The sequence below is a fragment of the Ictidomys tridecemlineatus genome, chromosome 9 (genome assembly GCF_052094955.1).
Source record: "Ictidomys tridecemlineatus isolate mIctTri1 chromosome 9, mIctTri1.hap1, whole genome shotgun sequence".
Taxonomy (NCBI): domain Eukaryota; kingdom Metazoa; phylum Chordata; class Mammalia; order Rodentia; family Sciuridae; genus Ictidomys; species Ictidomys tridecemlineatus.
In genome coordinates, this window is record NC_135485.1 from 122,717,847 (window position 1) to 123,006,204 (window position 288,358).

A 288,358-nucleotide genomic window follows, 5' to 3' on the forward strand; every position below is an offset into this window, starting at 1 on the left:
TGCTTATTCCTTTGAATTGACCCACCCTGGACCCACTATTTCAGCCTAAGTCTCTGACCTACCCTTTAAGAATTAAAGTTCTTCCAAAAGTTTTCTTGGTCAAGCCCAGTGGCCTCTTCATTTCCTATAGAGACCGGGGCAGGGTGGGGGATGTTTCTTTAAAACTCTTACATGAAACTTGTGTTGTGGAAAATGCAAGTATAGCTGGGCGAGGCGGTGCACACCTGTCATCCCAGTGGCTTGGGAGGCTGAGACCGGAGGATCGAGAGTTCGAAGCCAGCCTCAGCAATGGTGAGGTGCTAGGCAAACTCAGTGAGACCCTGTTTCTAATAAAGCACAAAAGAGGGCTGGGGATGTGGCTCAGTGGTTGAGTGCCCCTGAGTTCAATCCCGAGGTCCAAAAATAAAAAAGAAAGAAAGAAAAAAAAAACAAGGAAGGGAAGGAAGAAAGAAAAAACAATGCTAGTGCTTGTAAATTAGACTCACCTGGGTAGCCATTTTTTTTTTTTTTTAAGTGCTCATCATTGGGGATGAGGTTGTGGCCCTTGGTAGAGCGCGTGCTTCACAGGTGTGAGCACTGGGTTCAGTTCTCAGCCCTGCATATAAACAAACGAATAAAATAAAGTCCATCAACAACTAAAACAAATATTTTTAAAAATTGCTCATCATTGACTACTGTGAGACCTTGGGTTAGAGAATCAGTTAGGACCCTCCAAGGATTGCTTTTTCTTAACCTGGAAATAGAGGAAGTGATCTACCACTTGTTGGATTGTTGTGAGGATTATATAGTATAAAATTTATAAAGTGCAAAGCCATTGCTGGACACTCAGTTAATAAATTAATACATATACTGTTGTCACTTTTGTGTCACCATTCCAACAAGCAGCTACAGGACAACCAGAACAGAATTTGCAACTTTTTAAAACACCAGCGTGTTTTAAAACGGGTGCAGTGGTGCATGCCTGTAATCCCAGTGGCTTGGGAGGCTGAGGCAGGAGAATCACCAGTTCAAAGCCAGCCTCAGCAAAACCGAGGCGCTAAGCAACTCAGTGAGACCTTGTCTCTAAATAAAGGACAAAATAGGGCTGGGGATGTGGCTCAGTGGCCCAGTGCTCCAGAGGTCAATCCCTAGTGCCTCCCTCCAAAAAAAATCCCACCGGTGTTAGTCATAATAAAAATATTTTGGAACATACAGAATTTATAATTCAAGATGAAGTTTTTAAAATCTTTTTAAAAAAGGTGCATGAAGTTAGTTAGTTGCTTAGACAACTGTGTGAAAATTCTGTGTTAAAATCAAAGGACACACTGCAAACCCTGCTTTGATTCCTGAGTGATTATTGAGTCCAGGATCTATGCAAGCATTTTCCTTTTCCTCCTTTCCTCTTCTGCTGTTTAGCCCTCATCTGCTTTATTTAATTTTGGCTTCTCTACTGAGGTTAATGTGAGCGAAGTTTGGAAGAAAGGCTTAAAATATTATAAACATTTTAGATTTAGAGCTAGAACATTCCTTAGGGATTATCAGTCTAATGTTTTCTTTCTTTTCCTTTTTTCCAGTGCTGTGGATTGAACCTAGGACTTTGGCCTGTTAAGCAAGTGCTCTACCCCTGAGCTGCATCTCTAGCCTCTGTCTGATATTTCCTAAGTATTATTCATTAAAACAATAACATCACTGTTTTGTTACATGCTTCTGTCATTCACTTGATTTAAAAAAAAAATCGGATTTGATTAAAAAAAATAAACAAAACGAAAACCCAATATTCTAAGCAGTAATAGTCTGTAGTATTCAGAAACATCACAGGTTTAATAGACTAGGTTAATACATAACTTAATCATCACATACATGTAAAATAAAGATATTGTGTCCACTTAAAACTAAAAAATAGAAATTAAAAAAAACAATAACAAAAGACTTGATGTATTAAAGAGTTTTGTAATTTAAAGCCATCTATGTGGGCTGGGGCTATAGCTCAGTGATACAATGTGTGCTTAGCATGCACAACTACCCATGAACCACCAAAAGTCATTTCATATACTACCAATGGCCTGAGTGACACACTTAGATAAACACTAATTATGTGTACCCTCATTTAAAATTTTTTTTTGTATTGAGGATTGACCTCAGAGGAACTCAACCACTGAGCCATATCCCTAACCACCCCCGCCCCCACGTTTTTTTTTTTTTTTTTGAGAAAGGGTCTCACTGAGTTGCTTAGCACCTCGACATTGCTGAGGCTGGCTTTGAACTCACCATCCTCCTGTCTCAGCCTCCCCAGCTGCTGGGATTATAGGTGTGCTCCATGTCTTCCGATGTACCCTAATTTTGTTTTGGGAGGACACTAAAACCCAGGAAATTGAAGTCATTTGCCCTGAGTCTCTCTATGATTGAAACTCTAGTAAAAGACTTGATGGGGGCTGGGACTGTGCTCGCCTACCATGCATGAGGCACTGGGTTTGATCCTCAGCATCACATAAATGTAAAATAAAGATATTGTGTCTACCTAAAACTAAAAAAAAAAAAAAAAAAAATTAAAAAAAACAATAACAAAAGACTTGATATATTAAAGAGTTTTGTAATTTAAAGCCATCTATGTGGGCTGAGGATATAGTTCAGTGATACAATGTGTGCTTAGCATGCATAGACCCTAGGTCCAACCCTAACAGCAAAAAAAAAAAAAAAAAAAAAGTAATGAGGAGCTGGGGGTGTGGCTCAGTGGTAGAGCACTTGCCTGGCAAGTGTGAGGCACTGGGTTCAATTCTCAGCATCACATATAAATAAATAAAATAAAGATCCATCAACCACTAAAAAACTTTTTAAAAAATAGTAATGAGAGAGGGAGAGTGATGAGATGGGAGGGAAAAGGAGAGAAAAGGGAAATTGCATGGAAATGAAGGGAGACCCTCATTGCTCTACAAAATTACATATAAGAGGTTGTGAGGGGAATGGGAAAATAAACAAGGAGAGTAATGAATTACAGTAGATGGGGTAGAGAGAGAAGAAGGGAGGGGAGGGGAGGGGGGATAGTAGAGGATAGGAAAGGTAGCAGAATACAACAATTACTAATTGGGCATTATGTAAAATTGTGGATGTATAACCGACGTGATTCTGCAATCTGCATTTGGGGTAAAATTGGGAGTTCATAACCCACTTCAATCTAATGTATGAAATATGATATGTCAAGAGCTTTGTAATGTTGTGAACAACCAATAAAAAAAAGGAAAAAAAGGAAAAAAAAAAGAGGGAGAGTGAGAGAAATAAAAAGAAAAAAAAACTAGGTATTTTAAGTATACCAACTTTTCATTTTCAGGTTTCCAAGTTTCCGGTATATGCCCCAAGATTCAAGAGAGTAGGCCAAATAAGAATTGGCCTTAGTGAAAACTACTTGCATGTAGTCCCTTCCAAAAATATATTGAGATGGGTCTAAGGACAAAGAACTAGCTTTGGCAATTTTGTTTATCTCATAAAATAACTTGAATAATCATATGAGCTCATCCAAGAGTTGAAAGGCATTTACCTTGTGGCTTAGGTGTTTTAGAAGCGTGATCCTACTGACCTGGTTAAGGTCAGCAACACTGGCCTCTTCCTGACCCTGAATGCCTTGTGCATTGAAACCTGAGTGTTAGTTCCTGTTTGCACCATTGTACCTTGTTAGAGAAGGTATTTCTATTCTCTGGGGACTGAACAATAAGCTACTGTATGTTTGGTCTCTGGAGTTCATTTCTTCATGTTTTCATTAGTTTTATTCATAAGATTCTATTAGAGTCAATTGTTAAATAGCTGGAAACAACCCCAACAAAGGACAAAAAGTTTCTTCAATAAAACAAGAACGGCCCATCCCCTGCCCAGGCTTGAAGGACCATAAATTAGTGTAATAAATTGCAGAATATAAGCAAGTAACTTTTCTTCTTACTCTCCTAGGGACCTGGGGTTTGTTAATTCCATGTCTGAAACTAGGTCAGTAACATAGTAAAAAAAAAAAAAAAAAAAAACCCTACTAAACATGAGTTGAAGTTCATTGTTTTGAAAAATTATAGCCCATCTAGTTAAATTATCATTATCATTCAATGTGTTCATTTTGATGGATTCAGTTTATCTTGCATAACCTGGAATAATTTTTGTTAAAATTGTTAATAATAAATATCTCCTTTGAGACTTTCCTACTGAAAAAAATTCTCTTTCCACTTGTGGAGTTTATGGTTAAAACATTCTTCAGTTTGTCATTGGACTCGATTTCATTGTGGAACCACATTTCCTTAGTGCTTAGAAAATCCTAGAATCCCTTTCCATGTATTTCAAAGAAAGCATTCAAATATAAATCTGTTTTAATTCATTATTACAAAAAGCTCATTAGCCCAAAAGTGCAAAATTTTAGAATATGTCCGGTCATGTAATTTGTAGCCAAGAACACAAAAGCACATACATCACTTCATATTACCAAGAATTAAGTATTCGGCAGGGGGTAGTCACTAACAAAGACCAGAGCACATACAGTTCTCCAACCACACGAGGAATTTGACCATATATGTTGGAGCAAGCCCCAATCTTTTTAAATTTTACAATTTTTAAATAAGCAACACAAAGGAAAGCATGATTGGTTGAAGGAAAAGGGCATTTTGGGGTAATTAGAATGTACTGAAAACACATGCCAGATACTTTCTTTGGTACTGACAAATGGGATCAAACCATATTCTGAGTTTTGCCTTGTTTTTTAATCCTACTTTCTAACAGTCTGAAAATGCATAGGTAAGGAGGAGGTAGGGAAGGGAATCTTGTTAAAGACATCTGTTTTACAGCACAATGGATGGTTATCTTGTTTTGAATTAAATGCTCCCTGAAAGACAGCTGTTCATTGATTCTGATTCTGGTTTTTGGTTGTTTTTTGTACACACACACACACACACACACACACACACACACACATACGCACACACATACCAGGGATTGAACCCAGGGGTGCTTAACAACTAAGCTATATACCCTATCCATTTTTATTTTGAATTTTTGAGACAGAATCTCACTGAGTTGCTTAGGGCATTGCTAAATTGCTGAGGCTGGCTTTGAACTCATGGTCCTCCTGCCTCAGCCTCCCAGCCACTGGATTCCAAGTGTGTGTCTCTGAGCCCAGCTGCTCATTGATTCTTTTTTAAAATTATTTATTTATTTTTTATTTATATATGACAGTGGAATGCATTATAATTCTTGTTTCACATATAGAGTACAATTTTTCATATCTCTGGTTGTATACACAGTATATTCACACCAATTCGTGACTTCATACCTGTACTTTGGATAATGATGTCCATCACATTCCACCATCATTTATAACCCCATGCCCCCACCCTTCCCCTCCCACCCCTCTGCCCTATCTAGAGCTCATCTATTCCTCCCATGTCCCTGCTCCCTATCCCACTATGAATCAGCCTCCTTATATCAGAGAAAACATTCGGCATTTGTTTTTTTAGGAATGGCTAACTTCACTTAGCATTATCTTCTCTAACTCCATCCATTTACCTGCAAAGGCCATGATTTTATTCTCTTTTATTGCTGAGTAATATTCCATTGTGTAGATATGCCACATTTTTTTTTTCATTGATTCTTATACGTCTGTCCTCTCCCTGCCTTCTAAAATGTTTGTCCACGGTGATTCCCCAAAAACTGCTGGAGTGACTTTTGCTATTCTTTAAATGATTTAAAACATATAGCCAACCCTCCCTCCAAGGCACTGGAAGAACATTCCTCTAACAGTTGCAAGTCCCTCTATTACACATCAAGGACGTTCATTCTGTAAAACGTCAGGACAATTCTCCAACTACTCATTTGCTTTTCGCATTTCCTCTTGCAAACTCAGAAAGCAACTACCATTTCTTCTGCACCCTTAACACTAGATTGGAGTGTATAAAACAATGAAAGGAAAGAACTTCTTTCCTCCTTCATGTCTGGAAGAACAGTTTTAGGAACTGTGCGACCCTCCAGGCAACACTGTCCCTGCCTGCACTGCAGCCCCAGCCATGGCACCTGCAGAATGCAGTTTTGCTCTGGATGAGGACACAACTACCAGGCCATGCCAGCCCTCAGAGCTTGCATTTAAAAACTAGACAGAAGGATGAGACCTCTGACTTACAACCAAGAGTCATGTCCTGACAGTGCCTTTGTGAATTACACAATTTTAAATAAAGCAACATGAAGACACTGCAATGGAGTGAAGGAAAGGGAATTTATTTTTTTGGCAATAGAATGTATTGAAAACACATGCCAAACACTTCCTTCAATGCTTGGAATCAAATACTTCTCTCAATACGGGATCAAACCTCTCTGCTTCTCCTTCTGTCCCTTGGGCTGGGCTGTTTCTCTTTGTTGCTTGGGCCCCTCTTGGACCTCATGCTTACTTTGCCGATCAGGACCTTGAGTTTCAGAAGCTAGTTTGCCTGCTCAGAGGCCATACTCTGTCATTTCTTCTAAGTGGATATTTCCAAGTTTTCTATTGGCTAATACCTTCCTCTCCCTCTTCCTTTCGTGTGGTCTTATTCACGTGCCACTAACCTGTGTCAACTGAGGAAATTTAGTCCTTCCCTCCACCCTTTGCCATCTGGTACTGACTCCTGTCCAGTTCCCAAATGCATGAATTAAGGAATTCAAAGGTAGATTCGAATTCTGGATCTGAATGAGAAAGAACAGTATAATTTTGTGAAAAAAAAAAGTATTTAGGTAATCAATATCCTTGAAAGAAATCTTTTACTTAGAGGAACTGAGAATTCATGCTAATGGGTATTTCTTAGTATTGTATTAGGGAAAGGAAGTATTTAGAACCTCAATCTAAGGAGAAAAATTAGAGAGGGTGGCAGAGGCCAGTAAAAACAGTTAGAAAATGGGATCCATAAGAAAGATGAGGCTGTAGGGTATTTATTTGTGGCAAGAAATTAATTTGCAATTGCATTACCTCCATTAAGAAGTGATAAATACCACGTGATGAGTGCTGGGTTGGCTTGTTCTCTCATTTTTTTTCTGTTCAATAAATACTAGGGAAGGTCCAAAAAATATTAAAGAGAGCATATTCATTCTAGCACTTACTGAGGGTAGAGGAGGCGATGACGTAAAAAAAGCGTATGGTGGAGATAAGGAAGAGTTCCTTGAGAGTTGCCAGACCAGTGTTTCCCAACGCCCTGTGTCCTCCTGTGACCTCAGCAGGTCCTAGCCCACACTGTCAGAGGAATAAATCATGAAACTGGTCCAACTCCGAGACTCATTAACTCTACCTTGAAGAGCCTACTATAAGAACAAATTTTAAAAGGTCACCTCTACACACTGGCTCACAGCAGCATTATCCAGATTGTAATAACAGGTTGCAGGGGTCAGCCCGGCCCAGGAGCCAGCCTCCAGACCCCTCCCCCTCCCACCCACTGGGGCAGGGCCATGGCAGCCACACCTGTGTGGGACAGTCCCACCTCCGGATCTCAACTTGCAACCAGGAATAACTGCATCTGACAAAAGCTGGAGTATGGAGACTGTGAAGCCCCCTTTCCCTACAGGGAGAGGTAATGAGGGTAAGAAAAAGAATGAAGGGGATTCACCAAAAGAAACATAAAAAATGAACGGGCTGACAATTTTCTGGTTCTTTCTAGACTCTCACCTGCTTTTCTGCCCTTTGACTCCATGGAATACCCCTCTATCTTTAGAATTAATCACACTTTTGGGGGCTGGGGTTGTGGCTCAGCAGCAGAGCACTCACCTAGCACATGGGAGGCACTGGGTTGGATCCTCAGCACCACATAAAAATAAAATCAAATAAAAATGAAGGTATTGTGTCCAACTACAACTAAAAAAATAATCAATCACACTTTTCATTGCTTACAACTGAGTCTTAACTAAGAAACAACAATCAAAAATTAGGAGCAATTCAAATACCCCCAATAATAAAATGATTAAATAAATTATTACATGTCAGCATGATTTATTAATATGTTCATTTTTATTTATTCTTTTATTTATTTATTTATTTATTTATTTGGTATCAGGGATTGAACCCAGGAGCACTCAACCACTGAGCTACATCCCCAGCACTCCTCCTTCTTCCTTTTTTTTTTTTAAAGAGGGGGGGGACAGAGAGAGAGAGAATTTTAACATTTATTTATTTTTTCTTAGTTCTCGACGGACACAACATCTTCGTTTGTATGTGGTGCTGAGGATCGAACCGGGGCCGCACGCATGCCAGGCGAGCACGCTACCGCTTGAGCCACATCCCCAGCCCCTCCTTCTTCCTTTTTTAAAAAAATTTTTTAGATGTTGATGGAGCTTTATTTTATTCATTTATTTATATGCCATGCTCAGAATTGAACCCAGTGCCTCACTCATGCTAAGCAAGCGCTCTACTCCTGAGCCGAAACTCCATAAACTGCTTAGAACCTAGCTAAGTTGTTGAGACTGGCTTTCACCTTGTGACTCTCCTGCTTCAGCCTCTGGAGACACTGGGATTATAGGTTTATGCACTGCTCCTGGCAATGATTGAATATTTTAAAGGCAAAGTTTCAAATTGTTTACATGGAAAAAATACAGAACATCAAGCTATTTTAACATATTGCTTGCAACTGTTAAATTGTAGATACAGTCAACAGTGACTGGAGGAATATACAGAATACATAGTTATAAGTTTATGAAGTTTTTGGAAACATTGTTTATACTTTTTGGGGACCTCCTTCATGCAGAACATCTTCTCTACCACTGAACTACATCCCCTGCTCCCCAATAGTATCTTTTAAATGAAATTTAGGCCCCTGGGGTTTTGAAGCAGGGATTTAATATATCACTTTAAATCTTTTCCAGAATGTTCATTATTCTGATAATGATATTCCCTACCAGTCCTCCCACAAAATACAGACGTTGTCCCTGAATCCTTCTTTCAATGTCCTTCCATTCTCCATGTGTAATCCAACAGCAAGTTCTTTGACTGCATTCTGAGAATCTATTTCAAATCAGCTCATCAGATCTTTGTCAATAACGAGGTCCAGATGCCATTTCTCTCACCTGGACTGCCACATGCCTCTGAACCAGTTCCTCCAGTTTCTCTCAGCTTTCTTTTACTCCATTCTCTGTAGAACAACAAGAATGGTTTTAAAATAATGCCCAGAATTGTGACTTCTAAATAAAAGGAATCTGAGCTTCTTGGAGAATAAAGTGATTATGATTAGCCTGGAACATCTTGTCATATCAGATAACAGCGAAGGAGTTCAATTCTACTGAGGTTATCTCAAAAAGACTCAGAAGGCAACTTACAGAGACTTCTCTTGGCCCAAGAAAGGGTCATTGAAGTGTTATTTAAAAATTGCAGAAGATTGAAACAGATCAAAGTGTTTAAATCCATTCATTAATAATGGTATCCTTTAAAATAAAAAGCTTTGAAAGTCATTATTCTTTGAAGGGTATTAATGCCAAAGAATCATATGTTTAAAAAACCTCATTAGTGATGGTAGCAAGGGTTTAGGATACAAGGTTAATGTACAAAGTTTGGTTAGCAATCAACTTGAACTTTAAACGCAGTGCCATCTATATTAGCACCAAGAAATGAAAACACACAGACAAAAACCCTCAGGCATATATTTGACAAGACATATTCAAGATCTATATGAAGAAAACTATAAAACTCTAATGAAAGAAATCAAAGATATAACTTAGGTCTGGTGGAAAGGGTCTGTAGTTCCATCTACTCAGGAGGTTGAGGTCAGAGGATCCCTTAAACTCACAAGTCCGAAACTAGCCTGAACGTCAGAGCAAGATCCCTTCTCAAAAAAGAAGAAGGAGAAGAAGATATCAAAGATATTATTCGTAAGTGGACAGATATTCCATATTCATAGATAGGAAGACTCACTGTCAAGCTGTCAATTTTTCCTAAATTGACCTATAGTTTCATCGTAATTCTAATCAAAATCCCACCTAGTTATTTTGTGGATATCAACAAACTGATCATAAAATTTACATATAAAGGATCCTAAGAAATCCACTTATTCCTTTGAAAATTGGTAAGTAAAGGGAGAGAGTAAAACATAAATAAAAGTAAACCAAACATATCAATTTTCAGATAAAAACTTTTCAATGGTTTCAAATTATACTTTGGGGTGAATACTGTGAATACTGTAGACTGAACCTAGGGACACAGTTCTTCTGAGCTACAGCCCCAGGTTTTAAAAAAATTTAAAATTTGCGTGACGGTCTGGTTAAATGGCCAAGCTGCCCTCAAATTTGCAATCTTCCCACCTCAGCGTCCCATGGCTGGGATTACAGGCATGTGCCAGAAACTCTGACTTAAATTACACCTTAAATAAAAGCCAGACCCCTTACCAGGACCTGTTAGGCCATGTTCCACCTGGCATCTTGCAACCACATTCATCTTATTTCATGCCATTTTAGCCCCCTGCTTAGGATGCCCCAGCCATATAAGTTGTCCTGTTCCAAACTGGCCCTCTTCCTGCTTCAGATCTCTACTTAACTTTTCAGAGGGATCTTCTCTGACCATTCTAACAGGAAATCCTATTTGTTTCCTTCTGAAACTTGCCAAAATTGTATTTATTTTGCTTATGTTTTTGCTTGTTTCTTCCAGTACACTCTGTGGAAAAAGTCATCCATCCAGCAGAGACTAGAAGGTTGAATTGAAAAAGAGATGAAACTCAAACCAGCAAGGATGATTGTGAGACCTCTGAAAGGGCAGATGTACCAAGTTCTGGGTATGTGATGGGGTCAGGAGACAACTCGAAAGGAAAAGAAATGTGATTTCCAGGAAGAAGGTCACTGTGGAATTGAAGATGTGATCACCTTAGGCTTTAGGAAATTCTCATGGAACATCTTGGTCCATCCTTGCTGCTGTAACAAAATACCATAAGCTGGATAATTTATATATAACAGAAAGGTTTTTCTCATAGTTCTGGGGGACAAGGAGTCTAAGATCAAGATGTCAGATTCAGTGTCTCGTGAGGACTCTCTGCTTCCAAGATGGTGCCTGTTACTGCTTCATCAGGAGGCATAAAAACTGTATTTATAAAGCACTGAGTCCATCCAGAAAGATACAGTCCCTCATGGTCAAATCATCTCCTGAAGGACTCACCCTTCAATCTCGTTGCCTTGGTAATTAAATTTCTTTTTTTTTTTTTTTTAAGAGAGAGTGAGAGAGAGAGAGAATTTTTAATATTTATTTTTCAGTTCTCGGCGGACACAACATCTTTGTTGGTATGTGGTGCTGAGGATCGAACCCGGGTCGCACGCATACCAGGCGAGCGCGCTACCGCTTGAGCCACATCCCCAGCCCTTGGTAATTAAATTTCAACATGAATTTTGGAGGGACACAAACATCCAAACCACAGCATAGAAGGTCAAATTTAAAAAAAAAAAATTATAAATACCACTTAATAATGAAATTTGTAGAATTTCTGGACCGTAGACCTTTTTACTACCAGGAGGCAATAATTAAATCAGTTTTCATAATGTGCTCAGCGATAGCATTGAGCCAAATAATCCTAACTTTTATTATTGTATCGGATGTTGGATGTGTCTTGATGTGAGCTTATGTTTATGTATAGAAGCTCACCTTGGTCATGTTTTATGCTTTGGCAGGTTTAACAAATGACCCAATGCACGTTGCCTTCTTCATCCTAGGACACTAGAATGGCCCATGATATTAAGTATTCCATTTTTTCCCTTTTTCTTTCTTTCCTCATTCTCCTTTTCTTCTTAGATTTTCTGAGGGTGGCAGTTGTAGTTTCTGAAAATTAGGCTAACGGAAATTATTCACAAAGATGCCAGAAAGCTTAATGGATTCTGAAGAGCATATGACTTTTTTTTTCCTGTCTGTATCTTAATTAATCAAACAGCATAAACATATCATAGAAAACTTGGAAAACCAAAAAAAGGCATAGGAAATTCAGACATAATGAATCTTCATCTCCCCAGTGTTATAAACCTATGCGTTTTTCTTTTCATCTTTTCTCAGATGCTTTTGGTTTCCTGGTTGTAATCTCAGTGCACATACAAGTTTTTATTTTCAGTTTTTCTCTCATTCTAAAACAGACAGCAGATAAGAAACAGCAGGTAAAATAATTTATGATAGACACAAATAATGGGAAGTCTATAAAACAGGGTAATGTAGAGTGAATATCAGGGAAGGTCTCATAGGGGGCTCATCTGAAATGTGAAGCAGCTGCCCTGGTGATGCTCTGGGCTAGAGCATTTGTCACACATCAGACAACAAGTACAAGGACCCAGGATGGAAATGAGCTTTGTTTGAGAAACAGAGAAGTAGCCAACCAGGGTGGGGTAGGGGAGGGAAAGAGAGTGGGAATTACCTCTTGATCTCAAGGCAACGTGAAGCTATTGTCTGACTTAGATTTTTAAGAGTACCCTGGTCACCAAAAACATAGGACAGAAATTATTTCTGCATGTAATAGACATACATTCTAAGGAGTTAATCGCCACTGAAATCTATTTAAGTATACTTTACCATGTGTTAGAAATGCTCTTGTAAACAAGAAGTGTGTGGGGCTTTTAGTAGGACCATCTCCAAAAATTCTGGGAAAGAACTCTGGGTTAGACATAGAGAATGTATCCTTCCTTTGACCATTTAACACCCACAGGGTGATATTACAGTGACACAAGTCCAACCTGGGCCATCTACTCACCTGTTGGTAGAGATGATTGTGGGCTATCATCACCTAAAGTCCCATCATAAGGGTCACACAAAATTGGGAAAAAATCTTCAAAGGGAAGGGATACTATTACCAAAACAAGATATAAGCATGCTGTGCAGAGGAGGAAAACCACTTAAATAACAGATTGAAGGTAGAACTTAATATTTAGCCTGGGTGTGCTGGTGTACACCTGTAATCCAGCTACTTGGGAGGCCTAGGTAGGAGGATTGCAAGTTCAAGGCCTGCCTAGGCAATTTAGCAAGATGATGTCTCAAAATAAAAAGGTCTTGGGATATAACTCAGTGGTAGATGGCCCCTGGATTCAATCTCCAGTACTACTCACAAAACATAACAAAACAACAACGATGTATGTATATGTGTGTACACATATGTGTGTATACATATGTGTATATTTTATACTACATTCAATTTATGTTCTTTTTTAGGGTTTGATTTGGCTTAGGATTTGGGGGCTATATGATATTCTATAGTATGTATGTTTCCATGATTCAAAGTTTTTATGTTTGTTTGTTTGGGTTTTGTTGTTGTTGGTGTTCCAAATGACCATTTAGTGAGTTCTATGCTTTACTGAACCAATTCCCAGTTGCTACATAATTTGGTTCTTTATACTCATAAATTATTTTCTATGACTTCCCTGGTGCAAATGACTTTTCCCATATCCTTTATTCTCTTCATCTCCAGAAAAGTGACCCCTTGGGTAAAAGGGTATGAGATATCTGTTTTTCTTCTTTATATATTTTGTTAAATTTATTGCTTTCTAAAAGGCTGTTTACATGTGAAATGCCACTAGAAGTGCATAAGTGTATCCATTTCTCTGTGCCCTCTTTGTTATCATCATAAAAAAGGAAGTTTTTAAAAATTATTTCTAATTAGTTATACATGGCAGAATGCATTTCAATTCAGTGTACACAAATTGAGCACAACTTTTCATATCTCATCATAGCTTCTTAATTTTGCCATTTTAATATGTAAAGATTATGTATTTTTGTTTTATTTTTTGCTTTTTAAAACCACAACTGCAGGAAACAATTTTTGGTTAAAACTAATTGTAGTAGCTCTGGTATACATGCCTTGTGGACCTTTGCCAGTTCCTCTCTGAGGTCTTACTATGTTTTTCTATTTATTTGAACTTTGAAGGGTTATTAGTCCCTTCTCTTAAGTGACTGTTTTCTAGTTTACTCTTTGCTTTTTTAATTTTCAAAATTAAATTGTTTCTATGTTGTCAAATTTTTATTTCTTCTCTTGTTCCTAACCTTAGAAATTCATACTTTTCCAGAAGCTCTGAAAATATTTAATGCTGTTTTCATTTAGCTAAAGTAAATCTGGATTTTTGTCTTTTCTTCTTCTTTTTCCACCTCCTCCTTTTCCTCTTCTTCTTCTTCTTCTTCATATTCTAATTTTTAAATTTATACTGTGAAGTGACAATATGAGTTGATCCCCCCTCCACAGTTTCTGGCTATTCATTCCACTCTAATTTATGGAATGACCTTTCCTTCCAAATTGATCTGTGATATGACTTATTTATTTATTTATTTTTAGTGCTGGGGATGGAACCCAGGGCTTTATGCATGTTAAGAATCTATCCGGCTCTACAACCCAGCCCCTGGGCTATGACTTTTCTCATGTATTGTATACATACTAGAATCCACTCATAGGCTATTATGTTCTGTGGAAAAGTCTGACAACTTGATTCACATACTAGGGCCACATGTTTTCATTAGTATTGCTTTAGAATATGTTTTAGCATCTGATCGAGCTAGCTCCCTACCTTATTTTTCTTTGGAACTTCTATGTTTATTTTCATTTGTTCCTTCTTCCAGAGGAAGATTGGGATAACTTCCAGGTTTTGAAAAATCCTTTTAAACTGAGGATTAGAACTGTATATACTTCATGCGAGGAAACTTCTGGAAAATATTCAAGTGCTAGGATCAGAGGTCCTTGCTATCAAGTAGATCGTCCTCTGGTATAATGTTCTCCTATTTCCAGTTCACCGTTTCTCTTTTTATAATTATTTGCATGAGGAAAAAACTTTCTGTTCTCTTAGAGCTAATATTTAGAATTTGTACTTTAGGAGACATTTCTGTGGTGGCTCATCTCAGAAATGAAGGTAGAACTTAATATACTTTTAATACTGTCTTTGTAGCAAAATATGATTGTCATATTACAAAGTAAATTTTTTTTTTTTTTTGGTGGTGGTGGGGTCACTGAAATTCCTATACTTTTTGTTGTTCACTTTTAGCATCAGTGTCTGCATCTATGTTTTATCACTTGGGAAAAAAAAAAAAGATCAAGCCAAAACTTTGGAATGGAATTTCTTTTGTTTATGAGATGTTTATGAAATCTATTTGAAAATATGAGGACTATGAGCCACATAGTTGTTAGTTAACTCTCTGATTCACTTAACCATTTATTCATTATTATAAAAAGTGAAATCTTTACCTCCTAATCCTCAGTTTTTGGCTGTAGGTCCCAAGTTCCAAGAACAGTGACCCCTGGAGTTGTGTGGTATGTAACCAGCATGTCCATATGTTACCACCTGGCAATGACAGGCTGCTGAAATTGAAGACAGACCTACATATTTCCAGTCTTTCAAGGTCACAGTGAAGCTTGGATTATACCCCGAAAATATCTAGGCACTTTCTTGGATACTTCTTGGACAGCCTGTGCTTTTCCTGGGAGGTAAGGAACAACGATGATGATAATGATGATACTTTACATTACTTTTGCTTTCATCTAATATTCACTATACCTGTCGGCTGTGAAGGACAAATATTATCACAATCTTTATATTGTTATTAGAGAAAGTAAATAACACACTGTGTGACTTTACTGGCTGGTAAGTAGTAGAATTGAGCCTTTGGACCCCATAGCATAACCTCCACATTACCTCCTCCCCACCGCCCATTTCAGGGATTGAACCCAGGGCACTTACCCACTGAACCATATCTTCAGCCTTTTTGTTTTTTATTTTGAGGCAGGGTCTCCTGAAGTTGCTGAGGTTGGCTTTGAACTCCACCTGCCTCATCTTCCTGAGCTGTTCCTATTATAGGTGTGCACTACTGCACCCAGCACATTGCCTCTTCAGTTGTAGATCAACTTTTTAAGAAGCTTTACCCAATGCTTGGAACCTTGTAAAGCATGTGTGTATGTGTGTGGGTGTGTGTGTGTGTGTGTGTTTATCAATCTCCAGTAGGAATAGCTCCCAATCCCTTAAGTCAAGTTTTGACAATTCTTGTGTGAGGTGGGATTTAAGGAAAATCATATTACTTTTGTTTTGTCATCTTTCCTTACCACCCGATGCATTGCAATTGATGAAGAGATAAAAACAGCTTAAAATATACACCAGATTAGAAGACTAAAGGAAGTCACAAAAGGTCAGCCAGAGGAGTAGGTGTGGAAGCAGGAAAGGGCAGAACTACCTCTCTGCCTTTTGGGTGATGAAAAAGTTGTCCTGGTTATGTAAACCTGTGTTTGGCTTTGTTTGACTTTAAGCACCAGATGAGACATCTCCTTCTTTCCTACAAGTTTCCTACCATGGCTGCATTTCAACTGTCTTTAACTAGAGGCCCTTAGAAAGAGTACAGTGTGTGCATTTGCGTGTGTGTGTGTGTGTGTGTGTGTGTGTGTGTGTGTGTGTGAGAGAGAGAGAGAGAGAGAGAGAGAGAGAGAGAGAGAGAGAGAGATTTGGAGGGGACCCAGGGTGCTGTCCTCTGTACAACTCCAGGGGCTGTTAGCATGTCTTGTACTACAAAATCAGACGTGCATAGCTTTCTGACTGCTTCAAGAGTTGGTAATTCTCATATCCATTTATATTAAACATGGACTATTTCACCTGCATTTTTATTGAGATGCTTTCCCAGTCTTCACACATTTAGCTAAGACTGGACCTTTGTTTTTGTCCCAATCAATGTTATTTAAATTCCTACTTAATTGTCACACTCTATGAACTCTTTTTTCTTCTTTGGCTGGTATTTTCTTTCCTAAAGACTTTTGTGGTCAAAAGATAAAGTACCTCCTGCTTGAAGTTCTAGAATGAGGAGCAGTTTCTTTTCTTTCTTTACCATACGTTGCCTACTAGGCCTTTAGTTGGCACTTAATAGCTTTTATTTGTTTGTTTATTTGATGGTGTGGTGCTGGGGATTGAACCCCACTTGCCAAGAAGGCACTGTACTGTTGAGCTACATCCTCAATTCAAAAATAAAACTGATGCGAAAAAAATATTTCCTTGGATATCACATTCATTTATTCACCTAGTTTCTAATAGGTTCTTTTATATTATCCTGGAATGGAAGGCAGAGGCATAATAAAGAGCTTTTTTTTAATGAATGGATTTTATTTTTTAGAGCAGTTTAGGTTTATGGAAGGATGACCAGAAAGTATAGAGAGTTTCCATATATATGCCCCTTCCCCTCCCAATTTAGTGTGGTACAAGGTACATGGGTTACACTAATGAATAAATATTGATCCATTATTACTAATGAATCATCATAGTTATGATAGGGTTCAATCTTAGTGTTGTACTTTCCATGGATTTTGACAATATATTATGACATATATCCACTACTACAGTTTCATACAGAATAATTTCACTACCTTAAAAATCCTGCAGGAACCCTCCCTCTCTCCCGCTGAATGCGTGGCAACCATTGATCTTTTCCTGTCTGTAGTTTTGTCTTTCCAGGATGTCATGTAGTTAGGCTTGTATATACTCTTTTTAAATTGGCTTCTTTCACTTAATGACATGATTTTTCTACATGTATTTTTGTGACTATAGACTTAAAAAAATCATCAACAATACATATTAAACACTATGTAGCAGGCATAGTGATAGGTGCTGGGTAGATAATACAAGCAAGATTGCTAATTTTTTAAAGGTGAATCTTTACATTTTTTAAAGTTGTAGACTGACACAATATCTTTATTTATTTTTTTAATATGATGCTGAGGATTGAACCCGCCTCACACAGGCTAGGCAAGTGCTCTATCACTGAGCCACAATCCCAGCCCCAAGATCTAAGCTTCAATATTCAGTATCCAGCAACAGTGGATTTCCCAAGACAATAAACACTGTACCTCTTACAGTCGAAGGTCTTCCTTTTCCCTGAGGAAATCACCTCCTTACAAAATCAACTGTGAGGAGGCCAAGGGTATCCACCACCGAGTTATCACTTTCTAGACTAACCTGTTCTCTCAGTGTGACAGGAATGAGGCCTCCTGGTGTACAATGCACATCCTGTTCTAATTCTTGACTATAAGACTCGAAGAAGAAAGACAAAGGCAACTGGCTATGGATGCATGTTTACCACGCCCAAGGCCCTGGGTTCCATCCCCAGCACACATGCACCTGCGCACGCACGCGCGCGCGCGCGCACACACACACACACACACACACACACACACACACACACACAAATGAGGAAGGCAACTGACTCAAATGTGGTCTCTGTTATACTTTTTAAATTTTTTTTGAGCCAAGAGCATATCTAGATCTTGCTTCCTACTAAATAACTAACACACCAATTCATTTTTGCCTATCATCAACAATAAACACCTAAAATTATAGTTAAATTTTCAGAAGGCAATTTGTGAATCACCAATAATGTTAATGCAAATAAATATAAAAGACATCCTTCAAGATGCTGGATGGCTTCTGCCCCTAAGAGAGGCATGACGTATCTCACATGCACCTGATTTCACAGGATTCACACAGCCAGGCGGGTAGTCCTTTGTAGGCTCTCAAGACTTCTTATTTCATCTAAAAATGTTTCTTGTTTTATGCTTTCTTTTTCTTGTCCATCATTGTTCACTCTTAAGATAGAGCTAAAGAGATGATTCTCCACCACAGTTAATGGCAATTTTAAGATTCCAGTGAACGTGGGGCATAATTCACCCATATAAAGAGCAAGAATTTAAGCTTTCGTACAGGGAGTACTTAAGCCATCTGAACTCTGCTTGTGTTTATCTTCTGATAAGACTTAATAATATTCAAAATAGAATATATTTCATTTAATTTTATACAAACAAAGCAGTGCATAAATATATTTACAGTTAGAAACAATACTACTAAAACATGTAAATATAAGCTATTCCAGGTTTGGTTGTTTTTTTCCCCTTAAATAACTGAACTATACATGTATTTACAGTCATAAGAACAAAACTGGCTTAGAACATAGACTACATATGATGATATCATGATGCCCGAAGAAATAAAATGAATAATTAATTCTCTGATTAATACACGAACACAATGGAAATACTGAGGTCCCTACGCATTGCTGAATACTTTCATAGATTATATTTTAGAGTCTTAGGCCTACAAAAGAGGACTGTCAAAATGGTTATTAAATCACAAAGAATGTGAACGCCCACAAACAGACAATTCTTTTCATCCAAGCTACCAGAAAGAAATCTATAACTGAAAGATAAGAAAATGTGGAAAAGGGACTGTATATATTAAAATTTGTATCAAGAATATGCATCTGTTTATGACAAAAGAATTCTATAGCAAGGATAAAAAGGGGCATGATGATTTCAATTATTCAGGATGATTATTATTGATATAAAAAAGCACAATTTTAGCAGGAGAAATATTTAAAATACTAGTCCCCCACTTTGTGGTCTGTCTTCACATGTAGGATGCAGCTGAAATTCTTTGTCTTGAAGACAATTCTTATTCTCTTTAAATACAAACCTGTTAAATACTTTTTTTTCCTCCAAAGTCTTCTATCCTTAGATGTCTTATTAATCACAGCTGCTGTTTTCCTTGAAGCTTTTAGTGAGAGAAGTAATATGTAGAAGGAGCAGAAAATTGTGGTCAAATGAAATGACTTGCCTAGTCAAGGTGCTGCAGGAACATAGGATGAGTGAGTTCTTGCATTCAGTCAGTTCCTGGAGCCACATTGGAGCCTAGTCTCAGGAAAAAAGAAGGGGGAAAAATTCTGTCTTTATTTAAAATTTTGATATTTTGATCATCAATGTGTTTTCATTAGTTTTGATTTAAAAAAAACATTGATTCAAATAAATGTTATAAAAAATTATAAAATGGAGTTATTCAAAAGGTACATTCTACAAGGCACATTTTTAGAAGGTGAGGCAAAATCTAGATGAAAAGCAGCTAGAGACATAACAACATTCAATGGGTGAGGGTCAGGTACTGCCCCCACTCCCACTTTCTTTTGTGACAGGGTCTCACTATGTTGTCCATGCTACCTGAACTCCTGGATTTAAGCAATCTTTCTGCTTCAACCGCCAGAGTAGCTCAGACTACAGGTACAAGCTTTCTGTCACCACACCAAGATACTCCCTTAAAGTTTGCATCTTCCTCTGGTCCCAGTCCTAGAAAAAACAGGAATAGTATAAATCTCAGGCCAAGTTTCTGTGGGGTAAATGGAGGGGGGACCATGCATCTAACTGGGGGAAAGTAATGAACAAAGCTTCCAGAAGAAGTCTTAAAGAGTAAATGGGATCTCTGCCTGAGATAGTTAAAGGGAGAAGGGAGCCCATGTGCAAAGGAAGCATCTCAACACCTCAAGCAGAGAGCACAGCTCTGGAAGGGCATTGTTGGCAGTACAGGATTGAAGTCTGCAAACAGTGAAGGCTCATCAGCCTAGAAATGGGTTGTGCACAAGGTGGTCCTAGGAGAAACACTGAGAAGAGATTTAGACCCTTTTGTGATCTCCCTTTGTGGTTAATTCAGGAGGCAAGGTGGTGGGGACCACTGAAAATCTTAATTTTTTCCTTTCGTTTTTAAATTAAAGTGCATTTTATAATGCTTTCTTAAGTTCTTTTCAAGTACTTTCTTAGAAAGGAGTATAAAACTTGAAAGGTTCTGGGCACGGTTGAATTCCAGCAACTGGAGAGGCTGAGGCAGGAGGATTGCAAATTTGAGGCCAGTATTGATCACTTAGTGAGACTGTGTCTCAAAATGGAAAATGAAAGGGGCTGGTGATGTGGCTATATATCTCAGCACCACCAGTTCAATCTCTAATATCAAAAAAGAAAAAAAGAAAAAAATTTAAAAGGTATTGTTTTTTAGTGTTTAAGATATAAGCTTCTTCTAAATCTAGTATGCAGATGTGAATGGCGGAGAAATATTCTAACATCATAGTTTGAAGCATTTAGGGGTAAAGTATTATGGTTTCTGTAATTTATTTTCAAATAGTATAGATATAGTTCAAATAAGTAAATAAAGCAATGTGGAAACCCTTTAACAATAGTTGAATCTATATAAGGGAAGGTATATGGATGTTTATAAAAGTTATTTTCAACTCTTTATATGTTTGAGCTTTTATAGTATAAAATGGAAGGAAAATAGGACAGGAAATTAAAATTGGGACTGTCTTGGAAAATATGGGTTATAATCAATCACCAAGTCTTTTTCCTATTTGCTTTTTACCTTCCCATTGAAATTCTCTTTATAGACAATGTTATTACTTTGCATCTGATTTAGAACAAGCATACATCTTAAATGTAAAAATTAATCTGGATCTTCACCTCATATCATAAAAAAATTAATTAAAATTTGATCATAGGCCTATGCATAAAAGCCAAAAGTGTGTGTGTATGTGTGTGTGTATGTGTGTGTGTGTGTGTACACACACATACACACACACACACACAGGGGATCAAACCCAGTGACTTGCATCTGCTAAGCAAGTGCTCTACCATGGAGCAACATCTCCAGCTCTGAAAGTATAAAATTTTTAGAGGAGAATATCTTAGAGACTGGTTTTGGCTAAGGTTTATCAAATACCCCTCCAGAAAACATGTATTATAACAAGAAAGAAAGTCAATACATTCAACTTCATAAAATTCAAGTTCAAATTAAAACTACAGTGAGATATCACTATGCATCTGAAAGAATGGATACTGTTAAAAAGGCATCCATAGCAAGCATTGGCGAGGATGTGGAGCAATTGGAACTCTCTTGTACTGCTAGTGAGAATGTAACATCATACTTTGAAAAACGTTGAACCAGTTTCTTAAAAAAATTATAACTTACCAGATAACCCAGCCATTCAGCTCTTAGGTATTTACCCAAGAGAAATGAAAGTAAATGTCCAAACAAAAACTTATCCACCAATGTTCACAGTAGCTTTATTTTAATAGTCCCAAACTGGAAACAACTCAAATATCTGTCAACAGATGAATAGATACACACATTGTGGTATGTCCACACAATAGAACTCAGCAATGAAAAAAGAACAAATTATTGACATAGGAGGGGGAAAAACCTTCAAAATAATTATGTTATAAGAAAGAAGCCAGGGGCTGGGGATGTGGCTCAAGCGGTAGTGCGCTCCCCTGGCATGCGTGTGGCCCGGGTTCGATCCTCAGCACCACATATCAACAAAGATGTTGTGTCCACCAAGAACTAAAAAATAAATATTAAAAATTCTCTCTCTCTCTCTCTCTCTCTCTCTCTCTCTCTCTCTCTCTCTCTCTCTCTCTCCCCCTCTCTCACTCTCTCTTTAAAAAAAAAAAAAAAAGAAAGAAGCCAGACCAAGTTTTGTCTGATTTTTTTCCTTATGGAAGTGTTTTACTTATATCTCTATGCTTTGGAGGTTAGTTCTAAGAGTTGATTTATTATTGGCAAGAAAATAAATTCTTCATAAGTCATGCTTTGTACTTCATATTGCATCACATAAAGAAGTAAATAGACTGTTCACTGTGTGATGCTAAATTTGATCATTTGGTTTAGATAGCAATTGTCAGATCTCTCCTCTTTGAATATACCTATTTTTTCTTTTACATTTAGCAAGGAATCTGTGGGTTACACATCAGCCACGAGTGAGTATCTCATTCCCATCTTGATCTTCATGGTTTTAGCTGGCTACCATCCATTGATAATTCCTATCTAATTTATTATTTTGTGAGTTTTTTTGAAGCATCTTTTTTTTTTTCGGTGGGGGGTACCAGGGATTGAAACCAGGGGCGCTTAACCACTGAGCCATATCCTCAGTCCTTTTTTTTTGCATTCATTTAGGGACAGGATCTTACTGAATTGCTTAGGGCCTCAATAAGTTGCTGAGCTGGCTTTGGACTTGCAATCCTCTTGCCTCAGCCTCCCATGCCACTGGGATTATAGGCAGATGCTACCATGTCCAGTGAAAGCATCTGTTTTTTCAATTCTATCATTTTTTTTCTCAATGAATTAGCTGTTTTCTTCTTAGGCAACTGAGTCCAAACAGTTTTCTTTTTTTTTTTTTCTGAAAATTTTTCGAATGGGACACATTTGATTCCCTTGACAAATTCATATTCATTCTTGACTCTACTCAATGAACCTCTCTTCTTAAACTCTATTTCCTTCTACTTTGTAATCACAGATTTGTTTTGAATCATATTGCAAACATCCTATTTTTTTTATTCATACATTCATTCAAAAATATTTATTGTCTCCATACCATGTTTTAGGCACTGTTCAAGGCGTGGGGATATGGTGGCAAATAAATTAGATGAAGTCACTGGCCTATATAGTGGTTTTTTGGGGGGTACTATAAGTAAATCAATATAAATATAATAGCGTTTCAAGTAGAAATATACTGTGAAGAAAAAGAAAGCAGCTTAGGAGGAAATGGTGATGAAGGGTATGTGCTATTTTAGAAAGGGAGTCCAGGAACATGTGTAGCTGACAGCCATCAGTACCCTGCACACATCCCCAGGTACTCTGGGATGGTTCTGCACAAGCCAGCCTTACTGGGAGCACTGTTTGTCTGTGGCCTCAGGACTCCTTTCTGTCTATTCACGGAACAGTCCCATGCTGGGGAAGCATCCCTCAGCCAAGGTCAAATGCAAGTTGAAGAACAACTTTCTCAGCTTCCCTGCCTTCCCGGTTGGGACAACTTTCATATGGGTTTCATAAGTCTCCCTGAGGTTCCCTGTGAGAGTGAGCCCCTGATGTTTGCAGTGGTAACCAGGTCATAAAAGAAGTCTGTATTGGATCCTTCCCTTTCTTGTCTTACCTCTCTACTCTTCTGCCCATTCTTCCTGGCATCACTTTTATAATGTGCAAATATACCACCTGTACTCAAAACCTTAATTTTATAGGAATACAGTCTAAGTTAGTAGGTCCAAAGGAGACCCTCAGAATGAGATTCTAGAATTGGATCATCTGCTGATTAGCAAAGATAGGATGTCTACAAAATTCAGTTACTGTTGGTAGGTGGGGCAGTGCGTCTCAGGCTTGCTGAAACATCACTAATTCTAAGAGTGAAGGGAGGGGTGGGGCTGTGGGGATGGGAAGGATGGTAGAATGAGACAGAAATTATTACCCTATATACATATGAGATCACGATACTGGTGTGACTCTGCACCATGTACAGCCAGTGGAATGAGAAGTTGTGCTCCATTTGTGTACAATGTGTCAAAATGCATTCTACTGTCATGTGTAAATAATTAGAATAAATTAAAAAATTTAAAAAACAAGTCTCACCCCTGATGAATCAGAATAGTGTTCAGGTAGAAAAAAAGACACTGGCCAAGAGTAGCTCTTGAACTGAAAGCTATGGGAAACAATGGCCATTATGAGACTTGTGGAGCTGGTTCGTTATTATTAACTGCTAGAGAAGCCATGAAAAAAGAAAATAACAGGCTCAGGGCAGGAAACCACTAACATAGAGGCTGGGTCAATGGCCAGAAATCTCCCATGACATCATTTAAAAGGAGTCTCATCTCCTTTACACAGAGTAGACTCAGCTGCAAAATAAGACTAAATATGATGTAAGTACAACAGAACTAAAAGCAAGCTTGAATTCACAGCTCAGTGGGTTTTTGATGCTGAAGTCAGGAACCTGGTTAGGAAGAGAGTAGCCCTAAGGCCTCTGACAGGAATCTTTGGACAGACGGGCTTGAAAACGTTAAATCCTCATAATACTGAGTTAGAATATTCTGGAATCTTCCCTCTTATTAGGGGAACCAGATTCCTATTGCTTAGAGATTGCAAAGGCCTCACCTAGGGCAGATACCTTGCAAGATGATGCTTGTCTGTGTTTCCCTGTCTATCTCCACTGCTTCTAGACCAATAATTACAAGTCTTATTATGAGCCAAGCAGGGAAACACTGTTACATGAAGAAAGGAATTATTCACTAAAAGAACACTGCAGAACCTGGCAAGTATGTTCCAACAGGGACTGGGAAACGTGCCTGGAGGCAGATCTTAAAGGTGCTGGATCAGGGAGGGCAGAATATAAGGTTCAATAGGGGACAGTATATTTATACAGGTGTATTACTCAGTAACTCAGGACTTAATATCCTGGTAGAATTCTAGAACTGTACTTGATGTATGATAGGAAAGGTTCCTTAAAATCTGAAAATAATGAGATGGAGGTGCTAGATCTTGGAAGAGAGATGAAGAAGGGGTCAAAAAATACAAAGATGCTAGATGTAGGAGGACACTTATTATATAAAAGAACCCACCAGTTAACAATGTTCCCTTGTAGGGCCCAGAGGACACTCCCTTTATTAAAGTCATAGGAATGTGCTAGGACATTCTGAGAAGTTCAGAATCGCTTGTCCTCTAGATCAAGATTAATGATGAAAGATGTCCCAGAATCAATGGGAATAACAGGACTCTGGAGGCCAGGTTGGTGCCACTAGACCACCAAATGGTGCAATTATGGTTACAGGTTTCAGCCTGAATAAATCTTAGGGACCTAATATTGGGGAGGGAAAAGGTGAGTCCCAAGAGAACTCATGAATCATTTAGGTTTGTAAAACATGCAAAATGAAATTATTATTCTCTGGGAACATAAATTACAGTTTTTTGAATGCACTTAATAGTTAACAAATAATTTAAAGAAATAGAACCTACCCATAACTCCTCACTGGTTGTGACTCAGCAGAGTAGCAGAAGGAACAAGGGTATTGGGCTTTGCATCAGGTAGACCCAAATTCAAGCCACTTATTGGTTGTACTAAGTTTAGGGATATCACTGAGTCTCTGAAATTTCTCACCAATAAAATGGTTTTGGTGACATATATCCAGTAGAGTAGTGGTATGGATTAAATGAGATAATTTATCTGAAACTTCTAGTCAGTGCTGGCCACATATCAGGTGTTTATGAAATAAAAGTTGCTTTTCTATAACTTTGTTCATACTTTTCCTTTTTTTCCCTTTTAGAAATTTTCCATTTTCCTTATTAGACTTTCAATTAAATTACTTCCTATGGGCAAAGTATTATGTGGGTGGGCTATGTCTTAATTAAAAAAAATAATTTAAGTGTGTTTTCAAAATGCCATTATCTCATTTGATCCTCAGTGTCAATCCTTCCTGGCACAGGTTGGAATGTGGATGGAGACCAATCAATCTTAGTAAATGAATAATAGGTAAGTGTTATGGGTTGAATTGTGTTCCCCTAAAATTCAATAAGTTGAAGTCCTAACTCCTAATAGATTAGAATCTACCTATATTTGGAGATAAGGTCTTAAAAGAGGTGATCAAGTTGAAAGGAGGCTGTTAGAGTGGAGTCCTAACCCAACAAGACTGATTGACGCCTTTGTAAGAAGAGGAGGTGACACCAGGGATACACATCTGCAAAGAAAAACAGAGAGAAGATGGGCAAGGAAAGAGACCTCAGGAGAAGCTAACTTGCCAGCCCCTAGACCTGTGAGAAAGTAAATTTCTGTATTGAGGCCATGCAGCCTATGGAATTTGTCATGGCAAACCTAGCAAACTAATTCAGCAGGACAAGTGTAATTATTGCCAGCTTTAAAATGTGGAAACTGAGTCTCAGGGGTAAGACTTACGCAGTTACATTAATAGTAAGTAGGCAGAAATGGCCCTCAAATCTAGGTGCCAAATTTCTAGTTCTTTCCACTACTGTCTGCTTCTTTTTAAATTGTGCTATCTTAAGATTTAAGTTGTGCTATCTTAAGATATATCAATCTGTACAAACTTAATTTTTACATTAGATTCTTATTTTCGTCAAAATAATATAAGGGATGGTAAAGAAAATCAAGAGCCACCTGCCCTTACCCCTCATTTGATATGGCTTCCTTAGAGACAACCACTTTCAATCTCCATAGTTTCCCCCCCTTTGTGAGTACATGCCTGTACATAATTTTTCACATGAGGACATCATCTATTAATTTCCCACTATTAAAGATGAGCCTTTAATTATCTTAAGACATATATCCCCTCTCTTTTTGTTTTAATATACTTATATCACACACTTTTATTTTTCCATATTGTCTTAGTTTTTTCTAGGTTAAATGCCTTCTTTTTACTTTCTTATTAGATCTTCCTCAAGTGATTCTGGTGATCCTTGGCTGTACATTTGTATTTAAGAGAGGCCTGTTCTCTGCCTTACCCTGCACCAGCTGGAGTTTTCTGGACTTTTCTGGAGTTCCACAGCAGGAATTGGCTCCTTATTGCTGGGCCTTGAACAGAAGCATAGGTCATGGCTTCCTTTGCTCTAAGTTACTTTTTTCCATCTACTTTCTATCTCCTAGAATTTCCTGATCTCTTTTCTCTGCTCTCTTTGTTTTTTCTGTTCTCTTTGTACCTTTTAAATTCCTCTACAGTCATCTTAGGGGTTTTTAGGAGGAAGTGGAAACAAACACAGGTTTCTAATCAGGTATCTACAATTCTAATTTTGACTTCTCTTGAATTTTTGTTATTAGTCCAAAAATAATGGTTACTATCAGTTCAATGCAAATGAATAAAAAATATCCCCAGGTAACTATATTTTCAATTGCTTCTGACAAAGTCTCTTTTACTCTGAAAACCTCAGCTTGTACTATTAGCATTAGAGTAATATAACAGTACAACCTCAAGTATCACTTATGTAACTCTTTTGTGCTTAGAGAAAGATAAGAATGTTCATGGCATCAGTTTGGTGACATTCCTGTTAAACACAAGTATACCGAAATCAAGGATGTTCCATTGGGGAAGGACAGGTGTGGAGTCAGATCCTGCACAGGATGAGGAGAATTTCTGTATGGACGGTGGCCTGGTGAGTGGTGGCAGAGCCAGAGCAAGGAGAAGGGAGGGTCTGTGCAGAGGAGCAGCCTGACATGACATAGCAGACCCCAACCAAGGTGAAGAGGGCATCCACACTGGGGGGGGGGCGTCCCTTGGAGTGGGCCCTCAGAGCCCAGGTTGGGCAAAAGGGGTATGTGCAGGTGAGGATGGCCTGGTGCAAGGGCAGAAAACATGCAGGCTTGAGGAGAGCAGTGGAAGCAATGCAAGTTTGGTCACATACTAAGGGACTGATCAAATAAATAAATATATTACAGATAATGGGAACCAGGAGTCATAAATATGGAAAGAGAAAAAACTAAAATAAACCCTGCAGTATTGGACTGGAGTTAGAAGTTATCAGTGTGAATTCATAGGTTGCAATGTGTCAGTATCTGTATGACGTCAATATCGATATTGATTAAGTGTGTGTGTGTGTGTGTGTGTGTGTGAGAGAGTGTGTGTGTGTCTGTGTGTGTGTGTCTGTGTGTGTGTACCCTAGCTCTGCTGGAACCTGTGAGCTGTAAAATCAAAATACAATCAGGAGATCTACTCAGATCATGGCTTTTAAATACCATTAGCTACTTAAAGGAACCAGGGCTTCTTGGTCAGGTGTCAGATTTAGCAAAAACCAAACCAAACCAAAACAAAAAACCAGTAAGTAAGAAATTATTGCATAGGATACATCTATACTAAATATTTATTCATTATTCATCTGTAATTCAAATTTGAATGATTATCCTTGTTTTATTTGACAACTATTCCTTGGAGAAAAGACTGATTCCAACACTAGGGCAAGCATAAGATGAGCCTGAAACATTTTGCTGTGCTAGAAAGAAAGTAAATATTCAAATAGTTGGACAAAATGATACAGAAGCCAATTTAAGGGGGCTTGCTCTAGCCAAATAGGGGCCAAATTAAGCATCAAAACAAATAATAACAGTAATAGATTATAACACATTGAACAAAATAAGAAACCATGAGCTCATACAGATAAAAATATGAAAATGAAAGTTTTGTGAGGGGTAAAATATTTTATCTACATCTTAAGTATCTCCTCACTAAATACCTATTAATTCCAAACAGAAAAAAACAGTCACCACATTTTGGAGTTACTTTATTATGGAGAAGCCTGACAGACACCATTTTAATGGAAGGGTTCAAGTGAACACTATCAGTAATAGGAGTCACCTGATGTGACACGGTGTCACTCTGGTATGTTCCTGCTAAAGACAAACACAATGAAATTGAAGGATGCTGCACAAGATAACTAGTTGTAGTCCTCCAAAGTATCAAGGTCATGAAAGCCAGAGACTAGGGATAAGTTTCAGATAGAAGGATGTTCAAGAATTGTGACAATTAAATGTAACCATTCTGAAGTGGATCCTTCATTTTTTGCTATAAGTGATAATAGTGGATCAATTGATGAAATTTGATGGGGTTTCAGGACTAGATGGTATTAATTACTAATGTTAATTTCTTGACTTGATAGTTGTATTGTGATTACATAGGGGAATTTCACACTCACCTAACCCCTTGTGTTCTTGGGGATGATGGGGGTGATATTAGGTTGGCAACCTACTCTCAAACGGTTCATATAAAGCTATTTGTATTGGATTTGTGACTTTGTTGTAAGTTTCAGATTATTTAAAAATGAATAAAAATAATAATTATTTTTACTTTTAAAAGGAAAGGAATTTTCAATTACTCTTATACGCAGGTCTAAAAAAAAGAGCTTCAAATGTTTCCAATGAAATGTGTTTTATGATGATGATGATAAAAAAGATTAAAAGCCAATCATCTGGAGAGCACATATTCATTTATTAAAAATTGCTCCTGAAATTAAATTGCTCAAGTGTTTAAATTATAAGAAACTACAAGAAAAAGAGAGGATTTTACATATTTCTGATATTTATGTGCAAAGTATTGGAAGAAAACTGTTATTTGAAACAAGAACCAACAGTAGCTATTTCTGGGATTTAAACAATCGAGTTTCATTTCTGGGGGAGATGGGCCTTTTGTTTAAAGAAAACATTGTTAAGCATATGTCAGAAACTGGTAATTTTCTATCCCACATCTATTTTTCCGGTTTTCCACATTAGCAAAAACTTTAACCTCACTTTGGGCAACAATGTCCAGCTAAAATAGTTCTTAGTTTCACTTAGGGCTGGGCCTGGCCTCAACACACCACTCTGTCGGTGAGACCTCACCTCAACAGAGGTATTCTGGAAGTGGTGGGAAAGAATCAGTGTGGCTGTGACTCCAGAAGATCAGCAGCCTATTTGTGACATGATACAGATGGCAGTAAGGGTGGCAAAGGAAAAGCAATTGCCTGGGGACCTGATGGCACACCAACTTTGGACTCCCTCCCAGTTCACTGTTTTTTGGAGTTGTAGATGGGCGGCATGCCTTTATTTTATTTGTTTATTTTTATGTGGGGCTGAGGATCAAACCCAGTGTCTCATATGTGTAAGGCAAGTGCTCTGCCACTGAGCTACAGCCCTTGTCCCCAGCTGACTAGTTGGGTTTTCTGTTATTTGCAATTCTATACATTATTAATAAGTTTGATGGACTCATTTTGCAAAATGTGGGAGGCCCAGGAGAGCTGAATTGCTTGTTCAATAAAGTGAAAGGAATCTTATGTTTAAGAAGACTGCTTGAAGCCATGTGAGGAGGATGTGGGGTTTATAGTAGCAAATGCAGAGTGATCAGAAGGTGTAATGACAGACATAATCAGTGAGAAATTCCAAGGTTGTAACTTGTCAAGTTTTAGGAGAAGTCTATAACACAACTTTATAATTTGCTCATATCATTGTCTGACTGAAGTCAGCAACAAAGGAATCTGGATTCCTTTTATCATGTGATTCACTATCTTAACATCTTTTGCTTCTAGCATTGTAGGCAGGGGAGAAATCACAAACTGATTATTTCCTGGGAAGACTAAAGATTAAGCCTGCAAGTGACATACATTACTTCTGCCCACGTTCTATTGGCCACACTTAGAACTAATAGCAAGGGCCCACTCTAACAGCAAGGGATGCTGGGAAATGTAGTCTTCTTTAGTGGCCTCAAAGTAGAAGCAGCAATATGTCTTCTTCTACCTATTTTGAAATTTTTTTTTAAAGATTAAATAAAATAACATTGATAAATGTCATGTCCTTTCCTTCCTTTTAAATGAGCTAAACACAAGAATGGTTTAATGGTGGCATGTGATGGTGGTAGTTATGGTGGCAAATGGCTCCAAGGAAATTTTGTGCAGATTCTTGAATAGCTAAATAGAGGTTCTAGTGGCCCAAAAGGTAGGAAGGGAATAAGAGAACTAAGAAGATATGCAATGTTCTTGAAAGGATGCCTAGAAAGTTAAGAAAAATTAAAAAAGAAAGCGGTAAAAAGGGTTTTGGCTGGAAGAAAGAGCAAGATCTTCCAGCAAGGGCATTTTGGGATGAAGGAGGAAGCAGTGTTTTTAAAAAAATACAGGCCTCAGAAAATAGGGGGCTGCTCAGTATATTAGTGCCTCATCTCAACTACTAGAGTACATTTAAGTTATATTAAAGGTGAGTTAAAAAACTGCTTGGGATGCTGAGGCAGTAGGATTGCAAGTTCAAGGCCAGCCTCAGTAAAAAAAAAAAAAGGGATGGGGATGTGGCTCAGTGATTAAGGGCTTCTCAATTCAATCCCTGGTACCAATAACTACTGAAGTAGATAACCTTTCATTAACAATATAAAATTCTTGGTAGACATAAAATACGTTAAAAAAGAAATGATAATATAAGACAACTACTAAATATTATTAGAGAGTCCAGTTTTAATTTTTCCAAAAATATTTAATTTAAATATAATTGAAGAATGCTAAGTGACCCTTAATTGGATCCAGGTTTGGAGTGGGCACAACTCATTAAAAATATTTTAGTATGGGAATTTAAATACGAACCTAATTTAGATATAGATTATTGTTGCTTTTCTTAGAAATGAATAAAGGTTAGGATTAGATACAGATATATAATTTTTCTTATTACTTCCTGCTGAAGTATCTGGAGACTTGAAGTATTAAGATGTCTGTAACTTAGTTTCAAATAGTCCAGAAAAGTATAAAAAACAAATACAGCAAAATGTTAAGAGTGATTGAATCTATATGGTATGTGTATGAACACACATTGCACAGTCCTTTCAATATTTTTGTATTTTAAAAAAATTGTCATAGTTGGGCTGGGGTCATGGCTCAGTGGTACAGTGCTTGCCTGGCATGTGTGAAGCCCTGGGTTCAAACCTTAGCACCACATATAAACAAATAAAAGATCCATTAACAACTAAAAAAAAATATATATATATATATATATATTTATATATTTTAATTGCTCTAGTAAAAATATGAAAATAAATAGGATTAAGGGTTTCTAGTATAGTATTTGCATATCAAGAGAATAAAAGCAGTAACCCATTTATCTAAAGAACACATTATCAGATAATGTAAATCAAATAATTTCACATAATGATGGCTGGGGTCAACTTCTGGGCCAGGCGCACATTAAAATTAGACTGTGAGCTCAGAGAAGCAAGTGACAGGTCTGGGTGATTTCCTTTCACTACAGTATATCCAGCTAAGTGCTCTATGAAGTAGCTAATATGTGTCATTTTGTTGATTGAAGGGTGACGTAAATGTAAATGTTCTATGCTTATGATGTTCTAACTTTATGTTTTCTATATTATCACTGTCTTTTGGAAGTTATAATAAAAGTATTTACATAATGGTACCTTTGACAACTCCTTACTGTTAATTCAATGATTTAGTTTTGAATTTCAAGCCAGACATTTTAAAGCCTTTGCTCCACAAAGTTACGTTTAAGCCTACTTTAATATTTTTATAAAGTGCTCAGTGTGGTGGTGAACATGCCTGTAAGTCCAACCACTCAGGAGGCTGAGGCAGGAAGACGGCAGGTATAAGAGCAGTCTCAGCAACTTGGCAAGACCCTGTCTCAAAAATATAAAGGGTTAGGGATGTAGCATTGGGGTAGAGGCCTTTTGGCTTCCATTCCCCTGTACCTAAAAACAAAAACAAACACTGCCCCTCCCCAACAAAAATCAAACCAAAAAAGTTATTTTAAGCCTATTTTAGTAAATATTTTATTTTAAAAATAGCTGGATTTTATTATGTATATTATTTCATGATCATTTGTGACAAAAATCATGTGGCTTGTATCCTTTAGGAGATTTCTTTGAAGCTTTAGGGTTAAATTAACAATTACAAGTGAGCCAAAGTTATGATTTTAATTTTCTATCAAAATCAGTAGTCATCTATCATTCATTTTCAGAACCTTTTTTTTTTTTGTGAACCGAGGTGATGAGAAAGGCAACATAGGGCAGTCCCATCAGGCTGTAGTTGTCTATATTGATTTGTTCTTTTATCTCAAAATGTCATTAAGCGCTGACATCTTGGCCATGGTGTTGCACTTCTATAGTTTCAGCTATTTGGGAGACTGAGACAAGAGGATTGCTTAAGCCTTGGAGTTTGAGGCCAGCCTAGGCAACATAGCAAGATTCCATTTCTTAACAAACAAAAAAGAAAAATTCTAATATCCGCTAACATTTTTGATAGCATTATGAAATTATTAGGCACCTGATCACCACATTCAAGGGCTTTTCCTGCAGCATTTGCTATCTTCTTCTGGGAATATAGTGATTCTTTGAAGAGGTAATGAGGCCTAATGACAGAATGGCTAGAAGGGAAAAAGAAGAAGGTAGAAAAACTTTATTTTTTCAAAATTTTCTTCTATCTAATCCCTTTTTAGCACTATTATTTATATTATTCTTAAATGTTTTAGTTTTTTATGCCAATCTCAATCTGATCCTAAAGCTGTTAGGCTTAAAATAAAGTTCAACAGAGAATAAGAGGTGTGGGGCTGGGGTTGTAGCTCAGTGGTAGAGAGCTTGCCTAGCGTGAGTGAGGCACTGGATTTGATCCTCAGCACCACATAAAAGGAAATAAATAAAATAAAGGTATTGTGACCATCTACAACTAAAAAATATTAAAAAGAAAAAAGAGGTGTGTTATGTGAACATGCACAATATTCTACAGACCTTGGGAATTCATTTACCTTACTGCTCCAGAGGACTGAGTCAGTGATAGAATGGCAAATGTGCTGTACTTGAAGACTTAGGGTGGAGTCCAGGCTTCCTTTATACTTGCTTTCCTGACTCTGGGTAAGTCACATAATTTCTCTGGTTCTCAGCTTCTCTAGTTTTAGAATATCATTGACTCTAAACAAAGAACTGGTAAGAAAATGATAACCAAATATAGCCTATGTTTGGAAATGTTGCCAGACAGTGACATAAATGGTATATATGTGATATTAATGAGTGAAATTAAAAAAAAAATCCATGTATTGTAGCAGGAACTTTAGGAGGAAAGAAAAAGCCATTGTGACTTTTATGAAATCAATGTACCCGGGAAATGAAAAAAAAATCTATGGTGGGGAAACAACTTCTTACTTGGTTGACTGTGAGAAAAATACAAAGCAACAAAGACAAAAAAGTTCAGTTACTCAGCTTCAAGAGAATAAAAATTGTTTTTATATATTTGAAGGCAACTAAAATACAACAAAAATGAAAATTATTCTGAGGGATTCCAGTAATAGTTTAATAGTGGGAGATAGCATTATTTTGAAAGGTAAAGAATAAAAAAAATAGTCCTAAAGACCTACTTTTAAGAAGTTTATAATCACACTCATAAAAAATAATTAGGCAAACTATGTTACTCTTATTTTGGAAAGAACTTGTCCCAAACTCATTTGGTGGTATTACTTTACCTGAATTTTATTATTTCATTATGGACTACAAAAGGATAATGGAAACTTGGGTATTTTGAAGACTGGGCACTAAAAAATAATAACAAATTTCACAAAAGAGGAATTCAAATGGCTAGTGATTTATGAAAATGTCCTCAACAGCATCAGTAATTGGGGAAATTCAAGTTAAAACCATAATGAGATACTACTCCACACCCACCAGGCTGACAAAACTGAAAAGGCCTGACAATACCAAGTGTTATGAGATGTGAAGCAATGGGACTCATATATGGCTAGTGTGAGTGTATCACTTTGGAAGACAATGTGCCATTATTCATTCAAGTTATGATACATACTCCCAATTATAGGCCACACAGACACTGATACAGATTTGACAGAATACATATATATCTGAGTAAAGTTTAGTACAACATTTCTAACAACCCTAAATTGAACAACTCAGATGTCCATCAATAATAGAATGGCTAAACAAACTGTCATATATTGCTATAACATAACACTGTGATATGTAGCAATTAAAATGACCAAATTACAGTTGTATGAACAGCATATGGATTAGAACAATGTTGAACAAATATGGTGAGCACAACAGATTACATATTATATTGTTCTATTTACACAGAGTTCAAAAGAAAGGACAAAAATAAACAATATATTGTTTAGAGATGTATGCCTGTGATAAAACAATAAAGAAAAGCAAGGAAATGATTATCACAAAGTTAGAATAATGGCTACCTCTAGGAGGGAGGAAGACTTGTGTTCAAAGGGTCATGGGGTACTGGGGTGCTGGAAATACTCCATTTCTTGACCCAGTTGATTGCTTACCCTGTGACTTCTTTTATAATTACTCATTATATTATACAATTGCCTTATACATTTAAAGTATACTTCAAAATAAAATGCTCAAAGTATTTCATATATTACAAATGGCATTTCTAGAAAGAAAAAGAAATACATGATTTAGCTTATGCAGTCTTTGACAGTAGAAATCAATGATGTGGGATAATAAAACACTGATTAGTTCTTCATAAGAGCTCACTTTCAAGAGTAGGAGGTGTGAACCCTACACAAATATCCTTTTGTTATACTTTAACATAGTATGCAGATCTTTATCATAAATTGATGAACCAGGGAAAGAACTCTGTTACCTGAAACTTTGTATTTTTTTTTTTTTTTTTTTTGAATCAGCTATCTGTTTTCTCCTCTGGCTTAACAGGCAATATAAGGAACTAAAGAGAAGCAGAGCAAGTTGGAAATGGATGAACTTCCTCCTCTCCAGTGGCCAGTTCCAGCTGTTTCCTTCTCTTTTCAGGCTGGTGGTGGGGTGGGTGGTTCTTGTCCAGTAAGATTACTGCAGCTGCTACTTTATAAGCAGAAAGCTTAGGGTTCTCCTCAGTGCCAAATTCTCTACCTCAGTATTAAGGTTAGAAGGTAGAATCCCTGACAGTGCAAATAGACAAGGCCTTTGAAAAACCCACGTGGTGCACATTTTTCTGGAAGTGTCATCTATTGGGTTGCAAAGCTCTAATGTTTACACGCTTTCCATTCAAAGACCACAAAGCTTAAACTATGAGGTATTCAGCTTTACAAAATTCCCTTAAACCTGTGTTTTACTCCTTTAATTTCTACCATTCCACTGCTGCAAGAGAGGAAGAGGGGCAAAACCAAGAAATATTTATTTTGCAACCCTATGAGGCCATCATTTACTTATCTGATTCCCTGAGATTCTTATTTGGAAAAGCATAGCAGGGGGACTGGGTTGTGCAAAGACAGTCAAATGTGGGGTAATTAAGGCGACATATTTAACCTAACTCTTGAGCAGTAGGGTCAGGTGCAACTTTGAGTCTTTCTCTGTGTTTGTGGCAACTTCTTCCTCCCCTCCTTTCCACCTTTTCTGGCAGAATTTTAATAAAAAATTAGCCCTTGGGCCCTGCAAGGTGGTGCACCCCTGTAATCCCTGCTGCTAGGAAGGCTGAGGCAGGAGGATCACAAGTTCAAAGTCAGCCTCAGCAATTTAGTGAGGCTATAAGCAACTTAGCAAGACTCTGTCTCCTGGGGATGTGGTTCAGTGGTTAAGAGGCTCTGGGTTCAATCCCCAGTACCCAAAACAAAACAAAACAAAACAACAACAACAAAAACAAAGATCTTGGATTTACCCATTTAGAAGTTTCCTTGGTCTACTGTTCGTATATGATGATGGCAGTAGTGGCAGAAACTCTGGGCTTCCCAAATTTGTCTATAATACACTTGCTCCTAGCCAGATGGAAAGACTTGTAATATATATCACAGCTGCTTCTAGTGGAGGTGAGGTGTTCAGCCAGAGCTGTGGAATCTTTCCTTTCATCATTGCTGATGCTTTAACTCCTTCTTACTACTCAGCAGGACAAGTTCCAGATAGAGTTCTGAGATTCTGGTACTTTTATCTTAAATTTTCTTTTCCTTGGGAACTACACTTTAAATTTCCCAAGTTTTTAACCAAATTTACTGATCAGCATAATATCTGCAGGATAAGTTGCATTATAGTAGTAATATTTATTTCACAAAGGAAACACCATTTGACTCTGATCTGAAACTCAGGGCAAAATTTTTTAATGACGGTAAGGACACTGATGAACAACCAAGACCAGCTCTCCAAAAGTTCCTAACCCGGAGCAAGAATGATTCTTAAAAGTGAGACACTATTAAATTCTCCCCTTGCAAAAGTACAAAATCCCTCAACAGTCTCCCGGACCTTTCAATCCTCCTCTCCCCAGCCCCGGCAATTTGCTTCCTTTTTCACTGAAGACTCAAGTGGCGACACTATACTCCAGCCGCGTCCCAGTTTCCTTTCCTGGCTGGAGCGGGAAGGGGAGGGGAAGGAAGGGATGGGGAAGAATGTGTTACAGTTCTCATCTCTACAAGGCACTGCAGTTTACAAAGCGCTTGCACTTCCATCATTTCCTCTGAGCTCCGCGAGTGCCACTCGAGAGAGGCATTCATTCATTCATCCCACTTTTGCTCGGCCTGACCACACGTTATCGGGTACTAGGTTTCACTCCATGCTACGGGAAAGGGTGGGGCTCTCGCTCGCTGGAGCAGGTGCTAGGATCCGGCTGCAGGACAACTTCTCACGACCAGTTCGTTTTTTTCAGGGACAGTCTGGAAATGCCTCACCTTCGGATGCTGCGCGCCGGAGTCTGGCCGCGCGGCCTGGGCCTCCTCTTTGCTCCCAAAGGAGCAGTCCCCACCTGCCCTGCAGGAAACCGCTACAGAGCAGGCTCTCCCCGCCGCCCTCGGGTCAGGGGTAAGATCAGGCAGCAGCTTAGGCTCGACTGGGCTCCTCCCCTTCCTCTCCTCACTTCTGACGCGGTCGTAGAGGCGGTGGCGGCCGCGGCGGCGGCAGCAGCGAGTCCCGCGGCCCGAGGCGCACCCACCCGCTCGCGGATCCTTGACTTCCTCTTCCCTCCAAGCGTCATCAGGGAGCGCCAGAGTCGCCCAGGGCGGGGTAGTAAGAGAAGGGGAAAAAAAAGGCCCGCGGTGGAAGCCTCAGAGCGGAAAGAAAAGGGCGGGGGAAGGAGAGCTGTTGCTAGGTGACTTGCGTCATCAGTAGGCGCCGCTCTCCTCCCGCCCCTCTCTCTGGAGTGAGGCGAGAGCCCCGCACAGAGCGAGCGAGACAGCGAGCTGAGCTCCGGGCGCTACCGCCACCGCCGCCGAGAGAGTGAGAGCGAGGGAGCATCCAAGAGACCCAGCCCCCGTACACTGGCCGCCGTCAAGACCTCCGCCCCAACCTGGGCCAGCGGGAGCCGCGGCCACCCTTCTCTCCCCCCCTCACCTTCCCGGCCGGCAGCAGCGGCTGCACACGCCGGAGCGGGAGCCACAGCCGGAGCCGGAGCCGGAGCCGGAGCCGGCGGCTAGGGGGCAGGGAGGCGGCTACCGCGGGCCGGGACTGACTGAGTAGCTGCTCCGCGGTGAGAGGACGCTGAGGAGGGGCTGGAATTTCTGCCTCGTCCCGGGGCGTGGGGAGAAGGACCCCCAAGGTGTAGGGAGGGGGGTCCCATCCGCAGCGACACATGCGGGAGCCGGGAGCGGGGGCGGCGCCGAGCGGAGCCGGCCGGGTCCCCTGCCTCGCCGCCGCCTCGGCCACCCTCCCGGGGCCGTAGCATCTCGCCCGGGTGTGTATGAGCCGGGGCCCCAAGCTCAGCAGCCACCCCCCGCCCGGGGGGGCGGGGACCCCAATGTGAAGCGGCGGCTGGGGTGGCGGGGAGAGCAGGACCGGCGCCGCCGTCCCTTCCTTACCGTCCCCCTCCCCTCAGCCCCCTCGGGGGTCTTCTCCCTTGGCCAGTCGCCGGCCCCCCGGCTCCTCGGCAGGACTCCGGGAGTTCTAAGAGCCCCCTCCCCCGCCCCAGCCCCGAGGGCGGCGGGGCCGGGGGGGACCCGGGGGGCCGGCCGCAGCCTCCGCCCAGAGGAAACTTTACAAAAACAAAATTGTGACTGTCCCGGGACAAGTGGCCCTGGACGGGCTGAAGCCACAGCCTGAAGAGACCCAGGAAGAGGAAAAGAGGAGCTGTGCGGGGCCACCGCCTCCTGCTCTTCCCCGGTAGCGCGGAAGAGACCCGGGTGGCCTCCTGGTTGAGCGACACTAGCACCGCTTCTTCCTCAGTTGCGCGACGGAGCCTTCCGCAGCTGCTGCAGCTGCTGCCTCAGTCCGAAGGAGGAAGGGAACCAACCCACTTTCTCAGCGCCACGGCTCCTCTCTAAAGCGTGAGTGGCCGGGGAGAGGGAAATGAGGGCTAGAAAGTGGGAGCCTGCCGGCGCTTGGTTCTAGAGTTTCGCTGATGTTTTGCAGGAGGGCTGGGAGTGTATAGATGACAAGGTTTATAGCCCTTTATTTCTCAGCAGAGAGAAGGTGTATGTAGTTCTGGGTTTTGTAACCTTTTAACTTGCAGGAGTTGTGCAAGTATACAGGTTGCGCTTAGAGAAGTTCTTATCTCCAGAGTGGATACTTGCACCTTTCTAGCCAGTAATTGGCAAAAGGAAATAGAGGAAGCCCGAGCCTATGTGCACACAAAGGACATCTCTGTAATATACCTTTTCCTGGTACGATGGCTGTGATACAGCAGCTAGGGCAGCACCGCAGTTTTTGTTTCTGGGAAACTCTCATGGATTTCCCAGTGGGAACCACTTACTCAGTGGAATCCTGAAAGGAAAATTTCTTGCCTTTCTTAGAGTCTTCGCGGAAGGAAGACTGATTATCATTTTAGTACCTGTTGGTATAGGAGGTTGTTTCCTTCTCATTTCCTGAGTTCAATTCTTGTGTGCAAAGAGGACACTAACATTCTCTTGCTAAGAAAATTCGGAGTTCTTATGAATCACCTTACTTGGGAGGGACACCTATTGCATTAACTGTTTCATAAAAGTTGTAACATTTTCCCCTTTACTCAAATGCTTAAAAAAAAAAATGGGAGAATGGCTTTATCTTTAGTCTCCATCATTTTAGGAGAAACTATGGACACTTCATTCTATCAAGAATGACTTTTTCCTTGTATTATTTTAAGTTGAAGTTCTAGAACCAGTGACTTGTATTTCAGGTATATTTTCAGAATATCAAAAGGTGCATAAAATAATTAACATTTCATATATTTATGTGGACCTTAAAATTAAACTTGTAGTGGAATTTTATATGGCATAGACAGTACTAAACTAAGAATTCTGGTCCATCTGCTCAACAAACTGTGGGCTCGCTCTCTGAAGAGATGCTTTCTGTGTAGGAATGAATGAATGTAAATAGATAGGGGTTACCTATCTATCCTAATTTCTTCATTCAGGATTGTGATTAAAGATTTAAAACTTTCTCAAACTTAATATTTGATCCTATATTTTTCCTCTTTTGAAGTAATGAGTTCTGGGAGTTTATTAGCTTCTGTATTATGGAATTATTCATATACTTATCTCAAATCAGTCCTCTATAAAATTCCAAGACACATTCAGAGTTTGTGTTTTGAGAAATGCTAGAACAAGTCTATCTTTTCCTAGTATTATAGATTTTAATTATTTTTCTTTACTGTCATTTTGCCCAACTCTTTCTGTTCTAGGCTAATTTCTTCCATTTCTTTGACCACTTTGCCCTCCTCTGGAACTTTACCAGTTTTTCCTTAAGATGCCTTGTTCTTATGCTTTTTACAAGGAACTTTAAATTCTTTTATGTTAAATGGGAACTGACCTGAAAAAATTGAACAGTGAATGTAAGGTTAGATTTAGAATCAAACAAATATTTTTGGGTCTGTTACTTTATTTTGTGACCTTGAGAAAGTTATGTATCCATTTTCCATAATGATGATGAAGAGCCATCTAGTCTTGCATAGGCTGCTTTTTGGGAAGGAGCGGAAGATGAACCCCAAACTGCTTACTAACAGTAGGATCTACTTTTATAAATTGGTTAAAAATTAAGATGAAGTTTTATTGCATATTTGTGTAAAACTGATAAAGTATTACAGTGTTCGTCTTTGAGGTGCTTTTACTTATGAGTGACAGAGGCAATCAAATACAAATGCACAAAACTTAGAAATATGAGAATGGACAATATAATTAAGGCCACTATATGCCAGATACCATGTTTAGTATCTTATATCTGTGAATGTATTTGTACAGTTTTCATGAAGAAAATGTTAGTTTTGAACTACACAAAACTAATTGGAGTGTCTGAGTCAAATCTGGGAAGGTCTTTTTCAGGAAGAAATGTGCATGTGGAGACAAGATAAGGCTTTTGGACTTGGAAGGTATAAGGAGGGACAGATGTAGATATAAAGACCTTAGCTTGCTGGTAATACCTCCAGAGGGAGATTGTTGATTAGGGTTAAGGTGAATTCATGTTTGTGTAGGTGCATGGTTACAATGCAAAGAAGCAGTTGAGGGCAGTGTTCCTGAGAAGGTAGTTTCAGATGGTTGAGGAGAAATTACATTTTAGGACAAAGGCAGCCTAACGTGTGCCTGGATTAGGATTTTGTTTTTCTAGGGAAATGAACATTTTTATGCCATGGTCATGATGGCGCTATGCAGAAGGAGTGAAAAAGATGTATCCAGTGTCGGTATGGTGCTAGTGGTTTTTTATAAGAAAAGAATTTGGAAACAGGGCAGTTGACTTTGTTTTGGATGTTAAATTTTGGGTTAAGAGTTAGATACTGATATAATTTCAAGACAGCGAAATAGTTTAACAGGTCATAATGCTGATAGTGTGGAGATGGGAGTAATTTTCAAAGCATTTAGGTTTCTGAGAGTGCTAATGGAAAGTAAAGAGCTGAAAAATGGGTGTTTTAATTTGTGGGGTGGTGGTGGGGATCTGTGTTCAGAGTAAGCAAAGACGATGAGAACTGAGAATGGATGAGTCTGTCTCTAAAAGAGATGTTTTAAAAGTAGATGAGTTGTAGTTGAAAAGAGGACCAGTCTTTAAATACATGGCTATCAGTTTAGTCCCAAGGTATATGATTCTGTATTTTTGAAGCAGCTACAAGTTTTTAGTAGATTATGTAGGTCCCTTGAGATTGAGTTCAGAAGAATATGTAGGATTTCATAGTTAAGGAACTTAGAAAAAAAAGGACTGATTTGTTTCTTCAAATTTGTGTTTTGAAAGTTTCCCCTGCATTATTATTAATCTTAACTTTGCTCTGACTACCATGAAGTGGGGCTAAAAATAGCTGACAGGGAAGGCTGCTTCCCTTGCTTGGAGTTGGTGTGCGTCTTTGTGTCCCATACAATGGAGGGGATATCCCTGTGTTGGCACAGCAATGCTGAAAATTTTTTATAACCTTTTTATAAAAAAAAAACAAACAACTTGGCACTTACCAAGACTTCTTTGTGGTTAACATTTGGTGTTGACTTTACCAAAGATTAAGGATTGTGAGTAGAAATATATACTCAAAACTTTCTTGTGTTTCTTAGTTTTGAATTTAGCACCTTCCTGGAGCCTCTTTGGCTTCTTTGGAGAGTATCAATTGGCAGGACCCTCTTGAGAAGAAATATTTATGCAGAGACCTATGGCTAAAATGATTCTAGGGTGAGGGTGTAGGGGTTGGAATATATGCTACCTGTTCCTCTCTCCATTCTCTACTTTTCATAGCATTACATATGCAGATGAAGCTGTGCTGAGGTGGATTTTAAAAGGCTGTCTCTTTTCCCCATCCTTTCCTTTCCTACCAATCCTTCCTTTCCTTCCCTCCCTTCCTTTTTGGTGTTCTGGGGAGAGTGTGTGTGTGTGTGTGTGTGTGTGTGTGTGTGTGTGTGTGTGTGTGTTAAACCCAGGACTTTGCCACATGTAAGGCGAATGCTGTGCCACTAATTACCTCCCAGCCCTTTTAAAAAATTTTATTTGGAGACTGGGTCTTTTTTAGTTGCCCAGGCAATCAGTCTTCAAACCTGAGATCCTCCTGCTTTACCCTCCCCATATACTTGGGTTATAGGTGTGGGCCCTGAACGCTGCAAAAGATAGGTTGGGTTGAATCAGACAAAAATATTAGTCAAATTATAAGAACATTAACGTTTAAAACTTCTATCTCTTAGAGTCTTAATCTCTTGGCATGACTAATTCACTGTGTGAAATTATTGGCTCCACAGTTATTTTTGCTTTGTTAATTTCAAGTATTATTATGTCTTAACAAGTCACTTAAATCATTTAAACGTGTACTTTAAACAGCTTTGCTTATATTCTTAAGGATGAAGGTATCTTAAATGTATTGTATAGAAAGGACAATTCACTTTGTTTAATTTTTACATTATAGCTAATGTAAAAACATCTGTTTCATTTATCAACAAATACCCATATTGGGTGATGGTATATTTATTCTGGTTTCATAACTCTTAGGATTCCTCTGTTTATTGCAAGGAAGGAGACTACTATTGCAATAGAGATTTCTTTTTAGTTAGTTTAAAATCTTTTATAGTAGTGTAGTCATCCATTTGTATCTGTGGGGAATTAATTCCAAGACGCCCGTGGATACCAAAATCTGAGGATATTCAAGTTCCCTTATATAAAGAATTAGTATTTGTATATAACTGTAAACATCCTTCTGCTTATTTTATTTTTTGGTACTAAGGATTGAACCCAGGGACACTTACCCACTGAGCCACATCCTCTGTCCTTTTTATTTTTTGAGACAGGGTCTCAAAAAAATTCCTTAGAGCCTCACTAATTTGCTAAGGTTGACTTTGAATTTGCAGTCCTCCTGCCTCAACCTCCCGAGCTGCATTCTTCTGTATACTTGAAATAATTTCTGGATTACTCATAATACTCATTACAGTACAAATGCTATGTAAATAATTGTTTTACTGTATTATATAGGGAATAAGAAGAAAAAGAAGATCTGTATACCTTCAGTACACACGCCGTTTTTTCTTCAAATATTTTTCATCTGCATGTAGTCATATCAGCAGATGTGGAACTCACAGATAGGGAGGGCCAAGGTCTACTTGGTACTTCAATTTCCTTTCTTTCCTTTACAAAGCAAAAGAGTCACTGTAAAGTTGGCTTCCTGTTCTTTTGGTGAAAATTATTATCTTGTTCTTTTAAAAATTTTTAAAGTTTTGTTTTTTTTTTCAAGTGATTTTTATTATTTTCTCAAGCTATGGATGGCTGGCAACTTAAAAGACACAAAATGTTCATCTCTTATCTGCACATATTCCAAATTGAAATACTTTATTTTGGTGATACTTTTAGTAGACCGGGGAAAATGGATGGTGTATTAATTTTTTTTCCTGGCAGCAGAATTGTTATTATATAATAGATGAATAAAGTTGCTTTCAAATAATGAACTCTAGATATTAATCCTATTGTGAGTCCTTTTTTTTCCCATTAAGTAAAAAACTAGTCTGTCTTATGCCTTAATGAACTTTTAGGTTTTTATTACTTTTTGATGATACTCATTGATACTTTGATATCTTTCACATCATTTTTAAATGGAGTGTTATTTCCTAAATATATATGACATTTCCTGAATACTATTGGGTATATATATATTACATTTTTACACACAAATATATTTAAAATTTCATCCTGTTACACCTTCAGAACTGTGAACTATTTGAAGGAACATCTATGGTTTTCACTGGCACTTAACCTGAATCTTGAAATGACAACCTAATGGTATAACAAATTTTTCTAAAATGTTTCCTTAAAAATTTTGAGTAACATATGATTTCTCTAAAACAGTAAGTTAATACAAGAATATATGAAAACCTATGCAGGTAGTTGAAAAACAAAAATGTACAGGAGACTTTATTATTGAGTATCTTATTTTTTGCTCTTTCCCCATCAGACCTGAAGGACAGCTAGTGGAACAGTCAGATATTGTTCAGTTTCTGTTATTATTTTGTGTTGCCTCTGCCCTTTCTTTCTAACTGAAATACAGCTACTGGAAATCTGGGAGGCTCTCTAAAGGTGGTAGCATTTTTTTCCTCTTTATTGTATGTGTGTATGTATGTGTCTGTATCTAGTGTATGTGCTGGATGCTTCTCTCTGTATGACTGCTCTGGAATTTATGAATATTAAAACTGTGCAAAATATTTTTAATGTTACTTAGCCTTTCCTCAGAGAAGAGCACCATAGAATACAAGATGGTTTTTTTTTTCTGGCTCTTTTATTACACAGTGTCTTGAATGAGTCCATTAATATATAATGACAGTTTCATACATGAAGTCTCAAGGCAAATTATGGGCTTATTTTTGGAAGAATGCATGGAGTTTATCAGTCTTTTAAGATGGTATGTTTTTAGGGCAGTGAAAGGGATTATATACCTTTGCATGATGTATTAATCTCAACTTTGTGTTGCTGTGACCAAAATACCTGAGAAGAACAAATTAGAGGAAGAAAAGTTTATTTTGTCTCATTGTTTGGGAGGTTTAGTCTGTGGTCAACTGACTTCATTACTTTGGGCCTGAGGGGAGGCAGGGGTCGAAGGACACTGTGGAGAAAAGCTGCTCACCTCAGGCCACCAGGAAGCAGAAAGAGAGGGAAGTGGCTGCAGGGAAGATGCATCCTTCTAGAGCACACTCCTTGTGACCCACCTCCTTCAGCCACGCCCTACATGTCTACAGTTACCACTCAGCTCATTCAAACTAGGATGGACTTATTAAGTTACAACTCTCATAATCTGGTGATTTTACCTCTGCACATTCCTGTGTTAACACAGGAGCTTTTGGACAACACCTCATATCCAAACTTTAACACATGGCATTCTCTAGGAGAGGCTTCATAAAAATTAATGCTTATAACTACCGAGTGGTTAAAAACATGCATACCTGGAGCCACCAACAGGTTGCTAGTTCATGTCTCATTTACCTTTATAAAATACATTCATATTTTCGAGGCAGAAGACAAGCTACTGACCTTTCTGATACTGGTTTCAGCACTTATTGATGGGGGAAAGCAAGTCCTTCACAAAATTGTTGCTAGGATTAAATCAGATAGTATAAAAACAATATGCAAAGTCCAATTCTTGGCATAAAGTGTAAGAGTCATAAATGTTAATATATTAAAGTCTGATGTGAATTGAAGGATAAAGTCATACTTTATATTGCTCAACATTTAAATTTAACACTTGAATTTGACAATGATATTGAAGTAATTCTGTAGTGTTTTCAAAAGTATCTAGAACAAGTATATAATTAATATTTTTGTTAAAAGTCTTAAAAACTAGAGAAATGACAGAATGGTTGTGTCTTCATAGAAAAGAAACACTGATTTGAGCAAAACGGAACTTTGAGTTCATTTCCAAAGACCTCAGTTGTGCAGGGGCCAGGAAAGAGTAATTTTTAATAATTAGTGATTATTTTTGGTAGTGACTCTGATTTCAGTTGTCCATTTGGAAATATCCCTATATTTGTCTTTCAGCTCTTTTAATTGTCCATCTCTTTAACCTTTGAAAATAAAAAGCTTTAAAAAGTTGTGAAATAGAATAGGATTTTTATCTGTATCATTTGTTTTTCAAATTAGGATTGACAGTTTTATTTAGGTGATCATTGTTTATTTAATTTTAGTTTTCATTTTTCATAAAATGATTAATGATTTATGTTTTTAAACATTCCCTGTCTTTGCTTAGTTTTTTTCCTTAAAACCTGGTACAATCAATATTTTATAGGCCTAGAAATAGGAATAAATGCTTCTTGATGGTTTCTGTATTTGGAAGGTATTTCTGTTTTGAGAACAGTGTGGCTATGCCTTCATAGTCTGTTTTATTTAATAGAACTGTATATGTAAGATAAGTATTTAAAAATAAAGAAACAATTCAAATCTAGTTTTTAGCATTGATTATCTTTCTTCTTCTCCTTTTAAAGCAGGTTGGTGTAAATGTAGAAACTAGGTTGGTTTATCTGGTAGTGAATCTCTGGTTAAGTGCTTAATTTAATGAATATTCTAGTTTTTCAAAAATTTTCATATGTGGGCTGGGGATGTGGCTCAAGCGGTAGCGCACTCGCCTGGCATGTGTGCGACCCGGGTTCGATCCTCAGCACCACATACCAACAAAGATGTTGTGTCCGCAGAGAACTAAAAAAAATAAATATTAAAAATTCTCTCTCTCTCTCCTCTCTCTCCTCTCTCACTCTATCTTTAAAAAAAAATAAATTTCATATGTATTTTTTTCATTTGTCACAATTAAAGTTAGGTGTCTAGGGATCTTTTCATTTCAGAGATTTTTTTAAAAAAGTATTTTATAATCATGAACAGATTATTGACTAGATGAAGAGCATATGCTTGATTTCTTGTTTGTTTATTATGTATGTAATATCAGAAAGTTATATAACTAAATATATGGGTCATCAGTTTTCTTTTGCATGTTTGGTGGTCTCTTAACTGACTACACTTGTGAATTTGGTAATACAAACTTTAGAATGCTGAGATAATAAGTGGGGGGCCTTTTTTTTATCATGTATTACCTGGGTAGAATTTTTTCATTAGAGAAATATAAAATTATACTATATATAGAAATTTTGAGTAGGAAATATAAAATTTCAAATTTTTTATAAAGGCCATCCAATAGAAGAGGAGCGATGGAATGGTGCAAGGGAGGGGAGAGACTCTGAGGAAAGGAGGGAGGGATGAAGAGGCTGATAACCAAGGAGAATGGCTCTGGAAGTTTTGAGGTCACTCTTAGTCAGAGGTCACACCCTGTTATTTCTTTGGGTTGTGGACATGGGGTGTTACTACTTGTTATCTACTACCCTTTGAAATGTTGATTATATGATTGATTCTTGTTCTTAGCTTTTCAACATCTGGATTCTTTGAAACATTGAACTTTTAATCTGTATGGGATAATCGCTGTATTCTAGGGTGGGAAAATTTCCATTGTACTGATCTGAGAAGGGGTGAACAAAGGGTTTTTGATTTACAGTGGAGTTTCTGTTTTGTTTTGTTTTCTTTATTTCTTGTTGGCCATATTTCCCTTCTCTGCCTAAAAGGGATGCTTCCAATTCTATTATGGGACATGGCAAGCTTTGGAGTTGATGGATTCAGGTTCTACCTCCACTGCTTTGTGACCTTGGACAAGTTATTTATTCTATGTGTGTTTCCTATAAAACTGGGAGGATAATAATAGTACCTACCTCCCTCATAGGGTAATTAAGAGGATTGAGTGAGATAATGCAGTAAGTCTTAAATGAAAAGATTAAATGAAAAGCACAATGACTGGCTTAGTGCTTTTTAAATGGTAGCTGCAGTAATAATAAGGAAATATTGTAGTATTAAGTTACTGTTATTTCTGCAAGTTTGTTGGTATTGTTTTCTTTTCTTTTTTCTTTTTTTGTTTTTGGATCTTTGCTCCTGAATGTGTCCCTATTTGAATGCTGCCTTAATTCAGCAGAACATATTTACTGAACACTTACTCTACCAGCATTGATCTGAGTGAACAGAACATAAAAATACCTGCTTGCTTGAAACTTACTCACTGGTTAGAGGAAACAATACACAAAACAAGTCAAAATAGATGATCTGCTTTAGCTTATGAAATTTGGTTGTTGGATTTTGTATGTCAAAGTTGCCTTTAATCAACTCTACTAGTCTATATCTTTAACTCTTTTTCCTTTGTTTCTGTTGCTGTGCTTTAGGGTGGTTGGTGTGGGGAGTACCCTAAATGCATAGTGCATAGATAGGCCTCATTGTCTAAATTGCAGTTCCATCCTAATTTTAAGGCAGCCTTATGGTTCCCACTTCCTTGACTTACTACTTACATTGGCTGTCTCAAAACTTTCCTTTTAGTCCACAAAACTTGTGTTCACTGTGTTCATTGTTCTAGAAAGGTTCCCCAGCTTCTCACCTTTGGCTCATCTTTTTTTAATTTTTTTTTTATTTTTTTAAGTGTATTTGGTTTAAAGAGGGGAGATTCTAAAAACTCCTAAAAGGTGTATTCCCTGACGAATCTAGTTGTATACTTTTCCCATTTTGTGTTTCCTTCCCTCTGAGTATTATTAACAGATATTTACCCTTCTTAATCTCCTTAAAATGCATTTAATTTAAATTGGGAACCTGTTTAGATTGGGGATCATTTTGCTCTTTTGAGGCTGAGTTTTCTCACTTGAAGAAAATAAAAAAAAAGATAATACCTGTCTCCCAGGAATGTTGTGAGATTTCAAAGAGATAATGCATGAAAAAGGTTCTGCAGCCAGATCCTTAACAGATAGTAGTTTTCTTTTCTTTGAACCACTTTAGTGCTGTGTGGTCAGTGCTTTAGAGAATGCTTGATAATTTATCCTGAGTTGAGTTTTTTAATTTCACTTCCACTCTGAATAGTTTTAGTTTTTACTTTCAGATAAGATTTGAATATTACTTTTGGAGTATTACATGAAAAATGCTGAAATGTTAGTGAGAATTGGCAGAACAATGATTAGGACCAGGAACCCAAACCACCATTATGTGGATTAAAATACAGGTTACCACAGTTTACTTGTTGTATGATCTTTGGCAAGCTGTTTTCTCTGCCTCAGTTTATCTATAAGATGGGCAAAATAAATAATATCTACCTCATATATATTATATTAAGATTAAATGAAATAAAAAATGAGAAGCACAGAATGGTGCCTGGCACATAATAATCTATATCTATCTTGGCAATGTTTGGAGATGTTTTTGATTGTTTCCATTAGGGGAAGGGGAGGGAGAAAGGGAAGGATACTACTGGTAGTGAGTAGAGGTCAGTTATGAACAATGTATATAGGACAGTACCCCAAAGAATTATCTCATCCAAAATGTCAGTAGTGCCAAGGTTGGGAAACCCTGTTCTGCAGTTAACTCTGTTTCTCATTTGGATGCCTTCTTATTGTAAAAGGTTTACCAATTAGATTCTGTATGAATGCTGATTACTGGTAAAGATAAGTCACAGACTTAGATGGGCCATATTTAACATTCATTCTTAAAGACAACTATATAGGAAAATAATTATATGTCGTTTTTTTTTGAGAGAATTTTAATATTTATTTTTTAGTTTTCGACGGACACAACATCTTTGTATGTGGTGCTGAGGATCGAACCCGAGCCGCACGCATGCCAGTCGAGCGCGCTACTGCTTGAGCCACATCCCCAGCCCTATATGTCGTTTTTAAAGCATATAATGCAGTTACTTTAAAAGTAATTTAAAAAGGTTAACCTTTTTTTAAAAACTAGGAAAGAGTTCCACATGGATTTTACTAATTTAATTTGTGTGTGTGTGTGTGTGTCTGTGTGGGTGTTGGGGTGGTTCTGGGGATTGAACCCAGGGCTTATGCAAGCACCCTACCATTGAGCTATAGCCCTGTTCTTGATTTAATTTTTTAATGGCAAACTATTCTTATAAAAAGCATATCAAGAATAGAGGACTGTGAAATGTGAGTGTCAGAATGTGTATTTATAAAATTAAAGGTATACGGAAGGGAAAAGCAGATAGGAAGGTTAATGGGATGTTGATGTATCAGGGGAACTTTGGATGATGTCTGATCTCTTTCTCTTCCCATGTGTTTTATTACTCACCCATTGAAGACAGTTTTACTTAGGAACTTTTTTTTTTTTTAATCTGCTATTTCCTTTTTTTCTCACTGTTAAATTGAACCTTGTTATTCCCTGTCCATTTCAGAAGACTCTCAATTGATTTCCTTGTTTCTCTCCTTTCTCTGTATTTCCAAAAGTAATGACTCTTTGCTGGTATCCTTTCTAGTCCTTAGGCAATCTACTAGTCAAACCTCCTTCCACTAGTCCTTTGTTTCTGGGAGAAAGTTGAGCCCTAATGCCCTAAGGCTATAATTGGACCTACTAAAGTTTCTCCTATTCTGGTATTATGTGGAGAATTGGGGAAATAGTCATTCATAGGATTTTCTGATTTTGGTGATTCACATGACTTACTTCATTTGTATCTAAACACTGTGTTTTCCATTTATATTAACACATGTATACTTTATTTTATGTTAATTTGTCTATATATATCTATATATATTGTCATCTTTCAGTATCTGTGGGAGATTGGTTTCATTGGATACCAAAGTCTGTAGATGTTTAAGTCTTTCATGTAAGATGTAGCAATATTAGCAAATAATCCATATATACCTTTCTGAATACTTTCAGATATCTCTGGATTACTTATAGCTAATACAATGTAAAAGTTAGGTAAATAATGGTTATACCATATTCAGAAGTAGGGATAAGAAGAAAAACTTTGTACATGTTCAGTAGAGAAGCAGCAGTTCTTTTATTTTGAACTTCTTGTTTTTTTGTTGGTAGTGGGAATTGAACCTAGGGGTGTGCTCTACCACTGGCCACCACCAGCCATTTTTGTTTTATTTTGAGAGGGTCCTGCTAAGTTACCCAGGATGACTTTGCATTTGTGATCCTTCTGACTGAAACTTGTGTTGCTGGGATTGCAAGCACTTGCCAAAATGCCTGGCCTTATTTAGAATATTTTGGATCGTAGTTGGTTTACAACTGAGGGTTAGAACCTGTAGATGTGGAATCCACTGATTTGGAGGGCCAAGTGTATTGTTCATGTATGTTTCTCTGTGTGCCTTATTGTTTCTTCTGCTTAGAATTTTCCTGTCCTCTGGGAAGCATTTAACTCTTAATACCCTACTTAAATATCATCTCCTCAAGGAAGTGTGTTCTGATGATTAAGTAGGGTGTTATTTTTCCCCTAGTTACTCAGTAGTGTCTCTGATGTTTATAATGCCTAACATTGTTATTTGTATTTTCCTCTTTTACTGGTCTAGTTCTTTGAGGGAAAGGTCATGTCTTATTTATCCTTTCAGCAAATACCTCTTCCCCAAGATGGCTAACATTCCCATCCATAGAAGGCACATGTTCCGTGAACAAATAAATGGAAGAGAACAAAGCAGAAGCTTTTATAATAAACTCTACAGAGGGGACATTATCTTGTCATCTTGGCTTCCAGGTGCTTACAGTAGTGTCCATAGGTGTTCCCAAATATTTATTGAATGAATTAGAAGCAGATTTCAATAGTTGATCATTCTCATATGAATTCTTTCCCTCCTGCATTTCTAGAAAACATTCTAGGAGTATGACAGATATTTTGGTACATCTGCTGCTTTAAGTTGACCTTCTTTTTCTTGTTTTGGTAGTGAGATTTGTGATCCAATAAATATGTCCTGAAAGATGATTTTGGCTGATTTCTTTTGCATGGGCACATGCTGGTATTTTCTTGGAAAGAAGAATGTGTAGTATCAGTCTTACATCATTAGGAGCTGTGTTAGTCAGCTTTTCATTGCTGTGACCAAAATACCTTACAAGAACAACTTAGAAGAAAAGTTTATTTTAGTTTCACTGTTTCAGAGATTTAGTCCAAAATTGACTGGCTCCATTGCTGTGGGCCAGAGATGGGGAAGCACGTTATGGCAGTAGTGTGTGGTGGAGTAAAGCTGCTTAGTTCATGGGAAACCATATAATCCCCAAGGCATGCCCTCAGTGATCAGTGTATCCATCAGGTCCCACAACCCAGTAATCTTAAAATTGTATTCCAACAAGTGGATTAATTCACTAATTAGGTTACCATTCTCGTGATAAAATCATTTCACCTTTTGCATTAACACAGGAGCTTTTGGGGAACAGCTTATATCCAAACCATAACTGGAGCTATCATTAAGTAAAAGTGTTTGCTGACTTGGTGTTTGTTATGTTAAAAAAAAAAGAAACAAAAAAGTTCTTTTTCTTCTTTCCCATGTTTTGTATAGAACTAGTCTTGGTTTATTTGTAGATATCTTACATTTAGTCAATGATTTGGACATCTGTGCACTATTATTTTTGAGGAGATTGATTGATTGGAACTAGGGAGTGAATCTAGGGATGCTCTACCACTAAGCAACGTCCACGCCCTTGCCCCTAATTTTTTGAGAGAGTTTCTCACTAAGTTGTAGAAGTTGGCCTTGAATTTGTAATCCTCCTTCCTTAGCCTCCTGAGTAGCTGGGATTACAGATGTGTGTCACGACCCCTGGCTTATTAAGAGATTTAAAATAATTTTCATCACTTTGTTACCTTAAAAAGATCTAAGCCTGGATATTAGCTTTGAAAAAATGTATCGTAAAAGTTTTTTCTTTTTTCTTGATTGTATTTTAAATACTGTATTTGTAAACAATTGTATACTTTTGATCTTTGCCTGTAGGTTCTTTAGTGTCCTGTGACATTATCTACTACCAGTTACTTTTCTTACAAGTCATTGTTAATGATGCACCATTTTAGAAATAAATTGTATCAACATTTGAAAACTTAATATGTGGAAGACACTGTTCTGGGTCCTTTGTATATATTAATTTATTCCCTCCTTACAATAGTTCTGTGAGGTAAGTGTTAAATATCATATTTTGTAGTTGAAGGTTTGGCAAAGGGAAGTTAAACATGCTCAAGGTTCCACCTTTAGTTTATAGTGGAACTGGGATTGTATCCTGGCAGTCTGGCTCTAGAGCCTGGACCTTAATCACTATTCCATACTATCTTTGTCAGTTTATTTTTTATATGTTATTTATAGAACAGTGCAGGCACACAATAAGAGCTATAGAAGTGCTGGGTATTTTCAGCAACATTTAATCATATATAAGGTTGGCAGAGCATGTAATAGTATTTTTGATTTATTAATTTATTCTTATTATTAATTAAGCTCCACATTTTATTTGTATTTCTACTTTAAAAAATAGCTGAGTTCATTGGCATTTTAGATTGTCCAATATTATATAGCCCTGCTAGCTTTCAAAATTAGCTTTTCTCACTATTTGTCCAACTTTATTTCCATTCCCTTAGAAATGTGGTTAAGAACTGAGGCAGGTAGTCTGTCTTTCTTTCCCTTCTTTGTCTCTCATTGGTTTAGAAAGGCAGAAAAAACTTACCAAGTTTATAATATTGTTTGTGTATCTGGTGTGTGGAAGAAATACATTCTTATAAAATTATAAAGTCTTTTTATAAAGTGTAAAAATTTTTTTGGTACTAGGGATTGAACCTAGGGGCACTCGGCCCTGAGCCACATCCCCAGTCCTATTTTGTATTTTATTTAGAGACTGGGTCTCATTGAGTTGCTTAGCACCTACTGTTGATGAGGCTCTGTTTGAATTTGTGATCCTCCTGTCTCAGCCTCCTGAGCCGCTGGGATTACAGATGTGCACCACTGTGCCTCGCATAAACTGTAATGTTTTGAGAGTAGTATTACTTTATTATACTGACTTGGGAAATTGAATTGATCATTTACAATAATGAGAAATATTGGAAATTGTTTTAATGATAAATATTAGTAGGGTAGGGAGAACTTATAAGGGTAGGAATGGAATGAAATGGACATTATTACCCTAGGTACATGCATGATTGTACAAATGATGCTTCTTTACACCATGTACAACCAGAGAATTGGAATGTTGTGCTCTGTTTGTGTATGATGAATTGAAATGCAGTCTGCTGTTATGAACAACTAAGTAGAACAAATTAAAAAAATAATAAAAAATGAAGAAAATGAACTTGGTTAAAAAAAAAAAGAAGTTCTATGCAAAGGTAGCATATCCCAAGAGAACTGCTGTCAGCATTATTAAAGATCATTTTACTCTTAAAAAAAATGACAGCAAATTTAGCTAAAGCTTATCTCGTAGTTAGGATTCTGGGCATGGTTTAGCTGAGTCCTTCCTCAGGGTCTTACCAGATTGAACTCAAGGTGTCAGCTGGGCTGTTGTCTCTTCTGACGCTCTGGGTTCTCTTCCAGGCTCACTGGTCTTTGGCAGAATCCAATTCCTTCTGGTCGTAATGTTTGTGTCCCTGTTTTCTTGGTAGGTGTCAGACAGTGACCACTCTGAGCTTCTTATATTCTTGCCTTGTGGCCCTCAACGGTACAGAAATCAGTAAAAGTTAATGTGATATAAACTATCATGGCCAAATTTGTATGTGCACAGGGAATTGCATCTGGTTTGTGATTGCCATAGGGCAGACGGCAGTTGACAAGTACCATTGCCTTTTTTGTTTGTTTGTTTATTTATTCCCTGCTTATTTTCAGTCAACTTTTTTGAGATATAATTTATATACAATAAAATTCATCTGTTTAAAGTGTATGATTTGATGAGTTTTGGCAGTTGTTTGTGCCTGTGAAACCACTACCACATTTGAGACATTTTCATCATCCCCAAAAGACTCCCTTATGCCTCTTCCCAGTTCGTTCCTCCTTTTAGGATTGAACTGTTGGCAATCACTGATCTTCTTCTTCTTTTTTTTATAATAATAAATTAGTTTTTATTTTTCTAGTATTTAAACTGTTAGGAAAAAAAAGAAGATGGAGATAGGCTAGTCTTTATTTTTGTGTGTTCCTCTGATTTCTTTCGTTCCTGGAGAAGGTTTATTAGGGCTTTCTTTCAGTGTTTGGGTAAATGCTTCTCCTTGAGGTTTTCTAAACACAATTCTTGGGTATTCTTGACTTCAGTTGGCTCTCTTGACCCATGTATTGCTTGTATGCCTACCTCATTCATTTTTATAGTTTATATCAAGGACTGTAAACAGGTAATTTTCAGCTAGAAATTCTAAAATCAGAAAACTTTCAAAGTGTTAACTATTTGAGACTTTTCACTTGTCACTGAAAATCACCACACCCCCTGAAAATCTCAAATGTACTCATCTCAGTTTTGCTTGTTATGAATTTATATAGCAGTATAAATTTTAGGAAACATGAAAGATGTTACTCAGCCACTTCTTATTGTTGTTAGTGCTTGTTTCATGCAGCTTAGTGTGTGTATTGTTTTCCAGGGCATGAAATACTCTGGGAAATTTTCCTGGAGGATGATAAGAAGGGAACAAAGGTCTCAAGTAAAGTTCTCAAAAGCTCTTTTAACTGACATCCCAAATAACATTGTCCAACAGGAATGGAATGCATGCCATATAGCTCAATTTAAATTTCCTAGTAGCTCATTAAAATAAAAGAGAAACAGGTGACATTGCTCTTAATATATTTTATTTAATATGGTATATCCAAATATCATTTCAATGTGAAATCAAATGTAAACTATTAAACTTATTTGAGATATTTAAAAATTTTATTTTAATACCAAATCTTTGAAATTGTATATATTTTATACTTACAGAACATCTCAGTTTGAATATAGTTGTATTTCAAGTACTCAACTACCAATAGCTATTATATTAGTGCAGATATAGATTATGAACTATCTTTTGTTCTGTTAAAGACCAAGGCATGTTAATTCCACAAGAAAATTGACTTTAACAAATGTTTGACTCTGAGGTTAGGGCATGTCTCAGAATGTTTCTATGGTTGTGATACATTTTTTTTTTTTTTTTTGGTACCAGGGATTGAACTCGGGAGCTTAACTACTGAACCACATCCCCAGACCTTTTAATATTTTATTTAGAGACAGGGTCTTGCTAAGTTGCTTAGGGACTCAATAAATTGCTGAGTTTGGCTTTGAACTCACAATCCTCCTGCCTCAGCCTCCAGAGCCGCTGGGATTACAGGCTTTCACTACTGTGCCTGGCAAGGTTTTTAATTTTGTAAAGGTAAATTCATTTTTATATATTTTCATTATACAAGTAATGTCATTGTTGAAGAATTGGAAAAGTCTGCAAAAGAGACTACAAATTGTCTTTGCTTCCTCAATTCCAAGATAACCACTGGTAAACTTCGTTGAATTTTTTTTTTGTAAATGTTTCATCTAAATCAAAGAAAAAACATTACTTTTTAGTCTTAATTCCTTCTTCTTCATTTACATTCAGACATTTATTATTAAGTGTCATTGGCAATTTTGAACTCTTTGCTTATTGAATTTATGCATTCTTTTTTCACAGACTGTATCATCCAATAAGGCTTTTTGCAAGGGAAGCACAGTAATCTGACGGTGTTCCCTAGCAATAGGAAACATGATAATATTTATGTACTCATTATTAAACCAGTATAGTTGATTTCTCTTTTTTCTGTCTATAACTTTTTACATATGCCTCAACTATTTTTGTTACTGAGATCTACTTTGCATAACAGGAAATGTATCTTTCCGAAGTATACAATTTAATGGTTTTAACATATGCACAAAGTTGTACAATTTTACCACTAGTTTTAGAACATTTTATCATCCTAAAAAGAAACCCATTGTCCATCAGTGACTCCCTCCTTCTCCATCCCCACCAGCATCTGGAATCAATAAGTTACTTTATGTCTCTACAGACTTACTTATTCTGGACATTTCATATAAATGGAGTTATATAATATATGGCTTTTTGTGTTTGGTTTCTTTCGTATACCATGTTTTTAAGGTTCTTTAGTATTAGTTTATTTCTTTTACTATAAAGAAATACCTACCTCAAGTTACTTTTTAAGGAAAAGAGGTTTATTTAGTTCATAGTTCTTGAGGCTCAAGAGTATGGCTCTGGCATCAGTATGGCTGTGGTAAAGGCTTTAAGATGGATGGCATGATAGTGGAAGGAGCACATGTGAAGACTCCCAGTCCCTGCCTCTTAAAGGTTCTCCACCACTTCCCAGTCCTGCCATCTTGGTGCTAAGCTTCCTAACCTTTGAATCTTTGGATGACAAACTCAAACCATATCTAAACCATAGCACAGTACCTCACTCTTTTTCAGGGCTGAATAGGATTCCATTGTATGGAGATATACCACATTTTCTTTCTACGTTCATCACTTGATGGATTTTTGTGTTGTTTCCTACACTTTTTGGCTATTCTGAATAATTCCCAGCTTTTGAAATCACCTTTATTCTCAAGAACATTACTTTATCATATCATCCTCTATTTTTGTCAAAACTTTCACTATTTCCCTATTGTCAATATAACATAATAATTAGTTTATATTTGAAGTTTGAAAATAGCCTCCATCTACTTTCATATCCACTCTTATTTTCTACTGCATTTTTCTTTATTATCTATAAACTATGTGCTATATATGAATTATAGATTATGTAGACAATATAGATAAATTTGTCAATTGATTTCATATGATCTAAATTTTTTAAAATAAAGTTTTACATTGACAAACCAAGGAATTTACATAGTCTGGAGAATTTGAGAAAGGAAGGTATGAGAACAGAGTAAAGAAGAAACATAGTAAAACAATTTTTTTGCATTTGTTTATAATGTCAAATAGAGAAATAGTCATTTTCATATAATGTGAAAATTTACAAATAAATAAAAAAATGAAATTATTTGAATCAGTTTTTAATATACAGAAGCATTCATTTAAATAGTTCATTTTCCTAGTAGTTTGTTTTTATTGAAGCTTCAGTTTTTTTCCCCTTTAACCAGATGGAATCAGTCTTTTTTTCCTTTTGACATGTCTGTATAGTAAAAGTGAAATATTTATAAATACTTCCAAAATATTTCCAGAATGCCTCATACACACACACACACACACACACACACACACGCACACATACACACACAAACACAAATACAAATAGAGTATGTAGCACCACATAATGATTAGGACCCCCATCTCTTTTAAGTGACGTGCCATTATAGTGATATTTTCTTACATATTACAGAAAAGAGAGCATAGCATACTTTTTAGTTTCTTATTTCACTCTATGGCTTAGAGATCTTTTAATGTTAGTACATGTAAGACTTTCTCATTTTTTTAATATTATCTATTCCATGGTGATGGACATGCCATTGATTTTGAAACTAGTCTCCTAACTAGTGTTTATTGACACTGAGGATTGAACCCAGGTATCTTAATCACTAAGCCACATCCTCAGCCCTTTTTTTATATTTCATTTAGAGACATGGTCTATCTAAATTGCTTAGGGTCTTGCTAAGTTGCTGAGGCTGGACTAACAATCCTCCTGCCTTGGCCTCCTAAAATGCTGGGATTTTAGATGTGCACCACTGTACCCAGTGGAACTAGTTTTCTATTGATGGACATTTTAGGTTGTTTACAGTCCTGCTCTAATTTAGTACTGCAGCACATATGTTTGCATATACATAATTTTTATGTATGCCAATATTTCTGCAGGATAATTTCCCCAAAGGGAAATTGACATGTCAAAAAGATCTACTGGGTTTATAGGATGCACACCTGTAGTCTTAGCTACACTTTTTGGCTATTCTGAATAATTCCCAGCTTTTGAAATCACCTTTCAACGCAAGAGGATTGCCTGAACTTAAAGAGTTTGAGACTAGCTTGGGCAACATAGTGAGAACCCCAAATCAAAAAAGGAAAAACAAAACAAAACGAAACAAAAAAACACATACTTTTGAAGCATAGAAAAAGAGATGAAGGAATGTGAATGGGAAAGGGAAACCACGGGATCTTTTTTGACCTTGTTTATAGATGGAAGAAAATGAAGATAAATAATTGTCTGTTGGTTATGCAGCCAGCACCACCAGCAGAATATGGGGTGGGGTTTGGGATATAACCTAGTATTCCTGATTTTTAAATAAGTGCTTGTCCTTTCTGTTATATCCATATTGCATCTGATAAGCAAAGGGGGTGAGAGGTCCTATGACCTTTTTGGAGAGAAGTTTAGAATTCTACACTTCATTTTCCAGTTGAGTATTTTAAGAGGCTTTATATTCTGAAGCCTCTAAATGTGCTTTTCAGTTTTCAGAAGATCTGCTTCTATACTAAAAAGTATCATGAAGTATCAGTAAATAAAACATTATAGGATGGATTTGAGTTAAGTACTTTGAGATCTCAGAATTTTTAATAAATTTATCAAAGGCAATATTTCAAATTCGTGTGGAAAAATGAATGATATTATACATTGCAAAATTTTTTGACCATTTGGAAAAACTGCATGATTACTGTTTACATAAAAAATTGAAAAATTAAAATTTATGTTTAATATAGAAGGGCTTTGTGAGATGAGCCTTTTTACTAAATAGACTGAATTCAGTGTGTACAATCATGAACATTTCATTTTTTTCTCCCTAGTCACTGTCTTTTGAATTTTTCTTCATTATCCCATAACATTATCTTGGGTTAATTACGTAGTATGTTTTTAATTAAAGAACAATCTAATTCTGCCCCTTGACCTATTTTAGGCTTCACTTGTGGCTGGAGGAACCTTTTTGCTTGTTATGAACACAGGTAAAAAAAATATTTTTCATAACATGAAAAAAATTGGTAATACCTTCCTTTTTTGAATGCGGGAATTGTTCTCAAATTATTGTTGGGAGTTACTTTATGCAGCCATTTTAGAATGTAGTTTGATGGTATCTATTAAAATAAAATGTATATGCCTTTGAAATGGAAGTTAAATCCCCAGGAATTTAGTGCTACAGAAAGGCTCATGCATGGTTACTTGAATGGTGAGTCCTTTGGTAATGAAAGTTCTGTTCTGAGTGGAATTCAGCAGTAAAACTTTGTCCTGTTTATTGACAAGTGTTCTTAAGCTCATTTGTTAATTCTTCCACCGAAATGGTGACATATATTATAACTTATCAATACATGTTTAGATTGTTTCTAGTTTTTCTTTTGATAAATATAAAAAATGTTGTAGTGAATATCTTTGTATATATGTTAGCCATTCCTGAATGCTGAAGATCTTTCTCCGTCCCCCCATTTCTGTGTTTCTCTATGTCTCTCTTTCCCCTCCCTCCTTCTCTTCCTTCCTTATACCAGGCATTGAACCCAGGGGCACTTTACCACTGAGCCACATCCCAGCCCTTTTTATTTTTTATTTAGAGACAGAGTCTCACTGAGTTTCTTAGGGCCTTGCTAAGTTCCTGAGGCTGGCTTTGAACTCATGATCCTCTTGCCTCAGCGCCTGGCTGAGGAGGATGTTTCTTAAAAACTGTTTTTAGTAAAGTCATTTTTCTTCCATACATTAAGCGACCCAGGATAACTCAAGTTTAGATCACAGCCCAGTTGCCTAAACTGGGGTGCAACTTATAAGTCCTTTGATCCACCTGAGGAGGAGGTTCTGTAGTTTGGGCCTCTGGGAGCTATTTTATAGCAGTAACCTCTATCACAATCTTCGCCATCCTATAGGGTGGAATTGGTGTTTTTTTTTTTTAAAGTTGTGGATGGACAAATATCTTTATTTTGTTTATTTATTTTATATGGTGCTGAGGATTGAACGCAGTGCTCTGCATGTGCTAGGCAAGCGCTCTACCGCTGAGCTACAACCTCAGCCTGGGATTCGTGTTTTAAATGGGACAACCTAGCCGCACACTGTGGCACATGCTTGTAATCCCAATCCCGTGAGCTCGAGAGGCTGAGGTAGGCGGATCGTGAGATCAAAACCAACCTCAGCAAAAGTGAGGTGCTAAGCAACTCAGCGAGACCTGTCTCTAAATACAAAATAGGGCTGGGGATGTGAGTTCAATCCCCAGTACCAAAATAAAAAAGGACAACCCATTGAGTGATGGTCCTCTCATTCCTAATCTCCCTCTTCCATTGTGATGACATTGTGTCATAATTGTGTATATTTACTGATTTAAAAGGCAGCTTCAGTCATGTATATATGGCATAATTTGGCATGAACATACTTTATATATAGAGTTATGAAAAATTGTGCTGTGAATGGATAATTATGAATGTAATGCATTCCACTATTGTCATCTATGAAAGAAATAAATAAAAACATAAAAATCTTCATGGTTTAATGTAAAAAAAAAAAGGCAGCTTCAACATTCATTAAGGGAGTAGTACTGCTTCCAGTTGTGAACTACTATTATAAAAATTATAAAAGATTATTTGTGATTTTTTTTCTTGACTTTACTTTTTTTTTTTTTTTAATTTATTTTAGTTTTCGGCAGACACAACATCTTTGTTTGTATGTGGTTCTGAGGATCGAACCCGGGCCGCACGCTTGCCAGGCGAGTGCGCTACCGCTTGAGCCACATCCCAGCCCTCTTGACTTTCCTTAACCTTCATCCTTTTAGCAGGAAACAATGATAGTTTAATTCCACGTAACCTTAATATCTACTCTAAAACATGTTAATTTTGGTTTTTATCACCACAAAGTCTGGTTCAGTAGTAGTTTTTTCACAGATGCACTAATAATTTGATATCATATAAAAAGAATACTATTCTAATGAGCCAGCCTTGTTTTATTTGATTGGTAGTTTTACTTTTTTTTTTTATAGACTCATAAAAACGGTAAAAGTAGTGCAAAGAGTAAACTCCCATAAACCTGTCACCAAGCTCCCCAAATGTTAACATCTTGCACAATGACAGTACAATTATCAAAATCAAGAAATTAATATTGATGCAATACTGTGTTAACTCCAGGCTTTTTTTTTTTTTTTTTTTTTTTTTTTAAGATTTCTTCATCTGTCTTGCTAATGTCCTGTTCTCTGGTGCAGGACTATATCACTTGCATCTTGCCTTTTACGTATGACTCCTTAATTTTCCTTAATCTGAAACAATTTTACAGTCTTTCTTTGTTTTTCATGACTATTATACTTTTTTTAAAAAATATATTTTTAGTTGTTGATAGGCCTTTACTTTATTTATTTACATGTGGTGCTAGAATCGAACCCAGTGCCTCTCACATGCCAGGCAAGTGCGCTACTGCTGAGCCCCAGCCCCAGCCCCAACCCCATGACTATTACATTTTTGAAGAGCATTAGTCAATAATTTTGTAGCATGCTCCCCATTAGGTTTGTATGGAGTTTCAAAGTTTGTGAATCTTGTTGGGAAGCACATGATTCTTATTTGTCCAACTCTTGGTGTTATTAACCTTATTCCTTTGATTATTAGGTTTGTCCACTGTAGTTGCTCTTAGCTATGTTATTAATACGCATCCTGTGAGAAGGCACTTTGACAAAGTTAATTATCTTCTTCTCATATATTTTTTTTAAAAATATTTTTTTAGTTGTAGATGGACACAATATCTTATTTATTTTTATGTGATGCTGAGGATTGAACCTAGTATGCGAGATGAGTGCTCTACCACTTAGTTACAGCCCCATCCCTTCTTCTCATATTTTTACCTCCTAATTTTAAATTTCATTGATAATTCTTAACTGAAATGAATATTATTTTGTTTTTTTGCCTGGTGATTTTTTATTTGATTGTTGTTGTTTTTTTTTGAATTTATTGGTTGGCATTCTCCTGTAAGGAAGAATTTTCTATTAGTAGGTATGTATTTAATTTTTTATGAGTATCAAAATAGACTCACAAATTTTTTTCTGCTTATATCGGATGCAGTTAGATTCATATTCTGTGGGTTTTATCTGTTAATATTTTTTTGGTGCCCTGTTTATCCCAAGTTTGGCCTTTAGAAGTCTCTTAAAGGAGGCTCCTGGTCATTTTGTCACAACTCCATTATTTCTTGAGGACTTACTTTCTAGCAACTCAAAGATGTTCCAAACTCCTTGCTCTAGCTTTGAAATCAGCCATTTCACTAAGAAATAGTGGTTCATTTTACTGGAGATTGGAGGCCCTCCCGTTGTGTTTATATCTAACCTTCTCTTAAAAAATGTTCATCTTAGCTGGCATTGGTGGCCTGTATCTGTCATCCCAGCAACTCTGGAGGCTGAAGTAGAAAGATATTCAAGGGCAACTTGGTGAGACCCTGTTTCAAAATAAAAAGGGATGGGGATGTAGCTCAGTTGTAGAGCACCTCTGGGTTTGAATCTCTAAAACTGAGGGGGAAAAAAAAAAGAAAACAAAAAAGAAAAAAAGTTTGTCTTAAAACCACTTTAGATGATCTGGACACATAATCCTATGGAACAGAAATTAGTTTGTAGCCAATAATTCTTTTTGTAGTGGACTCTGTATTTCCCAGCATATTCTTTTTGTACCAGTTAATCCTGGAGGATTTTTTCACAAGTTACATTGTGTCATATATGTTGATATTTTTCAATTTAAAAAGTTTTCCAAGAGCTTCCTTCTAATGTTACCTGTATAAAAAATGTTTATATGGTTCACTCACATGTGGGAGGTGGGTTGGCCATCTGTCCAGAATTTTTTTGTTTAGACTTTACAATATTGACAAGATTTTAATCCTTTTCTGCTTATTTAATTTCTAAAACATACAGTTGCTCTTAGTATACCTTATATTCCAATATCCCAGTATAGTATAATATAATAGAATAATATACCTTAGATCTCTGTCATAAACTGCAACTTCCAGTTTTCAGTTTCTAAGGGGTTGGAAAAGAGAAAAATCGTGGAGCACTGTTTCTGACCCATCAGTTCCTAGTTTGTCTTCACAAAGTTGATTCATACTGTCCATTAATTTATTTTGATTTTTACTGCAAAATACCCTTATTGGTGATTCTCAAAATATGATCCCCTACCATTAAGTAGTATTAACCTTCTCATCATCTTTCTTTTTTACAAAGCTCAGATAAAGCTAAAAGAAAGTACGAATTTTTCAAATTTGAATCTAGTGATTTTTGATATTGTTAGAAAGGTTTTCCATATGAGAGGGAGTTGTTTGTTGGCTTAATTGAAGTTTCTTTCACTTTTTGCAAAGTATCTTTTGTAGTATTTCTTATAATTTTTAAACAAAATCTTTATAATTGAAATAATTTTATTGTTTACTATCTCTTTGGAAATTTAGTTTCCCACTTCCATTCTTCTCTCCTTCGTTCCCTTCTCTTCCTAGAATCCTAGCTGTTTTGCAGCTAATCAGAGTTATAAGCCCAGATCTGCTAAAAAATCATCTAAATATGTTTGTTGGACATTGAATATTTAATTCTAACATCAGATAAATAATTTTGTTGTTTTTCTTTTGACAAGAGTATAAACTTATAAAATTGTGTATTTTTGAATATACTGCTTAATGTTGCTCACTTTATTATTACAAATTTTTTTTTACACATAAGAAACAGCTTTTAATTTTGTTTTGCCACAGCTAATTGTAATTTTCATTCATTGTAAAATTTGTGACATCCCTCTTCCAGTCCCTCTGCTTTATTGTTCTAGCAGTGATATTAGTTTCCATGTCTTTGCATGGATATAATACTCTCTTTTTAATTTTAAAAATGTATCAATTTTTCTTTATTTTTTGTCCATTCATTTTAAAAGTACAAAAAGCATTTCTAAATTATATACAGAAGATACTGAAATTAAAAGAAATTGAAAAATATTTCAATTTAGTTATCAACTATGATTTGAGTAGGTATCATTGCAACTTGTCATTTGTTAAAAAAAAAATCTTCTAGTAAATGCATTACACCATTACACTGAGTTGAAAAAAATTCATTCCAACTGAGTGGGTTATGGCTACTGACAAGATCAGTATTATTTTTGTGTAATACTAGAAATTACAGTAGCCTGACATAAACAATATAATATGTAGTGCAGTGGTTACAATGAAAAATATAGTACCATCAAAACAATAAAACATTTTTTGGGCTGGGGTTGTGGTTTGGTGGTGGAGTGCTTGCCTCACACATGTTCGATCCTCAGCACCACGTAAAAATAAATAAATAAGGTTAATTAAAAAAATTTTTTAGTAGACATTTTATGTACTTACGTTTTTAAATTTAGATTGGTGATAATTAAAGAAAAAGTTCAGTTCCTGAAAACCCAGGAATAATCTCACTAAATGGCTCATGGTTCTTTCATGAATAAAAAAATGTTTTACCTAGACTTATGCAGCCTCATCAGGTTTATAACAAATTTTTTTTTTTTTTTGAAATGTGATGTTGGGGATTGAACCCAGTGCCTCACACGTGTTAGGCAAGCGCTGTATCACTGAGCCACAACCCCAGCCCTGTAACAAATCTTTATAGATTAGCAAATTCATTTTCATTTGACATGGATTGTGGAAAGATTATCAATAGAACACAAATGTTTAAAATTCTGAGTTAGATAAGAATATAGTCTTTTGTTGTCTATCTCAACTTTTCTATGGTTTTAAAGCTAGACGTGTGTATATCTCAACTAGTTATAACACCAGCCCTTTTTTTCTTTACTGCTTTGCTGTTACTCTTTGAGTAAGCTAGGCAGTAAATGCTCCATGTTTCTAATTTGCACAGAAATATGCAAATGCAATTGCTAGAGTTTATTACATTCTCATTCATGACCTGTGAATATAAAGAAATAGATGACTAAAGACTTGTTTTAAAAATCAGAAGAATAAACTGGGTATGGTGGTGCATGCCTATAATCCTAGAGATTTGGGAGGTTGAGACAGGAGAATTGCAAGTTTGAGACCAACCTCAGCAACTTAGCCAAACCCTAAGCAACTTAATGAGACCCTGTCTCAAAATAATAAATGAGTCTGGGGATGTGGCTCAATGTTAAGTTTCCCTGGTTTTAATCCCATACTCCCCCACCCCTAAAATCAGAAGAATAAGTTCATTAATAAAGAAGAAGAGAAGTTTCTCTTGAGAGAATATGTCCACTAGTTTGTTTCCCAAGTACATTTTGTGAAGTAGTCACTAGAGAAAGTTCTTTGAAGAAAGGTTCTGTGATAAAGTTGAAGAAACACTTTATATTTTAATACTGGCCTATGAAGATTCATGATGCACAAATGCACATTAATATGTTAAAGTTTCTGAGACATTTTTTGAGAAAGAAATTTGGTAAAGCTTGTTTGTCCTGCATTTCACACACTTCTTGCACAATGGAATTGTTTTCATTCAAACTTGTCTGTGGTAAGAAATGCTGCCCTCTAGAGGTATAAATTTAATTGTTCTTAAATTTGAGTACCAAAATGCTGTCTCATTGTAGTGTGTAAAAGTTGTGAAGATTAATACTAAGTACATGGTAACAAGATAACCAAATAGAAAAATTTTTTTACATTTATTTTATTTTTTATGTATTTATTTTTATGTGGTGCTAAGGATCGAACCCAGTGCCTCACATGTGCTAGGTGAGTGCTCTATCATTGAGCCACTACCCCAGCCCCCAAATAGGAAAGTATTAATTGCCTAATTTTAAGAAAATTTGGAAAAACAGAATAGCAGTGTGCAAATACCCACATTTTAAATTAGACTTGTTATATTTGTGGCTACTGATTATCTTTTGAATAAATTTTATGGAAATTATATGGAAAATTATGGACATGTAATACTGTATCTCTAAACTCCATTAGTGTCTCTTGTCAGCAGAGAAACAAACTAAAAAAGCCAATTTCAGTGGAAGTATCTTCTCCCACCTACAGACAGTAGCAGTCCTATTGCTTTTCATAAGTGTTGGCTCTGTCCTTAAAGTATTTCCCACTATGTTGCCAACTGAAGTGTCTTCTGGACCCCTAGATAGAGAATACTGGAGAAGGAAAAGGGAAAGTGGGTAAATGGTCACAGGGATTAAGCACCCTTCTTTGAAGATTCATAACAATCTTGCTTAATACATTTACTATTCAAGGAAAAAGTCAGTTTCATTATACCCCTTTCCTCAATCACTGTTTCCAGACCTATTTGAGCTGGATTAAATCATGTTGTACCAACATATAGTCAAACTGGTAAGAAAAGGTTTATATTTAATTAAAAGATTTCTGCTGTCATATCAGGAAAATGTGTAGAAGTCGTTTCTGACAATGAGATGGGGGGAGGGAAAAGGGGGGGGAAGAGAGAGAGAGAGAGAGAGAGAGAGAGAGAGAGAGAGAGAGAGAGAGAGAGAGAGAGAGAGAGAAGAGAGAAGAGAGAAGAGAGAAGAGAGAAGAGAGAAGAGAGAAAGTAATTTTCTTTTTGGGCTGTTGGAGTGGAACCCAGGGCTGCACATGGTGCTAGGGAAGCACTCTACCGCTCAGCTACATTTCCAGCATGCTTTTGCATTTGGGTGAATATACTGATATGGTATGATTGCAAAAGAGTGAATTTGTGTTTTAGCTCAAGTAGCCAGGAGTGGTTCCAGTTGTTTGCTTCTTTTATCTCAGATTTGGCTTATACTAAATGAAGTTGAATACATAAAACCTCCTGGTGTAATCTAAAGGAATAAGTCAAAAGATCAAGGAAAATGAGATTGATGGAGGGTATTTATCTCTGTGACCATTTACCCACCTTCCCTTTTCCTTCTCCAGTATTCTCTACAAATGGTCCAGAAGACACTTCATTTGCCAAGGTACTATGAAAAGCAGTAGGAATGCTGCTGTCTGTGGGTAGGAAGAGATACTTCCATTAAAATTGTCTTGTTTGTTTCAGGAAGGGATGGTGGAATTCTAGGGTGACGATAAGTTCTCTAGGCAAAATGGGCATCATTTCCATAAGGTAATGTGATAGCCATGATGATCAGAGATGCATTAACCTGAGTCTTCCATTTGACTGTGGTTAAATGATTGGGGGAATCCCTAAATTTAAAATAGTTAAGGTCCTACCTGATCTGTATTAATAAAAAAGAATTTAGGTCTCCCAAGTGAAGGCTTGCACTCAACTACAGTAAGAATGAGTTGTAATATTTCACACTGTTCTTTGATCTGAGTTAGATCTGTAGAATCTATTAAACGCTATTTTATGTAGCCCCCAGCCCTCCATTTTTCATTCTTATTCCACTTTGCAGTTCAGTATATAGGTTATAGAAAAAAACAGAAAGGGAACATCACTTGGAGATTTTGATAAGGAGCTGTGTGCAATAACTAATGAGACTGATTCTCATTTTCCTATGAGAAACACAGAAGGTTTTGTTTGTACAAGTCTTGGTTATTATTTGCCATGCCTGAAAATCTTATTTGGAGCTTGAAGTTTGGAATGAGTGTATATGTTCCTTGATAACCAAGACTTGGTCTGTATTTATGTCTGCTCATTTCAAATAACCTCTCAGTTTGGGGATATATGTATGTTAGGGGTTCAGTAGAAGTCAGAACTCAGTTTCCTGGCATTACTTGGAGCTAGGACCCAGGCATGTGTTCTAGGTGTTATTGGTTAGATACATCTATGTAAGACATGAATTCCGAAGAGAGAAATGAAAAGTAACACCTCTTGTCTGGAATTGCTTCCTAGTGTGGATGTGGGGTGATGAGGCATTGAACTTTATAGAGGTACCAGTGAGACTTAACTGCCCTTGGCTCAGCTCTCAATTGATTTCAAAAGTGGGATTAATTTAGTGGAGACACTGAGGTATTTTTCCTGACTGCACACCCCTAAGTTGATTCTTTAGCTTTTTGAGGAGAGTTTCTTTTCAATTATCTAATATATTTTAATAAAATATTAATTTTTTACTGAAATCACCTGAAATAGGTTCTGTTGTTTGCAACTTTGAACCCTGATGAGTCTACTAATTTTGCAGATTTTTTATAGTCAAAGTATTTTAATTTTCTAATATGATCAAAAAAATTTTTTTTCTTCCCAGAGGTCTACATTTCTTTGTTGCTATTTTTTCCTTAGATAGAACTCCATTTTTTTTTTGTACCTTTTGAATTTCTTTCTTGTTCTTCACTGATCAGTTTGAGCACTCTGTTGTGAAATCTTTCTTGTACCATATTCGCAGCCTGATGGGTTCTTTTCTTCCACTGGATTCCAATAGCACTTGTTGAAGTGTTAAGTGCTAGTTTTTTTTCTTTCTGTGTGTATCTTAGCTTTCATACTAGATGATAAGCTCTCTGTGAACTGGTAATTTCACTTTCTCTGTCCTTTACATTATCCTGCAATATGTCTTGCACCTATTAGATTCAAGATTAAGCTGAGGCTCACAGTGAAGCTAGGCTGAATCAGCTGAGATAATAAACTAGTTAGACTTGCTTTAGCTTGGTGTTACTGAAAAAATTAGTCTTTAAGACCCAATTTCCTCCTTCCTCAAGGAATCTGAAACTTGCCTCTTAGTTTTTATCAGTAGGTGGTAATATCTTCTGAATAACTGTTTTCATAATGTTTTTTTTTGTTTTTTCCCTTTGACCAAAGCCTATTTCTCTCCTATTTCCTAGTTCCTTCCATTGTACCCTCTGGAATTGCTGATCATCTTCAGCAAGATTATTGTTTTTAGTCTCTTAAATTTTTGTATAAATAATGAATAATAATTTTTAAAAAAGTACAAAAACTAATGTAACAGACACCTTGGTATCCAACCACAAGGTCAAATAGATGTTAATCTTTGGCCTTATTTGCTTTTTACTTTTCTCTTCTTTTGAAGTTCTCCCTCCCTATACTTTCCTTCCTCCTTCAGAGGTATCCAGTGGTCATTTGTCTGTTATTTTATATGTATAAAAACATTTATGTAAAACATGACCTGAACATTTTTTTATTACACCTTGTTTTCTAGATTATTCATTTTGACACATGTAGGTTTAGTTCATCCTTTATAACTGCTGTTTACTTTTCCATGTTGAGTAAAGATCAATTTCATGCTGAGAGATAATTAGGTTTTATCTTTTGGCAAATAATATTGTAATGCTTGTCCATGAGTACTTAGTCAATGTGTAGTTTGAACTAGGACAGATCCCTGAAGATAGAATTGCTGGATCACAGGATCTATGTACTACTTTATGTATTTCAGGTATTGCTAAATCTGGTCTATCATAGAGGATACTACTTGATTCTCACCAGCATGTTTACCTGCATCTTTATCAATATTTAATTTTATGTAGCTAATAATTTTTTCCTGTCTGGAAGATGAGAAATGGGATTTCATTGGTTTTGTTTTTGTTACTTTGATTTCTAATAAAGTTGAACATCTTTACATGGTTTTTGGTCAGTTTGGTTTTCTATTCTGAGCATGTTTCTTTGTGTTCTCTACTGTTTTTCTACTTTTTTTATTTCTGTTGGATTTTGACTTTTGTATTGGTTTGTGACAGTTCTTTTTAAAATCTGGATATTAATGATTTTGGAAATATGCATTGTTTTTTAAAATCTGTATTGTTATTTAAGAGTTTATATATAGAGTATTTTGTACCATAGTTTTATTTAATTTGTCTGCTTTGATGTAATTACCAGTTATGCTGATTATAACAGTTTTAATATGTTTGCTATTTAATAAGGTGAATCCTCTCTTGTAATGAAACCGTTAGGTCAGCTTGTCAAATTTCACCTCTTTCCCCAAAGAAAATCCAGCACAAAACAAACCCAAGTCCTATTGGGGTTGTGATTGGAATGTTACTGAATTTAGGGGAGATAGATATCATCTTTATACTGGATAACATCTGTCTTTCTATTTAGGTATGTCTTTCAATATAATTGTATAGTTTTCTTCATGGAGGTCTTTTTTATATTTACTTTTATTTTTATTACAAATAGTGAATTTTTATAAAAATGCAATTTGTGACTGGTGATTATAAACCAATTAGTGTGAGGAGAAATTGCTGTTCGTGTATTGATTTTATATCTAGCAACCTTGCTGAACTTGAATTCTAATGATAGATTCTTTTGGGTGTCCTATGTAGATAATCATGAATCAGTAAATAATGTTTTTTTTTTTTTTTTTTTGCTCCCCAAGCCTGTGCCTTTTTTTCTGGTGTCATTGACCTGTCTAGGACTCCCTTAGTAAAATCAGTATCTTCTTGGATCTTGGCTATATGCACATGGTAATGTGTGAAGGAGGGAGAATGATCTGAATTTCTGGCTAAAATTCCCATATTCAATCCTTGCGTGAGCTAAAGTCTAAATATGAAGGTTCTTACTAGCCACTCATTATAGGGCAGAAACATTACCAATGTGCAGTTTTATTAGTTTCTCTTTTTTTTCTTCTGTGTTACTGGCACTTAAAAATTTCTTTTTCATGGTAGCTGAAAGATTCATTTAAAAGAATGATTTTGACATCTTTTCTGAATGAAGTTTCTGTGGAAATTCTTTTTAGGTCATCTAATCTGTTATATTGTTGATATATTGGAAATGTGGTCATTTATGTTTTTTAAAATTGAAATCTTTATTGTTTTTGGAGACCCTCCATTTCCTGAACCCTTCTTGCCCTGGTTTTGATGTCTTAGAATTTTCTATAACTTAACTGGTTTAGGAGAACAACCTTAGATGTCTTAAAACTTCATTTTTTTTTTTTGGTAGTAGTATCATCATATCTTACCTTGTAGGTTATTATAAGAATTAAATAAGTCTTCACCTCCTGTTATCTGTTATCTACTGGCTTTCTGGTAGATTTTGCTTTATTCTGGGAAGACAACCAGTATATTGGTCATAATATCCTTGTACATTCCAGATCCTACAATAATTCTCATTAATATCAGCATTTATAAGGCTGACTCCCCAACATCCCTAGTCTTATTTCCCCGTTCTCTCCAAATCCAGTGATTTTTCTCCTTCAGTCTACCCTGTTAACTCTCATGGGAATTAGGGTGTTAATAACTGGTCTACATAGTAAATCATTAATAAATATAAATACCTTGGATCCTTCAAGGTTGCTTCAATAGCTATTCCCATTAGTCTTCTTCCAGTCATCAGCTTTCTCTATTTTTTCATTTCTTGTTTACTAAGAGTCTTGACTATTTCTTATCCATATACTCACTTCCCCTCACTTGTATGTATTTGTCCCACTTGACTGGCAAAGGTTCCCTTTCTGAATTAACACAATTATCTGATTCCTTCAGTCCTATACTACCTGAATGCTTCAATAGAAAATCCCCAAACAGGGAGATATATAAACCACAGTTGGTTACTAATATTACTTGTTGGCTGGTTCCCTCATCTTTGCTGTGACTGTTTCAATCATTCACTTTCTTCAGACCTCTCTTTGTGCAGATGACTTTTCCTATTTCTTCCCAGTGAAAATGGTGATAACCAGTGGGACTCCTTAGTTGCCCACTACCTGTCCTACCTTTTCTTCTTTCTTATTAAAAATAGAGGTAGTATTGCTTTCTATTAAAGTCTCTTTCCCTCCCTCTTGGGTATGTTACATTGTTGATTGTCTCCTACTTTTTTTTTTGTATATTCAGCATTTACACTCATCAGTATTTAAGCATTCTCTATTCCCACTATTTTAAAAACAAAACAAAACAATAAGGCTTTCATGGTATTACTATTTGTTCTCTTTACTAGCCAGATGGTTGGAAACATTGTTTGTTTCCTCTTTTCACCTTTGACTCACCTCTCAATTATTTAATTCTACCAGAATACTATTTGCTAATGATACCAGTGACTTCTGTGGCAATAACATTAAATGGATATTTTTAGACTTGTTCTTATTTTGCCTCTCTACTAGTGTGCTAGGGCTACTATAAAATACCACAGACCAGGTGGCTAAGAAAACAAACATTTATTTTCTCATAATTCTGGAGTTTGGAAGTCTAAGATCAAGGTATTTATATGGGTAGTTTCTTGTGAGGCCTCTCCTTGGTTTGCAGGAGGTGATATCTTCTCTTTGTCCCCTCACATGGTCTTTTCTGAGTGGGCCTTTTTTTTGTGTCTGGATTTCCTTTTATAAGGACACAAATCAGATTGGATTATGGCCTAGGTGATGAGTTTATTCACCTTTTTAAAGGCTCAGTTTTCAAATACAGTCATGTTCTAAGGTCCTGGGAATTAGGGCTTCATTATGTGAATTTTGGGGGCACGCAGTCAGACACCTAACAACCTCCTAGCAGATTTTAGCATTATTGAAAACCTTTACTTCACACCTTTTGGTTTTTATTCTGCCTCTCTGACCTGTTACTCCTAAGCCTCTCTCTCTTTTTTTTTTTAGCCAGTTTCTCTTATGCTTAGTCATTAAAAATAGAAATTTCTTGAGACATGGTCCTAGGCTGCTTGCGTTGATTTCCAGTTCTGAAGGAATTACATATTTGTTGTTCAGCACTGACTGATCCGAGATCTGGATCTATCTTATGACTCCACCGGCTATCCCAGAGGTAGCTCAAACAAAATTAATCCAAATCCCCATCCAGGCATTTGACCCTTAGTCTACATTCTCAGCCTTATCTCATGCTACACTCCTTTATACTCTTTGCTATATAGTTAAGCTGGCCTCTTAGGCCAAACATAATGTGTTTTTTTTTTTTTTTTTGCTCCAGAACAATTGCTTTTGTTGTTTTCTCTGTCGTTGATAACTCCTTATCCGTCATGTAAAAAACTACCAATTTTTAATATGTACCAAAGATACAAATATTAGTCATTAGGGAAATACAAATTGAAACTATAAGAATAATCACTAAAATAGCCAGAACAGCTAAAAATTAGAACAGCAACAACAAATTTTCCATGCCAATACCTAATACTCTCATAAATTGCTGGTATGAGTATAAAATGGTAAAGCCTCTCTGGAAAAACCTCTGGCAGTTTCTTAAGTATATATCTACCTTGGATCCAGACTTTCTATTCCTAGGTGTTTTCCCAGGAGAAATGAAAACATGTTCTCAAAAAGCTTTTTAAAAGAATGTTTACAGTAGATTTCTTCATAATGGCTAACAACTGGAATCGACCCAGATGTCTAATAGTAAGCTAATGGATAAAAATTTTTGGTGTAGTCATACTGTGGAATGCTACTCAGTAATAAAAAGAGCTACTGATGTACACAAAATGATGTAGCAAATGCAGGAGAACACAGTGCTGTATGACTCCATTTATATTAAGCTGTAAAACAGGCAAAGATAGTCTATGATTAAAAAAGTAAGAATAGTGAACAATTATTGCCTTTTTGTTGTGGAGAATGCTGATGTTTAGCTGGGAAGGGGCATTAAAGAGTTTCCTGAAGTGATGGGAGTGTTCAATATCTGACAGGTATGGATTACTTTAACTTTGTTAAAATCGTACAGTTAAGAGGTATGTATTTCAGAGTATACAGATTTTATCTTAAAATTATAAGAATAATTGAGTTGTAGAAGGAAGTGGGTGAAATAAATTAAACAAAAATTGCAAAATGGTTGATGGTTGCTGAAGTTGTGTGATGGGTACAGAAGCATTTATTCTGTTTATGTTTGAAATTTTCCACATGAAATGATTTTTTAAACCAGAAAGTTGTAAGGCACATAAATAGCACCTGTGTTCTCACCATCAGAATAATAAAAAACCCTTCCCAGTGTAATTCTCTTTTCTTGTGGACCACACTCTGCCCTATTCACCACTATCCCAAGTCTCTCTTCACCTTAAATCTCTATTGTGAGTCCAGAGGTCACTTCCATTGGGGAAGGCCTTTCTTGTCTCCAAATATTCACTAGGTTTAGGTGCCCTTGGTATGACCTTTCATAGTTTTCATCATAATCATTACTTATTTGTCGAGCCACTTAATATTAATTGCTTTCATTGACTGAGTTTTCAGAGAGCAGAGTGTGACTAGTGTTGCTGTATTGGTGCCTAAAATAATGAACTTATTGAATGATTGTGTTGGTGTAGGTTTTCCAATTAAAGATATCAAAATTGAAGAGTAATTCTATTATTGTTGTCTTTTATTTTTGTGTCTGTATGTTAAAAAGGTTTTGGATTTCTGATTTTATTGATAACATACAATAAAAGAACATTAATACTGTTTGTTAGATCTGGGAACTATGTTTGAAAGGCCTGTCAAATTATTCCCGGTGCTCTTGAGCTTTCTTATATTATCTTCATTTTTAGAAGTCATTTGACTAAAAGACCCTTTTCTTATTTACAAAGATTACTTGAAATACTTCCTTTTCTCATGTATTTTCTCTTGTATTTCTCCTTTGCCTATTAGTTTTGGTGTTTATCAGGAAAATTATCTTTAAGGGCTTGTATTTTTAGTTTTTTGTACTAATGAACAAAAAAAATGTTGAAAATTTAAACCTAGTATATGGAACCATTATTTTTATGTATTAATTGACTTTTCTTTTTGAATGGTACTAAGCTTAGAAAATGGTAAATTCAAGTTAGTAGTACAGAATGAATGTATAGTTATACTGAGATATGGAGTATGAATCACATTTGAAAATCTAGCATTCCTTGTACTTTTTTTTTTTTTTATAGTATTGGGGCTTGAACCCAGGGTTCCTCTCATGCTAGGCAAATGCTAACTACTGAGTTACATCCCTTGCCCTCATTTACGTTTGAGGAACTTGAATTTCCAACAGCTGTAGATATTCTGAAGTTTTTGAAAATAGGAGTTTTTTTATTTATTTACTTCACACGTGGTCTTTCTAAAAAACAGACCTGAACACTATATATCTCTTCTTATGACCTTTTAATGACTGCCCATTGCCTAGAATGAAGCCCAAATTTAGAGCAACACAAACTTGGCCCTTCATGAACTGACAGACATTTCCTAATAATTCTTTATATGCATAATATATATTGTTAGATTAGTTAACAGTCTGAATATACCATGTGTGGTGTTTGATCCATCTGCCTTTGTATATATGCCATTCAGTTCACCTAACCTTTATTTAGCTTCAAAAGTCTCTTCATGGAAGGTTTTATAAAAATCCTGTGTAAACTCAACTAATTGTATCCTTCAGAATATTATATTTAGTAGTTAACAGTGCAATAAACTATGTTACAGCAATTTTTCTTTTTTTTATACCTTAATCTAATTTATTTATTTTTATGTGGTGCTGAGGATCGAACCCAGTGCTTCACACATGCTAGGCGAGTACTCTACCACTGAGCCGTGGCCTGAGCCCCATACATTACAGCAATTTTTCAAGCTGTCCATTTTACTTCCTAAATTGAGTTGCTTGGGGGCAGGAGTGGTATATTAAGGTTTGTAGTATCTTTATGCCTTGCTCACTGTAGTTGATCAATTAGTGCTAATCAGATAAATGAACATTCATGCTTTTCATTTTGAGAATATGAACTAAAGGGTTGTTTCTTTAGTTGCTTAATAGAAAATGGCACATTTCTACACAGATTGACTCAATAGAAAAACAGAAGAGAATAATTAAATAAAGTAAAAATAGCTTTATCTATGAATATTTTTCTGTAGTTGGAATATGTTATTAAATTAGAAAGTTGAATTTTTGAATGATAATGTTGTAGTTGTTAAAGTAAATGGCATGCAAGAAAACTTTTAAGTTCATATGGCAAAAACGGGAAAATTGCAAAGTTAGAGTCTATGAGGTTTCTGATGTTTCATAGGCTAACAAAAGGTTGCTTTATCAGCTGCATTAATGAACGAATTGCTTTATTGGCTGAGGCATACTGGCAGCTTTGTCGGTCCAAAGAGCTAAGAGTTCTTATTTCAATTCATGATTATGTTAGAGTAGTGAAGTGAAAGCAGTTGACCTTCTCTTAAACAGAAAATAGAAAGTTTTCACAAATAGATTAAAGCATTTTTCGAGATGTAATGAAGATCTAAATTAAATTACTACCAAATCACTTAAAAATTTATGAGTTTCATATCTTTTTGTGTATCAATCTATTAATTGGTATTTAAAGTAATAACTTTAATAGGACAGTTTTGTAAAGTTAGGTCAGTGTGATTGATAAAACTGAATTAGGATTGGCAAGCTTTCAGTTCTCCAAATGTGTTAAACATTAAGAGGAGTACGAGATACAGAAATTATTAAACTAGAGAAGGTATAATTTTCCAAATTATTTTATTTAAAATTTTTTTCTTTTTTAGTTGTAGATGGACATAATATTTTTTATTTTTATTTATTTATTTTTTGTGTGATGTTCTACTACTGAGCTACAACACCAGCCCCCAACTTATTTTTTATTGAAGTAAATGAAATTCATTTTGCTTATTAGAATCATTTTGGAAATGCTGATTTGTGTCTGTTAATTTACACCAGAGATTAAAGTAGAGGGAGTCACTGGGGACCTTCATCTAAATTGATACTCTTCGAAATGATAGTTTTTAAACACCAGAACTTGTAGAGCTAGATACTTTATCCCTAAGAATTATATAGCAACAATATGTTTACAATTAAAAAAAAATTTAGTTGTAGATGGATCCAATGCCTTTATCTTATTCATTTATTTTTATGTGGTGCTGAGGATTAAATCCAGTGCCTCACTTGTAGTAGGCAAGTGCTTTACCACTGAGCTACAATCGTAGTCCCTATATTTGTAATTTTAAAGTGATGAAAATACTAAATGTAATAAAATACAAGGAAGATTATTTGATGTTTATGTATCCATATAGCCTAAATGAACAAATATTAACATTTTGCTGTCATTCTTTCAGAATACTTTTAATAAATATGAAAGAATGTGAGATTAATACTGATGTCTTCTTCTTTTTTTGGGGGGGGTATTAGGGATTGAACGGAGGGGCCACTCACTAGACCACTGAGCCACATCCTGAGACCTGTTTTGAATTTTTTTTTTTTTAAACTGTCTCACTGAGTTGCTTAACACCTTGCTTTTGCTGAGGTTGGCTTTGAACTTGCGATCCTCCTATCTCAGCTTCCCATGCTGTGATGGTGGGGTTACAGGTGTGTGCCACCGCTCCTGATCTAATCTCATTCTTTTACCTCTCTTCCCAAAGGTATGCAGAAGGTATCCTAAGTTTTTCATACTTTTATGCACATGTTTGTATAGAAATCAATAGTATTGATTTGGCTTTAAATCAGTAGTAAATTGTTTACATACTTCTGTAATTTGCTTTATTCATTCTATTCATTTCAAGATTTGATACTGATATTTGTATGTGCTTAAGGTTTGTTTATTTTAACTTCTATATTATTATTCTGTATGGTTAATTTGTTCCATTGTTTATCATAAGTTTGATTACTTGGTTAAGGTGGTGCTACATGATTTTTCTTTTGTAAAAGTGTCTTTTTTTCCTCATTGTAATTAATTATTAATCAGTGTAGAAGTGCCTTGAGAGTGAACAAATACTGTTTCTCAACAACCTTTCTTTTACCCAGTTATTTTAATATCTATTGTTGATTTTTGCCTGAATCGTTGATTAGGTTGATGCTTATAAAATGTTGATTTTTCAGTTCTGTTATTCTTTCCACATTTATTAGCTAGCATTCTTCTATAAGGGAGAGTTTCTACTATGCTTTCTTTATAACCACTGTGGACTCTTGGAATTTTCTTTTATTCATTGGGTCAGGCTCCATTTCTTAAATTTATTTTTTGGATGCTCAAATTGCTAAAATTTACTCAGTGGGAGCTCATTCAGTCTGATTTCTATGTCTTTTTGAACATGTCCTATCAATTTTAGTACTTATTTGCTTTCTCGTACACAAAATGTTCTCTCCTGACTTTACGCTTTTCCTGCCACAGAGATGGTATTGGCTGTTTCATTCATCGAGGACCTCAGTTCCTCTTAGTGTGGAATGGTATTTGCAAGCATCATCATGGCATGGATGAGTTCTGTATTACTGTGTGTCCTGGCTTCTTAGTAGTTCTTTCCATTGGATAGAGCAAGGAAATATACTTGAAAAAGCTGATAATATTTGTAATTCTAATCTAGCATCACAGGGTTCTTTTGTTGTTTTCCTGCTTATTATTTATGTCTTTTCTCATATTGAGGATTCTGGTTACCAATAACATTAATATATTATACTAAGTTTATTCATTTCCTCTGTCCTGTAATATAAGGGTTATAAGTGAATGACTACACCAACCCTGCTGCCAACAATAAATGCAATAAGTAAAAAAAAGTTTGTTCCTAGAACTGACTATATACCTTTGCTAAGCATGCTATGCTCATAAGTTGTTTCAATTGTAATTTTTATGTTACCGTTTTGATAAACATGTATTTTTATTTGTATTCAGTTTTATTCCTCCCATTAATGTATTTAAAATTTTTTGAGTATAGTAAAACAGTGACACAGTTAAAAGTCAAAATTGTATAAAAAGGCAAACTCAAGTCTCCCTCCCATTCTCTCTCTTTCTCTATTTCCACCCATTCTGTAGATAACCAGTTCATTAGTTTCTGGTTTAGCCTTCTTATGTGTGTGTTCATTTGTTCGTTTCTTCCTTTCATGGTGCTGGAGGTTGAACCCTTGGCTTTCTACGTGCTAGGCAAGTGTTTCTACCACTGAGCTTCATCCCCAGCCCTAAGTTTTCTTTTTGCAAAAATAATCATATTTTGTATGTACATGCATGCATTTATATTTGTACATATTATTCAACTCCACTTTTATACAGTTGGAACATACTACATGTACATATTTTTTGACACCTTTTATAATAAATCTTGGGTATATTTATACTAGAGCATAATGGTTTCAGCATTCTAGTTTATAGCTCTGTAAGGAAGTGTTACAGTTCATCAGACTAGTATTTAAAAAATTATTTTTGGGGCTGGGGATGTGGCTCAAGCGGTAGCACGCTCACCTGGCATGCATGTGGCCTGGGTTTGATCCTCAGCACCACATACAAATAAAGATGTGTGTCCGTCAAAAAAAAAAAAAATTAAAATTCTCTCTCTCTCTCTCTTAAAAAAATATTTTTGGATAGGTGAGTAGTTTCTGATTTTTTTTTATGTTACTAAAAAATGCCAAATAAATTTCTGTACATCTGTTCTCACATTGTTAGAGCTGTAACTTCAGAGCAAAGTACTAGGAGTGGGATTGCTGTGTTCAAGGTTAAGTTAACATATAGTTTCGCAGATAAGTAAGTATTGCTGACTTCCCTTCCATAGGCATTGTTTTGTTTTGCATTCCTGTCTGGAATTAAGCGAATGCTTGTTTCTTCATAGACTTTCCAATGAGGTGTGTGGTCAGTCTTTTGTATCTTTTTCAATGCAAGGGATAAATTCTTAGTGAAATTTAAAATTTGCATTTCTGAATGAACCTGAGCATCTACTTATTGAGTTCTAGAAAAATATTCTTCCCCCAAATTCCAAAAAGCTCCAAAAGCTTCTGAGCTACACAGTTAAAGAAATGACTCCACTTCTCAGTACCAATTTCTATTTTAGTCAGCTTTTTTCACTGTTGTGACTGAAAGACCTGATAAGACCAATTTTAAGGAGGAAACATTTATTTGAGGGCTCACAGTTTAGGGATCTCAGTCTATAGACTGCCGGCTCCATTCCCTAGGGCTCTAGGTCAGGCAGACCATCATGAAGGAAGAGTGTGGCAGAAGGAAGCAGCTCACCTGATGGTCAGGAAGCAGAGTGCTTTTGCTTCCAAGTCTCTAAGGAATGGCTCATCCAAATCATTCCACTGTTTATCAGAAGTATTGCTGTCTCAGGACTGCCATCTTTAATTCTGCCATACTTCAGGGCCTCCTTTTGTCTTCTTCATTAGCCAGTGATGTTATCTGCTGTCTCAAACATCTGATCCCAGTATTTTCCTACTGAATGTCAGACTGTCACTTTCTGGATATTATTTTATTTGCATTTCTCGTCAGGCTTCATTTTCCTTTTCTTTGCTGCTTAGTCTCTGTTTGATTCTTAAATACTTGATCTACGGAATTTTATTTCCTTCCCCACCTTATGATTAACTTGGATTTTGTAGTGACCTGTTAGTTACACTGTAGTTTATAGATGGTTTATTTGCTGTCTGTGTTGAAGCTGCCTGTTTTTGGCAAACGGGGTATGTATAGAAAGACTTGAATTTATATGGGCCTACTGTTGTCCAACAGAAACCCAGAATACAATCACTTGATTTTTAACTTTTTTTTATCCCTTTTTTAAAAATCTTTTTAAATTTGTAGTTGGACACAATACCTTTATTTTATTTACTTATTTATTTTATGTGATGCTGAGTATTGAACCCAGCGTCTCTACTGCTGAGCCACAACTTCAGCCCTGTTTTATCCTTTTTAATAGAGAAGCTTAAGGTTTTGATGATAATTACAACGACTTTTTCCTTATTTCTTTGTTGTTTAGAATAAAGTTTTCTTTATGTTTTTGAGGTTAACTATATTGTCTTTTTAAAAGTTTTAATTTTGATTTCCATGTTCAGAGTAAAAAAATTATACTTAGAATATCTTATCTGGAATATAATGACACATAATAAATAGTTACTTTTTCATATATGAAAAAAGATCATGAGTGTCATATTGTAAAATAGATCTTTTTCAGATCTATAGGAGTGGTTTAATAAATGGGTTAAACAGTAAACCTATTCAGATGGTTCTCGGATAATGAGCGGTTCAAGGCATCTAAATTGAGGTTGTGTTTTTATGTATCCTTGCTTATAGAGAAAGGGTCTTCATTCTAACTTTGCTCTGAAATTGTATGTGATGGACTGGTGTGAAGCAGGGAATTACCACTGATAACATAATATATCCTAATCTAGATCCCATTCCACTCTAAGGAAAAGAAAAGAAGGATCAGAAAATGTTATATTAGAAGTGCATATACAAATGTCTCATTTGCACCTGGGAACTTGGTTTAAATAATTTTAGTTGTTTGTTTTGATGTTATGCTTATTTTTAATATCTGTATTTTAGAAGGAGATTGGTAAAACTGAATGTTCATTGAATATTTTCCATATGAAAATAGTTGATAGAGGAATTGTAGGAGTAGAGACTTTAAAAGACTACAGAACTGTCCAGTCAAGATTTTTTTCCCTGGCCATATTCTCAAATATTTACATTTGTACAACTTTCTAGTTATATAATAGGGTTATCTAATGGAAAAGTTTGGAATCTGTTCAATATTTCTCTTAAAGACATAAACTTATATATATATATATTTTTTTTTTTTAGAGAGAGAGAATTTTTAATATTTATTTTTTAGTTCTCGGCAGACACAACATCTTTGTTGGTATGTGGTGCTGAGGATCGAACCCGGGCCGCACACATGCCAGGTGAGCGCGCTACCGCTTGAGCCACATCTCCAGCCCAAGGATATATATATTGACATGTGTTTTTTCTTCTTTAGGGCTAAAGTTTCAGTTCTGACACCTCAGGAAAATTTTCTCATGTATATGTAGATTTTCGTCATTCATAAAGCTATTCTTAAAGGTAGTAAAAAGGATCTTAATAATCAAAAATTGTAAAATGAACACTAAAAAGAATGAAACAGTAATTTAAAAAGATTATTTCTTTTAATTATGAAGGAAGACACCAGAATTATTTAGCAATTATCATAAATGTCCACTGTTGTCGTATTTAATATTTAAAAGATCACATACTATTTTCAGTTCCCAATATAAAAGCTGATATTTTGACAAAAATATTAGAACTTTGGTCTTCATGTTGGCTATTTTAGTTGTGTGCTCTTTGATGTTGCAGGTTAAGTGGAGGTGTAGGGGGATGGGTCCCATGTGGTGGGATAGAGTTATGTTTATAACTTTTACCCCCCTCCCCCCCCTTTTTTTTGGTAGTTGTGGTTTGTTTTGTTTTGCTGTAAGTACTAAACTGGAATGTTGTGAGAAGTATCGTCCTAAGGTATGTTGGCTCTTCATATGTCTCTGTGAATACTTTCTCAGTTTCTCAGTGTCTAGGATATCTCCCAGAAGTTAGTCCAGAGTGTACTTATCAAGGGCAAGACTTATTTATACATCAGCTTTTAATGCCTAAAAAGCCTTCCTTATCCTAAGGTATATTATTAGCACAACTTTGTCTTTCTTTTTCTAGATCTGTAGAATTTTGATTTTTTAAAATTGTTATTACTATGCTTAATTTAACCAGAATCCATGGTTTCTTTTTTCCATTTGTTTAGTTGGGCTTCATGCTTTTTTTTTTCACATTAATCTGGTATCCGGAGGAATATCTGCATCTGAGCATTTTAATATTAAAAAAAATTTGACGTTTGCCAGTAGATTTATGTTTATCTTTATTTTTCATTTTGTGTAATCTATTTTTTTTTAAAGAGAGAATGTGTGTGTGTGCGTGAGAGAGAGAGAGAGAGAGAATTTTTAATATTTATTTTTTAGTTCTCGGCAGACGCAACATCTTTGTTGGTATGTGGTGCTGAGGATGGAACCTGGGCCGCACGCATGCCAGGCGAGCATGCTACCGCTTGAGCCACATCCCCAGCCCAATCTATTTTTATTATAAGAAAAAATCCTCTATAGAGCAGTAGTGATGCAAAATAGAGTCCAGAAAGAGTGCAAATAATTAAATAGTGAAAAGGAAATTGTACACACACATGCTCACACATGTACACACACATACACACAGCAAGAGTTTATTTTGTTTTTTGACATAAAGAACCATATATCTAATAAGAGAAATAGATTCAAATCCATTAAAATGGAACAAACTTCTGAGAGAAGAAACATGATAAAGAGCTTCCACAAATTAACAAAAATTAGAAAATGGGTTATGAATAAAGACAACTCAAAGAATACATATGAATCCTATTATAGTATACAGGGATGCACAAATAAGTATGTATGTTAATTGTAGCATTAATTTGCATAAAGAGAAAGTTAAAAGAAGTATGACTGTCCAAGAGTAGGGATATAGTTAAGTGGATTGTACATCCATAATTTAGAGAATGAACATACTGATAAAGAAGAATAAAGTTTTTGTGTTGTGTTTGTTTTGTGTTGGCAAATCTTCAAATCATATTATTAATGAAAACATAGGGTGATCGGTAAAATTTGGTCTCATTTACTCAACATAGTAGCTCTATTGTTTATGGTATTTCTGAAACCATTTCATATATTGTATAAGATAAGGAATTTAATTTAATCTTTTAATATATTAGGAATCAAAGTTTTGTTTTAAGAGAACAAAGACAAATATAGGGAAAAAAGGCACCAAGAAAAATCTTCAACTATCAAATTAATTGAAAATATGAATATTTGTATCCATCTATCCATCTTCCCTAATTCTGTCTACCAGAAAAGTTTAAAAGTGTGAACAATCTCAGTAGTAACAGTTACACTCAGTATCCACATGTTGATCTTTAAGTACTATTCCCCAGTGAAAGGATCCAAGATTTACAGAAAAATAGATAATTGTAGTTCTTGGGGCCACACAGGAAGCAAGAAAACAAGGAAGTGCTCAAAAATAGATGGATTACAGTGTAAGAACCAACCCAAAGGAATTCCCACTGGTCAAATCTGGAATAACCTGAGCATCAGTAAGGAATGAGTACAATTGATAACGGAATTGAAAAAACAATCCTTGATTCCAGAATAACAAAAAAGAAAACCCCTCTCTGTAGATTTGAGAAGCAATGTAAAACTAAAAAAGTATTAACTCCAAAGAAATAATCTAGTCAGAAACATCAAAGGATGCCAAAACCTTAGGGTGAAAAACTATTGGCAACAGGATATTTACACATAATGCTTAATTATCATCCCACTAATCTTTTATTATTACAAAAGGGAAAAAAGTGCTTTTATGATAGAGTCTAGAAGGTTCTTACTTGAAACAAGTCATTAGCTCTTCCAGTGGCACAACCTGAATACCACATTCTTATGATGTAATGTAGAATGAAGTAACCTTTGCAGTATTCTTGCCCAATATGTTTATTCTGAATCCATTTAGATTTCCAAACTTATGTGTTGTTTCTGGGAAATACAGGGAATTGTCAAATCATACTTTGAGAAACAATGAGACAAGTCTAGGATGTGTGGGACATTCTGTTAAGAAAACTGGCTGTCTTGTCCTCAGTGTATCAATGTCTTAATAAAAACAAATCTTTGTGTAGGACTATTTTAGGGTGGGAGAGACCAAAGAGATGTAAAATCCAAATGTAAGGTATACATTTTGATTTGCTCTTGGATTTACTTATTCTCAAGGCTCAAAGAAAAAAAGATATCTTAGGGGATAGTTGAGAAAACTTGAATGCATTAAGTATTCAAGTTTTCTCAGCTATCCCCTAAGATATCTTAAAATACAACTTAAAAATTATCTTTCTTTTCCTTCCTTCCCTCCTTTCTTTCTTCTTTCCTTTCTTTTGGTTAGTTGTCTTATCCAGCAGTTTATTACATTTGTTAATAGGCTGTTTTAAAAGATACGTTTCACTCTTAAAGTAGTCTGTGATAAAATTAGTATATATAAAACATATATTTGTTATTTACATTTCGAAGCAGCACATTTCAGTTCATGAAAGACTATGCATAACTGTCTTCTAAAGTAGCTTGCTTAAAAGGACTCCCACCGTCACCAGTACCACATTCTAGTATATTTAATAGCTATATAACCAGATTTACTACTACTTTGTTTATTGTTTATTAGGTTACTGCTTTTAAGCCTTATTTTAGACCTTTAATTAGAGAATAGCAGTGACTAGGTTCACTACATTATTGTGAGGTTTTTATCTTGGAGAACATTCTATTCCTTTAATTTTCTTTTTCCAACTTAAAGTACGTGTTCAACAGCGGCAACAACAAAAACAATCCAGTTGTGATGTCTTCAGAAAATGGCTAACAAACACATAATGAGGCACAGCAACATTAGCCATTAGGGAAGTAGAAATCAAAACCACCATGAGAGATCACTTGGCTATTATAAAATACATGGAAAATAACAAGTGTTGGTGAGTATGCAGAGAAAATTGGAACGTTCATGCTTTGCTGATGGGAACATAGAAAAATTATATCTGCTATGTAAAAAGGCTTGCCACTTTAATGACCAAATCATTTTGAAATTCTACTTATAAATGTGTTCCTAAGATAATTGAAAGCAGAAATTCAGGCCAGTGTTCATAGCAGCATATTCACAATAATCAAAAGATGGAAATAACCCAAATATCTATGAACAAATGAAAAATAAATGTGGCATATAAAAACAGTGGAATATTATTCAGCCTTAAAAAGAAATGGAATTTTGTTACATGCTGCAACACAGAGGAACTTTGAAAACATTATGCTAAGTGAAATAAACTAGATAGAAAAGAACAAATGATGATGGTATATAGTATTTATATCTAGAGTATAAGTACTCTAGGTACTTATGTGAGGTATCTAGAGTAAGCACATTTATAAAGCCGGAGAATAGAGTTTACCAGGGGCAGGAGAAGAATGGGAAGTAATTGTTTAATGGGATAGTTTCTTTTTGGAATGATGAAAAAATTTTGGAAACAAATAGTGGTGATAGTTGTACAACATTGTGCTTGTATTTAATGCCACTGAGTTGTATACTTAAAATACTTTTTAAAAGTACTGTTGTTGTTTTTCTTTTTTTTTAATGTTACTTGTGAAAAATCTTTCCAGTGCACTGGAAAAACTTTACTTTGCTGATTTCTTGCTCTTTCTTTGAATCTGTATTAAAAGTCTTATGTGCCTCATGATGCATGTCTGTAATCTTAGCATTTCAGGAAGCTGAGAAAGGAGGACTGCAAATTCAAAATCAGCCTTGGCAACTTATGGAGGCCCTAAGGACTTCATGAGACCCTATCTCAAAATTAAAAGGGGGGAAAAAAAAGGTCTGGGGATGTGGCTCAGTGTTTTAAGTACCGCTGGGTTCAATTATTTCTGGCATTTCTCCCATTCCCTGTCCAAAAGAAAAGTCTTAGGCGCTTGGAAATGTTATAGCTGTATAAATGAAAAATAATATTAGGAATGATTTTTAATCAAATATATTAGAGGGAAAAAATCTTATGTAGTCATTCTTTCTATTTCATGTTATGTTACACAAAGTTAGATATTTGAATTTGTAGATTAAAAAGAAAAACTTTGTCCTTTTAGTCCTATAGAAACAAATCAAATTTGAAAAGGTTGTTTGTTTCTTAAGTTGTAGACATAATACGAGATCAACAAGACAAGTAATATAACACAGTAGATTCTTACTGACCTGATCAACTTTAAGAACACCCTAAAGAAGTAAAAATATAAGCAAAACTGGGCAATGCTGTGATGACATTTCAGAAATTCAAAATATAAATATATAGTGGTTGAGTGTTGGGGGGCTTATTTTATTTTCTTATTTTCATTTATTCTAGTTTAATATCTCTCCTTTCAAGTACTTTCATTGTATCTTTTTTTCGATCATTAACTGCAGTTGCATTGAGGCATTTTCATTTGGTTCTGTAAGGTTTACAGTGTACATGATATTTATTTATTTATTTTTATGTGGTGCTGAGGATCAAACCCAGGGCCTCACACGCGCTAGGCGAGGGCTACACCGCTCTACCTCAGCCCCCACCACCATATGATGTATTCAGAGAGGGTAAAGGGAAAAGGGAAACAGCGAGCATCACTGGTGACAGAGGTGATAATACTGGTGACTGCTAATATTCTTCCAAATAACCTTTTTTTGGAATCTTTTTTCAATATTGATTGTATACATTTTATTTGGAATTTAGAGTTACATTGGTAAGAACTGTGAAGAGTCTTGAGATTTTTGCACTTTTTTTGCAAGCTTAATAAATGTCTCAGCCATTGTTTTTTTAAAGAGAGAGAGGAGAGAGAGAGAGAATTTTTAATATTTATTTTTCAGTTCTCGGCGGACACAACATCTTTGGTGGTATGTGGTGCTGAGGATCGAACCCGGGCCGCACGCATGCCAGGCGAGCGCGCTACCGCTTGAGCCACATCCCCAGCCCTGTCTCAGCCATTGTTAATGGATGCTGGTAGAAGACATGGGCCTCCTGAGTTGAAACTGAAGGATAATTTGTTATTTACAGCAAGTGATAGCAGTGGCTAAGAGTACATATTAGCTGTTTGGGGGCCAGTTTCCTGTGCCCCAGTTCCCATATAGCAGTGTAAGTAGAGTCATAGGACTCATTGTACATTGCGTAACAGGAGAGGAATCCTTGGCTTGAGAACCTGAATGGTTTATAAAAGGAGGTAAGAATGCTGTTCTTTGCTGTAGAGAGAAATGCTGTCTGTTCTTTCAAGGTTGTTTACTAGGAAAATATCCTAAGAGTGCAGAGCACAAGTCAATGAGTTTCTTACTTCAAAGAGGTTCAGAAACTTTGGAGTATCACAGAGAATTATTTCCTAATGGTATTTTCTACTCATTTCTATATTGTCTTCTGGTAATATTCCCCAGTTTTGATTTGTCTATCTTAGAGAGGATAGTGAAGTACCAAATTGTTTGCTTTATTATTGTTTAGAGTTCTTGCTTGATTCTGGGTAAAGTATTTTGTCAGAAATATGATTGCAAATATATTTTTTTCAGCCTGTGATCTGTCTTTTCACTTTAGGTCTCTTTAACAAAGCTAACATTTCTAATTTTAAAGAAGCTATTAATTTTTTTTCTCTTACGGATTGTTTTACAAACTTTGCCTTACTGCATATTGTAGATTTTTCCTTTGTTTTCTTAGACATTTTATTATTTTATGTTTCACATTTAGATTTGTGATGTACCTTACATTTCTATTTGTGTAAGTCATGAGGTAGAGTTCAAATTCATTATTTTTGTTTATGGATATCCAGTTGTTTTAACACTCTTTCTTGAAAATACTATCATCCCTCATTTAATTACCTTTGTACTTTGGTCAAAAATCTTTGACCAATACTTTGGTCAAAAATTTGTAAGTATCTATTTCTGGATTAATTCTGTTTATTGAACTACCGTCTGTTGTTTCGCTTAATATATCATTGTCTTGAATAATTTAGCTTTCTGGTTATTACTGAAATTAGTGTAATTTCCCTAATTTTTTCTTTTTGTAAATTGTTTTGAATATTCTATTCCCTTTGTTTTTCCATGTAAATTTAAAAATCAGCTTGTTGATAATTAAAAAATAATTGGTCCTTTGTATCCACAGGCCCCCCCCCCCATCTGTGGATATAACCAATTGCATATCAAAAATATTTAGAAGAAAAATTAGTCTGTACTGAACTATATACAAAATTTTTTCATGTCATTATTCCCTAAACAATACCGAATCACAACTTTTTATATTGTATTGGGCATTAAAAGTAATGGAAAGTTAATGGTGCTTCGAATACTGTACTATTTATGAGAGAGCCGAGCATCTGTGGATTTTGGTATCCATTGGGGTTGCACCTGGAACCAGACCCCTCTCTCTATTTCCCTTTTACAGAGGGTTGACTATGTTCCTCTTGCATTTTTCATTGGGTTTTATTCTATATATCAGTCTGAAGAGAACTGATATTGTAACAATAGATAGCCTTTCAATCTCTGAATCTATTTCTCCATTTTTTTGGTCTTTGATTATTATCATTAGTTTAATAGTTTTTAGTCTACAAATTCTAAACATATTTTATAGATATATACATAAGTATTTCTTTATTTTTGATCTACTGTAGCTTCTACTGCATTTAAATTTTTCCCCACATTTTTTATTATTGCAGTATAGTTGTATGTATCAATGGAATTTGTTGTTATATGTTCATGCATGCATACATAAAAATTTTTGATGTACCAACTCATTGCTAGTATATAAAAATATAATGAATTTTATTGTATCTCATGACCTGTCAAAACTGTATATTAGTTTTACGACTTTTTTCTTTGGATTTTCTTTGTAGGTCATCATGATTTGGAATAAATAAATTTTTAAATTTTATTCTTACTTTCCTGAGTATTTTAAATCAGGAATGGATGTTGGATTTTTGTCTAATGTCTCTTCTGCAGCTTGAAATGTAGTTTTCTTATTTAGGTTGTTAATGCAATCTATTACGTTGTTTGATTTTCAAATGTTGAACCAGCTGTGTATTCCTTTGTTAAACCGTACTTGGCTATGAGATATTTATTATTCATTTTCTATTTTGTTGAATTAGATTTGCTTATATTTTGTTGAGGGTTTTTGTATATGTTCATAGGGATTATTGTCTGTTGTTTACTTATAATATCATGTCTCCCTTTGCTATTTTGAGTTGAGAACTATTCTCTTTTCTATTTTTGGAGAGAGATTATGTTTAATTGATATTTTTTTCCTGAATGTTTTGTAGCATTTGCTGTGAAACCGTTGGAGCATATTTCTTTTTTGAAATGTTTTTAACTACAAATTTGTTTTCATATATGTATATATGTGTCTAAAATAGGATAATTTATATATATACACACATATATGACAATTCATATTATCTGACTTTTCTTAAAAGCAGTTTGTATCTTTCAGGATGAAATGATTTACTTCATATTTTGTAGTCATAAAGTATTCCTTAATTATTAATGTTTCTAAGGTCTTCAGTGATATTTCTGCTTTCAGTCCTCATGTTGACAATTTGTCTTATTTTACGTTCTTGTTTTATGAGTTGGTTAGTCTGCCTAGAAGGTTTTCTATCAAGTTTATTTAGATACAGTTTTAAGGTTTGTGGAAATGTCAGAGAAAACATGAGAGCATAACTCTATCAATGTAAAGAACTAGCTTTTGTATTTATTTTTTCTTTTCTTTCTTTCTTCCTTCCTTTATTTCTTTCTCCCTTCCTTCTCTCCCCCTCTTTCTTTTTCCCTCCCTCCCTCCCCCTCTCTCTTTTTCTTCTTATAGTTCTGCCTTAATCCGTTGATTTCTACTCTTTATTATTGCCTTCCTACTGCTTGTTTTGAGTTTGCATTGGTCTCGTACACTTTCTTAAGGTGGGCACTTAACTTATTTGGTGCTATTTTTCTTTTCCTTTTTTAATATAGGCATTTAAGGCTATTAATTTCCCTCTAAGAACTGCTGAGACTGCATCTTATATATTACTGTAATTTGTAATTGTTTTCTTCAGTTAGTTCAAAATATTTTCTAATTTCCCTTGAGACTTTTTTGATTTACAGGTTGTTTAGATGTGTTGTTGAATTCCCATATTTCATATTTTTCAATTAATTTTCTGTCAATCATTTTTAGCTTAATTGCATTGCAAGCAGATAATATATTTTGTATTATTTCAATTCTTTTAAATGAGTTAAGGCTTATTTTATTTAGGTGAATGTTTTATGTGTACTTGGAGAGAATGTCTATTATATGGTTGGAATAATTTGTTTTTGAATGGAAAGAAAATTTTTAAATTTTCTTATAAGACTAGACCTTATATCCTAATTGCTTTGTTGCCAGTGGGGTAATTTCTAAGGGTACTTGGATTTAGAATGCAGTAATCTGTTGCTTAATGAGGGATATGTTCTGAAATATCCAGCAGTAGCAGGTTTCATTGTTGTGCGAATGTGATAGTGTGTACTTCACAAACCTAGATGTTAGAGGTCAGTCATTGAATTTGGCCTCTTGGTACAAACATAAAATACACAAGGCTGCTACTAGCATGGCAGCACAGTAAGGTTTGTTTACACCAACATTACCACAAACCTAAGTAATGTGTTGTGCTACACCACTAAGACTGCTACAGTGTTATTAGGCATTAGGAATTTCTTAGCTCTCTGATGTTCTTGTGAGACCCCCTTTATACATATGATCTCTTCTTGACCAAAACATTTTAATGCAGGGCATAATATTATTTGGTTCTGTGGTTGCCTTTTACTAACTATTATTTCAAATAAATTTCTATAGGCTCTTCATCCCTCTGCTGTGTTTGTTAAATAGTAAAGATGGATTTGATTTTGTAGAACTCTTCTGTTCTTTAGAACAGTATGTGTTGAATTTTGTAGTACAGGATTTAAGAGTTAATATGTTTACTCAGTTTTGTTTTTTGTTAATTTAATTTGAATAGTGTAATCTTAAGAGATTATGGGAGATATTAGGACTCCATAAAGATTTAATTTATTACAGAACCTGTTAATATCAAGGTGAACAGCAGTTTATGTTTCTAGATAAAGGTCATTTTTTTGGGGGGAAGGGGATTAGAACTCATCCAGTATTTTATTGTAGTAAATTAGTGATCAGTTGGGGCTTGAATTAACTTAAGGAATATGAATGTGGCAGAAGATGTAAATCACAGACTTTTGAAAATTTGCAATTGGTGAGAACTGTGAGGAATTTAGATACAGTTTTAAGGTTTGTGGAAGTGTCAGAGAAAACATGAGAGCAAAACTCTATGAATGTAATTATATAGAAATGCAGATAACTTATGTTGGTTTTGTTGTTGTTGTTACTGTTCGGACAATTGGAACAAATCAGATATTTTTTAGAAGTACCATGAGTTTACTTTTTAATTTGCTGGAGTGTCTATGAGAAAGTTGAGGAATTCCTTTCAAATTGAGGTACTGTGTAAGCATTCCTTTGCGGTTTTATAGCAATCAAGCCAGATGCTTGGGGATAAACACCAAATGCTGTGCCTTCTTTGTTAAAGAAATAGAAATGCTGCATGTGGTTTTTTTTTTTTTAAGTGAAAATTTACATCTTTTACAAAAATTTGTTATAGCATGAGATTTTTAAAAGACATTTGAAGAATATAAGATAATGAAATTCAATTCTATATAAGATAGAAGTAAACCATTGGTTTGTTTGTACTGGATTAATTCATGAAATTTTGTAAGTAGACTAAATCAAATGGGTGATGGGTAATTTGAGAAGCAGTTTTTAATATTTGTCCCAGGTAATTCAAGATCCGATCTCCATGAAACTGTAATATGTCCCTCTTATCCACAGGGAAAACATTCCAAGACCTCCAGTGGATATGTGAAAGCTCAGATAGTACTAAATTCTCTATATTGTTTTGTTCCCCCTAAAAGTTAAGAATTTTCACCTTTTTACATAAAGGAAGCACTTTATGGCTTTACTATGGTGTACCTGAATTGCCAGCACCACTACTTTAGGGTTTGCTTCCATCATTAAGTAAAATAAGGTGTTATTTGGAAATAAGCACGGGGATACCAGTTCTTTGCTCCATCTGATAACTGAAATGGCTGCTTAGTGATTAATGGGCAGAAGTGTACACAGGATGGATACTCTGAAAAGAGGGATGATTCACATTTCAGGAAGAATGGGGTTTGAGATTTCATCACCCATCTCAATGACTTGCAGTTTAAAAATTATAAATTATTAGGGGCTGGGATTGTGGCTCAGCCGCATAGCGCTCGCCTAACACGGGTGGGGCCTGGGTTCCATCCTCAGCACCACATAAAAATTAAAAAAATTACAAATTATTAATTTCTGGAGTTTTCCATTTAATATTTTTAGTGGCCAGAACTCTTGATGAGTTGGACTCCCTTCTTTTATATTCTTTACCAGTGTAGCTTCAAAAAACTTAAAATTGAAAACAACAAAAAAATAGCAGTCTCTTAAGAAAATAAATTATGAACACCATTCAAAGATGCTAGATTTAAATTCTTTTTATTATTAATTTAAAAAAGTTTAACACATAAAATGTATAAATATTTATGGGGTATCATGTAATATTTTGATATATGTATGTGTATATATTATATAATGTTCAAATCAGGTAAGCATATCTACCTTTTCAAACATTTACTGTTTCTTTGTGGTGGAAGTATTCAAAATATTTTTTAAACTTTTTTGAAAATAACAGTACATTCTGTTGTTAACTTTACCTGCCTGTGCAGTAGCACATCAGAATTTATTTCTGTAAACTGTAACATAATACCTGTTAAAGATGCTAGGTTTAAAAATAGTATTTATGTGATCATAATTCATAAACAGTCTTCATTAGATTATTGCTTGATGAACAGGGTGTAATCATTGAATTCATTGTGGTTCTTTTGTTTTAGGGGAAGATTGCTTTGCTTACATCCTTTTAGTCTTCTCTGGTATTTTTATTATTATTAGAAATCATAAAATTAGGTAATTTCTCTTAATAAACCCACATCTGATTCTGTGGACTATTTAGATATGGGATGGGACCTGTTGTCTTGACTTCATTTAGTCACTCTTGGCTTCAAAGTGGACTTTGAACCATGAACCATGATCCTAGTCCTTCTAGTCTTTTTTTTTTAATTTTTAAAATTTTTTTATTTTAAAGAAATACATTCTCTGGGGAAATTTCCTTTACATTCGGTAAGTTGGTTCTTCTCTTTTAGGAAGATAAGACAAACTTCTCATGAAGAAGGGATTTCCCCCTTTTTGTTCTTGACTACCTTTAATATTAGTACTTGTTCAAAGATTGCCCATGTTGGTTACTTTATTTTATTTGTGGTAAAAACAAATCTTTTAGAAAGTTAAGAACCTTAAAGAAGCATGTTTCATGCTTGGATGGGATGTGGAGTTAGACTGATTAAAAAAAAAATTAGTTTGGCAGTGGTTTTTCTTTTGTTCACTGTGTCTCAGGACTAACTGGATTGCTGGCCTTTTTTTATTCAGGAACTTGCCGATTTCTGGCTGTTGCATGTTAGGAAAGGAGCTCTCTATCAAGCTAGATTCATATAGATAACAAACCCCAAGACTCAGGAAAGTTCTTGTAAGGTTTTGATACCAAATGAGGTTTGACCCCATGAAGGGGTGCTAATCTGAGGGGAAACCTAAATTCCTAGCCTCTGGGAATTATTAAGAGAACTGACCTTTCCAGCCTTTAGGCCACCCTCCTCTCCTTCCTGAATTTTGTTATAGACTCAACAAAAACAACAAAAAATATCTGTCAGCCAAAGACAAACAGGTTGTTGTAATAAGTCACAAATCCTTATTTAAATCTAATAAAAGATTAATCAAATTACTTAATTTAGACAAAAGAATAGAAGTTTGTTAGATAAATAGAAATAATTGATTAGGTCAGTATAATTGAAAAGGTAGATAAGAAGAAATGGAACTTTTTATGTTTTTTATATAGGTACCATTGTAAATATCAACAAAAATTTTATGTTTATAAGAAGACTTATTTGCAAGGCTTTTTATTTTTCAATAGATGTAGAACACTTCTTGAAAAGGTATGGTTTAAAAAAATCTAAGTCTTCATTTTTTTTTTTTTTAACTAGTCAAAGAACTCCATTAACCTTTGTTTCAAGCATTATTACCAGGCTTTTTCAGCTTAATTAGCTGCATAGAATAAATGGTATAAATGAAAGCTGAAAAGAACTGCAGTATTCAAGGGGCTTGGGCTTAAAAATGTTAGAGATCTAGATTTTATCAGATTCATAAACAATTTTAAAAAACAGTTGTAGTATAAAATAGCAGCTTCCAGTAACTTCTTCAAGTTTTATTGGTCTTCTGAAGTTGACTCCAATCAGTTTACCTCATTTTTAGAATCTTATTAAAATTCTATACAAGATCTGAAACTTCTTCCCTGCCCCCACCCCTCCTCCTCTCCAGTAGCAAGTAGTGCTCTTCCATCCATAGATTGTTGGAGCAGTGCTTCAGTCAGTCTCTTTAATTCAGTCAGACTGTCTGCACCAAGCTGGTTTAAGATGTTGGGTAGCAGTTCTGACAGCTGCTTTTATCTTTGCATGGCCTGTGATATGAAGGTGTTTTCTGCCAGAGATGCCTGAACTTGAAGGTTGTTAAAGTGGATCATTGTTCCTTGGTTTGTAAACATATTCACCTCTTTCATACCAGAGAGGAAACTGTTTTCCCTTAACTTCTTTAAAGACAACTGAAGTTTTTTATTTTTATTATTTTTCTGTTTAATCTTGGTTCAATGAACCACCTTCCTTCTGCAAGCAGTTCCTTTCCAACCAGTGTGTACTTGTGCCAGCAGTTTGGCAAATTTTTCCTGGCTCATGGTAGCTTCTTTAATCTTGTCAGAGTAAAAATGGGGGTCACCTGGAATACCAAGGTTGTTGCTCAGGGGTGTCATAGGTAGACCACCTAAGATTAGGCACACAAGTAGGGACTCAAGGTGGCAAATGAGGGAGACTGGAAGCAATCAAAAAGTCTTAGATTTTGTAAACAATAGTGTCTAGTAAGTTTGCTTTAATGTTTTTATGAATGCCTGGCTTGGCTATGTGGTTGCTTTTGAAATCAGTGTTCAAGCTAGCTATTAATGATTTAAAGATATTTGTGCAAAATCACGTATCTATAAATTTAACTTGAGTTTGTTTAGGACAAGCATTAGAAAAATAGTTTCTGTAAATATCTCCAGTTGGAAAATATGAAATCTGAAATGCTAGAGTATTTGGATTTTGGATTTGGGGGTTAGGAATGTTCATGTGGTAAAGTTAATGCAGATACTTCACAATCTGAAAAACTATGAAATCTGAAATGCTCCTGATCCCAAGCATTTCAGATAGGGGACAACTCAACCAGTGATAGAAAATCATAAGGAATCCTTTGCTGGCAAAATTTATATTTGCATTGAAACTGCTTTTAAACTTTCTAGTATAAAATGACCAGCCATATTTAAATTACCTTTGTGTAATCAATAGAAATAAATTGGAATACATTGTTAAGAAATTTTGAGATTTTCAAATTAGTGAGTTACATATTATTAGTATGATGGCCTAGAATTATTGAGAAATAATTTTTAGTCTTTTTTTTAAATTTTAAAAACATTGAAGCATTATATGCATACAGAAAAGTATAAGTGAACTTTTTTATGTTGACGAACTTTTACAAAGTGAACACAATTTTTTAACCCCAACCCAGATCAAGGTATCAACTTCTCAGAAGTCTCCCTGTGTCCTGTCCCAGTCAATAATTCCTTCACAAGAAAGGTAATTAATTACTCTTCCTACTTTATAAACAGAGATATGTTTGGTTTATTGTTGAATTTTATAAGAATAGATCAGATAGTATGTGTTTTTTTGTTTTTTTTCTTTGCACTGGCTTCTTTGACACTGAGTTTTTGACATGTGGCATTTTCACTGTAGTTTAGGATTCCATTGTATGAATATACTGTGGTTTTTATTTCTCCATCCTAATGCTGTTAGATGTTTGGATTATATACAGTTTTGGGCTCTTAAAATAATGCTGATGTGATAATTCTTGAACATATCTTTTTGTGGGCATGTATAATTAGGAGTGGTATTGCTTGATCTTTAGGAATTATATTTTCAGTCTCAGTAGATACTTCCCAACATTCTCTGTTTGATCCATTTTACATTTCTGCTCTAGTTTATGAGAATGTGAGTTGCTGCATATTGTTGCTTACAGTTGTTATTGTCGAGTTTTTAGATAAAAAAAATTGTGGGTGATAGTATATATCATTGTGAGGTTAATCTGTATTTTTCTAATGATCAGTAATATTTAGCATTTTTCTTATGATCTTGTTTTTGAAGTTTTGTTTGATCTTTTGGGTATCTTAATAATGTTTGTGTTTTTGTTCTTCTCTTTATTGTGGTATTTAGGATTGAATCCAGGGCCTTATGCTAAGCAAGCAACCTTTATGCTATATCCCCAGCCCTTGAGTGGTCTTTTTCTTGTTGATTTTAAACTGTCATAATATGTTTTGGATGAGTCCTTTGTCGGACATGTATATTGCTAATATTTCATCCTACTCTGTAGGTTGTATTTTTATTTTTTAAAAAGATACTTCCTAGTTGTAATGAAATCCAGTTTGTTTTTCTGTGTCCTGTTTAAGAAATCCTTGCCCAGCTCAAAGTTGTGACAGTGTTCTCTTGTCATCGTTTAGCAGCTTTACAATTTTATGTTTAGCTCTCTTTTTCTTTTCCCTTTGTCCATGGTCTGTGGATAGATGTTGATTTGATAGATTCTGGTTTTAGCAGAAGTAGTCATAGGAAATCTATCAGGCTTACTCAAGAAAACATTTTTATTTTTATATGTGGTACTGCAGTTTCTAGTAATGTAACATTTTCTATTAAGATAGATGATTGTTATTCTGGTGATTCTTTAAAAGGAAATTTTAAACAGATTTTTTTCCTGACTCTGAAAGAGGCAGTTTTATTTCATAACATTATGTTCTGCCTTACTTGCTATGTTTTGTTTTTGAGGAGACATAATGGTGGTTTAAAAACATTGGGATGTGCAGTCAAATGCAGCTGCTATATTTAAGCAGATGACTTAGTCTATAAGGAATGAAGTGTTTAGAAAAAAGTCTGTACAAGTTTTTTTTTTTTTTCAGTTCAGAGTAAAGTGTTTGGCAAACACTTAGAGTTCCATAAATATTTTGTAGTACCTTTATTCTTAATTTTGATTAATTTGACTTGAGACTTGATTGAAAAGATTCGTATTCAAAGTTTATTATGAAATTATTTACAGCTAACTTTTATAATAGTAAATTCATTTGCCATTTTACATGTTTCTTTTTATTATGGACAAGGTATTTTGTTTACCTATTAACATAGAATGGATTTTAAAATGCTTCCTCATTTTGATCTTTTGATAAAATCACAATGAGTTTATAAAATATTTTATCATTTCATTGGCTCTGCTTTGTAGAACTTATTGTTACATTGTTTAGGTGTTACTTAAAAGGTGTTGCCAGGTACCAGAATATGACAGTGTGTATTCAGTGTTAGAAAGAATTGAACATATGACTGATACTCTAAGAAGTTATTAGTATACTTTTCCCTTGATCTTTTAATTATTTGTCTTACTTGTGATAGAGCTCATTCTTTCTGTGTTCTGTTCTAGTAAATGCTGCCAGTGTCTTGATAATCAGCTTTTCCATATGTTGCATATGAAATTTAAATTATTTTTAAGATTATGAAAAGTTTGTATATAAAAATTTTATTATATGCTCAAGTTTCAGCATATGCTTTGGGTTTTATAGTGTTATACATACAGAAATAACCCTAATATTAAATGGAATTCTTGGGTAGATTTTACAGAGTAGGTATAATTCTGAAGTTGAAAAAATATTTCTCACTTATTTATTTATTTTTTTATTTAGGGAATTTCTACCATCAGCAAGATTTTTAAAAGGCTATCTAAGTAGTTGGTAAGTATTGAACTCCAAACTTTGAATTTTAGTTAAATTTATGCACGCAATATAAGGACATTTACAATAACCAGTGTTAAATTACAATTATAAATTATATTGCTTTTAATTTTTAACTAGGTTCTAGAATTTTTTTCTCTATGCCTTTTCTGATCTGCTTCTGATTCTTTCTACATGTTGTATCCAGAACATTCTTTTGGTGTGCAGCCTAAATATTAGGAAGTCCTGAAAAGAAATAGTTCTAGTGGGTAAGGAGTGGTAATACTTTATGAATGAAACAGGATTTTCCCTTCTTGGGATTTTGTAGTAGTTCTCCTTTAGTTGCTAAAACTAGTATGGATTTTTTCTTTTGCCATCCATTGTTTTGTTTATTAGGTCCCATTTGCTGCAGTGTACCAACCATTAATGTTGTCAGGCCTTATGCTGTTTCCTGTCTAGATTATCCCAATTTCTTTGTTCCAGGATTGAAATATGAAAAATTTTATGGGCCTATAGTAAAGCATCTCATAAATTTAGGATTTTATTAGATAAAGCTTTTACTACTTAATTTTTTACTAAAGATTGGTTAATCTCAGCATGTTTTATTTCAACTAAAAGTGTTTTAGATTTATATACTATGATGATTATATAGACACAATAATGCGTTAGTTAATCTTGATAGATTTTAAAGTGATGAAAAATATTTCAAAGATAGGAAGAAAGTGCTGAGACATTGGATAATATTGTGTCATAGTTTGAGGTTGTTTTTAATATAGTCAAAAGATTTTTAGAGATAAATAGGTTTATTTGATTAGCTAAAGGAGATTATAATTGTATGTATATGAAGAAATATTTAAGGATAAGTATTGGTTTCTTTTATTTTTTAATGTGTTTGCAGTAATACATATTTGACCAAATATTGTTTCTAAAACCAATTATTCAACAATTATACTATTATGTTTACTATGTATTTATAAAATAAGTATAACATTTTTAGGAGCAAATGCTGTTGTAAATTGTTAAGCAGATTTCTACTACTTTAAAATGTAGTAACTGATTTCTGGGCACGTATTAAGTATAAAAATGACTTATTGTCATTTTTCCCTATTGATGCATATATTTCAGTTAGAGGGAATCAGTTGTCTTTGTATTACGTATACTTCTGACTCACATTTCATTTTTGCAACTTTATTAATTTTGAGTGACTTTTTTTTTTTGAGATTCAGTTCACATGCTAGAAAATTCTTCCCTGCGTATACAATTCAGTGATAGTTTAGTATATTCAGACTTGTAGGATCATTACCTCTACATAAGCTTAGGATGTTTTCATCACTCTTGTCATGTCCTCAAACCTTCACACCTCCACATCTCCCAGCCCTAGGTAGCACTTAGTAGACTTTCTGTTTTTATGAACATTTTATAAAAATAGCATCATAAAATATTTATCCTTTGGTGTCTGGCTCCTTTCACTTAGCAAAATATTTTCAGTTTGTAGTATGTATCAGTATTTCATTCATTTTTATGACTGAATAATATTCCATTTTATATATATATATATATATATATATATATATATATATATTCATCAGTCGTTGTATTGACTATTAGGAATACTTCTTCTGTGAATATACTTGTGTAAGTTTTTGTATGGATATGTTTTTATTTCTTTTGTGAACATATTACAAGGGAGGTTTTATTAAAAAAAAAACCAACCAGCTACAATGTGAAAAAACTTAAGCAAAATCAGCTATTGCATACCATAAAGGAGACATTGTTTGCAGTTTGAGTTCAGACAAACCTAATATAACAATACAAAACAAATACCAAATAGCCCTTTGATCTATATAAATGGGGTGGATTTTTCCAAGTGTTGGGATGATTTTTTGAGTGTTTGAGGAACTGTCAAAATGACTGTGCCATTTTATTCTCCCACTAAGTATGTGTGAAGAAGGTTCTAGTTCCTCCACATCCTTATAGTCGTCTATTACATTTTAGTTATCCTAGTTGGTGAGAAGTAGTATCTCTGTGGTTTTAATTTTCTTTTTGATGACTTTCTTTTGTGTGGTAGGAATCATTTCATGTGCTTTTGACCATTTGTTTGCCTTCTTTGGAGAAATATCTGTTCAAATCTTCACCAGTTAAAACTGGGTTATCTTTAAATGTTGAATTATAAATGTTCTTTATATGTTCTAAATACTAGACCCTGACCAGATCTGTGATTTGCAGTATTTCCCCCTATTCTGTGGATTATCTCTTTACTTTCTTGATGGTGTCATGAAGTCCAGAAGTTTTAAATTTTGATTAAGTTTAGTTTATCTGTTTTTTTTCTTTTGTTTCTTGTACTTTTGGTGTCATATTACAAATTTATTTTTAAATAAATATTCATTGACAGTCTAGATCTATGACAAGGGTTTAATTATTATAGGACTAAAAAAACACGGGCGTTTTCTGTGTTTGACAGTGAAAGCCCAAAGGAAGCAATTATTCTTGTATTTGTGCTTCAATTCCTCAGCTAATTGTATTCAGCAAAACCTTATGTTTGATCCCATGTGTGGCAGTGAAAATATTATTTGTGTGTGATTTGTTTATTAATATTAGTATTGTGAATTTATGTTTAGTTTTTGGACTGGAGAAAGGAAGGGTCTTTTTAAATAATTTATCACAGTAATTCTAACATTTGATTTCATATCTTAATCATTGCCTTTTAAGTTTAAGTTCTTTTTATCTTTTCTGTGAAGAGGGAATAGATATTTAGAATTTTATTGATTTTAGTTTTGTGCAGATTATGTGTACGCAAAAGTATTTTGAATTTTTGTAAGTTTAGCTATGGAGTAAATAAAAATTTCTTCTGAATTATTAAGTACATATCTTTTTTTTGGTACTGGGGATTGAACTCAGGGTCACATAATCATTGAGCCACATCCCCAACCCTTTTTATTTTTTTATTCTGAGATAGGGTCTCGCTAAGGTGCTCAGGGCCTTGTTAAGTAGCTGAGGCTGGCCTTGAAACGTTGGATCCTCCTGCCTCAGCCTCTGAGATGCTTGGATTAGTGTGTAACACTGCAACCAGCTTAAGCACATATCTTTAACATTTTTATAAGACCAGTTTAATTTCTTATTCTGATTATTATGTGACTTCTGCTCTTGAATGAGAAATGAACCACATGAGATTTGTTTTTGCCTCTTTTTTTGACTGAGTACATTTTTCAACTTGCATGTGGATTGGGTGGCTAAAAATTGGTTTGAGATATCAGAAGACAGAACATGGGGCTGACAGAACAGTTAAACTTTAGTAGAGAGAAACCCTGAAAGCAAGATAATATCAGAGGAAATGAGCCATATATCTGAGTATCATTTCTACCCAGTTATGTGGCTGACCACCAAATTATGAAGGGGCTGAAATATCCTCCAGGGTTTTTGCTACCCAGCCCTTAAAAGGTCACTCTTAATAGAGCTGTTTTAGAATGGAATTCCTTGTGTGTCCGTCTATATAATTCTCTGAAAGTAGAGATGGGACTGTGGTAGCATTCCAGCATTATATGATTATGTTCTCATTTTTAGTTAAGTAAATGGTTGTGTATGACATGATTTGCCCAATACAATACAATATTGTTTACTGAGAAATGTCTGTCTAGCCTGGCGTTCAGATGTGTTCACTTCTTAATAGTGTCTCTGTGCTATGATGGATCATGGACAGCTGATCCATTCTTTTTAGTCACCTAAGTGGATACATATCTTCTACCTCTGTAGTTCAGAATGTCAAAATTTGGCAAGTGAAAATTTTGATTAGATTGTCTCTCAGAGGGCGAAAATAGTTGTGCCAGTAAAGTTTATTTTTGAGCCCTTTGTCAGTCTGCTTAGAAATATGAATATTTTAAATATCAGATTATTGATAATTTCCTGAACATTTGCTCTCTTATAAGCATGGAGAGAGGGTAGGGGTAGAGGGAAAAAAATCCCACTGGAAACTGAGTACCATTCAATTTCATCTTGCATCTGAGAATCCTAAATTCTACAGTATAATTTTATCTTTTAAGTGTATTTTAGATTCTTTAATTCATTTGTCTCCAGATTGTTTATTAGGATTCTACCGTAAAAATAGGCTTTAGATTTTATTTTCTCTACCTCATATTCATCTTCTAAGTTTTAAATTTAAAAACATTTAGGTTTATTGAGATATAATTAATGCATAATTTGATGACTTATTTATGTGCACATGAAACCATCATTAAATTCAAGGTAGTAAGTGTGTACATTAACCTTGAAATCCTTTTTGTAACTTTGTAATGTCCCCCTTTCTCCCTTCCCAGGCAACCCTTAACTTGCTTTCTGTCACTATAAATTATTTTTCTACAATGTTATAAAAGTAGAATCAGATAATGTGTCTCAAGTCTGGCTTATTTCCTCCTGCTTAATAAATTTGAGATTCATTCATATTTTTTACATGGACTATTAATACTTTATTTTTGTTGGGTATTTCTTTTTTTTTTTTTTAACCTTTTTTCATTTATCTTTTGCTAAATTGGGTTGTTTACTGTTTTTGGCTATTACGGATAAAGAGGCCCCAAACATTTATATGCAGTTGTTATGTAGACATATGTTTTTATTCCTCCTGAGAGGAATGGCAGAGTAATACAGTAGGTGTATGTTTTCCTTTATAGGAAATCACCAGACTTTTCAAAGTGGTTGTATCTTACTGCTAAGAGTGTATTACTGCTAGCATCTAGTCATTCAGTGTCCTCAGAACATTTGTTGTGGTCAGTTATTTTAATTTTACTTGTTTTAGTGGTTAGGTCATGACATCCCATTGGGGCATTATTCTCATTTTTCTAATGAATAATGATGTTGCACATTGCTGCCTATGTGTATTTGCTATTCCTGTATCTTCTTTTGTTGAAACATTTTCTCAAATGTCAAAAAATTTTTTAGGGGGTTGTCGCTGAGGTGCGAGAGTACTTAATATAGTCCAGATATAAGCCCTTTGGACAACTATTTGCAAGTTTTTCTGAGTTTATGGCTAGCCTTTTCATTTTTTAAACAATGTCTTAAGTTCAAAAGTCTTTTATTGTTTTCCTGAAGAACAGTCTATACTTTTACTTTTGTCTTTTGTGCTTTTAGTATTGTATTTTGGTAAACTGAAAGATGTCCACCTTCTAATTTCCAAAAACTGTGTATTTTATCTTACATGGTTGAAGGACTTGAGGTGGGGAGGTTATCCTGGATTATTCAAGCAAGCCAGTGTAATCAGAGAGTCCTCATAAGTGAGTGAAAAGGTCAAGGCAGACAAGAGATGGGAGACTAATGCACAGGCTGGAATGATGTGCTTTTGAAGGGGGAAGAAGGGACCAAGAGAACTAAGGAATTCAGATAGCTTTCTAAGCAGTAACCAGAGCAAGGAAAGAGATGAACTTTGAGCTTCTGGAAAGAATACTGGTCTGCTAATACCTTGATTTTGGTTCAATCACACTGATTTTGAATATTTGGTCTTAAGAACAGTGTAAGATAATAAATTTGCTATTCCATGCTACCAAATTTGTGGTAATTTGTTACAGCAGCCATAGAAAGCTAATTTTAGATTTTGGTACCTATATGTGGAGCACTGCTATAACAAATGCCTAAAAATGTGGAGTGGCTTTGAAATTGGGGAATGGGTTTTGAGGAACATGAAAGAGAAAGCCTAGATTGCTTTGCATTTACTATTGGTAGAAAAACAGATGTTAAAGGTTTTGCTTGTGAGCCCTCAGAAGAGAGAGAGAAGCATGTAGAGAAAAACCATACCATTCTAGAGGATGGTGAAATCATCAAAGAACACTATTGGAGGAAACATGGATGTTAAAGACCCTGATGATGAGGACCCAGAAGAAAGTCAGAAGCATGGTCAAGAAATTTCATATATTTTTTTTTAAGAGAACACCTAAATCCTCATAAACAGAATGATTGTGGAAGTGTGAATGTTAAAAGTGCTGCCACTGTTGAGAGCTCCCAAGGAAATGAGGAATATGTTAGTGGAAACTGGAGTTAAGGAGTTCCTTGTTAGATACAAAAAGGTTACCTAAATTCTATAGTTTATACTAGCTTTATTCTGTCTTATGTTGGTATGGTAACAATCGCTTGTGTATAAATTTGTTGTTCTATCTGTACTTGCATAAAGTAGTTTTAATTAGTGTGATGGTTATATTTTTACATAAATTACACTAATGTTTCAATAACATTTTTTGAGCAAACATCTTAGGTAGACTGCATATATTTATTCTTGAAATACCTTTATCACTAAAGAAAGACATTTTGTAGCTTTCTTTCGTGTGAACAGATATGTAAAAAAGTAATTTGCTTTAAAATTCTGGATTTCCCTTTTCATTTAAGTATTTTGATTTTATAATTAAAATGATTATTTTGCAAAAATACATACATTAGTTTCGTTTAGCTTATTATTGAAGAAAATTATTTGGAATTTTGAGGTGTATTTTTAGAATAAGTTTAAATGGTTATATTTGTTAATGTGTACTATTTATTAGAGGATGTTAATTTTTTCTTCTGGATTCTAGATTTTATCTACTTGGTTTTTGGAAGGAGATATGTAAATGTAATAATTACTATATTTTGAATCATCATTAAGTTGAAATTCAGTGCTGAAATTTAAAGTAAAATTTAATGCTATTTAGTGTGGACTTCCTAAATATTATAGTTCCCTCTTCTGTCTTTTCTGAGCTACTGCACCATGTTAATTTTTTCAGATTTGTTTTTCAACAAGTGTTTCAAAATTACTGGTAGACTTAAATTTTTATTTCTCTGGAGTTAGAATTCCTGTGTTTGTTAATTATATTTCTGATGAGGTTAGAATTTGGAGTTTAATTATCAAAAGTTATTTGTAGGAAATATGGGAGATTGGGCTACAAGATAATGACACAAAACCACATGGACAATTACATAATTTGAGCAACAAAAATGATTTTTGAAAGTCAGTGACATGGAGGAAAAGAGGACCAATTGAGTTGCTTTTAAGATTTAAGATATATAGTAGCCTTATGCAAAGAGGGATTCTCCTTTGAATTCTGTTTAGATTAAGTTAGGTAGAAAAGACATTTTTGAGACATTCTGGAAAAGTTAAAAAATATTGACTTATTAAGATCGTGAAAGTACAGTTAATTTGTTGTGTGTGTAGGGTGATTTTGTGAGTATGAAAGGCTCTGGCCAAATTAAAGATCCGTAAGGATGTATGAGGGTGAGAATGGTATTGACATGATGCCTGGGATTTGGTTTAAAATACCTTAAAAAAGAATCAAAGATAAAGCAGTACTGGCACTATTTTGAATGAGTGTTGATCATAGATGATAAGTGTATAAATAGGGGTTCATTATACTCTCTTCTTGCAGATATTTGAAATTTTTCCTTTAAAAAATTCAAAATTTTATTTACTGACAACACATGTTTTTGCTGGAATTACTCTCAATATTTAAAAAATGTTCTTAAAAAAAATTATTTACATTTCGATCAAGGAAATGAGACTTCCTAGTCATTTCTTTCTTCCTCCTATATTTTTTTCTTCTTGGCAGTTGACACCATCTGCTGTAGTAAATATTTGTTTTGTTTGTTATGTATCTTCTCCCCTGGAAATAAGTTCAGTGAAACCAAAAGAGTTTTTTTGTCTCTCTTGCATGTTGCTACATCTTCATTACTCATACCTGGTTGGCACATGGGAGATACTTAAATATTTGAAGAATGAATGAATGAATGAATGAATGGGACTCATAAGTCTAGAGAAAACTTGGGGTTTGGCCAAGGAGAGGATCAAAGAGAGTCTGTTTGAGAATTAACAGATTCTCTTAATTTTGGTTATCTACTACTTTAAAAAAATAGATGATAGCACTTTTGTTAAATACATCTGATAATAATTGGGCTCATGTATTGAAAATGACAGCGAAAATTCAAAAACATTTTATATTTGATATCCTAAAATGAGTATTACTTTTTTTATAACAAATGTAAGCCTTGATTTAAGAAAAAATGTGTGCAAACATTTCTAATGAATCTCAATTTGTTTTGGTCTCAGGACACCTTTAAACTCTTACAAACTACTGAAAACCCTAAGGAGCTCTTTAAAATTGTGGGTTGTCTTTTAATATTTACCTTATTGTAAAATAAAAATAAAAAGTTTAAAATGTATTGATTTATTAAATTCATTGAAAAATAACATCCAATTACATGTTCATACAATTAACATGTCTTTTGGGGAAAATTACTATATTTTCCTGAAAGAAATGGGAAAAAAATTAATGGAAAGAATGGCATTCTTTTTCATTTCTGCAGTCTAGCTTAGTGGAAGACATTTGTATTCTCATTTGCCTCTGTGTTCAAACAGGTTGGATATTACATGCCATGTAGTCCGAGTAAAACTTTACTTTATATATACTCGTAAAATAGATGAGAGTAAAAACATAAGTGATATCTCAGTATTGTAAAAAATAGTTTTGATCTCATAGAGTCATAGGAACCCACAAGTCCACATTTTGAGAATTGTTGGAGTCTTCTCTCAAAGGGTGCTATATATGACAACATATGGTTATTTTTAAATGAAAGAATAATTGTTTTTTTAAATACAATAATATCAGATAAGTTTTTGACATTTAGAATTACTTGCAGTTAAGGGAGAAAGTATCTTTGAAATGCCATTAAGCTTATTGAAGAAGTAGCATGATACAATTGTCATTAATGAACAAATATTAATGTCTCCTCTACTTTTTAAACATATCTATGGCTAAATTTAAATACTGCTTTTTGGGTAAGCAATATTATACTGCTTTTTGGATAATTTTTAATGGTTATTCCTTGTTGGTTTGCTTTCTATCTAAATAGAGAATCAGTAGTACATCAAATTAGCTGACATGGAAGGAAAATTGTAAATGATGAAAATAGCTGTTATTGCTTATAAGCTAATTTGGTTAAAAATAATCTGAGAGACAAGGGATATTGGTGGGGGTGACAAGGAAGAAGAAGCATTGCAAGTCGAGATATTTCAGAAGCATTCTGTTCTTTTGGATATTTTATTTCATTGTTTCGTTCAGAAACAGTAGTGATACTGAGGAGCTAGTAAAATAACTTATTTTCATTATCAGGAGTATGTATTTGGTAGAGTTGTTTAATTGGTACTTGTCTGTTAATATTAGACAATGATTTATTTATAGGCTTCTGCTAATTATAAAATTCATAAAAATCTCAAGCTATTAAGGGCATGTTGTGCATTCATTGGCAATATAAATTGTGTCAGATTTTAATACTTGGTACTTATTTTTACATTAGCATGATGTATTAATTTTTTCATTACCTCTTTCAGCTTCCTCATCTCACACATTTGCTAAAGTAATGCATCAGCAGCAATAGGACCTTTTTCTCTAACGTGTCTAACATGTACCTGAGATTATCTAGAGCAGAGCGATAACTAAATTTTAGAAGTTCTTTTGTTAAATCATATAAGAAACTTAAACTGATAGTACTTCATGTTTTCCATATAAAGTGCTCTTTCGATGAATAGTTTGTATAGCAGCAGCACAGCAAAGGCAGACTTCTTGGCAATACCAGCACAATTGCATCTGCAGATGAGGCTTTAAAATTCTGTGCAGCAGACAGTACCTCCAGCAGGCGAGTAAAAGGTTACTGCATTATTTTGCTTGTTTGTTTCCATAGACCTTATCTACAAAAGTTTTTTTTTTTTTTAAATCAGTGTGAAGTGCATGCCTGTTTTTTTAGGTATTCTGGAAGAATTGATTTAAGTATAACATGAATATCAAAAGGGCAGTACAAGGTGAAGGCAGAGGCAATATTGGCTCTTTTAGCTTTAAACCAGGGAAGAAATTGAACACAATACATACACAAATGAGGAAGCTTTCAATGCCACAGAAAATATGGAGTTTTAAAAATATATATTTTAAATGGAGATGTTTTATTACATTCAGTTTCTTGACCATCTTTTCCCAAAAAGGTGTTGTTAACAAGGATTGGCAAGTCACAGGTCTGTGACTGTTTATTAAGTTATAATTATTTGAAGTATGATTATTTGAGATGGTGAAGTATTTATAGTAATGTGATATTCCTTGTTGTGGGTTATAATTACATGATGTAAATAATTATATTATTGGGAAAGGTAGAATGCTTAAATATAAAAGATACTAGAAAATGGCTAGCATTCTTAATACTATTTCTTATGTTTTTGAGTGGTTTGTGGTATTAAAAAAATCTAATGAAATGCAAATAACCAAATGAGAAGATTCAATAATCAAAACAGATTCTTGATGGCTTTTTACTTATTATTAATAACCTATCTAGATAGCCACATGTCTTTTTCTTCTTATTAAAACTCTTTATGATAGCAGGGGCTTCCTTGGACTATCTTGCTGTTTATTTTTATCATTATCTGCACTGTTATTTTTCTATAGGATTGTATTTCTCATTACTTCTCAAGTCTAAGCACAGTATTCAGAAGGATTTTTTTACTCTGCATCTTATTCAACCACCCTCCTGCCCTCTCCCACCAACCCTTAAAGATGAGCTACTTTGTGTAGCTACTACCTAAAATTTGTTTGCTAAGAAAATACTTAGGTTTATGTTTCTGTTTCTTACTCAATTTTATATTAAATAATAAGATTGAAAACAATTCTGTAAATTAATTTATAGTATAGAAATAAAATCAGTTGATTTTTCTTACTGTGAGTATTTGGCAGGCTTCTTGAATTGTAGAGTCATAAAAGGTTAGCAGTTCTGATTGGTAAGTTAAAGAATCCGTTCAGTAATTTGCTCCCTGTTGTTTCTCAAAGCAATGCTGCAGCAGTTCTTTTCCAGATATTGAGCGGTTCTTGAACGGTGTGTGTGGGGACAGCAAGGGGTGGGGCTCATTCCTGTTGGTTGTTGAAATAGTGTGCATTTACAAAGGGAACAGGTTGGATAGGCTGAGCTGAAGGAGTAGGCAAACAGATCTAAACTGATGGAAGACAGAAAGAGTGGTTAGTATAATTTTTAGGATGTCTTACCTTGAGTTTGTTCCTTTGTTAAGTACTTGGGCTTTAATATAAAACAGTTTGAAATATTAAAGCACCTTACCTTATGTCTGAAGAGTAGCCAAGAGAGTTCTGTTTCTAATATCCAGTTTTTCTTGGCGATGAGTTTGTGGCTGGTATCATCTGTGGGGAAGCTGTTGTTTTATTCTTTTTTAGCAGTGTTTCTTTTAGCCGGAGAGCTGCAGAATGAGGCAGTTAGCCAATTTTGAGTATATACGGGACATTACCAGTTCTGATTTTTTAAGTCAAATTCTCATCTAATGAGCAAGTCAATGTGTGGCTGTGGCTGCAGCATTATTTCTTCTTTAATGAAGAGGTTGAGCCGTTCGACCTGCTGCTCCGATCTTTTCTCTTGTAGCCATACATCAGACCAGTTGCAGAGATTATCCATCGAATGTCCCAGACAACCAAAGGTAACTACATAGATTTATTTCAAATAAAAATATACAATTAAAATGGCTGCATTATAACTAGGGCCAAATGATTAAAAGGAAAAGACCAATTAAAGATGTTCTTAGCAGTTTTCTTGACCTTGCAGTAGCTATCCAATATCATTTTGTCATCATCAGATTGTGTAGCAATGGAAATGCACTGCAGTAATTGATTTTGTAATAGGATCAGGTGATTTACTAGCTGCACTGACAACCACTTGCTTGCTTGCTCTGAGCTGTGGAGCACTCTAATGGATGTTGTGATTGCAGCCTGGAGTTGATCTGAGACTGCTGGTCACTTAAAGCAGCAGCAGCATTTATTTTTGAAATGAGAAAAGTTAAATATTTTTCCCTTATTTTCTTTTTTGCTTTAAGTTTTGGATAACCACAATAATTTCATAATTAATTTGAATATCCTCATGAAATTTTAGAAATTGTATGTTATTTCACTCATCAATTCATAAGAAGTTAATTGGTATGATTAACCTTGAATAGAATAAAACATCGTCTCTCTGTTTCCTATTTCTAGCTTACCATCAACATGTGTATCAACATACTCTGGTCTTGACATCAGAGCACGTGTCTTAAGATTTAAGAATTTATGTTTAAATATCCTGTGTTATCTAAGTGACGTAGAATATCCTTAACATTTATAGATTTCATCAGTTTCAAACTCTTAACTATAATTATAATGTTGGAATTATGATAAATTCTTGATCTAGCAAATTGTACTAGAAAATTGTTTCGTATCCTTTTTTGGTCTTTTGCTCTCAGTGATTTTATGGATACAAGAATATTAAGAAATCTGAGGTGTATTATTTCTAAAGGATACTGATGAAAACATTAGTAGCCATTTTAAAGTAATGTTTAAGGATATAGCAAATTCAAAACAATATGTTGGGTAATGTAATATCAAAATTATAAAATTTAAAGTGATTAATTTTGGGGGGACATTTTTTATTAATTTTTAATGGAATTGAAGATTTCATAAGAAGAATGGTATTAATCATGGTCTTTGGCAATTTTATTAACATGAACAACCTTTTAGGGAGCAAAACCTTCAGGCTGCCAAACATTTTAAGACTAGTTCCTCAACATTTTAGGTTAAAATATACACATTGTCTTTGTTGGTTTAGATCATAACATTTTATTTCTGTATTTAGGAACAGAGAGGTAGATATAAAATCTTGCAAGAAGTTGTAGGGATGGGAAACTCCAAAAAATCATGCAGCTCTGGTCTGGAAACCTGTTTTTGGTACCTACGGCTAAGCCACCTGGGAAAATCATAAAGTGATTATATTTTATTAATGTTTTTGTTTTCACCTTTCATGCTTTTTGAACAACTTATTAATTACAAATGTAGAAGTATAGGATTAACTGTGTCTGTAGAGTAGAATTACTGTTGTAGAAAGAAGTAAGACTCAGGTGCTAAGACCTTACCTACAATAAACTGCATTAGGAAAGCAAATGTCATCTCTTCCCTTTCCTCCTTCCCACACAACACCTCTACCTTTCTGACTAATATATATTAAAAATGTTTTGTACAGAACCAGACACATACAAATATGGACTTCTCTGTCATTCCCTATTTATGTTCTTACCATAGGATACTCTTTCCTAACCATGTGCAAAAACAAAATAACTAAAATTAGTAATTTGCCATGATAGAATCAAGCATAATATTGTCATTATATTAGAATCAAGCCACCATGTGAAGAGGGTGTCTTTCCTTTTCTGATGTAATCAAATCCTTGGCCTTAATATTTCTTGAAAGATGAAAATATTACTGCTATTGTTCTACACATTTTCCTGAATTTATATAGTTTAAAAATTAATTGAAGAAGATGGTAAAGTAATTTAAACTGGAATTTGTAATTGTTTATTATTTAGTAGGCAACTTTTTATCCCCCTCCACAATCCTCCGTAAAACTTCTGTGACCATTGATAATAGGAACATAAAAATGTTAATATCATTTTGAGATTTGATCAAGGGTACATTTCCTTTATGTAAAAGTAATGAGCTATTCACAAATTAATTATTGATATGTTTCACTGGAGTGGTTGGAGTGATCTGCCTTAGCGTATTGTTTATTTTTTTGCCATGAATTGAGGAAGAAAGAAAATACCAGTATATGTTGATTACTTTTTTTTAAAAGAATGATTATAAAAGACGATGTTATGATTGCTCTCTAATTAGACAGTCTTTCATGTAAACTAATGGAGTAGTAAACTTTTTGAAGTTCCTGCCCCAGTGGAGCTACCTTTTCTAAAGAGCCCTGAATCAAGCATTTAAAGGCTTAGATTGAATTAGGCTCTGCCACTAATCTGCTTGATGATCTTGATCAAATTATGAATGAACATTTTAAAGTATCCTAAACAGACTTTTAAAATGACCATTAGGGAGAAATAAGTTTACCCTTACCAGTGTGAGGTAGTTACAATAGTTGACCTGGAAGATATAGAAGTTGGAATTAAGTGGAAGGCTGAGATTTCTATTAAAGAATCAGGTTGTAGATGATGTTGATGTCTCCTTTTAATCTTTCATATCTTTTGGGGGGTGCAAGGATGCATAGTTTGCAAAAAGTGTTGGTTTATGTGTGTGTGTGTTTTTCCTCTGCTGGGGATTGATCTCAGGGCCTAGCACATTTAGACAAGCGTTGTACCCTTGAGATATACACCCAGCTCTTGTTTTACCTTTTATGATATTTGGTAGTCTAAAATAGAATAGTTATCCTAGAAATTGTCTTAGTGGTTAAAAGAACAGACCTGGGATTAAATTCTGACATTGGTACTTGTTCATGTGACAGTGTTCTAAGACAATTTTATTCAAGTGTTTATTCAGTACCTAGCATGTTTTTAAGTAATCATTTTTCTAAAAAACGGTAGGCTATTGTTATCAAAACTCTGTGTATGTTTATTAGATAAGCTATGTATAGTCCCCTTTGTTGCTGAGCCAAAGAGTCTTGTGGGTTGGTTGAATTAGGTGCTTTAGCAGTGCTGGTCTTGTAATAATAATAACATCTTTATTGAACTCTTACTTTGGACCAGGTGCTTTACTAAGCATTTCTGTGTTAATTATCTTGTTCATGAGAAAGGTACTCTTAATTATTATTTTTAAAGGTGAGGACATTGAGACTTGAGAAGATTTTGCTAGAGAATAGCAGAACCAGTAATAAAACTTATATTTTAAAATGCTTTTTACTCCCCAAATTGTGGGTAGACTGCTGTACTTGGTGTACTTTTCCAAGTATTTGCACTTTCAGTTAAGCTGTGACTGTAGAAATGAAGCAAAATGCTGGTCTGAAGACATACAGTTACCTAATTTTGTATTTTGAATAAGAAGTAAGTTCATTTCTTACTCAGCAGTAATTTATCTATAATAGTTACTCATGTAAATGAAGCATGCATTTACTCTAGAGTAGTTTTTCTCAAAGAGTGGTTCATGGGTCACTTACATCTGTATCACTCAGGGTGATGGTTAAAAGTACAAATTTACATCATGATCCATTAACAGAATCACTTGAATGGGATCCCGGGTTCTTCATTTTTAAATAAACTCCCTTCATGGTTCTTATGTATACCAGTTTGAGAACCATTGGTATTGATAATGTGTTCCTGGTTCACCTATATGCAAATTGTCCATCAGCTTTTCTTTCCTTAAGAATTCAAGGATAATTTTTAACAATCCTTCAGATTGTTAAAAACATGTAGTCATGTGAACGAATAAGCAGTCTCATATACTAATGACTAAATGTGAACTAGTTATTCTGTGCTAGTGATTTTAGGAACATGTTTATGTAGTATTAAAAGTATTCATAAACCTCGACTCAAGTCACCCTACCTTTAGGGATTTATCCTAAGGAAATAATCAGAGATTCACAGGAAAATTGAGACACAGGCATGTTCATACCAGTATCAATTATAATAGTGAAAACTGAAAACAATTCAGTTTCAAACATCAGAGAACCAGTGACATTATTTATTATATTCATTTGTTTGGACTACCACCCAGCCTTAAAACATCATATTGGGAAGATTATTACATACATAATAAAATGCTTATGACAGATATAAAAATCTCAAAGGAAGAAAGTAAAATTGTGATAATACTATATGTACTCAGTACATAGAGAGTTAGGTTAAAACTAAAATTAAATGAAATTGTCATTTTTGTAGGCCAGAAATGGTTGAATGCCAGCATTTTCATTATAATACAGCACTAGCTTTTTTTTTTTTTTTTTTAAGTTGTAGGTGGACACAGTGCCTTTATTTTATTTTTATGTGGTGCTGAGGATTGAACTCAGTGCCTCAGGCATGCTAGGTGAGCGCTTTATCCCTGAGCCACAACTCTGGGCACCCTGGCACCAGCTTTAAATGTTTGTATTCGTATTGTTGAGGAAAAGACAGGAAGGAAATACAACAAATTTATAAGGTAATTATCTCTGCATGGTGAGATTGTAGATAATTTAAAAATAATTCTTTACATGTTATTATTTTCAAGTTTTCTAAGTCTTAGATTTGACCCTTGTAATGAGGCAAAATAAATTTCTAACAAAAACAGTTATTGAAAACAGTTGGAAAGCTTCTGTGACAGCCCCAAGTAAAATTTTGGTAATCCTTTTAAGGAAGCATAAAAACCTCTCGGTTACTGATTTTTCTTAACTTTTTTTTAATTCGATAATGAGTATATTTATGTACATTGAACATATACACCTGTGTTAGACAGTTTTCTGTTGCTGTAACAATTACCTGAGGTAAACAATCTAAAAACAGGAAAGTTTATTTTGATTTTTGGTTTCAGTTCATTGTTGATTAACCCTAGCTTTTGACCCTGTAGCAAAATAGTATATCATGGCAGGGGAGTACACAGATGGCAGGCAAAGGGAGGAGGGGCCAAGGTTCCAGTATTCCCTTGAGTGCACTTTCCAATGACTTAATTTCCTTTCTCTAGGCCCCATCTACTGAAGGTTCCACCACCTCCCAACAGCACCACAGGCTAGCAATCAAGCTCAGTTACTTGGGAGGCTAATGCAGAAGGATCATAAATTTAAGGCCAGTCTGGAAAACTTAGCAAGAACTCACAGAAGTCTTTTATTGTTGAGTAATATTCCATTGTGTGTGTGTGTATGTGTGTGTGTGTGTATGTGTGTGTGTGTGTGTATATGCTACGCCACAGTTTATCTTTATTCATTCATCTATTGAAGGGCATCTGGGATGGTTCCAAAGTTTAGCTATTGTGAATTGAGCTGCTTTATACATTGATGTGGCTGTACAACTGTAGTATGCTGGTTTTAAGTCCTTTGGGTATAGACTGAGGAGTGGGATAGCTGGGTCAAATGGTGGTTCCACTGAAAGTTTTCTAAGGAATCTCCATACTGCAGATTGGTGCAACCAATCTGGATTTACCTTGGTGATAAAGCATTTACTTTGGGTTCAAACCCCAGCCTCACCAAAAAGAAAGGGATGGGGAATGAGGCGGGGGTGGGCCTCGAAGTAAGATATTAGTGAGGTAAAAACCTAAACCCAATACTTAATATGATCTGAGGAAAATCTGTAATAGTTTCAGTGTCTCCTCAATTCTAAAGTGAAGTTAATCGCTAATCAGCGTTTTGGGTAAAGATTAAAACAGATAACAGGGCTGGGCTTGTGTGGTAGAGTGCTTGCCTACCATGTGTGAGGCCCTGGCTTCCATCCTCAGCACCACATAAAAATAAACAAATAAAACAAAGGTATTGTGTCCAACTACAACTAAAAAATATTAAAAAATATAGCAATATAAAACACCAAATACCTGGTATATGGTAGATTTGTCAGGACATAGTATATATTACTCTTAAACCATAATTTTAAAATTAAAATATAAAGCATACTAAGGTGGAAGGGAGATGGATACCTTCCTTTCAGATTTTCAGCATGGTAATTTTCAAACTAAATATGACATAGATTATTAATTTAAGTCTATTTAATGTTATAAATTAAATCACAACTGAGATTTAAAATAATCTAAAAGGAAGATTTAAAAATATTTATTTGTTTTAGTCAGTTATACATGACAGCAGAATGCTCTTCGATTCATTGTACACAAATGGAGCACAATTTTTCACTTCTCTAGTTGTACACGAAGTAGGGTCACACCATTCGCACACTCATACGTGTACTAGGGTAATGATGTTCTTCTCATTCCACCATCTTTCCTATCCCCATACCTACCCCCCTTGCCCAATCCAAAGTTCCTCCACTCATCCCATGCCACCCCCTACCCCACATTATGGATTAACATTCATTTATCAGAAAACATTTGGCCTTTGACTTATTTCTCTTAGCATGATATTCTCTAACTCCATCCATCTACCTGCAAATGTATGATTTTATTCCCTTTTATTTCTAAGTAATTTTCCACTGTGTATATATGCCACAGTTTCTTTGCCCATTCATCTATTGAAGGGCATCTAGGTTGGTTCCACAGTTTAACTACTGTGAATTGAGCTGCTATAAATGTTGATGTGGCTGTGTAGCTATAGTATGCTGGTTTTAAGTCCTTTATGTTTAGACTGAGGAGTGGTATAGCTGGGTCAAATGGTGGTTCCATTGAAAGTTTTCTAAGGAATATCCATACTGTTTTCCAGATTGGTTATACTATTTTGCAGTCCCACTAGCAATGGATGAGTGTGCCTTTTTCCCCACATCCTCGCCAACACTTATTGTATTGTTGTTTGTATTCTTATTAAGCTAATAGCTGCCATTCTGACTGGAGTGAGATGAAATCTTAGAGTAGTTTTGATCTGCATTTCTCTAATTGCTAGAGATATTGAGCATTTTTTCATATACTTATTGATCGATTGTATATCTTCTGTGAATGATCTGTTCAGTTCCTTAAGTCCATTTATTGACTGGGTTATTTGGTTTTTTGGTAATAAGTTTTTTGAGTTCTTTATATATCTTGGATTAGTGCTGTATCTGATGTGTGTGTGGTAAAGATTTTCTCCCATTTGTTCGCTCTCTCTTCATGTTATTGATTGTTTCCTTTGCTGAGAAGAAGCTTTTTAGTTTGAATCCATCCCATTTATTGATTCTCGATTTCATTTCTTGTGCTTTAGGAGTCGTGTTAAAGAAGTCAGGTCTTAAGCTGACATGATGAAGATTGGGCCTGCTTTTTCTTCTATTAGGTGCAGAGTCTCTGGTCTAATTCCTGGAATTCTTGATCCACTTTGAGTTGAGTTTTGTGCCTAGTGAAAGAGGGAGTTAATTTCATTTTGCTCATATGGATTTCCAGTTTTCCCAGCACCACTTGTTGAAGAGGCTATCTTTTCTTCATTGTATGTTTTTGGTGCCTTTGTCTAATATGAGATAACTGTATGTGAGTTTGTCTCTGTGTCCTCTATTCTGTACCACTGGTCTACATGTCTGTTTTGGTGCCAATATCATGCTGTTTTTGTTACTATAGATTTGTAGTATAGTTTGAGGTCTGGTGTTGTGATGTCTCCTGCTTCACTCCTCTTGCTAAGGATTGTTTGGCTGTTCTGGGTCTCCTATTTTTTTTCAAATGAATTTCATGATTGCTTTTCTGTTTCTATGAGGCAGACCATCCAGTTATAAAACAATATATATGTCTCTGAAAAACACCCAGATTCTGAAAATTTTAGTCCCTAAAAATAGGGACAAACCACTCAGAAGCCTGTGCAACATTGTACTGTGTGTTCTAACAAACTCAGTAACCATTCTAATAAAAATATTAATATACTTAAACATTTGCAACCAACACCAGTTAGTTCTAAGTCCTGGGATTTATGTTTTCTCCTTTGACATTCATTTCTACTTATGATCAATTTGTCAGAATTCATCAGTTGATCCAGGATATGGTCTTTCATTCCTCCACCCTTTAAAACATAAATACAAAGAAAATATTTTCACAGCTTCTTTATCTCTACCTGCAGCCTCATGAGGTGGTTTAAATTTGAAGCCATTAATGAGTCCCCAGTTGTCCCTTCTATAGAATTTAGTTTATTCTTTAAAATCATGATATATTGATAAGGCTGTCTTAGTGAGAAAGCTTGTCTCTTATGGCTTTAAAACATCCCTGCGCTATGAAAAATTATGGGTCAAAGTGACTTTCACACTATACTGACCACATCTCTAATGATGAACGAATGAACTAATTCACTCTAAAGAAACATGTCTTGTAGGGAAATGGACTGTAGTCTCTCCCAGTCCCATTGTTTTGTTGTTGATGCTTCGTGTATTGAACTGTATTTGTGTATTTTCTTGTTTATTCTTTCTGTGATATTATTTTCAAGCATCTCTCCTGTGTGAGGAGGGAAGTAATTGTTGGTCGAATGGGCTTATCAGTACTAGTCATTCCTTACACTTACATGTATAGCTTTATGTTTTATAGGCTGTATGGGTTATCTCATTTTGTTGTTGTTGTTGATAATTATTGTGTATTACTTGTTTTGTTTTTGCAGTGCTGGAGATCATACCCAGGTCTTCTACATGCTAGGCAAGCACTTTCCCTTTGAACTCCATCACCAGTCCAGCTTGCTGTGTATGTCAAATAGTATGGTATTCATTTAGGTGTTATCATTCCCACGTAGTAAAAGAAAGGGTTTTACAGTTAGGCAAACTTGTGACTAAATCAAATTTATATTAAAGAGTTGTGGCTTTGTGAGGGTTATGTTGATTATTTGGTACAATTCTTTTTTTTTCTTAAGCTTTTCCCCCTTATTTTTATTGGTACATTGTAATCACAATATAATAATGTAATTTGGACAGTATCATTCCTCAGTTTTTTCTTCCCTTTCCCTCCCCTAGTTCCTTTCCTCTACTGTACTGATCTCTCTCCCTGATAGGATTCTTTTGAAAATATTAAGATATAATTAATACTCTCTTTACCTTTTTTTTTTTTTGGCCATTATGGTATATGTACTTGATTCACTTCCTCATCTGTCTTTTCATAAGACTTTTAGGATTAATTGATTTCTGGCTGAGAAACGAAAGTAAAATCATCCCATTCCCCAGTGGATTAGAATGGAAACTGGTAATAAAATCAAGTTTAACTCCAAGAGGGGACATTGAAGGAAAACCAAGCTGGGTCTATAAGGATTACACATGAAATGTTACACATATTTATGCTGAATCAAGGTTATGACCATCTTGTCACATCAAGCAGAAAATGTCACCACTATTCTGGATAGTTGAGAATATTTAATTGGGAATGTGAGCTTTCTTTTACAGAGATGATGATGTACTGGTTTTGGTTGGTTTGGTAATTAATCTCTGAAACATTTGAAAAAGAAAAAAGACAGAATTTATATAAAACACCTAGTACAATGATTTGAACACAATACATGTTTTTCATTCTTTTTTAATGATGAAAGTAAATTGTTCAAAGTGAATGGTGAGTCAAAAGTCAGATTCACTGACTACCATATTCCTGTCTTCAGTTGTATATGAAAAAAAAAAAAAACCCAAACTGTACTATAGGTTCAGAAATGCAGCAATAAAGATATATACATATACTCATGAATGCACGTATACATGCAGATGCTCTTATTGATTTAAGGTTTGTACTTAGTTGATAAGTTACATTCATTCATATTCTTTTCTACTCAGATATTTATGGTGATGATGGTAAAAGATTGGTAGGGAAACTCTCCACTTGATGGAAATTCTTGCTCTCTCATTAGACTACTGCCTCTTTAGGGTGAAGGATGCTGTACTTAAGGTTATATCATCAGTCTAATTCATACCTGTTTGCATTTTCCAATAGACTATTAAAAAAAAAGTTTTCCTAGCTCAGTTATAGCACTCAGGCATTGGCAAATTCATTGTTTACTTTTTAAAAAGCGTGGTGTAGTATTATATACACTTACATAGTTATCTTACATAAAAAACTTTTTTAACTGTAGATGGATAGAATGCCTTTATTTTATTTATTTTTATGTGGTGCTGAGGATCGAATCCAGTGCCTCATGCATTCTAGGCAAGTGCTCAGCCACTGAGCTACAGCCCCAGCCCCAGCCCCAGCTCCAGCCCAGTTATCTTACTTTTTAATGAAATAAAAAATCTTGTATTTATATAGTAAAAGTAAGAGTCTGATATTGTATATTTTGAATTTGATTAGCCTCTTTGACATCAGAAGAAATTCATTAAAGCCCAGTGGTTGGTCAGCGTGTCTAGTAGCCTAGTACACAAGTAAATTACTATGTTGCATACTAGTGGAATAGTGTAATGAAGAATTGTATAAAAGTAGATGAACTACAGTTTCAAGGTATATGTTGAATTCTCAGATTTGTTGAGTTTGTCAGACTGGGCGATTGTTATATGGCTAGCTACAGGACCCATGAGTCTGAATATTCTACTAGTTTCTTGAATTATTAAGGCAGGCATCATAAACTTTGTCAGATTCTTTCTTTCTGCTTTATTTTGATAAATTGAAGCTTATTTTGATGACTCATAATGAAAATCATCATTGAAAAAGTCCAGACAACTCTGATATGCGGATACTAATCCACAATGTGTGTGTGGGGGGATAAAGGTGCTTTGGAATAGAACTGGGGGAGTGAAGGAAGAGGGGAGGGGCCATGGGGTAGGAATGATAGTAGAATAGATCGGACATTATTACCCTATGTGCATATATGATTGCATGACCTGTGTAAGTCTGCATCATGTACAACCAGAAGAGTGATATATCAAGATGCATTCTACTGTCATGTGTAACTAATTAGGACAAATAAAAAAAATTGGAACTTGTTAAAAAAAAACACCAAAAAACGTTCAGGACACTGGCCCTCTTGCTCATGTTGCTGAAGGAGTTCTTATTTGATTGGCAGATCTTATCTATAATGTTTTGCTTTTATATCTATTTCCATTTTTTTTAGTAAACTGAAGATTTTTTTAAATTTTAATTTTTTTAAAATTGTTGATGGACCTTTATTTTATTTATTTATATGTGGTGCTGAGGATTGATCCAGTGCCTCACACATGCTAGGCCAAGTGCTCTACCACTGAACTACAACCCCAGCCCCAAATGCAGATATTTTTACAAAAAAATTTATACCTTGTATATTAAAATAATACATTCTTGTAACTACCACATCCCTCAAACAGAAATTTTCTAGCTATCTCAGATACTCCTCTACATGCTTTGCTTCAATCATAATCCTTTCCTCCAGGTAACTTCAGGTTATTCTTAAGGTAATTACTTTCTGTGTTTATGATTTTTATAAGCTAAGTAAGTTCTACTAGAGTCTAGATATCATTGTTTAATCTTGATTGAACAATGATATCTATGATATCTAGAATAACCTGAAGTTACTTGGAAAATTTAGCTGAAATTTCCAATTTTTTTTTTTTTTTTGTACTGGGGATGGAACCCAAGGGTGCTTATCCATTGGAAAACATCTCTAGCCCTTAATATTTTGTATTTTGAGACAGGGTCTCGCTAAGTTGCTGAGGCTGGCTTTGAACTTGCGATATATTCTTGCCTTAGCCTCCTGACTCACTGGGATTACAGGCAGGCGTCCACCACACCTGGGAATCTTTAGCATTTTTAAAGAGAGTTTTTACTTTTTTAAAGTCTCTTAATCTGTGGGTGATTTACTTTCCTTCCTTTTGTTTTTCTTAAAATTTATATTTGACATAGCTTTTAATAGTCTAGATTTGGCTGCACACTAATAATGCAGTTCAATATATGCAGTTTATCAGGCCTCTTTCTTTCTGGCAAATTGGCAGCTGATTCCAGAGGATTTATTAGACTTGGTTTGATCTCTTTGCCTAATGGGTAATGGCTTGCTCTGTAGGAGTCACCTGGTGTCGGGTTTCTCTCCTTTTGTGATTTTAGCAGCTGTTCATACTTAGTACCTCCATCCATTAATTTATTGGAGGTTGTAAAATGATGGTGTTCTAATTTTTTTGTCTACTAATGGGAATAATTTTATAAAGAAATGCTTCCCCTTGTTTGCCATTTGATCCTTAGTGGTATAGTTCATTCAAAAAAGGTAGTGATGCTATATTATTACTCTATCACGCACTAGTTGAGATTAGACTATAACTGATAGCCAAAACCCAATAAATTTTTGATGTTGATTAAACAACTATAATTTTATAAATTTTGGATTGGAGAAATAAAAACTTGCTAAATATACCTTGTATAGATTTTCCAAAATAATATCCAACAGTGGTTATCAAACTTAATTTTGGTACTCAAATGCTCATAAGAGATAGAGCTTATAAATGATTCTTTACTCTTGGAACTTTTACATAATAGTAAACTATGCAGCAGTGAGAATGAAAATCAACCAATTAAAGAGAACAGCATAGGTCAATTTTATAGACACAATGAAACCAACAACAAACCCCCCACCCCCATAGACCAGATACTAGCATATAAACTGTATTAGTCTATTTTTATATAGTTCAGAAATAGGCAAAACTAATCTATGGTGTTGAAACTCATTGTGGTGGTCATTGTGTGTGTATTTGTGTGTGTATATGTTGCAGAGGGGGCAGACAGATGACAAGGACTAGTCTCTAGGAGTTGCTAAAGGAGGTTCTAGAATAGCAATTCATGTTCTATTCTTTGATCTAGGTGCAGTTATTTTTTCATATATATGCTATATTTCAATAAGAAAGTCAAAAGTGAACACTTATGGTTTCCAGATTTTTGTGTGTGGGGGCACATCTTGGCTGTTCACTGAATTACTTAAGAGCATCTTATTAAAAATGTACTTTGAGATTCAGTGGTAGGGCCCAGGTTATTGCTTTTTAATGTTTTCCACCTACAATGATTTGAACATGGTCCAGGGAACATTACTTTGTGAACAAGAATTTCGGAAAAAAAGTATTTCTTTGAAATTATGACTAATGTGACAATCAGCATTTATTAATTTTAATAAAATGATATATGTTAAGTACAGAATAGCTCAATAGCCTAGAGCTCTATTTTGTAACTTTTTTTTTTCAAAAGCATCAGATTCTTAGGTCCTTTTTATTTTTGTCACTAAACAGGAAGTACCCTGCTTCCCACCTACTTTTTTTTTTTTTTTTTTTTTTAAAGCTCAGTAGAGAATTAAAATCTTGTTCGATTTCTCAACACTCTGCTGGGGTTGCTAAGTGTTTTACTTTGAGAAGATTGCTTAAAGAATTTCAGATTTGTGTTACAACTAAATTGCAGATTATATTGCATATATAATATTGCATATTATAGGTCTGTAGAGTCAAACCTCAAATATTAAAGCTAACAATATTAAGGATCCTAGAGTATTAAAATTAGTTATTAGGCAAATAATGCAACATTGTGAACATTAAATGATTGTCAGGCACTCAAAATTGTTTTTTTTTCCGAAATTTAAAATAAAGCTAATGTTCATTGACTTTGAAGATCATTGACCCTGACATCAATTGACTATGAATAAGAAACACCTAAGAATCTCATTAAAAAGCAGATTCTGATTAGGTAGATCAGAAGTGGGACCCAAGGTCCTGCATTTCTAACAAACTCCTGAATGATGCCAATAACTGGTTGAAGACTAAATTTTGAATAAAGTGTTTCTACTTTTGTGTTTGTAAACACTTTCCCCCGACTGCCATTACTGCTGAAATAAGTCTGGTACATAGATGTGACAGTATTAGCTCCCTGATTGTATAACCCCTTTGATGAGTTTTAGTCTCAAGTTCGTCTTCTTTAGCACAACACATAAAGGATTTTCGGGAGTTGGATTCTACCTGTCTTGAAGCTTGTCTCTAATTTCCAGCAAATCTGTATCCACCCAAACCGGACATCCTACTTATTCTAAGTCTTAATTATTCGTGTTTGTAATATATTTTTTCTAATCTATCCCTACTTGCCACAAGCTGTCCCTCGCGCAGGGCTCTATGTAGCGCTAAAATCCTCAGTGACTTTAATTTTTTTTCCTTCTATTTTTTTAAAAATTGATGCATTATAGTTGTACATGTTGGTAGGATTTATTGTTACAGTGACATTAGTGACACTGTGGCAGTGTGGTGATACTGTACAACTAGCTGAAGCAAACTTGATTTTCTCTGAAGCAATGTAAATTCAACTTAAGGCTCAAAGATTTTCTATAGATAAAGCTGTAAGTAACAATGTAGCTTGAGAGAGACAGATGAATAAAAAAGAAAAAGGGGTTAAGAGGTATAGAAAATAGAGTAAAAGATCTAGTGTGCATCTAATTTGAGTTCCAAAAAGGCAGGAAAGACTGGGGAAGAATCAGTATTTCAAAAGATAATTACTGTATGCATTTCCTAAACTGTTAAAATACACCTGTTATAACTGTTAGAAATAAATATGTAGTCAGACACAACATATTATAGCTATAGAATAGTTAGGTTAAAGAAAATATTTAAAAAGAACTAGAGAGTAAAGAAAGTTAATCTAAAAGGGAACAACAACTAGGTATTTTCTGAATTTTGTGTAGCAATAGTGGGAGCTAGGTGACAGTGGACTATTAACTTCAGTTTGCTGTCAGCCAAATTTTAATACCCAGTGCTACTATCTTTCAAGAAAGGGGGCAAAATAGAAACCTATTTGGAGGAAATAAAGTTGTGATATTTATATATTATTTCTAGGATGATTGATGCTTGCATTTATTATGACAGTTTGGACAGCTTTAGACCAACCCCTTAAGTAACTGCTGCCTCCCATACCAGAGATGTCAAAGAAGGATCTAACCTTCATGCTGTATTACCAAAGCTAAAGAATGATAGCATCTGTGTAAATAACAGGAATTATCTTTTTCGGAAAGCACTTCTTTTTGTATTGTGTAAATCTACTCTTAATGTTTCAGCATTATGCATTCAAAAAATTAATTCTCAGCCACAAACATACAAGCTTTTTGGTTAAAAACTTTTCTGTATAATAATAACAAAATGTTGCATCATTCAGAAATTTTAAGTATTACCCTCTATTGTAAAAAACAGCTACTTATTTTGAAAAGTGAGTTTAAATATTTAACTTTGTTAACTTTAAAATTAACTTACAACAGAAGTCTGGAAAGACGTAGAAACATAGTTTTTGGATCTTCCCTCACCACTACCTACAAATGAGCAACAAGACACCAAAACAAAAAACCCACTGGCAATATTTACACATGAGAGTATTTGTTCCCAGAACCCCAAAATACAACTGGGTAAGACTTGCTTGGTGTCAGTGAGGAAAAAGCAAAAGGAAGCAGTAGGGATCAGACCTGACAACAGGAGAGCTGCCCAAATACCTGGATGCTTGGCAGTTGAAACTGGTAGGTCTTCTGCCTACTTCAATGGGCCCTCAGCAGGAATTGTGAGGACAAGAATATTGTAGCCTTTGTGAACTGTCAAAACTGACCTGCCAGGGCCTTCTTTCATAATAGGGCCTCACAGTAACGAGACCTTGAGAGTGGAATAAAAATTGCACAGAGTAGGGATAGAGGAAAGAGAAGGGCCAGATGAAAGTTGGGAAGAACAGAACCAAGAAATCGCAGAAAGCAAGCTGCCCTGTTTATTTTTAATACTGTATATAGAAGAACAAGGATTTTTGTAAAATTAGAATAACACTTTACATTATTTAGATTGACCACATCCAGAGCAAGGAAAACTCAACTCAATTTATGCTGAGACCACCCCTGGAACGCTTTTAGTTTTTGAGTACTTCATTTTCACAGGAACAGTGTACTTAAGTTCTTTCAAAAAGGATGGTGAGGTGTTCAAAGTCATGCCACGGGAGAAATGATTTAATTAATCTGGGGGGCTGTGCTTGGAAAATAAACTACATGAGATTAGGATTAAATTTTATTTGTGTAGCAGCCAGAGAAATAGAAACTCAAGGAGGAAGATTTTGCCTTAGTAAAAGGAGGAACTTTGTAAATATAAAATTGATCAAAAAATACAATATGTTGCTCAGATAGTGGAGGCTGCTGATTACTAAAGATATTTATGTAGAGATTCCATTCTCTCTCATCAGAAGAACTACTGTTTATGGACTGCCTGCTATATGTCTCAAGTGCTAGTAAAAGCATTTGACATATATTAAATTAGCTAAATTTGAAGTAAATTATTCATATGGTATGTTCATGACCTAGTTAAGAGAACATGGGAACCTATGACATGGCTTCCAATTCATTCCTGCCATTTTTATTTATTTATTTTTTAAGTTTTTGTTTTTGCTTTTTTGCTATGTTGGGGATGGCATGGCATTCAGGGGCTTGCACATGTTGTGCAAATGCTCTACTACAGAGCTAGATTCCCCAGCCCTCATTTTTGCCATTTATTAGCTGTTGTGACCTTGGGTGGGGCACTTAAATCTCTAGAATCTATTCTAAAGCTGTAAAATAGGACTAAATGAAAATAACCTCTGAAGGCTTCCAGTTGAAAGAGTGTATTGTATGTATCTTCATATGATTCCTAATTCTCCTGACTACCTAGAACGGCAGTTTTCAGACTAGTAGATTGTAAGCCCCTTTACACTCTTGCAAATGATTGAGAACCCCAAAGTATTTTGTTATGTGAATTCTATCTACTGATAATTGTTGTACTAGAAATTAAAATTAAGTAAATTTTAAAGTGCGTGTATGATACTATCATTTACCAGAGCAGTAGCATCTTTACAAGTTGTATAGCTGTATATACTTGGAGGAGAGTGAGAATGGATAAGCCAGAACTTTTTTGGTGTTCTGAAAGTAGGTCTGACCTCTCAGATCTTCTAGAAAATCCCAGCATCTCCTAAGAATCCCCAGCCCACACTTTAAGAACCACTAACCCTATTCCTAATCTTTGAAAGGTTAAAGAATGGTTTTCTTGTCACCTAAAAAGAGTTGAAGCTGTATTCTTTTTTATGTTTTTGGTTTGGAAGATAATTTTTGTAGGTAAGACTCAGTGGAGTTAAGATTTGAATTAGGAAAATCTCTAATGACCACTGGTCTTATATCTTCTGATAGCACACATAATTCATGATAAAGCAGCATATTTTAAAGCTTTTTTTTTTTTTTTTAGGTTAAAGTACATTGTTTCATTAGAAAACATGTATCAGATCCTCCTGGGAAAACAACTTTTTTTAAAAATTTCTTACATACCTGACAATAGTAGAATGCATTACAATCATAATTATCCATTCATTCACAGCACAATTTTTCATAACTCTGTATATAAAGTATGTTCTCTCCAAATTATGCCATTATACATGAGCTCTCTTTTTTTTGCATTACAATTCTGAATACACCTTTATACCACAATTTATATGTTGACACCAAATTCACATCTTCATTCTTTTTTTTTTTTTTTTTTTTTTTTATTGTTGGTCGTTCAAAACCTTACACAGTTCTTAATACATCATATTTCACAGTTTGATTCAAGCGGGTTATGAACTCCCAACTTTACCCCGTATACAGATTGCTGTATCACATCAGTTACCCTTCCATTGATTCACATATTGCCTTTCTAGTGTCTGATGTATTCTGCTGTCAGTCCTATTTTCTACTATCCCCCCTCCCCTCCCCTCCCCTCCCCTTTTCTCTCTACCCCTTCTACTGTAAATCATTTCTTCCATTTGTATTATCTTGTCTTACCCCTCCATTACATATTTCTTGATATATCATATTTCACATTTTGATTCAAGTGGGTTATGCACTCCCATATTGCCCCTTATACAGATTGCAGATTCACATCAGTTTCACTTCCATTGCTTTACATATTGCCATCCTAGTGTCTGTTGTATTCTGCTGCCTTTCCTATCCTCTACTATCCCCCCTCCCCTCCCCTCCCCTCCCCTCTTCTCTCTCTACCCCCACTACTGCAATTCATTCCTCCCCCTTGTATTATTTTTCCCTTTCCCCTCACTTCCTCTTGTATGTAATTTTGTATAAACCTGAGGGTCTCGTTCCATTTCCATGCTATTTCCCTTCTCTCTCCCTTTCCCTCCCACCTCTCAACCCTGTTTAATGATGGTCTTCTTCTTGTGCTCTTCTTCCCTAGTCTGTTCTTAATTACTCTCCTTATATCAAAGAAGACATTTGGCATTTGTTTTTTAGGGCTTGGCTAGCTTCACTGAGCATAATCTGCTCTAATGCCATCCATTTCCCTCCAAATTCTATGATTTTGTCATTTCTTAATGCAGAGTAATACTCCATTGTGTATAAATGCCACATTTTTTTTATCCATTCGTCTATTGAAGGGCATCTAGGTTGGTTCCACAGTCTTCCTATTGTGAATTGTGCTGCTATGAACATCGATGTAGCAGTGTCCCTGTAGCATGCTCTTTTTAGGTCTTTAGGGAATAGACCCAGAAGGGGGATAGCTGGGTCAAATGGTGGTTCCATTCCCAGCTTTCCAAGAAATCTCCATACTGCTTTCCAAATTGGCTGCACCAATTTGCAGCATATTTTAAAGCTTTTTAAAAATTGATACAGATGATTGTATAATAGCTAATAAGAAAATAGGACCACAAGTTTCTGATTTGGGATTTTTTTTTTCCAGGTTTATGTTTGCATAGACCTTACCAGTTGAACATTCCTAAAATCTGAAACCTGAAGTGCTTTGAAATTCAAACTGTTTGACTGTTGTATTGATGTACAAAATCTTTCTGATTTCGGAGCATTTGGATTTTTGATTTTTGTTTTTGGGATACTCAACCTATGTGCCATACATGGCTTTTTGACACTTTAATTACATTATCTCTTGTTTAATTCTCACAGTGATTCTGTGAGATAAAGGTGCCATTTTAAAATCCTCTTTTGCAGATGAAACAACTGAGATTTAAAGATGTTGAGTAATATGCCCAAGTTACATAGTTAGGTACTAATAGAAATAGCGTATGTACCTTAACTACTAAACCTGGCTCTTAACCACTAGGTTTTACAGCCTGAATTTGAGGCAGCTGTTTCACTATCAGTTTAACTTTGATGTCATGCAGAAATCATCTGTTCCTTAGTGTTGTTTGTTAATATTAATACTACTTATTCTAACCTATATATAAAACTGTTCGATCTGCTGGAGCCAGGAATGGTTTCTCTTTGACCACAGCACTGTGTGACTTCTACTGCTCTTAAGAGTGTTTTCAAGAGATAAGAGAGAAGTTCAGAGGATGACTACTTCAGATATATAGTGCTTGAGAGGCAGGGTAGACACATTCCCAGCCTCCTTTCTTCATCTGTAATATGGAATGCATATCAGAGGTTTGCCTTATAATGAAATAATTATTCATATGTACAGCTTTTAACAAGGTGTGGCACAAAGTAAGTTCAGTTAGGAATATTTTGCAGTTGTGGTGAGAATTGACAGGGAAGTAAGATGATAGAGCTGGATAGATTCTTTGAGTTAAATCTAGTTTTAATTTCATTGTTTTGCCTAAAATCTTATCATTTCAGACTGCCAAAATATTTGTAATAAAATGTAAGTATAGAGCTATCTTTAAATTCATGTACAGTGTTAAGAACACTTTGTAACTAGTAAGCAAGAGTGATTAGAGTATGCATCTGAGTTTTCTGGTGGGATGCTGATACAAATTACCAAGACCCTTTATCCTAAAGTGAGTGAATTTAGACAAATCTTTTTGGATTTTTTTTTTTTTTTTTTTTTTTTACTTTCCTGAAGGAAGCCTAACGTTTTTCACTTATTTATTTGTTTACTTATTTGGCCAGGACCCACAGCCACTGTCCATGGCCCTAAGAGAAGGAAAGACAATGTTTAAAGGCCTGAGAAAGAGTGGCCCCTATTTTAGATGGAGGGGCTTTTCTGTGAAAGGGGTAGTCACAGTGGTGTCCTGTTACTGTCATTTGTGCCTTTAGTTTTCTCTTGCTCTATTTAAAAATATGCATTTACTCCATGCTGGAATGAGAGGTAGCTTAGCTTAGTGGATGGGTTCAGAAATATTTGAATTTCAGCCATGGGACTGAACCTTACTAACTATAAGTCTTTAGGCAAGTGACCTTAACCTGACCTTGTTTACTGTTTTGTGAACTGTGAGTAATGATTTCAGAGTTCTGGATTAAATGAATATGCAGTAGGTAGCATAGTGCTGGGTGGGCGCTGTGTAAATGGTTGCTGATTAAATGAATGCGGCGGAAGCATCTTTGCTAATTTGAATATAAAAACAGCTTCATACACATAAGGTTTTCTGCTCATATTTTGGTTTCTATAACTTGAATAGCTGAGTTGGTATTGTAGAAAAATGAAAACATATTTTATGGCTTTCTTCTTCTTAAAATTATTTCGAGTTAGTACTCAGATTTTGTCTAGGCAAGAGGAATAACCTCAGAATGAAGGAAACCTATCCGGAAACTTGAATATCTAAGAAATAGCTCTTTCAACAAATCTGAAAAATCAGTGGTTTTGGAGAGTAGTGACCACCATTATTGTCTTCCAATTTATTCGAATGCTGAGTTTAGTGGTTAAAATCCATCAGCAGCCCTCATTGTGATAAGGAATTCGAGTTGTGACCAACCCACAATGCTTCCTCTTAGTTTTAGGATGAGTGTACAACACAGCATTGTTTGTACTGAGAGTGAGGGTATTTTGAAGTTTGAGAGTGTTTTACAACTACTGCCTTGTTAGGTTTGTCTAGAAATACTGTTCTATAACCTGAAAAATCTAAAAAATTTCTTGTGTTAAAAATTACAGATCATTACATAAGGGATCTAGTTTACAGATTTTAATCATTATGACAGTGTTGCTTTATTTCTGCACAAATAGAGAAGATCTTTATATAAGAAAATCCTGATGTTTCTTGCCATTTGAAGATAATAGTGCTCAGACTATACTAAAAATGAACGAAAAAAAGAACAGTTTTAAGTAGACTATTAATATTTCTGGATTTTAGATCTAATGTTTCAGAAGTTTTGATTGTTTGGATTTTCCTGGCAGAGTCAGTACCATAGTATTGGCATGTGAGGACATCATTGGGTAGACATGGAACCAGACTACAATGCCGTTCATTTTGCTTGGTTTCTATCGTATTCTGTAACTTTAAGAAATTTTCTCATCCATATACCCTATAAGGGTCTCAAAAGAGTGGATGTTTTTTTCATAATTTAAGAAGTTAGTATCTTTAAGGTCACTTCTTTATGTTTATTTTGGATGTGGACTTATACCTTTGGTCAATATTGTATCCCTAGTGCTTGGTACTGAATCAAGTTTAAATATATCTCTTTTTCAATTCAAATACATGTTTTCTGAAACCACACTGTGTGCATTGCAGTTGAACAGTGTCTTCTTCAATATGTCTGCTCTGCCTTCTTGCCAAGATTTGAATAGGAAGATGGAATGATTGTTTCAGAGGGTCTAACTGTGAATAATGATTTTTCTGGCATATTCATCTAAATGAGATAATTGTTTTGCTTCATAGAGCTAGAAAAGAAATCCAAGCAGGAGCTTTTGAAATGAGTAAGAGATAAAGTAAAAATAGCATTTATTTATCTGAGTTCTAATTGTATGCTTAACCAAATGAAATTGCCCACAAACCTGTAGTCATTGGCTCTTTAGGTAATGGCTTCAAATGTCTTTCTAGTGTAGTTGCTTATGTGGTCCTCTCATATTCTTTAGTCAAAATTTTCTCTACCTGATAGAGAACATTTCACAGTGAACTGTGTGGTTCTTCAATACCAGAACTGTGGATTTTGGGAAAACTATCACATCACCTGGTGAAATGGAAAAATCAGTATTCTGGATTTTTGTCCTGTTTATCTGATATTAGCATGTCTGCTATTAGAGTAGGGAAGTTCCTATTAATGAGGCCAGAGCAAAGAAGACAACACCTTTTCAACATGTAACAGGCTCATAGTGGAAGAATCAAAGAAGGCAGAGAATTTTTTTTTATTAATTTCAATTAACATGTAATTTTAGTTTTTTTTTTTTTTGTATTGGGGATTGAACTCAGGGGCACTCAACCACTGAGCCACATCCCCAGCCCTATTTTGTATTAGAGACAGAATCTCACTGAGTTGCTTAGCACCTTGCTAAATTGCTTAGGCTGGCTTTGAACTTGTGATCCTCCTACCTCAGCCTCCCAAGCCATAGACATGCAACTCTGACATACATTTTTAAATTGCATAGAGTGCACAGGTGAGTTTTGAAAAACATGTGTATATATGTATCCAGCACCTCAATCAAAATATAGATTTTATCTCTAACTTTAAAATCACTCTCATGCCTAGTTTCAATCAATCCCCACTACACTTAGACAGCTACTGTTCTGATTTCTATAATTGAAATCATAGAAATTGTAGATTGGTTTTGTGGGTTTTTAAATATATAAATGGAATCATGCAGTGCTGTTGTTTTTGACATCCATGTTGTCACATGTATCAGGAATTAATTTCTAAATTTCTATTATGAATGTATCCAAATTTTTTGTCCATTTTTCTCTTCATGAGTATTTGAGTTGCTTTAAGTTTGGCCATCCTGAATAAAGCTTCTTGTACCAGCCTATTTGTGGACATTTCTCCTTGGTAAATACATAGAAATGTATGTACTAATTTATAGGGTAATAGTGTTTTTATGAGATACTGCCAAATCATTTCCTATGGTGTTGGTACCATTCACCCTGCTTCCCCAAATGATAGAAATTTTTTTTTTAACCAACATTAGGTAGTATTTGGTTTTAATCTTAGTAGTTTTTTATGGATGGAAAGTAGTACTGCATTGTGGTTTTAATTGGCATCTCCCTGATTGGCAATGCTATTGAACACTTTTTCATGTGTTTATAAAGCCTTCTTAAATCTTTTTTTTATCAACTGTTAGTCTTTTATCTACTTTTTCACATAAATAAAATTTGAATGACTTATTACTGAATAAGCACATGAATAAATTCGGAGATTTCCCTTTCTCAGACAGATATCAGGTTTGCTATGGAAATCTTGAAGTCACGGAGACAGCAACATTCTACCTGAGACCTGTAGGAGAGATCTATTTGTTCAGTCACAGGATTTTTTTCTAGTGGACTTCAGTTTTGAACTACCTCAAAGAAATAAATATCCTTAACAACTTAAGACAGACAATTATATTTTCATGTTATACAAATCTATGTTCATTTTGCTTCTTAGTTTATAGTCTGAGAAATGGTAGTGAGTTTTTTTAGGAAGTGAAAGAGTTGTTACCTTATGGATTTCATGTGTTATTTGTTGGTTAATGCATTTAGAAATTGTAAGAAGTTCTAGAGTATATGGACAGTAATAATGTGATATGGACAGTTGAGTATCACTTCCTGATTGTGGAAAAGAACCTAATATTAATTATCTTTGTATATGCCTGGGTATATCCCTGAATTTTAAAGTTCAACATTATATTTTTGAGATGTGGTGTCAGATAACATCAGAAAGAAGGGGAAAAGCAAACAGAGTTTTAGTGTTCTCTGTGGAGTTTTAAGATAAGACATTTGCAATAGCAAATATTCCCATTTCTAGCTTTCTACTTCTTATATTGTATATTAAAAAGATTATTCATAATATTTTAATTAAGTCTGTCCTGTGTATGCATTAGCTTACCCCCCTTTGTCAACATGATAGTTACTGCATTATTTTCTTTTACTATGTTCCTTGACTTTCTCCTGAATAAACATGATTTTCTGCCTTTTTAATAAGGGGAATGAGGAGATCCTTATATTTAATACTTGAGTTGGCCAAGTTTAGTAGTTCTGTGACACAGAAGAATAGAAGGCTGAAGAAGGTGGCTTACTTTGCCAGTAGGGTTAGTAAATGGTGGGCAAAGAATATGTCAAGGAGATCAAGAGATGTAAACATCATTTAAAGATACAGATATATGAGAGCATATACCATATTGGGAGAATATGATACACAAGGATAGTCGAGTAATGTACAGTTGTGGACAAACTGTTGTGTTCAAATAGAGGTTGAGAACGGATTGGGAATCGATTGTGTATTGTGTTTTGGAGTTTAGGTTTTGTGCTATAGGACTGTAACTTCTTCAGAAGTTCCTTAAACACTCATTTGCTAATTCTTCCTACTCCTCCTTCTCTTTCCCTCCCCCTTTAACTGCTTAATATTTTGCTTTCATTTCAGCTAAGAGTTCAGCATGTGAAAAGTATGGGAACCACACTTTGAAGTGGTGGCATTTCATGTTCTGACTAATGTATAGAGGATGGGTTATAGTGACAGGAGACAAAAGATGGAGGTGACTAGGGATGCTATTTAAGTAGTTCAGGCAAGAGACAGACGGTATCTGCTTCATTAGACATTATTAGAGAAGTGGGATTGATTTTCAACATCTTCTAAGTAGACTTAGCAGGAGTTAGTGATGATATGAGTAGTGACAAACGTGTGGGGACAAGGCAAAAGTAGCTTGTAACAAATGATGGAAACCAGAATGATGTCCAGATCATCCCTCTTTTTTTTTTTTTTAAACTTTCAGAGAAGTTCTAAATATAATACTGAGAACTTTCTTTGCCCTAGACTATCTGATAGTAAATTGCCAACATGATGCACCATCATCTCCAGCACTTAGTCGTGCATTTCTTATAAATAAGAGCATTTAATTACAAGAAAAGTAAAACATTGGCATTTATATATTAATGTAATATAACATATAATATTGACATTAATATATTAATATGATGTAATAATACATTAATGTATATATCAGGCCCCCTTTGTGTTTTACCAGTTGCCCAAATAATGTCTCATATGACAAAAGGATTCCATTCAGAATTATGTGTAGGATTTAGTTGTCATGTATCTGAAATAGTTCCTTAATCTGATGTTTACTTTCCTTTCTTTAACAGATTTCAAGATTATAAGCTAATTATTATGTATAGTGACTCAATTTAGGCTTGTTAATGTTTTGTCATTCACAAATTCAGGTTATACCAACATTGACTGGAATATCATGGAAGTCATATTATGTTCCTATTCATTGATTTGTTATTAGGTAGGCAAACAGTTTGTTTCATTGTTCATACTTGCTTTCAGCCTTTTTTAATCCTTACATCAGAGGAACACTTAAAATAAATTTCAGATCTTATCCTTATTCCTTATCCTTCTCACAGTCAGACTTCCAGACACTTACTTTCTGTCCCCCACATAAGCTGTCTTCACTATTTTTGTACACTGACTCCCCAGTTTTGAACTCTTGCATAAAATTTTTATGTTTGTAGTTCATTGTATATTACCTTGCTCAGTAAGTTGCAGATAGAATAATTCATTGATAATTGTCATTGCCTCTTAGAGCAGAGATGGCTCTTTTTCTATGGACCTGTTAGCAGTGATGAACCCAACAGATTCCTTCTTTTTTACATTGCTCCCTCATCACAAAGGTTACTGGTTTGACTGCTCATTAGAGCAGGTAGAGGGAACTCCATTTTTCTTTTTTTTAGCCTTACTTATGCAAGTAGGCCTTACCACAAATTTCTTGGTATAATATCCAAATGCAGTATGGTATATGTAAGAGAATTCTTTATCCCATACCTAAAACTAAAAATGACGTTTAAGCCAACTCTTTTTTTTTTTTTGAGGGAAAATACAATCCTCTTATAATTTAAGTTTAACTTACTGTCTCTAAAATTAATCTCATATTTTTATAAAACTTGGCAAGTCATAAGAAATGTAACAAGTTTAAGTAACTAGCTTAAACCAAAATGAGACTTAATTTTTCTTACTGTGGGCTTAGTACACATTATAAATTGGATTTTACTTAATGTTATTTACAACATTATAATTTATTGACAGTGTTAAATAGTAAAACTTAAGCCAACCACTATAAATAAAAATATAGCCTAGACACAGTTTTATATATGACTCTGGTATTTCCTTACTCAGTAATGTATAAGTTGAAATGTAGGCCTAGAAGTTATAGATTGCTTATTTTATATGCCCATTTCTTACTTTTTAATCTTAAAAATAAGAAATGATAATTACTTCTTTAATGTGAATTCCCCCCTCTCTTTCAGTACTAGGGATTAAACCCAGAGCTTTGCACATGCTAGGGAAACACTGTACCACTGAGCTAATAGCCCAGCCCTCAGTTTATAGATGTGCTTGTTGTTTGTCTTTTTTTTTTTAATATTCATTTTTTAGTTGTAGTTGGGCAAAATACCTTTATTTTACTTATCTATCTATCTATCTATCTATCTATCTATCTATCTATCTATCTACCTATCTATTTATTTAATGTGATGCTGAGGATTGGACCCAGGGTTCCGCACGTGGGAGGCGAGCCCTCTACCGCTGGGCCACAACCCTAGCCCTATTGTTATTTCTTGCTGCACCAGTAATTGTGGGTTAAACACAAGATAGCAAATCATGCATATTTTATTTCCGACTCAAGTGAGATTTTTTTTGTATGTGCTTATTTCTTGATGTTGGTTGAATAAAAGAAAGATTGTTCTTATGTATGAGTAGTCGAGAACTGCAGCATAATGTTCTTGTTTTCCTATGAATTGCAGGATAGTCTTCACAGAAATCCCAAACTCATCTTGAATGTATAAGACTGTAGCTCTTCTTACTATTTTTTTTATGTCAAATGTTCATAATTGGAATATTCAGAAAGAGGATCATCCCTTGCCCCATTATACGTAATATATATATATATGTATGTACATATGTACACTGTTCAGCTTTGTTCTACAGTTTCTCTAGGTCGTTTCCATCTAGTAAGTATCTTCATTCTGATGCCCAAGCAGCATTAGAAACCTTCAGGATTTCCTTTTGTGACATAATATTTTTAAAAGCTCATTTTTCCTTTTAAATATAAGAATCTTATCCCCTGAAGTAAGAACAACCATCATTTTTTTTATACCTTATAGACCCTGAAAAATAAGTGCTGAATAGGTTAGTTTCTTTTTCCATTCTTTACCTTCTAAGTGTTCAACAAAATCTTGCCTATTATTTTCTTAAATAGGATCCCTTTCAGCTTTATTACCCTGTTCAAAACTTTTCCTTAGCCTAACCACTGGATTTCTTTGTGTGGTAGATGTTCTTGAGTGAAATGAAATTTGTTTAATGAAGTTCACTTTTTTTATTTGTTTCTAAAAGTATCTTTTAGAAATTCTTAAAATTTTACCCTAAGAGAGTTTACCAGTCCCTCTACACAGATGTCTTCTGTGTCAGTGTGGATACTCCAAGAAACGGATGTCAAGACAAAATTTTAATGTGCAGGGAACCCTCTGCCCCGACTCCTTTCCAGGGTTGGAGCAATCCCATTCTGATACTTTGACCATGCTCATTAGTTTGCTGGAAGAAGCCCAGAGGCAGCATGGACAGCTTTGTTCCTTATAGCAGGTGAGGTTGAAGGGATAGATGAACTGAGTACATACTGTAGCCACCACACCCATTTTATCCTACTCAGACCTCAACACTATTTTTTTCCATGTGGACATCTTTCTTTTTTTTTTAATGTTTATTTTTTAGCTTTAGGTGGACACAATATCTTTATTTTACATTTATGAGGTGCTGAGGATTGAACCCAGTGCCTCGTGCATGCTAGGCGAGCGCTCTACCACTGAGCCACAGCCACAGCCCCTGGACATCTTTCTTATCCTGCCCATGTTTAATATTCTACCCCACCCAGATGAATGTTCTTACTCTGTTTTGTCTTCGCCCTTCTGGGCTTCTCCACTGTATGCATCATTCCTTATCCTTCTCACAGTCAGACTTCCGAATACTTACTTTCTTTCCCCCACATAAGCTGTCTTCACTATTTTTGTAGACTGACTCCCCAGTTTTGGACCACCATCCTTTCTCACACACATTTTTCTAACTTGCTTTAGGACTAAAATATTGCAGGAGGAAAAGACATTCAAGTTTCTTACATCTGCAACTGGCTAGAATATGGTTCCATTCATTGACACAGAGAAAATAGGAGTAGCTGAGAACAAATTTTGGACCTCAGGGGTATGTATGTGGGATGTCGGGGTAGAAGTTTGGGGTTCCAACCAGAGTAATTTCATTAAACTGAATGACTCAGCAGAGGAGTCTAACTGGAGATTGTCAAATGAGTGGTTATTTTCTATGTGACAGTTGAAATCCTGGGTTTCAAAGAAACTGCAGGGAAGGAAGAAGCTAGCAGTGAAGAGCAACTACTGGGCTACCTGAGGGAGATAGTATAGATAATGTCAAGGGAAATTGAGGGACTGGAGACTTGTAAAAGGGAGTGAGTGTCTCACAGTGTAAAAATTACAAAAACAAAACAAAACAGTAAAAGAGCCACTGGATTTAACCATCAATTTAAAATTGAGGTATAATGAAATAAGTCCAGATTATAGGGCTAAAACAAAATATGAATATAGGTTAAGTAACTTATAATGTAGATGTTGTCACTGAGAAATAATCTTTTTCAGTAAAGATATATTTGATTGACTAGGTGAGTGGATTTAAATTATTCAGTTCAGATCCCTAAAACTCTGAATTGATTGCTACTTATTTGATGATGTTCTCAGTAATGCCCATTTTATTTTGATTTTGTTAATATATATCACTGAGAATGAGTCTATTTTGCAGTCCCTGATTTTTACCTTAATGTTGTATGTTTGATTTTCTTGTTAAGTACAATATAAAAATAAGAAACCAGAATTATTCAAAAAATGATAATTATATTTGGAGTATTAATCTTTCTTTCTTTTTTTTTTTTTTTTTGGTACTAGGGATAGAACCCAGGGGCACATAACCTCATCCCCAGCCCTTTTCATTTTTTATTTGGAGACAGGGTCTCACTAAGTTGCTGAAGCTGGCTTTGAACTTGTGATCCTCCTGCCTCAGCCTCTTGAGCTGCTGGGCTTACAGGCATGAATCACTGCGCCTGGCTGGAGTATTGATCTTTTTGGTTACCTAATTGTTCCTAGGCCTTTTAATTTTTATTTTGAGATAGTGTCTTACTCAGTTGCTTAGTGCCTCTCTAGGTTGCTGAAGTTGACTTTGAACTTGCCATCCTTCTGCCTCAGCCTCCTGAGCCCTGAGATTATAGGCATGCATCATCGTGCCTGGCACCTAATTGTTTTCTGTTTTTGGTACTGGGGATTGAATTCTGGAGCATTCGACTACTGAGCCACATCCTTAGCCCTTTTTATTTGGAGATAGGCTCTCACTGAGTTGCTTAGAGGCTTGCTTTTGCTGAAGCTGGCTTTGAACTTACTTTCCTCTTGCCTCAGCTTCCCAAGCCACTAAGATTACAGGCCCATGCCCGGCTGGCACCTAATTGTTTTTAATTGCCTGTGCTAAAAAACAAGAAACTTGATAAAGTAGAAAAATGACTTTTATGACTTAGAAGATTATTTATAAATTAATGGTAAGGTATTAGGATTTATACCCTAATTAGTTTCAAAGGTACCATAAGTGACTTGTTGAACACAGAGTACAACTTTTTCCCTCACTGCAGTGCTGGCGATGGAACCCAGGGTCTGGCATGTAATTGGTAAGCAAGTGCTCTACTGCTGATGCTGTCATCAGCCTCCGGATTACAACTTTTAAAAATGTGTTTTAAATAATTGATATTGTGTTTGTGACGAGGCTTGAATTTCTTTGGTGAAGAAGACATTCTCAGTGCAATGCTGGCTTAATGAGTTTTAAATAATTATTTACTCATGAAACTAATGTTTTGAGTATAGATTGAATTGGATATTTTTTGTGAGTGTTACTGATAACAGTGTCAAAAAATGAGTCTCTTTCCTGAGGAAGCTTAAATTCTAGTAGTGGAAGGCAGATAATACATAAGTAAATGGGTGGATAGATAGTATGTACTCTTTAAACCACAGGTACTGTTTTAGTGCTTTTATATATTTAGAACTAGAGGGAAGAATAAAGCAGCGCAAGGGGAAAAGGAAACATGGTGGTAGAGATGTAGTTTTTTTAAAAAATATTTTTTAGATGATTAGACCTTTATTTTATTCATTTACTTATCTGTGGTGCTAAGAATCAAACTCAGTGCCTCACACATGTTAGGCAAGCACTCTACCACTGAGCCACGCCTCAGCTGCAAGATGTAGTTTTAAATGGGATAGTTAGGGAACATGGCATTGACAGGGGACCTCAGCAGGGTTGGGAAATGGAAAGAACCATGCAGATACATGGGGGAGAGCATTCAGACAGAAATAACCAGAGCACTGTGCTGTCAGGTTGCAACATACTTTATTCTTTGGAAGAGAGCAAGGATAGAAAGGGTGGAGCAAAGTGAGAAGGAGAAAGTAGGACAATAGGCATTGAGAGTGTTAGGACACATGTAGGTTATTTATAGGATCCACAGGTGACTGTAAAACATTGCTTTTTCTTGGTGGATTTTGAGCAGTGGAGTGATAAGATATTACTTACTTTAAATCTGTTTCAGGTACTTAACTGCTAATTAGCTTGACCATAATAATCAATCCACAAATTATTAATTTGGGATATAGAAAGTTCAAAATGAAGAGGGAGTGTGGGATGACAGGAAATGGCACTTCCGGTCAGTAGGAAGTGTCTTTTAGGATTCAGTGAAATTCCCAAATTGTTTGAGTTATGTAACTCCAAACTTTTGAGTTTTTCTTCCTGATGATTGTACAGTTTGGCTTATTTTCTTGTCATCTGTGTTCTAAAGATTCTTAACTGCCTTTGTAGCTCAAATCTAATGTATCATGCTTGCTGTGTGACTTCTGAAAGTGCTAATGTTGCACTGTTATTTGGATGCCTTAATAATTTACTTAAATCATTCCCTGTTTTATTAGTATACGCAGTATTCCTAATGTCTGCTGTGATTTCAGCGTTAGCCTTTGTCTTGGAATTTTTCTTGAGGTTCATGACTCTAGTTTGGTTGAAGACAGGCTTTCTGAGCTTCAAGTTTGCTCATGTACTATGCTCACATTTATTCCATAAACATCCTAAAATAAGCAGTTCAAATATTGTAAGAGAAAGATCTTCTGAAAAACAAGGCTCATGAGAAACTAGTTGCAGAGTTCATCATACACACACACACACACACACACACAGACACACGGTCTGAAGTGTCACTAAATCAACAAGGAATAGTGGCTGTAAGTTACCCTGCATTTTTAGGACTTTTGGAAAGTCATAAAGTAGGTCTTGTTTCTCTGTATAACCTTATTTTTAAATTTTATTGAAGAATAAAATTTTAATAATACTTCTCTTTTGTCTGGAAGGAAGCTGACCATAAGTATCTTTTTTTTTCAGGCATTTTGAGGTCAGAACCTCTTTCGATCTCCCAGTACTGTGAAAGACACTGCCAAAAGATGCTTTTCTCTTCACTTACACAAGGAGAAATAATGTACCTTCTCCTTTTCTTTCTCTACTTATTGTTCTATGTAAAGTCCAACTTTATTTTATTTGAGCTATCTGAAATTTTATTTTAAAAGTTTAGTGATGAATATCTGTGTTGAAGCTTTTAGTTCTCTGATCATTTGTCTTTTGTTAGATTAGCAGACTGTAACAATAGGTGACATTGGTGTCAGAGTGCTGTGTGACTCTTGCATTGCAAGCAGTGCTCCATCTAGAGGATTTAGATGAAGTATTACAGTCCACCCTAATTATCCACAAATTTGCAAATATTATAAATTTATAAAATTATAAATAAATTTATAACATTCAAATAAATAGTTGTAGCACCTTCACAGTCATTTATGGACATGTACATATCAGAACATTTGATCGAACTGACATGCATATTTCCAACAAGGAAAGAGGTCAGGAGGATGCTGCTCTGCCTCCTTGTTTAGCTCTCATACTATGAACAGTGTCCTTTCCATGGTCTGTAGTAGTACATTTTCTCTGTTATTTGTGTTTTTTGTTGGTGATTGTGTTGCTTAAAATGACCCCCTGGGGCTGGGGCTGGGGCTCAGCAATAGTGAACCTGCCTGGCATGTGTGAGGCACTGGGTTCAATTCTCAGCATTGCATATAAATAAATAAAATAAAGGTCTATCAATAATAAAAATATTTTGGAAAAAAAATGATCCCCAGGCATACTGCTGAATTACTGCTTAATGAGCTAAGGCTCAAGAAGTCTGTGATGTGTACCTTATGGAGAAAATAATGTGTGTTAGGTAAACTTCATTTAGGCATGAGTTATAATGCCATTGACTGTGAGTTCAATGCTAATGAGTCTGTAATGTATATTAAATAAGATATCTTTAATCACAAACACACATAAAAGAGGTTATGCATTGATTGGTTGATGAAAATGTGACCAGAGGCTTGTAGGATCTGTATTTTTCTCTAGGAGGAATGGCTCAGTATTTGCTGATTTCGTGATTGCAGTAACTTCATGGAACAAAATCACTGTAAATAATGAGAATTAACTATTTATTTAAGCATGGTGTTTTATAGAGTCTTAAGGTATTGGAAACATCTTGTAATTCTCTCCCTGTGAAACTATTGTTGCTGGTATGTTTAAATATTTGTATGCAACTTTACAATGTAAAATCTAATGTTACTGGGGGTTCTGGTCAAAAAGGCTAAATTACATTGGTTAATATTTAAAGAAAAGCTGTGAATATAGCTCAGTGGTGGAGCACCTGTCTAGCATACACGAAGCTTAATCCCCAATACCATCCCCCACCCAAGTAAAGAAACATTTCTTACGTTAAAATTTTTTGGTAGTACTGGGGTTGAGTCTAAAGAGACACTAAAGAAGGCAATATCAATGTTAAAGAATGATGTTCTTCCAGTGGCTCGGAAGGCTGAGACAGGAGAATCTTGAGTTTGAAGCCAGCCTCAGCAATGGTGAGGTGTTAAGCAACTAAGTGAGACATTGTCTCTACAAAATAGGGATGGGGATGTGGCTCAGTGGTCAAGTGCCTCTGAGTCCAATCACCGGTACCCAAAGGGAAAAAAGCATAATATTCTTTTAGGATTTTATCATGTTGTTTTTGTACAGTGAGGTAGGTACAAGAAAGAAGACTTGGTTGTCAGATTTTTGTGTTTGTTTTACATGAAGCTAGTTGTAGCTAACTAGCTTGGGAAATTCACGTGAGTTCTTCTAGCCTTAGTTCCTTGAGTGTGAAGTGAGGAACATTTTCAGTTTGAAAATTCTGTGGTTTTCTTTTATCAGTATTATTCCTGACCTTGAGTCAGTTCCATTCTCATCAGATTGCCAAGGAAATAGTACAATTTAATGTCAAAATAGGTTAGCCATCGGATTTTATTTTACTGAACTCAAGTTGTCTCATTAGTTATTGATAAAAACATAAGTTATGTATCTGATATGCTCGATATTAGGTACTTCTGCTGGTAAGAAGAAGTAAAAGAAAATCCTTGAATTTTTGATGGATTTTAGGGTATAGGAATGTGTTTATTGACATTTGTGTTTTATTTATATGTTCTAAATCACACAAAAAGTTTTCTCTAAAAACAAGATCATAATTAGAGTTTTAAAAGAAAAAAACACTTGCACTTTGGACAGAACTATTTATTAGCTTTATTAAAGTTTCAAGTTTTAGATCATGAGTGCTTAATTACTTTTTAATGTGCCTAGTGTGTTGGCATTATTTGGGTAACCTCGAACATGTCCATAGAGATACAAAGGATGAAGTTTAGGAATGAAGCATCTATACTACCAATGCCTAAAAAGCAATTTATTTTGAAGTATTGTTATCTAGTCTTCATGCAGTTTAAAAAAATCATACTGTGGTTATGTAATTACCTGAATTTTTCCCCTTAGCATAATATTATATAAACATCCATGTTTTCACAAAGTTTCATGAACATCATGTTTAAGGATTATACTGTATGTCCCGTCTCACAGAATTCTTTTATCTTGAACATCTGGGTTTTTATTTTTATTTGTATTCTTTATTGTTTCTCTATTTTTTTTTTTTTTTTGCTTTTGTGGATAGAGCTGCAGTGAGCATCCTCTGTATAATTTTTTTTTTTCTTTCTGTTTTAGGATTACTTCGTTAGGATAGATTGCCAGAAGTGGAGTTACTGGGTCAGAGGGTATGAACTTAAGAAAATTTTTCCTTTTTTTAAAAAATAAAAGTATTTTGTTTATTTGCTTCCCAGTTGATTTATATTGTCAAAAATGCAAATCATAATGATTATATTTGTTACCTGTCAAAACACTGTGTCTGAGACAAGATTCTATAATCAGAGAAGTTTGGGAAATTCACAGGATACCGAGCTTTTCAACTTGATTTACCTTTGCATTTTCTGAACTTGACTGAGCACTGAATAGTTTTTTTGTGATACACTTCATAACATTTTGTGGAAGTTTTACACAGGATACAGTTTATGAACTACTGATCTAAAATTTAAAATCATTTTATTGGTTAAGTTATATTTTATTAGCCAAAACAAATTAAATTATAAAGTTTTAAGCTAAGAATTATTAAAAGAAAGATGTTGCAATAAAGCTGGTTGCTGTATAATTTGGGGAAATTCTCATATAACTTTTATAATTTAAACTTTCTGTATTGATTACTAAAGAGCATCTTAATGACTTGATGACATTAGATATTTTTTACAATCTTTAATGATATTTAATATATATATGTGTGTGTGTGTATAATATATATATTTGCGTGTGTGAAATTAGAAGATAATATGGATATAAAAACCTAATTTTTCCTCCCATTTTCCCCTGCAGAATGTGAAAACCTTTTCATCTTCTGATAGTCTAGCCAAGGTCCAAGAAGTAGCAAGCTGGCTTTTGGAAATGAATCAGGAACTGCTCTCTGTGGGCAGCAAAAGACGACGAACTGGAGGTTCTCTGAGAGGTAACCCTTCCTCAAGCCAGGCAGATGAGGAACAGATGAATCGTGTAGTAGAGGAGGAGGAGCAGCAGCAGCAGCAGCAGCAGCAGCAACTGAGACAACAAGAGGAGGAGCACACTGCAAGGAATGGTGAAGTTGTTGGAGTAGAACCTAGACCTGGAGACCAAAGTGACTCCCAGCAAGGACAAGTGGAAGAAAACAATAATAGATTTATTTCAGTAGATGAGGACTCCTCAGGAAATCAAGAGGAACAAGAGGAAGATGAAGAACACGCTGGTGAACAAGATGAGGAGGATGAAGAGGAGGAGGAAATGGACCAGGAGAGTGATGATTTTGATCAGTCTGATGACAGTAGCAGAGAAGATGAACATACTCATAGTAACAGTGTCACAAACTCCAGTAGTATTGTGGACCTACCCATTCACCAACTCTCCTCCCCGTTCTATACAAAGACAACAAAAGTGAGTATAATCGATCTGTTAACCTGAAACACTTTACAACTCTATTTTAATTGCAGTGAAATTATCCTCATGTCTTTTTATTACTGCAAATTAATTTTCACAAATATAATAAAATGATTTAATTTTTGTTTTACAGAAGTTATTAGAAAGTATTACGAATAGAAATACTAATAATGGGACAATCTTATCACAAATGGGGAGATGGTAATTGGTTCTGTCACTATGAAAAATTATTAACATCAAATTGTCTTCTAAAATTTTCCCTAGCACAGGGATTAGCAAATCGTGTTTGCGGTGTAGAAGGTTGGGGGAGAATATAATTTTTCTAAATCAAGTAATGAAGAGTTTGTTTTTTGTTTTGTTTTAAAAAATAAAAGCTGGATGCTATGGGCTGTGTATCTACAAGTGGTATGCTAAGGCATGTTACTGGAAGTTGCCTCAAATTAGTTATTATTATTTTTTTAATCATTGGAAAATTAGATAACTTTTGCACTGCTATGACAAAATACCGGACAAGAACTAATTAGAGGAGAAAAAATTTATTTATTTGGGGCTCACAGTTTCAGAGGTCTCTTTTACATAGATGGCCAACTCCATTGTTCTGGGCCCAAGTTGAGGCAGCACATCATGAGTGGAGGAGACCAGAGCTGGAAAGCTGCTCAGCTCATGGGGGAGTCAGGAAGCCCAGAGAGAGGAGGGAGGGAGAAGTGCCTTCCCCTTCGGAGGTGCATGGCTCCTCTATTAATACCCCACCTGCCTACAGTTACCACCCTGTTAGTTCATTCAAACTAAGATGGTCTGATTGGGTTACAGCTCCTATAAACCCAATCATGTCGTCTCTGAATATTCCTGCATTAACAAGAGCTTTTGATGGTGGTGGGGGGATACCTCGTATCCAACCATAACAAATAGAACTCATAAATACCTGTGTATAATAGACATCTGAGTTTTAGTTTGAAATGGAACATTTTACTTTGAATAATAGCTTATTCATTTCACAAAACAATAATATCTGTAGTAGTTCATCTTCTAATCCTGTTTGCTTGCTTGCTTGCTTATTTATTTATTTATTTATTTATTTATTTATTTATTTATTTATTTATTTATTTATTTATTTATTTATTAATCCTGTTTGCTTATTTGTAAATTTCACAGTGAATTGTTGTAGATGATAAGCCACATATACAAAGAGATGTAACATCATCTCCTTTGACCTGGAATGCGGTATCTGACGCACTTGGATTAAAACTGGAATTACTAAATCATTTTTGTTTCAGCTTGTAAAACTTAAATTCTTTCTAAAACACGTTTATCCCTAATTTCCATGGCTTGTCCACAAGTTGGATTTTATTTAGCTGGTGATCTTCTAAGAAGGAAGTGGCGTCTAGTAGCGGTGTCATCCACTTTGTCATCCACTTTGTCATCCACATCTCAAAAAGTTGAATAGTTGCTTTGAATTTCAGCCAGGTGGATCCATGACTGACAACTTTAGCCTTGCTTTGTTAGTAAGGCTCAGGTCTTATATACTACCATTCCCCCAGCTTTTGCCATCTGGTATTCCTCCTCCTCTTCTTCCTCTTCCTCTTCTATCTCCTTATCTATTTTATTTCCATTAGAAAAACATTATATGCATAAAATTTTGGTCCACTCTCTTCTCGTTTACCTCTGCCATTCAAGTTGGAATATTTTGCCCAAGTAAAAGCAGAATCACATATTTGATTTGAGGGCTGAATATTTCATATCATTAAATTAATAGGACTTAATAAGTTTGGTCTTTATTATTTTTTAGAAACTACAACTCATCTTTCCTACGTGTTATTTTCCTTGTACTTCTATTTACTTGAGTGACTATGTAATGAGTATCTCTTCTCCTATATTCAGCAATATGAGTGTACCGAAGTATAATTGTATCATCAGTAGTTGGATTCATTATCTAATATTCAATGTTGTCAAATCCCTCAATGATATGGTCTTTCCATGATAACTTGAGATATTTTAATCACACATTACACTTTCTAGCATCCCTTGTAAAAATCACGATGTTAACTTAAAGACGCGATGAGAACAACACTGCCCATTTACACACACACTATATACTGCTGTGAGAAGTCTTTGGACAACTACTGCTTGAGTCTCAACCCAGCCTTCTTTGGATAAATCAGCAACCTAGTAAGCAGAACAATTACTCTTGAAATTCTGTTTGTAGATTTCATTGCTAGTATTGAAATCATTTATGTTGGCCAGCCAAATAGTTGCTTTGAGTGCATTAGTGAAATCACAGCCTGCAGCTTTTAGAATTTCACCCTTAAAGAGCTTGTTTAGCTTCTGCTGCTACCCATCCTAGTACAAGTTGTCTGCTCGAAGGGTCCGTGCTTATCTATAAGTCCAGGGATGTAAATGGTCCTGTTGACCAACACTGCTTGACTGTGGTATCTGGGGAAGTGCCTTTTTGATCAGGGCTGACATGACTAGTCTTTCTTTCTCATGCCCCTCTTGGAGAAGAGACCCTTACACCACCCCTGCCCAGTTCTTATCCAGTGACTGACCAGCCTCAGGCAGGCTACTGGAAGATCCAGCCCAGGGAAAGCTCACTGGACTGGTCACTAGTCTTCTGCCACTCCCTTAAGGTTACACATATCAAAAGAGGAAGCTTAAATCTCCCTTTTTCTAAAAATTCAGGTAGAGGAATGGGTATTTAGTACTGAAAATGCAATGCATTTTCTTATTTAAGAAAGAAGTTTAATCAAAATTAAGCCCTGATGAACAATACAAAGCTGTTGCAGATTTCTGTTATACTTTAAATAAAAAAGGTATCTAAGCAAAACATCTTTTTTTGCAAAAGGAGAAACTGGCATAACATTCTGTGGGAAAACTACCACTACACAGGTTTGACAGATGCTTTGACCTTCCTTTACTTTAAAGATGAAGCCATAAACAGAACTTTAGGTATATCTAATATAGTCATACTATTATCTCTTAAGTACACCCAGTTAATGGAGTGTTTTCGTCCTTGTGATTCTCAGTCTCACACACACACACACACACACACACACACACACACACATAAAATTACTGGGTTATACCTACAAGATAGCAGCAGAGATGGACATGTGTGTACATATGTGTTTTTATATATATCTTGGATATATTGTTCATCATGAAGTCATTTGTCTTCATAAATATGACATGAAGACTGTAAAGCTGTTGGATTCCCAACACAGCAATACCTTTCTACAGAGTAGAATTTCAGAGTAAAATTGATCTGAATGTTTTTCTTTTTGTCCATTCATGAAAGTCATTTTTAAGTTCATTTCCAGAGTGCTTTTTCAACATTTTTAAAAGTCATCTATTACTGCATTGCTTTAGAAGAAAATGTCAGTCATCCATGTACCTAGTTTTTAAAATATGGTGAATAGGGTGAAACTCTCACTAGTTCAACTACTTTATTTGGGGAGATCTTTAAACTATTGATCATTATAAGCATAAGACAGTTTTATAAACATTACCCTAGATCACAATTTCATCCAATTCTTATTAAACATTTACTTTTGAGAAGAATAGAGGCTATAAGATCATTTTTAAAAAACCCATTTTAAAATTTTAATACAGGATTAGCCTTCTACAGTTTTATCTGGTGTGCTTTTTGTATTTTTTCAGTCTCCTAAACAAACCTCATGTATGGCTAGACTTATTTATACATCATTCCTGAATGTGTAACATTTGCATATGATATTAGAAAAAAACTTTTAGATTCTTCCTTGCCTTGGTTTATTCTTTGGATATTGAAACCTGTCAGAACTCTGAGGGCAATCTCTCTTCCCTTCATTACTTAACGTTGTTTTTATGGGAATCTTTGGCAAACAATAATTTTTTGAAATATTAGAATGTTAGAAATTCTAGACTGTCCTGATGTTAAGTCAAGAGTGGTAGTCGGGAATTGCTGTTTGTTAAGCTCATAGTGTGTGCAAGATCCCACAACAGATTAGTGAACTAAGACTACAGAGAGGCCAAACGCTTCACCCCAAATCATACCATAATTGGCAGCTTTTAATCCTGAACTGTCCAATTTCAAAAACACCCCTTTTCCTTCCCATGTATTATGCTGCCCCCTATGGTAGAATTTGGCAAATAGTACTAAACAAGGTTTTCAACAGAACAAAATCAAAGGTTCTAGACTCTGGAATAGCATGACTTTCTAATATTATGTCACATTTGCAATATTCAGAGTTACCCATTAGAAAGTAGAGAGAACTCAGTCAAGGATTTTTCTTTTTGGTATTTAACAGATCATTATGGAAAATATGGGGCCCCAGGGCTAAAGTTGTAACAGGAAGAAATGACAATGTAAAAAAGAAATTTGAGACAAGATTATACAGATCACTAGGTGCCCTCAAATGTGCTTCTTAACCATAGGTCGATTATGTACTGACTGTTTCTCTTAATTTGACTAGTTTTCCTGTAAATTAGAGTCAGCTTGCTTCTGCAGGTATGAATAATATCTTTACAGTTTTAACTCTGTTATAAGAGTGTTATTGTATTTTTAAAAATTGAACCTTTGACATGCTTTTTGAAAAGTATCGACTTATTTTCTTTCTTATTGTTTTAATTTTGCCAACTCATTTTTTACTAATATGAAAAGCACATGAGATTACCATTAGGACAGGTTTAGAATCTGCCTGGTTTTTTCATGAAAAGCAGCATATTTGAGAATTAATTTCTGATGCTTCTATATCTGTCTTGGTGTCTTGCATCTGTGACTTCATTGCTCACCTAAATGTTATTTATTTATTTTTCTGTATCCTGATTGTTACATTCTTCTTGGTAACTAAGCAGTTTGTTTTCCTGTTTTAATATGTATATTAAAAGAAATAGTATGTTGAGTGTATTGGAATCTAAGGGCTAGAGATACTTTCTTGTCCCTGGGTTCTAAATAATAGAGGAATTAAGCATAGGTATCAGGGGATCAACATAACAGTTTTGTTTTGTGTCACCATCCTTCAACCACCCCCTAGAATCAGAAATGCTGGGAAACTTCATTGGATAATGTGGCTAACATCTGAAACCTAATAGAGCTTTAAGTTGCTCTAGAGAATGATGACTTCCTCTGAAATTCTCTGGTATAGTCTACTTGGAAGACAATGATGTAGTTCAAATTCTGTTTAGAGATGCTCAGGAGAATAAAGAATACTGTTTAAAGCAGTCATCTTGAATAATATCCACTAGTAAGCATGGCCCATGAATACTCATGTCTTCTGCCTTTGTGAAGGAGGGAAAACTAGAAACATCAGCTCTGTCTAGTTTAATTGAATTTTAAACCTTTGTGAGAACCGTGGAAATGGGGAAAGGGCTTAATGGATGAGTTTCCCCCAACATAGAAGAGTGATAACTTTTAAGATCGGAGCTTGAATTTTCTATATGCCACTTATTATATGACCATATGTATATAATCTCATTGAGCCTGTTTTCCTCTCTGTAAAAAAAAAAGACTCAAGTGCCTATTTCTCAGGGTTTTTGTAAGAATTAGATGAAATAAAATATGCAAAACAAGCAGTGTTGTGCCTGGGAATTATAGTAGTTTATAAATATAGGCCTGTTACCTCATTTTGTTTACTTGTCTCTGGTCCCTCATACATTACCCCTCAAAATATACACCATTCTCAGTGGCTGATAAAAATCTATATTTTTCCATGACCTCAGAGTTTAGTCATATCACCCTCTAGTGGAAAAATGATAGAAATGAAAAAAATAGATAAATACTTTAAGAAAGATATATGGGAGGTGGGAGCATACCCTAATTAAATTGTCCCTGGGTTCTAAATAATAGAGGAATTAAGTATAGGTATCAGGAGATCAACATAACAGTTTTGTTTTGTGTCTCATCCTCAGTAAAAATAAAAGTATGACGTAAGTTTCCAAGGAGATGCCATAGGTCTTCCCAATTAATAGATATGTACCATTTCCTTTCATTAAAATGTGTCAGTTTCTCCAAACTTCTTCTGATTTTTAAACTTAAACTTTTGTACATTTAAATGCTTTCTAAATCTTACATTTGGATACCAAAATGGATTTTAGTTTACAACAAATTTATTAAATTTCTATTAGTGCAGTTTTAAAATTTTAAAATAATGCTATTTAAGTATTTTGATTATAAGTTTTCATTTTGAACTCAAGAATATTTTTTCCACGGAATGGAGAATTTTAAAACTTTATGTACATTTTACAGATGATAGACTTCTGTTAAGTATCCTGAAAGTGTTTCTGAAGCAGATTGATTCCTATATGTGTAGTTATAATGACCTGATATTTTTTAATGCTATTGTTAGGTGGTAGGGAAGATGGGATGAAGGAAAATGATAAAGGCATATATCATGATGGATTCCGTTTTTACTTTGGTTGGTAACTCCAGAATTATGTCTTGAGCTCCCATCATTCACTATGGCCTTATTTCTGCACTTCTAGCTGTCTGTTGGATAGCATGTCCTGAGTGGTCCACTAAGAACTGAAACTATTATTTCTTTCCCCAAACCAATTTTTTATTTTTCTCCCCAGGTTTTCTTATCTTTCTTAATGTACCAGTCTTCTGGTTACTTGGTGGAAAAATGGTTTGACTCTTTCTTATCATCTTAAATACTCCCTCCCTTTTACTCCAGGCACGAGAAAGATAAAAATTGAAGGGTCAGTGTTTTAAAATGTTCGAGCATCTTTGCTTAGATTTCTACTTGTACTATGTTATAATGCCATGTTTATGACAATGAGCTGGCAATATGAATGTTTGGATTAATTTTTTTAAACATGATTCTTTAGCTCTATATAAATTGGTAAGTTCCATATAAATATGTAACCAAATCCACATGCAGACCTTTTTTTTTTTAAATGTTTCAAATTTTTACCATTTTTTTTTTTTACCCAGTTTTATCTTGGTGCCTCTTCATTTGCTTTGAGTGGCATCCTCCACATCCTATCAGCTAGCCAGAAACTTCAAAACCAACCTAAAATTTCATCTACATTGACCTGTAATTATCACCCAGAATTTATAGTTTTGATTTCATTCCTGATATTACATTTGGTTTGGACAGATACCCTAAAAATCCTGAGTTTTGTGTTTTCATCCATCTTTCCCCCAGCTCCTATTAACTACTGATCTTTTCACTTTTTTTTTTTTTAATTTTATGGTGTTTCTTTTCCTAAAATGTCATGTGGTTGCAGTCATACGGACTGATTTCTTCTTCTTCTTTTTTTTAAAGATATATATTTTTTAAAAAATATTTCTTTAGTTTTTGATAGACCTTTATTTAATTTATTTATATATGGTGCTGAGAATTGAACCCAGTGCCTCACACATGCCAGGCAAGTGCACTACTTCTCAACCCTAGCCCTAGCCCCATACCAGCCCCAGCCCCAGCCTGACTTCTTTGACTTAGTCAAATTCATTGAAGTCTCTTCCATGTCTTTTCATGATTTAATGGCTCATTTCCTTTTAGTCCTTAGTCAATATTCCTTTCTTTCTTTCTTTTCTTTTTTTTTTTTTTTTGATGTACCATGGTTTATCCACTATATGCTAAAGGGCATCTTGGTTGCTTTAAATTTAGTCGGTCTTGAACAAAATTGCTGTGAATATCCATGTACAGACTTTTTTTGGAACTTTCCATTGATATTGATGGGAATATCCACATACAGACTTTTCTTAAGTTTTCAATTCCTTTGGGTAAATCACAAGGAGTGCAGTTGCTGGGTTGTATGGTAACAGTATGTTTTGTAAGAAACTGCCAACTGTCTACCAGTGATTGTATCATTTTATGTTCCCCAGAGTTCCTGTTGCTCCACATCCTCACTAGTTTGGTGGCATCAGTGTTTTGAATTTTGGCCATTCTACTACATCTGTGGTATCACGTTGTTTTAATTTGCAGTTTTCCTAATGGCGTGTGATGGTGAACATTTTTTCATATACTTAACATGAATTTATCTTCTTTGGCAAAGGGTTTGTTCAGCTCTTTTGTCTATTTTTTAATCAGGGTTTTTTTAATGGTTGAGTTTTATTAATTTTTTGTGTATTTTGAATGAGTTGTTTATCAGATAGAAGTACTTTTGCAAATATTTTGCTCCAGTTCATAACTTGTTTTCTCATTCTCTTGACAGTGTCTTTCACAGAGCATATATCCAAGGTCAGCTAGATTTTTGTCTATGTTGTCTTCTAGGAGATTTGTAGTTTTTCTCTTTACACTTATATTTGTGGTCCATTTTGAGTCAGTTTTGTAAGGCTATAAGGTCTGTGGGTTCTGTTTTGTTGGTGGTGTTATTATTGTTTTGTTTTTTTATTGTGGATGTCCAGTTGTTCCAGCACAATGGTGTAGAAAACTGTCTTTTCTTCATTGTATTGCCTTTGATCTTTTGCCAAAGATCAGTTGACTACATTTATGTTGATCTCTTTCTGGGTTTTTGATTCCGTTCCTTTTTTTCCTACTGCTATGTTGTCATGATTACTGTAGCTTTTATAGTAAGTCTAGAATTTGAATGGTGCCAGTCTTCCAAATTAGTACTTCACTTTTGTATTGGCTATTCTAGGTCTTTTGCCTTTCCATATAAACTTTTGGAACATTGTGTCAATATCCACAAAATAACTATGGGATTTTGTTTGGGATTGTATTGATTTATATGCCAAGTTGGGAAAAACTGACATCTTGCCAATATTGATATTGTGAAGAATATTATTCTTGTTCCTCCTCTATAGGAACATGAAATATATCTCAATTTATGTAATTCTTTGAAATCCTTTACCAGAATTTTATAGTTTCTTGAATAAATATCTTGTACATATTTTGTTCATACTTGAGTATTTCATTGTATTAGTGTACATGATATTGTATTTATCATTTCACATTCTACTTGTTTATTGTTGGTATATAGGAAAGGACATTCACTTTTGTATATTAACTTTGTATCCTACAACCTTTCTATAATTGCTTATTTTTGACTTATTTTTTTTTACATAGAGGATTATGTTATCTATAAACAATATTATTTATCGATTATCTTTTCTTCCTGTTTTTATTATATTAGCTCAGACTTCTAATATGATGTTGAAAAGCAGCGGTGATAGAGAACACCTTTGGTCTTCTTCCCGATCTTAATGGAACAGTTTCAAGTTTCTCATGAAATATGATTTTAATCATAATTAATTTACATACAGCCTTTAGCAAGTTGAGGAAGCTTTACTTTATTCCTAGTTTAGAGAGTTGTCTTTTGTTCTTTTAAATATAATGTCATATATGTGACAGATACAAACAGACATAAAAATTTAACCTCAGCAACATGACTTTACTGAGTGTTAGAGGAATTCAGGGCATCTTTATACCTTTGTTTAAGCCTTTTCCATCTTTTAAATGTCTTCCTTACCCTATAGCCTCTGACTTATTTTCTATTCTTAAGATCCACTTCCTATTTCATTTGCTTTAACTATATTTCACAGAATTCTGAACAAAATTCTGTACCTTTATTTGCTCTTTGTAACATATTGTAGCCATTAGTTACAGTCCGCCTTGTTTTACTTGTTTAAGTGAACAACCTTGTGTTGTTTAACAGCAGAAATATGTTCTGAGACATGCAGAATCTTCTCCAGTGATTTCTAAAGTTTTAACTTTAATTGAAGTTACAGCAAATGAATAACAAAGCCCTCAGTAAAATTTATAGTTTGCTTTTGTATCAGTTCCGCCTTCTCCCTAAACCCCCCAAGTACAAATAATATATAAAATATATAATAATATACTTCTAAAACCTATAAAAAGTACATTCTGAACTTAGTATTTCACTGGCTTTAAACAGTAATATTTCAGCAGTGATTGCAGTCTTAGAATCTTATTAGTGAGACTCTTCTGTTCATCGGTTTACCTTTTATTTTCACTTTTGTCCAAAATCTCATTTTTATCTTTGACATCTCTTCTGCAAGCACATTTTCATATACTCAATCTTTTTGCTTGTTATAATTATAATCTCTATTATGTATAACTTTTATATAATAAGGAAATAATCAAGCTGGATGAATTACAGATGTAGACTACAGAGAAAAAATGATTTTTAGGGAATTTAGTATTTTAAGTACTTTTGGTTGATGTGACACTGTTCTTTTAGTTTTATTTCTTCTTTGAAACTTGCACTCAGTACTGTTTAATTCTTCATTGTATTGCTATATTTTTTATTTAGTATTTGGTTTTTTATGAGAAACAATTTTAGAATTCTCCTTTACTGAATATTATAAATATGAATGGTAATTCAAAAGGAGGCACAATTTAGTTTTGTTTAGAAGTCATACTGGTACATTTAATATACTTAGGAAATTATTTTTATTATGAAATATATATAGGCATATAATTACCTAAGAATTTTTTTCTTTGCTGAACACTAGAGGGCCATATAGTACCTTATTGCTATTGATAGAGCTGCTTTTCATGTATTTTAAATCTATTTAGTATGTGCTTGTTTATCTTTTACTTTGTGTTCTTGTGTACCCTTCGGAATTAATATTTAGAGTAGTTATGTGCTTTTTCATATAATAGGTAAGATACACTTGGGTTTTTGTTTTTGCTTTTTTAGTAAGTAACTAGCATATTTTCATTTTACTATTTAATAACAGAAAGTGATGAAAGAGCGAATCTTGGGATAAATGTACATATGTGTGCAAACTTACTGAGTACTGTTTTGAAATTTTCTCAAGGACTGAGCGATTCCCACCTGAAATTCCAACTTAGGAGGCTGAGGCAGGAGGATTCCAAGTTTGAGGCGAACCTCAGCAACTTAGTGAGACTCTGTCTCAAAATAAAAAATAATCAAAAGGAAAGGGACTCCAAGTGCAATGGTAAAGTGCCCCTGGGTGCAATTCCAATATCAAAAAGAAAGATGGGGGTTGGGGGAGGGAGAGAAGTGAAAGAAAGAAGGAAAGAAGAATTTCCTCAAGGATCTGTGTATAAATGATGCATAAAAGCAAATAATCTCCCATTGTTAGGGAGCAGCTCTGCGCTTCCTAAGCATTAATGTGAGAAAATAATGATCTCTCTACTGAGTCTTTCTCGTCTAAATTTTCTCTTGTGTTGGCATAAAAGGCAATATTATAGGGTATAACTACCCAGTTATTCTAGGTAAGGAATATATGAATAGTTGATATAATCTTCCACAATTTGCTTTGGGTTTTGGGGCTAAAAAAAATGAGAAATAAACTATAGGCCCAGAATGGGTAGTGAATATGTGGAAAGGGTCATGAACAGCCAATAAGACTGCTCAGGCTCTTGTAAACTGCCCAAGACATGCCCTCCCTGAAAGATATTAAATATGCAGTTAAAAGAATACCAAGAAAAACATGGTGCTGACTCCACCAAACTGGCAGAGGTACTCTGAACCCCTGGATTTCTATTTTGACAGCTTTTAGAGTGAAAGTTTAAAATCTAAAATAGAACCCTGGCTAAAGTTTTATTTTTTCCTTAAGTTTATTTGAGAGTGCAAGCTTATGATCAGTGGTAGTTAATATGCTCTCTGAAGTCAGACTGGGTCTTTCAAGTACCATCTCTCTCACTCAATGGCAGTTTGACCTTGAGCAAGCTGTTAACTTATAGAGTTAACTTAGAGATGGTAGTAGCGCCTACCTTATAGTGTTACTGAGAGAATTGAGTGAGATAATTGTACAAAGTACTCAGGACAGTGACTGGCAGATAGTAAAACCTTAATAAAAATTAGCTATTTCATAAAATTAATTATTGTAATGTTACAAGGCTATACTAAAACTAGATTGACTATCTAGTTCATTCTGGATGGTATACTGTGGAAAATATTTTTAGTTTTGAGGATATGCCCCTAGTTATGGTGTTAAATTATTCCACTGACTTTAGTCTAAATTATTATGACTTTTAGCATAGAGTTCAGCTATTTGATATTGTAAGTTTTGTTAGCAGCATGAAGCACTCTTGTTGACTGACAGGTGTTTTCCCATAATGGATTGTTAATGCGGAACCTAGAAGGAATTTGTAAAAGACTAAAAGAAATTTTCAGTAATCTTGGGTCTCTCTGAGTCACTACATGAAAATGTTCAGAAGAGATGAAAGTACAGGTTCTGTTCTGTGATGATAATTGGTGTCCTTGAGCTGAATGGCTGGAACAGAAATAAATGGAGAGAATGGATCATCTTGGCACAGCTTAGAAATCCTAGAATTGTTGCTTAGTACTACAGAAAATACCTAAATTTTTTCACAGTGAAGAAAGAGATGATTATAAACAAATGAAACAATAGTTTCAAGAAGGTTGAAATGATCTCCATTTAGGATATATTTTAGAGAGCACTCTTTGTAAACTGTTGGTATAATTACTCAGTATATCTGACATAGAATATTAACTTGATTCCTCCTAATACTAAGTATTGTTATCAGGGTTGCATCTTGCATGTAAACTGAAACTGCTCATTATAGGAAGAGTAAGTAGAGGAGTGATGTTTGTTTTTTTGGGTCACTAGAAAAAAAAAAGTATAAAACAATTTATACATTTTTATAATGTATAAATTTACACATTTATAAATATATATATATGCTATATAAATCTATATATGGAGTAAAGGAGGGGGGAAAATGTAATAAAGATGAAATTTAAAAAATGTATATATATGTATGTATATATAAATTTATAATGTATAAATTTTTTATATTTTTTTTTCCCCTAGGAAAAAAGCCTGCTTTATTCAACTTTGTCTTGTCCTTCTGTCAGGTGGTCTGTGCTGATGTAGATTTTTCAAGGTGGCTTTTCTGCTTTAGAAATAGCCTTTGCAGGCTAGACATGATGGTGCATGCCTATAATCCCAGGGGCTTGGGACTGAGGCAGGAGAATTGTGAATTCAAAGCCAGCCTCAGCAACTGAGCGAGACCCCAACCAACTTAGTGAGACTGTGTCTCAAAATAAAAAATAAAAAGGACTGAGCATGTGGCTCAGTGGTTAAGCGCCCCAGGTTCAATCCCTGATACCAGAAAAGAAATAGCAGTTGCTTTTAGGAGATGCTCTACTTTCAAAGTGTGAATGCTTTAATTTTCAGTGTTCTGGTTTGTCTTAAATGATGGTTTCTGGCTATTGAAATCAGATGCAAATGGGGACTGGAAGTATGATGAAGTTACTGGTGAATTCAGGAAATGCCAAGAGTTTCTCATTTGCTACAGATGTTCCTTCTATTTGTCTACATTAAAAACTTAATTGTCTAGAATGGATTGTTTGTACTAACCAATGTGATTCCATCTGTCTTAAGAGTTCAATGAGTGAAAATTTTAAATATGCTCAAGTATATCTGTACTGCTTATTAAAGTTTTAGTTTGGAGTTTATTTCTCATTATGTCACTCTGTTGACTTGGTATAGAAAAGAAGATTAACTTTAAGACAGTTATTCTGTATCAGTTAGATACTACTAATTTGTGTGTGCGTGTGGTACTGGAGATTAAACCCAGAGGCCTTCTCCCTCTTAATCACACCCCTAGCCCTTTTTATTTTATTTTGAGACAGGGGTCTTGCTAAGTTGCCCAGACTGGACTTGAACTTGGAATCTTCATCAGCCTCCTGCATCACTAGAATGGATATTAATAATTTTTTATTTCATCATTATTACCTTTTCCCCCTCTGCTTTACTCCAGAAGGGAATAGGACAGTGGTTACCAACTGATGTTTCATCTACCACGCGGCCTGCGCAATGGTTTCATTAATGAGGTTCTAGGCATAAAGTTAGTTAGAAGAGATCGAAATAAAACACACAGACTCAGTTACCTTATTTATGTTGCTAGGTCCCAGACGGCTCCCCTCTCTGGTTCGCTCCTCTAGCCGCCCAGCAGGGCAGCAAGGATTACTCAGGGCTAGCAGGAGAGAGAGAGAGTGAACACGCCTGGAGTAGCCTTTTATTGGGGAACAAGAGATTCAGGGGAGAATTCCATCCAATGAAGGCTGAGGGGGGGCTGCACTCCAAGGTCAGGGTCAGTGATTGGGTCCCCGGGGTCAGTGGTCAGGCACACCCCCACACGGATGGGCTCTCTCATCAGGAAAGGGTCGGGGAAAGCTTCGACACAGCCAAAGCGCCTCAGGCCCTTAACGGGAGTCACCCAATCACGTGTTAGAATAGCTTCCCACAGTTTCATACACTATTTGTTTTAACACATTATTAAAATTTGTTGCCCACATTTAGAAAAGCAGAAAGTTCATATATAAAAATACTGCTTTTTCACCTGCCTTTGAAACTATGAAATATCTGGCCTTACCGGGCCCAGTGATTACATGACCTATCTAGTGCTCCTTTTGAGTAGGCTTTCCAGGTCTTTAACCTGACTCATTTCTCTCTGTTATTTTACTGCCTGGTCATCTATAGTCATTTGAGTCTGTGAAATAAAGACAAAAAAGCATATGATTGCATGTCTGGGTCATAGCTCAGTGATAGAGTGCTTGCCTAGCACATATGAGGCATTGGGTTCCATCCTCAGCACTACATAAAAATAAATAAAATAAAGGTATTGTATTCACCTACAACTAAACTTATATGCATATATATACATATATATATATATATATATATATATATATATATATATATATATATATATATATATGAGAAAGGATAAATCTAAAAAGAAAAGTGCATGATTGAAAGCAATTTTCAAATGAGTTAATTTTCTTTGTCTTGTATCAGGCTGGTTTGTATATAAATTCAAGCCGAAGTACTCTATAATAGATGTTAAAGTTTTGTCTTGAAATTACCTAGAGACTTGCTAAATGCATCATTTCCAGTGGATGTTATCAGTATTGGAAATTGTCACCCAAAATTTTGCCATCCTCAAAATGGCCACTTACCTTTTGAAGAGGATCATCCTTTGTCCTTTCCATTCTTGTTAAATTTTCAAAGTAACACTCCACTAGAATCATAGGTATTACAACAAACCAATGTTCTTGACAAACTACTCCACAGCTTTGTGACTCATAACAAACAAAAATGATTTTATTTATTAATGTTCATTGTTCCTGTAGGTTAGTAATTTAAGCGCTTACCTGGCCATTACTAATTCAGGTTTACAATCAGATTGTTTCTGGAGGTGAAACAGCAGGAGTCTACAACAGCTGAGGGATGACCAAGAATCTTTTTCTCTTCTAGTCTCGGGACTGTTCCATATGTCTTCTTTTTACTGGGGCTAGTTTGTGCTCTTTCTCTGCATAGTGGCCTCTAGGCAGGGAGACTACTTCAACAGCACGTCAGGGCTACCACCTGTTCCAGCAAGGTAGAGGCTGAATCCCTCCCAGCCACACACACACCCTTACTCGGGATTGAACCCAGGGTTGCTCTGCAGTCCTCTACCCCCTCCCCCACTTTTTGAGGCAGGATCTTGCTGAGATGCCTAGGCTGGCCTTCTCTTTTCTCAGCCTTCAGAGTTACTGAATCTCTTTTTTAAGGACTTAGCATGGGGATTCACATGTCACTTTTACCATCACTAGTGGTTGAAACAGTCACAAAAGTCTGACCATTTCTTAAAGGAAGAGGGCATGGCCTCTACCTCTCAATGGAAGGAGTGTCAGAGTCACATTGCAAGAAGAGCATACAAGATGGAAGAAAATATTGTGACCATCTTTGAGAATACAGTTTGCTCTCAGCTGTTATAATATTTTTGTTTTTAATCCTGTTTTCTTCCCTATTTGGACTTTATAAAAATTAGGTATATTAAACAGAGTCTATATATAATATACATGTCTTCTGCAATGCTTTATTTCAATTATCTACAGTTTAGATATCTGGCAAATTTGCATATCCAAAACAGAAATAAGTATCCAAACAACTAGGTTAGGAAATTTCACAGCTTTCTTATGATTAGGACCAAACATTTTCTAGAACAGATATTCTATTGCAAAGAATGAGTTTAGGAATTAGACCTACTGGACTTAAACTCTCAGTGCAATTCATTGTTCCAATCTGAAATGAGACAAGTAATTCTTAAAACTTTTACAGCTGCACACTTCTTTTATATATCCTGTTAAACCCAGTAGTCTCTTGGTATCCCTAGACGACTTGTTCTTCATCCCCAAATCTTTCTATTTCAGACATTCTCCAGAATTGCAAGGGTAGGGTTTTTGATTATTCATTTTTAATTTTTCTGGATAGCCAGTTAGTGTTTTACTTACTGGAAAGAATAGAGACTTAAACTTCAGCTGTAACATTAATGGTGATGTTTATCAGTGTACTTTGTTCAATATGTAATTTCAGTGATGTCAGAGGCCAGTGGTATCACCTGTCAGCCCGTCCAGGAATGAGGCCCTAGATGTGTTTTCTATACCTTTTTTTTTTTTTTTGAGAGAGAGAGAGAGAGAGAGAGAGAGAGAGAGAGAGAGAGAGAGAGAGAGAGAGAGAGAGAGAGAAAGTTTTAATATTTATTTTTTAGTTCTCGGCAGACACAACATCTTTGTTTGTAATGTGGTGCTGAGGATCGAACCCAGGCCGCACACATGCCAGGCGAATGCGCGACCGCTTGAGCCACATCCCCAGCCCCTGTTTTCTATACCTTTGTTCTATAAGTATTTTCTGTGTTTAAAGTAATCCTATACTTAAATTCTATGAGGTACTTTTAGTGAATACTAATAAATCTTTTGCTTTCATGATATGTTGGTGAAAATTATATAAATTATACTATGTCTTGCCCAAAGTAATTGATTTGTATTCATAATTGCATCGGAAACTCAACAGCGTAGAAAACAGTTCAGTTATCTCCTCCCTCTTTACTATGTTACTTTCTCAAATTGTTAATGCTGTCAGATATTTTACGTTTCAATAAATTTAGCTTTTTAGTTTTTATAGGAAAAATCCTTATGATGTGTTGACTGTCAGTTTGTTGAGCTTTCTGAATTGTAGCTTAGTTTTGGTTTAATTTTGTTAAAGCTCTACCACAAAATCACCTGTATTACTTACTTTTAACTAACTGATAAACCTTAAAAGAGGTACTATTCTTATTTATGACTTACTGACCTGTAACAGTCTTTAGAATTTTTACAGGGGATTATATATTAATAAGTAATATTTATTTATTTATATCAGGGATTGAACCCAAGGGCACTTAACCACAAGCCACATTCCCAGCACACTCCCTTCCCTGAGCCTTTAAAATATTTTTAGTTGGAGATGGACACAATACCTTTGTTTTATTAATATTTTATTTATTTTTGTGTGTGGTACTGAGGTTTGAACCCAGTGTCTCATACATGTGAGGCAGGCACTCTACCACTGAGCTACAACTCCAGCCTCCTGGCCCTTTTTAATTTTTTTTTTTTTTTTTTTTTTTAACTTTCAGACAGTGTGTCACCAAATTGCTTACAGCCTCACAAATTTGCTTTGAACTTGTGATCCCCGCTGCCTCATCTTCCAGAGCCAGTGGGATTTGAGGCATGGGCTACCATGCGAGGCAATAAGTAGTATTTATATTAACTGTAAGATTGATCAACTAATTTTTGTTTTAACTCATTCATAAAAGTAACTTAAATGAGGAACCTTAAAAAACTAATAGTTTTTATCTTACACGTAAATTTTGAGAATTGTAGAAAATAAAGTTGCTCAATCCACTTATTCCATCATCACAAGAGGTTTTTGCATGTCTAAAATACCTTTAATTACTGTGTCATTTTTGTCATAGTTGACTTAAAGATATAACTATAATAATCATCAGCTAAATTCTTGGTGAGCAGCTGTGTAAGGCCAATTTAACAGCTGGGGTAACCCAAAGCAGACTGTAAGAGTTAAAGTTAATCATGAGGTGAATTATGTTATAGTCATTGAGGACTTCATACAAGGCATGTCTGAAATACTTATAAAATTTAATCTGATAGTTGAATTTTTGTTTTATCTGAAATATTTCTTTAAATGTCTAATGAAAGAATGGGGGAAAGTATCATTTTAGAGTTAACAACTAGAACTAGGGACATAGCTCAGTTGGTAGAGTACTTGCCTTGCATGCACAAGGCTCTGGATTTAATCCCCAGTACCACAGAAAACACACACACACACACACACACACACAACTAAAGTTCTTATACACAAATATAGGAGTAAAATCTGAAGCTTGCTTACTTAAAAGATCAAATATACTTTTGTCACTGTTTAGATTACTGTGGTAAGTGGGAGAGAAAATAAAAATATGCAAATTACTATAATAACGTGGAATCAGAAAAAGTCTGCTGTTTTTCTTGATTTTAATAATGGTTTTAAATTATCATGTTTATAAATTTCTTCCATTAATTTTTTTAAAATATACAACACAAACACATATTGATTAATAACACATGCATGATGCCTCTTTTTTAGAAGGTATACACAAATGAATCCAAGCAGAGGATTTCATTTGGATGAAGTTTGTAAGAACACTTTACTGTTCACTGAACTATAATAAAGTAATGGTCGTCAAGTTGACAATCCAATACATTATAAATAGGCTGTATATATACCTGATACTATTAGAGCTCAATATACTTTTAAAACCATAAGGAACTTCATTCTAAGTTGTCTGGCCAAGGTTCCTCATTGTAGAAAATCTTAAGTCTGAAAAGAGGGACTTACCTAAGGTTATAGTTAGTGGTGGAGCAGAAATTTGAATTTAAAATTCACCCACTATTCTTTATACGAAGGTGAGTTTACCTGGAGTATAAACTCCAGGTAACTTGGGCTAGAAGTTGGTTGTTGGCTAAATCAATAGTTTAGTCAAAGTATAATTTGGTTGTAAATAAATTAATAAATAGTTATTTATTTTTTAAAAAATCTTAGAGGTTTTGGTGTGCTGTGGATTGGTTTTTTCAGCTTTAAACTGGTCATTTTTAGAACTTATTTTAAGTTTGATTTTCTGTATTTTAATTTATAACTGATTTGCATCCAGTCACTTTGAAATAATTGGGCATTTCCAGAAATTGTAAATGTCTAATAATCTTGCATATACATCAGATAGTTGAAATACTTTATGTATCCTGGTAGTGTCTAACATTTTTATTTTGAAAATGTTGCATATACATGTATGTACATATACACAATGCTTTTATTTTGCAAAGGTCCAGTGATGAGGTCACATTTTTATAACACCTATATATATGTACATGCTTTTCCAGAACCAAGTTTGATTCTCTTAAGTAGTTAGGGTCTTCCTTTGGTTTCCAGATAAAATTAACAGGGAAGCATAATAATATATTGTGATTCTTTAAATGTTTATATAAGTGTGATATTTCAATAACATCATAACTGAAAGTCATAATGTTTATTATTGAGTACTTTGAACATGTAAAGTTCTTTAGAAGTTTTTTGGGCATCATTTTTAAATGACCTTCATAAAACATTTTTATTCATTTGACTTGTGCTTTTTATGAATGTTAAAAATTTAAAGGTATACCATATATTTATTATTTTCACATAAATATAATTAATTATATTTATTTTTCTGCAGTTGAAGTAATGATATACTTCAACTGCAGAAAAATACTGTTGGATTTCTTCTATAGATATTACTAGCATAAGCTTGATGGGTCATTTATTTTTAAGCAGAGAACTAAGGTTTTTGATAATTGCAAGGTGCTAGGAAAGATTAAAAACTGATTCAGCACAAAAAATAATCTTAGTCTGTATCTCTAAATAATTGAGTATACTTGTTCTCTATTAAAAGAATATTGATTCTGGCTTATTTTCATTTAGTAGTGATGTAATTTTTAGCATCTGACATATTCTCTTTCTATGAAAGTAGGTCTTGTTGCTTCAATTCACAGAATCAATGAGGAACATCGGAGTATTATGGAACTTATGTTAATACTCTCCCTGTCAAAGGTTTTGAGGTGAGACTCTGGAAACTCTTGATATAAAATCATTTGTTCCTAGAACTGGAGTGATGGTGCCTGGCTGTGTTTCTATCTACTCTCTGGCTTAGTGGGGAGAATGGCTTGTGGCCCAGGAGTTTGAGCCATGTCTGGGCTACGTAGCAAAACCCTGGCTCAAACAAAAATAAAACAAATATCATTTGTGCTTGTAGGTAAACATATGTCTTCCAAGTGATTTGTTTTAGCTGATTCAAGAAGAATTTCTGGAAAATGGAAAAGTGTTTTTGCATTCCTCATGCTGTGGCCCTTGGTCAAGAGTAGTTGAATCCTAATCTTCTGTGTAATACTACTGAATGAAAGAAAAATAAAATGTGGAAGTCCAGAGTAAATTGCCATAATGGCATTTTTTGTTGTTGTTAATAGAAGATTGGAAGCTGGGTGTGGTGACGCATGCCTGTAATCCCAGCAGCTCAGGAGGCTGAGGCAAAAGTATTGTGAGTTCAAAGCCATCCTTAGCAACTATGAGGTACTAAGCAACACAGTGAGACCCTATCTCCAAATAAAATACAAAAAAAGGGCTGAGGATGTGACTCAGTGGCAGAGTGAGTTTAATCCCTGGGACCCCCCCCCCCAAAAAAAAAGAAAATTGGAGTACATGAATCTGTGATCTGAATACCATACTAGTGATACTTTGTTATATGTAACATTTGTATATAATGGTGTCTGCCAATGCAAACTTAGAAGAAAGAAAATCAGAATGTGATGAGTAGGCAAAATAAATCACCTTATTCAGAGACCTTTTCTGAACCACAAACTTTCTAGTTTTAAACTCTTCTTGGATGGTATTGTTAAGCTGGCATCTTAAAATGCCAAGACATCACAGTTAAGATATTATAGCTTCATTTTTAAGGTGAAATTATTGAAGGAATTAATGGAAGATTTCTGAAAGTGATAGATATTGTTTTAAAATATTATACTCCAGAGTTATTTTGGGTGGATTTTAGAATTCCTGCTTTCTTTCCTAGTTACTTTAGAAATTGATTTGTAATTTACAAAGCTCCATGTGATCCCTGCCACCACCACATCAGGAATTGAATGTAGGTGCACTTAACCACTGAACCACATCCCCAGCCCTTCTATTTTTATTTTTTATTTTAAGACAGGGTCTTGTTAAGTTTCTTGGGGCCTCACTAAATTGCTGAGGATGGCTTTGAACTTGCAATCCTCCTACATACATAATCCTCAGCCTCCCAAAGTTGCTGGGATTATGTATGTACCACCATGCCCAGCTCTATGTGACTTTTGATCCCAATAATAGTAGTAGTGATCATGATGAAGCATTTACTAGAAGTGAGCCATTATTCTGTATGTCTGCACAAACTCATTTAATACTTGCATCTGGTCATGAGGTAGATACTGTATAGGTGAAATGGAGGCACAAAGAGATTAATTTAAAGTCATCCCTGATACCAAGGTATACACTAATGCAGTTTGGCTTCAGAGTTCATGCTCCCACCTGCTATTGTAGCTTTAATTCTTGTAGTATCATCTGGAGGTAAAGCAGAAGTTAGTAGTGGTTGTTATAATTATGAGTATCTTAAATATTTTTAAAAGTAGAATTGAGACCAAGACTGTCTTGTCTTATACCCACAGGACTAGCTCCAATGTAAAGTATTAGGGGGCTCTCATCTATATTGTCTATGATTTCCTTTATTGATAGAGTCTTCTTTTATATTTAAATCCTCAAAGATTTGTTGTTTTCCACATGTTCATGCAAATAGAAGTACTATTACTTGAAGTCCTCCCCCAAATATGAAACTTGTATATACATTTGAAAGTTAGCACTCACTTTGCTCAATTACTTAAAAATGACTTTAAAAAATGATGTATTCCATGTTTGTATAAATTTTTCAAAATACACTCTACCATCATATATAACTAAAAAGAACAAATAAAAGATAAAATTAAAAAAAGACACTGTTAACAGACATATAATTCCATTTGATGATAATTTGCTGCAGTTGCAGTACCCCCTACTATCCAGTTGAGGGCAGCTATTTACCAATTTAAAAAAAAAAAAGTTGAATTAGAATGTCTTTACTTTGTGCTTACCAGAACTTGATGTCTAGTATTCCATTATCACCATAATAGTTTCTTGAAAAGGGGAAGTCAAGTTTTACTTCATAGTAATTTTTACCCCTGAAGACACTGGGGAGTGAAAACCATTGAGGTTAGTTTTAATTCTCCCTAAGTTCTTTTCAATCCCCAAACTTTTTTTCTTCATTAGGATTAGGCTCCAAAGATGCATGTAAATACATATGACTTTGAGGTTCTTTGAGACATTTAAAAAACAATAGTAAAAATTTATAATTTTCATTTTGCTATCTTCAACCCATTAAGTGAAAGATAAGTCAGAGCTGATCTGTTTTTATTAGTTTTCTATGCAAATAAATATTAAAGTTATGGAATGTAGGGACATTTTTTTCTGGTTCACTTTTCACATAGTTTATATCTGTGATTCAGAAAAAGAAATTTTGGGAAGAGGTTAATGAACTGATTTAAAAGATTATAATTGATAGATTTTTTTAGAATAAATCTCAGTTTACATAAAACTCTATTGTAATACTAACAAAGCAGATGGTGATGGTAACTGGGAGGAGGATTATTCCTTAGGAGCTACTTTTTTTTTTTTTAACAAAAGGGATTTTTAAATGAGAGACAAGATATGACTGAAGGTTATATTATATAAGTGAAAAAAATTATAGGTCTTAGGAAATAAAGTGAACTTCAGAGGAGATGCTGAAACTAGAATGAGCCTATTCTGAGAGGTAGTAATACCCTGGTGGGGCTATAGACTTATGTATCTTGAATATCAGTCTTATTTTCCCCCCTACTTTATCAAGTTATAGATTTCCAGTACCCTAATACTATCTCTTCTCTCCCAACCCTGGACCTCTATTGAGATTTTTATTGTGTGATGATTATATTATTAGTCATTTACTTTTTAAATTTTAAGATATTTTTTAGTTGTGGTTAAATACTTATAATATATAATTGAATATCTTAGCCATGTTAAAATATATAGTTCAGTGTCATTAAGTTCATTCATAGTGTTGTGTGACTGTTACCACTTTTCATCTCCAGAAATTTCTTATTTCCTCCACTAAAATTCTGTACCACTTACACTGACCCATGTTCCACTTCCCCCTGGCCCCGGCAACCACCCTCTACTTTCTATGTGTGATTGCACTATTCTAAGAACCTCGTGCAAGTGAAATCATGCACTATGCATCTTTTTTTTTTACTTACTTTACTTAGTATAATGTCTTCAAGGTTCATCTATACTATAACATGTTTAGAATTTCCTTCTATTTAAAAACTAAATATGTATTTCATTTTATGTATATACTGTACTTTGTTTGTCCATTCATCAGTTGATGTTTGGAGAGGTTGCTTCCACCTTTCGGTTTTTGTGAATAATGCTGCTATAAGTAAGGATGTACAGATATCTGTTCAAGTCCATGTTTTAAATTCTTTGGGGTATATGTCCAGAAATGGAGATGTATCAACTCTGCCAGTGACTTTGCATTTTCAACTACATTTTGAATTGTGATATAAGAGAAAGGTCTTCTATAAAAGCATGGCATCAGGTTAGGACTGGGACTATTTCTTGTGTATGAATATCTCCCCAGAAGCCCACTTTATATTCACTAAGATGGATCTCTCCAAAGGAAAGAAAGAAATCACCCTTTTCTTCCAATCTCCTTTGTAATTCTTTCCCTATCACATTCTAACTTCCCATAATAACGTTCTATTAAAAGAGAAGGAGAGATAAGTGAGATGACTGGCTATTGGAAGAAGAAAATAGAAGGAGAGAACAAACTAGTTCACTGAAAATTGTGAATAGATAGTTCACAAATTGTCTACTACCTATTAGGACTATCTATTCTTACATTGAGCTTTTTTCCATATCTTTATAACAGTGTAGTTCATAGGCTTGAATATAGAAGGAAGTATAAAATTAATTACCACGTAAGTGGTTAATTTAGGAAAATTATTTGAGGTAATATGGGAACAATTAATTTGGGTTCATTTGAGGAGTTGTGTTCTCGAAACTTTTTTTTCCCCCTAGTCCCAATGACTAGGGGAGCTATTGAAAGTTCTTGAGGAATAGATTTTTTTTTTAATACCACATTTCTGTATTTTAGGAAGATTTATCTGTCTATGTTGCATTGCAGAAATTAGGCACTATGGATTTTCAATGAATTAGCTACTTACTATCCATTTTACTGTAGAGTCATGTATTGCACAGTATTTCGCCTCCTATATGAAGGTAGTCCCGTAACATCTTATCACTTAGTGACATCACAGCTGTCTTAGTTTGTATTAGTACACTCTGTGATGTTCACCCAATGACAGGATCTCCTAACAGCACATTTCACATCACATATATATCCCTATTGTCAATGGCATATGATTGTGATTACTGGCCTTCGTAAGTTACTTTATAAATAAATAATCTTTTAATATATCTTTAATAAACCACAAGACTATTTTTCTTTCAAGTAAAATCAATGAGTTTTCCAAAATCATAGAAATTGAACTAAGACTGACCAAATTCTGTAGGAAGATCAATCTGAAGCATTATTAATAGTTAGAGCTAGAGTGCATTTACAGTCTATGTGAGTATAAGATGAAGAGTGGTATGTAGAAAAAGAACATGCTCAAGATGAACACTTGGAAATAGTGCTCATTGCAGTATATCAAAAGTAGAACACGCTTATGTGTTATATATATATATTTTAGCATGCATAAACCCCTCCTTAAATTTGAAACAATTCAAAGCATTCCTGAAGTATTAATGCTGATATTTGGATAAGGAAGACTTGATAAGATATCTAAGAGAGGATACAGTGTGGGGTTTGTTTTGTTTCATTGTTTTTATAAAGAAAATAACTACTTAAATTCTCTAGGAACCACCTAGTTAGTTGGAGAAACATTAAAAGGGGTTCCACAGCACAGCTCTGCTTTTGGTCGTATTCAAGTTACTGACTTTGTATGGGAGGTTCACCAGCTGTTTGACTGGCAGGAGCAGGAGCTTTCACTTCAGTAGTTTATAATTCCTGGCTATTCTAGGATAGTTTGCTCTTCACCAAGCCTCAGACAGGTCAGGACATTTGGTAGGAGAAGGTTGAAAGACAAAAGCAGCAGGCCTTGGGTTCTCAGCCTTTTAAAACTACTATTAAATATATATATCTATATATATATTTTTTAATTTGGTGGTTAGAGTTTTTAGTAATGTGCCTGTATTACATGTAGAGAGTATTCATCAACCAAGAAGAGTTTTAAAATGTCAAAACCGGGAAAAGCTACTCTAAACCATGGCTTGGTTCCTGTTGATCTTAAAAGTGCAAAAGAGCCTCTGCCACATCAAACTGTGATGAAGATCTTTAGCATTAGCATCATTGCCCAAGGCCTCCCTTTCTGTCGAAGACGGGTAAGTCTTACATGTTTGAAAAATATGAATGTGTATTTAAATTATATACTTCTGCTTCCTTTTTGAAGAAATGCTTCAAATTGCAATTGATATTTATAACTAAAACTAACGGTGTATTGTATATCCAGTGAAAACATATATAAATGATAGTTTTACAGATCTGATAAAGAACCTAAAAGACATGATTACCTAATCCACCTTTTTGTTTTTTCCACCATTTACTTTTTATTTCAGTACTATCCTGTAAACTTACTTGAAATTGGTAAATGTGAAAAGTTTTGAAAGATGTTAGCAAATATTAAAACCCTCAAATTTATGGCTTTTATTTTGTATGAAAAGCAAAAATCTGGTGCTACTCTTTTTATACCTGGGAAAAATTTAGTATTTAAATAGCTCAATTAAAGAGCATTCCAGATCCTTAAGTTTATTTGGCCCTTTAAGCTGTATTATTTTTAAATTGCTGTTTTTTAAGTTAAAAGTAACATTTTAGAGACATTACTTTTTGCTGTTATGTGAAAAAAATAGCATGCCATTGGGTAGCAGTTATGATTTAGTATACATACAGACCACACTGAACCAACAAACATGTATACTCAAGTTACAATCTAGTGGATGTTTTTCAGGACAAATTTCTCTCCCCAACCAAGCTTTTAAATATTAGAATTTGTTTGTATTTTCGAAGTTAGTTGGTATTCAGTTATTTACTAGACATTTGCTAGCTTTCAGTTAGATTTCAGTTATTTACTAGGTCTAAATATTTTAGATCTAAAATAGGTCTGTGGTCCTTAAAAATATTAAACCAACATACACAAAAAACATGTCTGGAATTAAATGAATGTGTGTGTGAGATCAATGCTGTTAGTATCCTGGCCCCCCACCTCACCCCCAATACCTGTTTTTAAATACTAAAGGGGAAACAGACTTAAACAAGTAGAATAATCCATAATAATAATAAATAAGGAAAAAAATGTTTTTCCTCCTTATAAAGAGGCACTTCTACGTAGTTTGACTTAAATAACCTTTGTAAAAATACATTTTCTAATTAGCTTAGTTCCTTTTGAGTGGCTTCTATTTCTATTCCAAAGAAGTAGCAGCCATGTTGGAAAACATTTTGAGTCAGGTTATAATATAATATAAGTTAAACATTGAAAATGGAATATGAATATTCTTTCACCTTTCGTTTCTTATTTACTGTGTCTTCAGAAAGTACTGCTTTTAAAATTTTGTGGTCTTTTACCTTGTCAGTTTTATAGCTTTTGCTGAATGAGGTCACTGCTCTGATTTAAGCATTTTATACATAGGCCTCTGATAATTTTAATGACATTAATTTTTTAATACTTCTGTAAAAGAAAATACCATACAAATAAATTTAAAATTTGAGGAATTAAGATATTAAGTCAATTTTGTTCTGTTTTGTTGAATATTTCTAATACATTTAAGTACAATATATGGGAAAATTATTATGTCTACCTTTGTCTTCTACCTCTGTTTTCTCCCTCTATCTTCTACCTCTTTTTTCTTTACATGTAATAGATACTACGTGTAAAGGGCAAAGGAGGAGATTCTATAAGACAAATTAATAGAGGCCCACAAGGCTTTCACTGAAGGTTTCATAGATTCATTATTCAATTTGGCTTTTCTAGGTTACTGTGTTACATTAAATTATACCTTGCTGATGTAACAACAGCATAGAACTAAATATGAAAATGAAATTCCTACTAGAAAATTTCTTAAAGGTTTTAAAAGTTATTTAAAAAGCTAAGTTAACATGTTCAGTATTTGCCTGCCTGCCAATAGTTTACTATTGCATAACTCATTGACACTACTAGAAGTATTAGAGGGAGTATGAAACTATATCCTCACTCCTTTTTACAACTGGTTAGTTTAGTTAGCTTTAAGTTGATTTATATCCTATTTGTTACATAATTTACCAACTTTCCCCTGTTAAAGTTTATGATATGCATTTTTTAAAGTGTTTTTCTAGATCAAAGATTTAAAAAAGACTTTTTATATGATACGTAATTAATCTTATTTGTGTTTAATATGTTATCTAGCTTTTGCTTTAGATATATTTAGCTTCTTTGAAGCAGATGGCTATTTATGATAGCCTATATTTCGCAACCTACTTTTTTTCTTAGAAGTAGTGAGCTGAATGAAATGTATAGTTACTACCTATAAAGCTGTATGTAGGGGCTGGGACGATAACTCAGCGGTAGAGTGCTGTGTGAGTGCTTGCCTAGCACGTGTGAGGCCCTGGGTTTGATCCTCAGCACCACATACAAATGAATAAATAAAATAAAGATATTAAAAAAAAATCCTTCCTTAAAAAAAATGCTGTATGTAGTCTTGATCTAAATTGAAAAGCATAATATTATCCCTCTATCCATCATAGAGGATAGAGGGATAATATTAAGATGGTAATACTATATTTCTTAAATATTAACTGCTGAGTCAGTTAATATTTGCATGGCCCATTAATATTTTATGTGCACATGCAAATAATAGTTGGGAAATTTGGAAAAATTTTAAAATTAATAGTCATAACTACAATTCAACCTCTTCAGTGTTTTTAGGAATTTTGCTTACTTTGACTATTAAGTATAATATTAATACTGCTAGTTTAATTTATTACTATATATATTTTTTGGCTCTCTTCTGAAATATATAAGCATTGGTTTAAATGCTACCAATAGAAAATAAACAGCAATCTAGCTATTAATCAGTTAATCTTAAAATGTTTTTAGTGTTGAGGTCCTCATAATTTATATTTGCTAAGATTTAATATAATACCAGATAGAGTACTTGTTTAAAAGTTAAGTCTTGCTGCTGTTTTTACTATCAGAAAAAGATGGGATTGAAACTCCCAACTTAAAAAAACCTGATTGTCCTTTAGGTGGAAGAAAAGCTTTATAATAATGAGTTATTTAACCTAAAAAAAATAATTGAAAAGTTATTTTATTTTTCCTTTGAAATTGTTACACCTTTAAAGATGGTAATACTATATTTCTTAAATCCTAAGGTGCATTATTTTTCACATTTGAAACTTGCTGAAATAAGGATGCATCTTGTTGGAACTTTGTAGTTTCTTTTCTAAAAATATTTTTTTAGTTGTAGACAGACACAATTATTTAATTATATGTGGTGCTGAGGATTGAACCCAGTGCCTCATGCATGCAAGGCAAATGCTGTATCACTGAACCACAACCCCCAGCCCATAGCTTTTTTGTGTGTCTGGGTGTGGTTCTGGGGATTGAACCCAGGGCCTTGTGCATGCAAGGAAAGCATTGTACCAACTGCGTTATCTCCCCCAACCCCTCCTTGGAACTTTGTAGTTTCTAGTTTTTTTTCCTTTGTAGTACAGAGAATTAATGATACATTTTATAATTAATATTATGTTCGTAGAAAATCACTTAATGCTTAAATCTTGTTTTTTTTTCACTCATTTTGTTTTATTTTGAAGCACTTTTAAAGCTTTTAGAATATTCTTTTAGATATTCTTCAGTGTTAGTGTTTTGGTGGAGAGTTCCACGTGGCATTCAATTATTGATTTATGTAGGACTTTTTAATACACTTTATTGACAATATTTGGTTGTAGGCAGATACTGTTTTTAGAGTGCCTCATACATTTTGGGGGTTTAGGTAGCATGGGCATCAGCAACATGGAACACTAAGTAAATTGAGGTAGACCTCTGGTGGGAAAGATGTAGTATGGGTGTGGAACAAGGACTTGTGTATTTGAAATCCAGGAACTCAGGTAGCAGTGAAGTATATAACTGGAATTTCTGGTAGTTTAAAACAGTTTTGTAGTGATTATTTTCTATATCAAGCTCTATTCTCAAATACTATATTTAAAATACTTTTCCTTTAAAATAAAATTTAGAGTATTTGTGATTTCAGAAAGTGTTAATAGCATTCCTGTGTATTGCCATCATTTGAGGATAGCTTAAACTTGTCCACAGACTTTTTTGCAGAGGGCCAGTAAACATTTTAGGCTTTGTGGACTATGTAGACTCTTGCAACCACATAGCTCAAATAGCTGTAGATTGTGGGCATGACTGTGTTTGAATGAAACTTTACTTACAGAAATAGTGAAAATAGGTTTTTTTTACTGTTATATTATCAGTACTCCAGTAAATCTTGAGCCTTTTGCTTATGAATAAATTTCTGCTTCTAGCAAATTTTTAGAATAGGATAGGTGGAGGTTTTAAGCCATTCATTCCTTTAAAATTCTTAATCCCCTTCTCAGATTCTTTGGTAGTGATGTGGTAAAGAATTTTATGTGTGTGTGTTTAATCACTGGAATCTTAACATGGTACTTTTTATTATTTCTCTTTTAAATGTTTAGTATTAGTTTAATAATTCTATAAATGGTTGCATTCATTTCAGAAGAACCTACTATGTATTCTAGGCATTCCTTCCTTATAAAATGTACCTACTCATTTGATTTTTTTTCTTTTTGGTACTGGGTATTAAACCCAGGGGCACTTAACCACTAAGCCATATCCCCAGTCCTTTTTACATTTTTATTTTGAGACATGCTAAGTTGCTTAGGGCCTCAGCAAGTTGCTGAGGCTGGCTTTGAACTTGACAATTCTCCTGTCTCAGCCTCTTGAGCCACTGGGATTATAGGGGTGCCCTGCTGCGCTTGGCCTCATTTGATTCTTAAATGCTTTCAATGTTAGTTAAGTACTGTTACCTAAAGTATTCTCTCAGTAGATGAGAAAACTGAAGTTTAAACAAGCTAATTCTCCCAATTTTCCTGGTAAATAGTAAAAGTGGTATTTAACCTCAGGACTCACTAATACTGCAGGTACTAGCCATTCTTTCTGTTGTTTTGTGGCCTGTTTACATTTTTTTCTTATTAATTCAACACTTTTCTACTACTAATATATTATTTTGGAGGGGAAATCTATGAACCAAGCACTGTTATACTATTTCTTTGAGAAAATACATTCTAAGTTTCAAACAATGGACCTACAAATAATTTTTGATCACACAATCCACTTATGAATTTAGAATTTTCATGTAACTTTTTGAAGATATTTCTTTTAAAAAGTTGTCCTAGCTATTATGTAACAGTTTTAGCAAATTAGATACATTCAGACCTTATGCTTGCATATTCTCTTTTTGTAAGCTGAGGGATGATATCTTAGGGCTTGTGTTTGGCAGAAAACAGTTTGAGAACAGGGTGTCTGACATATTATCCTCAAACTGCATCACAGTACCTACCATTCTCTTCATTTTTTTCAGTTAGTACTTTTGACAGTAATGACAAAAACAACATAGCACCTGTTTTAGTCATACTATGTTGGGTTAGATAGAGGTTTTTCTTCATTATTGAGTATTGATTATAGATAAGTCCATGTATAAAATTTTAATTTTCTCATTGAGACATAATTAATTTATTATTTTATATGAATAGTTGTCTGTATGTAATTTTACTCTGTTGTGATCCTTTAGTAGACTACTGACCAATCCTTTAGAACTTTTCAGCAAAGGTCTCCTAGAATTGTTAAACAACTGTATTGATTTGTTTCAGAAAGTAATGTTTCTAATTTTTTATCTTATAATAAAATTTTTATGTATATGAAGATTCTGTGTCTTCCCCCAAAAATGAACCTTCATAAGCTCTATTGGTCAAAGAAAATTTAGAAGTTATTATCCTCCCAAATGGATATATAGTGAATTTTTCCCTTCAATATTTAATTTTTTTTACTTCTCTATAAAAATAGGACATGATCAACATATAAAACTAAAAAATATTTTTCTTTACAATTTTCTAAATGACTAGTAATTTCACTGCTAGGAAATAACCACAATGGTAGTTTTAAATATTTTAATTATTTTTAAATAAAATTGGCACTTAGACCTATCTTTAATATACTGCTAGTGTTTCCCTATGGCTGTAGGTAAAAGTGTAAAATATGTCATATGAATGTACCTTAAATTTCTTGGTGTTGTTAATTTGGATAGTAAGCTGCTTTGAACATTTTTGCACTAAATCTTTAATAATATCACAGATTTCTAGAAGTGGAATTATTTGGTCAAGTGATGGGAATTTCTTTAGATTCCTGATAAATATTGCTAAATTATTTTCCAGAAAAAATATGTCAATTAAAAAAAAGAACATGAGGGCCTTCTAATGTTATTAAAACACAAATCATATTTTAAGCAAATTGATTCCTACCATGGCAAAGTTTTGTGGACTTCACTTGGTGAATTCTGTATCGTTGAATTTCCCTATTTATTGTAGGTTTTCCATCAAATTAATTGTTTTCATTTTGAGAAAATAACTGTTACTGTTTACTTAAGTCTTTATGAGGAAGATATGTAAGTAGATCAAAAAATTATCTGTTTGTTGTGATTTTGGTTTTTATTCTTATGGAAAATAATATTTGCCTTAGACTTGTCACTTGTATTATTTTCAACTATAATTTTCTCCTGTTACGGTTTTAAAGCAGAGATTTATGTATGTTTATCTAAATAAAATGACCCTCATGTATGATTTTATAATTGATTATTGATTCTACATATTAGTCTTCTTATACCTTGTCTCAGTTTTTGTCACAGTATTGATTATACTTTTACATTTCTGAATTTTAGTGAGATAAGTTTACAGTGTAAACAACAGCCTCTCCCAGAGTATATTGCTATTAATAATCTCAACTATAAGAGTACTTCTCATGCTAGCAGGAGCAGCTGCCAGAAATATTTGCCTCTTTCGTATTTAGCACTATTACTTAGTCTGACATTTCTGTCATAGCTTTGTCAATTAGCTGCAGTCCAGGTTAACCTTTTTAATTTTTTAAAATTCTAGTCTAGCCATTATTAATTCTCATTTTAAATAGTTGAAGCAAGTTTGCTCTTCTAAAATATCTTGTACCTAAAAGGGATTGCATGAAACTCAACATCTATTTCATGGAACTTTTAGCCAAGTAGAAATATATGACTTTTAGAAGCTACTGTTGTGCCCCTCTTCCCTGCACTAGTGTATTTAGAGTTGACAATTTAGAGTCACATTCGAGCCTCTGGCTCTTCCCATCCTTCTCATGTCTTTACCGTCAGTCCACCCTCCTTTCTGCTGAACTTCCTCCTGGCACTGACTTCAGACAGGGTCGTCCTCGACTGTTGTGGTGAAATGTACTCCTTGACAGTACCTGTGGAACTTAGGCCTATTTGGACTCCTCAGTGTTGACACATGATAACTTTGTATAGATATTTTTGTCTTCCGGGTTATAAACCCTTAGAATTCAGAAGTTATCTTTAGTATCTTTTTGTGCTCTCAAGTGATATGGAGGAGAACATACAAATATTTGTATAGCTAATTCGTTGAAATATATGTTAAAGCTTGGAAAATTCTTTAAGGAGTTTTTGTACTTTTTAAGAATATGGCATGTTTTTGTTTACTAAATGTTTTTAAATGACTGCAGCTGTGATTTTGAATATTTCATTTTCTAAATTTAACTAAACTCAGATACAGTTTGACACTTAATTTTAAAAGTAATTACAACTTACCAATTTTAGAAGTAAGGGAGAAACATGGTGTAGTCATTTAGGACATACTTTTGAGAATCTACAGTGGCTAGAAAATGTCATCAAATAATAAAAAAAAAAAAAAAAGAGAGAGAAGAGAAGAAAGAATAGACTGGTGGTATGAGCAGATCCAGAGAAGGATACAAGTAGGATATCTGATCTTTTTGTATTTTTAAATTTAATTTTATTATTGTTTTGGTACCATGGATTGAACCCAGAGACACTTGAACCCAAGCACTGAGCCACATTCCCAGCCCTTTTTATTTTTTTATTGTGAGATAGACTCTTGCTAAGTTTCTGAAGCTGGCTTTGAACTGGCGATCCTCTGACGTCAGCCTCCTGAGCTACTGGGATTACAGGTGCACACTACTACACCCAGCCTTTTTATAACTTTTGAAGAAACAAAAGTGTTTCTTCCTAAGCTCCTCTTTCACACACATATGTTTTATTGGAACATGGAAAACATGAGCATTTTCAGATCTTCTGATGTCATCTCTTATGGTCACGACTTATTTTATCAATAAAGGAATTAGTTATATCAGACATTCTATTTTAAATCCTATGTCTTTTTTGGCTTAAGATTGTATCATGCATCATGCATAAATGTGTAAACAAAATATAAATTGTGAGTTTTCTTGAGATCTTATTCTCTGTACTTTGCAAGGTACTGGCTACAAATAAAATGTTGCTGACCCCCTGTGCCCTTGGGTGTATAAAAATGGAAAGAAAAAAAAAACACAGTCCTTTAAGCATCTTATTGTCTAGTGGTAAAATCACAAATTGTCCACTGTAATACATAAGTAAAATTCCTTATATGGAGCTATTTACAAACTATTATGGGAGGAGAGGAGGCACCCAGGTCTCATTGTAAATGATTAAGGAAAGGCTTCTCTGTATCTTTTGATTCAAAGCGTGAAGATTTTGGTAAACACATAGTAAAAGGAGTGATAGAGGGAATATATCATTGCTTATATCTTGTTTTTCACATTTATTACATTGTTGCAAAGGATTCACTTACATCTTGCCATTAATTTATTGTATTAATATCAGCCAAAAAATATTAAGCATCTAGAATGGAATTGGTGAATTTTTCTAGAACCCGTATGTTTAACAGAATTACAGAGACAAAGGTCATGTCTGCATGGAGCTTATTGTCTCGTTGCAGGAGACAGAAAATACTCTTGTTAATGCTGATGTTTTGATGACAATAATAAAATAGAGTCTAATTTGCTATGTAGAGAAGGTGCTACTCTAAGAACTTTCCATATAAAAACTCGTTTAATCCTTGGGACTGGGATTGTGGCTCAGTGGCAGAGCACTTGCCTAGCACGCTTGAGACATGGGTTTGAACCTCATCACTATAAATGAATGAATGAATGAATGGATGGATGGATTTAAAAAACTCATTTAATCCTTAAAATAGCCTTATAAATCAGGTTATATTTATATTATCCCTATTTTACAGATAAGGATTCTGAAACATAAGAAGGATTAATACTGGTCCCATAGCCAGTAAGTGATGTAGCTTATCTGGAATAAGCAACATATTTATCTGGAATAAAGACTTACTAAGAGTAAACAGATGGTTTCAAGGTATTTTAAGGGTTAACTTTTGCCATATAGTTCTGGGATTTCAAGTATATAATTCTCACTTCCTTCCATAGTTTATGATAATCTCAGTATCTACTGATAACTGTGCTTTCTAGGCATTTTTTTGTTTTAGTATCAGGTGTGCCTCAGTTATCCAATATGAACACAAAACAGATTAGCACATAATCTACAGATCTACAACCATGTTGGGAAACAACTTCCATGACTTACAATTCCTTTTGATAATAGGGAGTAGTTTGTACAAATGTTTCAGTAATTGTTTTGTTTTCTTTTTGAGGTACTGAAGATTGAACATAGGGCCCCACATGTGGTAGGCAAGCACTCTACCACTGAGCTACATTCCCAGCCCACAAATGGCTTAGTATTTTTAATATCACAGGAATTCTTTTTAAATTTGTAGCTTATGTTTTACAGAAAGTAACTGCATATTAAGACTTATAGTAGATAAGACACTTCAAAATTATGCTAAAAATAAACATGGAACTAAGCTCCTGGCAAGGTAAATAAATGTAATAAATCTACAGTACCTTGTCCATACACCAGAAATCTAACAAGCTTTGAAAACTAAAAGTTTTAAAATAAAGATAGCAAAACCTAGCTAACACTAAGGCAGTCTCCTTTATTTATCTGAATATTTTTACATTTTGCTGCAGAAGTATTAGTTTATAATGTATATATTATCTTATAAAATTTAAATATAATGTGATATATTATCTTACAAATTTTTTCTGAATTTAACAATAGTTGCTACAGAATTGTAAAACTCATTTCATAGACCTTTGAGCTTTACAACTGTCTCCCACATATAAAAAATGGAATTCATTTTGAAATGTCAAAATACTCTCAAGTTTTATTTTAAATCTCTGTGTACTTGCATATTTAAATGCTGTAAGACATATAAAGGAGTATCTAAACTTTATTAACTTAAATATGGGCAGCTCCATGTAACATAATGATATTTTAGAGCTTAAATATGTTATTTTTCATTGATGAGGATGCTGCAGATTTATACTTTAAGTGAGGGATGAAAACCCTAACCACATTTTAAAATTCTCCCAATATTTTCATGAGACATAAATGCCACTAAATCAATTTTCTGCTAACACATATTCTGCATGCTGCCTATATGGGCTGCTGCTGTTACAAAGATGAATAAGGCAGGTCACCTTCCCTTAAGGAGGTCACCAGTGCCTTTTTGTCTTGGAGAGACCTGTCTAACTGCCCTCATTCCATGGTTCTGTAGCAAAACCAGAGGAACATGGGTTCATTCATTCATGCATCCAACAAATAAGCCAGGCACAGTCTAGGCACTTATATACATCAGTGTATAAAAAAGGAAAAAAATAATCCTACCTTATATGTAACAACGTATTAGTGACCCTGAGAAGTCTGTCTAAGCCTGAGGCAGCATGTTCAGTTTGTGCCAGTATATAGTATGTCACCAGGCCTCTTTATTAAACTATATACCTTTATTTCTAAATTAGTTGGGATAATTTGCGTTTCGGTTTCTTCATAAGTATATATAGATAACTACTTATATATACATAAATATACACTTTACCTGATTTGGTATGATTATGTTGGTAACCTTATTGAAATGTATAATCTGGGGGCTGGGGCTTAGTGGCAGAGTGCTCGCCTCACATGTGTGAGGCCCTGGGTTCGATCTTTAGCATCACATAAAAATAAGTAAATAAAATAAAAGTCCAACTACAACTAAAAAAATATATTAAAAAAGAAATGTATAATCTGTTAGTTTTCAAATATTGCTAGGTATAGTATTCAGCACAGGATATGCTTTTTTTTTTTTGATGTTCTCAAAGAATATATATGATTCCATCTTACTCTTTCTTTTCATGATTTTGTAAGAAAAACTTTCTTCCAGAGTCTTTAATACCCTGTCAGGCACACCTTAGTGATTTTTTTGTTAATTATTCCTGGGTCAGAATTGGAGTTCTTGCCAGGTACAGAAGGGCATATCTGTAATTCTAGTGACTCAGGAGGCTGAGGCAGGATTCCAAGTTTGAGGTCAGCCTCAGCAACTTAGAGACCCTATCTCAAAAAATAAAAAGACCTAAGGAGGTAGCTCAAAGAACTACTATTTGTAGTAAAGCCTATGGTATTATAAATGTCAGTTACCTCTTTTCACATGTACCTGTTGATGCAGTATATCTCTTTATTTATGTAGTGTTTTATTCCTTAAGTGTAAAAGATAAAATAATTCACATGGGTTTTTAAAGTAAATTTGATGCTAGATTAATAAAATTGTCTCTTATGACTTCAGTAATGTCTCTCTCGGTAAGCATCTATGTATGTATAAACTATGAAAACTTAACTATAGATGGAAAACATTCAGCAGTGTTTCTTGAACACTAATATTATTGTCATAATTATATTTTCTTTATACTGGATACTTTTTGGAGCTAATTAATAACAAAATGGCAGACTTTCTCATCGGGACAGTGGTCGTTTCTCAAGCATGCACCTCCTATTACATTACATTATTTGCATATTTGTTTTTCTTTAAAGGATAGACTAGTTCAAAGTAGCCATTTGTAGTAGCCAACTTGGAAATACAGGTAATGCCCGAGAGCATTGTATTGATCCACCATCAGATATTGAGGTAAATAGTTGAAACATGATTTTGTAGTGAAATTCCATAGTATTTCATTCTTTAGAAATTTACTTACAACTAAATCGAGACTTTGAAATTGAACCTCCTTCCCCAAATAAATCTAGGCATAAAGAAACCAAGATAGATAAGGGCAAATATTGATTCCAGAAGCACATGGCTATCTAACTTTTTCTTCATTATTTTATGATACCCTATTTGGATTATAATGAAATCTGTTTTAAGAGGGGAAAACTATGGTAAATTTAGATGAAATTATCTTAATTTTTTTTTCTCCTTTACTAATCTTGCATATGAAAATTAAAAATTATTAGTTATTCCTATATTTAATTGCATTTTTCATGCTGTGGGTGATTCAAAATAGTTCATTTGGGAACAATTTAAGCTTAAACAGATTTTCAATAATCCACAGAAATCTCTGCATTATTACTTTAGATTTTAAAATATCATTGTTACTTCTAGTATGAACATGTAGGGGCAGTAGAGTACTATTTCTGTAAAACTTGTCTGAATTTGTGACTTTTTAAAATATCTGTTACTGTTAAAGTTTGCTCTTCTGAGAAAATATCTTTTTAAAGGATAGTTGGTACTACTTCATTAAGTTCAATTCAGGTACTCTTGTGATGAAAACTCATGGCCTTGGTTTCTATTTGAAATCAAGGAATATGTTAAGTTAGTTACAAGAAAAAATGCACTTTTATAGTCAGATGATAAAAATGAGAATAAATGAATTCATGAAAATATTCAAAATATTAAGATTCAAGCAGTTTTGTTCTTATTCTATACCAACCTTTCAAAATGAATGCTTAGAGACATTTTTTAGTGAGTTGTAGTTCTTCAACATGACAAGCAAATGAAACAGATTACTAAACAGTCTTATTTCAAGATTCTTTAATTGGCAAATACTATTTTTTGCATCAAAACAGTTGAAATTATTACAGATATTAATACAAAATTTGGTAGAATTTTTTCCCTTGACTCACATTTAAAAGAAAACTGAACAGTGTGTCTTCATCTCTTCATTTGCTGTGTCAACAACTCCTGTAATCCAAGAGCTACTTTAGGTATTTGCAGTACAAAAATGAACAAAATAGACCCAAATTCTCACCCTTGTGGAGTTTATATTAGAATAGTAAAGTACTTAAGAGCATGGATGATAGAGCTATTTAGACCTGGGTATAGGTTCTTTGCTCTACAACTTACTAAGCCTCATCTGTAAAATGAAGCTGATAATAGTAGCGCTTACTTCACAGAGTTGTAAAGGCAAAATGAAATAACCTTTAGCAAGTATGATTATGTAATAATTCACTATCAGGAAGCCCACAAGACTTTTAGGTGTGTTGGTAGAAATTGTAATTAATTCTCGCGCTATAGTAGTACTTCTTATTTTTATGCAGGGTAATTTGAAAATTTTTCACTTTCAGTTTCTTCAACTTTTGAGAGAAAATGCATAACACCAAATTCGAATAGTCAGTTTTCTTAAACAACTTCCTTAGTGACTGTTAATCTTCTCTAAATGGAAGGATTCTACATGTGAAAAGTTAATGTGATTTAGTTTTACTTACATTATGCAGATTCATTCAGTGTGGCTATCATATATGTAAAAAATTAACCCCATTATGCTAACCTAAATGAAGAAAATGATATGTGATATGTTGATATTTTGTTTAGGACTCTCATATGTTCAGAATATAAATGTGTTGGCTTCAAAGGCCATTAAACTAGTATTTTAAAAGTGCTATATGATAATTAAAAACAGTTTATTGACTTACATTTTATATTTTCTGTAAATTCCATTATGACTTTTAAGTTCTGACACCTTTTCTTTCCCTAAAGCCCCCAAATTTGGTAATTAAGAAACAGAACATACTTGTTAACATCTTTGAAAGTTGTCTCGCCAAAATGGCATTCGTTACTATATAAGAATTGAGACTTAAGACATTTAAAGAACAGATCCACAGATTTTAACAAAAATACTTAGAAATTTAGACCTTTCTTTAGTACCTTGTGCTCTCTTGGTTCTGTTTTCCAGTCGTGTGGAAACCCTGTGCTTAACATGCTTGTGTGTATGAACCCCTTTTCCCCGCAGATGCCCCCCAAAACAGTTCTACCTCCACCTCCTGTTTAATAGCTTATCAGCGATGTTCATGTTGCACTGCTTCCTTGAGAGGGAGAGCTGCTCTGCTGTTTTCATATAGCTTTGTTATCATGCAGTATTTTTCAGCTGCTCATGCTCATTACCATACAGCTGGTATGTAGAGAGTAGAAGGAAGCAGGCAGAAGTTGTACTGGCTACAAGAATAAGCAGCTCTCCTGCAGATGGGGTTCTGGCAGATGGGGCATGTGTTTGAACAGGTTTTACTAATAACAGAGTGCATTAAAAATCATTCTGAGAAAGTCGAAGGTCAGTGCCATGCATTCAGAGTATGAGAGGTTGCTCAGCTTTTTGTAGACTCTTTTAGAATATTAATTAACTCTGATACAAAAAAAAATTATAAACCACAAGCCACAACCTCCTCAAAATATGTGATGAATTTTTTCTTTTTGGTGTATTTTAAATGTAACTTAAAGAAAAACATTATTCTGTTAGCTAGTGCCATCAATTTGCACTGTCATAATCTTTTAATATGTTTACTTTAAATTCCCAGACCCTGTTTCAATATAAAAGCATATATACTTTGAGAACTATATTAACATTCTTCAGTTTAAATATATAATATTAGATTATTTATTAGAAGATGAAGCCAAAGATTTGAAAAATCTATATGTATAGTGTTGACCATGTTAAAGATTAAGTTGAGGTATGTTCTCTCCGTATTCAAAGTTAAGAGTGAATGGTATGCTCAGAAATGTATCTGTTACTGTTATTCCTTATGGTTTTCATCCTCACAAAACCAAAGTGAGACATAATTGAAATAACTTTGAATAATTTTTTTTTAAAGTGTTGCGCTGGGATCTTAGTCCTTTTGATCTTTTTTTATTAGCTTTAATGTTCAGTATATCCTGTCTTTGGAGGCAGAAGGTGATAAAAAGCAGCTAAAGAAAACAAAGCCAGGTAATTATGTAGAGTTATACAATATTCAATTTAATGTAATAGAACTATTATTCTGTTCTCAGAGATTAGAATATATAAATGTGTACTATATATATGAAATATAAATAGTGAAAGATTTTAAAGCTAACATTAGTTATAATACTTTTGGAAATTGTCAGAACATTCATGTTTCAGATTGTTACTAAAGTGAAGTACAAAGTACTGTCTGTTAGAATAATACCTATGAATATCTGGAATGATTTAAATAAGATCTGTAGGAGGTGGTATACATTAAGAAGCTTCATTAAAACTGTATTTTCCTTTAAGGAGTTCAAGTTTTTATTCTGTTGTTCCTTTTTAAAGGATAAGAGGTGCTAAGCCTTGCAATTGTATTTTCATTATACATCCAACTCCATATTTTCTTCTAATTTAACTTATTAAGTTAGATAAATACCTATAAATAATGTTTTCTTTTCTCTAAGGAGAAAATGTATAAACACAAAAGACTATAAATATATAACCTAATAAATTAATATAAAAGGTCACCTATATCAATCACCTTTTTAAGAACTTTCCAAATTATTTTAGATTAACATTTTAACATTTTTTTTCTGTAGTTGTCATTGTTGCTTAGTCTGTATCTTACATTATTCATTCTCTCTTATAAATTACTTATTGATACTCAACTTGTGTATGTGCAGGAGCCATATGAAGAACTAAGATACTACAAGAATCAAAATAGAAGTGGTCACTGCACTGATGGAACATACAGTCTAATGAGGACAAATCATGTACTAACATTGTGATAAGATTTTGGCTCAAGCACTGTGATTGACAGCTTTAGAATAGGGAGAAGGGAAAGAAGTTAGAGATAACCTATATACAGATGACTCACCTACTTTCATCTCCAACTCTGACCTTCCTTCTGACTACAGAACCCATTGGAGCATAATATTCTCACCTGGATGTGTTAAAGTCTGCTTAATATCCTCCTTACCCCTGCACCCCAGAAAAACAAAACACAGCTGATCCTTGTTCAGGTCCTGTGTCTTTTCCCAGTTACACAAATGAGAAACCTGGTGTCATCTTTGAAACTTCCTCTCCTTTATTTCACACGACTATTCTGTTCTAAATCCTATCAGTTTTTTGTCCTGAATGTCTCTTAACTATTCACTCCTATACATCTCTGTTGCCACCCATCTAGTCTAAGCCACCATTATCTCTTGCCTGGTCTAGTAGAATAGCTAGCTACCTTATGTATGGTCTCTCCATATCCACTTTCACTTACTTCCTTTCCCTTTTCAACGTTAAATTCAGAATAATTTTTCAAGATATATCTGATTTCTTCTTTTCCTTGACTAACATTCAGCATTAGCTTTTCATTGCTCATATATAAAAATCAAAAAATTTTATGAGGCCTTGCATAATGTAGCCCTTGCCTACTGTAGGCTTCATCTTGTACCCACTGTAGGACCCTCCAGCTCAATTCTCCTTTGGGAGAGATGTCTCTGACCCGTGACCAGGTCAAAACCTTTATATTATAGAGTCTTTAAATATTTGAAAGCACTTACACAGCTGCAGTTTCGCTTTATTGTCTTCATACTTCCTGCAGTATGAACTTTAGCCATGAAGCTGAGAACATACTTAATTTAGCTGATATGTAATAATCAACTAAATAAACATTATATTGAATGGATTAGTGTATCTATGGGAGATTAAAATGATCATGTAAATCTACATTGGTTGTAACTAGGAATAAAGGTAGAGATAGCTGGGACAGTAAAATATAGGATAGAATCAGAGATATGCATATAGTAGCACTAATGTGTTCTGCTAGGAAGTGATAACCCCAAATGGATCAAATTGACATTTATTAAAAATAGGTTGACTCTTAGGAAAAGGACTTAAGAAACAACGCCAAAGTGATAACCATCTTACATACTCTGTATGTGCCTGTATTTTGCATGTACTTATGTGGAAAATCTTGTGAGTATGTGTGCGAATTAGTTGATTAATGAAGCAGGTTTAGTCTGTGTATGAAACTAAGTGTTTGAAGTCATGGGGAAGTTACAGACCCTTTCAACTGTACTTAAGTTGGAGTAATCAACAAAGAATATTTAAAAGCAGTTTCTTCAGTAAGTGTTATGATATATAATTTCTGTCAGTTTCCTGTAAGGTTCAGATCATTTTGGTAAAGATTAAAAAAAAAAAAACTTTGTAGTTTCTTTGAAAAAAACATTTCAGCAGAGATCTTTTTGGAGTATTCTGTCCTTAGCTTTCATTATTTCGTGTTTTAGAAAAATAAAACAGGGGACCATGAAGGAGTGAGGGTAGAACATGAAAGTTCTCAGAACTGGAACAAACCCCATGAGTTCTTGTAAGCACATTTCATTGGACTTTCTTCCATTCTGCCCGCTGATACTGACTATCATTAATGTGTCAAAGATAACAGGAACAATTCTTAGCCAAGGAGGCATCAGCAGTAGTGTAACAACTCTTTATGAGGTTACTTTTGGAAAATTATCAGAAACGGAGATGTCAGAGTACCCATTTAGTTGCCTAGTTTGTCTCCTCTCTGTGACTGCAGTGGCAGTAGTACAGATCTCATCTGCACATCACACATTTGCATACTGAAATAGCTCAGAAAATATCATAGAATCTTTAAACTGCCAATATCTCTTGCCTTGTATCTGGAGAATCCTATTTTGTTTTCTGTAAACTGGAGACCACAGTCTGACCATGTTCTGCTGCTTTACTTAATAGTTGTATGAGCTTGAGGAAGTTAAATTCTCTGTACTTCTTTCCTCATCTATAAAATAAGTATAGTCAATACAGCTTCTGTGAGTCAAAGCAAGTAAAGCACTGCAGAGTACCTGACTTACGTTACAGAAAGTGCTCTTTCCAGAAGAGTTTATTTTCCTAAGAAAACATCTTTTTTAAAGGGAGTTGCTTACTCAAAGTTGAATTAAATTTATGGCATCTTTGACAGTGGGTGCTGAAGGAGCACTTGACAGTTTAAAATTCAATGTTTATTTTTCCTTTATTCTTTTGGTTTCAAACATTACCATGTGCATTTCCTGAAAGATTGATTTCTCACTTATTCTTTCTAGCATGATGTATTGTCAAATAAGTTCAGTAATTCCATTAATTAATTACAAAGTTTGTCTTTTTTTCCCACCTCAGTGCTCAGTTTTGCATCCTTTTTGCTTAATGCCTGATTTTTAGTAACCCTGGCTGAATTTTTCTAAAATGTGATAGATCTAAATAAAAAAATAACAATAATGTTTGAATCACTGCTTAGTCCCTCCCCCTTGCTTTATTGTTTACAAAGTAGAGAACCATTATATCACTCAAGATTCATTTTAATGAGACTGATAATCCTGATCGAATTTGGGAATTAGAAGATCACTATAAATTGTTCTCATAGTAATTACATTTTCCTGTGCTACCTGTGTATAAACAAATATAGTACATTTCAAAAAATTAAAGTATTTGAAATAAATGGGGGTAGATTACATATTGGTTTAACAAAATTTGTTTCTTAAAATTGTTAATAAAAGTCAGATGAATAAAAATATCTTAGGAAATATCATTTAATTTTAACCTTTGCTGCTCATATTGTGATCAAGGTGATTAACATGTCTTCATTTATCATCTCTTGAAAAATATTCAAAGTTTTTCTTAAAGTGCATTTTGTCTCTTGACAGAAAAGAATGGCTTAAAGTGAAGAAGGAAGTAATCTTTATCTTAAGGGCTAAAAAAACGACAACATGATTTTAAAATATACTAAAGTTTGACATCTTTTTGCTAGTTTTGAATTTGTATTCCTGGAGTAGATTTTAACTATCTCATAAGATTTTTTTTTCTTTCAAATTCAGAACATTTGGGGCTGGGATTGTGGCTCAGTGGTAGAGCGCTTGCCTAGCATGTGTGAGGCACTGGGTTCAATCTTCAGCACCATATTAAAAAAATAAATAAATAAAATAAAGTTATTAAAAAATTCTAAACATAGACTTATGAACTTACATTTCAAAAATTTAAGATTTAGTTTGTAAAAGTAAATTACCATATAGCAGCTCTCAATGGTCTAGCTGTATGCCCTTGTTCAGATCCAGCGCTCCTCTTAGAGTTGTAATGTATGTTTATTAGTGGTGATTATTGTCATTACATACCATGCCTTCACATGGCTTTTAGGAGACTCATGAAACCCATCCTGCATTAAGAAATTTTGAGAGTCCTGTATCAAATGAGATAGACTTTTCAAAGTTAGTTTTTAGGGCTGGGGATGTGGCTTGGGCGGTAGTGTGTGTGGCCCAGGTTCGATTACATACAAACAAAGATGTTGTGTCCGCCAAAAAAACTAGAAAATAAATATTTAAAAATTCTCTCTCTCTCTCTCTCTCTCTCTCTTTCTCTTTAAAAAAGTTAGTTTTTAGACATTTGGAGGCCTCAAATATTTGTTGATAATATTTTTAGAATTATATGCTAAAATATCTTCTAAGTTTTTTTAAAGAAAATGAATTAGTAAATAAAACAATTCTAAAAATTTTGTGAGGATACCAAAGTGCTTCTAACTATCAGTCTTACATAGCTCACTACAAATAAAATACTATTATATGTCAAACACCTTTTTAATAGTTATTTTGAGACTATTTCCAAGATAGGCAAAACTACATCAAACCTGCTTATAACCCACTTATTGCTTCTTTGTATTCAAATTTTATTTACCAAATCTTCATTCTTTTGGAATCTGGAAAGATAGGGGATCATGTAAGCATTATGCTAGTCTTAATTATTGAGTTTTGCATAGCAAAGAATGCAGTTTGTCAAATTATATATATAGTAATTGCTTTAAAATGTAAATTCATGTTTCTAAAATGAATATTTAGAATCTTCACTTTTAAACATATTGGGGGCATGATTATTGAGTTCTTTCCTACTTACTTGACAGCTATATCAAACACTTGAATAAATAGCAAACGAGAATTTGATTAAAGATAAGTATGTGTATTTTCTGAAGAACCCAGTGTTACTTCTGTTTCTTACCCTCTAGCACTAGTACAGAGTAAATGTTCAATGAATGATTTTGGGTAAGTTAAATAAATTTGAATTTACAAAATCTGATTCATAAATCAAGTTCTAAAAGATTGGTTAAAGTTCCTTATTATTTTGAATTCTTCTGGAAAATTAGTAAGATGCTTGAGATAAAAAGAGCTGCCTTTATTTTTAAAGGTTTAAGAAGTTTGAGTCTGGAGTTGATGTATTTTCAACTACATGTTGGTAATTGAACATAGGTATCAAAATCTGTGAGCCCACTAATTGAAGATTACGATATTTTAGATTAAGCAAATCTGGATGACTGCGTGGTTGTACCTAAGGATAGGATTAAACTTTGATTGAAAGCTTTTCCCCATCTTTTAGATTCTCTGATTACTTTCTGGGTTCTTTTATGGTCACAGAGACATTTTATAAAGTGTCTTCAGCTCCAATAAATAATAGTAACCACATCTTTCACTGTAGTGTAGATATTTGCTTAAATAAAGTAGGCAGATACATTGATAGTCTGTAGAGATCCAAGCCCAGTCTCTCTTTCTCAAAAAGAGTAAATTATCAAATGGAAAAACAGAACATAGAAAGTGGAAGAGCAAAGAGATAGAAAAATGATATAGTAGATACCTCTTCATTTTCATAGAATTGAGTCCCTAGATCTAAAGCATGGCACATGGTACATGGGAATTAAGGGTTACCTGCTATTCCAGTTCTCTTCCTCTTCTAAGTTTTGGGGACTTTTGGGGGATAGATTTGAGAGAGAGTTTTGAGATGGGAAATAATGAAGAAAATGGAAGAGTCATTGCTATTTGGAAGATTGAAAGGAGTTCAAATACTTTTGCATATTCTTTTCTCTGTATGTAATTTCAGCAAGTGAGAATTGTTTTAGAGTATTCTTCAATTTTGTATACATTTTTGACAATATTAGAAATAATATGGGCAAAGATTATGCAGAAATTGAGTTATATTAAATTATTCCTATTTAGAAAATTTCTAATTACTTCACATTGCACTCCCAAACTCTTGACCATGATCTGCAAGAGCCTGTGTGATCTGGCCTGTGTTTACCTATCTGACTTCATCTTTTAACTCTCACTTCACCCCAGCTAAACTGCCCTTATTCTTGCTGCTCTATTTTGGCTTAAAAGTTGTTACCTGGATGATGCCATTCAAAACTAGCCATACTTTTCTATTACCCTAACTATTCACTACCTTCATAGCACCCTGTTTTATCTTTCTCCTAGAACTTACATTATGTGAGATTATTTTGTTTATTAGTTTTCTTACTATATATCTCTCCCTTTCCAGAATGTAAACTATATGAGGGAATAGAACTCATCTCCATTGTTCTCAAACCTATGCCTAGTACCTGGGAAAGTTGCTAGTACCTACTAGCTCAAAATGTTAAGTTTGCTTTGGATAAGGTATTAAGGAAACTCTAATTAATCCAGTTAGATAACCACTGTTAAATTTTTATATATTTATCTAGGCTTTTCTCTCCTACCCAAGGACTATTATTGAATCTCATGTATTTTCTAGTTTACAGTAGCTTTTCTAGTTCTGGATGTAATGAAGGTGTTTTCTGCAACTTAAAAAAAAAAAAATGTTCCATAGGGAAGTCTGTTTCTTAGAATGAGGCTTTGAGTCTTGGTGCTGTAGGGCAGAATAATGGGGAGAGAGGGCTAAAAGTGGAACAAGAGGAAAAGTCACACATTTTTTAATAACAGAAGTCACATATTGGTGAGAATCAATGAATCATGTCCCTACCTACTTTCCTGAGTTACATTTTTTACTCTTTTTTAAAAATTTTTTTCTGAGGGTATAAGGTTTTAATGAATGTTTAAGAATTTCTCTGCTCTATTCCCCCATTCCACTGTATTCTAGAATGCAACTTGCTTGTATGTGTGATTTTGGGTTTGAGCATCTATTGAAACAGAAAGGCCTTTTATTAATGAGTATTTGTAACCAAAATAAAATGTCAACAGTCTTTATACTGACACAGTAAAGTTCTCCTTGTACAGAAAGATACAGAGCTCTAAAATGGAAAGATGAGTCATGACAAAGAGTCATTTTTGAAAAAACCACTACCATTACTAATAAGTTAAAGAATAATGATGTTTGACACAAATGTTTAAAATGTAAATGTAAAATGTTTAAATTGAGAGATAGAGCACCACATTATGTTATTCTGCAAGGACCCTTATAAGACCAGTGACTATTAGAAGTCTTAGACATTATTACTCCTAGAAGTTGATAATTGTGGTATTTCCACATATATCTCAGGTCCACAGATAGTAATTTCTTTCTTCCTCTTTAACCCCTGCTAAACTTCTATCTTTTAAACTCAGAATATATTTTTTATGAAATCTTTAGATTGTTTAAGTAACTTCTTCATTTTCTGACCTACCCCATCCCAATTTGATGGTTGCTATTTAGTCCAATATTGTTCTCTATTAATTTCTAGTGCTAGCAGCTGAATTTTAAGTATCTTGGGAGGAAAGCTATCACAGTGTTTTTGTTTGTCTTCATTGCATTTTATACAGGTTGGGATATAGCATGTGATTTTCTTTCTTTCTTTTTTTTTTTTTTAAAGCAATCTGATTTATTAGCTCAACTAATAGAAATCAGTTGATCTTGGGGACCAGAGACCAAGGTTCTAAAGACAGCTGGCTGTTTAACCCTGAGAAGGCACTTCATTTTCTACCTCTCCTTTCTCACCTATTAATAACAGCTACTGTCTATTTGTAGCATACAGGGCATTCATTATGCCCCCAGTGACTCTAGGGCAGGTGGGTAATGTTGTAGTATTACCATTACCAATTTCAAATAAGAGAAAACTGGAACTCATAAGAGTCCAGTAGCTGACTGAGGTTACGCTCTTAATAATAGAAAAGCTAGTGTTTAAGCCTAGGTTTCTCTGATTACAAAGTTAGGTACATCCCATACACAAAGAAGAATAAGATTAGATAACTTTTAGGATTACTCTATGGCTTATGACTTCCTGTTATGTTTTTTGTTGGTTCAGTAGATAGCGCTTTTTTCCCTTAGCCTTTTAAAAATTTTTTTTGTTGTTGTCAATGGACTTTTATTTTATTTATTTATATGCAGTGCTGAGAATCAAACCCAGAGCCTAACACATGCTAGGCAAGCTCTCTACCACTGAGCCACAACCCCAGCCCTAACCTTTTGTTCTTTTTTCAAAACTTTTGTCATGGCTATCAGCTACTAAATTAATTCCAGAATTTAAAAAAGCCCTTGAAATTAATACAGTATAAATTTACCGGCCCATGAAAATTTTTTCTCAAGTCAGAAAGATATATTTGAACATTACAGACAACCTCAGTAAATATAGAATTGAGTAAAGTAGAAGAATGAGTGAGACTCTAGACCTTACATTGAAGGAAAGTTGATTTCTTGCTCTATGCATGTTAATTCTTTCCTGAGTGATATTTGTTATTTTCTGTTTTTAAAAAGCTTTTAAAAATGTTTATCCATGATATTTTCCTTAGTTTACTAAAAGTATTACCATAAAAAATTTACAAAAAAATTTTAGAGGAAACTTTTGCAGACAAATTCAAGACTTACAGTTTATTTTGGATGTGAAGCATGGGATATAAAGATTAAATGCTTTCTAGATAAATCAGGGTAACTTGGGTAACTTGCACACTTTTTTGTCAAATTATTGTACTGCTGATGGTTCCCTGTAAAAAAGTAATGTAAAGAATGTTAACAGCTCTATAGAAATATAAATTTTAATAAAACAAATAAAAAAACTCACATTTTTATTATTTTCTTCTATGGCTATAGTAAATAGAACTCTTAACTTGCATTATTGTGTGCAAATTCTGTGTGTATGTTTATATATTTGTAAATACATTGGTGCATATGTTTTACTCTTTGAATAACATTGTTATTGAATTTGTGTCAAATCATCAGGGGGCCACATCTTTGTAAAGAGGGTTTTAGGTTAAAATTCAAGAAAAAAATAGTTATTCCTACAATTATACTTACCTTAAAATTTAAAAAAACCCTGAGCTATGATATTTTGATTCATACTTTGATTCACTGAGGTTAGGATTTTTTATATTATTATAAATATCCACCCCCCCCAAGAAAATTTATTTTAAGCAAAGCTAAATCATATATTGTACTATTCGTGTTTGGGATTTGTTTTCTTATGTATTGGTATTATAACACTTGTTTACCTAGGTCATAATATCAAACTAGATATGGCTCATTATTTTCATTTTATATTTTTAATATTTTTTAGAACAAATTTCATTTGGAGTTTGGAGAGTCAGATATGTGTATACATTACCCTATTCTGTGTCTTAAATTGACTATAAATTTAATAGAGGAATAAAAAGTGTCTCAAATTATATACTATCCTGTACCTGACACATAGTAGGGGCTCACTAAATCTTAATGAATGAATAAATGTAGGAAATACTGATCAATGTTGTTGCCTACTTACATTGTTGAAAATGTAGATGCTGGGCATGTGTACTATTTTAATTAATAATGCCTGTATAGAACAGATTTATTAACTTGCCAATTTTAGTTATGAGCCTTTTAATAAGACCTTAAATTCTACAAAGTTAATGACAGTGAGTTAGAGGAGTTTCACAAAGTTTGTTTCAGCCTCAACATGCTTGACATTCCTTTCTTTGATGTTGAAATTTTGAACTGTCTCTGATCTAAATTCTGTGCTCAGGGCAAGACAGCTAACTGTGGTAGGTGGTTTCCTATTCCTTTCTAGAGTAAAGAGTATTGTCATGATGATGATTATAAAATCATTGACATAGGAGTATAAACACATTTTCTTTATTATAAAATGGAAATGTATTTGAAATGTTATCAAGGTAATGAAAACCAATAGTATTCATAATATCAGCAACTAATTATAATAACAATTGGTAAACATTTTAATACTAATGATTTTAATATTTTGTACCTTAAAATATGTATTTGTTAATTTATATTATACTTACTAAATAATGCTGTGGTTGCTCTTATTTGCTTATATAGCCAGTTATTAAAAACTCTTTGTTATACATCATTTTTCTGAATGCCATACAAGTAATGTTGAGTAAGCTGTGAACCTTCAAGGAGTATTTTAGGAGAGACAGATATCTAAAAATAATGACTGAGCCATGACAAGTGCAATAATAAAGCTATGTATGTAATGATGAAAATAATAAACTCTGAGATCAAGGAGAAAGAAAGTACTCTTAATTACTTCCTTTGTATCAACACTGTGTATGCATACTTCTAAAGTCGCATGATTCGATGAGGACTATTTTTCTGTTTATGTGTAGATTGTTTTTTGTTTCTGTTCTTCATCACAACTTGCCTTCTAACAAACTTAGCTATCCCAATAATTTCTCAGAAAGAGCCATTTCTCTTGTACTAACTCATGGGTTCATTGTTCACTCTACTGTCTTTTCAATACCCTATAGGCTTATATTCTGGGGCAGTACCTTATTATATCTTAGCACTATTTTTTCTCTCAGGTTACTGCTACCATCCATTTTTATTCACCTACCTTAATGGAATTGTGATTAGATGAACATTGGGTCTGAGTTGGCAGATGGACTGTATTCTAGGACCTTGTCATTGGTCATTCCCCTTACTAATGGATTTTCAATAATGCTTACAGGCTGTCAGTCAACACAAGAAATAATTTTTTATAGACTGGAAAAAATTATTACCTAGCTGAAATTATGTGAAAATTTAATTTATTGTAATGAAATATATTTAATACTTTGACACGCTTAAGTATTTTCTTAGTGAACTTACATAATGTTTTAGCATAAGGTATAAAATACTTTTTTAAAAAAATATTTATGTAATATATAGGCTGATGTAAGGGTAAAATATTCCTGTTTACCACAGGGTAATATAGACATAGATAGCAACACACAAAGGGTTTTTTAAAATATCATATTACTGAAAATTTTGAATAAGTTTTAAACATCTATATTTTAGCCAAGGCTACCAGAAATAGGAAGTTGAGAATGATTTTATTTGCATTTTCATGTAAGATTTTGATGGCAGTAATATTTTTCATTGACAGTACTATAGAAAATGTTAAAAATAATTATTTAATTCTACTACTTTTAAGTCCAGGTAGAAGCTTAGTTGACCAGCTTTGTTTGGCAAATTCTTTGTTCACATTTAAATTAAAATTGTAAACAAGATACAAGGGGGAATTGTTTAAATATGTGGGAAAATAATGTTTCTTAGTAGTTAAAAGCATATACATTTCTCACTTAAACGGTAAACATATTAATAAAAATCATTTTCAAGTCGGAACCTTGGTAAATGGAGGATATAAAAAACTTCTTAATGTGTAGGTTTTTTTTGTATATATCATTTTAAATTTTGACCCATGTAAATATTTTACCTATTCAAAAACAAAATATGTATATGCATACCTACATATAAGCAAACTTTTGTGGAGGTTTTCCTGTGTCTTCATAGACATAAGTAGAAGCCATGTAACCATGAGAACATTCCTTTGAAGATACAAAATCAAGAGAGATTTTCTTTTTAAACATCATCCAAGGTTTTGAGAGGATCTTCCTTACTTTCTTAAAGTTGGTCTCAGTTTTTATCTTGGTAGACTTTGAAATGATTAGTTCAACTAGAGATAGAACATGATTTCATTTGAGTCAAAGTATTTACTTTGTAGTCTTATGACAAGTTACCATGGACAAATTCTAGAGGAAATTTCACCATATTCATTGTATACTTTTCTTCACATAGCCCTGGACAGGGAAGAAAATCATTATTGTTCTTCTTTTTTTCCTTTCCCAAATCATGAATGTTCTAAAGTCTCTAATAAAAAGGGTTTATGAGTCTCTTATTAATAATTAGATTTGTTTTTTTAGAGAAAGAGATTTCAATTAAAAAATAATTTCCCTGTGAAGTGGGCTAATTGGTTATTTAGAAAACTAACTTCTGAGTATGTGTACATATTGTTTCTGAGGGGAAGAATCAATTTAAGAGCCAGGTGGAGTTTTTTTTAAAAAATAATAGACAGTAGGATATAATTTCCAGGAGAAGATCTAAAATGTGCATCTTCATAAGTTTTATATTCTTTATAATGTTTTAGTAATAGAAGCATAAACATTTAGTTTTTAAATCATGATTCTATTTTATGCAATATTTGGAATCATTTTAATAAGGAAAGTAATTTCCTATCATAGCAGAGTATTAAAATTTATTAAAATCCATATAGTTTATTCCTTTTTTCTGAAGAAACTTTCTAAGTACTTTAAATAACTATAGACACATAGGTTACTTGTAATGAAGAACACTAATGGGAAGGGTAAGAGTTAATTAACTAGACCCTTAATAATGGGCCTTTCTAGTCCAAAAAAAAATCTTGTAATTGCCTCTGAAGCTAGTTGTGTAGCAAGTTGCAAGATGAAATATCTAGATTGTAGTAGTCATTCTAAGAAAAATGTTGCCTTCAGGCAATCTTTGGTACATTTATTATTATGTAAAATGCCTTTTTAATGATAAGCAACTCACAGAGTCCAAATAATTTTAGAAGTAGAAGTCCAGTGTCTCCTCTTTGCTCAAGATTAAATTAGTGTGAGCCTCTCCAATGAGCACAGCTTTTGCTCCCTTTGAAGAAAGTAGCCCTTCAGACAAACTTTACATTTGATTTGTTTGTCTTAAAAAGATATTCTCATGATTAGTGCCGAGAGCTGGTAACATGTGTGGTAGTTTTCTTGAAAATTCTATTTAACAGAATGAAATGGAAAAACCTAGGGAATATTTTCAGGAAATCTTAATAGAAGAGACATGCAACTTGAAGTAGAACTTATATTACATAATTCTGCAAATGCTATATGCACCAAACTGATTTACCTTATTGTCAGTTTCCCCAAAGGATATTTAATTTTTCCCTTTGGAATTGCCCATTTTGTACCCATCCAAGCTCTTCGAAAAATCTTATCAGTCTATGCCAGAACTACAGTAGAATGACAGTTAATGAAAATAGCCTGCCTTGCCACTGCTGGGGCAGGGGTGGTGGGGGGAGCTGTATGAAAATATATTTCATTTTCAAAATGTTTCTGGAAGGACTTATTTATGGAAATGTTGCTTGTTATTTAAAACTCTTCAAAAATGCAGTTTTCACAAAATACAAAAAAATAATCTCCTGGAAGTTTGAAAGGGGTGAGGGGGCTGTCATGTGGGGGCGGTCTCTGTGCTGCCCACATCCTCCCTCTGTTCCGTGCGTTGTGTGCTTACGGGTTCCCTGGAGCGGATCACCATATAATTGATGTGCAGTCTGCATTGCTGAATCCTGGACTGCACCATTCTGTGTTCAAGGGAAGATGTAATCTGATCCCTCTGCTGCTGAGGGAGGAATCTGTTCAGTCAAGGCTTTGACAGGGCATAGTCTCCTCCAATAATCTTCTCCGTTCTCTCTCATTATTCCCTCGAGTTCTTCTCAGTCAAGCTGCATGTATGTATGTGTGTCCCGAGAAGCGGTTTGATACTGAGCTGCATTTGCCTTTACTGTGGAGTTTTGTTGCCGGTTCTGCTCCCTAATCTTCCTTTTCTGACGTGCCTGAGCATGTCCACATTAGAATCTGTGACATACCTACCTGAAAAAGGTTTATATTGTCAGAGACTGCCAAGCAGCCGGACACACGGGGGCACAGAATCACTGAAGGGAAAAAATACAGAAAATATGGGTTTCTACGGCACATTAAAAATGATTTTTTACAAAGTAAGTAATCTGTTTTCTTCCTGTGCTGTGTGATTGTGTGTGTGTGTGCCTGCCTGAGAAGGAAAATCTGTATCATCAGAGATGGCTGCAGTATCCTCTAATTTTGGTGGGTGGTTGGATGTCTGGTGTTCTGTTTTATTTCATGAATGTAAGCGAATAATGGAAAGACAGCGTGAGCTGAGAGAAGCTTTATATTTAAAATAAAATGTATATTTGAGTCTGAAAATTTTTCACTAAAAATACATTCAGACTTTAGAAATGTGGCACCGTTTAATGCTGACCTGGAAATACTCTATCCTTAGTTGGTTTTTAGTGAACCTTTTGCCTTAAATTTTTCTCTATACATTATATACATATTTTTATCTTTTTATTAGGTGATTCTTAGTGTGTAGAATCATTAGAATATTTGGTATTTATATTTAGAGAGGTCATATTTACTTTCTGTTCCCCTCAAAAAATTTGCAGAATTAATTTTTGATTCTAAAGTCAGTATTTTTTGTAAACAGTACAGTATTTAAAAGACTTTTATGGTCATTGAGAAGGTGCTTTATTTTATAAAATAAAAATAAAATTCTTTTTCAGAGGTTTCCTTCATACATATTTTTTGTACATTTTTATTCTTTGAAGGATTTCTAAGATGGAAATAAAGTTTGCTTTTAGTGGCAAATGGCATTTGCACCAATGTATTTACAAGATATCCTGGGAAGTTCTGAAACCAGTATTACAAAGTTAATTAGAATGAATATCAGAGTTTCTCATAGTATTTATGAAGATAATCTGTGAAAGTTATCAAAAAACTTGATTTTAAGGTAATCTGTACTGACTAACCTTCCGGATAGATTCATTTGTGAATGTGTATGTATATTTCTATAAATTATATACATGGAAGCACGTGGCTACTTATATATTATAGCTTTTTATATTATATTTATATAGTCATTTGCTTTTTAATGCAATTATTTAGGAAAAGAAAATAATGGATTTTGAGAGAAATCCCTTTAAAACAATGTAATGAGTAAGAAACTTCTGAAGGGAAGAAACCAGACTATTTTTTTCCAATATGTATTTCATGAACTAAGGTATAAATTGTGGATAAGCTGGTTGTACCCCTATCTCTTACTCCTAGTATCATAAAATCATCCTGTATTGATTAGAAGACGTCTTCATAATGATAAAAACGAAGTCTTTATTATCCAGTGTGGTTCAAAAGATTTTTAGAGTCTCTTTGGTTCTCTTTAGTATTTACACTGTATCATGCTGAGTTATGGTGTTCCTATGAGGCAATAGGTAGGAAACTAAGACTACTGCAAAATAAGGGTTTTCACCCTACTATCAAAATTAGGATAGCTACACGTCACTCTAGGTGTTCCCCCCAACTTGTAGTAATACAGTTAATAAATGAGTGGATGCAAATCTGAAAGAAGTTGTCAAATTAGAGAAAAGTTGACTCTTATTAGATGTTATTTTCTAGTTTAAAAATAAACATATGTTCATATGACCCCAGTTGACTGATAGTGAAATATAAAAATATTTCAATATTGATATGACAAAATACAATCCTGAGTATATTTATAGTGTTTCATGGCATAATGAAACACCTTAAAAATATAAATGTTGGATGTATCTTATAAAAAGCGTGATTCATTTTCCTCAAATCTTTTTGTTGTTGTTTCAAGTTAACATATTTGTCCGGATTGTCAGTAGAGCTATACTTTGTATATATAGCAATTGATGACTTTTTTCTTCAGCTGCATTGTACCATCTCCAGATTTCTCTGATTATGGATTTACCATTTTTACTGATCTTATTGCCCATATAAATTACTTTATGCTTTAGTATGATTTGTATTTAAGATTATTTTATTTTCAGTGCTTTCTTTACCCTTTTATAATGATATGGGTGTTTAAAATTCAGTTTCCATTCTCATTTCTGGTTTTGAAATTTTGAATTTTGTTATTTCTTAATTTTTTAAGGAAAAATGAAGATCAATGAGGAAAGCATGTTAAATGTGGTTCTTTTCTGTATGGATTATCATGAGATTTTTCTCCTTATATCGGTTGTTAAACTGAAAAACATGAAAGGTATTACTCTTGAAGAATATGTATGATGAATGTCAATTTTTAAATCACCATACGCTGTTATCTAGAACATAAGAGCATTGGGGGGGTATATCTTTGCAGTTTGTAAGCATAAAACAAAGTAGAACAAATAGAGGAAACCAAGAAATACTTATTTTTGAATTAATTGACTACCTAATTTCCATTGTAGACATATGAAATTTTAAAGAATTTTTTTTATATTAACAGTGCTAACTCAAGATTTGATAGCTTGACTGGTGATTTTTTAAAAAAATATATCTTGTTTTACCTTATAGATGAAAAGAAAGTTGGACCATGGTTCCGAGGTCCGCTCCTTTTCTTTGGGAAAGAAACCATGCAAAGTCTCAGAATATACAAGGTAATATTAAATATAATAATTTATTCTCTTGTGGTTCTCATATCTTTTAAAGCTGATAATTCTGAAAGTATCTCTTTCAGTTTATTTCCATAGAATAATAATGTTAACAGTACTACTGACTCTTTAACATACTTCAAAATTACTGAAAATTGGGAAATATATCATTTTAAATAGGGGGAGGAACAACTACCACTGTAATTTATATTCTGTTATTAATACATTAAAGTAAGATGAGCAGAGGTTCTCTTGTGAACAAAATTTTAAAATCACAATTTTGAAGGAATTCTAAAATGTAAATCATAAAATATGAACATGAGCAAATGTATCTTGTTACTATAGCAACAACTGTTCTAAGATGGATATTTATATTCACAAAATTGGAGATAAATTTATTAGCAGTGAAATAAACACCCCAGTTACTAACTAAATCTTATTTCATGAAATTAATGTGTTAGAAATTCCCTTTTATTAGCTTGGTAGGTCTTATGTCTTAACACATACATTTCTACACCAGTAGGATAGTTTCCATAACAACTAAATACAATTGTAGTCTTGTTTCCTGCTTCAGTCCATCATTTTTGGATTTTGCATCAGTATAAAACTTTTACCACTCTCACGCTAATTAGGCCAACTTAAGTACAATATCTATTACCCAGCCAATTAAAAATGGCTTTGGGCGTTACTTGGAATGCTGTATTTTCAAATTTAAATGACAAAAGTATCTTAAGAACTTTTTTTTTTTTTTTTGGTATAATTGTCTCTTCAAATAACTGATCCTGAGATAGCAATAAGAACCCTAAGAACTCCTTAGTTATAATACAGTTCCTTCTTTTTCTCAAAGTATTTTGACTTAGAATTATTTTTGTTCTGTAAGGTAAAAAAAAAAAAAAAACATTGCCCAGATATAAGGCTTTTTAAAAATTGAACATTATTACAGATTTTCTCTCTTTCTCCCCCCTCCCACCGTCTCTGAATCTTTACAGAAACAATTCATTCTTATTTCATTCAGTTATAGAAAATATTTCTTTCAAATGCTTTTTTTATGAAATTTCAAAATCATAATAATTAGAATAATTATACATATAAAATACAGGAGAGATGATGCAAAGGCTAAAAATAAAACTATCTCTTAGTTATTTTGGAGCTGCATATCTGTGTGATTTTTCTCATGTTGACTGTCCCCCTCTTTACTCCTTGCCTTTTGACAATTTTACTATTTTGGCACTTCCACCAGAGGGTGTGGAGGGATAGAGAGACAAGCAAAACTATTCACTTCATTTTGCTTCTAACCTTAATAAAGTATTTCTTAGATGAGAAAGTTAAGTTGAATGTTGAGCTAATTGTAAATGGTCTTTTATAAATGTATAGAGTCCAGTAAGCCATATTATTTTAGTCTTCTATTACTATGGCTGAAACTAGGACAAAGATATTAAATTGTTCAGTTGTTTCCAAGGCAGCTTATCAAAAATAAGTGTTGAATTTTTATCATAGAACACATAAAGTTTGTCTTTAATTGTTCACTTTTTTATTGAGAAAACAACTGACTCTTAAATAAAATTTACTAACGCAGAATTAGCCCCAATGGGATATTTCGTGTTTATTTCCATGTCTTTTTTTGGAGATTTTGTCAGTTACTAATGTATGTATTTGGTGTTTTATTTTTCACAGATAATAAAATGAAACTCATTTTTCTTTTTTTCTTTTTTTTGTCTTAGAAAATTTAAGTTATAAGCACATTCTATTATTGTGGAGAATGAGAAAACTGAATTTACCTTTGAATTTAAAAGAAAAGAGGATAGACAATTATTGAATATTAGAGATTAACTTAAATGTGTGTTAAAAGATTCAAAGATTACAGGAATGAAGATTTTTATGTAAAATACATTCAAATACATTTCATATCAAAAAATTGAAGAAAACATTGGGGAAGTTGTGTCACAAGTAATTTAACAGAGCTTAACACTCGACTATTATGATACAATACGTATGTGATTTTTGGATTTAGAACACTATTATAACTCAAGAAATTAAGGATTATTCTAGAAATGTAATTTTGTTAACCAAGCTAAACCATCTTCTCCTTTTTTTTTTTTTGGTAATATCTCTAAAATAGAAATGCTCAATATTTGCCTTTAGAGTAAATAATTTAATTGGATACAGAAATTTAAAAATAAAGTTTAATATATCAATAACATATCTATGTTCTTCCTGCTATTAGTTGTTTTTAGGAGAGTTAGACAGTTTTCAAGCCAGGTCATTTGGTCTTAACCTCTTTCATTTTATACTAGATGCAGATAAGTTCTTCACACTTAATTTGAATAACTATACATCTAATCAAGGCTGATTCTTATCAACTATCAGACCAAGCTTTATAAATAAGAGTTAAGAATTAGATAGCAACAGCTTAAGAGTATAATTATGAAAGCATCTGGGCAAACTTAAGGAATTGTTTGACTAGTGATATCCAAAACATTTGAATATTCTGTTTATATACTGGAGTTTTTAAAAGAGTCTCAAACTCCTTTTTATAAAGAAAATTTAAAATTTAAACTTTATGTCTTAGAAGAGGGCCTATATATTCTAATGAAATATTTGATTGATTGATTGATTGGTTGATTGGTTGATTGGTTGTGGCTGGATATTAAACCCAGGGCCCCATGCATGCTAAGCACATATTCTAAATTGGAGCTACATCCACAGCCCTAAGGAAATATTTTACCATTATTTGTATGTATGTATCTGTGACTTGCAGTTTTGCCATAGAGATTCTGTTATTTGGTTGCAGTTAGCATTGCTGGGATAATAACAGGTGGTTATGTAGGAGGGAGGAAACTTACTCCAAGAATAGCAAAATGGGTTTTGTGTACTCATGTTCTCTGGGAATAAGCAAATAAAAGGAATAATTGGATTGATGTTTGAAATATGCCCAGGTCATCATCCTTTTTATTAAATAAGCATTCTTTATTTTTAAGAAATATATATCTTTGCTTCTACTGTGTGTGTGTGTGTGTGTGTGTGTGTGTGTGTGTATATATATATTTTTTTTTTTTTTTTTGTAGTACCACTGGGCTTGTGCCATGTTCAGCAACACCAACAACTTTTGGGGACCTGAGAGCAGCCAATGGCCAAGGGCAACAACGACGTCGGATTACATCTGTCCAACCACCTACAGGCCTCCAGGAATGGCTAAAAATGTTTCAGGTAACATTTGTACACACATTACTTGAAATGTTTTACTTAACTGCTACAAAAAATAAGGGACATTCACCCATCAAAAAAGAATGAAGTTACATGTAACCCTGAAAATGAGCTGAGGGAACATTATACTGAGTGAAAGAAACCAGACACAAAAGGCCACATGTTGATTCTGTTTATATGAAATATCCAGAATAGGCAAACCCATAGAGACAGAAAATAGATAAGTGGTGGCCAGGCAATGAAGGGAGGAGATGATTGAGACTACCTGGTACTAGGTGTAGAGTTTCTTTGGATGGCAGAAGTGTTGTGGAGCTAGATAATAGAGGTGATGGCTACATATCAAGGTGGGTGTGCTGGGAACCACCTAAGTGTGTCCTTTGAATGGCGAATCTGTGTGACATGTATCTCAATAAAATGCTATAAAAATAAGGGAGCTCGTTTTAATTTCTAAATGTACTAATTAAGAAAGTCTAATGCTTATTTTCTGATGTACATTTGCATTTTTATAGATTATTAAGCAATAAGACCATTTTTCTTTTTCTTATTCATCTTTGGGTCTTGGGTTGTTGAATGTACTCTTATTTTTTAAATTGCATTGCTTGTATATTAGGGACTTTCAATTAATTTAAGAACTCCAGTAATCACTGGAGGTGACTTATTTGTCACAACAACCCCACTGGAGTTGATGAATGCATCTTCTTCTTATCAGTGACATGCGTATATATGACTCAGCATGCTCCATTTCCACTAACTGTCTTTTACTAGTATTTAAATTCTTTGAACATTTACTGGGTAGATTGGTTGCTACCAAACCTTGAATATTATGAATTTTATAACTTAAGATAGTGATATTAAATTGATTTATCTCTTCTTCCTGTGAGATAATGCATATGAATCAAGTGTTTAGCAAAATAGTTGGCATGGATTAAGCACTTGCTTAATTATTCTTTGCAAACAGTAAATAGAAATGATGTGAAGATCTGATATTATCTACCATACTAATGTAAAAATGAATATATTTTACTACTTCTGGCTGCTTGAATTGTTGGGTACATAATGAATGCACAAGGAAATAATAGTTGAAAACATACTTCATTTGCTATTTCAGATTTTTAAGATGTCATCTTATGTAAATCCTACTATTTCACATACCTAGGCAAAAACAGAATAAATATCTCATTTTTTTTCTGGGGGTGGAAAACTTACTTAAAGCAATGTTGCTTTAAGTGGATTTTAAAATTTGTTTTCTACCCTCCAGGTGATTTCAAAAGCACTAGGATATAGCCAATTTGAGGAAGGGATGGTAACTGAAAGCTTAGAACGCTGATATTCAACAGGGTTCACCTTCTCCCCTAGTTGAGAGAGCAGTGTCTGAAGACACTTGTGGTTGTTAGAACCGTGGGGGTGGATGGTCACTGCTGTTATCTAGAAGGTGGAGGCAGTATAAAAGACAGCCTCCCACAACAAAGAATTATCCAGTCCAAAGATTAAGAGTCTCTGGGTTAGAGAATTAAAGTTATATTTAATTCTTATTAAAATGTTATGAAGCCGGATGCAGTGGTGCACGCCTCTAATCCAGGAGACTTGGGAGGCTGAGGCAGGAGGATCACAAGTTTGAGGGAAGCCTCAGCAACTTAGTGAGGCCCTAACTAACATAGCAAGACCCTATCTCAAAAAATAAATAAATAAAATAAATTTTTTTTAAAAATTTAAAAAGGGCTGGGATGTTGCTCAGAGGTAAAGTATACCCCTAGGTTCAATCTCCAGTACTAAAGAAAAAACAAAACAAGTTATGAACCCACTGCAATTACAAAGTGGCTTTTTTTTAAGTAAGTTTTCATAGTCATTTGTTCATGAAACATACCTTTTCTGCAAGAATTATTCCTACCCATGCCCTCCCCCTACATTGTTTTACCTCAGGTTCAGGTTTTTTGAATTTTTATTTTTTCCCGTGTCCCCAGAATTCTGAGTGTTTTATTTTGTCCCATTCTTGTAAAGGAAATTTATACATCAATAAGATTTGAAAATAAAGTACAAGACATTTATATATTCTTTTAAAAAAATATTTATTTTTTAGTTTTTTTAGGTGGACACAATATTTTATTTTTATGTGGTGCTGAGGATCAAACCCAATGCCTCATGCATGCTAGGCAGGCACTCTACTACTGAGCCACAACCCCAACGCCTCCCCCCTTTAAATATTTATTTTTTTAGTTTTTTAGGTAAACAAGACATTTATATATTCTTAAAGGAATATTTAAAGATTTCTATTGTCTCTGATTAAGCCAGGAGATGGGTGTGTAGGTGTGTGTTGCCATGCTTGTAGGCGAATGTCAGTTTACAACACAGCACTGAAGAGGATTGCAGAGCTGATTTCTTATTTTTTTGTACTGGAGATTGAACCGAGGGGTACTTTACTATTGAGCTACATCCCCAGTCCTTTTGATTTTTATATTTTGAAGCAGCATCTTGCTTAGTTGCAGAGGGTCTTATTAAGTTGCCAAGGCTGGCCTTAAATTTGTAATCCTCTTGCCTCAGCCTCCTTAGTCACTAGGATTACAGGTGTAATTCTGCCGGATTCATATCATTTTTGCAAGAATATACTAACATGATTGAGAATTACCCTATTAGCAATGGTTTTATCATCATTGTGGACAGCTTTTGATTGTATGTGAAAAGATTTATTTCTTAGAAGGTTATTTAGAGTTAAGATTTATTTTCATGTGATAAGGCCCATTTTTTTCCAGTGTTTTAAAGTACCAAAATATTTTTTGCAAATCAGTTAGGATATTTGCCAATTTTAAGGGAACTCTTTAATATTGATCTATAGTTTAGGGCATTTATGTTTTATTTTGCAGTAAGGATATTTGAGAGAGTTCTTTGATACAATGTTTGTTTGTTCAGTTAGCTTATGCTTTCCTTTATCAATTGTCCAAATGTTACCACTTGCTATATTTCATCAAATCTGAGACTGTATAGATCCCAATTTCAGAAATATTAATTGTAAAAGCCAAAATGAGAAACTGTTTTGTAGAATCAGTGAGACTCAATAAACTAAAGAGTGTTAGCCAGCTTTTGGCCCAATAAAAGTATTTGTTCATTTGAGAAGTAGGTACAGTGAAGAAAACCTGTTCTTAATTAACAGGAATAACATGGAATTATCCTCAAAGATAAAGAACCATAATTTTTTTTAGAAAAATATTATTTAGCAATCAAATCTATAGCAATAAAGAACAATTTGACAGGTAGATCAGGACCTTAATCTTCTCAGTACCATGTATGTCTTGTAACACAACCAGAACTTCATTGTCATAGATTGCCCCCCTTTTTTAGGGCTGATGCCAAAGTAACTAGAAATGAATCATTTACCTAAAGGCTTACAATGCTTTAGTGCCTAACTTATAGGCAGATATAATTTCATAGTAAAGTGGGGGAGTCATGAATTGACCTATGTGGTACAGTTGAGGGATAATTAAACTGGCACGATTTCTACAGATATGCTGTGGCGACATTTAATGATGACTTTTTTGTTTCATAACAAACAAAATGGGAGATCTTGTACTCTTACTGTCCTCCTATTGCTCCTAAGGCAGTGATACAGCGTTGTTTGGGTCCAGCTCCATCTATTCTAACAAAAGTATTGTGTACTCAATTTGTATATCAAATGAGAACAAATGATACACCATCATGGATAAGAGGAAATTAAAACACAGTGCTACTACAAAATAGAAGTGCAAATTAAAGACAAAAATTTTAAAAAACCACAAGTTTTACCGTTTGAATTTTCAGTAGTCATGGATTTACTTTCTACTTTTATTTTGCAGCCAAATTGAAGCTTCAGATTGTTAATTTTGAGGGAGATAGTTGGTCTTTTATGGTTTGTTTATATCCTTTGAGTATTAATATATGGTTTCTCACTTGAAGTGTTTAGATTAGGTAAAGACTAATGGCATGAACATTCTTTTTTTTGGTAAAATTTATGTTCCCAGGCATCCTGAAAGAATAAGCATATGTGACCTAGATGGAAAAGCTCTTAGTTCCAATTTTGGTTTTGCCTCTTAATAACTGGGTAATTTTATTGGTGTTATATAACCACTCTTCCCTTTATATTTTTACTCCATAAAACAAATATAACACTATGAATTTATCAAAAGGAAGAAAACATATAGGTGTATTTAAAGCTGTCCTTGGAATTACAGTGGAGACCATTAAGTTTAGCTTTCTCCACTGGTCAAGATACAGCCTTTGTGGGCCTCAGTTTTCTTGGTCTTAAAAGGGGCTGTCAAAAATAGTAGTTTCACATCCTACCATGAGGATCAAAGAAATATGTGGAGGAACTCTAACATTGTATAAATGTCATTAGTTTCAAAGTATTTTAATCAAAGCATATTTGCATTGAAGCTATAAATGTCTTTTGAAAAGATGTTACACTCAAAATAATAAAAATGATAAAATATAAAGTACTTCTGTTTTGATATCTAAATGGGAGTCAACCCCATTTAGATTTAGAAATTGAAGGATTTAATCAAGTTTCATGCTAACATAGAAGCTGTACATATCTTCTGATGTATTTTATACAAATCTTGTTTGCTAATCAACAAAAGATTAAAACCTACAGGATAGTGCCCAAAGAGGCTAAGTTCATTATTACTTTGAAATTTTATTAGTTATAATATGAGAAACCTTGTTAAACCTTATGTGGGTGAGTTGAAGAAAATCATGTATTAGACCAGAGAAGACTAAAGGAGAATTTCATGTCTTGAATATTTGAAAGACTTTTGCATTAAAAGTAGAAAGAGGCTGATTCTTGGTTTCTTCAAAAAATAAAACCTGTGTTGTGTTCTCTGGGTCAGATTTTGATGTTAAGTAGAACTTGAAAATTAGAACTGGCCCACAGTGGAATGGTGGAAGTACTATAGAAGTCAGTTATTTCCCACATGCAATTCAGGCCTGGACCTGACTAGGCATTAAGGATCACCTATACCAACATTGGATGAGTTGCTTTTTTTAGAAAAATAAATATCCTCGGCTGCATCTTGACCACTGAAGCAGACTCTCAGGTGGTAGATTGTGGGACTATGTGATTCCTGTACTCATTGGTCAGCTTTGGGGGACCACTGGTCCAGACTAAGCCCTTATAATGTAGGTGGAGTTTCTGAAACTTCATCCACTTGCACAGTGAGTTTACTGGTAAAGTTTGGGCTCCTGGTTACATTTCCCTGCCCCTACTACTCTTCTGTACTACCTGTGTGCTCCAGTTCCTAAAATAAAATGATATTTCCATGGGGAAATTTTCAAATTTGTATTTGCAGTTTTGCCCACAAATTAAAATTTGTTTCTCTTGAAAGGAGGATGGGAAGAAGACAGGCAGGCCACCTTATAGGTATCTAGAGTAGAATGTGATAGGGAACAGCAAGTGAAAGGCTCCCAGGCAGAGCATGCCTGGAGTGTTTGAGGCCTAGAAAGAATGTGTGTGGCAGAAAAAGTAAATAAGAGGAAAAGGAGTAGGAAATTAGAAACTTGTGGGCCAAGCAAAGACTTTTTATTTAACTGAAGTGGAAAGCCAGTAGAAGGTTTGAAGCAGAGGATTACTGAGTACTGAGTGGAGAATAGAAGGAGCAGGGCAGAGGTAGGACGCTGGGAGTGCAGCCAGGGGGTTATGCCAACAGTCCAGGTGAGAGATACTTATGGCTTAGACCATGTAATAACAGTCAGATTCTGGGTGTGTTTTGATGTTTGAGGCCACAGAATTTATTTGGGTCAGAGCCATCTGTTGGTGAGAGAGAAAGAGGAATCAGGGATGACTCTAGTTTTTGGCCTGAGCAAGTTGTAGAACAGAATTGTGTTTTACTGAACCTAGCAAGACTATGGAAGTGGAGATTTAGAAGGAAAGATGGAGGAGTAAATTTCATTTACTATAGTTATAGCTTATGTTCCTAATCCTTGTTAGTGATATACTTTTCAATAAATTAGCTCAAAGTAACATTTACTGAATGTGTATGTAATTTGAATTGAGACATAATTTAAATTTCATTTGACTCTTGTTAAGTCAAATATTCTTTCAAATCAAAATATTATCCAAAATACTATTTACTCTTAGAGACATTTTGCTATCCAGGCCTAAATATTTTCATGAACTTTCTCTTAAATATATAGAAATTTCTGACACAATTTCAAACATTTACTTAAGAACTGAATTATTTATCTTCTATTCTGGTTTATTATTCTATTCTACACCTGTCTATTAAAAGATTTGATAAAAGATATTTCTCTTCTATTAGCATCATATACTTTGTATTGATATTATTATTTTTCTATTCTTTTAAAAAAATCAATAATTCATTAACTGGAAAAAAAACATTGAACATGTATGGCTTATTACCTTAAATTAGATATAGTATTTATTAATCAAATGCATACCTGTTTAACATTTAAAGTAGTAAATACATTGAAAGATTTTTCACTGTCTTTTTACTATAGAAATTTCTATGGAATGTCTTGTTAAATCAAAATTTTTTTTAGATATTTATTTTTTAGTTGTAGTTGGAAACAATACCTTTATTTTATTTATCTTTATGTGGTGCTGAGGATCAAACCCAGGGCCTCGCATATGCTAGGTGAGTGTTCTACCACTGAGCTACATACAGCCCCAGCCCCTTAAATCAAAATTTAATCATGAACAGATCCAAAAATATTTTTAAAGCAGGCATTCATATAGGTGAAGATTAAGAGGTTTATTCTAAAATTATTCTATCAAATGCCTTTCTTTAAAGCCACATTTTAATTAAGTCAGCAGACTTTTCCATCACCCGAAATGAGCATGTCCTTATGGTAGCAGTGTCCACAAACCTCTATGAAGTAGATTTGAGGGAAAACACATTATAAAAAGCCACCGAAAATCCTGCAAGGGATGTACATCAGTAAGTCAGTGAGTCTACAGTGTGGGTGCTGAGTGGTCAGAGATGAGTAGAGATTGATCAGATTGTCAGATAGGCAAGTTTTGGGTCAGTGTTTAAAGTTATATGAGGGAAACCAACAAAATTCTTAGATGGTTGTAATTGACCATGTGTGTGAACACATGTATGTAGTGTTTTTCATTTTTATGTGTAAATCCTCACTCTGACCAAAAAGTATATAAGGTACATATTTGATGAATGTTCCGAACATATATGTTGAAGTAAAAGGAAAAAAACCCCACAATTTATTGGAGCCTGTGGTTCCTTATATTAAGTGGTGAAATGGAGTATATTATAGAAATAGCTAAATACTATTGAAATATTTCATAGTATTACCATAATCTGTACTTAATGATAGGAAAGAAGACAGGTTCGTTATAAATTCTAAAAGTGTAAATACTTTAAAAATGCTTTAGGAAATATTCTGAGTAAGGCTTTTTGGATGCTTAATATATCTCAGTATTTCAAATATAACAAAATCCAAGAAATGGAGTATCAAAATGCAGATCTTTCTAGCTCCAAACCTCTATTCACTCTGCTTCTGAAATGGACATTATAATTCACAAAGGTACTCGAGTAGGCATAGATTTACAGAAGCAAAGGCTCACCCAAGGGTGTTTTTTCACTTAAGTATCCTTAGTTATTTAAATATTTTGCATGATTATTGTTAAATTTTAACATTTTAAATTATTTACATGGGTTTTAAGTTTTTCTATAAGAATCTTGGCTTTTCTATGCAGGTGCTCCTCACTGGGGGAGGGGGGTAATTTAAAAAAAATCCTTAATGTCCTTTTTTAAGTATAATAATGTTTTTGTTTTTCTATGGTAATCACATTTTGTTTCTTATTCTCATTTGGCCTTTGCTTATATTTTGAATAATACTGTTAGCTATTATTTTCTATTATTTGCTGTTTTTGTCTGAAATTATTTTCATAAGACAAATCAAATCCCCTTTATTTGTGAGAAGTACTTCTCAGATATGCAGAATATCCAGTTATTAGTTCTTCTCTAAATGATGCTGTCAGTCTCCTCTTAGGTGAGTGTCTTATGGAAACCATCAAATTTAATGGTGCCTACTGGAAAGAATATAGAGAAAAAAAAATAGTCAAAATTCCTTATGTACTCAGTTACCCAAATTGATGTTTCTGGAATAAAATTTTGGTATCTCAATGGTATCATAGTTGTAGATGAACAAATAACTATCATCATAATGTAATACAAAAATATTTTCTCATGACTTTTAAAGCTTTGATAATGTAAAAAACAGTAAACTTCAGACTAAATCATATCACTTCAGTGGATTCTGGAGAAAATGTGATATAAGCAGCCACTTTGTAACATACAGAGTGCTTGCTTACTTTGTTCAAGTGTGGTTGTGTGTTTTCCTTTATGAGTTTCTAACTTGGAACATCTGTTAAAATAATAAAAAATTCTAATTCCTCTTTGATAGAGCTGGAGTGGACCAGAGAAATTGCTTGCTTTAGATGAACTCATTGATAGTTGTGAACCAACGCAAGTGAAACATATGATGCAAGTGATAGAACCCCAGTTTCAAAGAGACTTTATTTCTTTGCTCCCTAAAGAGGTAAGGATGATCAGTTACAGTGTTCAGTGTGTGTTTTTTGAATATGCAACTCAACTGCTACAACCTTTAAACATTGTAATACTAATTGTGGTATTCAGCATTTTCAGTTTAACACTCTCAATTTGTGGTCAAGAGGGCTTTAAGTTGGTAAACTGCCATGACTTAATAATGTAATTATCAAATTAAAATATGCTTATGAACTAAGTTACTTCTTTCTACAACTTGATTAAGTCAGATATATGAGACTAATCATTGAGTTTCATTCATTTTATTGTTTCTTTACCAAGATTTTTCCCTATGTTATCTGAAGCCCAACGTTCAGTTTTCTTGGTATGTTCATTATTTATAGTGTGGATTTTTAAAAAGTTCTGATTTTATCAAAACAACAATTTTTTTCCTTGTTTTGTCATTTATGTATCCTAAGTCCCTTTAAGACCAGTAGTTTTTTTGATGCTATTGAATTGTGGCTCTCTGGTACTTAGATTATATAATTATTTTTAAATGTATAGAATTCTACATGTATATCTTTTTCTACTACTCATTCTCCTCTTTGACTCCATTACACACACACACACACACACACACACACACACACACAAACATACACTCATACCAATTACATGTTTTAAAATATTTTTATTAGTTGTTAATGGGCCTTTATTTTATTTGTTTATATGTAGTGCTGAGAATCCAACCCAGTGCCTCACACATGCTAGGCAAGTGCTCTACCACTGAGCCACCAGCCAGCCCTCCAGTTGCATTCTTAATAGCACTTTCTGGAATTATTTGTGCCCATTTCTTTCTTTCTTTTCTTTTGTACCAGGGATTGAACACAGAGGCGCTTAACCACTGAACCACATCCCCAGCCCTTTTTTATATTTTATTTAGAGACAGGGTCTCACTGAATTGCTTATGACCTTGCTAAGTTGCTGAGGCTGGCTTTGAACTTGGGATCCTCCTGCTTCAGCCTCCTGAGTTGCTGGGATTACAAGCATGTACCACTGCACCTGGCATCTTTTTTGGTTTTTGTGTAAACTGATATTATTCTTTTGTCATGGATTGATTATGGTCATATGGGCACTCTTGACTGAACAAGGTATAGTAGATATAGTGTTGTTATTGATATTATAGATTTCATAATTTCATTTTTGTCAGCAGACAAATAATATAACATTAAATAATTGATGTCCCCATGATTTATATTTGTACCAATTATCATGCCACTAATTATATGTCCACCCAGAAGACAATATAAAATTATCCTGAAGCTTCAAGTTTGAACAGAAAAGGAGTTGATTTTTTTCAGATAATCATTCTAAATACCCTAACAATATTAAATAGTGCCAATTATAATTTTACATTGGTTATGAATAAAATAGTGTTATATTTAAGCATAACTTCAGGGAGAAGCAAAATTGATACAATATCAATTTCTTGAAATGTTTTTTCTTTGGAGTGTTTTTTAAAATGACATTGATCCAGAAAAAAATTTTTATTCTTGGTAGTTCTTTCTAAAACTGAATCTTCTCAATAGATTTGGCTTATAAAAGTGACATAAGCTCTCTTTGCTTCCAGAAGGGCATTAATAAAAGGAAACACTTTCATAAGTATTTGACTGAAAGTAAATGTATTCATCTCTGATATATTTTTTATGGTTTCTTTTGATATCCTCCTTACTTTGGAGGGTAGCATTTTTGTTAAAATGTAGTTTTCAGAGTCTAGTTTATTCCCTTATCTCTGAGAATGGAGAGGGTTTGTTTGTTTGTTTGTTTGTATGTATGTTTTGCTTTGCTTTATTTTCATTTCTGTAGTAACTTCTTAATACACAAAAATGTGATTTACACTCAATAGAATTTTGAAAGTATTTTTAAAGAGTCCAAGAACTTAGCACAAATTATCAATATCAAGGGTAAATCCAGTAAAGATTCTGTTGGCTTAAATGTTCTTTTAAAAGTTGCTTGAGGATAAAGAAGTGAAGCTAGAGAGGAGAATAAAAGAGATCCCTAGCTTAGCATATTATCTGTGTTTTTCCTTTTGTTTTCAACTACAGAATGCTTCCTAATTTGAAAAATGCTTTATTTTATACATGAAGAAATAATGGCATAGATCTGCCCTTAAATTAATTAGCTTTATCTAGTCCAGAGACTCAGTATTATCATTATTTAAAACATTATTACCTCTGTGACAGGAGATGGAATTATAGTGTTTTTCTTATAGTTATTTGGGAAGATCTCAAAGCTATTTACCAACATTTACTTACTAATCTTGAAAAACCTTGACAAAAATGGCACTAGTGTCATAAGAGAAGCTTGTGTTAAATAGCATTCTCCTTATTTTGTGAGTAAATACCAAGAGAATCATAGTGGTATAACAGATAATCTAGAACAAAACCTGATATTCTTGAAGTAGGATTAGCCAACATTCTCTTTGTTCATTTAAATTTTTTTCCTTGACAGTACACTGAAATATAGCAAGCCTGGGAAAGTATTAGTCACTTCTAAAGTATAAAATTGTGGTCTGTGTCCCCTAATAAGGATCCTGTCTTAGTTCAAGCTACTGTAAAAAGTATCACAGACTGGTCATCTTATAAGCAGAAATTTATTTCTGACAGTACTGAAAGCTAAGAAGTCCAATATCAGGGCACCTGCATGGTTGGGTTTTGGCGAGGGCCCTCTTCCAGGTTGTAGACTTCTGTCTTCTCATTGTATCCTCATAAGGTGTGGCTGAAAGAGGGTAAGAGGGTTCTCTGGGTTCATTTTCTAGGGTACTCATTCCATTCCTAAGGGTTTCATTCTGATGACCTACAAAAAAGCCCCACTTCCTAAAAACATTACATTGGGAATTAGAATTTCAACATGAATTTGAGAGGACACAAACATTCAGACCCATTTCAGAGCCCCGTATGACAGAACCTTGATTCCTTTGAGGAATTGGTACACTTCTCCATAATACACAGTTAGGATCATATAACTTATAGCTGTTCCCTCTTTACTTGACAGTTTAACTCAAAACCCATGTAAGACACTGTTGCTAGTATATGCATGATCTACTTTCCCCTGGTTTAAACCTTCTTTGCTGATTTATGTTTTTCCTGGCTTTTTTTACTCATAGTTTTCTGTTTTGCCTTGAATAGTTTCTCTGTTAGCTATATGTTTCAGTTGAACTAGCTGTATGTAAATTGACAAACATATAATAATTGCAAGTTCAAGGTTAAATTGGAGCCTCTGCTCCTTTAAAAGACAGCTTGTCAGTTACCTATTACACTAGCACTTCAGCTTTCCTTAGCACTTGAGTGTTGCTTTGCATTTTTCTAATGCATCCAAACACTGGACTTGGATGAAAAGAAGGAAATTTTTCCTTTTGGTTTGAAGAGGTACTTTTGAATTCTCAACTATTCTCAATTTCTTGCTTCCTTGTCCCTAGCCTTTAAGATGAATTGAATGTTTCTGTAAATTACTTGGTTTCTACTTCAGTCTGATAACTCAAGAAAAAGAATAGACTTTTTCATGTGAACCATTATAATATCTTGGACATTAATCAGCATCTCTTTTGCACAAGTATCTTTGTGCTGGACAATATCTATATTGAATTACAATTTCACATAGATTAATAATATGGTAACTCACATTACTGTTCCAATGAAACTAAACAAACTTGCCTAGGCTTTGATTGATGGGTAATTTTAAAATTAAGTAGCTTGTAGAGTACCCGTTAATCAAATAAAATGTTGAGAGATGTATGTACACATGTTTATATACACATGTATATATAGGTTATTGAATATAATCATGACCTTTTATTTTAGATGAACTCGGTATGTGTAGGTAAAAATGATCTTCTGATAGAATCAATTAATTCAAGAAAAGTGTTTCGCTTTTATTCATCGATAGTAGTATTAAGCTTAGTACTGTCTAGGTGGAGTGTTTTGTATGCAGAATGTGCTCAGAAAGTATGTGATTAGAAGTGAACTCCATATATATATAAAATCATTAGGAAACCTTAATTTAAATCATGTAATTCTCATTTAGCTTTGAAAAATAATTCAAATCATACTTTCACTTCCTATGTAATCTTTGGCACTTTAAATGGTAGTTTGACTTAATCCTTGCCATTTAGTTTATAAACACTAGACTTTGGATAAATTTTCATTCTAATATTGTAATTTAAATTTGTATGTGATGTGTGAGGCTACTTGAATAAGCATGGTCAAAGGCCATCACTTCACTTCTTTTCCTTCCTTTTTCTTTACTTGACTTGGTTTCATACAATGGAAAAAAATGATGGTTTGCAAGTATTATAAACAAATATTTTAAATTAATAGTATTCGAAAGAGCTAGCTGAAATATACAACTCTCTGTGACCCATCAAGAAAATCCCCATAAGCAATGTAAAGTAATTAGAACCCAATTACTTTTATGTGTCTGTGGAATGACTTAATAATTGTCTCATTTTGTCATTTATAGTCAAGTGTGTAAATGTTTTAGAAGTTTATCATTGTGATAAATAGTTTGATGTGATGAAGAATCACTAATTGTGATATCTGCCTATCTGAAATGATAAAAAATTATGTAGAACTCTCATTTCTTACCAGTCAGGCTATCAGGAAGGCCTCAGGTTCTGTCTTCAGTGAACTTGCATTGTAGAGGGGAGAGAACACAAGTATATGTAATTACATAAAAATTAAACTTATTGTGGTGAGGTTCACAGAGCAAAGGCAAGAACAGAGACAGAGGTTTAATCATTATTCTATAAAGAGATAAAGAGTTAGTGCAGTGAAATTCATAAAAGCCAAGAGGGTGTTTTTGTTTCTAATCTAGTTTATATTTGTTAAAATTGGAGTTACTGTCTATCATAATTTTACAAATTATGTAATTGCACTTATATCTAAGTGTTTTATCCTGTGGAGAATAATTAACCTTTAGTTCTATAATTAAAAAATATATATATGGGTATCCTATGTTTTTCTTCTGTTCAATAGCTGGCACTTTATGTGCTTTCATTCCTGGAACCCAAAGACCTGCTACAAGCAGCTCAGACGTGTCGCTACTGGAGAATTTTGGCTGAAGACAACCTTCTCTGGAGAGAGAAATGCAGAGAAGAGGGTAAGGTTCAAAATTACACAGAGAATATGCTCATGCTTTGAAAAGGCAAAGTAATTCTGGGAACAAGTAGACAACATAAAAACAAGTTTTATGTGCAGCTAGAATAAAGTGGATAAATGAGTAAAGAGAACTTTGGTAGCCTATCAAAGAATGGATCTTCATTTAAGGGAAAGAGTCAAGATGAGGATGATTTAAAGGCAACCCAAAAATTATATTATCAATTAAATACCCAGCATTGAGTATTCTATTTTTTTCATCATAAATATGTATTGAATACCTCCTGTGAGCTAGACATTCTTAAATGCTGAAGATATAAAAGCATCTTGCCTTTTTGATTTTTTTGTTTGTTTTTCCTGTCCTGGAGCTTATATTCTTAGAACCTGTTTAAAATCAGAAAATCTGTTTTAGTAGAAGAGTAGGCATCATCCATATTAAAAGGAGTATTTTTCCCCAGCAGCCTTCTAGAAAATGAATTATTTGGACAAAAAAATATGTAAAAATATCATTTGCCTCTGAGAAGCAACATTTTTGTGAAAGAATCCTAGAGGTACGGGTAGCCATATTGGGGGGACTCCCTAACTGTATAGTCAAGGAGAGCATTGATGATTGGTCTGGGTTAATAATGCCTTGAGGTGAAGCTCCACACTTGATTTCTAATCCTGATTCTATCAGACCCCTGTCTGAATCTTGGATTAATCAATGAAATTATTCTTCTCATGTATGCATATATATAATGTAGGATTAATCAACTCTGCCCATCTCTCAAAGAATCATATTTTAAACTCTTCAAAAAAATTGCATAACATACATAATAAAATTTATCATTTGAACCATTTTTAGGTGTACAATTTAGTGCTGTTAAGTACACTGGCATTGTTGTGCCACCATCACTGTCCATCTCCATAGCTGCTTCATCTTATCTAGCTGAAACTTGGTACCCATTGAACCTTTTTTTTTTTTTGAATATTTTAAAAAGTTTTATTTACTAGATAAGAGGAATTAAATAAAATGAAACTGTCATTACTAACAAAAAGGACAAATTATATTAGACAATACAATGGGAAGTTTAGTTGTTTATATATGAACAATATTCAGGGTTTTTATTTTTTCTTTTTCTTTTTTTTATTGTTGGTTGTTCAAAACATTACATAGTTCTTGATATATCATATTTCACACTTTGATTCAAGTGGGTTATGAACTCCCATTTTTACCCTGTATACGGATTGCAGAATCACATCAGTTACACTTCCATTGATTTACATATTGCCATACTAGTGTCTGTTGTGTTCTGCTGCCTTTCCTATCCTCTACTATCCCCCCTCCCCTCCCCTCTTCTCTCTCTACCCCCTCTACTGTAATTCATTTCTCCCCCTTGTATTATTTTTCCCTTCCCATTGAACCTTAACTCCTATTCCTCCTTCCCCCTAGCACCCAACAAATACTTTGTCTTTATAAATTTGATTAGTTTAGATACCTTTGGTAAAAACACACAATATCTGTCCTTTTGTAATTGCTTTATTTCATAATGTCTTCAAGGTTCACCCATGTGGCAATATCTCCTTTTTTAAGATCAAATAATATTCCATATGTGTGTATGCCACATTGTTTATCCATTTATCTGTCAATGGATACTTGCATTTCTCCCAGCTTTTAACTATTTTGTACAGACATCTATTTGAGTCTCTGCTTTTAATTATTTTGGGTTTATACTCAGTACTAGAATTGCTAGATCATATGTTACTTGTATATTTAATTTTTTTAAGCAACTGTCAAATTATTTCCCACAGCAGCTAAGCCGTTTTATATTCACACAAGCAGGGTACAAACATTCCAATTTTTATATATCCTCATCAACATTTCCTAGAATCATTCTGAGAAAGAAATGAAATAGTGAATACAAAAATATGCCATATAGAATGTGAAGTCTACATTATTATTGCATACTTTATAACAGTTAGAAACTAGACAGTGTCCTGCATTTTTTTTGTTTTGAGCATAGAGAAAATGAGATATATTGTAAAATATGAAATTTGTATTGTTGATGAAGAGAATTATTCTTTTGGAATTCTTTTGATACTTTAGGGATTGATGAACCATTGCATATCAAGAGAAGAAAAGTAATAAAACCAGGTTTCATACACAGTCCGTGGAAAAGTGCATACATCAGACAGCACAGAATTGATACAAACTGGAGGCGAGGAGAACTCAAATCTCCCAAGGTAACTGGACTCTTCCACAGAAATCATTACTCTATGGTGTAATACCTAATGTATTGTTTTACTTCTTGATGAGCAGTATAACTTCATGCATATCTTTTGTGGAAAGAAAATTGTGTTTTAAAATAACAGGTGAACTGATTGTCTTTCTCTCTTATGTAAATGAAAATCTCTGAATATCCTTTTGAATTTTATTGTGTTATATACGTTCTCCCTCAGAATTTGCCAGTTCCCTAAGACTACATTCCAAATGTGATTTTTTTTTAAAGGACCTAGATTTTGATTTTTGGTGGCTTTTCTATGTTATATTTTTATAAATTGAAGCATAATTCTGATATTCTGTATATTTCTACATTGTGTTTTAAGTATGTAAGAGTGGTAAAAATGTTAAAATTCTTAGATATATTTTTATAATAAAAAAAACAATTTGGGGACACTCTGTATTAACATATATACACCATGGTAAGTTTCTTTGTTTTAATTTGAAAAAGCTGATGACTACTACTATTTTCTTTCTAGTTAGTAGGTGCTTTCTTTTGTTCTTGTGTATTAAAGTTGCAAAAATAAGATGCATTTGCGGGGGTTAAATAGGTAAAATAGATGATCATAAAATGTATTTGTGTTTAAACCATCTTTATGAGGTCTTGACTCAGTATTTTAATAGCAGACGTTTCAGTTACACAAATAATAGAATGTGGAAATAATAAAATGTTTAATGCTTGATTCATTATTTAGGAAGGATAATGCTGCATATTATATGTAGATTTTTTAATATAGATTTTTTTTTAGTTGTAGTTGGGCACAATACCCTTATTTTATTTATTTCTATGTAGTGCTGAGGATTGAACCCAATGCTAGCATGTGCTAGGTGAGCGCTGTACCTCTGAACCATAACCTAGCCCTGTGATTTTAATTCTAGAACTAGATGATGATGTTGTTCCCATTTTTGGCTTCATTTGTCTTTTCACTGGTATTTTAAAAACATAATATAATGGCTTATTTCTGATTTATACATCTGTTTGATAGGTGCTGAAAGGACATGATGATCATGTGATCACATGCTTACAGTTTTGCGGTAACCGAATAGTTAGTGGTTCTGATGACAACACTTTAAAAGTTTGGTCAGCAGTCACAGGCAAAGTAAGTTTACTTCTTTGTACACCTCATAAATTTGCCATTGTGTTTATATCACCACTAGGATCAACCGGTAAAGCAAGGATCCTGTTTTGATCCTAACTTAGCTCCCCCATAATAATGAAAGTCTCCCCAGCATGATGATAGTGATGTTTTCTTTGATAGGGATGTCATATTTTTCTTCATTTAAATAGTTTGTCTGTTTTTCTGACTGGTATTTTAAAATTTTTCAGATGTGTTTTCTTTTTCATAGCTCAGTTTTTCCCACCTTTCCCATCAAATTATACTTAATTTATTTTAAATATCTTTCAAGAACATGATTGAGTGATATTTATTTTTCCTTGTAACCTGTTTTGTTGATAAGTTGCCTATAATTTAGAACTTAAGTATATCTTGCTCATCTAGAGTTATCTCAAGCTCTCATGATATGGAAGTTAAGCAGAATGGATATTTAAATATGGGTTTGAAGAAAAAAGACCAAGCAATATCTTAACTTCATATAATATTATATCCTTAAGTATTTATTATCTAGTGAATATTTATTGTTATCATCTACAGGAGAATATTTTCATGAATTAAGTAACTGACCACCTAAAAAGTAACAGAAGAGTGTGAAAAAAAAATCCATGTTTTACAAAATGTCTTTACCATATTGCTTCTTGGACAAGAATCTTATAAATATTACAAGTCAGATGTTAAAATTTTTTAAAGCAGCTTCATATTTCCATGGGGTAATATTAGTTTTGGATTTATTTCAAGGTTTTAATGTCTGTCTTTACTTGTCTTGAAGTAACTTGGCTAGCTCTTAACTACTGCTTGGGGCATATTCAGATAAACTGTGGTATGTAGCCACACCCAACTCTGTTGGCTTACTATCATTGAATCTATTCCCATGGAAGAAACCAAGTTGTAATTTTAGTAATATTTCATCAAGAAGGCCAGGCTGGAGCTATCATGCTTTGCTTTCATCTCATATGTTTGCTTTCTGTTGTATCACATGTTTTATATTGTATGATTCTTATCATATGTTTCATATCAATGGTTACTTTCTACATATTTGTTTCTCAGTTGTGTGTGCATATTTAAGTATGTTATTCTACTGAATAAACAAAGCAGTATAGACTAGTGAGGTCTTATTGTAGTCATGAGTAAATTTTTTTTTCTGATGCTTTATCAAATTGATAAATAACTTATTACAGATTTTAATGAGCTATTATAATAGCATTTAAATTACTTTCCTTTCCCCCACAAATTAACCACCCTAAGTGTTTTTCCAGTGTCTGAGAACGTTAGTGGGACATACAGGTGGAGTATGGTCATCACAGATGAGAGACAATATCATCATTAGTGGATCCACAGATCGAACTCTCAAAGTGTGGAATGCGGAGACAGGGGAATGCATACACACCCTATATGGGCATACTTCCACTGTGCGCTGCATGCATCTCCATGAGAAAAGGTAAAGGGAAAATCCAACATGGTCGGGACTTTTTCCTCTGTCACTTGTGAATTTGGTTCCTTTCTGTGTGACGTTGTTGAGATTGTGATAATGAACTCCTAAATTAGACTTTGATTATTAGACTGTAGCTGTTTCTAAACTGAGAAAGCCATAACGTATTGGCTTAAAATTGGGGGTTCGTCTTTCAAATTCCTCCTTCATTTGATTCCTGGGCTTCCCTCAGAGACTCTACTCCCTAATCGTTTTCTTATTCTTTGATGATTCACCATCTTTAAACAAAAATTGTTTTCTCTCTGGATATTCATGTTTTTGCAGATGGAACAAATTCAGTCACTTAGGCTTCAGTTTAAAACTCTGCATCTTTTTAGTTATCCACTCACCTTCACCTCACTGTATCACATCCCCTAAATCAAGAAAAAATCTAAGACCTGTGGGTTATTTTCTCATTTCCTGTCCTCAGAACAGTAGCCATAGTTTTCAGACGTGGCCATCTCATCTTTTCTACAGCTGACAGGAAGCCTTTCTATAATTATGGTAGCATCACTGTCCTCTTCTTACATCTCTGGGAGGCTACAGTTGCTACTGTTAAAGGAAAAAATCCTCAGTGTAGTTTTCACAATGCTTTCAGCTAAACTGGACTGCTTGCCTTCTCCTTCTTGGTTCTTTTCTCCTCCTGGAACACATCCTGTTAAATCCGTGTTTTTGTTGATGTCTTCATTATTAAGTAAATGTATTTTTAAATTTATTTTTAATTGGTGCATTATAGTTATACATAAAACTGGAATTCATTGTGATATATTTATACACACACATAACATAGTTTAGTCAATTTCATTTCTCAGTTTCTCCTCTTTGCCATCTGCCCTCTATCCCTCTGTCCCCTTCCTCTACTATACCATTCTCTCTTCTATTTTCATGAGATCCCCTTTCTTTTCTTTTTGATTTCTTATTTCTCTCTAGCTTTAGTATGTGAGAGAGAACTTTTGACCCTTGACTTAACAATATCTTTTCCAGTTCCATCCACTTACCGGTAAATGACATAAATCCATTCTTTATGGCTGAGTAAATTCCTTTATGTATGTATACCAAATTTTCTTTGAGCAGTTATCTATTGAGGGACACTTAGGTTTATTCCATAACTTGGCTATTGTGAATTGCTCTGCTATAAATATTTATATGCACATATCATTATAACTTTAGTTCTTTTGGATAAATATCAAGAAGTGGTCTAGCTGGGTCATGTGGTAGGTCCATTCTTAGTCTTTTGAGGAATGTCAATAATGCTTTCACAGGGGAAATTGCAAGCAAATGTGTTTTCTATTTCATTTGTCAAAAAAAAAAAAAAAAAATCTCCTGAAGTGAATTCATTGCAGTCTTCACTAGCAATTCCCCCTCCCCCACCCAATGCTAGGATTGAACCCAGGGCCTTGCACATGCTAAGCAAGTACTAAATACCATTGAGCTACATCCCCAGGCCCTATCCACTGCAGTCTTCACCTTAAATTCTGTCCATAGCATCTTCTTTACTAAGTAGACTTGGCCCTAGTTTTGAATATATTCTGGGCTTTCCCACGTCCCATTCCAATCAGAATAACTCAATACCGTGTTTATGAATCAAGGTTTTGCATAGGATTTCTTGTGAAAACATGTGTTTCTGCTTAAGAAAAGAAAAAAGAGTTTAAAAAACATTAACTTCATCTGTCACGTTTTCTGATGTTATTAAAATTAAAAAAAATTTTTTTTCTTTTTATCCCTTTACAGAGTCGTTAGCGGTTCTCGAGATGCCACCCTTAGGGTTTGGGATATTGAGACAGGCCAGTGTTTACATGTCTTGATGGGTCATGTAGCAGCAGTCCGCTGTGTTCAGTATGATGGCAGGAGGGTTGTTAGTGGAGCGTATGATTTTATGGTGAAGGTATGGGATCCAGAGACTGAGACCTGTCTACACACGTTGCAGGGGCATACCAACAGAGTCTATTCATTACAGGTAAGAGATCTTATCTCCCCATCCCTTAGATGCTCTGCTGATGAGTCATAAGATTATTTTCCTTGGATAATCACTGTCAAATTACTGATCCAATATTGTCCAAAAAAGGTGAATCCAATTAATCTGCCATTTACATGTACTTCAAAATTAGCATGAAGTACATTTCTGTGCTCCATTCTCCCTCTAAAATACACATGCTTATGTTGGAACTTGAGACTTTGCTGCCCTAAGTTTGCTGTATTAATTAATAAGTAGTCTCATAGGAGAGTAACCTGGATTTTAATAAACTCCTTAGCAGATGATTAATTTGGCCAAAAGCTGTCCCTTTGCCTTGATAGTTAAAAGTTGATGGACCATGTAATTGTGATTACATCCCCATTCAGAGTAGAAGTGGAGCCTTTCTGTATAAAGCTATTCCACTGTCCCAGGGCCACTGATTTGCAGTCATAAGAAGTAACTTTGACTCACCTGATTTTTTGTTTATTTAACATTTGAACCTGACATCCATGAATAGTTGTTAAATTTCAAGATAACTGACTAATAGTTTTAGTTCCTAAAAGGCAGTATTTTCAATTTAAAAGTAGCTTCTATTGCTTAAATAGTTTATTTACTAGTTACCACCCATTAATGGTCAGGAAATTAGTACATAATCCCAGTACTGACATTGCTGTTCTGTTCTTAAGGTATTTGTTTCTTAACTGATAGGATACTGTTCCTACCATGTAAAATTGATACACGGTAAATATGTTTGTCAAAATAGGAAAGGTGATGAATTTGAAGCAGAGGGAATTAGCTGCATTTTTTTGTTTTGTTTTGTGATATGCTCAGAACCTGGTATAGCTAGGAAGCTGGAGAAGAAATGCTGTATATCTTGCTTTTGTTATCAAAATGCCACCCCTTCTAATTCCAGATACAATTATATTTTGGCATATTTCCTATTTAGTTTTATGTTCTTGTAAATGAAACTTTTATTTTACATGCAGTTTTTAATAAAACTTTCTTGTGACCATCAAGCAAGTTACCTCTAGCCCTTTTCATGATTCAGGTACTAATCAGCACCCTCTTTATTGTAAGCCATGTCATTAGGTGCAACTTCCTGTGGGGAAGTAAAATGCAGAAGGAATCCTCATTGAATCATCCATGGTACAAAGCTACTAAGTAGGACTAGGTGATCCAAAAATAATGTTCATATTAGGCATTTTGTGTTCTTTGTAAGTTATTTTTGCATCTACTTTGAAGCTACTGGGCATAAAATGCAAGCGTTCTGATAGATGTGCCTGAGAACCTGCAGTGTATCCTTTCTTGATGACATTCATTTCACCATGGTTGCCCCTTAGTCCTAGTGCCCTGTTTTGTTCTTGACCTTGCATGTTGCCCACACTGTCCCCTCCTCCCCTATTAGAATTAAGGTCAATAATTGATAGGAAGCATATCCATACTGCTGCTGCTCTAATAAGCTGTGTCTGTTGTAGTTTGATGGCATCCATGTGGTGAGTGGATCTCTTGATACATCAATCCGAGTTTGGGATGTGGAGACAGGGAACTGCATTCACACATTAACAGGGCACCAGTCGTTAACAAGTGGAATGGAACTCAAAGACAATATTCTTGTCTCTGGGAATGCAGATTCTACAGTTAAAATCTGGGATATCAAAACAGGACAGTGTTTACAAACATTGCAAGGTAAGTGTTGGCTATCCACCTTCAATTGTGTTCATTAAAAAGGTGATTGCTGCTCAGGCAGAAATGCTTGCTCCAGATATGTTTATGATAATGTTCACTCTCACACCACTAGGCACACTTGAAAAAGTGTTTAAAGTTGTTTTAATATAAAATGGTTGAAGTACTTTGTACCTGTTTACTTGACTCAACCTAACCTTAAAGAACAGTGAGAAGAAAGAACGTTCTTGGCTGTCTCACAGAAGCAACATACTCATTTTAGTTGTGGAGTGATTATTTTATTTTGAATTTAAACATCTTTGATAGAAAATTGCTTTGACTTCCACTTAGCCACCTGCTAAACTGGAATGGAATAGAATAATAGTTCCCATTGAAATAGACAGGGTACATGTGAAAATTGTTAATAGCAGATGAGATATACCAACAGTAACTTCTTCATGATGATCTTTTTCCCCCCCCCTTTGGTGCTAACCCTTAGAGTCTTTTCATTGAGGCCATGTGGCAGGCAACTTTGCAGCTTGTTGTTGGTTGATTTTACCTCTTCCTCAGAGATTGATAATAGTATCCATTCAGCTTTCATCTTTGGTCAGTTCCAAGTGGTGATAAATCTGTTAGGCTCATTTGTCCCTCAGCAGAACATATGAAGCTGCAGTGCCTACATCACTGCCAGCAAATGCTCTTATTCACACAGCCAGAAAATAAAATGTGTGCCTGGTAGCTCACCAGGCTTCCTGGAAGACAGAACTCTTGAAAGTTAATGTTATAGTTACAGATAGCTGCCAGATTTTCTTACATCCATGCTGATCCTAAAATACTCATAACAAAGTTTCTAAATATGTAACATTTTAAATGTTGCATTTATTGTATATTCTAATGTAGAAGTCTGCAAATTATAATGTAACTAACCCATAGCCTTGATTTCTAACTAGCAATCAAATTCCTTTGGTTTTGTCTAGGTCCCAACAAGCATCAGAGTGCTGTGACCTGTTTACAGTTCAACAAGAACTTTGTAATTACCAGCTCAGATGATGGAACTGTAAAACTATGGGACTTGAAAACGGGTGAATTTATTCGAAACCTAGTCACATTGGAGAGTGGGGGTAGTGGGGGAGTTGTGTGGCGGATCAGAGCCTCCAACACAAAGCTGGTGTGTGCAGTCGGGAGTCGGAATGGAACTGAAGAAACCAAGCTGCTGGTGCTGGACTTTGATGTGGACATGAAGTGAAGAGCAGAGAAGACAAATTTTGTGTAGACGATATACTCCCTTCCCTTCCCCTGCACAAAAAAATAAAAAATAAAAAAGAAATAAAAATAAAAAAGAAATAAAAATTTAAAAAAGAAAGAAAGAAAAAACAGAAAAAAAGAAAAAAGAAGAGAAAATGAAAAAAAAAATCCCTTGTACTCAGTGGTGCAGGATGTTGGCTTGGGGCAACAGATTGAAAAGACCTACAGACTAGGATGGAAAAGAGGAAGAGAAGACAAACCGAAACTGACAAGAGAGGCGTCTGCTGTCTCATCACATAAAAGGCTTCACTTCTGATTGAGGGCAGCTTTGCAAAAGAGACTTTCTAAAAACCAGGTGCAATTATTTCTTTATTTTCTTCTCCAGTGGTTGTTGGGCAGTGTTATGCTGAAACATCGTTACCAATTCTGCTCGCCTGTTCTTTTGCCACTGTCACCTAGAAAGGAGCTGCAATAATATCAAAACAAGTACTGGTTGACTTTCTAATCAGAGAGCATCTACAACAACCACAACAAAAGATTCTCCAGTGGAAAAGCTAGGAAAAAAAAAATTACTGTGAATTGTTTTTGTACAGGTATCATGAAAAGTTTTTTTTTTTAAATTTTATTTTTATTTTTTATTTTTTTGCCAACCATTGCCAATGTCAATCAATCACAGTATTAGCCTCTGTTAATCTATTTACTGTTGCTTCCATATTCACTCTTCAACGCATATTGTTGCTCAAAGGTGGCAAGTTGTCCTGGGTTCTGTGAGTCCTGAGATGGATTTAATTCTTGATGCTGGTGCTAGAAGTAGGTCTTCAAATATGGGATTGTTGTCCCACCCCTGTACTGTACTCCCAGTGGCCAAACTTATTTATGCTGCTAAATGAAAGAAAGAAAAAAAGCAAATTATTTTTTTTTATTTTTTTTCTGCTGTGACGTTTTAGTCCCAGACTGAATTCCAAATTTGCTCTAGTTTGGTTACAGAAAAAAGACTTTTTGCCACTGAAACTTGAACCATCTGTGCCTCTAAGAGGCTGAGAATGGGAGAGTTTCAGATAATAAAGAGTGAAGTTTGCCTGCAAGTAAAGAATTGAGAGTGTGTGCAAAGCTTATTTTCTTTTATCTGGGCAAAATTAAAACACATTCCTTGGAACAGAGCTGTTACCGCCTGTTCTGCGGAGAAACTTTTCTTTTTGAGGGCTGTGGTGAATGGATGAACGGACATGAGAAAACTGACAGAATATTTTAAAAATTGAAATAAAGTTGCTGGTCAGTCTTAGTGTTTTACAGTATTTGGGAAAACAACTGTTACAGTTTTATTGCTCTGAGTAACTGACAGAAAAGGAACGATTCAGTCTCTAGTGATGGCGTCACGCGCAAACCAGCGCGCCGAGTGACAAGTCCAATGGTTCGCCTCCTTCTCCAGGAGCCACGACTCAAGCTGAACTGTGAAAGTGGTTTAACACTGTATCCTAGGCGGTCTTTTTTCCTCCTCCTGTTTATTTTTTTTTGTTGTTGTTGTTGTTTTATTTATAGTCTGATTTAAAACAATCAGATTCAAGTTGGTTAATTTTAGTTATGTAACAACCTGACATGATGGAGGAAAACAACCTTTAAAGGGATTGTGTCTTTGATTTGATTCACTTAGAAATTTTATTTTCTTATAACTTAAGTGCAATAAAATGTGTTTTTTCATGTTAGTATGCCTGTTTCTTCCACCAAGGTAATACTATTTCATAAATATTTGGGCTCTAATATTTAAAACAGCACAGTCTTGTTGGTTTCTTCACATTCCCTATACGGTGACACAGAGATGATTACTTCAAGCCTGTTTGAAGCAGCTAAAGTAAGGGTGAGATACTAAAATGAGGTTTGATATATCCCCCTACACTATAAAGGAGGACACTCCACTGTGCTTCTCTGTGATATAAGAATATGGTCCCCTCAAAGAGTCACAAAACTTTTCTGATAGTTACAACTGGACGTTGTATTAATAATAAGTACATTTGAAAATTATCCTCGCATTTGGTGCTTGCCAGGTACTTGCTATGTATTTTCTCTCAAGCTCCCAGCAGCCCTGAGAAGTAGGTACTAGGACCTGCATCTTAAAGAGGAGCTAAGAGCTGCAGCTTGGACTGGTCAGGTGATTTGTTAGTCATATACAACTAGCAGAACACTAGGAGTCACACTGTTGTAAGGACTAGATGTCTGATGTCCTGTAAGAAATTCTGGCAAACTAAAGTAAGGTTTGAGGAGTTTGTCATTTTTATGATACGTTCAGACTCTTCTGGTTGCCATTTTGTTCAATAAATCTAGTAAAGGTGGGGGGAGTTCAGTTATTGAAACTATGTAGCTCTAAATATATTCAGTATCTCAAATTACCTGGGGATGCTCAACACACTCGATAATCTCAACTATGCCTGCCATAGACTAAAATCTCAGCATTAATAAAAATGGATTCTCATTAGAATGAGTTTCTTACAGTCATAAAGCCTGTTTTCATTACTCTTTGGAGCCTTATTTCCCCAAGGCTACTGAGTAGCACATCTGGGTCTGTGATCTTGGAGTAGCCAACATCTCTGGTCCTCCGTCTTCAGCTTTCTCCTACACAAAAGCAGAGATGTAGTGGCCAGGGAGGCAACCATTACTGCTCACATCCTGAGCCCTAAAGAATCTACATTTGAACAAGCTCACCAGGAGAGTTATAGATGCTGTACTTGTAGAACCAGTGCCTTAGGTACCTGTGTTCTGGTATGTTTGGTTTATTTGGCCTCAGCAGATTGCAAACATAAGAACAGATGGGAAAAGTGGTGATAAGGGAGAAGAATGGAAAACATCATGATCAAAAAGCAAGGCAGAAGTCATGATGGTCAGGCCAGGTGAGCTGGGAGAGCAGCCTTGCCCCCCCTCCTGCCCCCAATGTAGGGAAAACCAGGCACAGCCCAGAGCCACAATTGCTGTTTCCCTTGATGACTCGAATTGGCAGAAGCTGTAATTCTATTTGATGGTCCTTGAAACTGCTTGATTTTTCATAATACCATACAAATGAGGCTTAACTATAATATAATTGAAAAAAAATCTATTTTTTGAACATCATAGAAAACAGAATGAGTTGACGGGCTTTATAGACAACCAGGACTAAGTTCAAGTAGGCCCAGTTCTAATACTGTTCTGTTACTGGGATCCTTATCAGGTTTCTTCACCTCATGTGTCCTCGTCTTGTAAGATGTAGAAGAGTCCCATCTCTTGAGGTTCATGTAAGGATTAAATGGGATGTTATAAAGCACAATAGCACTTAAAACTAATGGCACTTAAAACCCTGAAAATGATAGCAACTATTAAATAGTTCCAGATGGAGAACAGTGGAATGCTTGTAACTCATTCATGAATATAAAAAGATACATAGATACATATACACATATATAGGTATATATGTGGCATTTATATGTATTACGTATATAAAACTAACATACCATATATCTATAGCAGTTTGCATTCTTTTGAGTCACACAGTCTCATGGAGTCTTTTAGAAACTTTGTGAGAGAAACTGGTACTAAGCACCTAATAGTGACATTGTATATACCCTGGTATTCAATAATATTGTTTTAGGAATTCATGAATAATGTTTATTACAGTGAATTTGTTCCTAAACCTTATTCTAAGGTTCCTAAACCTTATTCTAAAAAAATTTATTATAATTTTAGTAAAATAACAAAAAATCATTAAGGCAACCTCATATTGTGGCTTCCATGAAGAAATTTACTTCCTTATATAGCTGTACAATTTTAAATCTTCATGATAGAATACACACAGTCCTCACACAGAGGTGTTAAAGTTTCTTAAAGACCAAGCATTGCCTGAAACTAAAGCTAAAATTGGGACACAAAAGTAACCCATGAGCATCCATAGCAAGTGCTTAGTAAGTACTGTTGAATACAGTAAAGAGAGTGCACTATCTTATTTCTTACTGGAATTGTTCATAATTTTGACATTTGGAAACCCCCTTACTGAGATTCAGTTGCCACAGCTAGTGTCCTCCAACTTTCAACCTATTTAATTTCAAAAAAGTAATTGACTTTGTTTGTTTGTTTATAGAACTAGGGGTTGATCCCAGGAGTGCTGTACATCTGAGCTATATCTACAACCCCTTTTACATTTTATTTTGATACAAAGTCTTGCTAACTTGCTGAGGCTGGCCTCAAACTTGTGATCCTTCTGCCTCAGCCTCCCAAGTGGCCGGGATTACAAGCACACTCCACCTCGCCTGGCAGTAATTGACATTTATTTAATTACTCATATTTAATATTTTTAAGTCATTTTCTCTGTCCCTTTCAAGCTAGTCAGTTATAAAGTCTTGTATTTCTCTGAAGTGATTTGATGCTACAGTCAAACCACATAAAAGACCTGTATATTCTCTTCTCCCTGAAGTGAATGGGGTCACGAGTGGCTCCCCAGACCCAGCTTTCCTATTTCTCTAGACCCTTCCTGGAAGCAAATTATTAGACACATTATGTGACCCTGTCTCTGCTCCTGTAACTCCTGTGTGAAAACCAAAAGCATGCAGCCCTGCCCCTTCACAGAGGGGGAGTAGATGCACATGCCGTTAGTTTTTCCCCCTGATTGAGTCCCTCGGGATGGTGGAAAATTTTTGAAAACTTTCTTCTCCGTCAACAGCTTCCCCCAGACAGATTTCTTCCTTTTCTTTCTCTTAGTCATCTCTTATCATCCCAAATAAAAATCAGGGATGTAACCCATACTCCCTTGGGTTCATCAGTCAATGAAGGATCCAACCCCGTCATCCTGCGCAGTCCTGTGCAGGAGAGTGTCCTGTGTTGAGCCCATTCCATGATCCTCCTAACAAGAGAGCTCTGTGCTGCTGACAGATGAGTGAAGTTAAATGAGTGTTTCTGACACAGTTATTTCAATGTTCCTGCCTGACTGTATTTTGAAGATTGTGTTGTGCATGTGTGTGTAGATATACTTCTGGATATAAGAATATATTGGAAACTAGGAATAAGTCTCTTGTTCTCAGTGAATCATAGTCACAACATCATCCCTTTATGCCTTTCTTTTCTTCACCCATCAAAAAAAAAAAAAAAAAGAATGGGTTATATAAAGGGAGGGGCTGGCAGGAGGGGACCTCCCAATACTTTTCCATGGTAGTCTAGCGGCCCCTGTGTCTGCAGAAGGCTTTGTGTGCATGTGTTCACACAATGTTCCTGGAATCCCATATGAAGCAACCTTATGGTGATTTGAAAAACTGGTATACAATTTTTGATTTTGGCATTTTCTTCTGCCCAGGAGACAAATACTAAGTTAGATCTTAGTGGCTGCAGCCAGTCCCTTTCTTGGGAGCGCCTAGTTGTTGCTTTGAATTGCAAACAAACAGCATGGTCTGGCACTGTAGCCTGGCCAACGTATCTCATTATCCATTCCATTAATACTGGTGATGCCCAAATGAGTGAGGCTCTTGCCAACCTGGTCCCTCTGCGACCTTCTCTCTTTAGGTGGATGAAGCAAAAAATATCAAGGTAATTTCAAAGGTTCTTCAAGGAAAGGAAAAGCACCAAGAGCTGAAAGAACTCACCATGTACCTTTCCCCAAAGTGTAAAGTATAAATAAATTCTAGATCTGGTTCCTAGGAAGACTCTTATTGCTGAGACGAAAGCTTGGCGACTTCCCAATTTGCAATTGAGTATAAAAATAGCAGAGTTTCTATTTCAGATGATCTGATTCTCCCCAGGATTCCTGAGGACAAGGAACCACTGAGTGGACATTTTGATGTTTCGATATCTGGTGGCAAAACCTTTGCAGGCTGCTTATCGTTGAGTTTGGTTTTGCTTCAGCGGTCATGCTCTGCAAAGAAAAGTTATTTTGAAATTGCTCTTGCAAATCAAAGGTTCAAATATAATAGACTGCAGAAAAAAATGTATTGCCAATTTCCCCTTTTTCCAAGATGTTCATAGATTATAAAAGAGACATCATTAAGCCACACCTCAAGATAAGAAGGTTATGCACCAGACTTTTAAATTTATATTGCTGCAGCCCATTAAGACATTCTCAAACCCCTTCCACTTCAGAAAAGCAGGGAGCCTTTCAACTTGGATGCTCTCCACTCCTGTAAAGGAAGTTTGAATAGCTTAAATACATCCAGCAAGGATGCAATAAGATGTAAAGATGAAAAGTGAAACTGTATACGTCTCTGGTAAAGCTTGGGTCCAGTTTTGTGGGGACCTGAAGCTTACAAACTTAAAAACACATGCACACACAAAATTAGATCCAAAGTGAACACTTAAAATAACAAATCGCTAAAGCCTTGGAAATGCAGATTCTTTTGAGATTTCATTAGGCAAAATTACCAGATTTGCTTACTAGAAATACTTCAGATTGTAGCCTGGCTTCTACCCACCCGAACACAACAGCACTTCCCTGCTCTACAGGGATCTGTTAAATGAGGGATCCTAAAGCTTGGCTTCCTCAATTTCAAGGTGAATCACATCTGCCTCTCAGATATAAATGTAGTGGTGTGTTACAAGGACCACATGAGACAATGTATGGCAAGTTCTTGTCATAGCACCCAATACACACTACTCATTAAAGGATTGTAATTATTACCATGATCGCTGTAATTGTGCACTTAGTACTTGTTATTATTCTAAGTATTTTAAAATATTACTCATTTAATTTCAACTGTCCAATGGAACACTACTATTACCTATGACCCCATTTTACAAATAAGGAAAACAAGACACAGAGATGTCAAGAACCAGCTTAAGAACACAGAGTAGACAAGCAGCGGAGGGACTTGGAGAAATTGGGATTCAAGCTGAGACATTGGGTCTCCAGGGTCCAAGCTCTAAACCACTGTTAAATACTGATTCACAACTGCCTGCAAATAGGGGAACATTTAGTGTCTCGGGTCATACCAGACAATGATGTCATCCTTAGCCTCAGCCTTTCAACCAGGAAGTCACAGAAGCAAGGAAGGGCCTGGTTTTCAACTGGGAGGCCTAAAGAACCCATATGCAGTAGGTTCCTGGAATGGCTTGGGTGTGAATTTCCTCTTTGCAATTGTAGGAACCACAGTGAGCAGCCTAAGAGGGAAATATTTAAGAGATCCCCGTAATAGTAAGACTATAGGATAAGTAGGTAAAATAGTGTATTATTAAAAGAAAGTCTGTTTTCAGATCATTTGGCAGGGGTGGGGGTGGGGGTTGCTATTTTTATAGAAGGCAAATACTTCAGATGGACAGATATGTAGTAAATCCTCAATAAAGGGTAGCAACCGTTATTATTGGAATGAGGAAGAGTTGAGTTCAAATTCCATTCAACAACTTGTGTGACTCCGAAAGCTTTTGAAAAATGTTTCTGAACCTCTTTTCTCATCTGTAAAAGGGAAAGTAACATTTGTGACTCTTATGTGAGATCATATACAGCATCCTGTGCAGCGAATGGCAAATCACATGTCCAATGCATCATAACCATGTTTATCATCATCGGTACCATGTAAGTATGTTGATGACTGTTTCATGCCACCATTTTACACTTAATCTGGAAGAAGTGATCTGAAAGATTTCCCAGACACTGTACCCAGACTACCTCCAAAGTGTGCCAGGAACCGAAGGGAACAATCTCAGGTCCTATAAGAAAGGAATAGACAATTGAATCTCAAATGAAACCTCATCTTCTCAAAGAACTTACTTAAATAAAATAGAGGGATTAAAAAAGGCATAACCCCAGAACATTAGGAAGGAGAATTAAATAGACGAAATAATTCATCAACCTAGGATACAGAAAAGCAGATGAGGAGTGGATTGTTTCAGATGAGTAGCTTGCAGAAACTAAAATCCAAAGTGCCTGGAAGAGGAAGGTTCCAAGGAGAAGTGAGCTCAGGGTTAAGCCATGGGCTGAAAGCTGTGGGACACAGAGTGTGGCAACAGAGCACATGCTGTAGCTGGAGCCCCACTTCCCCTTCTCATCTTGCAGCTGGGGGACCACCTGCCCCCAACACCCCCCGCAAACTGAGTACACAGCCACAGCTCAGAAACAAGAGCAGAGGTTAAGTTGCAGCCTGTACTTCTCCCTAACCTCCTCCTAGAATGCCAACTATCAGGCCTGTGCCAGAATATTCTGCCCTAGAGAAGTGAATGGCTCAAGAGAAAATCTCTGCATGCTGGCATTGGACAGAGAGGCACTGGCTTTGGGATTGGCGTGTCCCAGAATTCCTCCAATGAAACTGGTTCCCCCAACCACCATCACCCAAAGAAGAAGCTCTTCATTCAGTGAGCCCCCAAAATGAAATAAATTGTGAAAAAGAATGAGAACTAACACCCTCAGAAAAGGTAAGATACTTTATTTTGTAGTGTGGGGCAGGATGCAGCTGCCTCCTTTTGGGCAGCACTGGGGAGAGAACCCGGGCCTCACACCTGCTAGGCAAATGTTCCACAACTGAGTTCCATCTCCAGGCCCAGATGCAAACTTTAAAGAGAGCTTGTGGAGACCAAAATATGATAGAAATTTTTACAGAGAAAGAAACCCCTTTAATTGAAAATGAAAATTGAAGACGACAAGCAAAAATGAAAGGAAAAATGGAAATTAGGGGTATCTAATACTCAAGCAACAGGTATTTCAGAAAATGAAATAGAGAATAGAGAGAATAAATTATTCAAAAAATAATCCAATAAAAATGAACAGAATCAGGGAACAGAAAAGCCCTAGATTGGAAAGTCCACTCAGATACCTTTGAATGAGTGAATGGAAAAAGCCACCCATGTCATAGTTCATCATTAATGAACTCTTGGAACACATGAGCTAACGAGAAGCTCCTAAGCTCTTAAGAGAAAAATCAATGCTGGGAAAAATAAGAATTTTGCACTTCTCAATGGGCAACACCAGATGCTAGAAGACAAGGTCTTCTACAGGCAAATTATTTTCCATTTAGGATTCAACATCCAGCCAAACTGTCAATCAAGTGAGAGGGAGAATAGATACTTTCAGATATGCAAGGACTCAAGGCACTACACCTCTCCAAAACTCCTTGTTACAGAAGAGGTGGGGAAAGTTCTGGGGTGCTGACATATAGCTATCTGGACTTGAGAACCACGGGTTGAGGTCTGAGCAGTGAGAGTCATGGGAGAAAGGTCTCAAGCGTTCAAAAGGACAGGCTGAACCCTATCGCCATCATGACAGGGCATTTAGAGAAAAGACACTTCTCAGTGTTCAGGAGTTCTGGTGATACATTTAGAAACTAGTAAGAGCTTCCATGGAAAAAAGGTATGCGGTGGATAAAAATGAGGCAATTATTAATTCAAAACAGTACGGGGAAAGGCATAATCACAGTGCACTATTTAGCCCTCCAGAACACAATATTTAAGTAGCTATGAAAATGTAAATATTGACCAATGATTTTGATAAAATGTATGGGGGGAGGGGAAGGGAGCAGAGTGGAAGGAAGGAGGTTTAATTTCTCATCTACCATAATTAAAAATTATCAAATAAAAAATGAGGAATGAGATATAATATAAAAATAGAAAATATATCCCAGAAGAGCTGGCTAGAGAGTTTTAAAAATATTTTTAAATATAAAATACAAAATCCAATCAATGTGGGGGCACCACATTTTGATATACTTTGATTTGGGGGTATTATTTTGCTCAAAAATATATTAATTAAAGCAAAGCCAAGGAAGTTAATAAGGCAGATTTCAGAAATGGTGATGTTTCTTCACCCATACCCATCAGCCTCCAACAACAAGGCACCCATCCCGCTAGTCACATGTTACCTAGTCCCGTGTCACAAAGAGGGGCTTAGGCTTGTTACCAGAGGAGTCTGCAGCAAAGCAGGGGTGGGGGTGGAAACCGTGTGGGGACAAATTACCTCAGCTCCCTAGTCTCTGGCAATATAATAACCCTAACCTGCTATAGTTCAGATCTGGAAGGTCACCTAAAGGCCCATGAATGGTTGGGCCTATTGAGAGGTGGTGGGCCTTTTAAGAGTTGGGCCTAGTAGTAGAAGGAAACTGGGTCAGGGTCACTGGGGGCATGCCCTTGAAGAGGATTAGTGGAACCCCAACCTCTTCCTGTCTCTCTTTTTTCCTCTCTCATGAGATGAGGGCTACCTCCACCACATACTCCTGCCATGATGTTCTGCCTCACCACAGACTTAAAAGCAGGGGCCAATTGCCCATGGAATAAAACCAGGAGTCCAAATACACCTTTCCTTCTTATAAGTTGCTTACCTCAGGTATTTTGTCAAAGCCACAGCAACACAAATCCTCAGCAGACCACTGGAGAACAAAACAAATGATGTGTTTTGTAATGTGCTTAGCAGGGTCTCTGGACCATAAATTCTTGACATAGGGTACTTGGTAACATTATTCCAGCATTCCTCCTCAATCTCAAGGAAAAAAACTAATGCACATTAAGATCTGGAACTTGCAGGATCCAGAGTTTGGAGTTTCAGTTCTGTTTGGAGCATCTGTGAGTGGATCAGCCAAGTTGTAGCACGGCACATCTTTTAAGAGGAATTGCCACTTAGAGTTGTTGTGGTTCTGATTGTTGTTTTGGTGATACTGGAGACTGAGCCCAGGGATGCTCTACCACTGAGCTACATCCCCAGCCCTTTTTATTTTGTATTTTGAGACAGGACATCCCTAAGTTGTCCAGACTGGCCTTGAACTTTGTGATCTTTCCATCTCAGCCTCCCAGGTCGCTGGGATGACTCGTGATGGCTGACTTGCTACTATGGAGCCTCAAGGTTGTAGTCTCCTTCTCCCTTCCCCAGCCTGTTTTGCCATCACCTCATTCTTATGCTGGAGTTTACTTCCAAATTCTCCCATCTGGTATTTTAAGGTGTTTTCTCTACTTGGAAATATTTCTTAGCAAAAGAAAAGTGACTGAACTTTTTGGAAAGTGAAGTTGAGGGTAGGTCTTTGGAGCTTTATTTTTCTCTTAAAATTCTAGATCAAAAATTCACAACGGCCAGAGCAGGGCTTCTAGAAGAGTAGCATCCGTGAGCTGGAAGAACTTGTGTGGGCCTGTCTTGGGTCCTGCTACCTGAACTCCTTGGGCAAGAGTGCAATTCACCCACGTCCAAAGGCCTCTTTGTTCCTGGGAAGTGCACAGTATGAATTAGTCTAGGTGGACAGGGTTTGCTGTCACTGAGGGCTCCTGACCCCACCTAAAACAATCATAAGTATGAAATCTTCATCTGCCCTGGTTGTTCTCCTTAAAGATTCTAGAACCAGTGTCAGCCACAGGCCTCGGGACCTGGCGTGGAATGCTCCTGCTCTCAGCTCAGCTCTCTGTCAGGCTTAATCCTAAGGTCTAAATGACAGACAGATGGCTGCCACCTGATCCTTTTGGACACATTTAGGTTGCCAAAAAGCCCTGAAGCCACAGGCATTCCAAATCTCTGTGGTTTGTGGGTTTGGGTCCCATTACCCTAGGCTTTCCCTTTGTGGACGTTTCTCTGTGGCTTCTGGTTGGTGACCTAGACTCTTGTCCAGCAAGATTCCTTCAGGTTTCAAAATAACTACAGAGACTCTTTTTTCAGTGCTGTGGATGGAGCCCAGAGCCTCACACATGTAGGGAAGAGCTCCACCCCCGAAATACCAAAGTGGAGCTTCCTAATTTTCTTTTTACCTTTTCCCCCTTTATAATTGGTCCATCATAATGGCACATAATGGTGGGATTTGCCGTTATGGTACATGCACATGAGAGAGCAATCTAATTTGCCAATATAGCTTCCAGTATTTCTCCTTTGCAACTTCTTAATTTTCATCAGTGACAATTTATAAATGTATCCTCCAAGATATTTTATGTATGAACAGATCAGGCCTCCAGTCAATTGCTACCTTCAATTAAAAAAAAAAAATTAAAGCAGACTTCAGAAGCCCAGGATCTGATTTAACTAAATAACTAGGTTTCATAATCAGGACTCCAAGAAAGAATCCTTTAGGTGTGGACTTGCGGCTTCTGGATGTTGGCACAAGTTCCCACACACATGTGCCGTGTTGAAAAAGAAATCCCAAGGAAAGAACACTATGATATTTCCTCTTGTCTTAGAATTCGTGTCTCCTACTTTGCTGAGTATAATTCTTTAAAAGTCATAGATTGATTGATCCTGGTACTGATTCCTACAGTTACCCACCCCAACTCCGAACACGCATGTCCACTTACACCCTCCATCTGCAGGGCCCCAGCCTACACACATACCAGGTTTTTCTATTTCCACTCAGCTAAGGAGTCGTTGCAATGGGGAAAATAAATTAGAACTAAATTAGACTGAGTTTCAGAGTCCTGGAAGCGTGACTACCGATGAACACTTCTGGTTGTTTTATGTCTCCACTGCCTGGGGGGGTGGCCTCCCACATCAGGAACCGGCCACACGGTTAATCAGTGCACAGAAGGGGAATCAGGAGAGAGATCCAAATCTGCTCAGAGAGATAGAATCTTTCCCCAAATTGTGTCCACCTCAAGGGAGAAAAAAAAAATCACTTACTACAGAATATTTTCAAACTGTTAGAAATATCTTCATTCTTTTCCTTTGCTTGTACTGGAGAAATCCAAATTACAAAACTTCCTACTTAAGATAATCAACAGGGGAGAACAACAGATCAACTTGGGCTAATATCAGTAGTGGGGAAGACCAATTAACAAATTCATGAATTGTGCTGTTTACACTTGTATTCCTAAGGTTAATTATGCGATCAAGAAATAGCTTTCACCTTGATTAGAGGGCCCTTAGGAAATAAAAGTGTGTTTCCACTTTACAAGTATGTTTGCAGTTCAGTCCTGTGGTGGAGCACAGGAAGCAGGTCCAGCACACACCTCCCTGTGCACGTAGCCACCACGAGGTAGGTCTTAATTCAATAGCCTCCAGCCTCAGTGCACACACAGAAGCATAAATCATGCGTGATAACACCCATCAATACAGTCGTCTCTCTCAGGATCATTTGTAGTGTCCATTCTTTCAAGATGTCACAGACTTTCCCCCTCATTCCCTTTTGGGAACCAACCACCAGTAAAATTATTAGTTCCTTGGCCCTAAAATATATGTACAGGTAAAAAAAAAAAAAAAAAAAAAAAACAAAATCACCCAAGTCTCAGGGGATACACTTTGCAAGTTGTTTGTCCCAATACCTATTAATGATGGATGGATGCTCACATTTTAGGAAGGATTATTCCCTGCCAAGGCACCTCATGTGTTGTTTCCACAATAAGCCGATGTAGTGGATGTTATAAACATACTCTCTCCTTTACAGATGAAGAAACTGGCACAGAGAGTTTATATACATTGCCCAGGTTCACAGCAGCCAGGTAAGCCAAGGTTTGAACCCATGTGGCTCCAGAAACTACACATTTAACCACAGTGTGCTGTTGCTTCTCCCTTCAGGAACCAGGCTTTGGTGTGCGGTGTTAGAGGAGAGTGGATTATATCAACAAAATGGACAAGGAACACCGAGAAGGTACATTGTGCCATTTATAATCTTCAAGTGAATTGCAAAAGTTACTTCTTTTGCCCGCAGTCACTTCTGAGTTCTTAAGCCCAAAGTAATCCAACAGGAAAGTGGTTTCTCTGGGGTTTGCTGAATGCATTATGGGATACAACCAGAGCCTTCCCTGTACAAGCTCACCGGGAGATCTGGGCCATCTGGGCTGGCCCTTGTCTGGCACTCAGTGAGCGCTGGCTGAGGCTGGTTCTTCTCATGGCCACAGTGGTACCTGGCTGGACAAAAACCTTGACTGCTGACGTGGATAAATTAAGAGATGGTTTGTTGGCTTTCACGAAGACTCGCCGCAGAATATTCTGGATGGAGATCAATGCACCAAATTCATTTCATCTCCTTGTTTTTATAAGAGTGTCAACTGGAAATGACATGCGGTCATTGTGTGCTCAAGGCTTCAGAGTCAGACAAAGTTAAATACAATTCAGACTCTGCCCTTGACAGCTAGGTGGCTTCCCGTAAACCACTGCTCCTCAGTGGCCTTCGTGTAAAGGAATATCTACCTCGGTGTGTGATGAAGATGAAATCAGATCATCCAGGTTATGGGTCTCATTCTCGACCACTCAAAGTGTGGTCGTGGGCCAGCTGCCTGGGCTGGTCCTCACCTGAAGGTTCCTCAGAAATGCAGAACCTCAGGTCTCATCCCAGATCTGCTGAGACAGAAACTATTGTTAGTCCTCAGGGTTGTTCCTCCAAATGGTCCTTCATCTCAAATACGGGAGTTTGAGAAGTCATGGGAGCTGAAACACATTGTGACCATTCGCTGTCACTATATACACAGATTTCTGCCACCAGTAACCTCAGCATCCCCATTAGGAGTAAAGTGAAGAGATCTTGGAAAGGAGCTACAAGGTCTAGGTTGGACATCCCCCCCCCCGCCTTCATTGACCCTCAGTTTCTAAATTCTCAGAGATGAAAGAGAAAATATGCGAAGAAAGTAACTGAGACTTTTGGGGGGAAGCCGAAGACGGCGGGGGCGGGGGGGGGGAGGTGGGAAACAACCATGAACTTCACAGTTTTGGCTTTGGACAATGATAGAAGCTGTACCTACACTGGGAACGACTTTTTGGTTTTCTTGGAGCACAATTCAAGTCTCCCACCAGCTCGAGGCTTTTGAGTGTACAGTTATTGCTCCAAAGTGATTCACAGGCTTGAAAGAGCCACTCTCTTCTAGAAGTCTGTTTAGAATGCAGAGGGCTTGAAGATTAGCGCTGGGAGTGAGAGCATTTGACTGCCTAAGTGTTCAATCTCCCAGGTACTCAGATACTTCGCAGTGAGAACCCATGTTCATTAAACTGTAAGCAAATTAGAGTTCAAGCCCAAGATATAAAGGAAGACCTAATTAGTGCACGGCCGCCATCCACCCGCCACCGTCAGACTTCTCGCAGGTGAGGAGTCCTATGCCTCAGCATTAGTTTCTTGTACAAAAGAAAACCACACAGCTGCTTTCTGCAGGCTGCCGATGCCGTGCTCGATCGCACTCGATTTACAATGAAATGAAGCAGAAGTCTGCAAGACTGCATTAAAGCTTTAATTTTCCTTTTGGGTTTTACCTCCATTTTATCTATCTAGAAGAATCCAGAATGGTTTGATAAATAGAGCATGTTGCCAGCCAATAAATAAAAAAGCTATTTTTTAACCAAGTGGATGTTCAATTACTGTTGCACATGACAGAAACTTCCTGGGTGTTCCAAGTGAAGGAAGGCACGCCATCCTTCAGCAAAATTGATTTGGAGGTGAAACATTGCTCGCTGTCCCCCAAATCCAGCAGCCGTGAAGTCATGCAGTTCTCGGTGATTTTTTTTTTTTTATATACTGGGCATTGTACTCAGGTACACTTAACCACTGAGCCACATTACCAGCCCTTTTTAAAAAAACATTTAGAGATAGGGTCTCCCTGAGTTGCTTAAGGTCTCTTTCACTAAGTTGCTGAGACTGGTCTTGAACTCAAAATCCTCCTGCCTCAGCCTCACAAGCTGCTGGTTCTACAGGTATGTACAGAGATGTTTGACCCACGGTAGCTGCCGTGTTCCTGGCCTGGGTTCCAGGCAAAACCTTTTGGACTCAAAGGAATTGAGATTCCAGAGGAGGCTATAGCCCATCAGACGTATGTAGACTAATCATCCAGCCGCCTGAGGGGATTTGTAAGGAATGGCACCCCCTTTCTACCCACCCCTGTAACCAGAAATCCCAAGGGAGCCATGTTTGAGTTTCTAAAACTGCCACAAACCTGGTTCCACACTCCCCCACTCCATTCCAGGCTTCTTGAGTTAAAAGTTGTGGTGAACTTAGATCTTGGGGAAGGAAGGCAGGATTCCAATTTGTTTGCTCTGCAGGTAGAGTGAGGGTTCCCTGCATCTGGATTGGAAAAGAATCTGCTGAAGCAGCAGCCAGAGACCTGAAAGAGGAGCCCTGGCATGGAGATTGGTGGAGGGGCTCAGCCCAGAACCTGCGAGAGGGCTAGGAGCCAGGGCTCAGCCGACTCGCCCCTGCAGCCGCTGGGCCTGACTTTGAAAGAGAGAGGGGCTGTAGTTGAGCTGGTTTTGTTTTTTGTTTTGCAAAACTGGAAATAGCACAATCAGTACCAACAGGCACCTCTTGGCAAGCCAATTTTCGATGCTCCAGTGGGCCTGAGAAATGGGTGCGTTTTATTTCCATGTCACCAATGAGCAAGCGGAGGCTGAAGGGCATGTCTGCCATTTACCTATAAAGTCACTCACAGATGGTGGTGGAGATTGGAGCCTGGCCCCCACCCAGAAAACCAAAGCTGGCCCTCCTCTGTGCCCAGTTCCAGAAAGATGTGAAAGCTGGGAAGTGTGGGAGACGCAAGAAGGAACATGGGAATGGTCTCCGAGGGAGGAAATAATGTCCAGGAAAATGGAGCAAGTGGGGATTCAGGAAGGCCGGGGAGGAATTAAGAGTGAGAAAGAAGCTTCCCAGGATGGAGAGGTGAGCTGCTAGGAATGGGAGGGAGCTCGTGGTCCTCCCAAGCTCTGGGCAGTGAGGGGTGAGGCTCTCCACACCCACTCCCCAACCTGAGTCAAGAACCTTCAAAACCTTCCTGGAACCTGAACGGGAATCTCAGCCTCAGAGCCTGGAGAGACACAGCAAAATCTAAACTGGGAGTTCTGCCACCATAGAACCTGGGGCTGGGGTGGCCGCTGGCCTGGGGAAAATGCCTCAGCTTGGGCCTGAGACCCTTCCCCTGCATTTCCCCTCCCCAGAGGACAGTGAAGGACAATGCCCAGGGGTGTCCTCTTAAAGAGGTAGGAGCGGTCCTGATGCCAGGCTCTGTCTGCAAGACTCCGTGTTCCCAAAGGGTGCTGGTGTCACCCCACTGGTCCTGGGAATAAAAGGTGGTGGCGTCACCCTAAAGGGAAAGCCTAATGTCAGAGCCTGATTACACAACTGCCTCCCATCGGTGCCTCTCTGCTGAAATGCACCATAAAGTATACTTTTCTTGTCTTATAAAATATACACATGAATTTAAATTTAATCTTCCGACTGACATCCACACCTGGCACCAAAACTTTGAAATCATTAGTTGGAAAAGTGATTGGGAGGGAGGGTGTGGTATAAAATAAAGAAATAGAGCAAACTAAAAGAAAAGTCCTTTCTCCTGACTCCATACAATGTTTATTTGCGTCTGTATTTATTTTTACTGGGGATTGAACTCGGGGGACTCTACTGCCCAGCTCCCTCCCCAGTTCTTTTTTATTTTGTATTTTGACACAGGGTCTCACTAAGTTGCGGAGACGGCCTTGAACTTGTCATCCTCCTGCCTTAGCCTCCAGAGTCACTGGGATTATGGGGGTGCACCACCTGCACGCCTAAAGAAATAGTTTAGGAAATCCACCCAGCAATGCACGGCTTCTCTGCCTGGGAACAGAACCGCCTGGAACACAGGAGCCTTCCCTGGGCTCGGTCTCTCATGCCTCCCCTCATCATCATTAACATCTCTGAAAGGCCCTTTGTGTGACAGATGAGGGTGTCAATTTGTTTCCCTAAGGACAGGCATGCAGCTCATGCATAATATTTTGTCTAAGAAACCAGTTCTTACAGGTCGAGGACTGGGGATGAGGATTAAATGAAACAGAACCAGAAGAATAGAGACGGGTACAGAGGCAAGTCCCTGCCAAGCAGGAGAATTAAGGGAACCACGCTAAGTCTGGAGCCTAGAGCCCTGGGCTGGGACCAGTGGGGATGCCAGGAAGGAGCCAAGGCCCAGGAGCCCAGGGGTCACCACGTGCTGCAGAGGTGCCGACAGGATAGCAGGGCCCTGGACATAAAGATACCAAATGTTGTTATAGTCAGGACTGCCCCGATTCCTTACTCTTCTGGCATTTCTGCCCTAATGTCACATATACATTGCTTAAAAAAAAATGGCTAAAAAATAATAGGGCTTTGGGGAAAAGAGAATCAGAGCAGTCCGTGAACATTTGTGGAACTTGGTAACCAAAGCACTAGCAGAAAACATTGCAGCCCTACTAAAATACGAGCCCGGTTCCGCCCCTCGTGGTGTGCCCAGGCATCACGGGCAGTGGATTCTTGGCAGCCGCTGAGCCCATCCCCAGGGCCCTCACCTCCTCCTTCTAAACTTGGGTCCCAGGGCGCATCCACTGCCTCCAGAGAGAAGTTCCAGAGAAATTAAAAGTCTGACTCAGGGTGCAGGCTTCTCTGTTAATATCATTAGCTTGCGGGGGGACATGTAATCAAGCTTCCAGATCTAATTCTAGTTTGTAAGAAATATTGAAGATAGATGAACGACTTAAATGGCACCATGAAGAGACAATTAGTCAAATCCACGGTAAACCTGCTTGAACAACCCAACTGTAAAAAATGCTTTTTAAAAAATAAACAACCAGGGAAAATTAAGCCCTGGCTTATAATAGGTGATATTCAGGAACTAGTGCTCATTTCGTGAGGTGTGATAGTGTTGTTATGTTTTAAAAATCTTTATCTGTTGGGGAAGAAAATAAGAAGATGAGACAGATATGCCTCAAAATGCTACCAGCTATTAGACTTAAGGGATAGGTACCTGAGGTTTCTTTATTTTTTTTTTCTGTATGATTGAAATTTTTTTTGTAATAAGAAAAATAGGACCTTGCATTCCCAAAAAGTAAGGAAGGACCAAACCAACAATATCAAACAAACAAATAAACAAAAATCCCTGTGATTGTCAACTGAAAGAGCTCCCCATGGACCCAGCTATACAATTTGAGCCCCAAACAGTAAACCAGCTCATAACTAAAAGTATAAAGTAAATATCCATAAGTCTATTCTGATATAAATAAGTGATCAAATGCAGAGAAGAACAAATCTTCCATGTGGAGTAGTTTATATAGATACTCTTCCTTCAAGAAGGTTGTTTGTCAGCTTTCCATCACTGTAATGAAACACCCGAGACCACTTATTATCAAGAGAAAAGGTTAGTTAGCTGGATGTGCTGGTGCTCCTATAATCCCAACAACTAGGGAGGCTGAGGCAGTAGGATTGCGAGTTTGAGGTCAGCCTTAGTGACCAACTTAGTGAGATTGTCTCAAAAGAAAAAATAAAAAGGGCTGGGGATATGGCTCAGTGGTAAAGCACCTGTGGGTTCAATCCCCAGTACCAAAAGAGAGCGAGAGTGGGACTGAGAGAGGAGAGAGAGAGAGAGAGAGAGAGAGAGAGAGAGAGAGAGAGAGAGAGAGAGAGAGAGAGGAGGTTTCTTTTGGCTTATGATTTTAGAGGCTCCAGTCCATAATCCCTTGGCTCTGTTGCTTTGGGCCTGTGATGAGGCAGCACATCGTGGCATTTCCAAGTGGTAGAGTAAAACCATTCACCTCGTGAGCCAGGGAGCACAGAGAGAGAGGAAACGCCTGGGGTCCCAATACCCCTTCGATGCCCACGGCCTCCCACTGGGCCCCGCCTCCTAGAGGGTCCTCCGCCTCTCAGTAGAACCACCCTGGGCACCGAGCCTTTCCCACGGGCTTTGGACGGCATGAACCGTCCACACTATGGAAGGGGTGGAGGGGACCTCCCCACTGCTCAACCACTGAACGCACACAGGATCTTCCTTCCGGAGTCAGACGTGGAGAAGGAGGGCAAGTCAGCAACCTCACAAGTGGAGAAACCTGGGTGAGCCATGCTACCCAGGGCCGTGACCAAGGTCAGCCTCCACAGGTGTAAGTGATGTTGATAAGATGTGCCCTTGACAGGTGACCAAAATGGCATTTTACCTCTGTTATCTTCCTCCAAAAGTCCCATAGCCACAGCCTAATCATGAGAAGAACACCAGACAGATCCCAGTGGAGGAATTCTCCAAAACACCTGGCCAGTTCTTGGAAAAGCTGTCAAGGTCATCAAAAACGAGGGAAGTCTAAGACATTGTCACATCCAAGAGGAGCCCAAGGAGACTTGACGACTGAATATAGCATGCTGCCCTGGATGGGATTCTGGGATAGAAAAAGAGATTCAAATGAAAAAAGCCTAAAGAAATCTGCATAAAGCCTGGGCTGAGTGAATCGTCACGTGTCATATTGGGGTCATTAATTGTGATAAATGCACTATACTAATGTAGGCTGATACTGATAGCAGAAGTAGAACGTAGGAACCCTTTATTCTCACAATTTTTATTCTCACATTTAAAGTCATGGAAAATTTTTCTTTAAAATGGTTCTGAAAAATATTTAAAAAAACAAAAAACAAGAACAGATGCATTAGCAAGAAATCACACCCTGCTCCCCCCCACACCCCCCATTATCTTTTGAATTAAAGAAACATCTCTGAAAACTAGGACAGTGAAGGAGTTCAGTCTGCGGGCGGTGGAGCAGATGTGGCCAGATGGGGTGGGACTGGGCTGAACTGAGGGCTCTGCTCATCCGCTCCCCCTCCAGCCTCAGCGCTGCTGGAAACACGGCTCACTCCCATCTTCTTTTGCCACTGACTTCCTTGTTCATTGCTTTGTTTTTTAATAACAGCTTTATTTTTTATTTTTATTTTTTTTGGTACCGGGGATTGAACTCACAATCCCCCTGTCTCAGGCCCCCAAGCCACTGGGTTTATGGGCATGTGCCCACCGCAGCCAGTCGGCTAATAACAGCTTTACTGGGATACAATTCACCTACCAAAAGTGTTCTCCCTTTATACAGGTCAGTTGTTTTTAGTATATACACAGAGTTGCACAACCATCACTATGGTTTAATCTGAGAACATTTTTATCACCCCAAAAAGGAATACTATCCCTATGAGCTGTCACTCCATCTGACCTACATCCCTTCGCAACTCCTATTCTGTTTTCTATCCCTGTGGATTGACTATTGCTATGGTTTCAATGCCTCCACCAAAACTCATGTTGGATTTAATCCTCATTGTGAAATATTAAGAGGTGGGGAAGGCAGGACCTTTAAGAAGCCATGGGTTGGGTCGTGAGGGTGCTACACCTATGAATGGATTAATTCATTCATGAATTAATGGATTAGTGGATTAATCGCATTAGTGACTTTGTTATTCAAGCAAAGTCTCCTGGCTTGCTTTCATGGGAGGTGTCCGCCATGTCATGACCCAACAGGAAGGCCCTCACTGGATGTCAAGTTGAGGCCAGCACCATGCTCTTGGATCTCCTGAAGGAGGAACTAAATAAACTTCTTTTTATTATAAATTATCCAGTCTATGGTATTTAATTGTAGCAACAAAGACAAATTAATACTACTATTCTCTATATTTCATATCCATGGGCTCAAAGTATGGGATCTTTGTGACTTCTTTTACTTAGCCATATTTTTTTCAAGTTCCATTCATGGTAGGACAAATATCAGACTCTGTTCCTTTTAATATGACTGAATAGTATTCCATTTTATGGACATACCACATTTTATTTATTCATTCATTAATTGATGAACAGGTAATTATTTCCATTTGGGGGCTATTATAAATAATCTTGTTATGAATACTCATCTACGAGTTTTGTGTATTTTTATTTCTCTTGGATGTACATCTATGAGTGAAATTGTGGGTTATTATTTTATTTATTTTTTGTTTTTTAATTGATGCCTTATTATTATTTATAATAGTGGAATTCGTTATGCTACATTTTTGCATGCATAGAATATACAAGTTAACATTAAATTTTTTGAGAAATTGCTGAACTGTTTTCCAAAGTGCTTACACCATTTTCTAATCTTACCAGAATTTCTAATTTCTAATTCTCCACATCTTCACCAGAATCTGTTATTGTTTGTCATTTTTGTTTTAGCCATCCTAGTTGTGTGAAGTCAGGTATCTCATTATGATTTGATTTGCATTTCTTTAAGGATTACTGATACTGATCACCTTTTCCTGTGCTTATTGGATTTGTGTGTGTGTGTATGTGTACTGGGGATTGAACCAAGGGATGCTTTACCACTGAGCTACATCCCAGGTTCTTTTTTATTTTGGGACAGGATCTCACTAAGTTGCTTAGGGCTTCACTGAGTTGCTGAGGCTGGTCTCAAACTTGCCATCCTCCTGCTTCAGCCTCCCAAGTCACTGGGATTACAGGCCTCTGCTACCATACTTGGCTTATCTGTCTTCTTTATAGAAATGCCTGTTCAAATTCTTTGTCCATTTTAAAATCAGATTGTTTTTATTGTTGAGCTACAGGAGTTGTTTATATATTCCAAAACAAGTCCTTTGTCAGGTATATAATTTGCACAAATATTTTCCCCCATTTTGTGGGTGGTCTTTTCACATTTTTAGTGTTGTCCTTTGAAGCAGAAAAGTTTTACAGGTTTTAATTTAGACAAGGTCCAATTTACCTTTTCCTTCTCTCTCCCCACCTTCTTTCTTTCTCTCCACTTTCTCTTTTCCTCCTTTCTTCCTTTTTATTTTTATCTTTTGTACTTTTGCTTTCACATCTAAGAAACCATTGTTTAACCCAAGGTCATGAAGATTTGCGCTCAAGTTTTCATTTAAGATTCCTGCGGTTTAGCTCTTCCGTGGCCTAGGATCCATTTTGAGATAATTGTTGTGTGTGGTGTGAGGTAGGGATCCCACTTCATTCTTTGCTTGTGGATAGGCAGCTCTCCCTGCATCATTTGTTGAAAGGATCATTCTTGTCCACACTGAACTACCTTTTCACTCTTATTGACAATCAACTGACCATAAATGTAAGAGTTTATTTCTACTTCTTTATTTTTCAATAGCTATTTTTTTTTACAAAATATTTGTTCATTGTAGAAGTTTTGGAACATATGACAAAGAACAAAGGAGAATGTATTTTTAAATGGTATTGTTTCAGCATCCAGAGAAAAAACAGGTTTCTGAAGCTATCAATTGAATTATTTTTTTCTTGAAAAATAAAAAATCTGGGATGGGGTTAGAGGTGCTTTGACAGTTTATACCTCTTAAAAGCTCCAAGGGTGATTGTCATGTGGCCTCAGGACCACACTGAGAACGGCTGTCTTGGGCTGTACTGCTCTGGAGACGAGGACTGTGAGGTGTGCTAAGGTGTAAGTTGATGCAGTCACCCATCCCAGCAGCCGACTTAGCCGCAGGCTGGTCGGGCCCAAGGAGTGCTGGGTGACCTCCCTCCTGCTCCCCCTGACCTTGCCAGAGAAGCTTGCCCACGTCCACCCCATCCCGATTCAGCCTCCCTCTGTTTGTGCCCCTACTCCTTCTGCTTCTCTGTTTTGTCCTCCACTCCCCCATGGTTCTCCCTTTTCTAAGTCTCAAATTCACAGTCCTCCAACAGAAGGTCTGACTGGGTCAGTGATTCATGATTCATGGTGGAGCCATGTGGAGCCTCTCCATCTAGATCCCTGGGAATAACCACGTAACTGATCATTTAAATTGGGTTCTTGGGGCTGGGGTTGTGGCTCAGTGGCAGAGCGCTTGCCTCGCATGTGTGAGGCACTGGGTTCCATCCCCAGCACCTCCCAAAAATAAACACATAAATCAAGGTATTGTGTCCATCTACGACTAAAATAAATAAATGACTTTTAAAAAATTGAGAGAGTGAATGCAAAGACTAATAATGCGTGTCTTTTCCTTATGTTTTTAGCAGATTCCTTTGTCACACGATTCCTTCTGAAGATCTCCAGTTCTGGTCAATTAGGGCAACCCCTCCCCTTGGATGAAACGATTAGTTCAGGGATGGGCACGTGATAGAATTTGGGAAAATGAGACCATTAATCTGAGAATTTGCAAAAATGCTACTGGCCCTTTTCTCTTTCCTTCTCTTGGGGAAGAAAGGTAAAAATGCAATCACTGTAGCCATAGAGTAAAATGAGCCTACCTAGGCCATCAGCCTCCTGGTGCGCAGTCAACAAGTCCTCTGCATCTTGCTCCATCCAAAGGGGACAATGAAGGAGAAACAGCTCCAGTAGCTTTTATTCTAGCTGCGATTATCAACGGCCATTGTCCTTGTCAACAGCCAACTTAGCGATCATTCATAAGAAAACACCAGAGGGAGAGAGAAATAACTTCCCAGAAAGGAACCAGGTCCCGGGTGACATCCTTGAACTAGGGGATGGTGGCTCAACTGAACCCAGCCCGGCCTTTGGGTGATCAGCACATTCAATACCTTCTGTTCCTAAACCTGGTTGATTTGTATTCTCTTTCACTTGCAGAAAAAAACCCAAAAAATCAGTTTCCAGAAAAGCTGAATCTATCTTAGTTTTCTAGAACACAGACCAGGGCACTGGGGGCCGAGGTAGGTGTCACATGTCCCGAATGCAAGTGACTGTGGATGAACACTTAGGAGAGGGCCGTGGTCGCAGCTCGCTGCGTGTACTTGCCAGTATTTTACTTGACAATAAAGCCCAGTTTGCTGCGTCCTCAAATATCCTTCTGTAATGTGATTTATAATTGCTGCATGGTATTCTCTTGTATTTATTACCCACTTTTACTTTTTTTTTCCTAAAGTAACATTGGTAAAGCTTGGATGAACACGTTGTACATAAATAATCATGGACATCCCTGACTCCTGCCTTGTGACTAGTCCACAGAAGTGGAATGGCGAGGTCAAGTGGTAGGACGTGGTCTGAAAGCTTTGCCTAGCCTTGGCCAAGTGGCCCTCCAGGGACGTTGCATCAAGTCACACTCGGAGACGCTCTGGGACACTTTGACATCTTTGCCAGTGGATAGAAAACGAGAACCCCATTGTTTTATGTGCCCTCCTTCCTTATTAATCGGCAGTCGTGGACTTTCACAGGTTATTTCCAGACAGTCTACGAATCTCAGGAAGGTCTACAAAGAAGGCTGATGAACAAATGGAGGTAACCCCAGCCCCGAAGACCCTAAACCCCAAAGCCCACAGTGCAGGAGGAGTGCAGCCGGCCCGGGGTGAGGCAGGCAGGAGGCAGGGAGAGCCGCTTCCTGAGCCTGGAACACAGAAGACAGTAAGGGAGGGCAGAAAGGGGGGTGTGCAGGGCCCACCGCAGCAGGGGTGACCTCCATAGGTAACCGTGTCGTGTCCACTTTATGCTTTGAATACAGCGCTTGCTGCTCCGCCACGGCAACTTAGTTTTAAAATGGACATGTGTGTTTCTCCTCCTCTCTCCCTGCTCCTCCCTAATCTCTCCCCACCCCTAATCTCAGGGGAAACAGGATTACCTTTCTTCCCCATCCTAGGCAGAGTTATCTGTCCCCAGTGCACACCCTCCATAGGAACAAAGTCATCCAGACTTTGGGGAGGGCACCAGAAGATCTCAGAAGTGACTGTCTCCCAAGTTCACAAGTGAATTACGACTCCAGACAGAGAACACCTGGGATGCAGCCTGGGGTCACCTCTTTCAAAGCTCCTGCTCCTGCTGAGGGGCAGAATCACAGCCTCTGGGACAGGAGTCCCCTGTGTTTCTCCTTTGCTAGCAATGAGCCTTCTTTTTCCTTTTTCTCAAAACTGTGTCCTCATTCTTGGATTGGCATCGGGGACAAGGACTGAGCTTCCGGCAACACTTACACTCTGGGACAAGGGCAAGAAGGGAGAATAAGAGTGGAAGAGGGGACTCAGGTCCTTTACAGAGGAGGGGACGCCATTCAGGGTTTGTTCAGTAAAGTCCTTAAAACCCAGTCCCTCACCCAGGGTCTCCACTCCACATTGAAGGTGGTCCAGGGAAGAAGAGGCTGGAGAGGTGAGGGCCTTGTGGATGGGGGGGTAAGGGACCGTGGGCACTGGAAGACATCTGCTTCCTGGGAGGCCACGGAGGGGAGGCCACGGAGAGGAGGCCACGAGGAGGAGGACCTCCATCCTCAGCCCTGCCTCCCCTCAACTTGAACTTGGTGCCTTCCTTTTATTATCCTTCTTGAATTAAAGACCAGTTCTCATTCCCAAAATAAACCTACTAACTCCTTTTCATCTCTGGTCTGAGGAATGGATCACGGGGAACCCGCCAACACGTGTTTTCCCCAGACTGCGCCCTTGTCCACAGAGTTAAGGCTGCATCATTGCTTATGTGTGGCTTTGGGCTCTCCCCCCACACACACCCTAAAGCCATGGGATTGATGTTGATGTGAAGGAGACATTTTCTGACTACAAAATACCAGGGTAAAGAATCAATAAAAATTGCACAAAATTCTACCTCGAGAGATAAATGCTGTTAATACGACACTCTCCATATTTGGTAGTTTTCCTTGGCATAGATAAATATGTAATCTTTGCACTATGTGATTTCTAAAGAAACCTTCTTCCCGACTCCTCCCCCTCCCTATCCTGGACTCATTTGCTCCAAATAAAATGTGTGCCGCAGACTAATGAGCTTATTGGAAAAAGGGAGAGAAACGGGATCGCTTTAGAAATTCTCGGTGCTGAACACGAAGGAAATTACTACCTTAACATGCATTTCAAAGGGTTTCTTTTGTACAAATATGACCTGTCAGAAGGCCCCTGCTTCCTAAGCTTTCGGGAGGTTATTGTAAAAGAGATTCTTTCTTTCTTTCTTTAACAATCATAAATGGAAAATAAGTTTGGGGCTGGGTAGTCCCAGGGGCTGAGCAATTGATGGGATAATGAGACACAAACAGAGGCAGGCACGGTGGGCGCCCAGGCGAGGTCTCTCCTTGCTGGAAGCAGGCTGGGGGGTTTCCAGACAGGCTCAGGGGGCCACCACCCCACACAACTCCAGGTCACCCTTGGGGTGGAGATGTCATACTTGTTCTGGAAATTTCTTTGACACCGCCTGCTGCCACCCCCCACGGGAGTCCCAGGGGTAAAGGCTGCTGAACAACTGCTGTAGACCAGGGCACCCACTTCCTGACCCCATCTGGGACAACGGGTCCTGCCACTAGGTGTTTTCTTGGTAGGATGAGCTGTGCCCTCTAAAGCCCAGGAATTGCAGCCTGGCTCATCTAACTTGATTAGATTCTTTACAAGGAATGAGAAGGTTGTCATCCTCACAGAAACACCAGTGGTTTTTACCCAGGTACTTAACCCACCCTCTAGCTCCCCTGGGGAACACTTTGGAGATCTCTGAGTGTGGTCTCCACCGAGCAGAGCAGCACGGGTTTGTGCAGAAATGCAGACTGTGGCCTCCTCGCAGACCTGCTGAATCAGCAAGTCTGGAGGTGCTAGGTAGGCCCTGCGGCCTGCGATTCTAGGGGAACGCACACTGGGGGTGGCGGAGGAGGCCAGAGGCGCCCTAAGGAGGCTCAACTGGGGAAGACTCGCAGAAGGACTGCTGACTAACCTCTGTGCCAACCATCCACGCGCACACGCTGAGTCCAGGGGCAAGAGCAGGTGCAGTTTTAACAGACTGGTCTTTAGAAAGCCCACTCTGCCCCCCAAGTCCTTGCTCCCTCTCCTCCTTCTCCCCAATCCCAACTCCACATGCTTCTCCTTTAAAAAGAAGTCTGTTTCTCCAGGTTGGTAGTGCACACCTGTCATCCAGCAGCTCGGGAGGCTGAGGCAGGAGGATCGCAAGTTCTAAGCCAGCCTCGGCAACAGCGAGGCACTAAGCAGCTCAGTGAGACCCTGTCTCTACATAAAATACAAAACAAGGCTGGGATGTGGCGCAGTGGCCAAGTGCCCCTAAATTCAATCTCTGGTACCAAAAAAGGTCTCCTTTTGGCCCCTGGGTATTCCCTTAACGACTGGAACCACCCTCCTTTAGGGATCTGCCCTCCCTCCCGCGAAGTCCACCCTGCCCCCTCCGTAGGGACACTGGCTTCCTCTTCTGAGCCACCACAGCAGTTTATCCAACTCATATTCAGAGCCTTCGGGGTCCAGGAGAACAAGATCCAGAGTCAGAAGGTGTTACGGGTCTGTGGATGCCTCCCGGCCCTCAGTGTGCCGACCACCGGAAGGTCACGTTTTACAAAAGAGAAAAAGGTTGGTGGCACACGACAGTCATCCAGTGACAGGGGAAGGTCAAGGCCCCCTCAGCCGCTGAGCAAGACCCTGTCTCAAAATTTTAAAAAGGCCTGGGATGGTGGCTCAGCGGTGGAGCAGCCCTGGGTTCAATTCTCGGCACCAAAAAAAGAAAGCAGGAGACAGGGGAGAGAACATTTCTTCACGAGCCCTCCACTGTGCAGACAGGAGGACGAGTCTCAGATCCTCACAGAGCATGCTCATCCTCACCACAACACCCGTGGTTTTTTCACAGAGGCAGCTTTGGGGGTAATTATGGGCTGAGGCTGCAGACGGGTGGCTGGAGGGTGGGGGATAATTGGATAATCTTTGTAGGAGTAATCAGACCTGCTCCATAGTTACCCTCATGACCTGCACCTCAGGAGTATTATCTGCCCTGCTAAAACTGGTAGCCTTTTTTTTTTTTTTGATGCTGGGGATTGAACTCAGGGGCACTAGGCCACGGAGCCACACCCCCAGCCCAATTTTGTATTTTATTTAGAGACAGGGTCTCACTGAATTGCGTAGCACCTCACTTTTGCTGAGGCTGGCTTTGAATTTGAGATCCTCCTGCCTCAGCCTCCTGAGTTGCTGGGATTATAAGCCTGCGCCATTGCACCAGGCAAATCGGTGGCTTTTAAAGTCAACAAAAGCAATGTACTCAGAGCAGGTGAAGCGGTGGGTCCAGAGGGTTTCCCCTTGGTAGTGAAAGTGACTTTGCCACCCCCATCAGGCCTGCCACAGGAGAACCCCGTGAGCGCCCCAATATAGGTGCAGAAGGTATGACCTCTAGGGAGGGGCGGGAGGTGGCTCCTGGGGGAGAGTGTCCTTGCCTCTTAGGCACAAGGGCCTGGCTTCAAAGTGGCTGCGGTAGGAAAAGCCAGGGGAATAAATCAGCAAATAAATGGGGACGTGATCGACAAGACAAATTGGCCCCTGGTTTCCAGTTTCGAGACGGATGATCCCATTAATGTTAAATTTTATTAAAATGAACCCATCTCTTCCCAGGGGGCATTCAAGGAAACGCCCCGTGGCACAAGCCTTGGGAGGAGGCCGGGCTCCCTGGGGGAGGGGAGAGACAAGGCCGGGGCCCCCACAGGACCTCGCTTCACCTCCCAGCCCCGAGACCCCTGTGCTTCCTGCTTCCAGGAGCAGTTGCTCCTTGGTGTGGCCCACCACGAGCTCTTCACTCCCCACCCCTGACCGTGCCACCTGCAGCCAGTGGCATTTCTCAGCCTCCCTGACAAGGACGATCTGATTCCAGCCTCTGCCTCGCCCTCCTGGTTGTGTCAACCTAGTCCCATGACAGAACATCCACAGCGTCCCACGCAGACGGGAGGTGGGAGGGGACACCTCAGCGGATTCCCTCCGGATGCCTCAGCTGTGGTCCTCCCCCTCGCCCCCCAGTCCACCTGCAGGGGCCGTTGATCCAGGGCCCGTGAAAGCAGCACAGAGTTTGGTCGTCGCCTCAGCAGACCAAGGAAGAGGCAGAGCCAGCCGCGGTTGCAGACGCCCCTGTACCTAGACGGGAGCAGAGCCCTGGGGGTCCTGGGGAGCAGCAGGATTGCCCAGGGTCAGACCCCTACCCCAGCCTTTGCTATCTGTATGACTTGTCACTTGCCCTCCCCAGGGCTCAGTGCCGCTGACTTGTACAATCCCTCCCTTCTGAGGTTGCTGTGAGAGTGGAGGGAGAACAATCAGAGAGGGCACTTGGCAGAGTGTCTGGCACATAGTAAATGCTCAATGAAGGAGGCGTTCGCTAATGATTATGATGATCGTAATTATGCTAATCAGCCAGCCACACTGACACTCCACCTGGGGGCCGGCTACTCCCGCTGTCATTGTTATTGTCATTTGCTGCCAGTCCTGCTCCCTAACCTGCTTCGGTCACACTGAGGTGCAGCCCAGAACACAGCTAAGCATCCAAGATCAACGCACCACGCTCCTCCCAATCCATTTGATGAAGCTGGCCTCCTCCCGAGGCACCTGTGGCCCTGATGGTCAACCCTCTAGCGGGCCACAGCTTAAGAGCAGGACTTGTACCTTTTAGTCCCACGTCCTCACTCTCCATAAATCTTTGCCTAATGAATGAATGAATGACTAAAAATAACCTTTGCCCTGGCTCTCTCACCCCTTGCTTGGTTGACCCTTGGTCTAGTTGTCACACGATCCCTTGGGCTGTGGTGCCCCCCCCCCCCAGGAGAGGCTTTTCATCTGGACCCCCAGGCCCTTCCCTGGATTCTCAGGAACAGCAGGGCCCAGGCTGAGGCTCAGCGAGGACAGAGGATCAATATGCTTTCTTTGCTAACGAAAAAACTCCAACAATAGGATAAGCCTGAGCCATTTAGGCCTGTAACCCAGAGCCTATCTTTCCCAAATCTAACTTCACACAGAAGCGAAACTTTTATATAAACATCCTTTGATCTCAAACATTATCAATCAATATGCATTTAAGAGCAGGAGGGATGTGGTTAGCATTTTACTTTTTGCTGAGGGTGAGAAAGGACCGTATTATTCTGAATAGAAAGTAGTTTTCCTTTAAAAAAGTATAAAATCCAGCATCTGTTGCCGCTGTTTGTTGCTGGTGATGCCGGTTCCCTGGGGCTTGCAGACTTCATCTCCAGGAAGGGAGGCGGGTGGGGTGTCAGAGGGTGTTGGGGTGGGAGGTGTAATAATAGCAAACATGATTTTACTCATTGTTAGTGACATTTTCCTAGCAACTCAAGTCAATAAACGTGAGACAGCATTTTGGTAAGAAATAGGCACACAGATACAAATTAATGCAACAAAAATCTAAATTTAGACTGTCATCAACTCATGTTTAACTCTGGTTTTCTTTTGCACTTGAAGAAAAATAGTTCCCCCCTTCCATGTTGGTCGGGCCAAGTTCCAGGCCTTTCGACTTCCCACAGTGTGACTGATGCACGGAACAGAGGTGCGGCCAAGCTACCTCACAGGGTGATTGGGGAGTCGCAGATGAAATCAGAACACAGGGCCTCTTGGGAGTCGTGAAGGGAGGCCTTGCAGAGGGGAATGGAGTCCAGAAAATGGAAGGAGGTAGTTCAAGTCCTGGGACTGGGTTCTCATTGCCTTTCTTAGAGGAGATTATTGGTCCCACCGTTACTGGGACTCTGCCCAGATGTGCTTTGCTTCTATTGCTCCTGTCATTCCTGTTCCTGTGCCTCATAGATTTTGTGTCTTCCATTTATACATAAATTGGCTGCTCTTATGGCCTCTCTTAGCCCCTGTACATGATGTGCAGTTGAATTCTTCTGTTTCTAATTCCATTAATCAATCCATGAATTCTCTCACTTTCCCCTCAGTTTGATCCTAAGAAAGAGAGAATCAGATTTCATTGGGTGATTGCCATGATCTCTGTGTAGGACATGTTTGCTCCTGGTCAACTCAGAGGTCACTGGCTGGCATATAGATTAGCTGTCCTCAGGCCAGTGCCCATTGGACAGCTAGGATAAGGGCAGAAGTCACACCAGGGAGAAGACAATATGGCCACCATTGTCATCCCCCTGTATTAGTTGGCTTTTCATTACTGTAACAAACACCTGAGGCAGTCAGCTTATAGACAGAAAAGGTTTAGAGAGTTTTAGAGAGTTCAGTCCATGGTTGGTTGACCCCACTGATTTTGGGCCTGAGGTGAAGCAATGCAACATGGCAGGAGCATGTGGGGGAGGAAACTACTTATCTCATAGCAACTGGGAGGCAAAGAGTAAAAGGAAGAGGCTGGGGTCCAATATCCCCTTCAAGGACACGCCCCCAATGATCTAACTTCCTCCCACTAGGCCCCACCTCTTAAAGGTGCCACTACCTCCCAAGAGCACCACAAGTTGGTGACCAAGCCCTTAACACATATTCTTTTGGGACTTATTTGAACAAACCTTAGTATCCCCTAAGCACAGCATCATGATTCTATGTCAACTACACTTGTCCTTCTAGAAAAACACGCACAGCTTTTCTCCTGTCACCTGGACTGCAAGCTCCATCAGAACAACAAATGGGTATTATTGTTCCCAACTGTGTCATCAGAATATAGCATAAACCCTGTTGGTTCTCAACACTATTCAAATATATATATTTTTTTAACATTGAATGTCATGGAATGTTTTCTCTGCCCTTTGCCCAGCTCAATCCTCCTCCGTCGAGGCCAGTGGAAGGGATGAATTACCACCATGGCTCCCTCATGCTGGTTAACATTCTCTGTAATCCCAGAGCTTCAGGGTATACATCAGTCACGTCATTCCTAGTTCATATTCTTTCTCTTGCTGTTTCTTTAATCACTGTGGTGGGCAGTGGTCATTTCTAGCAGCCAAACTCTTTTCAACAGCTACTCCATATTCTGATGTCCCCCCCTGTGGTACACATCTCAAATTCCCATCAAAGAATGTCTGCATTTTGCAGCCTCCTATGCAAGGGTGCAGATGGTGATTTATAGTCTGCCAGTCAGACACACTCATGCGGGACTTGGATTCAGATCTGAGCTTCATGGGAAAAGAAGCAGGACACGGGCCATTCATTTTGCTGGCTTGGGGGATGGCAGATGTGATGTGGTTAGGGAACCGGCCTCGGTGGTGAGGGCTTCCTGATTCGGAGGCTCCTGTCTGGCGGAGACAGCTCGTCTTTGGCAGGTTATTTTAGGGAAGTCCTGGAAGCTCAGGCGACGGTGTATTTCTTCCCAGTGATTTTGTGAGACATTAATAAACTTTCACCAATCCCCTTCCATTTAGCGACAGTAGATTTTATTTGTCTACAACCAAGAACCTTCGTCTCTCAGACTGGAGCTTCTCAAAGGTGGAATCGTGCCCTGTCTTTGTGTGTCTACTGCTTAGATCAGGGCGTGGCATGTGATAGGTTCTCCATAAATGTGGACGGGAGATGTGGATTCACGCGTTGGTTTAGGTGCATATGACTCTTCCAACTGATTCATATTTTTGAATACAAAATTGTTCTTTGGAGAAATCTAAGATAAATCTGCTTACACAGATCATTGCCCCCATCAGCAACTGTGTGAGCACCGTGTATGTCAAGTGTAATTAGACCTCCTTCCTCCCTCTGAGCCACAGGGGGTGCATCGTCATCTTACAATTGAACTACAATTTGTAGTCCGTGCTGGGAGTGAGACAGAAAGCAAGTGCCATGGCATTTGGTCACCATGAGATGAGGTCGATGCCATCGAAAACCCCTGTTGTGGCATTCCCAAAATAGCCCCCATTTAACCAGAAGCAACTTTGATGATTGGCCTGATGGGGAGAAAACAGCACTAACACCTTAAACACACACACACACACACACACACACACACACACACTCGTGAGACAAATCATGTTTATATGGCGCTTTGGAATGTCTCCCCCTGAATGTGGCGTTCTGGGAATTTCTTTCAACGAAGCCGAACTGGAAAGGCTTGCCTTGGGTGGACCCGGGAAGCCACCCCATGGCCCCAGCAGGCCCTCCGCTTGGACCTGTCCTGAGAACACACTCTTCATCCATCCATCGGATTAATGCAGAGCATCTCGGGGAGCAGAGCCGCTCTTCCTGAAACCTCTCTGAAAGCCGGCGATGTCATGAAGTGTTTCATTTCCACAGGGTCTCCCTGTTGGGACGCAGAGTTTATATAAAATCAGAGCAATATGCACTTGAGGTAACAACGAAGGGAAGGAAATAGCTAGTAAAGCTGAAAGCAGAAAAGATTCAGCGTTGTCTGCTGAGAAACCTTGGATGGTTTTTAGGTCTGTTTCCTTGTAAACGGTTTTTGTTTTTCCTTAGCTCACCGGGGGTCCTGTTCTTGTCATTCACTTCTTGCCAGGCACTGAGGCTGTGTGTGGGCGTGTTCCTTGTATTCTCTCATTTAATCCTCTCTGGTGGTCGTCCAATCCAATGTTACAGATGAGAAAACTGCTCCCTTAAGGAAGGCACAAGTGAGAGGCCTTTGGGGCAGGGATTCACTCTCTGGATCTGTCCCAAATACTGGGTTCTCGCTATTACAATCACCCAAGACGAAGGTCACTTCCAGAATCTTCTTCTTGTTCTTTTTAGTACCTGAAGGGGCTCAAAATCCTTTGTGGCTTCATCCTATTTCAAAATCCAGGCCTTTTGTACTCATTTGCAGTGGTCAAGCCCCGGAGTGTAAAGTCTGCTCATTATATTTGTATGATAATCCCAGTTTCCTAAACTCATTCCATAATGGTGAATCACGTCTCCCTACGTGTGTCTGTCTTACGGTGTGCACAGGCGTGTGTGTGTGGGGGGGGGGGGGGATTTCCGCCACGTGGCTTCCAGAGCACACCTTTAGCTGTCTGCAGTGAGCGCTGTCTTATGAGTCTAAGGTGTTTTGCACAAAGGTATCAAGAATCTGTTCCCTGTACTTAATCCTCCCCAGCAAGCTGTGAAGCAGGTATTAATATGATTTAATATATTTTTATTAATATATTTTTATTACACATAAAAATATCAAGGCTCCAAAACTGTGGCCAGGTGCTGTGGCGACGCTACTCCAAGCGGCAGAGTTGCCCTGGCAGCTACTAAGAGTTCACTGTCACCTTGGCTCCCCGGCTCAGGTAGGGGAAAGACCCTCCAAGGCGACAGATCATCAGAAACAGGACCTGGAACGCTGTACTGGATTTCCCACAAGAGCAGAAGTCTTCAAAGCAGGCCGAAATTAAGTTTCTAGAGGCAGCAACGTTCCTTACGGTGGTTTCAAAGACACCAAAGCAACCAAATGGCAGCTCTGTTGAGCAAGCCGAAGAACAAAGTGGAATCTCACCCTTTAGACTTGGCTTTTTGCATTTTTTTGCATTTTTCGAGGACTTCCTGGGCAGACCTGTGTTTTGGGGGCCGGCTGGTCCTCACACACTCTGGAGTCTATCTCCCCACGCTCTGGGGAGAAGAGAGGTCTCCACCCACAGGTAGGTCATTCTCCCCTTCCTTGGCTCATTGCTGCAGATCTTCCCACTCTCTGCAAATGGCAGATGACGAAACTCCCAAAGAATCTTCTATGGCTGCATTTGTCTGTATCGAGGGAAATTAAAATACCCACATTTGCATGCTCGGAAGTTTGAGACTTTATTTGCATATCGTATTGATTTCCCCCCACCTCCCTAGTACACACACACAGTTTTCTGCTCCAAGAGGAAAAGCATCAATCTGTCAGCACTCACCTGCATAACCAAGTGAACACTTAGGCTGGTTTGGAAACCCCTGGGAGGAAAAACAGCACTGCAAAATCCCGAGGCTGCCGTTCATTTGATAGCTTTCTCTAAAGCCTTTCTATTTACTAGATTCCAAATTTGCCCAGGAAAATCAGTCTTACCATCATAAGCACCCAGCTATGGAAAGTCTCTCTGCATGATTTAAGGAGGAGAAAGCTTATTTCATTTTCTTGGAATTGTTGCCTGACATTTTAGGCAGACAGCTTCTGAACAGAGCTCGGGTAGATGGGAGAAATATTTACAACCTATAGACCCTCACATATGTGCAAGTAAGTGCCTTCATTTGTATGTTGGGAAAAGAAGAACTACCAGTCTTCTTTGATTACTCCGTCTAGTGTTCGGAATTCCTTCTTGGGTAATTCAGGACTTGACTCTTAGGAACAAGCAACAGAATTTAAAATCGTTTCAAAAAGAATGAAATGAGAAAGTTGGTAAGATTTAGTTCATTTAGCTGAAAAGTCTGAAAGTAGTGAAGCATCATCAGGCATGGCTGGATCCGAGGGAATCAGGCAACCTCATCAAGACTTGGATTCTGGTCTTCGTCTTTTCATGTTGATTACATTCTCCTCCAGCCTTGCTTTATCTGATTGTTTCAGGTGGGCGAGTTATAACCTGGGGGAGATCCCAGGTTCCAACTGACCAACTTCACAGCTCCAGGGAAAGGAGAGTGTCTTGGTCAGTAGTTTTAGTAAACAGTCCTGGTTTGGTTCTGATGGGATCAGCTTGGTTCTTCCCTGCACCAGTCACTGTGGCCAGGGAGACAGAGCATGTAACAAGGTCAGGTCCGGGCCCACTCTTAAAGCTCAGAATGGAGTCGGCCCTGCTTGTGCAGTGGCCTGAGCATGGAGGAGGGATGTGCTCCCCAAACAAAATACAAACTGCCAGGAGAGAGCAGGGAAGATGCTGGCTAGGCCACGCCTACCCACGTCCAGCACACTTACAGATCTCAGGATAGGCTGCAGGACTGTTTCCATCTTCTCTGACTTAGTCCCACTGTTTTCTAGAAAGTAATTGTGCAAAGACAGGGATCCTACTGGGAGGGAAGGCCTCGCCCCCCCAGTGAAGATGTCTTTCTCCTTTACCTGAGCTGGTTAGTCTTTTGCCTGACATAATAGACTAGAAAGTTATCAGAAATATCTGCTACGTGATAATGTTTCACAGGACCTAGCACCCCCACCCAGACGAGGGAGTAACCGCAAAACTAAAACTGGTGACATCGGAAGTAGAGGGTGTCAGTATCGATTTCTTGGCTGAAATAGTTTTCTAGACTTACGCAGATGTCATTCTGGGGGAAGCCGGGTGAGGGTTCATAGAATCTCTTTGTATTCTTCTTACCTTGCACGTGAACCTATAATCATTCCAAAATAAGAAGTTTTTTTTTTTTTTTTTTTTTTTAAAAGCAATGTATTCCCCTTTCCAGGGGAAAATTCATATTTCCCAATGGCACTTACGGCTGATTTGGTCACATGCCCTTTTTGGTCTATGAAATGTGAACAACACTGCTGACCTGAAGCGTCTGAGCGAGGTCATGGTTCACCAAGTTCTGATTTCCTCTGCTGTGCTGACCGGCAATGAAGGGTCCAGATCCCGGTGGCTGGGTGGGTCAGCCTGGGTCTTGGAGAAGAGTACAACTGGCTGACCACGGGCTTATGGTGTGAGCATGAACACAGCTCTAGTTACTGGAGCCACTGATATTTGAGTGTTATTTGTTATTGCAGCATAACCTTGCAGACTCTGTAGTTTGCTTCAAAAGCATCTGGAGAGTTAGTTAAAGCCATGGATTCCTGAGTCTTACCCCAGAGATATTGACTCAGAACCTTTGGGGCGGGGCCTAAGGATCTGCATTTTGAACAAGCTTCCGTGTTAGGCTGCTGCTGCTCATGGGAGGACCTCACTCTGAGTAGCACTGACCCAGCCTACCACTGACCTTCTCACCCGACAGACCCGTGAGCCCTGGAACTTTCCCAAGTGTTCCTGTCCCTCCCATCCCAGAGTCTAGAGCTGGGCCGAGATCCGTGCCTGACCTGTGACAGGGACTCAGTAAGTTGGTTGAGTTATTTGTTGTCTGGTGTAGCCGGTAATCCCAGTGGCTAGAGAAGCTGAGACAGGAAGATCATGAGTTCAAAGCCAGCCTCAGCAACGCAGAGGCACTGAGCAACTCAGTGAGACCCTGCCTCTAAATAAATACAAAGAGGGAATGGGGATGTGGCCCAGTAGTGAAGTGCCCCTGGGTTCCATCCCTGGTACCAAATACATAAATCATACATAAACAAACAATCTGGTGTTGTTGATAGAACTTAATCTACCAGCTCCAGTGGAAAGATTACCTCTCAAGCCTTGAAATTCTAGCAACATGGTTCTGATCGTTATTTTTTCCTGATTACAAAATGAGCAAATGTTCTTTATAGAAAAAATTATTTTCAGATACAAAAGGAAAAACCAACTCATACTCCAGCCACTCAGAGAGAGAGAGACACTATTCACCTTGATATGCATCTGCTAGAGTGCGGGTCTGGACGGCTTCCCGATGGCCCACGCGTTAGAGGTTTCACCCCAGCTGGGTGCTCTGGAGAGGGGACAGAAACTTCCAGAGCCAGGGCCTAAGGAGGGGCCCAGTCCCTGGGAGCATGCCTTGGAAGGGGAGCAGTAGGACCCCACTCTCCAGCCACCACCTGTGCTCCCACCAGGAGGCTCTGTCTCGCCACAGGACCAAGAGCAACGGGGCCCACTCACCCTGGATGGAAGCCCCCCAAACTGTCAGTCAAATAAGACCTCCCTCCTTGGAAGCTGACTCTCGAGAGTCTTTATTACAGTGGCAGAAAACGGGCCGACACGACAGCCTTCATATTTTTGTTTCCTCTTGCCTACTCCTATCCTCCTGGGATCCCTGGGCACACACTTTTCTTGAGTTGCAATATTAACAATATCCGTGTGTATCTCTCCTCCTTCAGTAACATTCTGCATTATCTTTTCTCGCTGCGGCACAGGGTCAGGCTGAGCAGCACAGAGCGTTTCTGATGCAGCTTTGGGCATCCGTAGCCCGTGCTCAGCCTGGTTCATTCAGACCTCTTGCTTCCCCTTGCTCACAATGGGTCCCCTCCAGGCACTTCCCAGCTGCATTCAAAATCCAGCCCAAGGATTTTGCCAGGTGCCCAGCACTTGTGTACCTTGTTTTGTTCATTTTGATGCCGAAAGAGCCAGCACCCAAGCCTCACAGGCCCTTGCCCCTGGATTACCTAGAGCTGGTTTCAACAGCACCTGAAGGACTCCTCATGCTAGTGCACACCCCACATGCTCTCCTGGGCCCGTGCTCCCTTCTCTCCAGCACGCACTGTCAGACAACATGGTTCATTAGCGCGTAGTCAAGGCCCAAACCACCATGAATCTGGGCCTCCACTGGAGCCCTCAGAAGAGGAGCATCCGATTTGCTTCTGCTGTCAGGAGGAGCACGCAGACCCTGAGATGATCATCCGGGAGCTCCGCAGTGAAGACAGGTTGCCCTTGGATGTCCAGCAAGACACATGGGAGCAAGTAAGCCTTATTGAGCACCTAGTGGGTGCCGGGTCCCAGGACAAAGCCTTCTACACAGTTCCCTTCCTACAATCTTCACGCTCCTCACACGAGCTAGTTTTTAGTTTTTCTATGTTACAGATGAAGGAACTAAAAGTTGATAAGGTACTATTTGTACAACCAAAAGAAAGGAGAGGGACATCTTGTTGCATTTTCAGCGTTCATTAAATTAGGCAAATGAAAGAAGGGACATGCAGATAGACGGAAGTGCTAACGCTTTCTGGCCCAGAAGGTCTGAGAAATGTATGCTCAGGGACTATGCCACGAGAGAAGAGTTGTGCTCAACAGTGGAGAGGCTATCAAGAGCCATATCCATCTCGCCACGGATGCGGTCACTGATATACCCAAGATGGCCAGGGTGGATAGGGGGGTTAGGTCCTCAGCCTCCAGATCTCTGACTCTCATCTTCTGAACTCGGCATCTTTCGGAAACTCTCCTAACCTCCACCTCGGTTTCCTCGTCTGTTCAAGAAAGGATGATACAAACAGTGCCCGCATCCTGGGGTTGTTAAGCATTCCAAGACCAAGGAATATGCAGAGGAATACAGAGTAGCTTGGAAAGTGCCGAATGCCAAAGGAAGGATCTGATGACTGTTAGCTCTTAAAATAATTAGGAGTCTTATTTTACAGTCAAAAAGAGGTAAGTGTAGATCAAAAGAAATCTTACATTTGCAGAGTGCTAAACTTCTTAGCTCCAAAGGTAGTACCCACGGAAAATACAAATAGACTAAAAAAGGGTTGGATCATGAGTGGGTAACCTTTTCTCTACCATAAGCCCATGACACATAGAAGGGAAAAAAATCCATTTCTGGCCCCATGTAAGTCAAAGCAGCCATCAGAGGCTGTGAAAGGAATTCAATTAGTCACCGGTTGCCATGCCGATGCAAACATCACCCTTCCACCTACTCCACTATCAACACTTTGGAATAAGTAACAATGATAATAGCATGCACTAAAAATGCTATTTTTAAAAAAGTTAAATGTACTTCTGTCAAAAGTCTAGTTTTTAGAAATAATTGCTGTAGGCCAGATAAAGATTTGCATAGGATCCCTAAAATGGGTTGAGTATCACCACAGAAGCGAGATCTTCTGCAGAATATCAAGGGACTCATAGGATTTTGAGGGTTTTGTTGGGGGAAGGGAGGAGTTGGGAAGGGAAAGTCCCCCTAATATTCTAAGATTAACCAAAATATCTATTTGGGATATTAGAAATTGAGCTCTACACTGTAGTCCTCCTACCCTGAAGCTTGAGCTGGATCCCTGGTCTTCATAATGTGGTCTTGGTTATTACTTGATGTCTACAATTTCGTGATATGTATTAGAAAAAAATAAAACAAAACACTTTAGCCTAACAATTAGGCTTCTCAAGCCCAGCATGGTGCTGCACATCTTTAATCCCAGAGGCAGGAGTTCAAAGCCAGCCTCAGTAACTTAGCAAGGCCCTGAGCAACTCAGTGAGACCCTGTCTCTAAATAAAAAATAAAAAGGGCTGGGGATGTGGCTCAGTGTATAAGCTCCCCTGAGTTCGATCGGCAGTATCTCCCCCCCAACAAAAAAAAATTTAGCTTCTTAAAATCAATTTGGAGAGAACCAATATAGAAAAACAAGAAGAAGATTTATAATAGCAAAAATAAAAACAAGATAAAAACAAAAGATAGAAATAGGCTAAATATTCAAATTAAATCACTGTGCAGCCACATGCTGGAATATGATGAGCTATTAAAAATTGGGTTGTCAAAGAGCATTTGATGATGCAGGAACATGGTACGTCTTGTTGAGTGAAGCAAGCAGGTAACAGAGCAGGGGATTTGGTAAAATCCAAATTTGATGTATGCAATTTTATGCAAATATATGCATAGGAAAAACTAGTAGTGTGTTACTCCAAAATGTTAATAATGGTTATTTCTGGATGGTAGGTTTACAGGTGGCTTTTGTTTTTCCTTTGTGTCTTTCTATATCTTCAAAAACCACTTAGGATGATTGTATATTTTTTCTGTAATCAGGAAAAAAAAAAAAGATCCAATCGCTGTTATTCACAGAGAACCGAGGGCCCCTTCTGTGTCCAGTGGATAAGAGGGAAAAATGTCCAAGGGCTGCACTGGGTCATCTGTGGCCAGGCCCCTGCCTTCCTCTGAGAGCCAGTGGTCACTTCGGAGAGGGTGAAGCAGGATGACTGATGTCAAGCCTGAGATGACCTGGGCTCCCAAAGTGTTTGTCCAGTTCCCAGAAGAAGCATTCTGCACACCCAGGTCTTGACCACACTGGCCCCATTATCAGTAGTGCGTTGGTTCCTCTGATCAGTCTGCACATTTGGGTTCTTGAGATGATCTCAGACGCGGGCCAAATGGCCAGTTGGCTGTCTAATGGAAGTTTGAGAGGTGAGGTCATCACTGGGCTTGTGGATTCTCCACCTATGTTTTAATGACCAAATAAACCCCACCATGATATCACCATGATGTCTCCCACAACCCCTGCCACATCCTCCAGCCCCCGGGAGCATCACAGGAAAATTAATCAGAAAAGACGTATTCCTAGGAGCCGATGTCAATCATGGCATTAAGAAATACCTGCAGCCAGGTGTGGTGATGCACACCTATCATCACAAACTCTGGAGGCTGAGGCAGGAGGATCACAAGTTCAAGGCCAGCCTGGGCAAGTTAGAGAGATCCTGTCTCAAAATGAAAAATAAAAAGAACTGGGGGTGTAGTTCAGCTGTAGAGCCCCCTGGGATTCAATACCCAGCACCAACCAACCCACCAACACCCAATAACAACAACTAAACACCCAGATTGAAGAGAAAAGTGAACCTAAGTGAAGAATATTTATATTTCTGCACTATTTCTAAGTTCAGCCCTTCAGACACCTTCCCCAGATTTCCTGGAATGGAAATGCGGGTCCCACTATCAGCTGAATGAAATCAGCGTCTCTGGGAATGGGAGATGATTCTCTGCAACCCAGAACTGGAGAATCTCTTTCCAGAAATCAGAAAAGGCAAACAAAGAATGTCCAAGTGTTTGGACTCTGCAGTGTGCAGAAGGGTCCCCCATCTGAACTGGCCATTCAAGTTTTGTGCACTCGTATCTAGAAAGTGGACTCCCCCACTTTAGCTCAGCTAATCCTCTCCACCACCTTCCAGGGAGTTATTCATTTTCCTGATGAAACTGAGAACAAGAGGTTTTCCTGGGCTTCACAGAAGAGCCCTTGTAGACCTACTTGACCACGATGGATGGCTGGTTCCATACTTCCTGCATGTGCATAGTGCACGGCCAAATGAGGATTCAGCCCAGGGAGGCTTGTGCTACACTTGCTCTGAATCCTCTTCATTGGACTCTAGTGAAGGGCAGTGGCTAGGCAGCCATATCTCCACCATGAGGCCCCTCTTTCGACTCCTGCCCTCCCATCACTTCAGCCAAGGGCTCTGCATGTGTCGAGAGAGCTGGTTGCTCCCTCCATTAGCTGCCCAGCAAAGAACATTTTCTGGGCTTTAGAAACTAGGCTGAGTCCTGTGGATAAATTCTGGCCATGGGAATAGAGGAGATGCCTTCCCTCCACCAAGGGAAAAAAATCAAAATGGAGAAGAATTGGTTTGAGGTGTTTGAAATGGAGTCGGGAGTCCACTGTTAATCACATCTCAGGTACGTCTGCAGCTGAAACTTTGAACGGGGCCAATCCTTTGGACTGGGTCAAGCCAGTTTCCTGGAGCATTGTTTGTTAACCTCTGCTGACCTTCGTACAGTGGACATCCCCCACAAATACCCAGGCACTGAGATGCATCCGAGCCCTTTCCTACAAGACAGGTTAGCTTTGGCCAGCACCAGGCATAGTTCCTGACTGAGAAACGATGTACTTTCCAACCCCCCTTGCCGTTAAAAGGTATCAATGCAGCCACCATTTTGTAAAACCTCCTAGAACATTTTCAAGATGGCTTGAATCGGTGTTTCCTGGAATCTGATCCTCACCAGTCCCCAGATAATGTCATTTTCTTTGTTCAGATTGACTTTATCCTCAATGAATATCTTCATCCTGCTCCCGCTGTGAGGATGTGGTGTTGAGCCACGAGGACCAGACGGGCAAAGTCATCACTCGAAGAAGGACAGAGGAAGACAATGGACGGCGCCTAGGTCGCTCACGCCTTTGCCGGAGAGGGTGATGTGGCAGCACAGCCCTCCATCAAGTGTGGTTCTTGTGTGAGCCACTGTTCACTGGGGGTCTCCTTGTCACAGTAAGTCAAACTGATATCCCAACAAAGGCATGGAGCCAGCCCAAGTTTCCTCCTAGGAAATTGGAACTCAACCCCCTGGAAATTAGCGGGAGTGACAAGTTCATGGTCAAGGTCAGAGTCTGTGCCAGTCCTAACCACAAGCCTGGCTAGTGGAGAGGAGCTTGAAGCAAGTGTGCATCAAGGAAGGAGGAGAGGAGAGGGCTCTAGGTGGAGGGTGGCTGCCTCCATTGTCAGTGACACTTCTGTCCCCAGACTAGGTCCTGTGGCAACCAGCCTGCTGAATGTCATAGACTGCCCTGGGTTCTTTTTATTTGAGGCACGGGTGACCTAGTTTCTCTTTCTTATAAGTGAGTTACAATTAAAATAAGACGCCCTTTGTTATTATAGGACTCTATTATTTATTACATTACGGTTATTATGCTCCTGTAAACGGTATTATCATAGCTCTTCAGGTCTCAGGTGCATCTTTTTTTTTTTTTCTTCTTGCCACATTTTAAGACTGCGGAAAATGGGATGTTCTCTTTATCTCACTTTTATCTCACGTTAATGTTTAATGTGGTAAGTGCTTTATTGTCTTCTCTCGTGGCTGTTAGTGAATCCATCTTAGGAGCACCCTCTCCCATTGGTACCAAGGCTCCCCCGGAAGGGCTTTGTTCTTCTGCTCACGACAGTGTTGGAGACACAGCAGAGGCTCCGAAGATCTTCCGTGGAGGGAACAATGCCCCAGCTGTGGTGTCCTGGAATCCCAGGGTCATGACAAGGGAGCACACGAGGAGCCAGCCCCACGCTCTGCCCCGCTCCTCTGGATCTGAACCCACACTTTCCACAGCTACATCCCCGGGGTAGCCCAAGCTGTCCCCAACCTGGGCACATTTTTTTTCTTCTTTTCTTTTATTTTAAATCCTGCCCCAACTTTAAATCTTTGCTCCAGCTCCACCTCCTCGGAGTGACTTCTTAGAAACTCCCCCTCAATGTATGAACACCGTGACAGTCCCCGCCACTCTGCCATCCCATGTCACCCATCGAAGAGAACGATGGAGCACCAGTTCCTTCTCGGGTAACATCAGAGCTTTTCTGGGAAGTCTGGCAGGGGCCATTCTCTCTCCATGGGCCCTCCCCACCCGCTTCTGGGCATGGCGATGAAGGCAGGTGGCCAAGTAGCCTTGTCTCCTGACCCCTGTGCTACGAATCCAGTGGGAGACGAGGCACCGACCCTTTGGAAGCTGGACACTTGGCTGATTTCAACGTCATCAAGGGCCGTCGGGGCTGGTGAGGGGCTGGATGGCCGGCCTGTGTGGCCTCTGTGGGCTCTGCTAGCACACGCGCACCCGCCCGCTGGATGCCGCAGAGGCGGAGTACACAGGGACCTGAGGCTTTCTGAGTGAGGGCCACAGCCCACGATGGAAACAAGCACATGCGCTGGAGGTTCTCACCGCAGGCCCGGGCTGGGCCTCCTCTCTCGCCCTTGCCCAGCACGGCTGCACTTTGAGGAGGTGCCCAGTCAGACCCAGGGGAGTGGGGCACGCAGGCCTGGGGGCTGCTTCCTGGTGGGGAGTTCCCAGCTGGGAAGAGAAGGGACAAGCTCCCGACCTGGTGTCCGTCTCCAGTCCAGGTGCTGTCCTGGAAGGCCGGGCCACTGGACCCTGCGGGGAAGCCTAACCCCCCAGCTCCTTCAGATTTGGGGCTGGCCCTGAGTGACCTGGGAGGGAAGACCAAACTCTTGTCCTGCCTCATGGGGGACAACTGGAAGCCGGGCAAGGGCCGCCCACATTCTCCAGAGTCACCCATGGTCCAGCTCAGTGTGGGTCAGGAAGGGCTCCTCCTGACTCTGGGCCAGAGGAGGGCAGCCAGAGGGAAGATCGTGGACTTTGGTGGCGGGCACCACAGATGGAGCAGCTTCAGGCGTTGGTGGTGCTGGCTGTGGTGGACGTGGAGGGTGGGGCTGAGGCCTGGGCCTTGGTCCCCAGGAGCCCATGGGTCCCCTTCAGGAGAGCAGTCAGGGAACCGGGGTGTGGGGCTAAGAGTTCTCCTTGGCAGAAGCAGGACTGCAAGGACTGGAATGGACTTTGACCTGAGGATTCTGGGGCCCGTGGTTGTCACCTGGACCCTGTCCCGTCATCCTGTCCTGGTGAGATGTGCAGCCGGGAGCAGGATAGGGGTGTGAGGGATTCTCCAGCTGCCCTTAGAGTTGATGGGCAGGTTTACAGACTAATTACAGGGGCCCTGGTGTGGAGAGTGTTTGCATACGATTTGCATATGATTTGCACATGAATGGCCTGCACTATCTGTTCCCAGGAAATTTTCAAGTTAAATATTAATTGTGGCTGCCCTCAGGGTTTTTCTGTCTTGGTTTTGCTTTCTCTGTTTCTTCTCACCCACACACTGTTAGTGACTCAGATCCCTGCTTGGCAGGGAGGAGGAGGGAGATGCCAGGGCCAGATGGGGGAGGACCAGGAGGAGGAGGAGGGGGCCAGGTGAGAGGCGGGCTGAGGGGGTGGGGAGTGCAGGGGAGAGGACACCGCGGCAGTCAGAGGCAGGAATTGGGGAGCTCAGACACCCACGACCTACAGAAGGCAACAGGCACCCACAGCAAGGAGCCCGCCTTCTGCAGGAGAAACGTCCCAGAATCCTCCTGGCTCCTGTCAGCCTCAGATCTCAGCCACATGGGGAGCTCTGGTTCCTCGGCCCCACCCAGACACTTCCCGCCACCCTGCCTGTCCTGGCCCCCACCAGGCTCCCTTCCTCCCACCAGAGGCCCTGGCCAGAAGCAGCATGAAGACCAGGACTATGGCTAGAGCAGGGCAAAGCAGCGGTTAGCTCCCAGGATCGAGGCCCATGGTGCCTGGACACGGTTCTGGTCTGTGTTCTGTTCACTGAGCACCTCCGGGCAAGCGACTGCTGTAATTTGGATATGGTTGGAGTATGTCCCTCCGAGGCTCATGTGCTGGAAGCTTGGTCCCCAGGGTAATGGTATTGAAAGGTGGTGGGGCCTGGAAGAGGGGGCACCTGGTGGGAGATCATGGGACACGACCATCCTCAGGAATGGATTGCCGTGGGTTTCCCAGAGTGGGCTGGGTCTCTGCAGGAATGGATGTGTTTCTTGGAGAGTGAGTTGTCCTAAAAGAGCAGGGGTGGTCCCTCCCTTCTCTCTCTCTCACATGTGCTCTCACTATGGGATGCCACCTGCCATGTTGAGACAGAGCCAGAAGGCCCTCACCAGAGGCCAGCCACTTGGGGCCGCCTCATCTTGGATTTTTCAGTGTACCTAGCACCGGGCATTTTGTGATAGCAATGCAAAAAAAATGACAGAGGCGGTGCTTTCTCTCCCCCCATGAGTCTCCGTTTCCTCTCCTGTAAAATGGAGTTGCCTGCCTGGTGTTGGTGCTGAGCAGCTGAACTCAGCTGCTCTGTGCTAACCCTCAGCCTGGAGCTTGCCTGGCTGAGCTGCAGACGTCCAACCCCAGGTGCAAGACTCCTGGTTGCAGCCCTGAGCAGTGCAGGGCGCCTCTCCCTGCGCTGGGTCCTGGGGCTTCAGCCTGAAGACTTGCCGGAGGCAAAGCTGCACTAGTTCTGGGTCCTGAGGGCAGTTCCTGCCAGACACGTGACACCCCATGAAAGGATCTCGGGAAGGGAGCTCAGAGCTTGCCCGGCAGCACCTCTGTTCTTGTCCACATCTTTTCAGGAGAAGGGACTTCCTTGGGCCACCTCAACTTTGTCCTCTGGGTAGCATGGCCTGTAGCTCTGAGACGCGTCAAAGATTTTAGCAGGTGCTCCCTTCTTGGGTCTCTTCCTCCCCAGCTTTTTAGGCCAAATATTTCGCTCTTGCCCCAGAATGGGGGGGGGGAGCATGTTACGGTGTGGATGGGAGGGGTCCCCCAAAAGCTCAGTGTGAGAAGAAAGGATCTGGGTTATCAGAGCCTTAACTCAACCAAGAAATTAATCCCCTGGTGTCATTAGCAGAGTGGTAACTGGAGGCAGGTGGGGTGTGGCTGGAGGAGGTGGGCGTTGGGGGCGTGGTTTGGGGCTATATATCTGAATCTGGTGAATTCAGCCTCTCTCTCTGCTTTCTGATGGCCATGTGAGCGGCTTCCCTCTGCCACACTCTTCCACCATGAGGTTCTGCCTCACCTCGAGCCCCGAGGAAGGGAGCCTGCTGTCTATGGACTGAGACCTTGGAAACTGTGAGCCCTCCGATACGCTTTTCTTCCTTAAATTTATTCTGGTCGGGTCCTCTAGTCACAGCAGCAGAAAAGCTAACTAAAAGAGGCCACCAGAGTGGGGTCCCCTGAGCCACTGTTGAGGTGAAAGTATTTCCCTCTGCAGTTTCCTATCCCAGCCCCTGGTGTGGTCCAGAGTCCTTCCAAGGGACGCGAAGACCACGGCTATCGTTAGTTACATGTGCCAGGCACCCTGTGAAGTGCCAACAGGTCACAGCTGTGGGAATCAAGGCTTAGAGAAGCTGAGGAGTTTTGCCCCAGATAACTCAGCTTTTATGTGGAGGAGCCAGGATGTGGCCCTGGCTACTTGTTACTACCAACGGCTACTGGGCCATCTCTCTACAAATATTTTCCTCACAGTTGGATTTCTTTTCTTTTTCTTCTAAGTGATCCTTCAACACATGAAGACTTCTAGAAAATATCTGATTTCTCTGTATCTGCATTGCAAGCACTATTTTGGGATGTGTCCTTACTAATTTTGTTAATCAGCTTCCTGTTACTGTAACAAAATACCAGAGACGATCAACTTATACAAAGAAAAGATTTATTTTGGCTCCCAGTTTTGGAGCTTTTGGTCTATGACAGATTGGCCCTGTGGTTTGGACCTGTGGTGAGACAGCAGCACATCATGGCAGGAAGTATATTGTGGAGAAAAATGTTCACTTTATATCTGGAATGTGAATGAGAGAGGAAAAGTCTAGGGTTCTACAATCCCCTTCAAGGACACACCTCCAATGACGAGAACACACCAATGTGTCTACCACCTCTGTAACATCACCAAGCTGAGACTGACATCTTTAATACATTGGTTGGTGGGGTACATTCAAGATTCAAATTCTAGCACAAATATAGCAAAATCTCATTTCTTTAGGCTTCCTTTGGGAATCTAATGGCTTCAATTTTCTCAGGGCTGGGAATGTTATTTCTGACCTGTTTTCTGGAGAGGTTAGCTCACCTCCACCAGCACCCACAGGAGACAAGAACACCAATTTCCCCCCCTCCACAAGCTCCAAGCCACATTCCTCTTCCTTCCACGTCTTATCATGAGACCTGCTCACACCGCTCTGCCTCAGGCCTGCCCTGGGCTGAGCACCTTCAACGTCCCGGAAGCTGGAGTCCTGACATCCCAGGACTCCAAATTCTGGATGGGCTCTGGTGGTCCCGGAGTTTCTCCCAGGACAAGAAGCAAGGCCCTGTCTAAACTGCTGAAATGGCCTTTAATGACCATAACCTTATTGAGGCTGCATCCAAACATTGTATTCAGAAAAAAAAAAAAATCTAGAACTTTCTTTGCAAAACTCAACAATGCACTGATATGCTTAGGGAGGGCGTGTCTTATTAGGAAAATGGTTGATTAAGTTTTCATTTTCTTCCCATCTCCAAGGAAGCATCTCTAGCGTGGGGTTCTTACATAAAACTCCAGGAGCTGATGTATATGAGGAGGCTCAGTCGATTCTGCTTTATTGGAAACATCCAGCAAATGGTTGCCTCTTTACTTTGTAGGTTTAAAAGAAATTTTCATCAGAAAAGACGAGGCTACTTCTGGGTTTTCATGTTTGCCTGGACCAGGGTAGCTACGGACTTGCGTGGCTGCTGGTGAGGTTAGAAGGTTCCATCCCATCAGGAGGAACCCAGGAGCAGCCTGAGCATGGCAGAGGCCTGGTTTAGGCTCCAGCCACCTCGGATCGCCTCCTGACTTTCACTTGCCTTCTCTGGCCCTCAGCTTTGGCAAAATGAAGATGTTGGCTTAGATGCTCAGTTTCTAAACTAAGATTATGGAACTCCTCTCTCTGAAGATGTTGCTCAGTGGTAGAGTGCATGCTTAGCATGTGCAAAGCCCTGGGTTCAATTCTAAGTGCATGTGCACATACACACACACACACACACACACACCACACAAATAAAAAAATATTAAATTATGAAACCTTTTTTTCAAAAGAAATCTTTTGTATAAAACAGATCAAAGGGAAACGGCTTTGGCTAAATATATGTTCTCTGCGGATGAGTCTCTCAGAACCCTAGGGAACCTGATGGGTAATATTGGGAATCACTGCCCTCCAGGTCTCTAGGTGCCCATCAGCTCCTAGAGGACCCAAAGGAAACCCTGGTTCTTGCAATTTGAATTTGGTCTTAGTCCAGACGGAGGCAGCCAGAGGCCCTGCAGGGATGGGCCTCTAGGGAACCAGAGGGCATTGTGGGTGGAACTCGTGGGCACCACATGCAGGGGTCTCTTTCCTGACTTTTTCTTACCCTTTGTCCCACTTTCTCATTCTCTTTCTTTTCCTTCTTCCTTTGGCACCTGGAGGCAGGACTCCACACCAGTGGTGATTTTCTAAACCTGCTGTCGAGTTCTCGTCCAGAAAGATCGCCTGCACAGGATGCGATAACTACCCAGCATGCTGGGCAACATCCCGCCAACAGCCAGGGCCACGGGAGCATGGTCACAACAGGGCCCTCTGTTGGGGATGGGTGGAGAGAGAGGGTGACAAGCAGGCATTATTTCTTGAATTTATTGCACAATGTCCAAGTTGCTGGGAGAAACGTCTTTCAATGTCCTAGATCATTAAAACCCAATAATCTCTTTGAAATGGCTTAACTGCTTCCTGCAAGGAGATAAAGTGAATAAAACTGTCTGTCTCTGTGTCCGCTGTCACTGTATTGATGCAGCATTTCTTTTTCTTTCTTTCTTTCTTTTTTTAATAACTGCATTCATTTTCTTTCGGGCCAGTGCATGGACGCCATGCTGGTGGTGTATAAACTTGGTGATTAAATCCTGTTATCTTGACACTATAGGCAGAATGGGAAGTGGTGGTGATGCTCTGGAGAGGAAAAATACCATGAGGAGAGTGGAGATTTGTTTTGTATTTTTTTAAAAATCATTTTCCCGGAGTCTTTTTTTAGTACTAGAGAGTTGACAGATGCCTGACAAACAGAGAGATCCTTCTGTGAAGAAGGATTCTAATGAGTCCTGGGAAATATTCTGTGCTTTGTAATGCGCCCCAGCAGAGCAGAAGTGTATGATATTTGTAATCCCACAGAACCGGGATTTTATCTAAACTCAACGACTTACTAGCTGTGTGGCCTCAGGCTGGTGACCTCTCTTCTGTTCAGGGTATTTGTGGCTACAATAGGAAAATAATCCCAGCCCAGGGTGACCATATAATTAAAGAAAATGGTTTATATTGTATATTAAGAAGTTCTGATTTAGATGTCACATTCAGCAGCTTATCCATGGACACGAAGAGCCTACATTCTTTCCAGCACTTTTCCTTCGTCTTCCTCAGTGATTGGCTTGGATTTAGCCTAGGCCCCTGTGATTGCAAGATGGCTGTCTAGATTTGCAGGAATCCCAAGTAGACCTAACAATATCCAGTAGAGAAGAGAGTCATCTCCTTTATCAGCAAGGAAGCATTTCCTGCCAACTCTCTAGAGGGATCAACGTCACCTTGGATTGGCTAGAAGTGTGTCCATGCCTACCTCTCAACCAATCATGGCAGAGAGGCTGGCGATTATCCAGATAAACTATAGGGTCCTCCTCTTCCCTCCTTGGCTGGCCATGGGCCCCCTGAAGCTCATAGCCATGCAGAGAAGTCTGGATACTAAGTACAAAAAAGGTTTTATTAGAAAGATGGATGAAAAATGAGTGGTTATTGAGCCAGCAACTGATAGCACCTACTTTAATCTCTTAGAATCTTGGCCTTTTCCTTGATAAAATTATGATTTTAAATATCCTTGTAAAACCTGTAATAATCCTATTGTGAGGACTGAAAGAGATGGGGGATAAGTGTTAGTTCCAATCCTTTCTTATGTAGAAACAATGTAAGTAGCTACAGAGCTGATTTGAGGATGGCCAGCCTCTTCAGAAGAGGTCCATGGATGGGCATGGGTATGTTTTTCATCCAGTCTTAAGAGGACCAAAGAGTCACGCTTCCATTACAAATGGCAAGTGGCTGCCCTTGGCCAGCCCTCTAGGTGGCCTGCAGTCTTACCTCTTGTATCTACCTTTACCTTTTATAGTATGTCTGTGAGTCTGCTTTGTAATCCATAGGAAGAGTGACACGGGCAAAGGCTGCGCCATCTTGGAGCCACCCTGCAGGAGCTCAGGAGAGGGAAAAGAAGTGCTTTCCTGAAGTCACCGGACATTCTCAGATTAGTCAACCGGGTGGGATGCTGGAGGCTGGAACCTTCCTTAACTTGGTCAGCTCCCTTGTTTAACACAGGGAAAGCCCTTCTAAACCTGAAACTGGGAAAAAAGGACCCATTGTGGATACTTCTTCCCATCCAACCTCTCTCTTTGATGTGGTCTTGCCCATGAAATCCCCTCTCCAAGTCCCTTGTCCTTCATCTCCAACCTCCTTCTTTGGGAGACCCCACACCTCCTCAGAGGAGCACAAGGGGCCACTTTCATCCCTTCCTCTGTCTTACTGACCCCCCAAGAAGAGAACAGGTTCCAGAAGCCCAAGTGGGAGTCGCAGGGGCCAAGTGATGCCAATTCCTTGCTAGCGAACCTCGCAGGTGAGGTGCATCTCACGTGGGCTGGCTTAACTTGTCTGGGAGACTACACAATTTTAACTTGGGCAAAGGAAATAGCATTGCTCCTATTAGAAAATCTGTGTTCCTGCCCTTTTCATAACATTATTTCTGGCCATTATTGTGCTAAGAAGCATTTGGCTTCTTTCTTGAATCTGCTATCGTACAACATTCCAAGAGCCGCACGTTGACAATTAAATGGCTCATTCTGTGGTACTCATAAGGATGGCCCCTGTTTAATTATATGTTCTCGAAAAAAAGGAGGAGGAGAGAGTCAGTTTATTTCACGATATGCATTTTCGCATTGGGCCTGTGAATGAATTGTTTATTTCGTGAAAACTTAAAAGTATGGTGCAAGAGGCCTGTTTGCCACATGATGGAATACCAGAACGACTGGGAAACACAGTAGGTTTGACCAAGTCCATTTAGGACATGGAAACTAATACCAGGTTATAAAGTAGAAAGTGGAATTTTCAAATTCTTGTCCTAAGGAGTAGAAAATATTAAAATTATAAACAGCTTTAAAAAGATTAGATTTGCATATGGTGTGATTATTTGCCTGGAAACCAAAGACACTCACTAACAAGCTATCAGAATTAAATATTTCCTATAAAGGCCAGGAAAAAGGAAGTGATACAAAGACCAGTAATAATCCTGTATGCTTGGATTATTCAGTCAGAAAAATATGAGGGATGCACAAATGAACAAAGGCTTTGGTGGGGCCTACCTTCCTTTGACCTAGTAACCAGATGTAACTGAGCACATTTGCCCTCAGGAAGAGCTTCCCAGACCACTTAAACAGCTGAAGTACCCCCTCATGTGTTTCTAGAACACCCCATCATGACCTTGCTTATTATAATTTCCACTTAATACTTCGTGGTAAGTCTAGTTTCTTCACTGGACCTTACATGGGAACCCAAATGCCTTATTATATAAGGCATTAGGAATTTAGTAATGAGCAAGGATAGGGTGTCTGGCTCATTACTAAATTCCTAATGCCTTATATAATATTGTTGAGTGGAATTAACAAAGTAGAACACTACTTAGAAAAAACCTCTCTTTAGAGAAGAATGTATGTCCTCTGTGAAGAAAAAAAATTATAAACTTAATAAAAGATGAAATATATTTGAAGTGGCCAGGCACCTTGCCCTTCAGTGGGACACCTGGATGTGGTAGGGTTGTTCTTTCTGCCAAGAACTGTCTAGTATTCATGTGTTGAAGCCATGTGCTGAAGACTAAAATCTTCACAGAAATATGGGGGGAAATGTTATGGAAGAGTTTTGGAAGGGAAAGATTATAAAGGAAAATTCTTGAAAACTGAACGAAGAGTGTCCTGTGGGTGGGACATCTTTTTCTTTGACCCAGTCTCTCTCACAGGGCACAGCAGGGTGACCCCCTCTCCCCTCCGGCAGGGTTCTGTCTGGAGGCAGGCTCTCCAGGGTCAAAGAGAGACCCAAGTAGAAAGTCCCAGGGCAAATGGATCTCTGAATATCTGTTCTCATTGCAGAAAGCAGTGAGCTCCGTGTAGATGAGGATGGTAGGTTCATGAATGCTCTTTGGGAGATTGGCACTCACATGGCTGCCAGGATAGGGCATTCACAGTCCAGGACCTGGACGGGATATCCTGGAGCTCATGGTTCTATGCAAGCAATGATGAGCTCACCTGTGGCCCTCTCCAGTGGCTTCTCTGGAGGTATCTTATTCTTCCATTGTCCTTCCTCTGTTCCTTATTTCCCGATCATTGTCTTGCTACAGAATCTTCAATCCCCAAGACCTGGGCAGTATCTTCTGGGAATGGGGGTGATCCTGTGACTTCATTCTGTAGGATCTCTCTAGGAGGCTCTTGCTGACTCCTGCAGCTCTTCTAGGCTTCTGTCCCAGGATTATCTGATCCTTAAGACCATCGCATTCTGAATAGGGGCCCCCCATCTCCCTTGGATACATCTGGCTCCCTTGACGTAGGTGTAGTTCTCAGTACAAAGACTCAGGAAGAACAAAACCAAACGAAGCACTGAAATATCTCATTCTTGAACTCAAGCAGGGTTTAACACCATGCTCCCTGACCTCAAATTTCATTGACTCAAACTCTGTTTAACTCCATAAAAAAAGATATACATCATGTCACTCTACTATGTCCTTCAAGTTGGGACATACATTATATTGTTGAATGCTATTCTGTCAAGCCTTTAAGCCATTGGAAGAGCTCCTTTAGTTATTACTAAGTCCTATCAGGCAATTCCAGTGAACTTTTCACGCAGATATCCCACTGACTGCAGTTCCAGTGATATTTTTGGACCAGAACAGGAAGATAATTTCCCCTTCTCCCATTTTGCTCCCAAATGGCTCCAGCTTCAAATGGTTGGTAACAATAGGGATGAAGGTTAGAATTTGCAGAAAAATAAGTACAGGTGGGGATCTAAGGTCCAGGAAAGAGAAAAGAGGAGTCCAGTGGTTCAAAGGCAGCCCCTGAAGCCAGGAGTGTGGACTCGGGAGGCAAGTGCGGGGGTAGTGGGTGACATGTACCTGGGGAAAGGTTGGGAGCAGTTACCTGGAGCAGGTACTATTTGTTGCTCCTTCGGGTCACAGGTGGGTTTGGTTGGAGCAGAGGAAGAATAAACAAGACTATAGGGCTTAATTCCATGGAGACTTATTCCCTCTGTTTCTCATTGGGAAGTGGAAGCCCGTCCTCTTACTTCCAAGCTCTGGGGGACTGCTGGTATGTTTTGTGTTTAATACGAACGAGCCCCTCCCTGAAGACACTTTCTGATCCCATTTTTCATGGAGAACCAGCACCATCTGGAATTCTTCATAGTGAGTTCTGTCTGACTACCTTGGACATGGTGGGGACCTGAACTGTGTTCCGTAGAGGGAACTGCTGGTTCCTTCTTATGGTAGAGCATTTGACCAGATACCCTGGCTGGTTTGTTTCTTCCTGTTTTAGTAAGATTTTTTTTTACTGCTGTGACTAAAGGATCTGACCAGAACAATTTTAGGGGATGAAAATTTTATTTTAGTGGCACACAGTTTCAGAGGTCTAAGTCCATGGTCAGCCAACTCCATTTCTTAGGGCTCAAGGTGAGGTGGGACATCATGGCGGAAGAGTGTGGCAGAGGGAAACAGCTCACATGATGATCAAGTAGCAGAGAGAGACTCCACTTGCCAGATACAAATATATACCCAAAGCTATTCCCCAATTCCCACCTCCTTCAGCTACACTCTTCCATTTCAGTTACTACTAGTTAATCCCTATGAGGAGATTAAATTACTGATTGGGTTAAGACTCTTATAACCCAATCATTTCTCCTCTGAACCTTCTTGCATTGAGCTTTTGGAGGGGCACCTCACATCCAAATCATAACATTGCTGCATCCCATTCTCATTCTGACCTTGGCTTGCTTCCTTCTCACCTATGGAAGCTCCCAGAACACTGTATGGCTGGAGCTGTGCATCAGTCAATGACCAGTAATAGTAAGAACTGGATTTGAAATCCCAGATTTAAATCCCAGATAAGCCATCCACTCTTCAGGGGACCTTGAGCCAACAGGCAGCCCCTCTAAGCTTGAGTTCTCCCGTCCACAAAGATGGCGCTCGTAATACTTACCACCTGGGCTTGCTGTATAAAGAATAAATGAGACACTGTCCAGGAATATACCAGCCCTTGATCAATAAATCTTTAATCACATTCACGAGTCTTGTGGAACAGAGTTCAATTTATCATTCTCCCCCAGAAATGTCAGCTGGTTTAACCCCGGGGGTAGGGATTGCGCCTCCTCTCTGCCTCATTCTGCATGAGCAGATGAGCTGCTTGCAGGCAGGAACTGATTGAAACTCACCAGTGAACCTCAAAGTACATAGTTGGGGGCTGCATATTCCATGAGAGCCCAGCAATGGAAACCCACGTGAGAGCTCCCCCAAATGCCCACGTGGAACTGACCAAGGAACATCCATCAGATTCCGCCCTCACGCTTCTGGTCGCCGGGAGTCACACTGTTAGCAGGTTCATCCTCGAGTGAGAAAGTGACTGCATAACTATGATCTCCACACACCCCCACATGGGTTAAAAATATGGCCAATATCTACTTGCCAAGGACAGGCCTAAGCTGTTTTCTTAAAAAGATATATTTAGACCTGACAGCAGATCCCAGTATTCGCTGAGCTAAAGGAACCCGAGTCTGAAATCATAGCTTTTCCACCTGTGAAGGACTCTGTGCTCGGTGGAGTTACGGTTTTGACAGGTGAGGGGAGGCCGCTTCCAGAAAGCCTTGTTAATTCCGGAGGTGAAATAGTAGGATTGACACTTACGGTGGCTCCCCACAATAAGGCCATTGAAGTAATGTTTGTGAAGGGGGCGAATGGAAATGGATTCTGATGTCTTCTGTACGTATTGACAATGCATCCCGTTTAATAACCATTCTGCGCCCGACTCTCTGCCTCATTTGGTGGCCTATTCTTCTCTTGATATCAGGACATGACTCCTATTCATCTTAGGGAAGAGAAGAGGGAGACCTTCACCCTGGCTTCAGATTTCATGACCCAGTAGGTTTTTGTTTATAGGAACAAAAATTACCAGGTCAGTGTTTGGTACAGATTTGATACTATATCCTCTTGTTCTGTAGTCCTACTATGTGCCGCTGAGAATATTTGGAGGTGGATTTCAAAAAAGAGGGTGGAGAAGCAAAAGAAGTCAAGTTAAGATCCCACACCAAGCCTTTTTATAAGAAGGCAGACTTAACTGGACAGCTCTTGCTTTTTTTTTTTTTGGCAGAGAGAATTTTGTACTTGACTTTATCCTTCTTGGCACTTGGCTGGGTTGGATTGAGAACCACATTCAGAATCGAGTTTATCCTTAGTTACTTGGCTTGTTTTCTCATGAGTTATGACTTGCCAGGAAGCTCAAAGATTCTGGACCAAGCACATAGACTTTGAAGTCTATCTTTACTTTCCCATATCTTTATTTACCTGTTTGGAGGGCAGGGAGTAGCTTCGTCCTCACCCACAGCACCATCTCCCTGCAGGGCCCTTTGAGAAAAACTCCATATGGCACTTAGGTGGGGAGTCCTTGGTTTACAAAGTCAGCATTCTGCAGCTCTCCTTGCAAGAACCCCAGGACCCAGCTTCTAGAAGAATCTCAGAGTATCTCTAGTTCTCCTGCAGGAATGGAGGCCAGGTTGCTGGAGGAACATATCCCAAGTCATATCCAGGGTTTGAATTTGGTCATAAATGTATGACTCAAAGCCGTCGGTGGTTCTGTAGATTTGAATGTGACTCAAATCTGTGCGTATCTTCATTTCCCTTCATTGAAAGCATGCACATACCCTCCTCCTTTCTTTTTTCTCTCTGGCTGTAAAAGAGAGGACTCCTTGCTTTCTCCAAACCTTCAAAGCCCTGCTACTGTCTACTGGAAAGTGCTAATTTCTGAGTCTCCGGAGGATTCTCACTTCTTTGTGGATCAGTCTGAGCTTTGGTGCTTTGGGCTATAATCAGTCTTATTTTTCATCTTTCATCTCTTTCCTGCCAGTGACACATGCTGTTCCCTGCCAGTTCCCACTTCCTCTATCATCCATCTATCTCTATCTACCAGACTATCTATATATATCTTCCTGTCTGTCTCTCTCTCTCTCCAGCTCTACGCTCAGAGTTGACAAATGCTAGTGAGACCCATGAGAAGGACGATCCCCACTGACTTTCCTGTGGTTGATGTGTTTCAGACTCTACCTGAGATGGGGCCCAGCATAGCCTCCACCAGACCTCCTGGGGAGAGTTTTATTAGATTTTCGAGTCTTCTGGGAAGAGATCAGAGAGGGAAGAGGATGCCAATTTCTGGAGAACTTCAGAGATGATAGGCCTCTTCTTTGGATAGGCTAAAATCTTCTTTTAGTTCATTATTTATTGAGTACTTTTTAGGTGTTGGGCACCATGCCAGGCATCCAAAGTTCAAAGACAGAAAGGTCATGGCCTCTGACTTCCAGGGCTGCTCAGCAAGTCTAGTGGATGAGAAATCAAGTTGAAGATATTGCAGATTAATAAACGTTGGCTGGCTAATGCAAACTGGCCTAGAGAAAGAAATGAGTGCGCCTTAGGCAACTTTCCATCACCGTGACAAAATAACTGAGGTAACCAACTTATAAGAAAAAAAAAAGTTGTATTTTGCCACTCTGACAGTTTCTGAGATTTCAGTCCATAGCTAGTAGGCCCAGTTGCTTTTGGGTTTGTTGTGAGGTAGAACATCATGGCAGGAGCTCAGTAGAAAGTAACTCACTGTATGGTGACAATAAAGCAAAGAGAGAGAAAGGGGCCAGGGTCCCCATATTCCCTTCAAGGGCATGCCTCCAGGGAGCTCATTTCTTTCCACTGTAACTCACCTCCTAAGGGCTCTACCATCTTCCCATAGCCCCACAGGCTAGCGACCAAGCCTTCTGCACGTGTGCCTTTGCGGGGACACTTAGCCACAAAGTGGAGGGCTGGCCAGTCTCTCTGGGAGTTACAACTGGGCGGTCTGAGAAAAGCCAGATGAGGAAAAGCAGTGCTGCCAAAATAGGGTTTGAATAGTAGCCCCTCAGTAGACCATGGGCTCAGGGAACCTGCTCCTGGTCTTGCTAAGTTTCAGAACAGGGCTCAGAATGCATGAGATGTCTCAAGAATTCATCGTTAAATAAAAGGATGAATTTCAGTGACTCTTTTTTTCTTCTTGGCTGGGCCATTTGCTAGAAGGAATCTCCACTCCCGCCCCAGGACAATGCCATTAGGCAGGTATATGTTGGGAATTTGCGCCATCTGTTTGGGGCTCCATGGAGAGGGTGCACCAGATGGACCCCAGGTCTATTTTGGTCTTTACTTTAGATGTTTCCTATTTTTCTGCATCCCATGCAGATGGATACTGTCAGGTTATTTATAGCAGGAGTTTGCACACAATAATAGAACAGTTGCTCTAATTCCAATGCCAATTGAATAGCTTTGGTTTTGCATTCTTCAGAGGACCTGTACCAAGCACGCTACTAAAGAACCATGATACCAAGATGGTTCCCGTGGAGAATTAGCTGCCTTCAGTTTGTTGGTTTTCCCCCAAGACAGTTCTCTCTTTAACGTGGAACATAGTGATTTTGTTTGCATGTATTTCTTATAGGTTTTAGAAACAGTCCATTAACAGATGCAAAAATTCTAATTTTTTTTTTGCTGGAAAATTTAATTCTGTATTATATCAGATAATTAATACACAGAGCTAGAATGCAAAGATGGTTCTTCTGTAAAAAAAAAAAGGTGATGATGATGTTAGGATTTATAATTGTGAATAATCAAAATCAACCTTTATGTTCAACAATAGGGGCCTGGTCTTGAAAAATATGGTATATTCATATGATATAACACTACATAGCTATCAAAAGGTGCATTTCAGGAAAATATTTAGTAATGTGAGAAAATGATATATTAAAAGAAAACATGCAGGTCATATTGTATGCACACATATATACCCATGATCTAATCTTATAAGAGCACAAGGAATTATTTCTTAGTAGGAGATGGTGGGAGGCTTTTATATTCTCTTCCCACTTTTTTGTTTTTAACCATCTGTCTACAATGAACATCTATTACTTTTGTAATCTAGAAAAAAATATCATCAATGCTATTTTGAAGAATAGTCCCTTTGGTTCCTTCTAGGGTTGGAGTTTTCTATCTGAATTTAGTATTAAAGATTAGCTCAAGGAATCCTCTATTAGAAACAACCAAAGGGAAGATATAAAGTGTGGAGTCCTGTTGTTTAAAGCAGACATTTAAGAGGTTGCTTTTAATTTAATCTCAAAAGGAAGAGGTAGGTGGTGTCTTCTCTGCAGAGATTTATTAACACTTGCTTGGACACTCCCCATGCATCCTGAACGTGCCCTAAAGCCCCTCCATAAAGAACCGACACGTGTAGACAGTGCGTGGGTTTTCTATAACCATAAATTGCATGCTTTGTTCAAGGTCAGACATCTATCAAGTTCTCTGAGAGACAAAGACCAAGCAGTGGAACCTCAGCTTAAAAAAAAAAAAAAAAAGGCAGATCAGCTTGGGAGAGAGGAGGTTCTAGAGAAATGGACCTGTGGACCCTACTTTAGATTTTGTCTTCCTTCCTTCCAATGCCTTGTTTTGGAACTTCGCCCCCAGGGTGCGTTTGGAGCAACCTTGCACCTTGCACAGCCTCACGTGTAAATCCATCTTGGTAAATACATGAGTTTTCTAAAGCCTGAGGGGGAGACAGTCTGACTCATCGACGCTGTTTTAACTTGAACAGTGGAACTGTAATAGCTACCCAGCGGGTTCCAATGATTAGCAGCAGTATTTATCTCTCCTGGTTTGCATGTACCGTGACACTCTGTTATCTGCCCAGATACAGCATCTATGAAGTCAGCTGCATCTCAAATACTATTTTTAACCATAAGAAGAAGAACCA

The 288,358-nt window shown here is 36.7% G+C and overlaps 1 protein-coding gene, 1 long non-coding RNA gene and 1 pseudogene across 10 annotated transcripts; 2 read left to right on the top strand and 1 right to left on the bottom strand.

Moving 5' to 3' along the window:
- Positions 1-38,846: 38,846 nt before the first annotated feature.
- Positions 38,847-230,065, top strand: Fbxw7 (F-box and WD repeat domain containing 7). Of its 9 annotated transcripts, XM_040293186.2 has the most exons (15): positions 38,847-39,181; positions 96,649-96,716; positions 98,855-98,902; positions 144,155-144,204; positions 144,854-145,441; positions 201,739-201,821; positions 204,881-205,022; positions 213,426-213,560; positions 218,539-218,662; positions 220,745-220,881; positions 221,905-222,018; positions 223,290-223,471; positions 225,233-225,458; positions 226,931-227,141; positions 228,095-230,065. In XM_040293186.2, exons 5-15 carry the CDS (start codon positions 144,923-144,925, stop codon positions 228,361-228,363), a joined length of 2,142 nt encoding a protein of 713 aa, XP_040149120.1. In that variant the 5' UTR covers positions 38,847-39,181; positions 96,649-96,716; positions 98,855-98,902; positions 144,155-144,204; positions 144,854-144,922; the 3' UTR covers positions 228,364-230,065. The 9 variants fall into 9 exon arrangements, with proteins under 9 accessions (XP_040149120.1, XP_077878158.1, XP_077878156.1 ...); XM_078022032.1 differs by lacking the exon at positions 144,155-144,204; XM_078022030.1 differs by lacking the exon at positions 96,649-96,716.
- Positions 107,680-110,584, bottom strand: LOC120892576 (uncharacterized). Its single transcript, XR_005737311.2, has 2 exons — positions 109,973-110,584; positions 107,680-109,853 (listed from the first exon to the last, which is right to left on the bottom strand). It is a non-coding gene; the product is annotated as an uncharacterized LOC120892576 (long non-coding RNA).
- Positions 119,271-119,456, top strand: LOC101959188 (large ribosomal subunit protein eL39 pseudogene; annotated as a pseudogene).
- Positions 230,066-288,358: the final 58,293 nt, after the last annotated feature.

Coding starts and splice junctions, on each gene's coding strand:
- Fbxw7 (XM_040293186.2), top strand. CDS start 144,923: ATGAATCAGGAACTGCTCTCTGTGGGCAGCAAAAGACGACGAACTGGA. Junction 201,822..204,880: donor AAAGTCTCAGAATATACAAG/GTAATATTAAAT, acceptor TTTTTTTTGTAG/TACCACTGGGCTTGTGCCAT. Junction 205,023..213,425: donor AATGGCTAAAAATGTTTCAG/GTAACATTTGTA, acceptor CCTCTTTGATAG/AGCTGGAGTGGACCAGAGAA.